This window comes from Passer montanus, unplaced genomic scaffold (assembly GCF_014805655.1).
Source record: "Passer montanus isolate IOZ18808 unplaced genomic scaffold, ASM1480565v1 scaffold9, whole genome shotgun sequence".
In the NCBI taxonomy this organism is placed as follows: domain Eukaryota; kingdom Metazoa; phylum Chordata; class Aves; order Passeriformes; family Passeridae; genus Passer; species Passer montanus.
The window spans coordinates 10567586-10855943 of NW_024374367.1; the positions used below are offsets into that span (position 1 = coordinate 10567586).

The window sequence follows — 288358 nt, forward strand, 5'->3', positions numbered from 1 at the left end:
TAGCACTGTCTGAAATGTAAATCTTTAAACTCTGGCTAAATAGCTGCTTCTTGGAGGGGGAAACAACTAAAACAGCTTCCAGTAAGTAGCAAAAAAACCCCAAAATCATGAGGTGGTATTTTGGGCTTCACAAAAGTTCATCAGAGAGTAGAAATGGCCCCTCAGCACCAAGGGGTCCAACCTCAGGCAGGCAGCAGCAATCCCAGCACAGGAGATCCTCTATGACCTTGCAGTGGGAGGGGTGGGCAGGGGAAATTCCAAGCTGTCCTGTCTGTGGCACAGTGGCTTCCAAAAGCTAGGACTGCTCTTTGGGTACACCTGCTGCTGGGGTTCCTTCCAGCACTGCAGCTGCACTGCATACAGGCTGTAAATGTCCCAAATGCAGTGGCATCAAAAGCTCACAGAACTCACTCACAGCCCTTCTTTGGGAGGAGAGAAAAAACCCCTCAAGGCAGGCCAGCAGGGTAACAGCTGCCCTGGAGCTCTGCCACCCAGGAGCCATGTGTCATCAGCATGGCAGCAGCCTGGTGAGACACTCCTTCCTCAGCAGCTGGGAGGAAAGGAGCTGTCAGCCCTGCAGTACCTGATCAGCTCTTAGACTGCAGTAGTCCCTCCCACAGCTCCCACCATCACTGACATCTGCAGATCTAACTCAGGCAACAATTACAAATTTAATGCTTTGCTCACATGTTGGCTTCCTTTTCAATAGTTTGCAAAAAAAAATAGTTTAAAGAGAGAAGCTACTTCTGTTCCAGTTCTTCCCAAAGTTTTAGTCCTGCAGTTTCTGTGGTTGTATCATTGCTTCACCCCAATCACTTGCATCCTTATTCCTTCTCCCTTAAGCTGTAATCCCTTCACTGCAAGACCCCCTCCTCTCTGGACAGTGTGCACTCTTCAGTAAAATTTCTGGCCACTTTACTCTTATGCAACTGATTGTTTTCACCCCTGATTCCAATATGAAAGTCTTAAAACAGCACGCATGAAGTGGCCATGAGCTCTCTGTGTGCTGCTCAACATGGAACACTGGATATACAGGCAAGGAAAGGAAAAAGGTCTGTTACAAGAGATCACCAACAGTATCATACATTTAATAAATGAACTGGGTTTCATACACCAGAACAGAACAGTGTGTACATAATGAAGTGGAAAGTAAAAACACTACCTTTCTTGCTAGTTATTTTTTTCCCTACAGTATACCAAGTTATGCAATATATTTATAGGTTACTTCCAAAATGTTTTAAACATCTGAATTTTGCATTCCCTTGCATTAAAAAAATTACATATTAATTACTCGGGAAAGTTTCTGAATTCTGTTTAGCAGCAAATCTCCTTTCTTGATGGTTTCTTGGTACTGCCAATTCTTGCTATCAGGCCTAGGAATTGTGGGGGAAAAAAACAGGGGGTTAGAACTGAGAATAGGATTTATACCAAAGCATTAAACATTTCTGTAGTAAATGTCATCAAAATAGATGTAATTCAACTGGTCTGTTAAAAACAACCTCTAGGGATTGTTACATACCTGTTAGTTTCTACAATCTCGTTTACTTTGTCTATTTTGCAGTGCAATCGCCCAGCTGCAATAAATCTTGAAAGCTCCCTAAATAAAGAAAGAAAGTTTGTTAAATCCTCTTTCACCAGGGACTTGCAGACCGAGGAGCAATGAAAATGCTGTTACTCCATGCTGTACTTCTGAAGCCACAGCCTATGGATCTTCATCAGGTATCTTATGCATCCTCATCTTATTAAGGCTTGGACATTGCACCCAAAAATAATCCTTTTAGTGACCTGAACACAAAACCTCTTAGTTCTTTCTCCTCAGGCCAGTGTTGTACTTGAGTTAGAGAAACTTAGCACTGAGCTTTGTATCAACTACTCTCCAAAGGCAGCAGTAATGCAGAGTGGAATTTGGAATTTATCCTGAGGTAAGTATCTTCATGGCAGCCAATTAATTAGAAAAGTATCTCAAAAATATTTAATTTTTTTAAATGCTTTAAAAATTTTTATTATTATTGTTTTGTTTAACCAACTGGTGTTCTACAGTCCTGATGGTAGAAGAAAATATTCCTCTGTTCAACAGTAAGGTAAGTTAAAACTCATAATAAATTACTGGAAAGCACAAGCTTAAAACCTATGACTTAAAAAAAATTACTTTTGAATTAAATGGTATTTGGTTTCTCTTGAAACACGTATTAATTTTAATTTCTAAATATTTCAAGCAGTTTCATGTTTTTGTAAGTTTTTTATATTAGAAAATCTGAAACCTCTCTGAAACAAGAATAAGTCTTGTGAAGGCATTTGGAAATAATGTGCTTCCTGTACACAGAGTAGAAATCAGTTTCTCACTTCATTCACCACTTAGTTCTTATCATGATCCAAATCTGTTGGTTTTATTCTAGAAAATAATTTCAAATTGGGACTGCAGAGTATGTTTGATTTAAGTGAAAAACATCAGATCCTGTCCACATAACAGAAACCAAGCAAAATGAGAGAGTGAGACTGGCAGAGTACAAAAAATGTGCAGATCCCCAACATTGGAACAGCTCAGTTTTTGCATAGCTGTGAACTAAGCTGTCTAAAATCTAAAGTTCCATAGCACATGGAGGTAAATAAATACAGCAATAAAAAGAACAACAAAGTAATTTATAAAATACCAGTTTTTCACACTCCCATAGAAAATGTAACTTGGCATATTTAGAATACAAGCGAACGAAGATTTTTACTCATAATGAGATCACCATAAATATTAAAAAGGTAAAAAGGGAGATGTCTATGAACTGGAAAAGCCAGAGAACTTACTGATCTATGAATTCTACACTGACTCCAAAGGCTTCTGCCATGTACCCTAACGTTAGGGACCGGTAGGACTCGAGGAGCTGGCTGTAGGCGTGGATCCGCATCTCCCGCACGTAGTACCGGTAGTGAGGGGCAAACAGCCAGTCCTTCTTCATCTCCTGCTCTACAACAGCTGAAAAGGAAAAGAAAGGAAAGTAAATAAAAGAAGGCAGTAATTTCTAAGAAATTTCATACATCAGTTATGTAAATAAAACACACGGCACCAGTTAATAAGTGTAACCATAACTATGTTGTGTTCTTGCACTCCTCAGGATAGGAAAGGGATTCTGCACTAACAGAAGCAAATTCATGTAATCTGTGTCAGTTCTGCAACCAGGAGTGTAAGAACATGCACACAATATTGTGGCAGAGCCAATGGGAGCCTGTAAAAATGCACCCTTCTTTCAGAGGGAGAGGGACCACCTCGCTGAAGGCAAGGGCTGGATCTGCTGCCCGCAGAGCTGGGTAACAAGCAGACTCGGTTTGTAACTCCTTGAGGAAACATTGTTACCCACACCTGTATAAGGACATAACATAAATTTTCTGCTACTAGCTCTTACATTAGTTACAAGGATTTCCAGGCACTGAAGTGATTTTTTTCCCCTGACAGCATCAGTTCTTGGCTTGGGATGAGGCTGGCAAAAGGAAGATGCTGCCCTTTAACTCAGTCTCATCAGGCCTAGACTTCAAGGGTTCTTCCTTGATTTCTCTAAATATCTCATTGTCTTGTATTCTCTCACAGAAGAAAAACAAGCAGTCTGAGAACAGGCAAGAATGAGGGTTTTCTGAACAGCTTTTCTTTGGTGTCACCCTTTTACACAGAAAGCTTTCAAATCTTTCCTGATCTGGCTCTTTAGGTAAGATGGTGTTTCACAGCCATTTTCAAAGTGCTTTTTCACCTAATCAGATGTGACCTTTCACAAGGCTCACTGGATGAGAAATTTGTTTTTCTTTGAAAAATCAAAGCAGAAAATTTTAGGTCACTGTTAAAAAATCTCTGTAGTTTGTTTTTTCTGCACATAGCTCTAGTTTTAGACTGTAGCTACTGCACAAAAGTTATGTACGATCTGAAACAAGTAACTGAATCCCCTGAAACAGTGTTGAGGGACACAACCCCGCCTTACCTAGCGACTGGAAAAAGGCTGCATATCGACACTCGTAGAGAGAGAAGAGATACTGCCTTACAGCTGGCAAACTGTGCAAGGCTTCCAGGATCTCTGCTCCTTTAATCACCTGAAAGCAAACACACACCTTTAACCACCATCCCCTTCAGCCTCGAGATGAGCAGGTTAAGGCCAGGCTCTGCAGTTTGCAGCAGTTTTTCCACCTGCTCTCCTTACCTTCTCCCTCAGGTCCGGCCTGTCCAGGGCAATCATGCTGACATAGACAGTGTATGTTACAAAGGTTTTGTAATCCATCAGTTCATAGGAGGTAAATGTGGAAACTGTATCAAGGAAGAGCTCTGCTGCTTGTTTGAAGTCTCGAATGGCTACACAGTAAAGGCCCTGGTACACCTTGAGACGGTTTCTTCTGTCCCAGTCTCCTCCTTCTTCTATTAGACTTAAAATAGAACAAGAATATTTACTCATGTAAATGTGTCGTGTAATAAGTTATATGAAACAAGCACTAATCAACTGATACCATGAGATTAGAGAGATAATAATTTGGTTTGTGTTACAGCTTGCTGAAACAGCCCAGGCTTTGCACACTTGTTGGTGTAGGAAAGTGGCTGCCTTGGCAGAGGAGAGGCCAGAGGGTTTTGCACAGTGCAAGTTTCAGCTGAAAGGACAAGTTTACAGCCTCTTCAGCTGTGACAACAGGCTCTGGATGTGTAGGTAAATATTACTGTCAGCCTGGGCTGTGGCAATGGATTTCCACTGCCCTTGCTGCTAAAATCAAAGCTGCAGCACAGAAAAAAAAAGATACAGGTTGCCACTTTTTAAGGGTCTGCACAAAACTGGTGTGGCTGTAAGAAGGGTAGGGATGAGACAAAACTGCTGAGAAGGCAACACAAAATATCCCTGCCCAAGAACAAGGGAAGTGGAAACCTCCTCTGCCTTGGTGTCTCATGGCAGCAGCAGAGACTGGAACCACAGCTTTCTACAGGAACTGCTGAGGTTCAAAACACTGGGAGCACAGAGACACTGAAGCTACCAGTGGCACCAAAACACACCGTGCTACTCTGCTTCTAGAGGAAAAGCTCCCTCTTTACAGAGCCAGCTGGGTGCCACTGGGAGCAGTCACACCCCAAGTGGGAGTGGGAGCTGTGCTACAAATACAAATTGAGCCAGCTGCTAGAAAACAGCCACCACAAAATCTTAACCTTTCTCTTGCCCTCATAAAAACATCCAGGAGCAGGAAGTGCTCTAAAACAAAGTAACACCCACTCATCACTCTGGTTCTCTCTCACAACCAGTCCCAGTCATTTCTGCACAGAAAAGTATTTATCTTCCATTTGTTTTTCTACAGCTTGTTTCAAAAATGCTTCAGTGCACTCAGACAGGCCAAGCAGTACCTTTTTGCCTTTTCAATGTTCCTTGTGATGAGGTCATTGTCCATATAAAACAAGCCAATCCTGAGCAGGTAGAACACGATGTCCAGGCGATGTCCCAAGGCCACAGTTTTGTCGTAAGTCTTGCGGAATGCAGTCAGAGCTCCCTCCTGGCAAAACAGCATTTGCTGCTGTAAGAATGTTAAAAGCACCCAGAACATTCACCAAATACCTGTTGTAAGAACACCTGTTGTCTCCCGCTGGTAGCTGTGACTTTGACATTATGCATTCTGAATAATCTTAACGTATGCAAATTTAAATCAAGTTAGAAAAGCTGTTCCTCAGGTATCTTTTAAAGCTATGGAAATCTACTCTGTAACTTGAAATTCAGCTGCATGATCTAAATAGCTTGGAAGAGTCTGAAGGTGTAAGGAAAGTGAATAATGGTGTCTGCAAACTTTTCTCATTGTCAAGAAAAAAATTTTCTTTCGAGGACTGTTTTGTTTCTAGATAATTTATATTTGAGTAAGACCCTCCCCTATCTGCCAGCCACGTGTGAGCTGTGCGTAGAGAAAATGCTCTGCAAGTCTCCCAGTGCTCACCCAGCTAACAGGGCTCCCATGCAGTGTTTTCTACGAGTCCATAAAGCCTCTGCTGTCACCAACCTTGTCCCCAATCCTGCACAGGTACTCAGCCTTGGCCATCATTGCATCCCGGATTTCGCTCTCCCCCAGGATCTTCTCTGCATCTTCTAGCTCGTTGTCAAGACGTTTCAGCTCCTCCTCATTGGCTTTCTTCATCTTGTTCAGCAGATCCGTGTCCATCTGCCACTCCAGGGACTTGCACAGGGCTTCGTAGTACGGAGCCATGTCTGAAAGAGAGGCAGGAAAGGTTCTGCTGATCCTTGCTGCAACGAGAGCATGTTTGTTCCTAAAAGGACAACAGGAGTGTCAACCAGAGATGTCCCTTCTGTGAGCAGGTACCTGCTGAATGCAGACACAGCACAGCCCCTCTTTCTGCAGCCTTGCCCCTCATGCTTCCTCTCACTCATCTCATTTGCACTTTCCCTGCCTCGCACTGGGGTGGCCTCACCTCGAGTTCTGGGGGCAGTTTTGGGCACCACAATAGCAGCACGTGAAGCTGTTAAAAGGCATCCAAAGGAGGGACATGAGGATGATGAAGGGTCTGGAGGGGATGTATAAAGAGCAGCTGAGGGCACTTGGTGTGTTCAGCCTAGAGAAGAGGAGACTGAGGGGAGATCTCAAAGCTGTCTAAAACTTCCTCATGAGACAAAGTGGAGGGTCAGGTGCTGATCTCTGCTCTCTGGAAACCAGTGACAGGACCTGAGCAAACAGCATGGAGCTGTGCCAGGGGAGGGTTCAGTTGAATTTCAGAAGGTTCTTCCCCCAGAGGGGGGTCGGGCACTGAACAGGCTCCCCAGGGCAGAGCTCCTGGAGCACTTGGACAACGCTCTCAGCCAGAGCGGAGCATCCTGTGCCGGACCAGGGGCTGGACTTTGATGATCCCTATGGGTCCCTTCCAGCTCAGGATGTGCCGATTCTCTCTATCCCGCGGTGCTCAGCTCAGAGCTCGGCGGTCCCGGCAGGACGCAGGGGCGCTCGGAGCGGGGCCAGCGCCCTCAGTCCGGGGCAGAGCGGTGCCGGGCTGCGGGGGCCGGGCACACAACACACACGCCCTGCCCGGGCTCGGTGAGCACGGACGGCCCCACGGCTGCTCCGGGGACACGCGGGGGGAGCCGGGGCCGGCGGGCAGACAGACAGACAGACAGGCAGACAGACCCCCCAGCCACCCCCGGAGCCTCCCCAGGCCGCACTCACTGTGCAGCCGCACCGCCGCCATCAGCTCGTCGCGCGCGGCGGGGTCGGGCGCGCGGGGCCGCAGGCTGAGCAGGAAGCGGAGCTGGGCGATGCGGAGGTCGGGGTTCTTGGGCAGCCCCTCCTCCTCCAGGTTCTCCAGCGGCATGGCGGCGGCGGGACGGGGCCGCGGGGCCGGGGCTCGGCGGGACGGGACGGGCGGCTGGGGACGGGCCCGGCCCCCACAGGGCGGCGAGGGGACACAAACACAGAAACAGCCCCTAAATCACCGCCACAGCCACGGGCTGCCCGGGGAGAGGGCGGCCCAGCGCTGGAAGTGTCCAAAGCCAGGCTGGAAGGGGCTCCTGCTCTAGTGGCAGGTGTTCCTTGCCACGGCAGGGGTTGGAACTGGGTGATGTTCAAAATTCCCTTCCAGCCAAAGTCGTTCTGTGACCCCAGAGCTCGTGGTGCAGGGCTGGGCTCGGGCAGTTCTGGAATGTTTCCAGTGAGGGACACTCCGCAGCCCCTCTGGACAATCTGTTCCTGTGCATGGTCACTGCACAGGAAAGTTTTTCCTCATTTTCAGAGGAAACCTCCCTTGCATCACGTTGTGCCCATTGTCCCTTGTCCCATTGCTGGGCAGCGCTGAGCAGAGCCTGGTTCATCTCGGCACCCTCCCTGCAGACACGGACAGACGTGATGAGCGCCCTGCCAGCTGTCTCTGCTCAAGGCTGGAGGGGCCTGTCTGGTGTTTGAGCACAGGGGAAGGACAAAATCTCAAGCGGGTCACAGGAAAAAGTGGGTTTGTAGCCTTTGTAGTTTCAGAAAGGAGCTCAAATGTGTTACACCAGAGCTTGTGCCTCAAAACAAGTAGATGACAAATTATGGGGGCTCTAAACATCCCTGGTTTCAGTTGTATTTCATCCAGGATGGTGGGGAAGTCATACCTGACTTTGGCCTGTGTTCACCTACTTCTCATTTTGTTTTTCTTGATGTTTCTCCATTTGTTAATTAAATATCTTTGATTTTGTCTTTCCTGACCCCACACAGCAAACACTACCAGTGCTGGAGCATGTTCCCTCCCTTGGGAACGTCAGCTGGAGATGGTGGCAGAAGGGCTGGATGATCCCCACGTGTCCCCACTGGTCCTGCCCTGCTCTCCCTCCTCACCAGGGCTGCCCAAAAATTGTCTGTGCCACGTTACAGACAGGGCATTGACTGTGTGGAGCCCTTGAGGTTCATCGCCGGTTGATACCTGCAGTCAAACCCTTTTTTTATCCTTACAACTCTACCTATATCACTCACTGTATTCCCTTGGAAGCTGGCAATGAGATAAAAACACAGTTGGTGCTTTTGGAGTGGAACACAGCTGGGTGCTTGGCTCCTGCAAAGGGCATTTTTAGGTTCCCAGGGCTAATCTGTGGGATACAGGATCCCACCCAATCTCCTGGGCCATGGTTGCTGTACAGCTGAGCTCCTCCAGACACATTTTGACGTTATTTGTTGGAATTGGGGTTTAAGCACAACACTTTTGGCTGGTGCTTCTGATTTGGAGTTGTGCTTTACATCTGGGTGATGGGAGAAACAGTTCCCTTGACTGTTTTGGAACTGTATTCCCAAGATTGGCTTCTGTATATTGGGTATGAATTATTGAGGAGCTCGCTGGAAGAAACAGTTGCCTGCTGTGTATTTGATAAGTGCTAGTATTTTTTACATTGATTCCGACTCCCCCCCTTAATTTATTGGCTTGTAGTTATAGTATTTTAGAATAAACAAAGGAAAAACTGTGTTTTAAGTTGGGCAGTTCCTTTGTTTCTTTAGGAGCAGTCATTTTTTCCTTTGTCTTCTGTTTCTCTTTCGGAGCCACAATCACTTTTGTATCGATTGCGCAAGGAGCAGTGGCTGTGATGCTTTGCAGGGAGCAGCACGCTGATCTCTTGCAGCAGTGTTTATGTTATTTGCCTCTTGGCCTTTGCATTTGCTCAGAGGCCTATTAATTAGTTTTATTTATGGCAGACACTTTTAGACATCTTGCATGGTTGGTTGTTTTTTTTTCCGCATCTTGTCCCCAGCTCTATTCCTTAGGCAGCGTGCTCTGGAGCTAAGGAATGCTGTTTATTCTTTGCATGCCTTGTTTGGGAAGAAAAGGATGCTTGGGGTTTTTCTGCTAAGTAAGGCTGATGTTCCAAGTGCTCAGGCATTGCACACACGGGTGAATGTGGCTTGTGTGAGGGGCTGAGCTGGGATTAGCTCACAAAAATTGAAGACGGAAAAAATTGAACCAGCTCCAACATACAGTTATTGCAGACAGTCCCTCCAGCGACGGGTGGAAGGTGGAAAGTATGTGCAGCTCCCTTGTAAGCAGATAACCTGGCTGTCACCATAGCTCTTCTCCTAATCCCTAATAAAGATTGGTTTGCAGCCACAGCTGGAGATCTGCCCTCTTCCAAAATTCACATCGTTCGTAACCATTATAGTTCTGGCCATTCTCACTGTCCACAGAAACACCCACGCCCTGTCAGCCCCGCTGGATTTGGTATCCCCAGCTCATTGTGGCAGTAAAAGCCACAGATTCATTATGTACTGTGGGAGAAAAATTTCTTCGTTCTCCCATTTCTGGATTTGCCACTTTTTAATTGGCTAAAAAATAAGCTGTTAGGTGTGAGAAGACTAAGGGAACTGAGTTTTAATTTTCCTGGGTTTAGTTATTACTGAAATGCCGTGTGTTGGTTTGTAACCATATGAAACACTAGTTAATTACCCCACACAGCATTTATTGCCTGTAAATATTTGCCTATATTTTCATATTTATGTGTATTTCAGCAGTATCAGGGAGAAAAGGAGGTGGGTACACACATGTGACATTCACTACTAAATGCAAAAAAAACCTCAGGGAGAATACTTATATCTCAAATATTTAAGTGATGAAATAAGACCTTGTGGTGACCATAATTAAATATGGTCTTAGGGTATTCAAAAGGATCCAAATAATTTTTTTTTCAAAAAGGGATCTCAAATGATTGTTTATTTCCTTACAAGATGCATCAGGGCAGTGAGGAGCCCTGTGATGGCTCCAAGATGTTTCTTGGAGTGACAGTGTGGATGTGCTGCAGGTGGGGTCCAGAGCTCACCCTGCCCTGGTGATGCTCACACACATCAAGAGCTTTGTTTGCTCCTTGCAGTTCCCTGGGTTGGACACATCTTGTGTGGTCAGTGCCCCACACAGTGGTCATGGGCATCCCATGTGATGCCACCCTCCTCATTACCATTTTTGTAGCTGTGGGAGGTCACAAACAGGGCTGGAAGTGCAACTACAGATTTCCAGATCTCCTCCTTCCCCAGAGCAGCTGTTAGTTATTGAATGCTACCCAGAGCAAGGTGGCTTTTTATGCATCTGTGTGATGTCGCTCCTGCCTGTGTCCTGGCTCTTGGAGCCGTGCCCAGGCCACCCCGATGTCCAGCAGGACAGCCAGACACAGCGTGTCCGTCTGGAGCTGAGCTGCCACAAGGTGCCAGTGTTTCAGAGCAGGAACTGCTCGGAGTCTCTGCCTTCTGAGTGCTTTGCTGGGCTGTTTTCCCCCCTCAGGGTGCCAAGTGAAGCCCTGCTATAGCTGAATGTTGACTGAAATCTTTGGGGACTGCCAGCCTTCTGCAGGGCCACAGACCACCAAAAACCTGCTGTGTCCCCTCCCCAGGCACTGCCTGGTTTGCAGACCCCTGTGTCCAGCCAGACACCACTTTGCTGCTGGCAGAGATGTGTAACATACTTGTTATGGCACTGTCAGGAGCCAAGTATTTTGCTTGCCAGTGTTATCAAGGGAGCCGGGGACTTTATCTGTCACCAGTCCCTCTGCTTGTCCAGCCCTGCTGAGTGTAGGGGCTCCTCTCTCCAAGCCCATAAAGGGAGAAGTTCCCATTCCTCAGGGTATGTGGCACTTCCCAGCAGCAGGTCACAGAGTGCTCCCCTTTCCTCTCTTCTCCAAGGAGGAAAGGAGCCCTCTTGGCTCTCCCGGGCTTCAGAGACAGGGACCATGCTGGCACTGTGAGCATCCTCTGCCAGCAGATCAGGATCTGCAGCAGGACCCAGGATTGGACCCAGTGCTGCTGAGTGACTTTAATTCCCATTGCAGGAGGCATGAAGGGCCCTGGGAGCTGTTGGACCTGTCCATGCTCTAACAAAAAGCTCTTTGTGTGCAGCCACCACGCTGTGAGCTGCAGGCTCACCTCGGCAATACCAATTACGCTTTCATACCTCGCTGTCATCCTCAGGCATCTTCAAGGCCAGTGCATTTGTTTCATTTGCAGGGCTGGTTTAACTGAACTTGGGAAAAGATGGCACTTAAATCACGTCTGGCTTCATTCTTCGCCCTTCAGTAGTGGAAGTGTTGACAGCAATACTCACAGTGGCACTGAATAAGCATACAAGTGTTAGGCATTGATTTCTTCTGAATAAGCTCCTAGAAGTTGCCTGTTTTCCTAGGTAATTATTGTTGGCATAGGTATGGCTGTTGTCTCAGGAAGTCTGGCTCTCAGAAACTACAGTCTGTGTCAGCAGGGAATGAAAAGCACAGGGTCGAGCTCTCTGCTAGCACAGCTCCACAGGCTGGCTGGTGTTAAACAAGCCCTGGTACCAGCATAAAAACAGCCAGAAAAATGCCTTGGAGTGGGATTTCTGTGTCTCTTGAACCTCTCTGATATTCTTTTATCATCCTTTCCAGGTTACCAATTGCATCTGATCAGCCAAGTATTTGTTTCACAGCAATTAGTGTCTTTTCTTCCCTTGCATATTTTCAAATCAGTAAATCCTTGTTTTGAAGGATAACATTTTACATAAGTGGCCAAATTAAGTCTTTTGCAGAATGAGGGTCAGGGTGCTCCAACAAACAGACATGTTGGGGGAGTTTATTACCCTGGGAAGAGAGGGCTCCTGCATCATTACTTAGAGATCTGAAAAGCTATTAATGTGTAATGGCCATGAGAAATCAAACTGACAGGTAGGGGCAGTGGAGGAGCCTCTTGCTTTGCTCCACACCTCTGGCTGCCCTGGGTGCAGGCATTCTGCTGCCTGAGGCTGGATATATTTAACACCATTGCCTTAGGAAACCTCGGGGGAGAGGCTCTTTCTGAACAGGTGAGAACCCAGTGGATTAGGTGCCATGAAGACATGCAGCAAGTGACAGCTCCTGGGTGAAATGGCTGTAACGGGGAGTGGGGAACGCTGGCACAGGGAAGTGAAATCCTGCTCAGTGTCTGTCCCATCATCAAACCAAGAGACACTGAAATGGCATTTATGGAGATGTGTAAATATACACACACACACACACACAAATGTTTTATGCCTGAGCCTTTTGTTTCAGATCCTGTGTTCCAGCTCGCCTGTTACAATGCAGAAAGGAGGGTCCATGGGAGATGGTAGCCTGCGAGCCTGAAATCAAAGTGAGGTCTGTTTATTGCATCTTGTCTCCTAACTATCAATTTACTTAGAGAAAACAGATACTCTAGACCAACCCACTGATGTATTTGTTTCGTACACAGCAACAGCACCCAGTGTTTTCCATGATAAATGGTGTCAATATTATCACAGGCCAGTGCTCGATCTGGCCCACATGGAGCACAAATATTGATACCTCCTCCAGACTGATGTGACAATTTTAGGGGGGTACCATGCATAGAGTAAGGTGTGCTGCTGTTTAAGGTATCCTATTATGTGTAGAAATCCACAAATCTGCATTAATTTGGTGGCTCCAGCTATGTGTCAGTGTCTGCCTTTGTTTTTTAGGTAATTTGTGCTGTACACTTTCACCCCATGGTTACTTTTATTATATATGGATCCTTCTGTTGGGCACTTCTCTGTTGACTATGATTACTGCCACATCAACTGAAAACGCTCCTGTACTGTATAATTAACTTTATCTGCTTTGCTGCAATGCCTCTCACTGGTAATTGCACACACTTCAGCTCTTTCACTACATTTTTAAGAAGTGCTGATTACTCTTGCCCAGCCTCTGTCCAAACTGGAGGGGTTTTACATGCCTAAAATGATATCTTTTTCCTTTCAGCAGCCCTGGCATAATCTGGATATTGATTGTAGTACATATAATGTGATCTTTAAATAAACCCTCTGTTTGGAATACACTGGGGTTTATATGTGCTGGTGGCAAAAAGCTTGTTTAATTCCTCAGGTTGTTGGCAGGTTGATGTGATAGTTATCAGTTTACTGACATAATTTGAAATGAAGAATAAGGAATTTGAAATCTTTCAGTCACTTGGGAAGCTACTCCATTTTATTGCTCCTTAGCTCAGCCCTCTCAGCCTTCCCTGCAGTTCCAGAGTGACTTTTGTCCTTTGATGATTTTTTAAAGCCTCTTTTTCTCAAGCAATATCTCATGCGATTACACCCTCTGCCATCAGCCTGTGTTTCTGTGCTCTAATGCCTTTGAAGCCCTTGGTCAGCTCGAACCAAATCTGATCAATGTCATGAGCTCTTAGTAACGTCCAGTTCCTCGAAGTTACGGGAGATGAGGGAGGGCAGATCCAAACTGGGAGGATTAGCTGTTCTGCTAACCCACACCACCCTGCCTGCAGTGAGGGGATTCCTGTGCCTTTTGCTCAGCTGGTGTTGAGGGAATGTGAGCAGCAGTGAGGATTGCTGTGTGGCCATTGCAGGGTGCATGGAGGGATGGGAAATACATAGGAGTGAGGAGCAGGGGAAGAAGAGCTGGGAGTGTCACTGTAGTGGGGAGAAGGGATATGGGATCCATGGAAAAGCAGCCTTTATCCCTGACTGCTCACATAGCAGCAGCTGCCACTATAATTGCAAATATTGATGTATTTTCCACAGCTTCTTTTCAAACACACAGCCTGGGGTTTTTTGTTTGGGGTTTTTTTTTCACTCTTTATAACACAAGTGATTTTCACATCATGCAAGGAAAAGCACTTGGCTGGGAAGTGTTGTGCAATTTCTATTGAGATCTCACAGCAAACCAAGCACACATCTATTAATTAAGGCAAAGGGTGTTTGACACAAAACAATAGTGTGATGATTTAATATTGTGTTGTCCTCTAAAATAAACCCAGTGTTGAAGTGACCACAGTCTGAACATCCTGGTAAGTTCACAGGACAAGGCACTTCCCTAAAATATGTGGGAATTTAGCTCTGCTGTTTCTGCAGACTGTTGGAATACCTGGAGAGCACCTGTGAAATGCCCATTAGCTTGATCACCAATTTAACTGTGGAAAGTGCTCTTGTTCCCTTCTCCTGAGTGCACCTCTGAGTCCCACAGTAGGATTTCAGGGTACATACAGTGCTGTGCCCTTGTGCCCAGACACTGATCTCCCTAAATGTTTTGCTTTTATTAATGGTCAAGTTGCTAGCCTGAGAAACTTCAGTTTTGGTGAAAATAGCTGGATTGTTACTTTAGGGGTTTTAATGTTGGTTTTAATAAGTGAGCAGAAAATTCAAACCATCTGGAATTGAGAGTCTGTCTCCGTGCAGTGCTAGAGGATCCTCCTCAACTGATGGAAAAAGCACTGCCATTGCACAGAGTGACTTTGGGAAGGAGAGAACTCAGGTGTCCTGAAAGATAAATACCTGCAGTGTGTTTCTTTCTTTTATTTGCAAGACTAACTCTCCTTTCACTGAGTAGGAATATCCTTCACCCGATAGAGGTGAGGAAAACTCTCCAGATGATTTACATCATGTCTTGAGATCAAGCCTTCAAAGGTCAGAGAGAAAGGCCTTAAGCAAGGAAAGTGTGATTTAGCCCTCTATAAATGCTACTGTTAGTGTCATGTAGGTGACTTCTGGTTGCATATTTAATCTTCCTGAGCTTCGACCTGCAGCCAGCTGCACTCCTCCCCCTTGGCTACATCTTTTTTCTCTCTTAAGTACTGGTCATTATCATCTCTTGGTAACACATGGGACAAAATTCCCTGACAGAAAGAAACAAAAGGAAAATTCCTAACCCCCAACATCAACCTCTAAAATTCCCCCCACAACTCATGTGAACCTATTCTGTGCTGGAACACCTCTGGTACTCACCTTGAACTCTTTTTGTCTTGCCTGCTGAAACACACTGATTGGCACTTACTAGGGCATATATACTATTTGCTGTTGCAGGATTTTTCCTGGTCAATTCACTGTTTATTCCAGTGTGGCACAAGAACTGGGGTGGGATTATCCTGGCCCCAGTCAGCCGCAAGTACTGCTGGGTGGTGTAACATATATTCTGCTGCTTCTCTTAGCTTCTTCCAGCTAACACTTTTCTCTGTTACAACACAATTAATTCCTCTCCAGGTGCATAAACAACCCTTTAATGTTTTTCTACTGTGGCCTGCATGACAGTACCTCCACATCTCACTTGCTTTCCTCTGTGTTCACACTGAATCCTGCCCTGTCATTCCCAGCATCATTACATGAGGCTGTACCTGCTGCTCCGCTTTCCGGACTGGCACCCCTGCTCCTTCCCCTGTGCTTGCAGCTCCTTGTACCGGCAGTTTTGGCTGGAAGAATATTCCTGGATGTGCCACCATCCGTCTGGCACAGGGAGGTGTTCCTTGGAGCAAGGAAGAGGCACTTTGTGAAATGCAGTTTGCTGCTTTTTTGAGCAGAGTCGAAGGTGTCTGGTCTGTGGCCATCTCTGTTTGCTGGGAATTGCCAACTGCCTCCCCGTCGGCTGGAGGCTCTCTGGCACAAATCCATTCTGCTGTCGGGTGCTGGATCTCACCCTCTCTGTGTGTTCTCTGGTCACAGCCATCCTTGGGCAGATGCCATTTAGACACTGGTCCAACTCATCAGACAACTTGCTTTCCTGCTCTAGGCCTTGGACTTCAGTCAAGTTAACCTCTGAGAAACCCTCTCATCTTCAGTTGGATGCAGGAAGGATTTCATTTGTGCTGCCTTTGCTTTTCAATATTTTTTTTCCAGTGGTGCATATATATTGTGTATACACCTATATATGTATGCACACTCTGTGTAGTTAAAAATATGCACTGTGTGCTCTGTGTAATCACACAGACATGCATTAGTTTATCTGTCTGTCTATACATCTGTACTTATGTGTATTGTAAATCTTGTAGGAGTCATACTTGCACTCATTTTTCTCTCTGAAATTTTTTTTTTCCTGGAGTGTTCCCTGAGCCACAGTTTTGTGGTTTGTCCCATTTTTCCCTTTAACATCCATTTTCCAAGAACATCTAAAATTACTAAGCTGTTTATTCAGTTGCCTTTTAATGTCTAGAACCTTTGCAAAGAAATATGCCAGAGCAGCTATTTTCAGCTACCTTTTTCATACCTACTTGTGTTATGTGCTGCTTCACTTGTAGTTTCCATGACAATTATCCCCAGAGTTAGAGGCAGCCTTACCCTCCATTGCTGTTTTGCAAAGCAGCCATTGCTCTTGCCCACTTGAGACTCTGAGTGCAGAAGTTCATTTTTAATACAAGTTTTTATTTTCCATAGCTTCTCTATATCCCACTAGCACTACTTGGGTTCTGCAGGTTGCTGTAATATATATTGCATCCTGCCTATTTGCCATGGTAATGATCTGGAGGGCAGAGACATCCCATCCTCAAAAGGAGAAGCATATTCTTTGGACACAATGTCCACAGAAGGACTCTCACAAAGGATTAATTTCACCTGGTGCAAGGTAACCCACTGCCCAGCAGTGGACTGGAGCCAGGTTTGGTTCCTGGCAGGAGGGAAGAGGAGGGTGGGCACAGTGGCTTTGTGCAGAACCTGAGCCCTGGCTGGCTCCTGCCCCCCCTTCCCCCGGCACCAGCTCCCCCCTGGGCACAGCCTCTGTTTGGCCACATCCTCCCTCCTGGGCACAGGATGCCACTTTCTTCCCGCACAGTTGTTCAAACATGAAAATAATGTACTTTTAATATTTTGAACTGTATGCTGTTCAATATATATTTCAGTATCTTTTAATGTTATTATCATTTTGGTGTTTTTCTCTTGCTCATTCTCCTTTTCCTGTTTTCTCCATCCCACCTCTAGTGACTCACAGCAATTTTTGAAGTGCCCAGCAGCAATCCTTTGATATATTAGCCTTATACATTTCCTTATCTATTCAGTCTGGTACATGTAACTGAGCTTTCTGTATGATCTACTCTCAATCTTGCCAGTACCTCCTCACCCTTTCTGTGCATCTTTTTTTTTTTTTTGTTCTTTAGTTGACTCTTTCCTTCCAATTTTCCATGTGCTGCCTCCTTTCATTCTTACCTACTTGCATCCTTTCCACCCACCACCCCCAGTTTCCTCTCCTGAATCCACTTAAGTGTAATCTAAAACATACTGCTTGAAAGTGGAAGCCCAGAGAAATATTTGCTCTGGCTCTCGCTAGCACCTCTCAATGCCAGTGAGCTCTGGGACAGTGGATTCTCAGCCCTGCAGTAAAATGAGCTTTTCCTGTAAGTTGAAAATTTGATTCTTTCTCACAAGCTACAGTCAAAGTGATTGTCAGCTCAAAAAGTACCTTTTAACTAAATTCAATGGAATGCATTCAGAGCAGATTTTTGAATTTCCACATGATAAAATTAATTACAATAAGCAGCTTGTTACTGAAACAGAAAATATCCAGAATGCAAGAATATTTGGAATAATATTTTAAGGAAAAAACATCGATCAGAGAAAAAAAGCTTCAAAGGCCAAACTGATTATCTTCTTAAAGAGTCTTAATAGTTTGTAAGATAAATGGGAATGAAGAACTAGGGGAAAGAGAGCTCTTGGAGAGAGAGTGTGATCTGCCACAGCACATGAGCTGTGAGTGGTTCAGTGCTGAATAGCCCCAAATTACCAACCCACCCAAATGGCACCAGTGACCAATGGCCCAAATGCCACCACTGACCAATGGACTGACCTGGCTTGTAGTGTGGCAAGGGAGACTGAGAGCTCCCATTTCAGGAGACTATGGGATAATGAATGTGGCTGCTGGTTACTGAGAGCAGCTCTTCAAAGCTCCTGAAATGTTTGTTCGTCCTTTTATTTGCTGTTACTCATCTCATCCTCAGTCAGATGAAATGCAGGGTTTTGCAGTCATGCGGGGTGAATTGCTGGCTAAGTTCCTTGACTTGTTCCACTGGCTGGTGGAGCTGATCTGCATAGATGCACTTTGTCAGTCTGATCCTGGCACTGTGTATTGCCCACTGTGAGATCCAGCCCAGCCGCAGCAGGGTTTGAGGCAATATTCCTTGTCTGATGTGCCTCACCAGAGACACCCCCTTGTGGGTACCTCTGGCAGTAAGGGGTTAACCTCCCTTTCCTGAGGATCATTCCTGTTTGTGTTCTCCTGTTCCCCTGCTGTGTATCCAGCCCCAGCTCCTTGGTACAGCCTTGGTAAGAGCTCCATTTCCCAAATGCCCCATGCTCAGGGCTGTACCCAGCAGCATGGCAGCTGGATGGGATGCCCAGCTGGACTCCTCCATGGGCACTGAGTGGCTGGTTGCCTGGTTTGACAGTGTCTGCCCACACCTCTTCCCAGCTCAGCCTGGATTGTTGGATGCGCTGTGGGGAAGTACAAGCGGTAGCAGAAGAAATCAGAGGAAAGGAGGAGTGGAGGACCAACCTGTAGATTGACCAGCCCCCACCATGCACCAGAGAATTGTCTCAAAGCATTAGCCAGGAGTGGGGCTGGGACCCTAAAAAAAGGGCTAGGGTGAGCAATGGGGAGACAAGGAAGAGAAGGGGAAGGCAGCCAGGCTGGTGAGGTGGGCCTGGAAATTACATCTGGAGCTGAAGCTCCCCGACTGCATCTTTCCCTGTGTGGTTGGACTTGCCACAGTGCCCCAGGGATGTGGATTTTGGAGGCAGTCATGCCTCTTCTCGAGCTGTGGTGTTTATGGCCTGCTGTGGTTTTGGCACACAGTTCCTGTTTCAGCTTCTCCCCAGATGCATGGTTTGGGTATGAAGGCTCCCTGTGGCACAGGGGTCTGCTCCCAAAGTCTGAGGGCTGCATGGGCATTGTCACTGGTGACTTGTCCAGAGTCCCTTTCCAAAGAAGATGGAGCCAAGGTGTGGCTGCCCTGCAGTCCCTTCTGTTGGTACAAGGCAGCTAATATTTTATTCCAAATTGGACTAATGATGAAAATGTGCTGGACACTGGAAAGAGATGTCTTGAGCACACAAAGCAGCTTACAAGCCTGAGAAGCAAGGAGGGAATTTTTCATTTGGCAGAATAACACGCATAGCAAGCACTCTTGTTTTTAATAAGCTCACAAAGCTTTTTTGAAAGCTAGGGATTTTTTTTCCATCCTGAACACATGAGGTATTTTCATTTCATAATGAATGTATGTTACGTCCAACTTCCAGAAAGCCTTTCACATGAAAACAAAACAAAACAAAAAAAAATAGCAAAGAATATTTCAGATGCTGAAGCGAACAGGGTGGAAGTAATCATGAAAGAAAATGCTGGAATATTTGTTCTGTGCTCAGAGATTGTGTGGTATCTTGTATTGTCTGAAACAGCACCAGATAATAATCACAAGTGCAAATCTCTCAGGCTGGGGCAACAGGGAGAGGAGCCAATCTCTGTGTCTCCATAGAGCTGGAAGAAATTTCAGATATTTCTGTTTGTCTGCAGAACAGCTGGGGACTTCTCAGACATGAATCTAATTAAGCATATTCCTTGCTACAAACACTTCAAGTCCTATTTCTGAGATCCAAATGTCTTTCCAAAATGAAGCCGTAGGAATATAGCTTTCATGCAGCCTGCTTTTTCTAATTTGGTCTGGGCAAAATTAAATTACAGTTATAAGCTCAGAGGAGAATTTACTGAAGTCAATAATATTGATTGATATTTGGGTATCAGCATAATGCCATGCATTAGTGATAGCTGAATTTAATCCACAGGCCCATGAGGCTGCCAGAAGCAATGTGGGTATTGGATTGGACAGGCTGGGTGACATTTGACATTTGACATGCCTGGTCCCCTCTTTCCAGTATGGGTGTCCTCCCCACCATTTGGTGCTGGTGTCTGTCCCTGCCTCCTGCCCTGCCCTGGGTTTGCAGGTGGTCAGGCTAGAACCAAAACTCAAATATTAAATATTTTCTTTTTTTTCCCCCTCTGTTTGCCAAATCCCAAGGTTTAAAATAGAGCATTTATTTTCTCAGTAGAGAAAAGGACTTGCCACAGCAAAGGGCTTAACTGGAGCCATTTCATTCTGCTGGGATGTGAAGTGGCGCAAGCCTGGCTGCCTGAGCACAGTGTGAGCAGCCGGGCTCCAGCCTTGGCATGTCCCTGCTCCCTCTGGCACTGGGCATGCTGAGCTCCTTCAGCTGTTTTCATGGCACAAAGCCCTGGTGGCACAAACTCTCTGCATGGCTCTGTGGACTGGCTGCTCATCTGGTAGCCATGCCCAGAACACAGGGCAACTGTGCCCAGATCAGCCCTGGCACCCCCTCTCTGACAGCCCCTGGGAGCCCCAGCCCCACCACAGCAAACCATTAACTTCCAGTCTGCAGCCACCTTGTTTTAAACTCTGGGTTTCAAACCAATCCAGAACAGAAAGAACATTCCTTCCTGCTTGCTTTCTTCTGTTTGTTTTGTTTTTGTGGCACAAGATTGCCACTGACTTCTCTGCTGCATGTGGAAGCCCTCTCTGGAATTCTTGCAGATTTGAAGGAATCTTTTCCTGCTGATATTGCAGGGAATACACTAATCTGAGCAAAAAATCCCAGTATTGATGTATTCATTAGAGTTTTCATCTTTTCCTTGCTGTATTTATTCCTCTCATAATTCAGTTGAAGCCAAGCATGCAGGAGGTTGGTCCTGGGCTTCAGGTCCTGCTCTCTGATGCAGGTCACAGCCATGGCAAGGCTCATTGGCAAAGCCACATTTCCTCAGACCATCTCATGCAACTGGAAAAAACAGATAAGCTTTCAGTCAATAAGCTTGGGTCTCTTTATATGCAAAGTTATTTGTCTGTGCTCCTCAGAGAGTTTGATTTGTGTTCATTTGCATGTACCAAGTATAGTGAAACCCAGTGAATTCTCCTGACATGTTTTCACTCCTGCAAGAAACATGATGGGAAGTGGAAGATACTATCATCTCCCTCCCTAGTGGCATCAGTAAGTATCACACATATCAGATTAAACCCTTGACATTTTTCCAACAGTGTGAAATTTGCTTGAAGATGCTGGAAAATGAGTTATAGATGTGAAAGCAAGTCTTGGAATATGAATGCAAACATGTTAACCCTAAAAGCAGTGTAATTTGCTTTTTCTGAAATCCTGGTGTGTGGAGCTGGAGGAGCTGGCAGGGAGAACTCCCAGCACAGAGCCTGGAGGTGAAGAAGATGTGGGCCATGAGACAGAAATGCCTTTTGGCTCCTGAGTAGTGATGGCTAATTGAATCCTGCCCAGTGATCCTGAGGGGTGCACCCCAGCAGTGAGGGGGGACATCACTTGGGGGTGCCTGGTGTGCTCCTGCCCCAATACTGGGTGCAAGCTCCAGTGTCATTGTGGCCCCTGAGGAGAGCTGCCCAGCTGTGCATGAGATAAAAAATACACTTTTCAGCTGAAAAGATAAAATCCCTTAGCTGCAGTATGATCATCCACCTGCAAAAGATTTCAGGGAAGAAGCAGGTCAGTCGGGGATTTGAAGTGCTCTTGTGGGCAGAACTGAGCCTTTGATGTAGAATTTAAGTCAGGACTTTTATGTCTTACAATGAGACTGATTTTAGTGTTTTTACTGCAAAAACTCTCCAGTAGGTTTTCAGACACTTCTCCCCCTGACATGCTGAAGCTGAAAGGCACACTAGGGTAATGATTTTGGATTTTCCATGCTTGCATTTGGGATCTGTCATGTTCTGATGGTGAAACCTCATCCTGGTAGAATAACCCCATTGAGCATGGCACATCCCACTCAGTCCCTATATTGGGGGTGGTTTATTATCCCATACCATTTTTGGGGTGTTTGTTTTGTTTGTGCCCAGGGTAGCTGCTGTCCCTGCCCCAGCCCCCACCCTGACTGGCTCTGGGGCTGTTGTAATAAATGGGAGCCGAGCTGAGGTTTCTGGAGGGAGTTGGGTGCAGGGTGAGAGGCAGCCTTTCCTTTGGGCATTCTGTTCCACTGGACACACACGGCCAGTACCCCTGACCAGGGATCCTGCTGTTTCTGTGGGCTTTGCCTGCTTCTTTTTGGTTTTTTGATTTGGTGGGGGTTTTTTTTGGTTGGGTTTTTTTTTTTTTTTTTTTTTGGCTTTGGCCCTGTGACTTAGCTTGCCAGCTTGGCTTCTTTTGCTGCTGTGCTGTCAGGAATCCCAGAGGCAGTGCATGCCCTGCCAGGACTCGGGAGCATCCTCGTTTCCCCACTGGGAGCTGTCCCCACCCTCCACACAGCCGGGACCCAGGGATCAGCCAGTGAGAAATCCCAGGGAGTCTCTCTCTTGTTCTGCCATGTTTGGGAGGTGCTGCTGCCCAGTCCCTGCTGTGCCTCTTCTGCTGCTCTGGGTTTTTTGCTACACTGGAGCTGTTTCACCCTCTGCCTGCCAGGCCGTCCCTCAGCCTGGGTACAGCTGCAGTGTTTCTGCTGCCTCTTGCTTGTTGCTCCGAGGGAGCCCGCTCTGCCATTCCACCTTGCTGCTTCAAAGGTTTCTTGCTGCAGCCCCTTTCGCTCTCCAGAGGGGCACCAGGACCAGCTGTCCCTGTGAGCTGTAAAGGCCGCCCTTTCCCCACCCTCCCTGCTCGCGCCATCACCGCGTGAGGGAGGCCGAGCCTGCGCCACAGCGCCCCCTGCAGGCGTGGGGGAACCGGCGCAGCCCCGCCCGGCCGGGAGCCAGCAGCGCCCCTGCTGGCCGCAAGCGGAACTGCGCCAGAGGGGAAAGCGCCGGGCGGGGATGGGATGGGATGGGATGGGCTGGGCTGGGCTGGGATGGGATGGGATGGGATGGGATGGGATGGGATGGGATGGGATGGGATGTGTGCGGTCCAGCCCCGCGGTCCGGGGGATGGGATGGGATGGGATGGGATGGGATGGGATGGGATGGGATGGGGAAAGGCTCCACAGCCTGCATGGCTAGCACTTATTCCACTTTCTGTGGTAAATAAACAGCTGGTTTTCTTCACTTTCACTCCCTGTTATCTGTTTCTCTCACTGGCAGAAAAGAGAGATAACGAAGCCCTTTCTCCTTAAGGAAAATGCTCATTACAGGGCATTTCCTCCTGAAATTTGTCTCAAACTGGGACAGTCTCCTTCTGCCTCTGCCATGGATTGCACAGGGCAGCAGTGAGCAGCAGCAGCAGAACAAAAGCTGAGAGACACAAGAAATATTGTGCATTGTAGGGAACAGACTAATTGCAATCCAGAGGAATTGTTGAGGCAATTACACTGTTCAAAGCGCTTTCAGTGCCTCTTAATAATTTCTTCTGCATTATCCTCTTACTCCCTTGGAGATGACCAAGCCAGAAGTTGATTGCAACTGCTGCTTGTGAGAGTGCAGCGGTTCCTTGGGAGCCATTAGGGATACAGCATCTGCTGGAGTTGCCATGGAGATGCCAAGACTGATTGTAAGCCAGGTGAAGTGCTCCTGCTGCTGCTGGCTCATCCCTCCTGGGGGACATGGCCACACAGCCTGACACGGTGCTGGGAGGAGCAGCAGCCTCAGCCTGGGCACTGCACTGCAGGGAGGGACCAAAGCCAGGCGCTGGTGGCTGGAGCAGGACCCATCACCAGAGTGGTGAGGCTGTTGGGAGCAATGCAGACAGGTTTGAGATGTACATTTGCAAAAGGAGATTGGCCACAGGAGGGGTTTGCTGCACCGGGTCTCTGTCCCAAATGTCCTGTGTTTTGCAGGTTGGTCTCACTGACCTGGCCAGGAGTTGCTCCAAGGGAGCTGTGGCTGTCACTGGGTGTTTATACCCAGAGGAGGAGGAGGAAACTCCTTTTGGGGTTGTGTTGGAGCAATGAGAAATCTGGTCTTTCAAAATCTGGCAAGCACAGTGTGACTTGAAGTACAGTCTGAGCATAAATTAGCTGTGAACACATTTGTCTGTGGCAGAGGGAAGGTGGCTCTTTGGCAGCAGGTGGCTTGGCTTGCTCTTATGCAACAGATACTCTGTCTTCACTTAATAAACAGATAAAAAGGTGATGCAGTTGACATCAGGCTCATCTATTCTGAGATCTGGCATTTGGGAACATGGTTTCACTGCCTGGATTTGCCTGGAAGCATGTGCCATTTCACAGGCAGGAAGGTCCTTCACTGCTAATAAATTCTGACTGAGATTTAATTGCAAGATAAGCAGGTGCCCTCTGTACCCCAGCTTTTCACTGCAGCTACTGCCTGCATTTGTGGTTTGCCCGAAAAATCAGACTTGCATTCAGTGCTGCCCTCTCCTATCTATCTATCTATCTATCTATCTATCTATCTATCTATCTCTAAATATCTGCATATATATATATATAAATATATATAAATATATATATTCTACTTTATAACTATCCTGCCCTGACACAGTGCTCACCTCCTTTGAAAGTTAAAACAGTTCTTACATATTTCAGTCATCAGACTGAAGGTCAAGAATCCTTTTTTTTTTTTTCATCTTCTTTTGAGAATGGTAATGGAAAAAAAAATATTACCAGATATGAAAACAGGGTCAAAAAGTTGCAGATAAATGGGACAGAGCATCAAGTGAAGTGACAGGAGACCTAATTATGGGATTGAAGCTGTGGCATGAAATTCTCCCAGGAATTTGTATCTCCTTTTCTTTTTTTTCCCCAAAGAACTTTAATGCTCTTTTCTTTTCTCACCTGAGCCTTTTAGAAATCAGTATATTTTTAGCTCAAAGTTAGAGACAAGGACCCAATGGCCTTGGCATTAAACGTTTCCATTTTCCAAAAACAGTTGGAGAGGTGTTCGCATTTCCCTCCTGGTATTCAGGACTGGGTGACTGACCTTGGAAATGTGGGGGAAGTCAAGGAAAACCATTGGGCTTTTTTTCCTACCATTTTAAATTGGAGTTTATAATCACCACCACCACCCATCCCGCTGTACTTTATACCAGCTACTCACTTCATGTGCTTAATTTGGAAGGGCAAAATTCTGTGGCACCAAAATATTATACCATGATTGCAGCTGTCAGCTCTTCCTTGCTGGGTGTGGGTGGAATGGGCCATGTGGGCCTCTGGTGGGAGGTGTTCCATGGCAGGAGAAGTGGAACTGGGTGATCTCTGAGGTCCTTTACAGCCTTTACATTCTAGGATTCTGTGTTTGCAGAGTCATGTTTGCACACCCAGGAGTGACCGCTCACATTCCTGCTCAAGGGCTTGCCCGTCCAAAAGGTCAAACTTGCTGGTGCAGGTGGCATTTGACAGGACAGATGGGTTAGCCAGCCACAAAACTCTGAAATTCAGGCTTCTGGAATTCAGAGACACACAGACTGAGGGAGGAAATTAGCAATGAAGTTAAGGTTGAGAAAATGCCCCCCGTGCCTTGTGCTGTTTTGTGAGAAGAATAAGAAGTGTGTGCTCTGCAGGTGGGCAGAGGCCTGGGAAGATGCTGGTGGGCAATCCATTTGCACAGTCCTGTGCTGGGAAAGTGATGGTAATGCATCAGTGAGAGGGAAATATTACTTTGTGGGTATGTAGTGTCCTCCCACTGCTCCCGAAGCTCCTCATTTCCCAAGATTCTATGAATAAATAATGCAGTATGAAAATACAGGCCAGGTGTTTATCAGGGCTGTTAGATGGAAGCATATCTGGAGCTGATTTTGAGCTGGCTGTTGTGCCTCTAGGTTAATGTAGTGGCTTTTGGGAACATCACTTCTCTGGAAAACCGTGCATGCTGCTGGGGAGAGGGTGTCATGCTGGTCCCAGAACATGCTTATCTTTAGGAAAGAGTACTGGGAAATCTTTCTTCAGTTTGGTGAAATGATTACTGCCTTATCATTCAGAGCTTGAGGGATATATCCATGCTGTTATTATAACATGTTATTTCTTCACAGTTCCTCATATAAATGGTGGAGGCTGTGATGTCTGTGTGAATGTGCAGGAGAGAGAGAGCCTTGTGCCTCTGTAAATGAAAATCCATTTGTTTTCTGTGCTGGAGGTGGATGCTCAGTGTCAGGCTCTGAGCTTGCTCTGGTGGTCACAGTGAGCAGTGGTCAGTGCAAGGTGTAAAGCTGCAGGCACCAGGAGGGAGAAACAACCTGCCAGATCCTAAAGCAGCAGCTCAGGGCACCTGGGAGGCTCCCTGCTTCTGCAGCAGAGCTTGTTGCAGGTTCTGTGGGGAGAGAATCCAGATGGAAACAAACCAGGGCCATGCTGGGGTGGTTACTCCACTGCTCCAGTCCCCAGAGCAGGACCCTGGGCAGCCTCCTGCCCCTGGCTCATGGAGAAACACTGGCCCCAGGACAGACCCTCAAACCAATTTCTTTATTCCCAGCAAACCAGGGATTTGAGCTCACTTTGATGCCAGCAGGCAGGGAGGCTGCTGGTGGTGCTGGAGGAGCTCCACACCCCAGTCCTCCCAGCCTCTGTCCAGGTGTGCAGCTGGAGGTGCCTTTTTTGTGGGTGGCTGCACTGAAGTCTTTCAGGCTTTAGCAGCTTCCTCAATGACAAGTGAGGGGGGATTTATTGGGAGGTGGAACCTTCTCTGCCAAGAGCAGAGTGGCAGCCCCTCACAGAGACCCAGAGGGACAGGGGGAGCTCTCCCTCTAGCAGGTTGTTAAAAAGTCATTTCAGGAGAAGGCAGAAATCCTGCTCTTAGAAAGGCTGTGTCACTTGCTAACCAGGGTTTTCCACTTCCAGCCAAGCCATGTCACTTGGAGGATGCTCTGATTGTTCTGCCAAAAGATAGGCCCAGGCCACACCAAGGGGAAAGTGTTCCTGTAGGCACCAGCATTTTTTGTTTTTGTAATGAACAAAACCTCAGACTTGTGGGGTCCACATGTGCAGGGACAATGGCACAATCCTCTCTGGACAGAGGATTTACTTCCTGGAGAGGACCCCATTCCCAAACTTGGTGCTTACAGCATCTCTGGAACTGTTTGATCTTGGAGCCTCACTTGCTGCCTTCAAGCCTTGGCACAAACTCCTATTCAATTTTCTATGATTTTTGCCCATTCTTTAGCTTGTTTCATTCCTCATCCCAGTTTTCTTCTGTACATGTGACTGAATCCAATACTGCTCCCTGGCCAATTATGGAGATCTGGAATACTGCATTGAACTCTGATCTTGAAACTGTCACCTGTGGGGAAAAAAATTGCATTACACGTGGAAATAAAATCAAAATTTAAATTTCACTGAAAGGAAAAATGAGGATTGAACAATTTTCATTGTAATCTTCATGTCTTAAACCAGTCTCAATATTCTAGCAATAATTTTGGGTTGTTTTGACCTGAAAGAATCAAAGTCTTTCTTTTCTGACAAGGCTGACAGATGCTTTGACTGATGACAGCAAAAATCAGGTCTTTTAGTTTAAGAAATGTTACAACATGATTTGCATACAAACAGGGACTGAGACAAGCTCTTGAAAATCTCTTGCAGTTGCAAATCCTGACATTGGAGAGGAATAAAAGGAATTTTATTCCCTGAGCCCAGTGGATGCTCAGCAATAATGACATTGTCATAAACATTGGTTTGAAACTCCAAATTATGAAAGTGAAACTGGGAGATTTTTGCCTTTTCCCCCTAGACAGGCTCTCCCAGCTGTTAACAATCCAGGAGCATTAAAGGCAGGGATTTCTGGGGCTGCAGTGAAGCCCTGTGGGGAGCCAGGCTTGTTTGCTCCACTTCTCTGTGCATCCCAAATCAACTTCTCCTCTTTGCATCTTTTGCCGTAAACAATTATGTTCATAAATATGCAAAGATTTGCCTCCTCTGAGCAAAACCCTTTTCTGTCACAACTGGGCCAGGTTGTGAAGCCAGGCACACTTATTCCCAGCACTATGAATTCCAAAATGAACTGCTGGAAGGCCAAGTGCTGGGAGAGGAGGCTGCTCTAGTGCTGCTGCCCTTGCTGTGTGCCCAGAGAAGTAAAAACTTCTCCCCTTCCCCTTTCACTTCCTCTTCTTCTTTGCCCATTTATTTTTCCCTTTTCCCTTTTCCTTTTCCTCCATTTCCTCCTCCTTTTCCTTTTCCTTTTCCTTTTCCTTTTCCTTTTCCTTTTCCTTTTCCTTTTCCTTTTCCTTTTCCTTTTCCTTTTCCTTTTCCTTTTCCTTTTCCCTTTCCCTTTTTTCCTTTCCCTTCAGGCTGGCAGACCCCACCAGTGCTGCCAGCTGAGCCATCTCCACCCCAGGCTGGGCCCACACCAGCTTTTGGAGGGTCTCATTGGGGTTCCCCACACTCAAACGCTGCTGTGTCAAGGCCTGTCTTTCCTGGCATATAAAAAAAATTGCCATTTCACCCATGTGTTACCCAAGGATGAAGTTTTTAACTCTTCAGTGGTGGGTGAGCAGAGGGGTGTAGAGCTGCAGGGGGGGCACAGGGCAGCATTACATCTGTAGGGCCAAAATCTTAAAAATTTTCATCTAAGCCACGAGGATTTTGCAGTGACTCTCCCTAGCTCCTCTTTGCTCCCGTGTGCAAGTGTTTCACTCAAAGTTTTAAAACTGTTTGCTGCAGGAGTCTATGAATTTAGTAAAACTTCCTAAATAGTCACAAACTGCTCATCAGGCACGTGATGAAGGATGGAGTGGATTGAGGGAGTGGATTTACTATTTTGAAGAGTCATCACATAAATTATTCAGCCCTAACGTGCCCAGCTGTGTTTACTGTCCTGGGCCAGGAGCTCCAGAGGCTGCTGCTCCCAACAATGAGCAATTTTGCTGCTTTGGCTTTTTTGTTGGGGAGTCAAGGTCAGACCTAAGCCAGGCAGATGGGGCAGGAGGGTGAGGGGGGCTCACTGGAAGTATCTGACAGGAAAAATCTCCATTGGGCCAATACATGAGTGGCCTTTCCAACAGGCACTCTGTGCACTGTGAATGAGCAGTGATAATTACAGAATTGCAGCAGCTCCAGATGTTTTGTGTATGTTTCAGTCTTCATTTATTTGTTTTCTGTGCCAAGTTACTTGGGATACCGAAAAATGTAAATAATGAATATGTGATGAGCAGCGAGAATGAATCCCTGCCCTGCCTCCCTCTTCCAATAAAGCTAATTAATCCAAGTACCAAAATAAAAACTGCTTGAATCTGCTCCAGCATCAGCCATGAAAGCCTTCTCATGAGCAGATAATTGACAATTAAGGCCCAACTTACAGAAAAGAAGAAAAAACCCAAGTTTTATAGAGCTAAAGCTCTATAGCAGCAAAGATCTAAGGGAGGAAACAACACTGATAGAAATTGCTGGCATGCAGTGCCAACAAAGCTGGCTCAAACCCTGAGCCACTGGTTTAAATCAGAACTCATTTGCCAGCCTCCTTCACCCCAGATTTTTAAGTTCCTTGTTAAAAGCATGATTGTGGTGGAGGTTTGGAGATGGGGAAACTGAGGCACGGAGCACACGCAGGGCTGGCAGGAGGGATCCCTGTGCTTGGGGTGGGAGTGGGTTGCCTGGCTGGGTTTGGCAGAGAGCAGGGCATGTCCTGGTGTATTCATTGCCTGGCTCAGGGCTGCTTTGTCCTGGGTGTTGGTTTGGGATCCCAGTCCAGGGGGCTGTGCTTTTGACTGCAGGGATTACATGGGATATACATACATACATATACTGTGATCTGACGTGTGCTCTTCAGAGTTTAATGCTTTATTTAGACTGAATTAGCTTGCTTCACAGGGCTTTGTTTATCCATTTTAATAAATCATCTCTTTCAGCTAAATCTTGCCTTAAGAGTTGATCATATCCAGAGCCTCTAAGAGCACAGCAGATATAAATATTTGCTTTTACAAGGGGAAAACTCTCCTGAGAATGCTTTAGCAACTGACTGGGTTTGCCTAGAACAAGGAAACTGGTAATTTGCTGAGTGCATAATAAGAAGGGAAGAAGCAGAAAGGTGGGGCTGCCTTTGGTCACTGACCTAAGGGCCAGTGTCCCATGGGTGGGTAATCCTGTGACCTGGCCTCCTCTGCTCCTCCCAGCTGAGGATGGAGCCTGGCTGCAGATAAAGGATGCTTTAACACAGAGAGGGAACACACAGCACAGCACTGGAGTCCATTGCTGATGGGCAGAGGCAGCAAATTCAAATAATTTGAACTCTTTAATTTTTCTTCCCTCCTCAGAGATTCAGACAAACTTGTGGACGCTTTTGGAAAGGGGCCCCAGCTCTTCAGGGAGTGCCCTTTGTACTCAAACTGGATCTGAATTCCTAAATAGTTTTAAGGATCTAGGTTAAAAGTGTATTGCATAAAATAAAGGAAAAAAAAGGCTAATCTTTAAAATAAAATCCTCTGGAATTGCTCTAAGTTAATGAGCTTTTCTGGACATGGAGGATGGTCATCTAATAGGTGGCAGATAATCTTCAGGAGAACGAGGACAGCCTAGATTTCAGGAATAGCAAAATTGTATGTAAATGCAAGGAACTGGGAGCTTTTTTCAGCCTGAAAGAGCAAAGTTCATCAGATACCAGGGCAGTTCAAAGCCCAGGAGTCCAGACTAGCTGAGGGGGCACAGCAGCAGTGCCAGGTGGGTGCTGCCAGCCCCCAACTGCATAGGCATATGGATTTTTTGGGGTATTAAACTGTGAGGGTAAATGTGTGTCTGTTTCTCAGGAGCCGTTAGTCTTTGCCAAATTGAGGTAATTTATTAACCCTCCACTCAGCAATGCTGTCCCTCCCTTCATAATCAACTAGGTTTTCAAAGCCAGAGTGCTCTGGGCTGTGCCAGAGTCACTTGGGCCTTTAGCAAATGTGGGATTATCTGTGGATGATAATTTCCAGACAACGTGCTGCTGAATATTTCTAACTTCACACTTCTGATCCTTCTGCACAGGCTTTGCTCATCTCATTCTGCTGTATCTGCCAGGTTCAAGGCTTTTGGCTTCCTGAAAAAAAAAAAGCCTTAGGTGTGCTAGAAGCTTCCCTGCATAGCTGTAGTGGTTTTTGGGCCAGCATGTTGTCATGCTGGGCTGTTTGAGGTGTTGCAGGGACCTCAGAGAGCCTCCCATGTCTGCTGGGGAACACGGGTGTGAAGGATGCTGTGCTCCACCACCACACGAGTCATGGCCAAGTATGTGATGCAAACCTTGGCTTTGCCATGGAGGTTAACACCAGCCCATCCCATGGTAACACTGGGTGGGTTTTGCTAAGGACTCCCTGGAGAAAAAAAGGGGGATAAAAGAGATATTTTACAGAAGAAAATTGTGGTAGCAACAGAGCTGATCAGATTTAATTATTTTTGTAAGCAACAGTGACAGTGTGCCAGGCTGGCTGTGGCAGCACAGCTGTCTGGAGGAGCCCAGCAAAAACCTTCCTGCTTGGCCAAACCAGGGACACTGCAGGTGACCCCAGGGGAACTGGGAGCCTCTGACACTCACCCTGAGCTTTAGGTGGGGTCACCTTCATCAGGTCTGGAGACGCAAAAGCAAACGTCAGCACACGGGCCCCGCTTCCATGGGCACACGGAGGGGAATCAGCAGGGCCAGATGGCAATGGAGCAAGATTTTACAGACTTGTAGCTCCATCCTTCAAGCTCAGTGGGTTTGTCAGAAATGGTTAATCATACTCCAAGTGGGCTAAGCAGAAAAAAACCCCTTCTTTTTTCTTTTTCAATCACGTGCCTCAAAGTGAACTGGACTTCTGGAGCCCATATGAAAAATCAAAAGGGTTTGGAAGCTTCACTTGCATTTTTTGCTGAAATTTGTACCAACTTTGACTTTCCTAGAAAATGTGATCTGACACTTTTCTGTGGTGCTGGTGAAGGGTCCATAAGAGGGGAACATCACTCTTTTCTCCCCTGTTTGTTGCCCATCTGCTCCAATTCCAGCACTGCATTAAAACTGGGGTGCATTGCAGGGATGCAGAGATGCTCTGCAGTGAGCAGAACCAAGAGTTGCTTCCAGCAGCAAAACCATTGTGTGAAGAGACACTGTACCTGGGATTTTAGTAGAAAAACTGCATGTGCAGAGTGCTGCAATTCTGCTGCAAGGAGTCTCTAAACTTGTTCTGTTACCCCTGGGGAGAGGCAGCAAGCAGGAAAAGGGAAAGGCTGGGATTTGTTTTTCACCATTTTCTGAGCAATCCAAGCTCCTGCTGCACAAGAGCAGCTCAGCTGTACCAGAGCTGACAGCAGTGCCTTTAATCACTGACAATGAATTAAACTGTACATATTAAATTCCAATTATAGAATAACCTGTTGCTACAGTGTCATATTTGTTGCTGTAAGCAATACCCCTATCCAGCTTAACAGGTCTGCTTTGGAAAACATGGGAAGATCTGTGAACTTCTAAGAAAAGGCTGTTATTTATACATTTTAGGCTGATGGCCTCCCCCAGTGTGCCAGAGGCCCAGCAGGGATTTCAGCTGAGCTGTGCTGGCTTTCACCAGGTGAAGATTTCAAAAGCTGTGTGGATAAGGCTCTTGGGAATATCCTTTAGTGGTGAACATGGTGCTGGTGGGTTGTTCTTGCTCAAAGATTTTAGAGGTTTTTTTCAGCCTTAACGAATCTGTTATGTGTTTTTTTTAACAACAAATAATGGGTCCAGGTGTTACAACACTGGGTCACCAACCCTGGGGAAGGTGTGTGGTGTGCAGGAGAAGCTCCTTCATCAAAACCACGCCAACGATGGAGCTGAGCTGGTTTTTGTGCTTTCATTTCAAGACCAGCTCAGTAAAAATCAAGTTTTCTACTCATGATTAACCAACACTCCTTAAGAGCAAAAAATGTACACAAGACTCTTCCCTTTGGATGAATATTTCCATTTATTCCAACTGGAAAAAAACATTTTTTTAAATATATTTAAGTATCATTTCTTTTTTTCTTTTTAAAGGAATAATAATCATCACATTGTCCTTTACAAACAACAAAAAAATTCCTAGCAATAGTCTGTGGTATGGAGACATCCATCTTCTAGATTTTTCTGCATCTGCTGCTTTGAGTAGGCATGGGGGTGTCCCTGTGTGTGCCCAGGGCTGCCAGTGCCATCCCTGCAGTGGGATCCACATTCCCAGGCTGCAGGGAGGGGCTGGCTCAAGGTGCAGGGACACCCTGAGGTGCCAGCAGCCCACGGGGCGAGGGCAGTGCAGCTGGTTAAGCTCTCAGCCCTCCTGTGGCTCTAAGCCCAGCCTTATCTTAACCCCCACAGGCACCCTGGGTGCCCAGAGCCCCTTTTGCAAACCTGCTCCTTTATGGGAAGCACTGGGACAACCTGGCCTCGGCTTGCAGCTGGGATGGCAGAACCCCAATGGATTAAAGCACACAGAGAACAAACTCACATCCACCAGAATACAACACAGCTGAGCCCTATGCAGGGCCCTCTGCCACGGCCAGGGGCTGGGCTGAGCCCCCCAGGGACAGCCCTGGCCTCAAACAGCCCCAGGGAATCGTGCCAGGCAGGAGGGGCCCGTGGGGAGCAGTTTGCAGGTGTTCTCAAATGTGTAGGCAGGAGGCAATACTGAGACTTCCACTTGGTAATGAACAGCAGTTAACCCAGGAGACTAGAGCACCATAAGACAAGTCTATATTCAAAACAACGTCATGCTGACATCACACAATTGCACCATTTACACTTTATTTACTCCAAATAATAGTTCAATGTTTAGTAACTTCAGCGTTCTCTACAGAGGTGTGAAATTCCTTCTCCAGCTTTGGTAATTTACAATGTTGCAGACATTTGGTAGTTCTGGTCTTTCCTATTTAATAATAGTAATAATAATAATAATAATAATTTTTTAAAAAGGCCCTTTTGCAGCTGTCAGGGGTTCCTGTATCTGACTGATGGAGTGTACCTGCAAATCATAGGATTCAAAATGCCACTGAGGCTTGTCAAGATTTAATGAATCAAAAAACATTCTGTTTATTGACCAGGATCAAAACAAATAAACAGAAGGGTTAAAACAACAACAAAAAAAAAAACCTCAAAACCAATGAAAACTCAGACTCTCACTGATAAACTTAAGCGATGATGAAATGGAAAGGGGGTTCCAAAGTACTGTTTGGTTAGCTCTGACTGAAAACAATTCTGAACGTGCATGCATTTTCCCAGTGACTCCTAAGATATAGAAATTCCTCTGATATTACAAAATACAAAAATATTTTCTCCAAACTCTCATTTACATCGCATTTACAACAATCATGGAAATAACTTAGGCTCCCACACTGTCCAAGAGACAAATCACCTACCAACATGGCTAATGGAAAACAAAAATGTGGTGGAAAGCAAAACCTACCAGCAAACTGATGCTGAGAGTCAACAGTGGCAACCAAAACGTACGGACAAACAGAGCTCAAGGGGGGGCAATATCTGGGAGAAGGAAGAGAAACTACTGGGTAAATATTACAGGCTAAAGTGAACTTTTAAAATTTTTATCTCCAAAGTAAGATGTGCAAAATATATTCACTGTGCCCAGGATTATGACTATTTATAGAAGCCGGTCTACAACCTTCTTAACAAATCCCTACTCTTCGGGCCTTTTTTTTTTTTTTGTTACAATAAAAGCACTTACATGATCTAAAACAGTGCAAGATCGTGAGTTAATTTACATTCTCCCAAGGTGCCTGGCAAGGATGCCATTAGGATATGATACAGTTCTTGCTCTTCTGTCTTTTCCGGCTGTGCAACTGTCCCCTGGCCCCCACCGTGGAAGACTTGGGCATGCTGTAGGAGCCGTACTTGTGCAGCAGCTCCTCGCTGGTCACGTACCGCAGGCGGGCAGGCTGCGGGATGGGCTCCCCGAGGAAGTAGCCCTCGTTGTCGGACTCCGAAGAGGAGGAGCAGGTGGAGCACCAGTCGTACTCGGCAAAGTAGGGCCCCCATCTCTCGCCCAAGTGGTTCTGCAAGGCAAGATCCGACACCGTCCGGGGACAGTGGCCGTAGACATCCCTGCAGGGACCCTGCTCCATGGCCTCCCTGCAGCTCCTCTGGTGCACGAAGGGGTCGTAGTCGTCCCTGGCTCGCAGCGAGGGCCTCTCCTTGAGGCGGTAGCACTGCTCGCTGGCCAGGTGCAGGGCGTTGTCAGAGCGGGAGCGCCGGGAGCGCCGGGGCCGGTGCGGGCGGTAGTGCCGCTCGTCGTCGCGCAGCACGGTTCTGCGGCGGGTGCGCTCGCTCATGGGGGTGTGCCGCGGGATCTCCTGCGCCCCCAGCTTGCCCCCGGGCACCCCGCTGCCGTAGTCGAAGCTCTGGTGCATCCGCCCGTGCGCCGGCCGCTCTGGGTAGCCGAGGGGGCTGGCGAGGTCGTGCAGGGTGGGCTCCATGTCCTGGTACTGCTGCGCCGACAGCAGGCTGCGCACGGACTCGGCGCTGCGGAACTGCATGGAGGAGTTCAGGGTGCCCATGGTGCTCATCTTCTCTGAGACGTTCATGCCCGAGTCTTTGCTCAGGTCGGGCATGGAGAACCTGGAGAGGTGCTCCTGGCGCTTGGCTCCGCCGTCTGCTGAGAGGCCTTTGCAGGAAAAGGGTAAAGGGAAGAGAAAAAAAAAGAACTTAAGAAAGAGAATTTTCTGTCAGCCAAGATGCAGGGTGGAGGCTGGTTTTGGTCCAAGACTTTTGCTTTAAAAACTAACTCAGTGGTATTGATCCTGTCCTGAAGAGCCCTTTTTAAGAGAAGGACTTTAATTTTTTTTTTAAGAGCAGGCAGTTCCTCCTTTGGGGAAATCACACCAATTTAAGGTGTTTTGAGTTGGACTCCAAGCTGCTTTTCACGACTTCCTTTCCCATATGTCTACACTGTCTGCGACTTGATAGGAATAACCAACGATGCCAGGGAGAAATCATGTGTCAGAGGTAGCCTGAGGCCTCCTGCACGCTGAGCTAACTAGGGTGCCATGATCCAGCACTCACACCTTCTGCAATGACAACACATTTTGGAGGCCTAAACAATGTCAGTGGCAGATGAAAACACGGCCACTGACTTAATTCAGGGTTGTCACTATGCTGCACCTCCCCTGAATGACACCCGTGCAGAGACCAAAGCTGCAGCTGGGTTTCCCAGGAAGCAAGGAAACACCCGAGCACCAGAGGGTCTGCTGGAGCTCCCTGTGAGCAGCAGGACAGTGGGAGGGTCAGACTATCCCTGCAGATTTCCAGGGAGTTGTGCATGGGCAGGAGCCAGAAATGTGAGCTAGATGGGCTGCCCTGCTTGGGAAGGTGACCCATTAGACCTCTCCAATGTGCCAACGAGCCCTGAGCTCCTGAAGGTGCTTTCCTCCAGCCCAGGAGCCTTCACCTGGCAGCAGGGAAGAAGTAGGGTGTCTGCTCAGCACCTGCCCGTCAAGAAGAAACTCAATGCACCCCACGGTGCCCTAGTCCTTGGCCTGTTTCATGGGTGTTTCCTGACTATCTTCTGGCTATCCCTGTTGGCTTGACAACTGGCAGCAGTCACTGGTTGCAGGGGTGTCTGCTCAGCACCTGCCTGTTAACAAGAAACTCAGTGCACCCCACAGTCCTTGGCCTGTTTCATGGGTGTTCCCTGACTATCTTCTGGCTATCCCTGTTGGCTTGACAACTGGCAGCAGTCACTGGTTGCACTGCAAGCTCAGGACAAGATGTTTCGCAAGTTATTTCAAAGAAAGCCCATTCCATCCCAAATCAAACGTGGAATGTTTGCTTTGGCACCCTTCTCCCCGTCCCTCTCCGACAACATCGCAGTGCAGACCCAACACAGCACCGTCAGCAGAATTTCCAACATGACACACAGCCTTTATGCAATCACCAACAACTTACGACTTTGTAAATTAATTATAAAAAATAACAACCCAGCCCACAATTTGAGAATAAAGCCTTTTTTCCCATAACAAAAGCTGTTTGCATTTCATCAAGAGCTCGGCTCCTTTCGCATTAGCTGCTGCTGCTAAACCTGAACAAGAACAAGGGTTGCTGTCACTAACCCCATTCATGAGCTGCTTTAGGGTTTCCTTGGGCTCAGCCTTGAAAAGATCAACAGATCTTGAAAAGCTGGGCAGAGTTTTCCAAATCCTGCTTTTGGTGGCAGCAGGGAGAGCTTTAGCCATTACTGGCCCTCACAGGGTTTGGTTTTGCTCCCTGAGTCCCCGCTTCTTTGTTTTTCTGTTGTTAATGGGAATGTTTTTGGAGTTTATGATTTTGGAGTTTATGATTATAGAGGAAAGTGAAGTGAAGGATCCCTGAATGCCACAGGAAGGGGGAGAGGCTGTGTTAAAAAGAAACTAAGGGTTAAAAGAAAGGAAAGCCATGGGTTGTTTTTTCTAAAGGACACACTTTTCAAGTCAACTTCATGCTTTCTTTTTTCCTTCCTAAGTGAGTTTGAGTGAGCAAGCCCAACCCCACCCACTGCCCTTGGTGGATGGGCTTCCTGTCCCCTTTGAAAACCTGTCCCCCCACACTCCACACTCCCATCATGCTTCTCCTCCTCACTGGAGCTGCAATTTTCTGCCTGTGAACCCAGTAGAGGCATCTGTCACAACAGGCACTGCTCCCCATGTCCCTCCTGTGCCACTGTGGAGGCGCCCAGCAGCCCCAGGGGAGGGAAAAGCAACTTGGGAACATGCACAGAGACTTCCTGAAAAGCCAGAGGAACAGCGGGATTGCCGGCAGAGCTGATCACCATGAGAATCATGGCTGTTGACAACCCAGTGTGGCCTTAATCACATCTGTCACACAATAGCTGACACCAAGGAAAATGAGCCCTCGGTGACATTTATGCAGCACTTCATTAAGGGAGCTGCTGCAGCTCCGCAAGAAGGACGAGCGACAGCAGCGCTGAGCAGAAACACAGCTCCAACACCACAGGATGCTTCTGTGGCACCAACACACTGATTTTGGCAGCATCATTAAAAAGGGGCTGACCTTGCCTCACTCAGGGGTGTGGCGTGAGCTCCAGCCACATCAGGTGGTACCCGTGGGTCTCAGCTGCCCCTCACAGCCATCTCCCTCCTGTGGCCCTGCATCCAGCAAGAACAGAACGAGTGTCTGGGCACAAGCACTGGAGATGTGAGTGAAACAGTATTTTTGAATTAAACAAGACATATCTGCACCCTTCACATCACAGACAGCAATGATGTGGCCAAGATCAAGCAGGACGACCAGGAGGGAAACCTGTTTCATTTTGTGTGGAGTAAAGCAAGCTGTGATAAGCGAGGTGCTCCAGCTCAGGAAAGGCAGAGCCAGAGGTTAAGTTTGTGCAGGAGGGGGTCTGCAGCCCCTCACACACCTCCAGCAGACAACCATGAGTGCTTCAGTCTCTTCCCCTTAGAAGGCAGCACGGGGCAGTGAGCTCAGACAAGGATCCTGAGACCACATGAATGGCTCACGCACGGAGTGCGAGGTTAATCAGTCATGGGGATGTTTCTGGCTGATCATTCAGACAGCTTGATTATAATTAAGCACAAACACTCTGAGATCTTGATTTGCTGTGGAAATGCTGATTGTAAGAGGAATCCAGCACTGAACATGTCCATCACTGTTGCCAGCACACAGAACTCGGGGTGTGATGGAGCCTGTGCTCAGGAGGCTCCGATGCAAAGCCAGTCCAACATCCAGTGGCAATGACAGAGTGGAAAAGGCTCTATGCTGAGGCCAAAATGTGTCTTCCCAGGCAGACTGGGCAGGCTGCACATTCACAAGCCTTTTTTTTTGGGAGGCACACTTGGAAGTGACCCAGCAAGCCATGCAGCTGGGAGAGAGAAACTTTATTTTATCTGCGCAGGGTGACAGTGAAGGATTTATTCCACTTGCTCAGGAGCAAAGCTGTGCTTTTCCAGCTGAAGGCACTGAGAGTTCCGCATGGCTCTGAGTGCCCACAGCAGGTTACAGGTCCAGGATGCAATTTAGAATCCTTGCAGATCACAAAGGTGTCTCCAGGCTGAATTTAACATTTATGCCAAGGCATCATGAGCAGGGCTAGGCCCAGATTAGTCTTTCTAAGGTGTCAAAATGTCCCTCTCTATGGCTCTCCGTGGAGCCACAAGACCTCAGGAGGCATAGTGGGAACAAGCCAAGAGTGCTCCAGTCTGACCGCAGTGAGATCAGGGGATAGCAATAACCATTTGTCAAAAAAATTTCATCTAGAAAACATGACCTGGGAATAAAGTTTTAAAGAGCAGAGGTTGTTTAGTCTAGAGGAGGGAAAGCTGAAGGGGATATAGTAACAACCTTCAAAGGCAGAAAAAAATGCTTGCAAAGAGGAGGGAACACATTATTCTCCAGGTCTGCTGACTCCTGCAATGAAAGTTTTAGATTGGAGAAGAAGAAAACTCTTGCTGTGTAATCACAGCAGAGGGTGAGTGGGGCAGGCTCTGGCACTGGAGGGTTTCCCTGGCACCCAAAGGCAGGCTGTCTCCAGATTCCTGCTCCCACACTGCCCTGGATGGGGCAAAGGTGGCACCAATACTTGTGTCCTGAGGTCATTTGCCATCCCAGAGCTACACCCATCCATGAGGCCCCATCTTCTTGAGGTGCCAGTATTTATGTGCAGCTGCTGCAGCTCCTGCTTAATGAAGTGTTTCATCTGGGAACACAGCTAATAACCCAAGAGAGTCTGGAAGAGCACACGAGGTGAGACCCCACCATGCAGCCCTGACTTTCTCCTAATGAAGAAATGTGAGATTCTGTTTCCCAAGGCCATCCAAGGGAGCAGGAGCCCTGCTCTGGCCTGTGGTGTGGGGTGGTTGTTACCACATCACCAAGCCCATTCCAAGGGTGCAAACCCAGGTAGAACATGCTGACCCCATCAAAATTTACTTCTGCATGATGACACTATTGGCTGCCCCAGAGGCTCGTGCACTGGAGGAGATGTCACAGCTGCCTCCAGCTGTCCTGGAGCCACACTGGTGCCAGCACCACAGCACACACAGACACAGCAGGTTTTTCTGCTGCTGCTCTCCACTGCATGGGGCTGCCTGGCTCAATATTTCACCCAGGAGCCATGGAAACACAGGCTCTCCCAATGAGCACAAGGGAAAGCTGCAGCTCGGCTGTGGGTGCTCGATATGGAAGTGGAGCTAGCTGCAGCACCAAGAAAACCAAGCAGCCTTCTGGTTAACATTCAGGCTCACTGAGAACACCCTGTACCATCCCCTCTGAAGTCTGTCCCCACCCCTCCTGAGAACCATGTTTATCCCATAAACACTGCCAAGGGAATTAACACCCAAATAAGCAAAGCCACAGCACAAAGACACCCCTGGAGAACATCACCTCTACAACCTTGCCACAACAAAGCACTCGGAGTGTCAGCCCCACTGTGTGCTTTGCTAAATGGGGGCTGCAAGTTGCATTATGAATTATTAAAGCACTCAGCAAATGACAGCACAGAGGCCCCACAGAACGTGTGGGCTGGGTGTGAGGCTGGGAATGGAGCCCCCCAGGAGGGGAAGCAGCTCCCAGCCCCCATTAAATCAAACTCCCCGTGAAGCTGTGCTAACACAGGGTGAGCCAGCATCCCACCAGCCAGGGAATGCAAAATATCCTGACATAGGATATTGCAAACAACTAGGGCTATGCTGACGCTTGCTTCTTGCCTTTACATTATCACAGCAGACACACACATCTGTGCATCACAGCTCTCACCACAGAGGTGCCTGCCAGCACCAAAACCCAGCACCCAGCCCTGACAGCCAATGTTTAAATGCAGCTATAGATGCACAGGAGGATACAGCACAGCATCTCTGGTGTCCAGCCCCCTGTGCCAGAGCCTTCTCTCTCACACAGCATCAGGCATCCTCACCACCCCTCAAACAGGGTTTATTTCAAGGTCAATCTGTAGAACTAAAAAGAAATTTAAGAAGAAAACAGCCTGCACAGAGCTTTGTTTATAGCTCAGCCCTGTCTCACTTCTGAACAACCTCAGGGCATGCAGAAATAAAGCAGAACCTTCATGTAACTAGAAATCATGGAAAATAAACAATCTGGGGGAAAGCACAGCCCCCACCAAGTGGGTCACAATCCCACCAGCCTCCTAGGTTATGTCCCCATGTGTGACCCATGGATGTCATTGGGTATTTCCCACCCAATCAGTCCTTTCCTTGGTGGAAGAAGTCCCTTGCTGCTTGGAAAAGAGTTGGATTTTAACCTGGAAGCCCCCATACAGCTCCTTTACCAGCACTCCCACCTCCTGCACCCTCCCCAGCTGATGGCCAACAAGCCATGCTGGGGATGATGCTCCCCCAAGAACATCTTCCAGAGCCCATTTTGGTTGTCCCTCTGGTTTGCATTACCCCACCTGCTCTGCACTGTCCACGTGTGACACTGAAGGGGTGAAGACATGCAAGAGGTTGGCCCCACAGCAGAAACACCAAACCTCCCACTGCTGAGTGGCAAAAGGTAAGTGAGGGGGAGAAGAAATGTTCCTGACAGCTTTAAAGTGGTTTGGCATCAGGCCTTTGGAGTGGAAAACCTTTATCTTCATATCAGTTTTGAAATTATCTGTTTTCAATTAGGAAATGTTATACCTGGGCCTCAAAATTGCAAGAATTCCCCCCAGGGGAAGATCTTCCAACTTGGAAGCAGATTTGTGCTGGCTGTGTCTGGGAGAAAGAGAGTTATAAGAACATGGTGGAGAGCTGGGAGCTTCTTTTTTTCATAGAAAAAGTCAGGAACAGCCAATGTGTCACTTTCTGCACTGCATAACTCAGCTGGAGCACTTGGGGCAGCTGCCCTCTCCAGCCCAGGGGAGAGAGGAGCACACAAGGAGGGAGACCAGCACCCAGACCTGCCCTGCAGCTTTTAGCTCCTCTGCAGGCAGAGGAAGAAAAGGGACTGGAGACAGATGACGCTGTTCTGTCACTCTGCAGCTCAGACGTGCAGGGATCAGCCCTGTTCTCTCTGCTTTCTGGTTATATCACACTTGTCTAGTCCTGGAAAAACAAACTATTTGGGGCCTTTGGGCATCACACAACACATGATGACAAGCACAGTGTGTGCCATACAAATGAAATCACATTCCACCCTGTAACAGCACCAGTTTAACATATTTTTAAAATAGATTTATGCCTGTGACAGATGTTCCCCTCACCCAAACTCATTTTCTCAAGGAATCCTTAAAATCTGTTTCTCCTTTTGCATGCAGCAGTGTCAGCATTCAACATGACTTCTACCTCCAAAAGGCTCCTGCTCTCTGTAAGCAGCACACAAAGGGACTGTTTCCAGAGAACAACATTTAGCCTGCAGGTACTTTCTTAAATGGGCTATTTGACCAGCTGTCGTTTTGTGGAAATAACTGCTTGGAATCAGCAGAGCTCAGCTCCTGATTTCCAATTCCACTGCCAGGCACATGCAGTGACTGCAAAACCTTTCTGGAGGGAAACACAAACAGAGGGAGCAGGGCTGATGGGCCAAGAATCTTTTGGGAAGTGATTAACCTCTGGTAGGATCAGGCTTCTCATCATGAGCAAACCTTCCTAAGATGGACAAATTCCATCTTAGCATTGTCTCAACTGCCTAATGCAGGGAGGTACAAGGCAAACATTGCTACAGGATCCACTGGTTTTTGTTCTTGTTACTGCCATAAAAACACCCAACAACCGAAAACCCCCAAAAGTAGACAAAGGAAGCACAATATAAAAGATAATATAAAAGAAAATCAGCAAAAATGAGCTCTCTCTTAGAAAATAGGCTGAGAAAAAAGTTTCCTTTTTGCTTCTCCATCTAATGTCCATGTAATGCAGGAGGATAGAGTCTAAGAAGCTGTAGCAGATTGGAGTCTGTTGTAGCCTTCTTATGGCAGAATAGGGATGTTCAAACAGAAACATGGAAGGGAAGGAGAGATGCCCTCCACCAGCAGGAGACACTGCCCTTTGCCACTGGATGTGCTTAAATCCCATCAGCATTTGTGGCAATTACACAAGCACAAACCAGAGCACAGCAGAGACACTCCCACCTAATTCCAATCCCAGCACAGAGCACAAGCAGGGTCACAGCCACCCTTGCCACTGACGTGTCTGCTGTTGCACACTGCCCATGGTGACAGCAGAGCACAGCCCAGCACTGTAAGGGCACGTGCCCAGGATTAACACAGTGTCTCACCTCTTTACAAACCCATGGGGAATTGGCTTTAAAGAGATTAAATAGGGCCCTTTGGTAAGGTAGGAACCTGGGGTCTTGAAGGAGATTGGGGTCATGCAGATCTTGACCCACACAATGGCTGACCCTGAAATATTACAGGGAGCAACATCTGCTCACAGCAGGCAGCCTTCCGGCCAAAGGCCAGGGATTAGTGCTGCACAGCTCTCAGTTATCTGCATTGCTGACTGCCTCTGGTTAATTAGCAGTTCAGTCGTAGTAGAAACATCACAGCAAAATCCGCTGCCAGGGAGGTACCAGCTTGTAACATGTGCTCTCCAGGTCAGGGACTGTTTGCCCTTCAGCTCCCTATAAAAAACAGACTGTTTTCAGTGATGCCATAAAACCTTAGATGGATACGGTGTTAATTATTTCAAAGTGAAAGGTGGAGCAATTCTGCAGCACTGGTAGCTCAAAGGGACTTTGTATGTGGATGCCTGGGAGGTTCTGGCAAAGCAGCACTGGAGGACATGGGGTGAGGCAGACCCCCAGGCTGTGGCTGGGGGGAGCTCTGTGGGGAGCTTGATCAACAGCAGGGAGTGCAGGGATGGGAAAAGCCAGGCAGCAGGGTGCTGTGCCCTGACATCACTTGACCAAAAACCTGCTCTCTCACAGACCTCATCCAGGTCACCAAATGTCCCTGTCCTCATAACACTGCCAATTAAATGGGATGATAATTGTGTCCTCCATAATTGCAGACATGGCCCTGGGGGAGCTGCCTGTTGCTGCTGCAGTGCCCCTAGCTCAGCTGAGCCAGCTCCCAGAGCAAGGAAAATTATTAGAACCTTACACATTAATAAAAATATTATCACCTCACTCTGCAGAGGAACTATGAACACTCACTGCAAGCCCCATCACGCTGAGCATCTGCTCCAGAAAGCTGGAACACAGCAAGCCATTAAGGCAGTCACTGTCCCTGAGGAAACTCAGACTCTGGCTCTGTATGGTGGACAGATGCCTTTGGGAGGTCTCCCTCCCAGCATTTTAAAAAGAGGTTTCTAAAATGAAAGGCAGAGTGTTTTTCACTGTGATATGGAGGCCTTGCCATATTTTCTGTGTCTTGACCTATATCCCAAATAATATGTTACACTTCAGCTCCAAAGCATGCAACAACCACTCCACTGCTCAGGGATTGCTCATCCAAGCTTGGTGTTGCTCAAGACTCTTTGTACTTATGGGGTTTACACAACACAAGTTTTCAGGAACACAAAAGGTTTTGGAAATGTCAAGCTTTGCTTAGAAAACCCTGTTTTGGAGAGCAATTCCCAATTCCCTCTCTATTTCACATCTACTTTTCCTCTGTGTATATCAGAGACTGTTTAAGCAAAACCCTTCCCAGATCATTAGCTTCTCCTCTCCTCCCCCCCACCCCTGTTTTTTCTCTTGCTGGATAGGGAGATCCTGGCTGAAACAGAGATCATTTCACATCTTGGCATGGGGCTGGCAGCTTCCCTAAACAAACACACCAAACCCCAGATGAGGAGGCACGGGCATAGCAGAGCAAACCTGTCCATCCAGGCAGGGCAGAGCCCAGAACTGGGATTCAGGGGGGCTCAGCTCCCTGTGGGCTTGGCAATCCTCACCACCCATTGCCAGCAACCTGTGGGGGACCCTCAGGACCAGGCACAAACACCCCACAGGCCCCTCCCTGCCAGCAATAAGGCAGAAGGGCTCCATTTTGCAGGGGTTCAGATGCAGGACCTGCCCAAATCCAAGCAAGGATTGGCTGAAACAGAGAAAAGCCAGGGGAGCTGCAAAGAAAAAGCAAGGCAGCTTTTCTGGTGAGCAAACCAGGCTCAGAATTATTACAAAACTACTCTTTCCTGAGCAGTTTTGTGCTGAGGGACGTGGGAGCTGTGGTGGGCGAGCAAAGCAGAGCAGGCTGCAGGAAGGACAGAGCCTGCCCAGAGCCAGCTGCAGACCAGACACGTCCATGCACACACACACCCATCCCTGCAGCCACGAGTGAAACCCAAACATGTTTAGGGTGAGAGGACTGAGAAATATGACCCTGGGATGTGCTCGTGAGAAACAAGCTCAGCCTGATGGGACAAGCATCTTGCCTGGCTTTTCCCTGCAGTTTCTACCAAGGGGCTGGGGAAGAGGAATTAAAGAGCTGTGCATAGAGGGAGAGGAATTTCTTTTAACTAGTCACGTGCTTGAGGACTGCATAACATTCAAAAGGGGTTAACTGGGCCTATTTCAAGGCATTTAAAAATATTTTTAGCCTGCAAGGGCAGCTGACAGCAGTCCTTCAAGTACTGAAAGCTGGAATCTGCCTCTTCATTAGCAGTTGGCCTTGATTTTCCCCCTCTCTTCACAAAAGGGAGAATTAAAGTCTGAAAACATTTGTTTTGGGTTGCACAGAAAGGCCAGCCATCTATAAAGCTCTGCATTTGGTAAACAAGCAAACAAATGGAAAGGAACTGTCAGGCTTGTTGGGGCCTGGCAGACAAGCCTGTGTCACTGGGAAGACACCAGAACACAAGGGATTAATTGCATGGAGGGTGTGCCGGGGTGGTCTCAGGGTGGCAGGAGCAGGGGTGACATACCTGTAGCATTGGAGAGCGCCAGGGACTCCATGGAGCCCCGGGGAGTCTGCTCGGTGGGCGTCAGGTCCTCTGTGAACTTGAGGGCACTGATGGGGTGACGGGTGCGGCACTGTGACGCTGGCATCCCACCCTCCTCTTCCTCTTCGTACTTGGGGACTTTGACACTTCCTCTGGTCTCTGGGAAGCTCTGGTTGGACATGTCACTGTAGCTCTCCTGCGAGCGGAGCCTCCCTGAGTAGTAGTCCTCTCTGCAGTCCTGGATGAAGCTGCCACCGTGGCTCTTCATGGCCAACGAGGAGCTCCTCTTTTGGTTGCTGAAGTGTTTTGCCCATAAATCCGACTGCGAGCCTGGGACCTGGGTGGGGTTATAGGAGGTTCTTATGTTGCACTGGCTGAGAAGCTGCAAGGGGGTTTGAGACTGGCTTTGCTCCATTTTGCCCCCATAGTGATAGAGCTCATCCCGGCTCCTCCACAAGTGGTCCCTGTTGAGGCTGGGTGTCTGGCTGGCCAGGCTCAGCAGATCCATCTGCAGGGACAGCGGGTCCACGTCGGTGGAGAGGCGGTTGGAGGTGACCTGCAGCTGGTTGCAGGGGCTGCGTGCCCCCTCCTCGCCCTTCCCCTTGTTCTTGCCGATCTTGGCGCTGCGGCGCGATTCCTTGGCTCGTGCGCTCTGGAAAGCCGAGTCGGAGGAGTCAGAGCCGTTGGGGTCATCACCAATGCTGCAGGCCCTGGAGCAGAAGATCTGCCCCTGCTTGGGCAGGAAGGGCCGTCCCAGCAGAGACTTCTTGCACTGGGCACAGCAGAAGCAGGTCTCGGTGGCGTGCCAGTGCTGGCCGTCGTACGTCATCTGGCCCTGGTCAATACCTTGAGGGAGAGGATCAGAGTCAGGGTCATCTAGCACTGCACTTAACACCTGCACCAAGGCCAGGCTGGGTGGGTTTCTGAGCAATGTGGTCTAGTGGAAAGTATCCCTGCTGATGGTGGGCAGCTAGAATGGGATGACCTTTAAGGTCCCTTCCAACCCAAACTATGACACTACGATCCCCTAGGAGTGACATGAACTCAGCCTTGATCTTGAGAGCCCTTTTTCAGGATTTCTCCGATGCATGAAGTTAATCCCATTTTTAATTCCTCCCAATTCTAATTCCAGGCCTTTGCTTGGGAGTTACTCAGTGTTGGGAAAGGCAGCAGAACCATGCCTCAAGCTATTTTGTATTAAATGGGGATATTTCCGATCATAAAGCAAAGGAATGCAAGAAGTTCTCCATAAAGTCCTTGAAGTAAAAGCAATATGCTGCTTATTAAAAAAATAAAAAAGCCTGCAGCTAAACCATAATGAGGAATTTGTTCTGCCTTAGTTAAGTATGTAACAGAGCAGATGACAACCCTGTCCCTTGCTGCTACTGTGGTCCCATCCTAACTTTATTTTGGCTTCAAAAGAGCTGGCCCCAGGGGTTGAGCACACATCCTTGCCTTGCACCCAGCCACATTTCCTGGGTTGCTTCACCAGGCCCCACTTGGGTTCAGAAAAAGAATTGACACAGACAGTCTGTCTCCCTCCAGCCAAACCCCTGGGAGCAACATCTGCACAGTGCTCTCAGTCAGAGCCGTGAGCAAAGCTCCAGAGGTTTCAGTTATGACATTTGCACTCTTGTTTAAGCTGCTGCTCCTGGCCAAAGCCCTCGCTGCCCCCGTTCCCTGAGGAGCTGCCATGCACGGTGTGGGCTGGCTGGCACGGCGGGTGCTACGCCACATGTGCACAGCACGTGCCTGCTCACCCGCTGTGGGGCCAAGTGCTGCCAGGTAACTTATAAATGAACACTGTGTTAATGGTCTGTTTTATTCCAAGCTAAATTAGGTTTAGTATAATAGGTTTTTTCCTCTCGTTATAGTGAGCAAAATGCTTTTATACAGATGGGAGTGCTATATTGTGGGTAAAAGAGAGACAAGATGGTGGGTGGGATTTAATCAGCTCCTTTTCCACTGCCCAAAGCCATCTTGCAGAGGAAGCAGTGCAGCCTCCATACTCCATCCTCATCTACCCAACCCAAGCCTTACAAGCCTCATCACATGCTTACCTCTGATTTATGTAGCTTGTTGGCACAGTGCTCTGTTCACTACTATGAGAGACTTGCAGCAAAATGGTTGCAGTCCCTCCTTTGCTAGAAATGTGCAAATATGCACCTAAACCAGACATTTTACCCTGAAAACCTGACAGTCAGCAGTCTCCAGCAGGCCAGCTGGAGTGAAGGACAGCAGATGGGGGAAGCACAAGAGAAGGGACCATGCAAGAAACATTATCAGCTGCTTTTTCACCTTTCTGCAGCTGAGCTTTTGGAAAGGATGTGCTGCAGGTCACAGTAGATGCATCTTCCAAGTGCTTCACTGAAAACCCTGTGTTTTCCCCTCCCTGTGCCATCTGGCTGCCGCACAGCAGGAAAATGTTTGGTTTTTTTTCTTCTGCAGCATATTAAGTATTTGAACAGCTCACCTCCATGGACAAAGGAAGGACTGTCTGCATGCTCACTGCGCTCAGCCAAGTGGCAAAGGGAGCTGGGGAGAGCAGAAAGGGGCTTCCCAGCCCACCCAGCTTGGGGACATCTAGCCCCCTGACTGAAGTGCCTTTTAAATCACTGTTCTAGAAACATAAATTGACCCTGATGCATTATTTCTTTCTCCCTGAGAACATCTATCTGCAAGTTGATTGAAAAAGGCCCAGAAACAATAATGATGCCTAATGAACAAGCATCTTTTCTGACAGTAGCTCATCAAATCATGTGATCCTTTGCCAAGCTTGGATGGGAAAAATCTGAGTCAAAGAGCCATGCTGTTTACAGGAAAATGAGATATAAAGGGAAAAAAATGTGCCAGAGAAATTTTATTATGCCAGAGCAAGCTTTCACTAGCTGCCATTGCTCCTGAAGCTGCCCTCTGATAATCCTCCCCTCTCTGACTACAAAAAGGGATAAACAGCAGTTTAACCAAATAAATCACCATGTCACCTCCTTAGTGGGACAGGAGAGAGGCACAAGCATATTTGGTTGCCCCAGCCATGCACAGTCCTGCCCGCAGCCCCACGGTGCTGTCAAGGACTCAATGCAACAGCTCTGGTCAGCAGCAAGCCCCACGGGCCGTGGCCCAGCGCGTACCGATGTGCTGGGCGCAGGTGTCGCAGTACTCGGCGTACAGGGACTCGAAGCAGCTGCAGCAGTAGGGCCTCCCATCCTTCATGATGTAGCGCTGGCCCCCCAGCACCGTCTCGCACTCGAAGCAGCAGAAATGCTTCATGTGCCAGTGCCGCCCTTCGGCCTCGGTGCACTCGTCGGCAAAAATGATCTGCGGGAAGAAACGCAGGCGTGGAGCAGAGCTGGTGGGAAAAGGGACCCGGGATGCAGACACCAACCTTTGTGTCTCCTGCCCCACATGGCAGCTGGGCCCTCTTCCTGCATGGGAAACTCCCATAGTTTGGTTTGTGGCAGGGGCACCCACCATTTCTTAGGAAAATCCATTAAAATGCAAATTCCTCAGAAGCGTGTTAGTGCCCAGACTACAAAGTGTTAAGGCAGAGCTGCAGTAATGTGCTCGTGAGCTCACCCATCAAACAGAGAGGTCGATCAGGGTAATAAACACACTTATATACAACTTATCGATCTGGTGGACTTCTGAAGAACAGAGCAGCTGCTTACTGGAACACATTTACTCATCTCTGAAACAGGGACCTGACCACAAAGGATGAGCAAAAACACAAGGAAAAGTGGAAGCTCTCTGGAAAGGAAAAAATATGGAGGAACTTTGGCTCCTCATCTTGCTGCTATCCCAGCCTGGATAACTGTAAAGGTGATTGCAGTCATTATACCAGTGGGGAAATTGAGGCACAGAGCACTGTTAAGGATGAGTTGGAGAAGCAGCCATCTAAAATGTCTTCAGCAAATACTTTCTTGCTGTGTCTTCTTCTCATCCCCACCCCATCTCAGCTCCCAAAGCCAAGGGAGCCAGCAGGCCCAGATCTGCTCCCTGGTGCTCTATGCTGGCACAGGCTACACCAAAAGTTTTCCCTTGCAGATCCTCCTACCCCTGAATTACTGTTTCTCACAATTAGTACTTGATGTTTTAGGGGGAAAAAAGCATGCTGAAGAATGAACTGAATGAAAAAATTAAACAAGAATTTGCAGGGATAAAAAATACATTAAAAAAAAATTACCCAGCCTAAGCTACAAAGAAATGGAGCCAGTTGAACGGTTAGGGTTGCCTTTCACTGGTAACATTACAAATTTAATTGGACACATACATCAATGCTCTTTATATTTGAAGTGCATATAGCCTTGGATATTTACTATTACATGCTTACAAGGATGGGATGTGGTAATTTATAGTACACACGGTTTTCCACACTATGGTTTTCATAACTTTAAAAACCAGAGCAATTTCCTTCACCAGCCTTTTAAACAGAGACTGACACTTGAGAAGTGCTCAGAGACAGCTCTGTATGGTTTTCTATCTCAGTTTTGTATTCTATTTGTTCAGCTTCCTATAGCCTGTTAATCGCCTCTCTCAAAGCCTATTTCAGCTCGGTGTGTACTCAGACATGACTGACTTGTAAGAAACACAGCACTCATCCCACCAGGGGCTTCTTCTGGGGCAATGGAGGAGAAGGGAGGATCACCACAGCCAGCTGGGCTAAAATCACAAAGACAGGGGGCTTCTACTGAAAACATTCATGGAAACCAACACTCATGGAAACCCCCCAGCTTCCTGTGTGTAGATGAGGCCCTAACTCCTAACAGTCCTAGGCAGAAGGCAACTAAGAATATTTGAAACCTCAGGAAAAGCTTGCTTGAACCCTTGGCAGAACCAAGCCATCAGTTTGGTGTGTATGCCTCCATGAAAAAGTCAGGGATGGAGGGGAAATGCCACCCAACCCTCCTGTACCACCCCAGCAGGCGGCAGCTCATGGCATGAGCTGTCTCTTACCTCATCACACGCGGCGCAGCGGGGCTTGAGGCACTCGGCGTGGTGCCTGCCACAGTAGATCTTCCCATCCTGGTAGAAGTAGATCAGGTCGACCAGCAGCTCGTTGCAGACACTGCAGATGAAGCAGGGAGGGTGCCAGCAGACGCCGTGTCCCGCTCGTGAGGCGAAGACGGCCATGTCCCCTCCATTGATCTGGCCACCACACTGCCAGAAAAGCCAGGGATTAACGGAGGCGTGTGGGTGACCCCACTGCCACCCATCACCAACAGGATGGTCTCACAATCACTGCCCTGCGCCGCACTGCCAGAAAAGCCAGGGATTAATGGAGGTGTTGAGTGACCCCACTGCCACCCATCACCAACAGGATGGTCTCACAATCACTGCCCTGCACAGTGCCAGGAGCTGAACTGACAACTCCATATCAAATATCCTGAAAGGTGCCCTGACACACTCCAGCACTCACACCTGGCAGGGCCACAGGCAGATGCTTGTTTTGTGATTGTGGAATGGTGTCATTTGGAAGGGACCTGAAGATCATCCAGTTCCAATCCCCATGCCATGGGCAGGGACACCTTCCACCACACCAGGCTCCTCAAAGCCTCATCCAATCTGGCCTGAACACTTTCAGGGATGAAGTAGCTGCAGCTTCCCTAGGCAACCTGTGCCAGTGCCTCAACACCCTCACAGGGAAGGATTTCTTTTTATATCCAATCTAAACATGCCCTCTGTCAGTTTAAAGCCATTCCCTCTATCAGTATATGCCTTTGTAAAAAATCCCTGTTCTGCTCTCATGTAGTCCCTTTAGGTACCAGAAAGGTTTTTAAGGCACCTCAGAACTTCTCTTCTCCAGGATGAACAGCCCCAACTCTCTCAGCCTGACTTCAGAGGAGATGTGTTTCACTGAACTTGGGTGATGCAGGTACCAGTTCATCAGCCACTACCTACCTGCTCACAGATGGCTCCTGTCATGGTTACAGGGAATGGCCGGACATTGCCTCTCCCTAAATTTTCCCTCTTCCTCTGGTTGCTGAAGAGTTTGAGCTCCCTCTTCTCCTCCTCATCCAGTGAGTTGCAATAGCGAACCTAAAAAACACAAGTGATGCTCAGTGCCTGGGGTGTCCCTGGCTCGCTGCCCTGTGAGGCAGGGATGTTCCATGGGCCCTGCAAACCTCTGCCCTTGACTGTGGGGAGGCTGGAGAAACAATGGGCTTCAGATATCTGGGGTTTGGTCACAATTTCAAGAGGTTGAGATGAGAAAAAGATAGGAGGATTGTTGCTCTTTGGGTGCTCAATTTGTAGAAAAGTCTTAAAAGCTGGGTTCTCAGAAACCCAGCCAGAGACCAGCAACTGGATTGATGGGTTTTCCTGCTTTCTCCATCAGCCTCCTGTGGCAGAAGTCTTCATAATATTCCACTGGCATTTCTAGAGCACAGACCCTTTTCTCTGCACAAAAGACAGAGTTCCAGTGACTTGTGAACTATTCTTCCAGCACAGGATCAAGCCTGCTCATTTGCAAAACCTCTGCATTGCAAGGTAATAAGGAAATAAGTAAAATAAAAGGATACAAACAATGAATGATGCAATTTCCCTGAAGCTTATAAAACTCTGAGGTTTTCCTGGCTATTTCCATCCTGCAGGCTTAGCTCTTGGCTGGTTGCATTTCAATGGAGAATACAACTGAAGAGCCAGGGAGGTCAAATGTAGCACCAGTGCCCAATCCACCCTCCGTTACTTGGGAGAGCAGGCTCATGGAGCTGAGCAGGGTTATTCACATGAGCAACCAGCACACCTTGTATGTTAAAAGGAGCAAAACTGAGCATGAAGGGAAACTGGATGCACAATCTGCCAATTTGCAGAAAATACACACAGACCTACAAGTACAACTTGCAGGAAAACAGGCTGCAGTAGCAGCATTCGTGTGTATTTATTACACACAAATTAATTTATTTTTTATGTTCTTTGGCTGTCAGAGGCTGTGGGTTTCCAGCAGCTGCCAGGGAAGCAGGCAGACAGGTTGGGACCCAAGGGTGTACAGGAAGAAGTCCCTTCTTTGTGCCTGGAGCTCCCCCCATGCTGACAGTGCTGTGCCCATGGCACCCAGCCACACGCAGGCGAACTTGTTAAAATCTGACTGAGATCAAACAAGTTACCTGCATGTATTTCCCAGAGTGGCTTCTTCAGAAAGTAGCATGAAAATTTTTTTTTTTTTGTTTACACAGGGAAATTTTGTGGGTTACCAGAAGCCATTTTTCTCACTGGTGAGATCAGGCCGTCTAAGACCAGACCCTTTTTGCTGCCTCACATCATTCCTGTGAGATGTAAGAAGGTTTATTTTGCTCTGACTGGTTTTGACTCAACCTGTGGCCTCGCAGGCTCTCCCAGCTCGTGAGGCTCAGCCCAGAAAGCCCCTCCTTAGCACACTCACTCCCACTCCAAGGTGAGTCGGAAGCAGCACCTGGGAAAAGGCTTTTGCAACTTTGGATCTGTCTCTAGATAATCTCAACAGCATTCCAAGCCACTTTTAACGGGGCTTTGGCTTCCAAGGGCTGAGGAAATGCTTTTATTTCAGACAACTGAAGAAAGACGACTTAAAAAAAATTTAACTTTAGAAACAAACAACTCCCCACCTCCAACAATCAAAGCAGGAAGCAAATACAGCAACTTAAATAGCAACATGACTGAAATTCAAGTATATCCCCCTGAAAAGCAAAAGGAGTTGAGAAAGGAAAGCCACGCTTCCCACAGGCAACCCCAGGAGGAGCGTCCATTCCCCACCCGCAGCCCTGCCATGTCCAAGGACATTTTCTGGATACTGACCTCATTGTCATGTGGTGGCAGCTGGTGAAGAAGTTGCTTTATGCGAGATTTTTCTCCGGGGCTGTTGACATAGGGAACTTTGTCCTCGGGCAGGCAGCTGTAGTACTGGTGCACCTACGGAACAAAAGAGGGGACTGCAGTGGGGTTCCCTGGCCGAGCCCACGCCCCTGTGCCCGGCCAGCAGCCACCCCCTGAGGCAGCAAGCGCTGGGTCTTCCCCAAGATTCTGAGCAGGGAAACACTGCCAGGAGCCGCTTTGGGTTTGTTTTCCTTTGTCCTCCAAGGCAGGGGGGTGGCAGCCCCGGCGAGGTGGGCACGTTACCGTTTGCTCTGTCAGCCTCCATAGCGTGAGCATTGCGCCGGCTGCGGGGATGTGTCGGCACCTGCCTCGGCAGGGAGGTTAAAAAGGCTGCGCCCCAGCAGTCTCCGTGTTGCCGGCTATCTCAGCCTCCACCTCCATCAAACCCCTCCGGGCTTTTTTCTGCAGCAATTTGTGGAAATAAACAGCAGATAAAATCTGTTGGAAGGCTTAGTTTTTCTCTTTCGTCTCAGAGCGTGTAATTAAAATCAGCTATTAAAAAGGCTGAGGAACAGCGTGCCCGACGCTGGGAGCGCAGTGCAGCCCGGAGAGGAAGCACACCCTGAACCCCAGCATCTCTCCTCCGACTGCCACACCTGGGATGTGCACTCAAGGGCCGGGCCAGCACCGGGAGGGGACTCGCTGGCTGAGGATCCGCTCCAGAATGGCCACGGTGACGTTGAACAGCTTGGGAAGAACCAGGAAAGGGTAAAGGTAAGCTCAGCTGGGACTCGGATTCACTGCAGCCCCAGATGTCTCTGGATGCTTGGGCAGAAGCAGAGGGCTGGCTGGCTTCCTTAAATCTGCTCCTGGCTGGAGAGATGCAGGCTGTTCTTCCCAGTGTGCACAGCTTTCTGCCTTTGCCATGGTGGGATTAGCCCCGAGATGCTCCCTCAGCTATCAGCAATTCATTTTGGAGTGGCTGCACTGCCTGCAGCTTTCACAGAGCTTTTTCCAAATAACACTTCATTTGCAATGGTTTCTGATCAGCTTTTTCCCTCACTGTATGCTTTGGACTTTGGCCTAGAAAGCACCACCTGGGCCAGAGAAGCCCCCCCTGCCTGCAGAGCCCCACAGCATCTGCAGATCACAGGGTGCTGTGGGCCACTGGGAGGAGTGGGGACATGGCTGGTCACACAGGGCTGGCTGGCAGGGGAGCTCACCCATGGGCTTGCAGGCTGATGGGGGTGGCTCACACACAGTCATCTTCTACAAAAAGGAATACCCTTTTATTCCAAAATAACTATCCAAATCTAGCTTTATTCAGGAATAATTGCTCTCCATTCATCTCACTCCCTGCTCTCATTCAGAACTACCTGAGAGCAAGAGCTGCTCCAGTGGTTTTCTCAATTTATGGATCCTCCCAAACCGATGTCACTATCCACCTTTCCCCATCATCAGGTTTTCCAGAAAGGGAGATTTTAGCAGATTTCCACACGCAGGTCTGCAGTGCTGATGACAAGGGAACTGCTCATGTTGCAAAGCTGAGGAACATGCTGAGCATATGCCACTGCAAAACCCTAAATTTGTTTTGCTAAGGCACAGCAGAAACAGACCCACCAGCTATGGAAACTGTCAGAGAAAGAATGGCTGTGAAATATTTTGTTATGTTAAAAAGAAAACAAACTACATACATTAGAATACTTACTTTGCATTTATAGAGCATCCTTCATCCAGGAACATCAAAGCACATTAAAAACACTAAAATTCTTATGACATGCTACACAAGGTAGCAAATATACACATTGCAAAGGACTAATTGCGGCATCATGATGTTAAATGAGTTCCCTAAGTTCATGCAGCAAGTTTGCAGTTGAAAATCTCCCCTGCAATGCCCCAGCTGCCACACCAGACCCTTTCCTGGGCTGCCAGGTTCCCACACGCACACACTCCTGTGGCTTCTCCTGCCAAACTCCCCACGTGCAGAGAGGCTGTTCACTGTGCCCTGTGCTCACATTGGTTAGCTTGTGTTTTGATTTCTTGCAATGTTTTGATTTCTTGCAAAAGCAACAAAGCTTTTTTGCCCACCCAGTCCTTGAAGTCGGTGCAGACCATAAATTACTTTTTTTTTTTGAAGAGCTGCCAAATTACTACGGCAACGAGCCCCAAGACGCTCACCCTGGGCAAAAACCAAGGATGGGAGCTCTTCCTTCAGCTGCCTGGGTGCTGCCTTCCCGGAGCACAATCCAGCAGGACGTACGTGCCCAGCTCCGCTCCTGCTTCCGCTGGGAAGTTTTCCATTTACTCCCAGCAGGACTGCAGGAACTGGTTCCCATCACACCAGCAAACATAGCTTGGCAGGGATGGGCAATTTGGTTTGAGAAGCAAAACAAAATAAATACAACAGGCTCCAACCTGTGCTCTGTTGCCTGAAATAACCTGAAAGGGTTTGCTTTGGATCTGCATCAGCTGCAGGGACCTTCTAGAGGAGTGCTCATGGAGAGGATGGAGCAGAGGCAACTGCCAATCCTTGCCCAGTACCTGTGGAACATCTCATGGGGAGAAAATCCCTATGCCTGCCAACAGCTTTCTGCAGTCACCATCCCCTTCTGGGGAAAGTCTTGAACCAAAGGGATGCACAGACCCTTTCACCCAGGACATCATTTCTATCCCAAGAGATCCATCCAGAGGGCAGATGAAGAGCAGGACACTCCTTGCCCAGGCTGACATTAGGCCATGCCTGTGCATGGAGTGTCCTTCTGCTCTCTCTCATCCATGTTCCCTGCTCCCATGGCATGAACCCAGCTCCTTGGATGGGAGACCCAAGACTGGGAGGGGCAGGGTCACAGGCTGCCAGCGTTCCTGCCTCTGTGCCCAGCTGGCTGCTGACAGCATTTCTGACCTGGCATGGGAGCAGCTGGCAGCTGGGCTGGCACAGGTCTGTGTGATGCTCAAAAACAAAGAAGGAAAAGGGAATTCTTAGATCAACCTCGCTTTTCAGGGAAAAAGCCTGCAGAAAGTGTTAACTTCCTGGGCAACTAAAACTGCTCAGTCTGCACTTTGCTTTTGTACAAAAGGTCACTGTTTTATGCTAAAGTAACTCCTCCTCCCTCCAGCTCTGTGTTGCAGCATGCACAAGCCTTGTAGCTGGGAGCCTTGCAGGGCCAGGGCCGGACCCCCCACGTGCCTGCTGATGGCTCCTCACTGCCCTTACAGGCTCTGCCACAGGAGTTCACCCAGATAAGGGTAACAGCGTGGGCAATGACCCCAGAGAGATAACATTTCCTCTTTAAACTATGCAGTATCTGTAACTGTTTTATTATTAAATGCTTCTCTTGTACAACCCAGCAGCTCTGCATCCTCCTATTTCCCCTCACAAGATCTGCTCTGCCTGTGGCTATCCCAACAAGCATCACTAACACACAGGAGTCCCTTGTGGGGCTGGACTAGGTTTCATCCTCAGTTTTCCCACTTGTCCCACTTCACTCTGACTTCTGCTCACATCTGCATGAGAGAAATCCCAAAAGAGACTGGAAAACATCACCCTAAGTTAACATAAAGCTTCACACAACATCTCAAGGTCGCAGGTGCCATGGGCATGGCCTGGCACTGGACACAGGGACAGCTGTGGGTGCTAGGTGCCATGGGACACTGGCAGGCTGGGCAAGCTCCCTCCTGCCCCAGGGAAGTCCCACTTGGACAGGCTCCACGCTACCAGAACCTGGCACAGCAGATTCCCAAGGTGTTATTCTCACCTTCACAAGGAAAATGTCCAAACACCAAGTTTTGCTAACAAAAACTGATATATTTTGGAAATTAACAGCTGCTTGATGCTAAAAGGGAGGAGGGGAAGAGGGGGAGGTAGAAATTTAAAAAGTAACAAACCAGGAGAAAGGAAAGAACATAATGTAAAGACAGGGTAGGAAAAAACCTTTAAACTGGAGCCAACTTTATTCAAAGGCACTGAGAAGAGTAATTACATTAGTTTACAAATGCCTTTGTGCTCTGTGGTCTTCTTAGGTTTGGAGTATGTTTCCAGTTTAACTTTGACAGTTTACAAACCTACCCTGGCGCTGCTAAATAAAGGCAGGACTACAGCTTGTCCTGATGGTCCCAGGGTGACCAAAGACAAAACCCACATGAGCATATCTGTGAGCAAAGCCTTACACCTCCTAGAAGGAAAAGTTTGCAAACATCCTGTAAATTCAAGCTATTGGTGAAGGATCCCTTTGATCAATGAATTAAAGGAGGTGGAGGGGAAATATCATATTTCTTATGCCACAAATTGCTGTTGGGAAGTAGCATTTGGTTGTACTCGCCCTGAGCACAGCACCCCCTCCTAAAGCACCCACCAAACCGGGCTGTTTGGGATGACTGCATGGCTGGGATGGACTACAAAGGAGCTCCCAGTGTCCTGGCACGGGTGCTGACTTGCTCAGCCCTCACAGCTCCAGCTGGGCAATCCTGCCTGGCTCTCCTGAAACCAAACCAACTGCAAAACCAACTGCAAGGCTTTTCAAAGAGCCCTGTGAAAGCAGGACGTGCTGGCCCGGGTGCAGTAGGGTGTCTGAACACGGATGTCCCCAAAAAGGGGACCTTGGTGAGCCAGCCAGCACTCAGGCACAGTGCAGTAAAGCATCACACAGAGCAGAGTCTGTTCAAAACACAGCACTCCCCCGTGTCCTCCCCATGCCCAGGACAGCATCATTTCCCCTGGGAATGTGCCAGGGTACCACAGCCCTGGCAGCCCATCCATGACGTGTCCCGTGGCAGCACAGAGAGCTGGTGGCACACAGCTGTGTGTGTGCTCAGTTGTGGCCCCTTCTCCTGGCTCACTGCTGCGTGCAAACTCCCACGGGATCTGGCTGCTGAGGGAAGAAGGCAGCCAGTGGCTCTGACAAGCCTGTGCTGGCCTGGGCGAGCAGGGCTGCTCCTGTGGCTTGCCTGCTCCTCCCCAGTGCCAGCTTCTGAACAGCACACGTCAGGCTTTAATGATCCTTTACACTGAGCACTTAAAATTGACAGAGAAACAAACATGATGCTTTTCTATGTCTTTTGTATATCCTGCTGGCCTCTCTTGGAAAAGCAAGGGGGAAAAAATCCCAAACAAACCACATGCAAATAACCTTCCCAATACGTCTGTGAAATATTGTTCTTGTTCACGTTGACTCACACATGAGCTCCACAGATGACAGCACGTGTGAGCCTGGAAAACGGGTTCAGTGTGCTTTGGCCCGAGTCTGGCACATCCTCCTTTTCCAAGGCCATTAGGATACAAAGCACTGATTTATTTTTTTGAAGCAAAACAATCCTTACAGCAGGGCCAGATGCTCTGAAATGAAGAGTGGGAGCTGCTGGCTGGCTCTGCCAAGCGTGGGGATGCATGCAGGCAGGCAGGCACCCTGGAGGGATCCGGAGTGTCCCCTGGGAGCAGGCCTGTGTCCCCCCAGACCCAGGAGCGCCCATCCCGGCACACAGCAGTGGGAGGCAGATGCACTCCCGGCGCCGGGCAGTCCGGCATCCCGCAACGCTGCGCTTGCTCTTGGAAACCCGCTCCCAAAGCAGAGGGACAAAGGCAGGGAACAAAGGAAAAATCATTTTTCTAAGTGCTATTTGTTCTGGCACGCTCTGCGGCTTTCCGCACGCTCCTCTCCCACGGCAGCTGAGGCGTCGGAGCGCTGCTGCTCCCCAGCCGAGGACGACATCCATCCCTGCCAAGCCTTTGGAGCAGCGCTCGGCTGTAAGAGATCCCGCGGAAGCGCTGCTTCCTGCTGGCATCAAAGAGGAACATTTCAATGAAGGCCCTATGTCCACACGTTTTAGACTTGTGAAAGCCTATGACATGATTTTTCTTTTTTTTTTTAAAGTAGAAATTGAATTTGGATTTAAAAGAGCCAGATCAGTGCTTTCAACAGCGTTGAGAGCGGTCTATGCTGCGAGGTCCATGCAGGGCTCAGGGTCCTCTGGAGCACCAGGAATGATAATGATCATCTGCTGCACTGATCATCACTGATCATTCCCCTGAGTATCCCACATAACACGCTCTTGGGATTTCTAAGGGGTAGCTCGCTTGCATAACACTGCAACTCAGAAAAGCCGTAAGTGCACACTGGAATAAAGCTCCAGGAGAAGTCTCTATTGGGTAGACCAGGGTTTTTCAGTTTGCTTTTCCACTGCCTGCTCCTCCCCTGCCTCTCACCTCTGCTGACCTCCACACATATTCTTCAAATTTCAGAATCGAGCAAACCATGTCAGGTGAGTGGTTGGTTTCTGTGACCCACCAAAAGCAGCTGATTCCTTCCCTGATAATAAGACTGTTCAAGGATTAAGTAATTTTGACAGCTTCCATTGGCTCACCACAATCAAGGCAACACCCCAGGATACAGAAATGGAGCAAATGTCCAGACACGGTTTTGCCACGGGCTCTTTTGCAGCATGGGATGTGCTCACACTTCATCCACTCTGTTCCAGGGCAGGGGAACAGCTCCAGGACCTCCTAACCCATTCCAGCTGCCCTCAAGCCATGCAGCACTGGCATCACACACAGAAAAATCATTCCGTGTGCACGACTGCTGCTCCATCCAGCAGCTGGGAAGCATTCGGCACAGTCTGATGCCTGGAGGCTGGATTTAGACAGCTCCAGCCTTGAAATAAGAGCCGCTAACTGCCGGGCTATTTAGATACTGAGAGAGTTCACAGGAGAGGTGATGGACTTAGCCTACCTCAAAGTGAAACTGGAGAGCTTTTCAAAAGGTGCTGAAAGGCAGCTTTTGGGTAAAATACTCCAGCGTGCACATGTGTAAGCAGGCAAAATGAGAGGCAGCTGCAGCTCCTGGGAGCAGGGTACACGAGGAACAGCTTCTCCTCAGGGCCATCAGCTTTCCATCCACGCTGCTCTGCTCTCAGGATCTACCAGCGAGGAAGAGCTCTTCATGGGTCTTTGGTCCTTCCTCTACCAGGCTGTAAATTAGCTTGTCTGCTTCCCATTTCTACACAGATGTAGGGGACAGGGTCGCTTTGGTCTGTTCTACTCCTTCCTTGCCCCAAGCAAGCCTTCAGTCTCTTGAGGAGTGAAACAGTTTGCTGAACTCGGAGGGCTCAAGAAAGAACAAGATGGTACAATGACCGTGGCACACAGGCATGAGTGAGACACACGTCCCCCAGAGATGCCTGGCCCAGATAATGTACTTTCTGCCTCACCAGAATGGTGAAAATCTTTATGTAAGGTGTAAATCCGTGTTCAGTGTGGGTTCATCTCCGTTCTCCTTTCCTCACTTTGTGATCTGAACAGCAACTGATGAAACTTGGAGGTTTTATAACTCAAGCCCTTGCAATAGGTCTTGCAAAATATCCAGAAGAAGGATTAACATGCATGCTAACCCCTGGATAAATTCCCTGTGACAGCTACAAGTTTCACACCACTGCCAAGCTCTTGAGGTCCAAGCTCTAACGGCTGCCTTAGAGAAAAATGGTCCCCTGAACCTTCATGCTGCTAATTTTAGCTCAGATGAGATTTTCATAACTTTTTAAGGGACTCAACCAGAGCAACTGCGTTGACAACAAGAGGGAATTAAGTTCTTACAGCACAGGCAAGATTCGCAGATGCTGGCATGCCAGAGCCATACAAAAAAGCCACAGCAAGGCTGAAGTAGAGCCCCATCTTTTGTTTAATTGGAAATTTCTGCCCATAACCAGCTGCTCCTAATACTGAGACACAATAAAGATAGAAATCCTAAAAAATCCCTTGTATTCAGAAATTCAAAGTGGCATGTTATAACCCCTTTGGATTTCTCCAAACCACAGGCCCAAGGAATTCAAGGCTGCACATTCACATGTATTTACACATGCCTTGCCTAAAAATGTGAAAAACACATCACAAAAGGACTTATTTTCAAGCATCTGCCCTCAAATTTATGTCAGTGCAAGGAGGATCTGCTGTCAGACTGCCAGCCCCAGCAGACAAACTGGCTCCCAAAGATATCTTCCTCTGTCTCTGCAGCCAGGTTCAGCCTGGGATTTTGCTTTGCTGAGGACACACTTCTAAAGGTGGTTGCCCATTTCAAGACTTTGACACATTTCTTTATCCAACCATTGAACTGCAGGTAGAAAAAAGGAGCATTTCACAAAGCCCATGTCCCTGCTTCTGCACAGCCATCTCTGCCATTCCCATCTGCATCCCTATCTTCCAGAAGAGAAGTCCCTCTTCTGCCATAAAACAACTTCTCATTCAATCCAATCCAAGTGCGATTAGACCCCACAGAAGCCTCCAAGCCATCCTCTGTAGCTGATTGCTACTACAAGAAACTCTGTTTCCTTATCACATTGTGATTTATGGAGCTCAGTCCTGGGTTTTTACCTGTCACTTTCCCGGCTGGCAGGTTGTTGCTGAGCCTTACACCTCTGATGGTCTCAAACCTCTTCCAATTTCCTGCCTGAATGCATCTGGAGACAGTTTATGTCTATGTTCTTGGGCTAAAGTTGGAGCTTGGATAACTGCTCTTCCCCCTCTAATGAACAGGGGGAAGAACAATTCTAATGAACACTTTGCTAGGCTGGACAAACTATGCTCTTGTAGGCTCCTCAATGAAGTAACATTTCCAGTGTCCTTCCAATTTATGCCCCTCTTTCTTGAGCAGATATGTCATACATTTTAGTTGGTCTACCAGAAAAATTTTTATCATACCTTATGCACGGGTGCTATCAATTTTTAAATTACTATCCCAATCCCTGTGTTATAAACATATTTAGAAATATATTGCATTTATGACTTTTGAGTAAAGCCCTTTTTAGCCTTATACACTGTAAGACTTTTTAGTCTTACACACTGATGAGCCATAATATAAGGGATAACTTCCAGCTCCACTCCTCATTCACAGATACTGATCTGTGAACACTGGACCAATGCTTTTTTTGTCTTCAGTACTGGCATTGAGTAACCAACATGATTTTCACTATGGCATGTACCACAGACCAGCTGAGGCCTGAGTTAGTGTCCAGGAGTATTATAGGTTTGATTCAATTCCCCTACATATGACAGCAATTTAAGCTTTGGATTGAAGGGATTCTTCAAATACTGAAATGACCTTTGGACACTGCCAAAAAACAATGTCATGTTTGCAGGCCAACTCCTCCCCACTGAAATCCTGTAAATTGCAGTGTTGAGTGAGGCATGAGCGCTGTCTCCCAAGAATAGTGAGGCAGGGAGGCTGTCGTCCAAGTAAAACAAGAAACTTGCATTAGTCTTTCAGGGGAACACTTACCTCCCCAGTTCATATACTGCACTGAGATTTTAATAAAGTAGAATATTGCGGAAAAAGTTGTTTCATTTAATCTGTTTTACATCCAAAAAAATACAACAGTGAAACAGCAGGAGGCACAGAAAAATTCCCTGTCTGTTAATCAGTATTTTCAGCCCAGCCTGACAGCAGTACCCTCAGCCAGGGCAGAGCCCACCAGCTGCTCCATGGCAGGCACCAGCCTTGCAGAGGCTCCACATCACGTGCACACACCTGACTCAGTGACCAAAAGGCCACACAGCTGCCTGCAGACTGGCACGTCCCCAGTGAGTTGCTGCAGAGGCATCTCCCACCCCCATGGGAGGCAAATGGCCCCTCCTGCACTATGGGGCATCCCCAGCCACAGGACAATCATTCTGTGATTCCATGAAATTCAGGGTGCTGCTCTTCACCAGGGACAAAGGCCAGGCCTGCAGTGTGGCTCCTGCACAGCCCAGGGAAGTCACACCTCGTTTTTGTCATCTTAGTGGCTCATCCAACACGTGAGAAGTCATGACAGGGCTGGCAGATGAGCTCTGCTGGGTGGATTTCAGGGCCTGTCTCTGGCTCTGCTTATGGCTCATCTTTATCTCCATGGTGATTAGAGACAGGTCTGAAGTGGCAAATTTGCTGAAAGGCCCAGGGATGCAGACTGAGGAATGTACTGACAAAACAAATGTTTGGACTGAGGAGCACCATGACCTCTGCAAGAAACAGATGCTGGAAGAACCTAAAATTACATTAACCTGAGTAATGCATGAGATGTCAGTAGCTACTGGGAGGGCTAATGGACTTCCATTTCCTCCTGAGCATCCCCAACTCCCTGATGCCACATTTAAAGAGCACCTAAGGGATCAAAGAAGCATACAGGTGTCCTGGAATATGTCACCTCCATGCTGAAAGTGAGTTTCAATCACTGTCCATGCCATGATGTACTCATTAGAGACCATGTCTTCCTGGTCAGGTGCCACCTGTCACAAAATACCTGAATTTCCACCCAAAGCTACAGGAACATGGGCCCAGCTTGTGCTCCAGAAGCTGCTGACATGCCTGGTCAGAAACCAGCAATGAGAGCAGGTGGCACCAGTTTGGGGGTGGCCCTCCAATGGGAGCCCCCAAACCCAACCAGTCCACATTGCCACAGCATGAAGGACCAGCAGAGCCACTTCAGAACCATCTGCGTTTCTCCACACATCACGTCTTGTACCTCCTGTGAGGCAAAAAGGGAGCCTCTGACATAAGGGAGGTGACAGAAAATAAGGCTGCTGCCTGATTTGCACGGTTGGATGGCACCAAATGAAACACATGGTGCTGTGGAGTTTCAAGTGAGCACTGAGCAAGGCTTATAAAGACAAGGAGAAAAAAAAGAAACAAGCTACCAAACAACTGGATTTTCTCTAATCAGACAGATAATATTTACAGCCTACGGGTGGTGCCAAAATATTTCAGGAAATTCCTAAGCCTGTCTGAATAAAAGCACAGGAAAACACAGTACTTAAGGACAGCAACTATGGCAGTAAGAATGAAAGCTTTCCACCCCCTTCCAGCCTCCTTACAGTTTAAAATTATTGCCATATCATATCATACTGCAATTATCAAGGCTAAGCTCATTTTACCATCTCCACTGCAAATGAAGCTCTGACTTGAACATATAAAGGACCAGTGTAAAAATCAAAGGAATCATGTAAACTGGAAGGAGCAGAATCAAGGCACGCTCCACAGAGCACACTGAGGTCTAATCCATCCCACTCAATCCTGCACCAAGAGACTTGAGCTTTATTTAAGCTATTCCTTCCAGCAAGGCATAAACATCATGCTAGGAAAACCCAAACCACAAAGCTTTTGGCCCATTTTTCAGAGTTATCTACCAGCTTTGACTGTCTGCCCTGGACTCACCACAAAGAAGAGCAGTCCAGGAGGGCAGAACACAAGCACTGAGCCCCTGGGAAACACTTGAGTCCCATCACTTCTTTCCCAGTGAAACATTAGATATGTCTTTTCCCTTGCACAACCACAAGAAATCCCATCCTGGAGGTATTTTGTTTCCCCCCTCTCAATTACCAATTACATCCACAGACGCAGAAAACCACAGGTCCTGCAAGGATCACATGTCTGTTTTGTTCCATTTGAGCACTCAGACCCTGCAAAATCTCTCCAGTGCACCCAGAAACAACCACACACACAACAAGTGCTTGCACCCCTAGAAAAAAAATCAGGTAAACTATTTTGAAAGCACATGCAAAACCAATTATTCTCTGGTAGCTGGGTGGTGTCATCATTACCTGCTCAGGCTTCAGGCCAGGGGGCACCCAGGCATACTCCTCCAAAGCACAGCCTGAGTCGTCGTCAGAAGTTGAATTCCTCTGGAAGTCAAACATGAGCTTCGTGACTGTCTTCTCCATCTCCAGAGGCATAACTGTTACAATGTGCTCTTCCTGGGAGCACTTACAGTGAAGGCAAATCTTCCTGTAAGGTGAGCAGAGAGAAAAAGAGATGCCTGGTGAGCAGAGCTTTAAATAATGTGATTCCTGCCAGTCGTTGGCCTGCAGAGACTAAACTCAACCCTTTCTTATCCTCAGGCATTTTCTAACACAGGATTTGTCTCTCTTATGAGGAAATAAAAGTCCATATTTGCTGTAACAACACTTGGCAATCCATCTGAGTCAGACTGCCCAGTGTTTGGGGGTATGAAATTGCTTGTCCCTTTACTGCACCACACAGAGTATTTCCAGGGGCCAGCACAGGCACAGGCCATGCCTGGTGGGGGTCAAATTGCCAGCCAGAACTGTAGTCATTACTGAATTTAGGACAACTGAGCACTTTGCTAAAATGGGAAATGGTGGATTGACTGGGAAGCTGGGAATGACAAGTCTCTTTAGCATGCTGATAGCATAAATTTGCTTATTAAAGTAGCATAAAAATTGATTATAGTCTGAACATATACAGCTAAATTAAATTAAGGGAGGCTACAAAACCCACAGTCACACTGCAATGGAATCTTAACCACCTGGCTCGGTGGCACACGCCACAGCTCAGCAGCACTGGAGGAAAGCACAAGAACTGAAAGAACAGCCCACAGAGGTTGCCATTCAACAGCCATTAGCTTAATTCACTGCAACTATCAGCTGTTCTTTATTCTTCTTTAAAGGGGCTGTTACTGCAGCTTGTGGCCTGTGACAGATTTTCTTCGCAGGCTTGAACCTGAATTTTTACCTGCAGGGCTGCCAGGACAGTACAGACTCATAGAATGGTTTGGGCTGAAAGGAACCTTAAAGGTGATTCAGTTCCAACATCCCCTGCCGTGGGCAGGGACACCTCCCACTAGATCAGGTTGCTCAGGGCTCCATCCAGCCTGTCCTTGAACACTTCAAGGGGGGAAATCTGCAAGCTCTCCAGACAATGTGTGTTAGGGCCTCACCCCTCTCACAGTAAAGAATGCCTTCATAATACCCAATCTAAACCTACTCTGTCTCAGTTTGAATCCATTCCCCCTTGTCCTAACACTATAATTCCCTTGTATAAAGTCCTCCAGCAATCCTGTAGGCTCCTCCAGGTACTGAAAGGCTGATAAGGTCACCACAGAGCCTTCCCTTCTCCAGGCTGAACAATCCCAGTTGTCTCAGCCTTTCCTCACAGGACAGGTGTTTCATCCCTCTAATCATCACACCCCTTCACCACGGTAACAGCGAAGGACAAACCCGGCTGAAAACATCTCCTGACAAAGAAAAAGAGGTTAAAAGGAATGCTGATAAATTGGCTTCTATTTCTGAAAACTCCACGCTTTTCCACAGGCTGGGTCAATGGTATCTATTTTAGAGCAACCACACAGGATTCTGAATTAATTTGCACTAATGAAGCACCACTGACTTCTGAGGAATGAGATAAGGTTTCACTTGGGTAGCAGAAGGGAGACATCTCAGGAATAAGAAGGTACCACACAAAATCAAGGGAAATGTACAGTTGCTATTGCAGGTTTCTCTGCTCTGCGGTAAAGCCAAGAAATTCAGAGGGAAGCAATAGTTAAACCCAGGGGCTGGAATTTTTAAACACCTTTCCTTCTCTTTCACTGCTGTGTACAAGCCAGCTAAGCATAGCAGTGCTCGGATCCAGCTTCAAGTCTAAATTTCCATTTGGCCATTACAGCACAAAAAACGCACTCTAGCAAAAGTCAAGAGGCTCCGTTAAGTCAAGCCAGGGAGATTTGCCAGATTTTCCCATTTCCTGCCTTTCATCAGATCTAAACCACACAGCAACCCCCACACACTCCAGCGTCTGGTTTGCGTCCAGTCGGGGCGGCTCGGCATCACCTCTGGCTGTTTCCTTAAAAAATAATCAAGGTACCATTTCATGTGAATATTTTCATTAATCAGCTACTGTGGAAAGGTATGGAAGGGATACTCTGCCTCAGCAAAGTCGCTGCTATCACTGCTGTTTCCATATAATTTTGTGATACAATTAAAAGCGGCTTAATAGGAAACAAGATTTTAAGAATAATTTGTGGAGCCCCAGATTTGGCCCTAGAGTTAGTTATTCTAAGGCAGTTCAGGACTTAACCAAATTTTGTCTTTTGGGATATTGATTGTGCGCTTCAAAGGAGGACAAACCCAATGTCCAGTGGGAGCATGAACATTACAAAGGGGAAAAAGCCAGGCACAGGCTTCCTCCTCCTTCCCACTTTAGATCCATCCATTTCAGGAGATGGGACATGGCAGGAGAGCATCAGATGTCTTGGCTTTTAATAAAATAAATAAATCAGGACTTGTAATAACAGTGTCAAAGACCGAACAGGTGAGATGTATGATCAGTTGGAGCCCAGAGATCACTCCCACCCCCCCAGCTCACACCTCGTACAGCCAAGAGCCAGGACTGGGTCAGGAAGCTGGTTTATCCTACCCTCCCTCCTGCCCCATCCCAGGCAAGCAAGTACTGCTGGTGAGTGGCTGCCCTAGTCAGAAAAGAAAAGGATGAAAACAACACAGGTAGGCTGTCTACTCAGTAGTGATGTCCCCAAGCCAGGACAACTTTGCACCATTAAAACTTGACCATCTCCAGGCACGGGGCTTCTGCCACCTCCCTGGGCAAACTGTACTAAATTCAAGATCTTGTCTCTGAGATATTCAGCTTTTTCCCCCTCATTAAAAGCAGATGATTAACAGCTTTAATTACAATTTTCTTTACATTAGGATATGTTGTTTCATGGGAACAATACCCAGTGTCCTAGGAGTGTCTTTCCACTTCTGTGATCAGGTTTCCATGACTTCTTCACATAGGTCTCACTTACTCAACTTTATTTTATCATCTTCCAGCTCACTATAATTAAAAATAATTCCCCATAGCAAAAATTTAATATCAGAATGTACATTTCAAAGTGAGATGAAAATGAAAAAAAAACCTTTTCCCCTGCTGCACTCAGAGCAGAGCAGCACAAAGAAGACAACGCACGTGTCAGCACTCACCTGTGCCTGCAGTGACCACAGTGACAATGTGGGTGCCACAGAGGCGAGCTGGTGGGTGTTGGAGAGGAGCAGGGCCATGGCTGGCAGCCTGCCTGGCTGCTCCTGCCAGCAGCAGCTCCTTAGTGCAGCACAGCCTGCAGATGCCCAGCCCATCCGTGTGTCACACACCTCACCCTGGACAAGGAGCTGCAGCCCACGTGCGGTGGCACCTCCTCCAAAGGGAAACCCCTGAGCTTGGCTCTGGCCAAGCCCCACCACCACCAAAGCCTCAGCAACAACAACTTGAGAAGAGTGCAGGCAGCCAGGTTTTATTTGCAAGAATAAATTAACACCAATCACTGTCTGGAAATCCCATCTTCATTCACGAGCCTTTCCATCTTGCTCCCATCCCAGGTCTGCAAGCTTGTCTCAAGGAAGAATCAGAGATATCACCAGCACAACGAAGCAAGGACGGCTGACAGCACGACTGGCTCTGAGCACAGAGGGTGAATAAAGGAGCTTTTAAGCAGCTGTAGCTGTGGACAGGGAGGAAAGTCAAGCAGGAGCCAGCCGGCAGGCAGGCTGCTGCAGGAGGCACGGGCTGGGGAGCATCGGCAGGGCTGCTCTGCACAGAGCTGTCCTGTACTGGGGCCAGGACGGCGGGAAGCAAATGGGGAGAAAAAGAACATTTCCTGGTGTCAGATTTAGCTGGAAAGGAGCCTGCCTTGAATTGACTTCACATGGTACAAAGCAGCAACGTCTCAGAAACAGACTGAAAAATTTCTTCTCCTCATGGCCAGCGAAGTTACAAGATGGATGTGTTTTATTTTGCACTGGCTGCTTTTACGTGGTGCTCCTGGCACAGTGGGCAAGTCCTCTCCTCAGAGGAGACACTAAGCCCACTTCCAGTCACATCCCTACCCACACACTGGTGCAGGAGGAAGGTGCAAAGAGATCCACCGCCCCATGCCAGCCCTTTTCTCTCTACAGATGAAAACAGGTACACAAGGGGAATCTGAAGCAAAGAGGAACCCAACACACCAAGCAGAGAACATGGCTTCAAAGTACCTCTTTTTTGGGATGTTGAAGTACACTCCCAGCTTTGGTCCACCTACGCGGACCTTGACAGGAAGCCGGCTGACCTGTGAGGTCTCTGGGAAGAGGCAGTCCCTTGTTGTACAACCCCGTGAGCAAAGCACAGCCTCTGCCATCTCTGGAGCCTCCCGCAGCCCTTTCATCTCAGCAATGGCACCAACAAAAAGCTAAACCATGCTGAAAACACTAGTGCTGTGCAAGAGGCTCTGGAGAGAGCTGTGAGCGTGACCCCAGCTTTCTGAAGAGAGATGAGGTCTCCCTGCTGTGAAAAACCAGCAGACTCCAGTTTGAGAAAGCATGAGCAGAGCTGAAAAGTCAGGGAAGAGAGATGGAGGGCAGCCGGTCACCAAGGCAAAGGGAGTCCTTGCCAATAGTGTGTAGCTCTAGCAAAGGAGCCAGGTAAGCTGGCCTCTCCCAGGGAACAGCCTGCATGTCTGGCTTTTGGGATGGGACTCCCTAGGATGCTGAAGGCAGCACACCCCTGCCTGCAGGAAAAGCTCCTGGCCACAGGGCTCTTCTCCTCCTGTTCAGTGAGTGGGCATGCAGAACATAACACAGCAAAAAGCACCAAGGCAAAGCCTGCCCAGGTTGAGATCCACAAATATTCTGAGAAAAGGCAGAGCTCAACACCTCCCAGCAACAGCAGGAGTGAAGGCAGTTTAAAATTGTGGCAGAAATGGTAAAATTCCTCTCGGACAAAGAAGGAACTCGGTAAACAGCCCTTATCACCCACCAGCGGGTGCTTATCTCTGCTTCTCACTTGTTTCTTCTGGGATGGAAATAAATGGGCTGTATCAGGGAGCAGCTCCCTCTCCAGACAAAGCGAGGAGCCGGAATGCCATGGCCCTGCACGGCCATGTGATGCCTCTGCTGTGCTCCCTAATACAGGATTTGCATGCATTTGTGCACACATTAACATGCAAGATTTGGAATCCCTCAAAAAGCATTGTCTGCTCTGCTCAGATGGGGTGTGTAAATGCAGACAGACAATTCCCTCCTCACTTGGCTTAGGACACATGTGGCAGTCTGATCTCTCCCCAGCATCCTGCCATCATTCTCAGTGCAATAAGGCTTTTGGGTCAGCCATCAGTCAGTAAATCACAAAACCCCAAGACCTCTTGGGAAAAGGAGAGGATGCTCAGGATTTGGGGCAGCTCCTATGACCCCTGAGTCTCTTAACGAGGGTGTCTTAATATCCCTGCCTGTTATCTCCTCCCCTCAATTGAGAGTTAATGAGGCATCTTCCCATCCCCAAGTGAGCTCCAGCCATACAGACCCGTTTCTCCAGACCCCACAGGCAGGGCAAATATTTACCTAAATGGAAGAATTAACAGCCTTCACTGCCATAGGGAGAGCCCAGCAGTTCTTCTCCAGCACAGGGAAACTGAGGCATGGAGCACACAAACAGCACCCAGCTGTGGCTTCCCCATGGACTCCCTAATCATCAGAGGAGCCCCAAGCTTTTGTACTATACTCAGACAGTTCAGGCTGAAGTTCTTCCTCTTTCTCCCACTTCTCTAACACTGTATTTTGAACCAAGTGGTCCCAGCAGCCCCCATCCAGCTGCTACCCATGGCTCAGGGCCCCTGGATCTCAGTGACAAAGGGGCACCTCTCCAGATAAAACATTTCTGCAACTTCCCAGCTCTTCCAGTCACTGCACCTGAAAAAACCCAACCTATCAGTGGAAATGAACTGCAAAGACTCTGTGTTGCCTGGGTTGAAAAGGAAGCTTAGCAAATGCTTTTACCTGCCCACTGTGGTGCAGGAGGAGGAGGAGGTGAATTAGACATGGGCACCTATAACAGCAGGAATTCAAAGTCTGAGGACAAGGTGCCCTTGGTGGCCTGCAAGGACAGTCGAGGGATGCCAACATTCACTTGACACAACATGTTGTGGGAACAGCTGGCTTGATAGATCAACATCAGGTGGTAGCAACAGAGCTGGCAGAACAATAATGCCAGGAAACCAAGGAAGAGAGAAATAATCCAGCCACCAAACTGGTTGCATCCTGCAGATGCAAGTCCCCCAGATCCCAAAGGCCATAGGAAAAGCATACGTGGCCACCCATCTGCATGAAGGTCCACATTAGGTGGGGAAACACTGAGAGGATGGAGGAGTTGCAAATCAGACTCTTCTCAATCTTCCCCATCATTTTTTTGTCTCTCCCCTCAATTTGCTCAAGGCAAGTCAACTTTCTTTACAGTATTGTTTTGTTTGTAGTTCCCCTTTGACCCCTGCAGTGCCCACAGCAGCAGTTGTGAAGGCATCCAGGATGGCACTGAAGCTTTTATGACAAAGCCCATTTCCACTCCTCAAAAAATTCTCCTCTCTAGCCGATTTGTCCATGTTTGGCCTCAGGCTGGAGACTAATTTTAATTTTAAAACTCATCCTTTACCAATGCAAAAGCTATTCTTGCTTAATTAAGAAAAATAAGAAAGAACTATCCCCAGTACTGCCAGCTGCAGCCAAATATGAGCAAAAGCAGCCTTTGAGGATTTTCCATTTGTTCTGCTCCCATCATGAATCAGGGCCATCCCTTTCACAAGCAGATAGAACACCTGCCCGTGGGTTCCACTGCCCTGTCCCCAAACCACTGCCTCCCTGAGGCACCACATGGCAGAGAACAACCATCAGCACACCAGAGGCAGACCAGGAAATCAGAACAAAACACAACACAATGCACAAACCCCCAGATTCCTCTTCTGATCTGTCTGGTGCCCTCTTAGGCAAACAAAGAGTCACAGAACCACAGACCAAAGCTGTGGCCAGATGTTTCAGCAACACCCCAGGATGAGAATGAAAACATGACCAATCTTTCCATCCTGTGGTTAAACCACAGTGGGGGATCTGGGGTGCATCCCAGGCCATTGTGGAGAGCCCAGGTGCACCCCAGTGCTCTGCAGTGAACACGGGTCCCTGCTGGGGCTCCAGTTTCTCCTTGTGAGCTGGGTAAGAGCAGCAGGGCGTTGGAACACTCTCTTGACCTGAGCCACAGTGCCAGGCTGCTCCCATGAGCCACAACCCCTGACACAAACTGTGAAAATTCTGACGCATAAAGATGAGATGGTTAAATTAAAGGATATTAATAACTCAGCAGCTCTCAGAAGAACCCTCAGCTTGGATCTCTCAGGATATTTTGCAAAAGATCCAATAATTTTTTTCATAATAGAGGTTAGACAGAAGTGGGCAAAGTGCTACACCCATGTGAGCTGCAGATCAAGCAAAGGGGAGAGAGAGAAGAGGCAAAAGAAGCTGCAGTGAACCCCAGCCTGTTGCCCAGCCATGCTACCAGGAGAAAAGGCATCCAACAGGCTGCTCCCTCACATCCAAGAGGATGGAGGCAGCCTGCCAGCTCACAGGCTTACCGCTACTCTCAGCATATTTATATTAGGGTTGGTTTTTTTCCCCTTAAAGATCCAGCTCTCAGCATACAGAAACAGTAATAACCACATATTTTTCCTCAGTCATGGAGAAGAAATGTAAACCACAGTTTACAAGTTGAAGAGAAGAACAGGCTCAGCAGCAGCAGTAATAACCCTGAAGCTGGTGGGCAAACAATGCTGAAGCCAAGCTCATGATTATAAAAGGCAGAAGGTACAGGATGGGCAGATGCAGGGGCTGTGGACACCCAAAAGGGTTTGGTGTCCCCCAGGGCAGGACAACCCCAACCCCATGGATCCCAGAGAACAATGGGGCCTCTGGCTGATGGGGATGGGACAGGGGAGACACTGGAGGAGCAGGGCCCTGAGGAACTCTCCCTCTGGGCTCCCCATCCAAGAGCCAATGTGGGTCTGTGTGACAAAGCCCTGCCCTACCCTGAGGGTTATTTTGTCAGATTTTAATGATGGCATTGGGTGGCTTTCCAGCCTAACAAGATGCAGAGCTGTATCACAGGAGATCCTTTCCGCTTTGTTCTTAGCTGAAGATGAAAATTCCCAGCCTGGGACTCTAGCACCCTGGATCCAAACCCAGCTTTCCACTGAGAAACCCATCTCTGTTCAGCATGTAGATCTTCACTGTTTTCTCAAGTTTTACTAACTCTGGGCTCTCCACAGGCAGTATTTATCTTCCTGCCCGTCTCTTTCCCCTATCCCAGGCTCCAAGTCCATCACTCCAGACTAGCTAAACTAAGTGAGATCCCATCGACCTGCCCCAGGGCTGTGTGTGCTATTTTAAGGACCTTCACTTGTATTTGCAGCATGACAAGCAGAAACCACAGGAACCAGCAAACATGCTGCAATCCAAGCATCTCGCAGGCCATACATCCTAAAGGAAAACAACCTGGCTGATGGGCAAAGCGCTCAGAAGCAGGATGAGCTAGGCTGAACATTAGCATCATTTCAGAAGTGAAGCTCAGCCGGTGTCCCCCGAGGCAGGCAATACTGACCTGCAAGTGACAGCAAACACTGCCAGGCTGATCCCAGCCTGTGCTGGCTGAGCCCAGCCCGGCTGCCAGCAGCAAATGCGCAAGGCTGGCTCGTTCTGTTAAGCCGAGTCTGGCTGGCAGAAAACACACAACGGGAGAAGATTAAAACGCGAAGCAAAATATAATCTTGTTAGCTGCAGACAGTTTTACTTTACAAATCTTTATCACTGGCTCAAGCCGGCACCCTTATAAACACAATGCAGTGATGCGAGTCATGTAAGTGCTCCCACAGCAGGCGAAATAATCGCTGAATGAAAATAAGTCAGATAAGTTACAAGATAAGAGAGCTAAAACTGAAAGGATGACACTGCATCTGGCGCAAATAATTATTTTGGCATTATTCTGTCCAGCGCTAATCCTCAACTGCTTCAAAAAGATTCAATCACTGTTTAGCACAGCCAAGGAATCATGACTAGAAAACAAAGAATAACTGGATTAAAATCTTTCCACGGTCACAGGTCACGTCTGTGTCACATCTGCTTAAAATGTTCCTTCAAGGGACAACAAAAAAAAAGGAAATTGGACTTGAAAAGATTGCACTGAAAAACATAACCCCTCGGCTGCAGTTCTAGGTTGGTTTATAGTTTGCCATTCTGGCATGAACAACAAGGGCTTAGAAAGATTATTACTTTAAAACTTCCTATTCTCAGGAAGGCAAAACCACCAAAATAAACATCTGAACGGCAGTGTCCTCATTCACAGCCCCAGCCTCCATGCAGTCTGCTCAGAAAATGTGGAGAGAATCCAGGCTTCTAGGGACTGCATTTACCAGAGCAATACAATTAACACCGAGACGAAGATTTTTTAACTCCTGTTAGAGCCAGCTGAGCCCTCCTGATTATTTTTAAAACGAGAACTCCATTACAACAGCATCAGCATTTCTCCCTGACGTCCTGCAGCTGCGGGAACGCAATTTAACAATTAACCTTATACATCCATAAACACAGAGAACAGCAAAGGCTGGGAAAACAGCGCAGCCCCTCGCAGCTCACCGAGCAAAGTTAGCGCTGCGTGCATCCATGCAATTCTCCTCATTCCTCCTCCTCTTCTTCCCTTCTACTTCCTATCCCTTCTAAAAACCCACGGCAAACCTGAGGTCGCTGGCCAAAGGCAGCTCCTTACCTGTTCCCACTGGCGATGACAGCGCAGGAGGGAAGGATCTAGGAGCTGCCCAGCTGTCCTGGCTGCGCCCGGTGCCTGCGGGCTGGCGGCTGCTCGCAGGACCAGCCGGAGCACCGCAGTGCCATAAAGCATCCCTCGCTCCGGCTCGGGGCTTTGTGGAAGCCTTTCCGAGCAGGCACGCAGCGAGCGCGGCGCGTTCCCGGAGGAAAGCTGCCCTGGAAAGCCGTGCCGCTCCTGCCCCGCGTCTGCAGCCTCGCCGTGAAACCCGGAGGGTCCCTCCCTCTCTGCTCCCGATCCGGAGGGATCCAGCAGCTCCCCCCCTCCTGCCTTTCACTAAGTGACCCCCGGAGGTGGCGAGAGGATGTCCAATTTGCCGGCCGAGCGCAGGGCATTAACGAGGAGCGGCGCAGCCCACGGAGGATAATTGGCGGCGCGGGAGCGGCGCGGGGCTCGGCTGTTGCATTGCTCTCCTCCGCTGCATGTTAATGAGCAATGATGTCAGCAAGCCAAAGTCACCGCATCCCGCCCGGACCGCCGCCACGGCCCGGCCACCCGCCCCTTTATTTACATGGAAATCGGCCCCGACATCAATGCATCCTCTGGGCTGCTCGGGCAGTGGGAGAGGGGGAAAAAAAAATATCCTCCTCGCTCGCTAGCGTGTTTCAAAGAGTTGGCTGCGCACCAGCAGCCTAAATTGAATGGTGTGAAGACGTTAATTATCCTTCCCTTCTTATTTGATGCTGACCGAACCTCAACTTGCTGTCAAACTTCAGGTACTGCTTCTTAGGTTCTTCATTAACGCAATGATCCGCTGGCTCCGAGCAACGCATCCTTTTTCTCCTGGCTTTCAATGCCCTCTCAATTATCTTCTACACTAGTCTGCTATGATTCCCTACTGGCTTTTAGACGCAGAATGTTTGTGACCAGCAGGGCTAAATATTCTGGGGAATACAAGTTATTAGCGTGGCATTTCGGTCACTGCATTTTTAATACATTTTCTCTCACACGGCCAGATGAACGATTCACACCTTTTTAAGTGTGTCTCAGGTGAGTACTGCGAGCCCCAGGAATACACCACCTCATCGGGGATGCTAAGGCTCTTCCCCCTGTGTTTCCTTCCCCTTGGAAAAGAAAATGCAGAGAAGGAGCTACGCTGCCAAATCGCTTTTGCTGCTCTTTAAGTCTGTTGTTTGGGAATTCGGTGGTCACAAATGAATGATTCGAGTCATCTGGAGGACAGTGTACTTCTCAGTTTATAGCATTCGCAAAAAGTGTGTGAAATTAAAAAAACCTCATTTCTGTGGACTCAAAAAAAAACCCCACAGAAAGCAAATAAAACTTTCCCAACACACAGGGCTTCTTGTTGATGAATACACCTGGTCCAGGTAGCTGGGCTCGAAAACTGCAGATTGAGATGGACACTGAAATGCACTTTAAACTCTGGGTGGGATCCTGAGACAAGAGGCCATGAACTGCCAACCTTGGGGATAACAAAGGACATGAAGATGGGGGATGCCAGCCAGAGAGGGGGATGCTGCTGAGAGACGTTGCAGGAACTGGGAATTGCCGACCTTTTGGACAACAAAGGAGTTGAAGACCAGTGATGCTAGTGAGGTGGATGGACAGGAAAAGGAGAGCAGGAGATGGAAAATGACTGGGGAAGGGCTAGACTGGGAGAGGATAAAAGCCCAGGAGTTCCTTTCTTGGAGGGTTCTCAGAGGCACCAGCTTGGGCTATGTCTGTGTTGCTGCCCTGGGAATAAATGGCTTTATGGAACAGGACATCTGAGACTGCTGTGGGAAACCTGGGGCTGAACCAGTGAGGAAATCTGGTCTGGCTGTGAGTGGGGAAGCCAAGTGGGGCTCTAGGCTCACTGGAGCTGCTGCCATGAAGGGACTTCAGTCCCAGAAGTCAAAGTCTCTGGCCTTGGGAGTGTGACTGCCAGAGAGTCTCGTGAATGGTCAGACTGGGAAGTTTGCTTAACATTCTGTTGCATGCTCCTGACTTTTGATGCCTGACTCCAGATTTCAGAGCCCTTGATTTTGGCAATATTAGCTATGTTTACAGAACACAGAAGGATGCAGAAACTACAGCTGCGAGTCTTTCCGCAGCCTCAAATGCCTTAAATTGTTATTATTAAGGCTCATAAATTAGGTTTAATTACATGGAATTACACTCAAAATCTCAAGAATGAGATCTGCAGCTGGGACAAACCAGCCCAGCTCTAAGAGCCTCCCCAACTTACTCAGCCAAGTGGGACAAACCAAGAATGTGCAGTGATCTGAACTCTTTTTTATTTTTTTTCATTTATATTAAGTCTGAGCAGCAAGTTCAAGAGTTGAGCACTGACTCTTAGTGCATCCAGCCAGATCAGCCTTTCCTTTCACAGAGCAGGGGCTTCTGCTAGAGATGGCTGAAGTGCTGAGGATGGTCTCCTTCAACTACAAAGAGCAACAGAGCTTGGAGGAAAAATCTTCTCTGATCCTTCAGCTTCCTAAACTGGCCCATTTTGCCCCTTCCAGCCTGAATCAGCGCTGCAGGCAGGCTGTCAATCTTGCCTCTCTGTGGTTAATGTGCCATGGCCCCAAGATGATTTACTTTTCCTCTTACACTCAGAACATGTTAATTACAACACAAAGGGAATGAGACAAAACTGAATTGGGCAGAAGCAAACAAGGAAGCCTGCTTATAAAATGATAATGTTGAGCAGAAATGCTGTAGAGCAGAAATGACGTGTGTTCCTTGGAAACATATCCCTAAAAGCAGGCAGCAGTGACTCGGGGCTACAAACAGCACCAGGAACACATCCTGCTCCACAGGGCACGTCCTGTAGACACTCATTTTCACCCAACATGAGAAAAAATGTCTGACATTATCGGCATTAACTTCCAAGCAGGAAAGGCCCTTCAGCTGCAAACACTTTTCTCTATTTGTGCTCCAAGGGTCTCTATCAGCCGGCCTCACCCTCAGGGGAAAGGTTGGCAAGGCATGAGTGTCCGACCCCACACTTCTTGTGCAACACCCTCTGTGCCACCATCTACAGCAGCTTCAATCACCCTGCACCAGTCTGACACGATCCCACCCCAGGGCACATGGTAATGTCATCCCCACACAGCACATGGCCGTGCCTCCCCCAGCACTGCAACCACCCTAAAGGTGAGTCCTGCTTGGCTTGCTTGGCCAACTGATCATCTGCACAAAGGGATCATACCAGAAACTGCAAACTTTTCAGTCTAAGTTCACAAAGATAAAGTGGGAGTGAGAATCACAAACTGAAGTAAAAGATCAGTAAAAGACCAATGTCTGTAACACTTCAGCTGCAGGGCTAGCTGTGAGCAGAAGAGCTTTGTGTCTCCAAACGGCGTCTCTGACTGTCATTGCTCCTGACAGACTTCTTGTTCCAATACTTGCAAATCTAAATATCCACAAAATCCAACGAACAGCCTCTTCTGAGACAAGAGATCACATCAGAAGCTGTGTAACGTTTGGACACACAACTGTCCCAGGGAAATGGAAATGAGCCTTCCTGCTTTGAAAGCTGCTGGTTTGCTGGCAATTGCTCCATATTACCGTTACCTACTGTGAGGCTTGTGAAAAGGTCATGTGTTGGAATAACTCCAGAAGGCACACAAGATTTCTTGACGGATTCTGCACATTATGCAGGTGAAATGGGTGTTTCATTAGGCAGCAAGGATCTGGTGGGGCACATTATCAAAGGTTAGGTGAAAGACTTGCACCATTACAAGGATGGATGCTGACAACTCCCAGCAATGAAGCAAACGACCAGAAATAAAAAGCTACTGAAATAAAGAAAGATCAAGAGCAGGAAGCCCCTGCTTCAATGCAGGGCTGTGAGACAGACAGCTCAGCTTGTAAATGTAGCACCATCTTTCTTCCCTTTGTTGCTAGTTTTAACAACAAGGAGTCAAATCCAGTCAACTCTAAACTTTCTGCCATTTGCACAAACTCAGACCTATGGCTAATTTAACAATCATTGCAAGAGCCCATGTTTCATAAATGCTGTGTTTTATCACCTTGATGTATTGACTGTCTGTCAATCAATAGAGCTCCACGTGACAATGTTGACTCTCCTGATGACAATGGGCTGCACAGCAGTGCCACACGCAGCAGCAGCAGACTGGTGTCCTCAAGGTCACTGGGCTACTAACCTGATGAATGTCAGATCAAGTGGCCTTTCTGAATTATTTAGTGAGCATCCTCTGCTGCAGCATACCAGGGCACTGCACAACACTGCTCCCTTGGGATGTCACAAGAGGCTTCAGACTCTGCCATCCCAAAATGCTGCCCACAGGGACAGACTGTCCACTGTACATCACACACCACCAGCCTGTCCTGGACCAGGGGGGTTGCAGGTCCCCACCACCACCTCCACTTAGCTCATCCTGGCTTACAGCCACAGGCACAGTAATAGATTACTTTCCCATCATTTTTCTGACCACAGAAATGCAGGATTGGACACTACAGTGGCTTTTTCCTGCACTGTTCCCACGCTCACCCTGTAATTTGCAGAGCAATCCCCACTGGCAGAGCCAGTGCTCCCAGCCCAGTGCCAGCACAGGATGAGTCCAGTGTGGTCCCTGGGCACAAAGCAGTGATAAGCAGCTGAACAACAGGCTGGAGAGGGCACAGCTTTGCAAACACTGCATGGGAAAGGCAAGATGACTGCAAAAAGCTGTTAGTGACAGGGAAGGGAAATGACCCTGTGTGGCAGGGTACAGCCCCACTCTGCCCAGCCAAATACCTGGCTCTTCAGGAGACACACAAGCATGTGCCCAAGGTATGGGAAAACCCCTTGGAGAATCTGAGTCATGAAATACAGGTCAGGACCTCAAATGCAGATGAGCTTTGTTTTGTCTTTATTCTTTTTGAGCAAGGCAGCAAACGCTTCCTCACGGCTCTCAATGCTAGAAGCAGGGATGCCTTATCTCAAATAAAAATGGGACAGACAGAGAGGCAGAGAGACCAACATCAGACGCAGATCATTAATTCCCAAACTTGGCCTCCTCCACTTTTCCTCAGGGTTGCCATTTGTACCTTCCTGTGGCTGCTGCCTGAGACCAACCACAACAGACCCAGTTCTCCGGCTGTCACCACTGCTGCTTTCCACTCATTTTTGGCAGAGCCACGGGTAAGAATCTGTGCTGTCAGTCTGCAAGGAGGAATTTAGTTTTTAAAACACCATCGAGCCCAGCAGTAGCTGACGCAGAAGGGAGGTACAGCCCATATGCACTGCAGCTGATTCTGGAGACAATTTTCTGTGTTTCCTACCAGCTCACCCAGCGAGACAGGCCTGACCCTGGCTGGCACCTTCTGGTGCACAGCCAGAGCTGGACAGTGAGGTGTGGCCACGAGCTCACACTGTGCTGCCCATGTCCTCTGGCAGCACTGAACCACATAAATGCAGGGATGATCAGCACACTGCGCTGATGCTCCTGAGCATCACTGCCTGGTACCCCAATCCCCTCCATGGCAGGGCACCCCAAAAGGACCCTCACCCACCGGCCGTGCCTCCCCCAGCACTGCACGCCCTGGTGTGACACACAGAGCACACCAACAACAGGGTTTCATCAATCACTATCTCTTCCTCTCTCTTTTTTTTTTTTAATCACCTTAATGTAAGAAGATTTAGAGAGCTTAACACAATAAGGCTTTCATAGCCTCCAGCTTCCACTCGGCACTAATATGTTTTTTACTTTTATATGGTGAAATCAAATTTGTAACTGAATGTGAACAATCCGGATGCTCCTGTGGTTTTCTCCCCCTTGCTAGCCTGATCTGAAGTCTTCTCATCTGAAGACTTTAATTCTGTCCTTTAATGATGTCTACAAAAGCCTCATTAAAGCAGTCTATCGTAATTTAAGCTAAATAAACTCAACACAGTTATTTTTGTAATAATATCTTTTTCTTGGGACCTTTCCACAAACAATAAAGTGTTCACTGAAAATACGCTACAAAGGAAATGCATAAATCTTCAGCTTATCTGGTGGTATGTTGTCCAAAGATCTAAACCTTTGATCAGCAACAAATTAATTTTCCATTTACACAAAATAGAAGATGTATTTTCAGGATAACCAACTAACCCAGCACTGACATGTGCCTTGGCAGCAGCTCAGGACTCCCTCGCTGCTGCCCTTCTCACTGCCTGACACTGTCAGGGTCGCTGTCACATCAGATGATTTTTATTTTATTTTTTGGCTTCAAACCTGTCTAACAGAATGTTTCGGGTCAGTGGTTATGCACTGAGGATTTCTTGCCTTAAGTCACTGAGCTCTCCTCTGCACTAGTCATGCCCTGTCTGGCCCCACCACCAAAGCTGTGCATTCCCCAGGACGAGGGGGATTGACCACCTCCATGCTCAGAGTCCAGTCTTGAGCCAGCCCAGTCCTGAACAAGTGACACAAGGCTGGTTTTTACCGCCTTAAACCAGACTGTGCACATCTTCCCTGGCTGCCAGCAGCATTTTGGTGCTTCCCTTTGGCTGGCACCACAAGAGCCCCTGCTCCCAGTCAGGTCCTGCAGGGCTACACAAACCCCTGTCCCCTGACACCAGCAGAGTCTGAGATGGCCATGCTTCTACTCCCACCCAGGAGACACAGAGCCAACTGAGGGAGAAGACCTGTTTGCAACCAAACTGTGTTAAATACACAGGGAGGTGGCAAATTCAGCACGTTTTTGGATCCAGCCAATTCTCTCATATGATGTCAGGGAGGGAATCATGCACGCTGGGTCATGAACAAGAAGGGGCTTTTGAAATGTCTCCAAGTCTTAAATTTCCCAGTGTTATCTGCAAGCACAGGGAGATCAGATGTGGTCAGGAACACACCTGGCTCCTCACCTCCCAACAGAGCAGTGGGAAAAAAGGTGGCCAAATGGGTTTTTATTTCACACCTAAGAACAAGAAATGGCCCTGGATGATTCAAAACCAGCTAGTGCCAGCAGATGGACTAGCATGTGCTGTTTCAGTACAACCCAAATTCCTCAAGACTTCGACAATCAAGGCAATCTTGCTTTAAAAAAAAAACCCTCCAAAACACAGAAAACAATACAATTCTGCAAAGTGGCATCTCTATTTAAGCTTGGGTGCTTTCTCAGCCCCAGCCCCCTTAGGATCATGGCCCAGTGCCCTTCCTGGAATGCACAGAGAGGGTTGTCGTGTCTTAGGCAGTGGCAAGGTTCCCACCCTGGCTGTCCCACTGGTTGAAGCTGGATAGAGCTCCAGTATCCTCCAGACAGCCTGGCAACTGCACACACATGACAGGAGATGTTTGCTATTCATCCCTTTGTTTTAATTAGTAATAACAACTTGTTATCGTGGCTTGACATTTGTTCATACTTAGGAATAAATTGCTTCCTTGAATGATATGCTGAGATTACAACAGGCTTTCTGTGTTTCTGTTGGTTTTAGTAGCTCATAACAAACCATGAAATTCATTACTCTTGCCACAAGCACCCATGAGATGTGCCAACCAGGGTGTGATTTATACACAGCTCAACTCGTGGAAATTAAAAGGTTTTAATGTTGCCTGCAAGAAGTCCAAGGTTTGAAATTTTATACAGCTGAATTACAGAAAAACAGAATCCCAGATGCAAGCCACTGCATTGTTTTATCTGCCTCAGGACTCAACATTAAAGTCAGAGTAAAAATAATTCACTGAATATTAATTAAGTGTGTAATTTGGACAGCCTTTTTAGTGATAAGCCTTCTGGCCTGCAAGTTACTTCATTCTCATCTGTTTTTAACTGCTTTGAAGCTATTGAAAGGATGGTATTTAACAGCAAAACTTCTCTGCTAAAATGTAATTCGTCAAAGCATTCTCACTGAAAAGAATCACTAGAGAACAGCCTGTGCCTCCCCATCCTTAATGGGAATGGGCTGTCAGTCATACTCCAGTCCCATCTCTCCATGCCGTGTCAAGCCTTGTACATCAAACTCAATACACAAATCGCCAGCTCCATCAAGATCATTAGAGCTGCTCAGCCCGTCAGGGAAAGGTCAGCGCGTCACTGCCTGCTCCAAACACAGCATCAATCACAGCCCTCATCAAAGGCGGCCTCGGCGGCAGCTGGAAACCTGCACCCCTTCCTCCTGCAGCAGCCTGTCATCCCTAAACCTTCTTCTCCTCTTGTACAACACGGCCAGGCTTTTATCTTATCATCATCTAGAGGGAAATGGAACTATATAGTCTGCTCTGGGAACAGGGGGATCAGCGGGAAGCAGCACCTGCAGGGAGGGATTACGACTGTATCAGGAGAGGGCTGGCCTGAAATGTGGCCACTGATTCCTGCACTGGCTCCCTCCTCCACGGGGTCCCACAGTGTCCCCACTTCCCTGGATGGGTCCAAGGCAGGCAGTGTCACAAGAGCATCCCTTCTCACTGTGCCAGACCAGACCCACACACCTGGAAAGTCCTAGGGAAGGCTCAAAGCCATCCTGTGAGATGCTGTTGTTTCCATCATAGCCACACTGAGGCATGGCTTGCAGAGAGACCACATTACCCTGCCAGGCTGCTGCTGGCCTTCCACCAGCCTGAGCCTCAGCTCTGGGGCTTATGTAAGCCCACGAGGGCATCCTGCCCACAGCTCAAGCACCAGGAGGGGTGGAGAAACCCAATTGCTGGCAATTAACAGGGGACACAAGCATTATTGAATGCTATGGCTCCCACCAGCCACTGCTCATTAAACATGATGAAACTACAGGCCATTAATTCCTCTTTTTCCTCCTACCAAGCTCTGTCAAACATGCAGCATTATCTTCAAAGGGCAAAGTGAAGATGTTTGCTAAACACGAGCATACTAAGTACATCAGCCTTTTAGAAGCAGCTATTGCTGCTGCAGACTTAGTGAGTCCCATTGTTTTGTGACTCAGCCAGCTTCCTTGGAAGCTGAGCTTCTTTGGGCTGCTCTGCAAAGCCAGCAGCCCGTGACAAGGCATAACCCCTCCCCAGGGAAATAAAAAACAGGTGGGCATCCAAGGAGTGGGGCTTTCTTATTGCTGAGTGTTTAACTTACAGCATCTCCTTGCAACAAAACAACAGCAGTTTGGGGTCAGCTCAGCAGCTGACTGAAGGCAGGGTTAGCCAGGCTCCTGCAGCAGAGGGTTGAAGCTATTTCTGGAAAATCGTGGATGGGTTAAAGCTGGGAACCTTCCTGAAGCATGCCCTGACTGGAGGGGACTGCTCTGACCAGTAGTTAGCTGGTTGCACTGGTACAGGGCAAAAAGGGAAAAAAAAAATAGGAAGACAGTCCTCTTCCCTCCATTCCAAACAAGCTGGCACGCTCCAGACCAGGGTGGCTCACCTGGCTGTGACTTTCAGAAATGTGGAGTTGCAGAGTAAGGGCAACAGCTCCCCTTTCCATGGCCTTAATTCAAGGCAAACAGCTCAACCCCCAAATCCCTTCTCTGTACAAACAGCAACCATTCCCTTGTGTCAGCAGGGAGAAGCGAAGGGGGAGCACCATCAGGCTCTCTGGGGCAATAAGCACTTCAAACCCATCTCACAGGGATGAGCAGCCATGGATGGCCAACCTGACAGATGGGGGAAGGAGAAGGGGAGCTCAGATACCAGCGAGACAATTGTAATTAGTGTAATAAGCAGCAATCACAGCCCAGCAGCTGCCTTGCCCTCCCTGAGCACACGCACCGGCACCAACCATGGCCAAGGATTTTGACACTTGCTGCACTCTGAACGTCTCTGCTGTGAAAAAAGTTCTGACTTTGATACTTTTCATTCCACACAAGACACAGAGCAGAGCACGTACCTGCTTTTCCAGCCTGTCCACCTCCACCTGAGTGAGCAGCACTGTGTGCTTACAGAAGGGACATGAAATTTGGTTTAGTTTTGATGTCAACTATGATTTTGCCTGTGACTTTGACCAAAAAGTTGTTTTCTCTGTGTTCAGGAAAACCTGCCATACTCAACTTTCTGATGTACCTGAAGCCCCAGAGACAAGCTGTTCTACACAAAATGGCAAAACATGACAAATACAATTTTTGGTGGGCATGTACAACCATCCTCCACTGATGGCCATTTGTCTGATGTCCTTCCCTGACACATCTTTAAACTAAATTCCCTTGAAGCACAACAAAGTTGGCAGTGAGCATATATCACAGAAAAAACGATGTTCTTCCACCAGTTTTAAGAGCTGGATCCACAGTCAGCACAAGGGTTTCAAATCTGCTGATGTGACAAGCTACAGGACTTAAATTGCAAAAATATGCTGTGGCTTAGACCCAGACTAATTCTGAGTAATTTCTGGTGCTCAAGCTCCAGGAGGGAATGCTCTTCCCACTTCCTTTCTGTTATCCCTTGGTCTAATGGAGGTGGTCAGGGGAAGCAGTCAGATCCTCAGGGTGTCTGCATATTTTGGCAGTAGTTAAGGATTCAGTTCTCAATGATTTTTAGTGGGTGTTAAGATGCTCAAAAAGTATCTGCTGTGAAGATGTCTGGAGGTATGAGCTCGAAGCTCTTCAAGGAAGGGACTGTTTCCTGCAGTGCTTAAGAAAATGAGAGTATGAAAACAACAAATAAGGACAAGCTCGGAGAGCAGAAAATGTTTATGTTGAGTAAATTTAACCCCTCATGAAAGGAAGCCCAGTCTGGGTGGGAGAGTTCAGGACTAACTGCAACAGGAGGTCTGCTGAATGTTCCCTGAATGACCAGTCAGGCAGAATCAAAGCCATCTACATGGGATGCCACAAAGCATCACTTCTGTACAGTGAAAAACAGGACACTGGAATGTTCCCTGAATGACCAGTTAGGCCAAAGTCAAAATTGATCAAAGCCATCTACATGGGATGCCACAAAGCATCACTTCTGTACAGTGAAAAACAGGACAAAGCAGAGGCTGGGGCCCAGTGAGAGCTCTGTGTGCTGCATGCCTGGCACAAACCACACCTCTGTCCTGACTGCCAGCACGATCTCCTTTCTCATACAAAGGACAGGGGAAAGGTATCAGGAAGCCAAGAGCACAGCTACAGTCAGACCTTCCACTTGCTGCTCTGCTGAATGGTTCCAGTGGAAATCAATGGGGGTTTCAAGTACATAAATGGATCACAAGAGACATCCACATTGAATCCATTTACTGATTAGCCAAGGTTAACATTTATTTTATCCAACAGGCATTCAGGTAAAGGAGGTAATTCTCTCTGTATGTCCCTTTTACACTTGTTAAAAAGTAGGACAAAGCTGTCTCCTGATGACAGTAATCCTAAAAGGAACTTTTTCTCCACCAGGGAAGGTGCCTGTGGGCATAGCCTGATCTGGGCATGTCACTTGCTGGACAGGACCAGCATCATGGACCTTCAGCCCCTAATCCCAAATCTGTCAGGCCTGTGCAACCACTGCAGCTTTTGACATGAGCCTGAGACCAGTCTTGGGCTCACAGTACTGGCCCAGAACAAGGCATCCTAAAATCTAACACAAGACCCCGTGTCATCTCAAAGGAAAATTTAAACCATCAGGCTGCTACTGCTTCAGACCTTCCATTAACACTGGGAAATCTAACACACTTTGCTGTGATCCTCTATCTGAGGATGCAATGGCCAGCAAGTGAATGTATTTCAACCATTTAAATAGCTTCACTTAACAAATATAAGAAACACTTTTGAGTTATAGCACCAGAGTAATTTGATACCTCCTATGCTGTTAATGAAGCAAGCATTAATAGCATTTTATCATCAGTTCTAATCTTCCTGGCATCATTTCATGCCCAGAGAAAACTCACTCTGTAACTCAGTACCTACAGCTCATGTTGGATGAGGCCCCTGGCCACAGCTGGTTTCCAGCACTCTGAGAACTCAATCTCTGCTAATCCCAGCCCTTTACATCAACTCAGAGCAATCTAAAAAGGAGACACATGAAGTCACTTAGGCTTATCTCTCTAATTGCCTGCCTGTGAACCAGGGGTTCAGTGTCAGCCACTTGCACTCTCGTAAGACACAGCAGCCAGAAAAATCAGACCTAAAATATTCACCACAAGCATTTTGAGAACGGTAAGTGAAACTACCAAAATCCTGCTCACTGCTGCAGCTCCAAATGCAATGCCAGCTACGAGGGACATGTCTGGTAACAAAGCCAGCGTTCATGCCTTCCCTCTGCTGCAGCCCTTTCCAGGTCTGTGGCTGTGCTACAGAGACTCCAATTCTCTCAGCAGCTTTCTTGAACTGCCCAGTGACAACCGAGTGAAAATGTTAATGAATACTGTCCTATAAATACTTAATGCACATTTTCCTGCGAGTCCTGCTGTGATTAAATAGCCACCTCATTACTCAGTACCATCTTTATTTCTTTTTTATCTTTGCATGAAATACCAAGAATTGGAACTATACCCACACAATCGAGCTGCTGGAAACATCACTGCATAAACCAACACCAACAGGGCAAAATCCAAACACAGATTTCCAAGGAATGCAAAGAGAAATCGAACCCTGTTAAGAGCAAATATTTCCTCTCAGCTACCTCCTCCCAGGACCAGCAGAGGAAGAAAAGCAGAGGGGACAAACCTGCAATATATTTTCTTCTTGAGTCTAGCTTATTTGGTTTTACTGTCTTTTTCCATTGCATTGGAGGTCCTTGTGACAATGGGGGTCCACTGCAGGTATGCTGTGGATACATGAATCCCTGGGCACCACTCTGGGGCTGGCTCTGCTCTGACACCAACTCCTGAACAGCTGCAACAGGAACTCTGCTGTTCTCCCCCATCTGTGGCTTGGAGGGTGTCCATGACTTGTCCAAGGTTACACAAGCAATCCAAGACAGACAAGTATGGGAACATGGATCACCCAGAGGCATTGCTGTATCAGTGACCGTGCTGCCCAAAGCACAGCTGACCACAAGATCCACCACGCCTGCTTGCACAACATCATGACAATAATTTAGGAATCACGACATACAAATATTAGGATATTGTTTCCTGGACCATTAGAATTCCCGTATTTGACTCCTTCCCACCAACCCTCAGCTATTTCACAAACCAGCCCAAAAGCTGCAATTCCCCTAGGATAGCCAAGACCACAAGAGTAACGCTGGAGAGCCCAGAGTCAGCCGGGGCTGGCAGCACTGGGGTTGGGGTTTGTGTGTGCTGCCAGACGTGACACGTGGGATTTCCAGCACTGCCATCCAAGCAGGTCCCAGCTGGAGTGAGTGCTGGTGCTGGAGACACGTCTGTGCTGCTCCCTGTGGTTTTGCTTTGCAGGGCAATGCTCTGCCTTTCACACAGGCCATGGGAAATGTTTCCTCTGACAGAGGAAAGTCATACAGTCCAAATTCATGCCAAACGGCTAAAAATGTAGAAGACTCAAAGGACTAAAGCTTGTGTACATCAGAACTTTTGGTAATTCCTCCCAAATACATAATTTTTTGGCACAGATGCTTCAATGTAACTGGAGGGCAAGCATTTAGTTCCATTTTAGCTGGGAGAGTCCCAGCTCTTGTCCCTCTGGTTTAAATATGGAAGCAGGCTCATTATGCAATATGTGTTTCAGCGAGTTCTGCACCAGGGAGAGTGTGAAGCTCAGGCTAACGAAGGGAATATCATTAAAATAATAAACAGTACTAAAGCAGGAACAAATAGCACGGGGTATCACAAGAAGTCTCCAAAGAGAAACATTTGAGTCTCTTTGAGATGCAGGAAAAAGCGCAGCAGAGGATGGTGTGTGGGGAACACTGGTGAGGAACTGGTGCCAGCTGGAGAGGTTGCTTTTGAAGTGCTGTGTGGAGAGCCAACACACTGCCATGTGCTAATGCAGGGGAAATGTAAAGACCAACTGGCCATTAAAAGGTGCTTTATCCCCTCCAGAACTGGTCCTGAGGCACAACCCCAGCCTCAGTCCAGCTAATACACACAAACAGGGCTTTCAAAGGACCTCTTCAACTCATTTTGTTTGTCTGCATGACACAGATGCAAGGAATAAATGTACATCTACATCTCATTTCAAATTCGTGCTGTCAGGAGAGTCAGCCCACAAGAAGCAGCAACATCTCCTGGAGTCAGAACCACACATGCCAGCACATTTCCACTGCCACCCTTTAAAAGAGGGCAAAAAAAGAACTTTTCCCCCCTTCTCTAGGTGAATAAATAAGAGTAATTTAAGGTGTAAGTAGATGAAGTAGCTAATTAAGGAAATAACTGATAACTTAAATCAAGATCATTAGAGCAAGCAGCATGTTGCTGCCATTACTTAAATGGCAGCTGAGCTAAAACACGCTCACTCAACCTGAGACTTCAAAATCTACAGTCAGCCTGATCCACACAGGGAGAGCTTTCCATGTCACCCTACCACTGGGGCCAAAGCCACTGAGGAAAACACTCAAATCTCCTGCTAATTTCCTACAGTCTGAACATTTAATCATCCCCAGCCACCACCATAAAAATCCCAAGTGAATGATTCACATGTTGAGAGAAATTCGCAATAAGCAGCAGCAGCAGCAGGGTCTTCTGCCCTAAGAAGCAGTCCCTGCCTGTTTTTGGCAGCAGGGAGAACAAACCCTCTGCAGAAATAAAATCAAATATGTTGGGCCATATGAATTTTGCTTCTGGCATCTTGTGCTGACTGTGCTCCTCAGCCAGCTGCTCCAGGACGGACTCTGGGATTTCTCTACCCACCCCCAAGGGGTTTTTGCACACCAGTGCCACATCTCTCACTAATTATTCCACCAGTTACACAGACAAAACATCTGCTGAAGGAGGGAAGGAATCCTAAAGTATACAAATAATTTGCACTGCCTAAACAAAGGCAAATAGAGGATGCTGTTAAACCCCCACCCCCCCGCCTAGCAAACAGACCCAGGAGCTCTGCCCACAGGCTGCGGCTTCCTCTGCCTTCTCCAGCAGGAATGAATCCTTGTTTCCAACCAAAACCACAGTTTGTTACTAACACAGCCTCCTTCTGTTTAATTCCCAAATTATCCTAAAGCAACTGAATTCAGCAAGTTGATTAAGTACTTAAAACACTTTGATTCCTTCAAAAGAAGCTTGTGTTTTGCCTGAAAGAAAATTGGAGTTTTTCTCCTGAATTCATATTAACAAAGGCATAAGAAATCCAACATCCCAAAGTTAAAATAACCTTTTATCCTGCATTAAACACAGCTGCCAAAGATCCAAAATCCGCATTCTGTCATTCCACACATATCCTTGCAACAGCTGAGAAGACACACAGCAGGTCTGGAAACTCAGAGCTGAAGATAAGCTGCAGCCTCCCGCAGGGTTTTACTCTTCACGGGCTTTAAAGAGAGTGAAATAGCAGGAGCAGCTCAGGGACTGGCGACAGAAGTCATGTCTGCATCAAGGAAAAGTTTTACTGTGTCTGGATATTCAGGCAAATATTAGCAGAGGATACAGCACAGCCCTGCTCCTGTGCCTGGCCCCCGAGAGCCCCTGCCTGCAAAGGGAACCGCTGCTCGCAAAGGCAGGCAGGAATCAGAGCCGAAAGAGAAAACCATCTCCTAATGCAAACATTTGTAGAGCATTAAAGCCACTTACACTTTCAGATGCTGTAAATGCGGCGCGATTACTTACCCGGGCTAAAGAGGCATTCACAGGCTGGAGCAGCCCCATGGAAGGGCTGAGGGCAGAGGCAAGGAGCAGCAGGACAGACCCTGGAGCATCCTCGGCGCTGGCAGAAGGGAGCTGGGCTGCCTGTGCCCTGCCAGTGGCTGTGGTCATCTGGGGAGGGCAGGGTCCTGGCGGCTGCCCCAGCTGTCGGAGCGACGCCCACAGCAGCTTGAGCTTATTGGTGAAAATCCTAAACCCTGATCCAATCCTGTCCCTTTACCCAAATGTAGCTCTCTGCAGAGGCAACATCCTTCCCAGTTTTGACTAGCGGTATGAAAGCGAAGTTACCTTGCCAATGTATAAATCATACAAAGAGAAGCAATAAAAAACCACCCCCATGCTCAAATTTATTTCTCCTTTTTCTCACAAAAATAAGTTTCTTGTTTACTTACTAACAGCCATGTGAGAGCACTGAAGAAAGCTGGCAACCCTCAGCCTGTATCACCAGATCAAAAAGTATGGTAAATATCAGGATACCAATAAAAGGACTGTTTGTAAGAAAGCTGCTGTCACATCTGGGGCAGGACTGTAACAACCACGGAGAAGGTTTGCAGAAACCGTCAGCACATGGTTTCTGAAGTTACACTGAATTTCACAAAGCTAACTACTGCATCATAAAGTGCTGCTGGCAAACAGCCTGGCCGGCCAAAACAAACGGTTTGCCTTTTATTTTTCAATTTTTCAGCCTGGCACAGACATTTACTGTAGAGACACATCTTTCTCTGCTATATGCACTCCTAGATGCCTGACCCTGACTGACACTCTGGCTGCACTGGTTCTGTGTTTCTGGTCTCAGAAAGCACAGGGCTGCAGGCAGCGACCTGGAAACCTGCATTCATTTGCAAACCAACAGGCAGGGATAAGGGATAAAAGCCTCTCGTGCAACTGCACATTGCTGCACTCACTCACAGATGTGCAACCCTGGAGCAGCTCCAGAGCGTGGGCTGGCATCTGGGTGACCTCTGAATGTGCTCACACAGCCCCTCCAAGCGAGGGGGGAGCCAGTGCTCTGCACTCCAGGTGTCCCGGCAGACAGGCAGCAGAATCCAGATGTGGGCAAGCTGCCCCAGCCCCAGCACAGGCTGGGGATTCAATGAGGTCTATTCATGGAGGAGTGAGCTGGGCTTCCAGGAACACAGAGGAAGCATTTCGGAGGGGTATTCCCATTGCAAGTCCAAGAAACCTCTTTGCATTCTAACCCCACCACCACTGCAAGCTTTAAATATAGAAGTAATCAAAATGTACATTAAAAGAAGAACTTAGGACTTGGTAGTGTTAATCCAAGAAACATTCCACTGGGGAGCGGGGCTCGAAGAGCACTGGCAGCCTCGGGGAGGCTGAGCCTGGCTCTCCAGGAACAAAAGCAGCTTACAAACCAGGTTTGCCACGTGAGAGCCTAATTAGAGACCGAAGCCCACACAGCAAACAGACAGACTACAGAGGAAATTGGAGCCTAATTTACATGGAGAACGATTACTTACTGCAACCAATTAGTGTCAAGCTGACTGACAGACTACCCAAAATATATTCTCCCCACCCTCCCCTGCAAGTCTGAGTTTTCCCCGCTGTGTTATTTAACCTGGGTTGTGAGGGAGGTGAGCAGCAGCACCTCAGCACCAGACATGGGACAGCAAACGGGGACCTTCTGAGCTTCCCCATAACAAGCACACAGTTAGAGCCACCCTTGTGCCACCTGGTGCCAGCCTCAGCTGAGCCAGAGACCAGTGTAATGCACTTTTTCCCCTGGTCTTAAATCCTTGAATGACATCCTGAAGATCCCAAAATTGATTATTTTGGAAAGGTGTTCACCCTTTCCTGAGCATGTATTCTGCATGGGGACTTTCACACCCTCATAGGCTACCACACAGTAGAACTTTAGGCGAAGGCTGTGTCCACATAGCCTTTGCAACATGCTCAGGCTTGGGTTTTGTGTCCCAACCCACATTCCTGGTCTCTGTCACCATCCCCAGGTGAAGGCTGTGTCCACATAGCCTTTGCAACGTGCTTGGGCTGTGGGTTTTGTGTCCCAACCCACATTCCTGGTCTCTGTCACCATCCCACAGTGTTGCTGCTGCTCAGGACACTCAGCTCATTAAACAGCCCTTTCTTTCCAAACCATCCTTTCCTCTCTGGCTGTGCTGTTCCCCATGCACTGGCAGGACCATTGCTGCTCTGTGGGGAAATAGGGAATCCCACTGCTGCTGGAGGGTGCCACGTGGACAGAGAAACTTCTCCTTGGTTGGCACAGCACGGGGGTGCCCACAGCCCCATCAGTGCCTGTGCTGGGCAAGGACATCACCTTCATTCAGGGCATCTCTCTTCAGCTGCCCTGGAAGAGGACTACTTCATCATGCTTCCCAAAGTGCAAGCCTGTTGATAGTTCTGCACAAAACCTGCACCTCCTCCCTATCAACTGGTACCCAAACTGATAAAGAGACTTTAAAAACTCCTGAAGTGCACACATGGAACTGAGCAAATGCCATTTACATTCCTTTTACTGTTACAAAAGAAACAACTCATTCTACCATCATTTTTCCCTTCCCAGCACCATACTCATTATTAACAGGACTGACTAATTGCTGTCCTCTATTCCATGCCCTGGCACGTGCATTTAGAATGCACAATGACAACAGCATTTCAGTGCAACTTGCTGTGTTGTTCTTCACAAATTCCTAAGTGTGGTCTGTCTGAGCAGCCTGTCTGACTACTCATCAGAGAGCTCTTGTGTACACACACTCAGGCACACAATGACCACATTCTGGATATTTGAGACCAGATAATCAGCCCTTCCTTTGAGAAACACCAATATAAAGCATATTTAAAGACTTTATGAGTCTTCTGCATGGATGAGATAAACATTTTTAATCTCTGCAGGCTGCATGGATAGATGGCATTTTAAAAGCAGGTTATCCTAAAAAGAAAACATGGAGGAAATGCTTGATGAAGTTTATCTAGTAGCTGTTTCCTAATATCTGCAGATAGTCAGGACCTCAGATGGGGTAAAACATCAGGAGGAATTCTTTGAATTTCAGTTCACATCAATGGTGCTAAATCAACTTATACCACAGAAATCCCATCAAGAGAGGTAATGCAGGATCATCCCTGGGTCTCCTTTGGATACAGACACCAGAAAGGTGGCAAATCCTGGCAGCTCTGGTCTCCCTCTTTGCTAAATTAAAAGTCTCCATTAGTTACCAAGTGGATGCAATGAAAATGCATGCGTGCTCATGCTCCTGAGAATTAGGCTGTTAATCTGGTGTTTGTGCTCCTGGAGTTTATCTCTTCCACACCTCCCTTCTCCCCAGGGAACAGCCTTGCTGCCACTTTATCTGCAGCTCTAAGGACAACAGACAACACACGCTGCTTCGTTCCTGAATTCCCTCCAGCTCCTGAACCAAGCTCTTCAGAGAGGGGGGGCTCCAGCAGCTGTAATTCCCATTAATTCCCCTTATGATTAACAGGTCAGCTCACTCCACCCTGATGACAGCGGGCTTCGGAAGTCGAACTCTATCAAAATTATCTATGCATAAAAGACAATCATTACAGGAACAAACGCCTCGCTGAGACTTTTATCAGCTGTGTGCTTGCTGCTCGCTGTTGTGCCACTAATTTAGAGAGGCACAGGCTTTAGAGAGAGTGGGGAAGGCTTCAGCCTCACTGCTCTGCAGTGGCTCCAGGCACAGGAACCTCTCTTCTGTGGTTTTGATGTTGATTATAAAGCTGTGGAGGCAATCACTCCTAGAGAGGGGCAAGGGCAGGTGGGAGTGCAGGGAAATTACAGAAACGTTCTTCTGAGTGCATCCCATTAGGGCTGGTGGCAATTACACATGCTGATCAAGGAGGCGGGCTTCCCAGAACTGAAATTACCGGGCTCTGAAATTACCAGGAGGGAAGGGAAGGTGAGAGAAAGAAGGAAAAAAGGAAAAAAAAAAAACCAGAAGCAGCAAAAATAACCCTCAAGAAGGGCCGCAGACATCCCCTGGCTGCCTGGGAGCAGGGACAGGAGAGCCACCTCCTCCCTGCAGGCAACCCCTGCTGGCAGTCACTCAGGGGAGACCCACAGAGATAAAAGGCAGTAAGGCCAGCTGAAAAATGCTTGTAAAAACACTAATGGTCTCAGGTCCTTTTGAGACACCTCAAGCACTGCTAAGTCACTTTTACTTGCTTTCTGGTGGGTTTTGCTTAGGTTTATACAGATGCACTGCACTTCCCCATGTGCAGGTGAAACCTGTGTGGATCCACCAGCCAAACCACAATGCAGGCATCACTACCAGGCTCTGCACATTGTTCTTCCTCTCACCTTTTCACTTTTCTCACTAGTTGCACAGGAATAAACAAAGAAACCAACTTAACAACATCTTCCTTTCAATACACACTATTGGGAGTTACTGTAGTAATAAAAACCAGAAGGAAAAGGCAAGAATTTTCATTGCAACCATTCTGCAGCCTTGCAGTCCTGACTCTGGAACTCCTGACAATGTGTCACCACACATTATTAAGAAATATTCAAATTAATCCCAACTGTAAAGCTCTACTTTCAGCCAATTAAACTGCCTGAGCAGCTGAGCTCTCCTGGAGACCTTTGTACTCTCCCCTTTATATATATATTTTAAATGCTCTCTTAGGGAAAGGAATGGTTTCTGCAGAGATGAGCCACCCAGCTCCTTCCAGCCCTGCCGTGTGTGTATAAAATGTTCTTGGCTGCTTTCAAACACTGCACGTTAATCTGTGCTTTGGAGCCTGTCTCCTTCAGTGTTCCATCATTTCTCTTCGAGGCGGGTGAGACAGAGCTGTTCCACTTGGCATCACATACCCTCCCTGCCCCCTTCCCAGGGCTTTTTCCCCCCCTTTGTTTTGTTTGTCAGTTTTGTTTGGTTTGGGGGTTTTTTAGTATTGCCAGAACTTTTTTCCCCTTTGTTTTGTTCGTTAGTTTTGTTTGGTTTGGGGGTTTTTTAGTATTGCCAGAATAGCTGACAAGCCATCACCCCTGGCACATCTGGACCTGAAGAAGAATATAGGGCTGTAGCAGCCCACAGATATATGAGACAGCCAGGGTGTTCAGGGAAGATTATGGTTTTAGCACTTCAAATTATGAAAAATAGCAGTGCTCCCTTCCTACAGCTTAGGACACATAACTTCTTTCTCCCCCTGCCAGTTCTTTGACTATGTCTTAACCTGGAGGGACAAAACCTGCTTCTCGAGTTAATGGCTGCTGGAAACAAACCCCAGACAGGAGTTTGAGTAGTGCTGACTGGGATTTCTTAGTGAGCAATGTGAGCCCCACTGTCCCACCTTTACAAGCCCTTGCACTAATAAATCAGAGCATCTCCCACACACAAAGGGCTATCTGACACAAAGCCAAATATTTTTACTAACCCCACTCCTGGGACATGGATTTTCATGCCTGCCTGCCCAAAATTTGCCCACGTGAGGATGCCTGTTGCTCAGGCTATGCCAGCCAGGCACCTCACTGGCTGCTTGCATGTGTGACCACTACCACAGCCAAAGTACCTTCTCAACTACCCATGTGCCACCAAACTGGCAAATCATGACATTTCTTCAAGCCTTTATTAAATACTAAAATGTTCTGTAGTTGCAGCCAATGGGGTTCCCCCCACAGGAAGCTTCAGCTGCAGCCTTGTCTTCAGGAAAGTGTAACCTTGGCTGTGCCCCACTCAGAAGAGACAGATCCATTGCTGGCCACAAGTTATGAAGGACAATTCCCTTCTCTCTCCCCTCATCACCTCGGGTATCACCTCCTTTCATCACCTCGGGTATTGAATCCATGGAAATAGCCAGAGCCTGGGGAACAGAGAGGAGCCGAGCGAGAAGGACCATGGAGCTCCTCCATGCCCAGGGCCAACTGCTTCACCACACCTGGGTGCACCACGAAAGGGATGAGTGCCTCTTCCAGAGATGGGGCTTCCCAGGAGAGCAAGGGATGTGAAGGATAAAAGCTGCCTAAGGATGCACAAGCACCCTGAACCCTGCCAGTTGCTGGTAATCCAGCAGCCACAGGCATCTGCAGCACATCTCGTGTTTTGGAAGCTGCAATGGGAACACCATGCACTTTCCCTTTTTTTCCAAGCATCCCCAAATCCTTGGCTCCCGGCATTTCTACAGTGATTAAACACACAGTTCTCGACACTGAAACCCCATAAAAACAAAAATCCATATGGGGAGTGTCCCCATAAACAAGGCAATACCTGCCAGCAGCTGTAATCTTGGTGCCATCAGATCTGCACAATAAATGAGTTCATTTTACTGGGGTAGGTTTTTTCTACAAAACAGAAATCAAAATTGGCTTGTGAAGATGAACGATGCCTGTGAAACTTTTTTTGCTGCACTTGATTAAATACACACAATAAATCCATTTTTTTCTACTTGAACGATAAACTCAATAGTTTAAAATTAAGCCCAGCAGGGTAAGATCCTGTATAGATTTCAACAGATACTATAATTTTTTTTTTGAAAACCTGACTGTAATGTATACACATTGAAAAATCACTTGAGTGCCTCTGGCACCAAACATAAACACAGGGAAAGCTAAAAATCATGTTGTGTTTTTATCTTGATACATCCTGCACCGCAAAGTACAGCCCTGGTTTGCCATTTCATGATAAACCAACCCTCTGCTTTTGATCACTTTCCTGTGTAACCATGGATGTGAATGTACATTAGTACCAAGAAAAGAAAAGAGGAAGAAAAAGTCCAATCACAGAAGCACACCAACCTGAACCACATGCTTCCCAACCAAAGGGTATTTGTAGATACCAGAATTACCATTTCTCTTCAAGACAACTGATCCTTTTAATGAAAATATATGAAACCCTAGAGAAATTCTGGTTGGTTGTTATTAAATGCACAGACCTCATGCATTTTTTTTTCCAGGAAAATGACTGAAGCTTGGCTTTAGCATAATCCTGAAGATTATTTACATCTTCTGTATTTTTTTCCACTGCTGCTGAATAATCAAGGCTCCTTAGAAAACCATTGCCAGAGACACATAAGTATTTTTTCCCCTTCCTTTCCTCTCTCTTTTACCTGATTTTATACATTCTTTCTTGCATAGGAGCAGTGAGGAGGTGTTGGAGGTTAGGATTTTTTCTTTTTTCTTTTCTTTCTCTCAGGGAATTTTGTCCCATTTGTTGCCTAAGAGATGATAACAACTGGTAACTTAAGATCCAAAAGATGTGGCTGGGAGGTGGAAAGGGGCAAGGGTGCAGCTGGCACCCCCTCTTTTTTTGGGGAGGTTCTCTGGGGAAGGGCAGAGACACCTCCAGATTTTGGCAAGCAGACATGACAGAAATCCCAGGGGAGCAGCTAGGAAGGGGCAGTGTGCACACTGTCTCAGTCTCCCTCCTCCATCCCCAGCTTCCAGACATTTGATGAAGGGGAGCTCAGGTTGCCTTTCAAACATTTTTTTTCTCCACAGAAATACCTAAGAGAGGAAAAAATTGTGGCTCCTCAAAAGGCAATGGAAGGAGCTGTCTCTCCTCTTTGGAGGAAAAGGCTCCAAAACACTGCAGCTTCCCTGAATATTGGGATGCTTTGGTGGGGGAATATTACAGGGATCAAGACAAGCACTTTGCTTTCTGCCTCAACACTCTTTATTATTTCCCATCACGCAACCTCCCTTCCTCTCCTGCTCCTACCCTATCCACTCAAAGGGCTGTGCACAGGGAATGAAAACAATTAAATACTCCTAAACAGGCAGGGCTGCAACTGGCACGGTAATGAGGTCATTATGCACCTAAACATGCCTTCTAAAAATGAATTACAGCCAGGTAGAGAGATCTCCTGGCTGCACTGTGCCCAGGGAATTATCTTAATGCAAAATCTCTAACAACCTGGTTTGGTTATTTCAAAGCAAACCTAGCCTCATCAGGACAATAACAAGAGCTTGGCATCACAAATTTCAGCTCCTCTCAGGGCAGAGTCTGTGTTAGAGCCAGGGGTCACCTCTGAGCCCACCAGGGCACAGCCAGGCTCTGCTCCACAGCCAGGTGCCCTCACAGGTCAGGACCAACACCTCGTCCCACCTGTGTGACATGCCTCCTGTCACCAGCGTGGGCACAGACACTGCCAAGGTCCTGTCTAGAAAGGACCCCATCTGGCGAGCAGACTTGGTTAGAATTACACAGCAGCCTGGGCTGCAGCACGCTCATTTGTAGTAATTAGAAGAATGATATGGGCACATGGGAGGACATCAAAGGACACTGGAAGCTTCGATGGCACAGGTCTCTTTTTTTAGTGGTCAAGAGGCAAAAACTGCCCTGTGCCCTTGAGTTCCTCTTAATAAACCAAAATTATACAGAATTCTTTTTTTTGGCGGGGTAACCAGACAAGTCACTACAAAACCCACTCCAGGGGAAAATTAAAGGTCAACATTTTTATTTTAACATGTGCAATTCATAGAATCATTTAGGTTGGAAAAGACCTCTAAGATCACCAAGCCCACCCATTAACTAGTACTACCACATCCTCCACTGAACCCTGTTTGAAGTGCCACAAGAGACCTGTGCATGTGTATGCACAGACACACACATCCCTGCTCCAGTGCACAGCCATATGGGCTGCTTTGCTTCCCCAGTCTCCCAAACTGAATACAAACAAGGCTTCATGTACACTGGAATCTGTAGGAAGCTTAACATTTACTTGGCTTTTATGTAAACACTTACGTGAATTACACAAGTTTCAGCCAAGAGTCTCAGCACCCCGCTGTGCTGAGCCAGATAATTCATTACAATTAAAATCAGAGGGGGAGGCAATCAGGCTCACCCGACAGTGGGTGGGTATGGATTTGCTTCCCAAATGGTTTCCAATTTGTCTTCTAGGAAACCCCACCGGCATTTGCATGGGAATGCTGCTGCTGCACCCCAGGCTGTGTGAGCAGGGACCCGGGACAGGGAGGTGTCCCAGCCACCAAGGGAGGTGTTTTGGGCTGTGCCTGTGTAAGCACCCCCTGAGTGAGGCAGCACCTGCTGAAACTCACCTTGGAGCAGGTGAGCACTGCCCTGGGCACACACACAGAGCATCACACCCTGACAAAAGTACTGCAGTAATAACAATAATGATAATAATAATCAACAAAAAGGCATGTGGATGTTGTTGGGGATAAGGTTTAAGTGCTGAATTAACTGTTTGACTTGTGATCCTAGAGGTCTTTTGCAACCTTAAGGATTTTATTATAAAAGAACTCCCCTGCCATAAGCACATGCATCCCCCCAAACAGCAAGGCAGCATCTATTCCCCAGATCTGCCTTTCTCACTCAGTATCCATAATGTGCTAAGATATTAAAACTATCCTATGGAAAGTGCTGTGGCTTACAGTGCTGAAGACAAGTGCTGTTATCATCTGGTATTTCTTCTCTTGTTATTACAGTGAATCTTCACTACAGCTCTGAAAATAATCCAATTATTGCTTACCACTGGTAAGGTCACTGTTGCTTTGAACAGAGATTTGGGTAATACTCTGATTACTCTTAAGCAAATATTGCTGAAACTTGGGCAGAAATTTCAGAGAGACTGAAAATCCATTTCACTGGAAACCACATATGGGAAAATATTCACACTCTAGTGGATATAAACAACAAAAAGAAGCTATCATTTCTCTGTGTTATTAAAAAATACTGGTTTATCTGAAATCAACAGCACAGATATATTCAGCTATTAAACAATATATGATTTCTCATATCATATAACCTTCAAAACACAGCAATCATTGAGTCTTTATTAAATGTTCCCATATGGGCATCCAAAGGTATTGAACTACTTAAGTGTAATATATGGAAAACAGCAAAAGGTTTGTATCACTTGTGGGAATAAAAGAGCTCCTGAAGAAAAGCAGATATCAAAGATCAATCTGTAATAAGGAAAGGAAGTTAACATTCCTTACAGCAGTCCAGGAGATAATTTTTCAGCATGGAGCCAACGAGATAACAGCAAAATCATACAAAATACACATGGTGCCAAAAATGGTGTCTATTATAATTCATTTGGTGCAATTAATCATAGGTTCTTTACTGTCAGACCATCTCCAGGTAATAGCAAAAAAAAAGGGGGGGAAAATACCCAACTCTTTTTGTTATTTTTCCTTGAAAAGGAATTAATCATATTGTCACTGGAAGATGCTTTTTCTGACATTGCTTTACTTGAACTGACCAACTGATTAAAAACAAAACACAGCAAGGACTTGCTGTCCTTCTGCTGAAATAGTGGAGAAATGCTGAGATTAACCCCTGAGTGTCCTGACAGCTAGGAATGACCCAGCTCAGTGATACCAGAAAACCCAAACAAGCATCCCTGGATAGGGCAAAGACGAAAAATTCCAACAGCTCTGGGGGTGGCCAAGGCTGCCTGACCCACGGATGGCTTCTCCTCCCCTTCTTGAAACCACATTGTTTGCTGGAGAGTTTCCTCTCAACACCCCCACAACACATCTTCATCCCACAGCAGGGTCTGGGCTGAACTCCTGCTCAGCCCTGGTGGGTTTGGCACAGTGACACCCCTATAACCCTTTCAGAGCTGCATCTTTTTTTCCTCTCCACACTCTTCCAGCCTCACGAGGTTTCCAGCACCGCAGGCGGATTACGGCAGGGAGGGATGTCACAGCGCTGTGCCAGGAGCGAGACAGCCAGTGACATGCCCCTGGGGACACAGACGGGTGAGCAGGCACAGTGCTGCAGCGTCTCTCTCCTAGGAAACCTGCCCCGCCTGCCTCACACGCGCCAAAATCCCAAGGGGATAGTGAACACTGGAAATCGCATCAAGAAAACCTATTTAAAGTGATACCCCACTGTCATGCAGCACAGGGAAGATGTGTGCCTCGGCTTTCCAGATGACTCTATTCCCTCCAGAGAGCTGCCTGCGAGCAAGCTGCCTGCCCAGCACCAATGAATGATGTGGCAGCACTATCACAAAGCCCAACCCTGCCTTTGTCCTGCCAGTCTTTGCCTCCTGCCTGCCCATCTTGGACAAGAAGGGGACAAAGAAGGCCTGGAAAGGAGAGAATCACTGCAGGGCAGCCCTGCCTAGTAAAGATGCCAGGGGAGCAGGATGCTCAGGGAATGAGGATGCCCAGGGGATGAGCGAGATCCCAGACCCAGCTAATTCCTCTCTGATGGCTAATGAGTACTGTGGGGTTCCCATCATCTCCCAGCACAGGGATTCAGGCATGTTTTCAGCAGGAGGCAACGCTCTCATCCACATTAACATCTTTTCTATTTTGAACCTCAGTCCTGATGCCTTTTTCCCGGGTGTTTCCTAATGCTTTCCTCATCAATGCCCACACCCACTCTGCAGCACAGACACCTGCAGGCTTTTAATTGCCCCTGGACTGCCTTGATTAGATGCTTTCGGGGACCTTTGACTTTTCTCTCAAGAGGTATCCAAGAGACAGGCATAAACTCACAGCGCCAACCCAGACTGCTGGGCTCTGTCTTCTCTTGTACATACACAGCAGACAGGGCTTGGGCTGCTTACACCATCCCTGGGCATCTACATGAAATGAAACCAGCATGCAAAGGGTATAAAATACTGTCTAGCAGCAGCTACACTTCCACTGGACTCAGACCTCATGGGCTTATTTCTACAAAATACTAAGTATGTTGCCAACTAATCCCCTCTTTCCTACATAGTAACTATATCTGGTGTTTATTTTGCAGCTCTTTCTCTGAAAACTTGGTTCTTCAGAGAAAATGCAGCAGCCGGAAAAACTGAAAACTGACTGTTAAAGAAATAAATTGTATTGGTGCCTTAGGAAGAACATGGTCCATTTTTAGCATATTAGACCATTATGTTAAATATTAGCAAACAGAGGAAGAAAAAACCACATGGTTTTGTGCTTCTTATTAATGGCACTAATCCCCACACACAGGAAAGCCCATGGGACAGGATTTTAAAACCATTCTGTGAGCTGCAGAATAACCTCCAGGTTAAAAGTGCATTAAGACAATTATAATCAAAAACATCTCTGTCAAGGGTGGATCTCAAATCTCTGTTGAGGGATAGGTTTAACTTCTCAGCAAGTGAACACAACCAAACCACACCATTGTTTTGCTGCTAGTGGCTGGAGTAAGTTATCCTGGCCACCTTGCTGGGGCTGGCATGGGCACAGGGACCCAGGATCTGCTGCTGCAGGATGCAGGCACTGGGGAGCCTGGCATGCCAAGGGAGCCCAGCATGCCAAAATGCCCAGGCTCCTCACAGCATCTCCCTTCCAAAAAATAGTCTGGGTGAGACAGGCTGAGACCTAAGAAATGATGGACAGCTCTGAGACAAATGAACAGATGCAGCACCCAAGGAGAGGCAGGGCAAAATGCAGAGCCAGGTAGCAAGCACTGCCTGTGACTATGCTGGTCTTGACGCTGCCAGGGTTTCCAAGGAAGAAATAAAAAAATAATAATTATAAAACCCCCTAAACTCACATTTACAGACATTTGCACAGACACTGGAGGAATATCCAAAGTCTATTCGTAAGTTTACAAACAACACCTGATAACGCTGATTGAGTAGAGCACTTCCCAAATAAACTTTACAGTCAGGGGGACCAAGAGAGGACACACTCCAACCTGCTTTTAGCCAGGGCCGTCTAAATGTGAGAAGCCCCAGGAAGCTGCAAGCAGGAAAACAAAACATTAAGGGTGGATTTAATCCAGAAACCTGAGCTGGCTCATTAGTGTGGAAGCAGCTGTCAAAGAGCTCAGGTCTGCACCAAAACACCTACCTGGCCAACTGAGCCCAGCTATTTAACCCAGAGTGAATGGGACTTCACTGGTGGTGAAATCACCACCATGCCACCAGACCAAGGCAGCTGAAACAGCCTGCAAACACCACGTGTGGTGGGATTTCAGAAATCCACTCCAATAACCAGTTGCACAGAGCAAATGCACATTGAAATAATGTCACTCGCAATATCAAGGTTCTCATCAGGGACGATGTCATGAATCACTGCTGAAGCCAAATTTAAAAGGATATTGATGCCCAGGCATCCCATTTGGTGCTCATATAACATATGGCACATGTGAATTTTATAGCTTTTGTATTAATCTGCCCAGAATGCCATCACTTTGTGAGATTTCATGAAATATTAAAATTAATGAGGATAATTTATTTTACAACTCTCTGCAAAGGCCCTGGGAATGATGAGAACCTCCCCATTAAATTCACTCAGGTTTGTGACTCACAGCCCTAATATCTGGCATCTGTTTGCCAAGTGAGAGAAAGACATGATGTTTTTCAAGCTAGTTATTTGATGGATTGGCCTGAATTTATTTATTAAGGTTTCTACAATCAATTATCACTGCAGGAAACAGAGAGGGAGGGATGATAGACTAAGCATGTTTATCAAGCCACGTGAAATCTACAGAGACATTCAATACAATTCTCCAGCCACTGCAGGAAAGTGTCAGGCATGTTTATTGATAGCCCAACTGTGCACTGCACAGTTGGCTTTCAAAAACCCAACAGAAGACTATGATGTATAAGGACAATATAGGAAAAGGCTGAATTTTCATGTCTTGTGATGAATACAACAGCACTAGAGTCATTTCTAAAAGGACTCTGTCCACCTGTGTGCAAGACAGTATTTGAGATATCAGCAGGTGGCAAAATGTACGTGTGCCAATGCACAAACCAGGCAGTGACAGCATTGGAAAGCAGCTGGAGCCAAGATTTCCCCTGCTATAATGATTACTGTGGAAAAGAGTGGTTTCTGCAATGTGTATCTGGAAGAGTCAAAGCCAACAGCTGCTGGGAACTTTGAACAACCACAGAATTCAATAGTAAACGTCTGATGAATGGTTAACACCTTGCAAATCTTTCAAAGAGCAGGGAATGGTATCGAACTGGTAGCCTGCTGCAAAACTATGCGCGCACAAGATGCAAAGTCAATGTTTCGACCAGCTAATAATGAGAAAAGAAGGGTTCATGCAAGGTCCCTTAGTCCAACCACCTGCCCCAAGGGGTAGGGGAATTGATTGTGTGAGTAATCGTGTGCGTCTTGGACCTTGGCTACGCCTGTGCACGCAGGAAGAGGCAGCGGAAGGAATCAAGTGCAGCAGGATATTGTGTGTAACAGCCTCGGCTGTGCTCATGTCTGAAAAAACAGTTAGCAACCCCTGCACCTGAAACAGATCACGCACCAACTTCTGCAATGTTTATTATTCTCTTATTTCCTATCGCAAATTGGTTGACTGAAATTCTCCAAGCTTTGCAAGCAAACAAATCATCCTAATAAACACAAACTGAAGGGAATGGGTGGAGACACATCTGCTTAAATGAGCACACAACTGGTAGTTACTGCAGAGACAGCTATGAAAACTTGAGTCTGTGTCTACAGAGATGTTTCCCATTAAAAAACATCTTGTTAATACCAAATACTCTTGGACTACTTCTCCACAACGTAAAATATCATGTGCAAAATTACATTCTACTTCCAAGACGCCATGCACATGAACAGCAGAAAAACAATATTACGAAAAAGGAATTTCACAGTTCATGTTATTGTGCCAAAGTAGCTGCACTGTGACCAAACACACCAACCACACCATCCACAAAGGAGCCAATATCTGCCCAAGAGCAGCCCACAGTCAGAATCACAATTGATAAGGACGATGATGATGATAAATGAAATTGGACCAACAACAACGGGCTCTGAATTACACTTTGATTCTACTATTTCCATCTCCCAAGACACACATGCTCACTATATTGAGAACATATGGTGACATGGTGACACGTGGATTTGAATCTATTTCAAAGGTATGTGGAGTCATATAAGCAGAGCAGGAACGTGTGCTTGCTCCAGCCAAGATACTCATTTATTCTTCATTTATTCTTCATATGCATGTTTGTGTGGGAATGGGCTCATCAGTAACTCTGCTTGGTTCATCCATAATTAACATCTGGATGCCAAAGAGAATGAAAGCTGACACAAGATCCAAGTATTCCAAAACTCTGCAAACTCTCTGGATATTTGAAAACTAAAGGAATATCTTGACCTGAAAAGGAGACTTTCCATTCCCAGTTTAAGCATGTGCTAAATTGCACAGACATGTTGGTCCAGGGTGTTGACCCGATGAGGGATGACCTTGCAAGCTGGAGTGATCAGATAGTAATGCAGAAATAAGAAGAGATTTCACTTTAAGAACTGTTTTCTGGGAAATGATCAAGTGGAATCACAGAATCACAAAGTTAACTAGGTTGGAAAAGACCTTTGAGATCACCAAGTCCAGCCTATGACCTAACACACCCTCATCAACTCAACCATCCAGTCTTTTTTTTAAACACCTCCAGGGATGGTGACTCCACCACCTCTCTGGGAAGGGAGGTGGAATGGACGATTCCATTGCCCAATCACTCTTTCAGTGCTGACATCTAACCTAAACTTCCCCTTCCAGCCTGTCCAGGTCCCTCTGCAGAGCCCTCCTACCCTCCAACAGACTGACACATGCTTCCAGCTCGGTGGCATCTGCAAATTTACTGATGGTAGACTCAATCTCCTTGTCCAGATCATCAATGAAGATATTAATCAGGACTGGCCTCAACACAGATCTCTGGAAATGGTGCCATTAAATTAAGGGGGGCTGGTAAGTAAAAAACAGGGAGGGGAAAAAAAACAATACAAAAGAGCTTACATGTACCATCAAAACATGACAAGGATGCAGATGGCCATACCTTGCTCCCACAAGGGGGGTTTGCAGGAGAAACATCCCCTGAGAGATACCTCAAGTCCCTGTTCATCACACCCCAGACTGGGGCCCTGTTCTCTTCTCAGGGAAATCACAGTGCTCAACTGGCTCAGATACAAAATTTTTACTGGACCCAAAGAATCTTGAACTAGCTCTGCAATTTTGTTTCTGGAAACCTCAGAGCAGCTCTGTCCTTTCCTGTTAAGCAGCCCCACGCTGTTCGTGTATGGTTTCACTGAATCTCCTTGCTTTTAAAGGTCCATCAGACATAACTAGGATCAGGAAATAGACAAATACACTTGTAAGAAGTCCTTAAAATACTTGTAATGCTCATTTAAACATTCACTGTTGTGCTTTACTGGAGGACACCACATGCCCTCTGTGTGCTGTAATCTCTACCAAAGATGGGAAAAGAAATCCTCGTTCTTCTAGGCTTTAACCCACAGCAAATCAATCTGCATCACCACATTTTACCTGCCCCTAGAAACAAGGAGACATTTCTCCAGGCCACTACCTTCTCCTCAGCTAAACCCCTCTGGGAAATACCTTGGCAGACTAGCTAGCCCAGAGTTTTTTTACAGGTTTTTACAGCTTTTTTCAGAGGACATGGGCAGAGTTTAGATGCTGACTGACCTAACCCTCAGCCACCACCTCTGCAGTACTAGGGCTTGCAATGCACCATCAAGGTGGGATTATCTGTGGTGTAACTGACTCAGGAGCAGGTATGAACCCTGCTCACCCCTTGGTGAGGTGAGAGGCTGAGGCTGGTGGACAGTTTGCTTTCAAGGAGCTGTCAGAGATGGAGGTGAAGTCATCATGAAGCAGAGGCACTGTGGTAACTGTAAGGTGAGGGTGTACAAACCCCTACGAATCCTCAGCCATGCTTTTATGCCAAGCAATTAGGGGCAGACTCCTTTCACCATAAACATGCTTCTTGTTTGCAAACAAAACTAATGCCACAGCAGAATCTGCTTACAGAACGTCAACATGAGTCTATGTTTTCTCCCCCTACAAAGAGAAGATTAACCATAGTATTTCTGGCAATTCACATTTCAATTAATAAGAGCACTATCTTATGAATAAACCCAATTATCAACTATCAAAATCCAAAGTTTCCTACAAGAGAGGTTCAATCAAATGAGAAAAACAAAGCCTCACTTGCTGTTAGCAGAAGGATCTTTACCTTCCCAGATGCTCTGGGCATTTGGCATCACAACCACAACACAGTGAGTCAACAGACATATTATATATATTACATATGTTATGTATCAGTACTTTGGGTCTCCAAAGGCACAGGACTACAGACCACTCATCAACAGCAAAGCTTATGTGTGCTATTATCCACATAGTTCATGCTTCCAATCTGCCTAGTGCAACTGTCTTGGGTGATTTAAATATGAACTGAAAATCTTCCCACAAGACTGAAGCAGCACCATCGGATTTGTAAATACCTTGGGCTCCACAGAAGGATGTTAATGCTAATACAGGGAATCTGATGCAAATGAAAAATGAAAAAAACCCCTCATTACAGAGTTTCTTGTAATGACAGTGCTCAGATATAACCACAACAGTCTGCTTTTGATTAGAGCAAGCCATTTAGTGCCGCTGTTGTTATTTGTTGTTTCTATGGTTCTTTGGGTGCACATCACTCCTCCCAGACAAACACGGAGAGAGGCTCAAAAGCTTCTTCACGGAGATAACAATTCCTGCTGGATTTCAGCAAGGTCAAGCCCATGCACACCTCTGCCCTCCTCCTGGTTCCAATAGGGCATTCCATATGGACTTGACTTCTGACTTCTCTTTCCTCCTTTTTGGAGGAGTGGGGTTCACTTACAGATTGAGCTGCACTGGCAACTTTCCGTGTTCTCTTATCCATCAGCAGAAAAAGTTCTCACTTTTATTACATCTGGGAAAAAAATCATTCTCACCTTAAGGAGAATTGTTTGGGGTTCATTTAAATCTGCATAAGTGGCATGGATGCCAAAAAAAGGGCCCCAGGTTAGCACCTCAATTTAAGCACATGATCCCCATCCACTTGCCTCCAAGGTACATCCACATGCCCAGCATGCAGTGACCCTTCAGCCATCACAGAAGTACCCTTCCTTCAGACTTCTCATCTGAGGCTTATTTTGATTTATTTTTAAGAAAAAACCCAGCAAAACAAAAAACCTCCAGCAATCTGTTGGGTCAGAGGGTTAGAGAATGGGAGTCCAACTTTAATTAGGCTGTGGTGGTTAACGGCCCTGTAAATCCATATTTTTACACTGCATGCCCAGATTTGTGACCTGGGTTCCCTGGCACGTGCCTTTGTTTGGCTGCAGGAGGTGACACCAGGCACACAAAAGCAGCTCCACAGCTACAGGGTCAGTGTGTGCAGCATTAATGAGGCAATATAGATGATAAGAAATACATCCAGTTCCTGGATATACCAAATGCCCAGGGGAACTGGGCTCATATTAAACAACAAAATAGTGATCTGTTGCATAGGGATGCAGGTCTGAAAGAATGGTTTCCAGATGGGACCACACCACTGGTAAAGAGAGATTGAATAAACCTCTCTTTTTAAATAAAACAGAATAAAAATAATAGTATCTACACATACAGTATATCTACAGCACACATATATCTTGCTTACATTTTTCCAAGGAGCCTTTATGATAGCTCTCCTATAATTTGTGCCTCTTTTGTACCAAGATTTATCTTTTAAGCATAAGGTATTTTACTGATGCAAAATGGGACCTTCGACTTTAGAAAATAATTTGAATGAGAATGGCCACACCTTGCTTTTCCCCCACCCCAAATTCTCCCAGCTGTGGATGGCTGGGATGGACTGTGAGGCTGGAGCTCAGAGAGCAAGAAAAACAAAGGTAAAGTTGTTTTAACTTTTATAGTACTTCCATGTGCAGTACATAAATCCCTATTCAGGGTAAAGAAACCCATTGTGGAGCTGGAGGGAGAGATAACCAGAGCACAGAGATCTCAATAAATACGTGAAACTACTGAACTGTCAGATTTGGCTCTCTTCTCTTTCAAAAGCACCAAACAAACACTTGGAATTAATAAAATATCATTTAGAAAGACCATATAATAATAAGGCCGGTAATAAATCACGTTAGCAAAGCATCTTAGTACAAACTTGTGTCTTAGAGCAACAGATCCTGGGAGTATAACACTGTTCTCCACTCCTCATTATTAAACAGTACAAACTTTGTTGTATTGCGTTAAAACTTGTGTCTTAGAGCAACAGATCCTGGGAGTATAACACTGTTCTCCACTCCTCATTATTAAAAACTTGCTTTGTTGCCATCAACATGTTGTTCTCAAATGCTGAAAAATTTCCTGCTTCTCAGAGATTTTAAAAAAATGTTCAGTATGGGTTGAAATTCCCACCCGAAGCTGCTTGGGTTGCTGTGGGGTAGGTCACCACGTGCCTGGCTCCTCTTCTCTGCCTGGATGCTGGACCAGAGGAGGAGGGGAACTAGGACACTGAATCCTGACAATATTTTACCTGCTGTTGCACAGTTTGATTTCTACTCCACTTCTCACATCTGTTTGCCAAATCCAGCTATTTGCTTATCCATTCCATTTAAACATTATTTTCCTCTTTGACATAAACAGTTTATCAGTGGAGAGCTACTCTACACCAGACGAGGGCTGGGAGCAATATTCCACCCTCTTACTTATGTAAATCCTGTTTATTAATGACAGACACAGAGTGCAACACCTGAACCAAGGCTGTGAGACTTTGCACCCACACTTTGGCAGAAAATCTGAGAAAAGTGGGAAGGTTTGATGGGGTGTAAATCAGAGGGAACCCCAGCTTGCTACCAGGGAGATGTTGGAGCTCTGAGCACCTTGTCATGCCAGGGAAGGCTCTTAAGGCACCATGAGCCAGCCCTAAATGCAAACCCATTTTCTGCAAGTCCCAAGAAGTATTAAAAAGACACATTTTTCTGAGGGGAAAAGGCCACTGCGGCAAGGTCAGGACAGCTTTTTGCTTTGTTGTCACCATTTTACCCCACAGATGGAGGGAATCCTGCCACAGGAATAGAGTGAAATGGTAGTTACAGTATTATGGCAAGAGATTTGCACCACAGATCAGCAGCTGATGTGATGAAAACCAATATTCCCCAGTAAAATGGTATTCCCTGAATGAGCAACCAGGCAACTCAAATGAGTTTAGTACAAAAAAAAAAAGAATAAAAATCTACAGGTCAAATTATTTAAAATCCTGTCTAGCCCTTGTTCACTTCATTAATGACAACAAAATCTCTCACTTTTCATCTGCATTACTTCAGTTGTTTATCAGAATTTCGATCAAGATTCTTTTTCTTATTCTGTTTACTTCAATTTTCTATTTAGAGATTTCAGACTTCAGCTTTGAACACTGGCTCCACTCTGCTGCTTTTCATCTTGCACCAGCAGACTTGCAGCTGACTGAAATAAGGTAACCTCTCCTCTGCTTGTCCCTGGGTAGTGCCCAGGGCAAGGTGCAGCTCCCTGGAAAAAACCCTGTGAGCCACTTTGTTACTGAGGCTGGGTGCAAGCTAATTAATTGACTTTATCTGTTCCTCTGTATTGTATTTATTCAAGGCAGCCCCCCCAGAAAGGCTGGCTGCCTCACAGTACAGCATTCAGATGTTATAAGTTCATGAGCCAGAATCAGTAAACATGATGCAATTATAAAAAAAAGTTGGTGTGGAAAATCAATTTAAAGAGTCCTCAAGAGAAAAAGCACTTTTAGATAAAATGCCTCATAAAAATGCACATAACAGCACCCTGGCTGCAGCACAACCAACAGTTCAGGACTGTGTTTTATTTCATACAGGGTTACCCCAAGACAGATATCTGATTCTGCCTTTCCCATCCAGTCATGTGTCCAACGTCCACAGCCCTGGATCTGCTTCCCCTTCCCAAGCCACTTACACTGACCACATCAAGCACTCAGCACTTGGCAGACTGACAGGATGGGTCTCCTCCTGTTGTATTTCTTACTGTTTCCCAGGGTTTCTTCTGATTTTACTGTCATGTTAATTCTCCTGAAATCCTGTGATAATCACCCTTAATCCAGCTGTCAGCATCCCAGCATTTGTTACCTTGCATTTAGTCCAAGGAAGGTGTGAAGGTGTTTTATACAACTGAGTCATAGACAGATGAACTTCTAATTGCAGAACTGTTTCTACTTGCACACCAATTTCCACAAGGGAAATGAGAAAGCCTTTGCACCATCGTGCACTTTCACAAGATCAGCACATTCTATTGGTTCTCCTGGCAGCTCACAAAACCACTGTCCACCAGCTTCACTGCCTGCCTGCAGGACTGGACAAGAGAGGACGAGTCTGTTCACCAGTGGCTTCTTCCTGCTTCAGAGGTCTCAAGAAATTCAAGTGGTTAAATCTCTAATCTCATCAGAGGCTCTGCTGAATCATGGCCTCTCAGTCTGAGGTCATCGTGTGTTCTCAGCTGCAAGACCATCTCTTCAGGATGCTCTGCCCTACAGCTGGTGCATGGGCAGGAGGAAGGGCACCCACTCACCCTGGGAAAAAAGCCCAGCTGCCAAGCAGGCACCATGCAAACATGTGCCCACCGTGCTTGTCATCATCTCCAGAGAGAACAAGTTTAGAGAATCGCAGAATTGTTTAGGTCAGAAAAGACTTTCAAGATCAAGCCCAACCATTAACCCAGCACTGCCAAGCCCACCACTAAACCACATCCCTGAGTGCTTCTTCTACTCTGCTTTTACATGCCTTCACAGATGATGATTCAACCACTTCCCTGGGCATCCTGTTCAATGCTTGACAATCCTTTCAGTGAACAATTATCTCTTAACATCCAATCTAAACCTCTCCTGGTGCAGCTTGAGGCCCATTTCCTCTTGATTGCTGCCTGGGAGAAGAGGTTGACCCTCACTCCTCTACATCCTTTCAGGGAGTTGTAGAGGGAGCCTCTCTGAGCCACCTTTTCTCCAGGCTGAGCCCCCCCAGCTCACCCACCACTCCTCATAAGCCCTTAGGAGTGTTCCTTCCTTTAATTTCTATGAGCATCTTCTGAGAGAGCCCTGTGAGCACTGTGAGGAGCCTCACCTTGCTGAAGCCAGGATTACACCTTCCTCACCCTCAGCTCAACAACAGCAGGAAGAGCTGTCAGGGTGTGTAGAGAGACACTGGCACAGTGACTGCCTGAGCACAACTACAGCCACACAGGTTGGGTTGGTGTGTGATGCCCTGAGGGGTCCTGGGGCAGGTGTTGCAGAAGAGCACAAGTTTTGGCATCTCCTGCCAGAGAATCATCCCTGTGGCCCTTCCTGGGCTCCAAGCAATGAGACAAACTGTCTGAGCATTTGGGCAGAGTGCTATCCCAGCCCTCGTGCCAACATGTGCCAGATGCCATGGCAACTGGGGCACTGAGCTAATGCTGTCTGGCCACAGTTACATCACCTCATTAGAAAGCCTCTGCCTGGCATTGCCCTCTCTCCGTGCTCTGCCTGCAAAGGGGAAGAGAGCACTTCAACCATTGCACTGCAAGCCCTCCTTCCAGGGAAAACGACAGGCTCCCCATCGAGGTGATGTAGCTGGACCTGGCAGACTCTCCTCTGCCCTTCCCCAAAAAACTCCATTCCATGGGGCAAACAGAGGTGGGTGAGCTGGGCAGGTGATGCTATCCCTGGTACCCAGCATGGCCCCTTCCCTTTGCCTCTCCCCACGTGGTGTTTAAGGCAGCTCAGCAAAGCATCCCTGACTTGGGGCTGGCTCCCACCCACCAGTATCCACACAGGACCCTGCTTGGCTGGACTGGCCAGCACCATTTCTGTGGTCTCTGTGTGTGGTCCCTGAGCAAGCACCATCTGTCTTGAGTTTAGCACAACAACGCTGCAGCCCCACCAATTAAAACAGGCTGCAGAGCTAAATCCTGAATAAATGCGAAGTTAAGTAAATGATCAGCAGTGAAGATAAATAGCACAAGGATGGGTCTGGCATTGAGGTGGGAGCCAGAGGGGCTGGGACACCACAGAAGGTGATGGCACGGTCTCCAAACTAACCCCAGGTAGAATCAGTCCCTTTCGTGACCCTTAGACTGGTGACAGTGACACCAGGACACTGTTCACTTTCTTTAATGCAGACTTAATTGCTCATTTTCTGCTGCATGGCACCTCACTGTTACAGTGTCAGGTGAAAATGCAATTATTATCCAGCTTGCCTGGCATCCTCCCCATTCCAACCATTCCATGTCATACTGGAGAACAGGGTGGGATGCTCCCAGTGCCTGCATCCAGCCCCTGCAGATGACAGCCCCTTTGAGGCACCAAGCACTGCAGGTCCTGCCTGCTGTCCCATACTGTATCCACCAAGGATTTTAGTAGATGCAGGAGCTCTAAGATGCTCTCAGAGGAGCAGCTCTGCACCATGCCCAGGGCTGCCCAGCTCCATCTCAGCTCCATCCACCCCACGGGCACCTTTCAATAGCACACTCTACCAATACCACTGGAGAGGTCCTGCTGGCTCCAGTGGGAAGAGGACCATTTCTTAACCTAGAGGATGCAGGTGGAAGCCACTCAGTGGGGATAGTTTAGATAAGCATCATATAAAATAGCTGAATCCCAGTTCCTGTGCAGAAATGTATCTGCTTGTATTTACCACCCACATACTATTTTATTAAGACATAATCTCAAACAAGAATTGTTGCCATTGCTGAAGTTTATTTTAACATATGGTCAACTGAGCCTAAGAAAAACACGTAAAATACATTTTAATGTGCTATTCTTGCCTAATAGTTTTTATAAATTTTTTAATGTGCAATATATATTTATACATTCCAAACATTTGGGGAGGTACACATTAAAAAATTATATCAGTCACAAGTTGGCTGTTAAATGAAAAAAGTACTGTGGTTCCTTTGTGTTAGTCCAAAACCACTAGCATTGCATTAATTTTTCAATAGGTAAAAGGTAATTTGTGGCTTCATAAATTCACTTCAAGACATGGTAATTCTTACCTGGTCACAGCTGTCAGACATTGATAGGCTATACCATGGTGATGGGTTTTTAAAACCAGAGATGGATGTCTTATGAAAATCCTGATGTATTTAAAAGGCTGAAAATTTCTTTCAGTCCAGAAAAAGCCCAGCTGAAGTCCTGGCTGGGGTCAGCTACAATATTTCTCTACAATACGCTTTCTCTACAATACAACAAGGCACTGAAACACACACCTAATACCGAGTACAAGAGTCAGTTCTGCTGCCTTTGATAAACCATTTGTGTATGCAACTTTAAGCACACAATTTGCCACATGACCATGGATATCAGGACCCCATTAACTGAAAACTACTTGCAGAATCAAAGCCAGTGGTTTTGGGATTTCCAGCTCTCTCATCCCATTTGCACACAGGTATGGTGCAGGCACCCATCCCACACCTGCAAACAGGGAATGCTGCTTGCCTCCCCACTCCCAAATTATTCCCCCAGGCCTTAAAAGAGTGTCTGGTGGTGCTGATCATCCTCACAAAAGTGAAGTGCAGTAACACATCAAACCACCCCTGGGCTGCCCTGGATACAAAGCATTCCCTCTCTCCAGGCTGTTCAGTCACTCCCTCCCACGGAGGAGCATCCTGATGAGAGACCAGGATGTGCCAGAGGGATGCTGGAGCCTCAGAGGGTGCAGCCCATGGAAAGAGACCACAGGGCAGCCCAGGCTTCCCCAGCAAAGCCCCTGAGCTGCTGTGACCCCCCAACCCATTCCCACATCGGTTTCTCATCCATATGATGCAGACCCAACCAAGAGTGGCAATCACAGAATCATTTAGGTTGGAAAAGACCCTTAAGAACATCAACTCCAAGCATAAATTTAACACAATGAGTCTTACTCCTTCCATGATGCCATATAACCAAAATATGCCAGCCTTTCCCTGGTAGAAGACAGGCCCACAACTCATCAGTGACCACACCCAGGGCTGGAAAAAGTCCTTGTCAAAACCATGGATGAAGTTACAGCTAAACAATCTTCATCAGTCCCCGCTTCTCATGCTTGAAGGGACATGGCTCTAAATGTATTTATCCTCATATGAAAGCCCACTCTGCAGAATTTAACTGGATACATTCTAAAATATCAGCTTTGTTTCTTCACCAATAAACCAGAAAGCAGCTCTCTCACATGTTTATTTGAAATAGGGATTTAGCAAGTATTAAATGCTCTCCTCTTAGCTACACTTCCAGGCCAGGATTTAAATATCTGTGTTACAAGACGAATTCTAGCCTTAAACCACAGTAAGCACATTCTAAAAATGGAATAAAATAATAAATTCCATGTGCAAATCTCTACCCTCCTGGTAACCTTCCTGACCCAAATACAGCCAATGCTCTGACCGGCATGGGATGGTCCCCTTGTTGTATGCTTCAAGTAAAGGAAGCCAGAAAGCCAAGGCACGAAACACTCCCTAATTTTTGCAGTTTTCAGCTATTACCCTCAAAGGACAGAGGGTTGGGGAGGATGAACTCTGAGACCACTTGCAAAGGCCACTCTGCACACACGCAGCATTCTTTGTTCAGCATTTACACACTGACTCGCATCCTGTTTTGCTGTAAACCATAATATTACTTCACTGCTGTCTGAAAAATGCAAATTCCAGCAGAACTGGCAAAACACTTTAGCCACTGCTTAGCTTCCAGTCCAGCAGTTGCTCAATGGGGCTATTCATAAGCCCTGCACAGACTTTAATCCTTTCTGCAACAAGCGGTGCTGAGCTCTTTGCCTGGCTGCAATCTGGAGTTCCCGGCAGGAGATATTTTCACTTCTGCCCTCTGGCTTTATCTCCTCTCTTCGTGCTGCACATGATGCAGCAGCCAAAAAACCGAACAGCCTAAACCAAACAAACAAAACCAAACAAAAAATCCCCCAAAATCAAATCAAACCAAACCCCGCCTCCCTCAAGAAAATAACAGAGAATGCAATGACTTTGATTTGTTTTCAGTGCTGGCCTGAAGGCAGCCATGGTTCAGCACAAGCAGTGGGCAGCAAAGGATGGTATTGCTGATCACAGCCTGGCTCACCACTACAGACACAGCAGAACTGTCATTTTCTGTATTTCTAGGCTACCACTCATACAGAAAACATTCAGGACTAACCTTACATTAGGTACGGGGTTATCATTTTATGAAATGCATTTTTAATTCCTATTTTTTTAAAGAGAATAAGGAGAATCATATAGCATTTTACATCCAGTGAATCAAACTCCTTATAATTAGGACTGCTGGTTTCCTAGGTAACAAGGATCCAACTCTTTTATGTGAAGTAAAAATAAAGAATAGCTCCATCCAGCTACCGTAGTGGTGTGGGCACTTTCTGCCAGTGATGGGATGGTGCTGCAGACGTGGTGGAGCTTGGAGCACCCAGGGCAGTTCTACTCTGCTGCCACTGCCACCACACTGGAGGAGGGACACACAGCAGATTATTGTCTCCAATCCAGCCAAAATCATGGACATGGTGTAGACAGGGATTTCTCCAGCCTTCCTCTGGTGCCTGTGTCCCCTTGGCCCAGGACTTCTCTGCTGCCACCACCCCTCTTTCTGCAAGAACAGCATCACCCACACCCCTCCCCAAGGGCTACAGCCTCCTCTGTATGACTTCACCTCTAATAATAACTTCCAGAGCCCCATGGACTCCAGAGGAAAATAAACTCCAGTTACTTTTCCCTTTTACACTCCTCTTATTTTAGGAATTTGATGTGGGTGTAAAATAAAAAAGACACACCTATCATAGCTGGAAAAAAGCGCTGTGGGTATGATGTGACTCTGGCAAGCACAAAAAGTGAATCACAGGAGGATCTTTCTAAAGCAGTAATTTGTCTGGACCAGGCTTCCGTAACAGATGTTGCCATTTATATATGTAATTTAGTATTGCTTTTTCAAATATAAAAGAGGAAAATGTGTGTGACCATGTCTGTGTGTTGGTGTGTGTGTAACCTTGTGTGTGTGAGTGTATTTGAGTGTGCAAGGGTGAGAGTGTGGCACAGTCAGTAGACAAAGTCAGCACTTTTGCACTAAGGCCTGGGCACCTGGAGAGCTCAGATGTCCCAAAGCCCACCAGTCACTTGTATAAAATGGTTTTATCTGGATGGTTTCTCTCTCTTCCCCTGCTTCTGGCAACCCAGAGCCTGTCTCAAGAGCAGCTGAAGGGACATGGCCAGAGGGACAGCCTCTCTCACAGACAGCTGGCCTTTGTACACCCCATGTAATGTGCAGGAAGCTTCTTGCCTCCCTCTGTCACCAGTGTCTGGGAGATTATTTTCAATCAAGCACCATGGACTTCTGTGTCCCTCAATATACTGTATTCCACTGCAGATGTCAGGGGGAGTCATTCATGCAGTCAAAAAACCTGGTTACATGCACAAACCATCTAAGCATCTGAGCTACCAGAATGTCTTTTGAACAAAACAAACCCAATTATTTGCACAACATTGGACAGGGGGTTGTTCACTTCTGCACAAGAATGCCTGTGATGTTTAAGTGCTTTCCAAGAAAACTATTTTCCTTTTTTTTGCTTTATATCCAACCACAAAGCTTCTTCCTTATCTATTAAGAATCTTTATTACAGATAAACTGATGAGAGAATGAGATAGGCTGAGTAAATTTGCAACTGCTACTATATTAAAAGCCAACAGGGGAAGAGATACAATTTGCTTGAGCTTCCAAGTACTGCTTTGGAAAGAAACATGGCCATCAGGGCAGCTCTGGTGCTGGCAAGGACCTGTGGGCAGCCTGGGAAGGTCTCTTCCCTCCCCCTCCTCTGCTTCCCCACCTGGATGGTGTGACCTTGCTGAAGGAAGTTACCCGGGTTCAGAGCAACCTCAGCAAGGTGGTCTCCCATGCAGGGGCACTGAGCCACGGTGAGTGATGCTGTGGATGCCACAAGTCCATATGGGCTCAAAGGAAGAAGATAACTTATGGAACAGAAAGGCACCCAGGGATACCTAATACCTGGAAATCACCGTGGTTTGGAAGTCCCCAGACTGGAAATATCTTGGGTGTGGGAACATGTGCAAGACACCATCACACTGCTCTCTCCCCAGCACTGTCCCAGACACTCCCAATTACCTGACTCACTCCTTCCTCCCCACTCTCAGGTTGTGTTCACCTCAGCATTCCAAGAACCAGAGCATCTTGCAAACCACCAAAATTAATGTTTGCTTGTCTGGTTTTTTAGTTGAAAACACAGAAATGCTACATTTGACGAGTCACTCCTTTTGCTTCCAGATAACTTTTCAGACCTGTTTCCCCACTTCTCCCCCACATGCTCTGGCCAGTTATAAGCACCAAGGAAGTTTTACCAAGGAGCTTTTCAACCCAAGTCTAATGTTAAATAAGGCTCAGATTCATGGGACACTACATAAACCCAGCAGAGACATAATGTGGCATGAGGCGTTTGCACAATTCACTTTGGAAATCCACAGAGGTGCTTAAAAAGACATCTACCCTGATCAAAGTGATTTATATTTTTCATGAGTGAGCAATTTGCTTACTAGGAAAAAGACAAATTTAATTTTTAATTCGATCCCATCAAAACAATATTTTCTTGTTGCTATGACAGCTGAAAGGAAAACCTCTTCCCTTGGCAAGAGTCAGCTAACGGCGTTGCCACACATCCCCCAGCAGCAGCTCAGGGAGGGAACACAGCTATGTGCATCATTTTTGGCTCTTGGTGGCTTTGATTTGATTGGGATTTAAAAGGACATTTTGAAGCCAGGAACTAGAAAGTGTCTTTGGAGAGACTGAGGGGAAAGAGCTACAAAACACGGGAGCCTCGTAATGCCTGTGGGACCGTGGACTCTCCAAAGCCCTGCGGATCATCCCAGGGACCCTCTGGGTTTCACACCAGGCTCCTCAGACCAGCTGCCCTGCACCATAACCCAAACTGCACCTCTAATCCAAGATGCACAATGCTGGGAAGGGAGAAAAAAGACATCTGCTGACCATCAGCAGATATGGCAAGAGGCCAACAACAATAACAGAAAGGGCTCAAATGCAAAACCGTTCTTTTCCTTCCACTCCTCCTCCATGGCTACCATCCTTGCAGTACTGAAGAAGTGCCCTGATGAATAAATATCTTCTTTGCCTTAGCAACAGTTAGCAACAGAGTCATGGTTTTTTTGCCTTGCTCAAAAAGAAACACATCTCAAACTAACATAGATGATTTAAACGGCAATAAATATAGAACGTGGGTGTAATTGAAAATCGCTGAAATGCAGATCACACTTTTTAGCCTGGGTTATTTTAAAGCACGAGCAAAACTGCCAATGATCTGTAGAAAGAGCAAGGAGAGGGCTAAAGGGGAAAGGAAAATCATAGCAAGATTTGAGGAGGACAGAGATACACTGTCCATTTCTCCTGAGCAAAGCTGAGGCCAGGAACAGCGATGAAACCTGAGGTTTGCCTTCAGCCTTGAGTACAATTTGAGTTTCTGCAGAAGATTTCACTTTTTACAAACTGCAGAGGTCGCATATAGTAAAAAATCTGTTAAATCCATAACCCCAGTGCACAGCAAACGTATTCTTTTCACGGCTCTATTCCTTTAACAGTTCATTTAAGATGTCTGCCTTGCATTTTTCCATTTGGTGTTGGGAAAATGTTTTCTTTCACCTGGCATAGAGCCCAATTCAACAGAAAAAGAAAGCCCTCCCCGTTTCCATGGGGCCCTGCAGTATAAGACATGGGACTGATTTTACCTTTAACCAGGCTACTTTCAGCTCTGCCACCAGAAGAGCTGAAAGTATTTTGGCCCCTTCCCTTTAGCCCGGGCTCTTTTCCTCCCAGGCATTTAGAGGATGAGTTAATCCTTTGCTGGTTCCTTGCTGCTACCTACCATCAAGGGCAATTCCCTAACACCACCTCTGCTCCTCTAAGGGTTGTCATCACCACCTCCACCACAATCCATGAGAGCCAACTCCCTGCAGCCCTTTCCATCCCACATCCTCTAGCCTTGGTCCCAAAGAATGCAAAGCTCTACTGCCACCAGCAAAGTGTCACAAGCCATGGGTCTAGCTGGGGTTTTGGTGACACCTCCGTGCTCTTTCTCCACCCAGAGAAATATTCCTGATTTCCATACAAATCACAACAGGAATCACAGCTGGACCACAGAACACAGCATGACTTCTACCCAAAACCAAACAATGCCAAATATCACTACTGCAAACCAAAACCACAGCATGGTCCTGCTGATAGGGCACTGCTAAAGGGTAGCCTCAGGGTCCAGCAGTTCCATGGGGCAGATTTTGGGATACCTGGCTCCTACGGATACAGGGGGAATGAAAATTGGAGGCAGACAGTTCCAACATGTCCTGATTTTACCTCTCTAGAGAGAAATAAAATATGTCACAGGTAAAAAAAATATCTCAGAGAGATAACAGCCTTTGTTTCCTGCTGAGTTTTTCAGGATAAAAACTGGTTGAATTTTTTTTTTTTAATTCAGACTGAAGCTGGGGATGGCAGAAGGCACCTCTGCAGCCAAGAAAACCCAGCTCCTCAGCTGACACTGTGCAGTGCCACATCCCCTTCTTCATCCTGTTCTATTCCAACAAATGAAAACCTGCTAGGTGCTTTTATCTAATTACCTATTGACTTCAGAGAAGCAGCCCCCTACTCAGTGATGAATGAGGAATGATTCCCATGCCACACTCCGTCAGGACACCGCGCCATAACACACGTCACAGGGCTGTGCCCTATGGGCTTGCAGCTGAAATGACTCAGTAGAATGATGCCAGCTGTGCTGACTGAGAATTGGGCTGCTACGTGGATTTCTATTGTACGTAGATGTCTAAATCCCTAAGCCTGAAGTAAAATAATTTATAAGCTTCAGGTAGAAAAGATCAGCTCCCAAATCCTCGTTGCTTTTCAGTCCTGGTCTCTTACATATTATACTCTATCTGCATTTAATGTGCCCTTAAGGTGGGGATTAGGCAGACAATTGATTACATCTTTTATGTTTATAGCAATTCATTTCCAAACCTTTACAAACTTTAATTAAATGTTACATTTTTACCGCTTCATCCTGAATTGAGAGAGAACAGCAGAGAAAAATCTGTCCTCAAACAGAATTTACATTTCTAAAGCACCTTTTTCTGTGCAAGCACCTTAGGGCTACTGCATAAAATCATCCTGAGCTGCCTTAAGATGTATCAGTGCAGACATCAAAGCAGCTCTAATACCCAGCCTCACGCAGACCTGCACACAGCTGAGATCACTGTGTTTCCAAGCACGAAATAAAACAGCTCCTGCCAAAACCAACCATCAATCCCCTCAAGAGGTGGCCGTGGGGAAAGTGAGAGCAGCAGCCAAGCTCCAGCAGTAAAAGCCAACCTTTGCCTTTGAGAAGGCTCACAGGAAGGGGCCTGGTAGCCAAAAGCATGGCAACTTCATTCAGCCCCTTTTTTGGAGCATCTCTGTCCACAAGAGGAGGAGACACCGCTGTGTTCCCATGAAGCTGAAGGGGAGCTGAGCATTCCCAGTGAGGAGATCCCAGCAAAGCCAGTTCTCCAGAATTGGGACTGACCTAATCATACCCAAAGGTAATCCTCCCTTGACTGTAAAGACTTCCAGTGACTGAGAAATGTAATGCCATTTTCTTAAAATCTGGACTCTTCTTCACCACTGTCTCAGAGAAAGGCCACCCACCTGCATGCATCATCTCCACGGTCATTTTGCAGAGGGACGCAACCCAAAATTTGTCTCTGCTCAGAATTTTGGACCAAAGACATTGGTTTTGAAGCCAAATTTGAATTGCAGGTTGGAAATTGGGAATTTGCATGTTGGAAATTGGAATTTGCAGGTTGGAAATTGGGAATTTGTCTGATTTTAAAGTCTGGGTGTAGCAGAAACCATTGCCAGAAGCTGTCAGATCAAAAAGACAGGGAATCTTGAAGATTGGCTGAGCTCTGAAGCTTTTCTCTTTGGGGTCAAGACAGAAGAAATGTTATCAAAATTTTATCAGTTAAGAAACTCAAGCCTGCCTTGAACACCACCACATCACTGCAGTCCATTGGAATAAATTCAAACTAAATAAGGAGAACACTAAAAAAGGTTTAGTTGAAAATCTCACAGGTTGGCTAGCATCACGATTGAAGCTGCAGGCACTCCTGGGCAGACACAGAAAACAATCAATCAATAGCAAGATCCCTGTTTTCTGCTTTCCTGCAGCTCTCTGCCCATCCTTTCAATGCCACATCCAGTGATGCTGTCCCTCACTTGCTGCCTCCCCATCCTACAGCATTTGGGGTAGCATGGTGAGATGAGATCTCTGGTGCCACCCGAGCTGGCAGGGCACCCCAGCTGCCTGTGCCACAGCCAGCTCCAAGCCCTTTCAACAGCTTGGGGGAGGTAGGATTTAAATCATTGATCACCCTTGTGTGTGCCCCCTGTGCTAGGCTGAAATTTCACTCCTTGGGTTCCCATCGTTGGAAGCACTACGCATGCACGGAGCATCCCACTCTGCAAACTCACTTCCAACAGTTCACTTTTCCTGGATCACACGAAGGCATTTCCCAGCAATAACCATGATCAGGCCAAATTTTGGCCTTCCAGCTGCTGTTGTTGCCATCAAAGAGCATTAAGAAGATGTAAATCTGTGTTTCACTTTGCCTAAAAAAATCCCACAAAAGCCAGACAATTTTATTCGAGGGCTGTTATCACAAGCCTCGCACTGATGACCCCTTTCTTGGTCCCTGGGAAATTCATGACATGACTTCCCTGAGTTCAGGATTTCACTCCAAACTTTCAAGAGTTCAGGTCAAAAGGAAAGTCTCAGCAGTTGCTGCGTGCGCTCCAAGGAGCGGCTGGAGCAGGGAGCCAGTGTTAAACAGCACTTGCAGCCCTGCAAAATTTTACAAGACACAACCCTCGCATTAGAGGATCCATTTCTTTCTTCATAAAATATATTGGGCCTTTCCACAAACTCCTTTTATTGGTCCATTTGGCTACTCACTCCTTTTATGAACTACTCAAGCTCCTGGATCATCTGGAAAAGCCGAGGGAGATGGTGGAGCTGAACCACAACGATGTGCTAGCCATGGCTAACAACCCTCTCTGCTACCAGGGCTCGGGCACTCTGTGCCAGCACACAGGGCAGCTGGATTTCATCCCCTGAAACGAAGCATGCAGCATCTTTTTAACCCATTTCTTCTCACTGCCTACAAGATTTTGGAGTCCCAAAGTGGAGATAAATCCCCCAAACTCAGGTGCCTTTATGCCTTTCACTTCAGACCAAAATCTACTTGGCAGCAAACAAGCAGGTAAAACTGGAATTTTTTTTTAACCACCTCCTACATCTCTTCCATGGGGGTCCTTTAATTGATCTAGTTAGAGAGCAAGCTTGCATGGAGGTCCACATGCTAACATAACAACATATTTTAATTGTGTATTTAAATAGTTTCATTTCTATTGACACTGGCTAAGGTGAGTCATAAAGCCTGCTGGTCTCCAGCACAAGGCTGGACAATTCACGAGTGCAGCTTTTCAAGCTCTGCATTGCCACATCTCTGTTAACAACAACAAAACATTTCACAACCACTGTTTCCCAAGGAGACAGGTACCAGAGGCACTCTGTGTGCTAAGTCCAGTGCTTTGTGGCATGGTCAGCACTGAAAAAAGACCAGCAAATCCTTACAAGAAAGGAAAAGCCAAGCAGCATGAGCAGATACGTGGCTGGCTCTACACATGCGCTCCTGCCCAAAAACCTGCAGCCAGAAGGGCAGAACCAGGATCCTGTGCTCCAGGCTGTGGTGTTACAATTTGCTTTTGGTCCCAGTCCCAGAGCTGCAACAGTTCATTCCCAACAGCATTCTCCCACTACTTCCCAGCCCACCACCAGAGGCAGGAGCATCTAACTGGTGGTGGCAGCACCATACTGCTCTCACAGCCCCAAAATCACCAGGAACCAATCCAGGAACCACCACAATGGGACAAAACACCCATTCCCAGAGCCCAGCTCCAGTTACACCTCCAGGAAAGTAATTATCCAGGCACAATGATACAAGAACATCTCTATCCCCAGGTGCTTTGCAGCACGTGGGCCAGCTTGTATCCTTGAAATTACTCACATATGTCATGTCTGAGCTGTACCAAGCCCTTGTGAAATAACCAGCCAAGGGCGAAGGCTGCTTGTGACGATCCCACAGAGAGGTTGTTTTAAGCCATGTAACAAGGAGCTCTGCTGCCCTCCCAAATAGCAGGAGCTACTTTAAAAACCCCTTACTATTGTAATCTTGGATTACTCCCTACCACCCAAATCCATTTCATCATAATTAGCACCCATTATTATAAAGCCCCTCTGGCATTTCCATATTTCTCTGATTATTATACTCCACAGATTCTCTATAGCAAAATCCACCCAGCTGTGTATTTTGCATAAACTGGTTATCTTGAACCACATGCCCTCTCTTCTCAGGCCCATATTTTATACAACAGCGTTGACACTTCCAGACTCTTGCAGGAGCCCTGCTTGGAGAGATTTAGATTAAGCCCAACGCAAGCAGCTCACTGGGGGAGACAGGAGGAAATCTGAATTCCTCTTGAATTAATTACTAAAATCTGAAAATTCAGCATGGCATCACATGGTTTTACCAGGAAACACGTCGCCCAAAGCATGGCACAAAATCCAGCTGCCCAGAATACTTCAACAGCATTACAATGCAGCCAAAAGCTGACCAAGGACTTGGCTTTGGAGTTCTTTATTCCCTCTTAGGAGAAAAACACAAGGTGCACTAAGAGTTAAACTAGGAACATACCTTGGCAGTACCTTGGCAGTGTCTGAGCAATTAGCTAAAGGGAACAAAAATGAAAAAAAAATCCATTTTTGTTGGGAAAAAAAAAATCTTATTATAGAAGATGAGATGGCACCAATCTCTGTGATCATCTCTGGACCACGAAGCACACACCTCTGCACCTCCAGGATGGGGCCCCTCCCCTGCCAAGCAAGTGCTTCATCTTCCAACTAACAACACTCCAGCCAGCATCCAGCCCTTCCACAGCACTCTTGGGGTTAGGGCTGCTTCCTGCTCCGGGCACAAACCTCAGTATTTTAGATCTCCTTACACAGATAACTCCTACAGTAAGGGATAAGAATAAGGATAAGAACAATCTCAGGGACTTTCACAAGAGCCTCGCAACTCCACAAGCTTTGGTGCTGCTGGGAACGAGACCTCAGCACTGCAAACCCCAGCACAGAACCCCCAAGCCCCCAAATCTGCTGCTTTTATAGACAGAAGGACTCTTAATTCTGCCCCCTCCAATATAATCCATATATAATTCATCTTTCCTTTGCTCAGGCAGTTCCCAGCATCCCAGGCTATCACCAGACTCTGTGCCTTCAAGAAGATGAAGATTGCAACCCCTCACTAGCCAGGGCCTCTTCATTTTCTCCTCTCAGCACACTTCAGTCCCTCTGAAGCTCAGCATAACAGCATGCAGAGCATTAATCAACACAACATGTGCTTCACCTAACTTCAGCAACCACTACGAATATTTAAGTTTTACATTATGTGCTGGGATTATTTTTATATATACGCCACCCTGTGTCTTTTTATATACACACTCACACCCCTGTATAAGCAAACACACAGAGAGTATTTCATTTCTGCAAACTATAATTTAAGCACAGGGATTTTTTTCCCCTTCGGGCAGCTGGAGCAGCAGCTGAGTAGTGCAGCAGCGATGCCGAGTGCCCTCTGCTGTACATGAGACAAATGCTTCTTTGTTTAAAAATATTCTTTAAATAGTTATAACTTTTCTTAGGAAAATATTTATTAACGTTGCGTTTGATCATTTTGAGCGCAACATGCAATAATGATGCCACCTGATTTCTCCTGTCAGACTAAAAGATTCATGTCTCTTCCAAGTTACCTCAGCAGAAAGTAAATACGTCTGGGCTGGAACTGCACAGGGTCCAATGTGAAAATGTTTTATTTATACACTTGAGAATGACAAAGGGAGATCAGAACAAACAATATAGCCTTATTATTCAGGCATTTATCAGATAGCCTTCACACTTCAGCAAATCACACATCTATTAGAGGTACAAGCTGAAACTGTCACGTGGCAATGTGAAATCATTTTTCTATTGTACAGCAGCATTGTTCCTGCTACTGGAAGGAAAGATAATATTAAAACATATTCAAATATATGTATTTCAACTGCTACACCTTGTAATAAATTATGGACTTGATATTAAAAATCCAAGCTATGCTGCACAAACCTGACTTTGGAATATTAACTTTTATTGTCCTCTCACATCCCAGTTCTTCTCACATCTGACATTTAAAGGGGCTGCACTTTATAGACATGTGGCCTTTATGGCACCAAATGCAGGTAATAGGGCCCAGCCACAGCAATGCGATGAGTGCTCCCACAGTTAGACAGGTAAGAAGAGAAAGGGAATCAGCCTTGTCCCCATCCTGCTGCTACTTCTTCAAATGTGTAATTTCAAGCAGAAGTCTGACTTTGATAGAGTTAGGGTTTTGGAAAAACAGGGATTAAATCATCTGCTAAGAGTCAGGGCAAGATAGGGGACACGGAGCCCAGCAGAATCTCTGCACAGGGTTCCACCTCCACCCAAGGCAGATGGGTCAAAGAGCAGCCAGGTCTTTCTCCACAGAGCAAACCCTGCCTTGACAAGCACCCAACAGCCTGGAGAGGTCAGAGCAGCACTGTCTGCTACACGAGCACCAAAATCCCAGTTACTGGCACCAGGATGTATTTTCTCCCTCTCTGTGCCACGCTCCCACAGAAGGAGACATCTTTTTTTAACCTGTCTCTGTGCAATACCTTGGCACTGCAAGCAGGGCCCATCTGCTCTGCAGAGCTCCGTGAGGACACCTCCACACTGCCCTTTGAAGGTGGGAGGGGACAGGGGGGTCCAAGCACCCTTGGGTGCTGGCTTGAGATGCCAAAGCCCCCAGGGTGCTTCCACACAGCCACTCTGTTCCTGGCAGATCAAAGAGCTGGTTGTCATCAGCACAATCACACCAGAACAACTGGTTCCTCATCCCTTCCAGTGACTCACTGCAAAACCTCTCAATTTCCAGCATTTGTATTCACTTCACAGCTTGGATTTCCTAGAGGAGGCACTACCCAGGAAAACAAGCCTCCTCTTACGCCCTCCTGTAAATGTGTCCGCATGAAGCTGATCAAAAATATTCCAGATTATTTTTTTAAACACAATCTTTTACCAGCTTTTTTTTCCGCCAACAAAATGCTGTGGTTTTTTATAACTTCTCATCTTGCTCTTCTAAGAGCATTCAGGGATTCTTGTCCTAGATTCCCTGTCTTGGTTGAAGGCCAAGCATCACTAGCTGAGCCAGAGGGAATATAAAAGTATCTTTCTAAGACGCTATAGAAAAGAAGAAGAATTGGACCCTGGGAGACAATTCGCTTTTATGCCTTGGGTATTTAAGGATCAAATGCACATTTGTGAGCTGACACCAGGTAAAGAGGTGGCTCTGAGACTTTATGGCATCTAAAGAAGCCTCTCAAAGCATTTTTTTACCAACTAGAGCAAAAGAGAAATCAAGGAGCAGTGACACAACCCCTGGTGTGGCTGCCAAGCCCCTGGGGACAGCAGGGCTCATGTGCCACTCCTGGTGACACCAGGGGCACTTGCAACCACTGCTCCACTTGCAAAGCAAACAGATGAAGGCAGGGAAACAGGAACCACCCAAGACATGCTAAGGAGGTTTCCTATGGTTACTGCTGCCATGGAAATATGTTTTTTGTTGGCTTGATTTAAATAATCTCTGGCTCCTTGGCTGCAGTATGCTTCCTGCAGGGTTGGGATGGATCCTTAGACCTTCACCTTGCCGCTGGAATGCCAACGCACTGAGCAGCAGCCACCTTTGAGCTGGTCCAGGAGCATCTCAAACCTGAACTGCTTGAGCTCTCCTCTGGACTCCCTGAAGCCTGTGGCTACTTGGCTTCAAAGAGAAGAGGAAAGAAAGTGGAGGGAGGGGAAAAGACATCCTTTGCTAATTGCTCACAGCTGTGTCCGAGCAGCTCCCACTTCAGCTGCCAGGAGCTGCAGGATCCAGAGCAACAGAAACCCCTCAGAGGGAGAGGGACTCCATCCATCCATCCATCCACAGAGCTCTGCATAGGGATTTCAATAATTACACTTACACACTCCCCTTATCAGCAAGAGCAGCCATTATGTTTTTATCACCGCAGCAGCAGCATCCACACAAGGCAATGGATAGGGGATGAAATATTTGCTGCAATGCCTGAGTACAAAGTGTCTCGCTCCACAGTGAGAATAATAATTGTCACACTGAGCTCTCCAAGTGATAAGCCCTGGTATCAGGGTCCTGTGAAGAGCACAGCCACACGTGGGGAGAAACAGCCTCTCCAACAGCAGAGAGGAGCACCCTGAGTTTTCTGCACACCTCTTAACCCAAGAACTGGGGAACTGAGAAAGGTTCTGGCCATTGGGACTGCATTGATACATGTCTGGGGTCTGCAAGCATGAGAAAAATGTTCTTTACAGCCATGCTCATGAGGTTTACCCTGAAATTAGTTTTCCTCACATCAGACAATTCTGCTAATGTTACAAATTCCTTCAACATTAGATAGTGACCGCAGAGATGCTACAAGTACAGGAAGGGTCCGGCTTTCCACCACCACGGCTGGGAGATTATTCATTGGAGAAAAAAGCAAATAGCCAAATGAGCACCACAAATTGCAAAGCCAGCTGCCAAAGGTCTCAGCTGATACTATCGGCCATCCTTAAACTCGGTGATAGACTTACGAGCCAGACAATGAAAACGCAATTCATTATTTGAAGAGTGACTCACTGGTGTAATAAGGATGGATTACTGGGCGGGGGGGATGAGGAGGGGAGAATGTCTTTGAAAAAGTCTAAAAGACTGCAGATTGACTTCTTAAAGTCAAGCAGAAAAAGAACAAAACCAAATAAAAACTCTTGAAAACCCTGAACAGACTCTCTACAGCGGAAAGCAACAAAGAGGAGGGCAGCGCTCAGTGGGCGTCAGCCAAATAGCTCCTCCAGCGGGGATCCCGGGCTCCAGCCTTTATCCCACCAAAGAGGTGCCCGGCAGCTTTTTCTTTACGCTGGTGACAAAGGCCTGTTGCAAACCCTCTAATGAAGCAGCAGGAGCTTTCCTGCCGGCCAAGACAGCCCACAGGCAGCACAGCACCGCCGGGTCCAGCGGGATCCGAGCACCGGCAGGACAGCTCGGGAAGGGATCAGGATGGCGACAACGGGGATGACAGCTCAGCTCTGCATGCCACAGCACCAGTGCAACTCTGCATCTCCCTCTCATCAGCTCAGCAGAGGCTTCAACAAGCCATTTAACCCATTCCCTGGGCTTGGGTGGATGCACAGGGAGCTCAGGACCTTACACACCCAGCAGCACTGCGCTGTTAGATCATTCACCATGTCCCACTAAATGACAGCCTTCACAGCTCCCAAATCCATACCCACAGCCTCCAGCACCAACAGCTGTCTGCTTATAGGAGATCCAGGTGCATGCCAATCCATCCTGCTTCCAGCTTTTGTGGGTCTCTCCTGGGCAAATCCATCCCAAAAGGCTCCATGAGGGAACTGTGCTTTGCCAGTGTCGGGCAGCACAGCCCCGTGGCTGAGGCACCAGCAAAGCACTCACCAGCCAAACTCTGCCTTCGGGATGGCAAACCCTACTGGCTCATAGCAGGCAGGTCAACTTCTACTCTTTGCATACCAAGAAGCATTTGTAGTCGTTTTCAAAAAAAAAAAAAATTAGTGCAAAAAAACCTGACCAAATTTTAAAATTATTTGTTTAGAAGTAAAATATCACACAAATTCAGAATTCAGTGTGTCAGCTCTGCAGACAGCCATCCATCATCAGTGTAATTCACAATCACACCAGATATAGAATAAAAATCAGCCCAAATCCCTCAACAGCTTATAAGTGTTTTTTCACACCATTCATAAAAATAGAATTGCACAAGGCCACTTCAAAACAGACAGAAAATCTACCCACACTGCCCGTTCCCTAGGAGAAATTCTGCTTTTCTGGCTTTTGCCAGCAGCTCAGTGGCAATGGAGCCAGGCAGAGCAGCTCCAGTCAGAGCAGCTGCAGAGCAGGGCTCTGTGCTCAGCTGAAATTCAATCAACAAGTGTCCAAACTCCTTTTGAGTTCTTGCAATACAATCCTGAGTGGCTTGTAAAGGACTTCAAACAGGCTCCCTGGGCTTGCCCGGAAACAAATACATACCTCACCTGCTCTTTTGTACGTCGCATACAAAAAATTAAAGAATTTATTTTAGGCTTTTTGCCAGGGACAACACTGCCTCTGACACTGTAATGCTCTGGTAATGTGGATACTGTGTCTCCCAGCCAACACAAACAGGATACCTTATCAGTCTTGGCTGTCTTAAGTGCTGTTTCAGCAGCAGGGCACAAAGAAATGGAACCCACAAGTCAGAAAAAATGGTTGGGAGTTCCTTAAGTGTAACTGTGCACTCAACATTTAGGAAAAGAAATGTCCCAGGGCAGGGCAAAGCTGATACCTACACCACAATCCACTCAAACCGCCATTCCAATGGCCCAGCTGCCCCCTGGTAGAGCTGCTGTTGGAACAGTGGAACCTCTGCTCTCCCTACTACCATGGGGGTGAAAAGCCCCCAAAAAAGTAGACCTGATTTTCCAAATACTTACACAAGTGTTTAATCTCGCAGGTGTAAGAAAATAGGACAGCTGAAGTCATTGATGCCAAGCCAAGTGCACAGTGCAGCATGCCCCTGAGCTGAGCTCCAGTGCACACAGCCACCCACACCAAACCACCCCGGGCACAGGGGCTGAAGGGCACTGGCTGCCACTGAAGAACCTGGCAAGGAGTGGCTTCTCCTTTCTGAACCTGTGACCAAATAAGCACACAAAAATAAATTAAAAACAAGCTAATGATACCAACTGCTTTGTGAAAGGCTTTAAAATCACCAAACAAAACCAGCATTTGATTTTTTTTTTTTGTATCCCCTCTGCCAGGGTGACTTTGGGAAGCAGGTGACTCCTGCCCACCCCCAGGGACAGGCACAGGTCCCCCAGGGACAGCAGCCCTTAGCCCTCTGCAGTCCCTTGGGGTCAGCTCAGGAGTGCTGTGATGGATCTGCCCTGGCTGAATTTTGTCCATTTCAGCAGGTTCCCAACTGCAAAATGATGAATTTTCTAAAACCTTCCAAGCTAGCACAATTCACCATGGCAGTGATAGGAACATCAGACTATTCAAGATAAGGCATTGCTATTCTCACATCTCCAAATCCTTTCCAATGAACATTCAAGGAAGTGCGGAATATCTGAATCCTAAAGAAGAGAGGCACAAAGCCTGTTATTCATGCCAGGGAAAAGCTGGGAGTGTGTGTGTGCAAGAGACATAACCTATGAGAAATGCTGAAAACATATGGAAGCAATAATCTGTTCTTTTTTTTTTTTTTTTGGAAGTAGAAACAAATGCTTCAGAATTCGGTGTTATTCGTTCATGTGCTGTGTTACAAATATTATCGTTTCTGCTCTCTGGATGAGGAACTATGCAGTAAACTGGAGACTCAAAGGCACCCAGGGATGTATACAGGAGCCTGCTGGGGTGTACCTCCCATGGGCAGGATCAGATCCCTAGGATTGCAGACAAAGGCTGCAAACACACAGAATTTCTCACTCATTTCAAACACACAGAATTTCTCACTGCTCATGTACAGCAATCCCCAGAGCACTGGGCACTGAACAAACACACCAACAAAACAAAACAAACATCCACTGCCACAAGCAACTCCCTGCCTACAGTCAACAAGGCAGAGAGAGGAGTTACAAAGCGACTTGTGCACCATCACCCAACAACATCAAACATCACAGGGCTTCTGGTCCACCACCTCATTTTGAGTCACTGTCTCATGACATGTCTCTCTTCCTTGTCCATAGGTTTGTGTGATCCCACGGTCAGTCACAACCCTTTGGGCTGATCACCTGGGATCTGCAGGCAGCTCTCTCCTGAGAAGATGAGAAGTTTGTCTTTGCAGATGCTCCCTGATCCAACAAGACCAGATGAGATCAGACTTCAGCAGGACTGACTAGATTATAGCAAGATGCTGAGTTATGGAAATAAATAAACAAATGCTCAAAACAGCTGTATGCAGCAAAATTTGTTAATATGGAACATTACTGAATACTACATCAGGTCACATAAATTTGCCCTGAAAGGCAAGGGCCAGGCACTGTGTGCTGTACAAACACACACCACTGATATTAAGAGCACAACGTGTGACAGCAATGCATGAAGAGAAGCAGATCTCTTCCCTGGCAAAATGTGATTCCAAGGGACAAAGATTGTGTGACGTATGCAAGGAAAAAGATGCTCCAAGAAAAGATATAAGACATCATCTCACACTGAAACTAAAACCCTGGCAAACCAGTCTTTGTCTTCATGTCATGTTTATTACTGCTTTTCAAATGCTTCTGCAAACCAGAAGAATAACTATGGCAACAAAGACTTCTCCAAAGGTTTTCAGACTCTATTTTTAAAATTGTCTTCTCTGTCACAGCATCCAAATTCTTCCCTCAGAAACCAGCCGTATGCCACTGCCTCTGCAGACTTTGCAAACCAGGTGGCACATTCCCCCTTCCTCACACCAAAGCTCAAACACCATCCTGAGACCTGGCTGTCCTGCTTCTATCTTTTCAGTTGGTGGGTTTGGAGAAGGCAGGGAGCAGGGAACAGCAAGGTCTGCTGAACTGAAAGAGTATTTTGGCTTTCTCTAGGAGCAAACAAACCATGGTTCCGTGGGCTAAACACATGCCAATCTCCCAACACGAAGGATCCGCTATTTTAACTGAGGCACTAAGGCTGCAATTTTACTTCACCCAGAGTAAATCTGAAATTAGTTCTTCTCAGTAAGCTTAACAGCAGCAAAAGCGAACCATTTGTCACCTTTAAGGTTTGCATATTCACACTAATTGCACCGGCACTAGGTTATAAATTCCCTTCCCTGCTCCTGGACCACCTCCCTGGAAGGCTTTTCTCTGCAAGACATTATGCAAAAGACACTGCTAATGGCTATTCATTCACCAAACTCCAGTGACAGCTTTATTTAATGCCAAAGCTTGTTAACAAGCTGAATGGCACACAGTTTAATGTAATGCAGATCTGATTAGAAAACAGCAACCGGGCTCCTAAGGAGTTCAATTTTTATTGAATTTGATTTCCCTTTTTCCACACAAAGCCACCTTTATTAATGAGGATTTGGTTACCTACATGCCATTTCCATTTTCTAGACTGGAGCCCACACAGATGAACTCAGTCCTTTGGCACTTTGCTGACAACCCACCACAGCAGAAAGTGATGAGATGAGAGGAAGGAGTCGTTTTTCTGCTCAGCCCATGAGAAATTCAGGGTTTTACTGGTTATAGTTTGATAGCTGTGTCTTCATGGACTTTGCCCCCAAACCTTCTCAGAAAAACCACTTACTTTTTCCTCTTTGGGACTAAATGATTTAAAACTAAAAATTGAATTTCTGCCTCACAGTGAGAGGCAGAGATCTGTGGCATATAGAAGAGAGCTTTGAGGGAGTAAGATGTAGGCTGTAGTTGGGCTCTAGTTTAGCTGAGGTGTTTTCAATTCCTGACTTCCACCACATTAGCATTGAATATACTGACACTGCTACAGGATAGTTCACCCACTACCTTGAATGTGAGATTATTATTTTGGAGCAAAATTATGAAGATTCAAAAACCAACTTCAAAAACCAGGGACGTTATTTAATTATTTAACAATCCCCTTTCATCTTCATTTTGCACATCATCTGCAGTAGAGAGACCAGGCTTATCCTGAGAACAGTTCTGCAGAATATAATTTATTTTCAAGAGGCTTCCCTGTCTGAGGAAGCATGCCTGTGCTTCCAGGAATGATAAATTCAGCGAATGCTCAGAGTCATCTCTGAGAAAAGTGGCTGTTAAGGCAACATAGGAACACAGGAATCTTCATCTCTAACAAAGCAATCTGCTTGCTTGAGGGAGTGCCTGCACAGATCACACCTAAAATCACAGATGAGTTGAAAAAACACAGTCCAGCATAATTGGGTATAGACAATGCCTGTCTCAGCAATGGCTTCAGTGTCTGCAAGTTTATAAATTCTGTCTCCCTACAGCATTATCACCACTCTGCATCTTTGAAGCAAAAACACCCCATTTAAATTTATCAGCAAAACTCTGCTGTCAAAGGATTATAAAAAGCCTTACAAATCTCTACTGGTCAATTGATCTGGATTTATACCCCTAATGTGAGGATCTCCTTGCAAACCCTTGTTTTCTTTCAGTCTCATTCTGCACATTCAGGTGAGCAGCCCCACCAATGAGTGACTGCAACATCTCCTGCACAGAGGGCACAGGCTCCTCAGCACTTCAACCTACAAACGATTTGTCTGCTTACCTATTCCTGGCATTAACAGACCACTGGTTAGTGAAAAATGAACGAATTTCCTCTCTATTGTGTTCTGGCAAATAGACTACTTTATTTGGCTTAATTGTGTAATTACTCTTACATCAAGGCAATTAAATGGGAATGTCTGCAGGAGGGCTCCCAGCTAATGGAGTCCTGGTGTAAGGAAATTTGGTGTAAGGTCTAACCTGCTCAGTGGGATGCAAACCCTGGAGCACAAAGGCTGCAATGCCTCTGGGGGCTGACCCCACCCATAGCCAAAGGGTCCCCATCCGTCTCCTGCCCTGGGGGATATAACCACTTCTTTCCTGAGAGAAAGCTGCTGGAAAAATCCACACTGTTCTAGCAAAAATCCTCTCCCATGGCTGGGGGTCCTCAGCACAGGAGATGGTTATGGGTAGTCCTGGCAGGCTGGAGGCTCCTGCACATGGGGTGTGGCAGGATCTGGCCTAGAGGCACAGTGTGCCAATGCAGAGGGCACAATCTGAAAAGAGCTGCAACATCCCCCTCATATGACACTCCCCAGGCAGCTGTGTGCCCCTTCTGCTGGGCCATTTGGCCTCTGATGGGATCCTGTCAAAATTCACTTAATCCTTCAAAAGCTACTGTACAGTTGTACTCTCTGATGTGATGAAACATGAAGCACAGCACCTCACAAGTCCTTGGAGCAGGGGAGAAATGCTGCTGGTGACCACGGCTTTTCTTCTTATTCTGCATTTGAAAGTTCTCCTTGGCACTTTTAAGTATTACAAAGCAGCTCTGCAGGGACACGAGGAAATCCAGGACAGCCAGAGGACCACGTCGAGCCCCACCTGCTGCTGTGCATCCCTCAGCCTATGGAACCCGTCCCACCACACCCTGCAGCAAACGCCAAAGGGAGCAATGATTTGCAAGGCTAAACATTAAGATACAACTCAACAGGAATATCTCAATCCCCATCCTTGCTCTGAATCCAAGCTTTAATCTGGTGAGACACAGCTCTGAGAAGTAGGGCAGAGGCTGGGAGGAACGCCAAGCACAGCAGATGCTGGAGAAAAGGGTATACCCTGAAAAATAAGGTTAAAAGGTCGCCAAGGGCTCCCTGGCCTACTAAGACTGTGTAGAGCTCCCAGGGCCCATAGCCCAGATTTAACATCACCGAGTCCCAGATCACCCATCAGCAGGAGCTCATTTCGAGGCAGCAGAACATGGAGAGGGGGCTGACCCAAGACAAGGCTAGAGCTTGCTGTGCTTAGCAGGAACCAGCACTGTCAGGTTTGCAAAGAGACACAACAGAAATAACCAAAAATACTATTTTTGCCGGAGTTTCAGGCAGCGGTTTGGTGCAGACCGCAAGAACCCCTTCAGCCCCATTTTTCCCTTCCCACCCCACCCCAGCCAGGTTGTCCCTGACAGCGGAGGGCGGCTCCAGCCCCCGGCATGGCCCGGAGCAGCAGGACGAGCTCCTGAGCGCACCGGGGAGGCTGCGAGGCGGCAATTGCCAAACCAGTTACCCCAGTCCCGCACCTGGATCCTGCTGCGCCCCGCACCGGCCACGGGCATACCCGTGTGCGGGGGTGTCCCCAGAACCCCACCGTGCGTGGGCAGCGCGCTCCGGGCTCACACAAGCCCTCCCGAAACAGCCACACCTGCACCCCGGATGCGCACGGAACTGGGAGGAAAGCCCCGCCAAGGGAGAGCCGCGATGGGACCGGGGAGAAGCGGGGGTCTGGCCGGGCCTTACCTCCACTTGTGCAGGGCGAAGCCGGGGCACTGGTCCCCGCAGGTGTTGCAGGGCTGGCCCCGCTCCGGCTCCCCCGACGCCGTCAGCTGCAAGGAACAGCAGAGTCAGCGCCGGCCGCGGGACGAGGGCGACGGGAACAGGCACCGGGGGATAGGAAAGGGGCACGCCCGGGGAAAGGCACCCGCACGGCTGGGAGAGAGCAGGCAAGGGCCGGAGCGGGGACGCACCCCAAGCAAGCGGCACATGGGGGCGGCGGGGACCGGCCGGGCGCAGCCGGAGCGGGCGGCGGGACAGAGCCACAGGTGGGAGCGGAGTGGGGAACGAGGGGCGAGGGACCCCCCGGCACTCACCGAGCGGCTGGAGAGCCGCTTGCGGGAGCCGCGGCCGAACATGGCAGCGCTCCCGGCGCGGAGCCCGGCGCAGCCCAGCCCGAGTGCGCGGCAGCAGCGGCCGCCCCGTCCGGGCCCGGCCCGCCCCTGGGCCGCGCTCCCGCCCCTCACCCGCCCCTCAGCCGGCAGGCACCGCCCCGGCGGGCACCGGCTCCCCGCCCCGCTGCCGGCGCTCCCCTCAGGGTTAACCGCGTTCCCCCAGCCCTTCCCGGCCCCGGCCGCGCTCCGCCGCCCTCAGGAGCCCCGCGCTCGGCCGGCTCTGCAGTGGGCAGCGCCGTGTCCTCGTTAGGCTCCAGGGCTGGGGGGCCAGAAAGAAGCTGAGCTCCCCCAGGGCAGGGCTGGGGCTCTGCAGGGCACACGCTGAGGTTACCTGCGCTGTGCAGGGGATTTTACAGGGAGCGATCCTCCCGGGTTCCTGCCGGGCGTCTGATCCCCTCCTCAAGGAGGACAGATTTAGCCCGCAAACGCGAGCAGGGCGCAGGAAAAACCTGCTCACGGGAAATATATTTGCTGCCTGAGATGCTGGAGTGGGACACAAAGCACCTGTTACAGCCGCGGAGCTCACGGTGCTCCCGGAGCTACTTGTGGGGCTGTGATCCTGGGATCCGTGGGGCTGGGATTTATGGGACTGGGAGTTCTGATCCTGGAATCCATGGGATCATCAGGGCTGTGATCCTGGGATCCATGGGGCTGGGAGTCTGGGATTCATGGGGCTGGGATTTATGGGACTGGGAGTTCTGATCCTGGAATCCATGGGACCATCAGGGCTGTGAGCCTGTGATCCATGGGGCTAGGAGCTATGATTCTGGGATCCCTGGGGCTAGTAGCCTGGGATTCATGGGGCTGGGAGCTGAGATCCTGGGATCCGTGGGGCTGGGAGCCTGGGATTCATGGGGCTGGGATTTATGGGACTGGGAGTTCTGATCCTGGAATCCATGGGGCCAGCAGGGCTGTGATCCTGGCATCCATGGGGCTGGAAGCTGTGATCCTGGGATCCATGGGGCTGGAAGCTGTTATCCTGAGATTTATGGGCCTATGAACCTGGGATTCATGGGGCTGGGAGCAGGGATCCTGGAATCTGTGGGGCTGGGAGCTGTGATGCTGGGATCTCTGGGGCTGGGAGCTGGGATTCGTGGGGTTTGGAGCCGTGATCCTGGGATCGATCCATGGGGCTGGGAGCCGTAGGGATGCCCATGCATCAGCCCACTCTTGTCACGCGTGCAGTGCACTAAAAGCAATGCCCACCCCGTGCCCCTGGGGTTTGCAGTCACACAGCACATCTGGCACGAGGCAGAGCAAAATGAACGTGGGGAGAGGAGGAGCAGCAAACGCTTCACAGAGCACAGGGCTCCTCGGAAAATCTTCCCCAGTGGGGCTGGAGCGGCTTTGCCATTAGCATTTCACAGCTTCACCCAGGGTTGTGGTTGTTTGCAGATCCTGTCAGCTCCTTCCCCTCCTTCCCTGCCTCTTTGTTCCCTTGCCTTGCTGCCTCACAGCTGGTTAAAATGGTAACCCTTTGATAATTTTTTTTTTTCATTTAATCAGTTCTCATTTTTGTCAATTCTTCTCTTGTATCTTCTTCCCTGGGAGGCTGAAATGAGGCTGGGAGCTGTGTAGCTGAGGTGACCTTTTGAAGAGTCTCAGACAAAAAGTTTCGGGGAGATTTTCACTCTTTCCTGCCATAAATACTGTGCTTCCTTAAAAAAAACAAAAACCAACCCAAAACCAAACAAAACCCCAAAAAACCAACCAAACCCAACCTAAAGAAAAAAAAACCAAAGCCTCCACATGGAGAATTTTATCATGGAGAAAATTTCCTTTTCCATAGGCTTTCTTCATGGCACTGAGAAAATATTGAATGCTCTCTGCTCTGTTTTTCTGTGGTTGCTATTTTTACCTTTCCAAAACCCTCCAAGCTTCCCTCTATTGCTCCCTTCTGCTAAATTTCCTCATAATTTTCCTTCTTGGTTTCTCTCCCAGTTTCCAGCTCACACAGTGGTGCATGAATATATTATAAACTCTCAAGGGAAGGGGCGATGTCTCCAAGTATACATTTCATCAAGCAGTGGGCAACTGGTTGCAGACTGGGGTTTGACCTCATATTAAAATCTCAACCTACAGCCTGTATCCAGTGTCTAATACATGATCAGGGTGCTGAGTTACTGTTAGCTCTGCAGAAGGACAATGGGATTTCAAGGAGTGGGTGCCATGCAAGAGAGGGCCTGAAAATCTCCAGCACTTTGGGTGTCTTGCATAAGGTTCAGAATATTTAAAACTCCAATTAAAACTGCTGAAATAAAAGCAGTACTGGATACAGGACTTATAACAAGATTCAACGTGCTGTGGGAAATGCTTTAAAGGTGACCTGCAAATCCTCTTTAATTGCTCTGCTGTTGCAAGAGATGCTGTGCGCCCTCAATAACAGGGCTGGCGAGGACATCTGCTATGAGTTTAAAACAGCAAATGTAAGTCAAAGTTGGAGGATAAATTCCTTGGAGGTGTGGCTGTACTGAATCACAGCTCCAGTCTTCTGATGAAGATGCAAGTCCTAAATTGCTACTTAAAACAAGGCTGGCTGGTCTCCTCCCAAGCTGTCCATGAAGCTTGTCCTGCATGCTCGTGTCCTCCAGGCTCATGCCAGCAGATACTGCAGGCACAGGGTGTGACACAGGCAAAAGGCAGGGGAGGCTCTGAGCATCAAGGCTTGCATCAGTGTGCTCAGAAGAGGGAAGATGACGGCTCAGCCTGGGAGTGCAGAGGATGCAGATAAGAGGGGTGAGGGGTGCTCACTGCTTCTGCTCTGCTGTGCCTGCAGAGGGATCTGGGGAAATCAGGTCCATGCACAGCCATAAAAATGTTCAGGTTGCACAGACCCCAGTGAAATCAGGTCCTTAGGGACTCCTGGTCACCTAAATACCTCATGGGAACAACAGTTTCTCTCTGGTCTGAGACATCCAGGGTGAATGAAGGGCTATTCAGGAGGACCCCGTCCACTTTTAGGGTCGCTCAGATGCTCCATCTCTGTAAGGAAACAGCCAGGCCAGAACATCATCTCTGGGATGCATTTGGGAAAGGGAGGGGATACATTATCTCATTGGCCTGAATGCTCCTCTTCTCTTTCCTCCCCCAGAAAAGCTGCCAAGAGTAAAGATCTCTCAGGAAATAAACTCCCACTCCCTTGTTCTCACCATGTGCAGAGGGGATGATGCACCATCCTGGCATGGCTGGGTAGGCAGGGGACAGCAACACAGCTCCAGCCCTACCTGTGCTACCATGAGAGCTACTTTCAAAAGGGGATTTTGTATTATTATTTTTATAGACATGGAGCTCTTCCTCCTGAGTGGAGGCAGACTCAGCTTGGAGGTGGGGGGTGTCAGATACTGCTGTCAAATAGGCTCAGAAACAGACACACATGTATAATACATGCTAGACAGTTTGGCTGACAAATTATTGTTTCTGCTGTCACTTAAATTGTTCTATACGTGATCTTCCCCTCCCATTTCTGTTTCAATCAAACCTGCCTAGGGATGACTCTCCTTCCAGCCCTTCTCATGACTAAACCAGTTTAAAACCCAGTTTGCTCCATTCATGCACAGTGAGTTGGACTCATTTCCCTTTTGAAGTTGTGGATGGCCAAGAGGAGGGAAATGACAGGGATGCTCTTTGCTTCCTGCTCCCTGTTGTACCTGATACTACAGAAATAATTATGATGAAAATCAAAGAGCTCAGGGAAAGGTAAAATACAGCTCCTGTGTTAGCTTTTGGTCACAAGGTAGGTGGAATGGGGACTGGCATGGGATAGATCTGTGCAGAAGAGCAGCCTGGGATGCAGGGCAGAGCTGTCATTAGGGCTCTGCTCTCCCGGTGACCTCCATCCCATGTGGGACACCAGCATGTGCAATAGCAGCAGTGATTGTGTCCCAGCCCGGTGGGCAGTCCTTACCAGCTAAGAAGAGGAGCTGCAGGTCCACAGCAGTAGCTGCAACCAGGGGATGGGAAATATTGGGACAACTTGTGCCACCAAAGACCATGGAAAGTCTGCCTCCAGCTCTGGTCCAGCAATTCTGGATGGGACTTAGCTGGCAGACAAAACAGTTTTGTGTGTGAAGCCAGGAAAATTTGCTAGTCTTTCCAGGAAAGTGCCCCTGGCTTTTCTATCCTGCAAACTGTGCCTCATGTCAGGAAATCACCTCCAAAATACTCACATGCAGGAAGCTCTCAGCATCCCTCCATCAGCTCTGACAGCCCTGTGCCTCTTACAGTCCAGCACCAAGGCAGGGGTAGCACCACCAGAAAGCAGTGGAGTAAGGCAGAAAGCAGCTCTCATCTTTATGCTGGACCCATCCATTTCTCCCCTCTGTGATGTCAAGGTGAATTTGGCTGTTACAAACCGAGTCAGTCCCCTCGTGGTTCCTCCTGCCAGCAGCCTGTGCAGGTGAATTACAGCTCAACATGAATCCTGTCTCCATCTAGTACCCTGAAGGTAATAAATGTCTGACTGTTATTAGGAAGTTATTGTCTGAAGCCTTTCAAACAGCAAAAGGAGGGCTTAAAAATACCTCTAAGTGCCACAGCTGCTGAAGGAGTGTGATGGGGACTACACAGCTAATTTGCTGCATCGTTCCTCCACCAAGCCTCCTTCTTCCTGGGTAAATGTGCCCCCATGAGGGTCTTTCAGGAGTTCCCAGTGTTTCCACTCATTCCAGCTCCAAGATCTGAAATTACTGCAGGCAGAAAAGGCTGTGCATAAACCCCAGTTTGAGGTGGGGATATGGAATTTCAATCTGTGCTGTGCATAACAGGAACCCAGGCCGGGATGAATCATGCTGTGTTACTTCGGTTTTAAATTTTTTTTGCACTGCGTAGGATTTTCTGGGGCATATTCCATCAGGCACGTAATGGTCAGATTCACTCTGAACGTTTATTACACGGATACTTTGCAGTACACACACTTCAAATGTCACAAATTGTAACAAAGTGGGCTTAGCAACTTAACAAACCCTTCTGCAAGTTCTGTAGATCATACATTTTCTCAGTGCTCTTTATCACAGCCATTTGACTACTACTTTTTTTGTTAGATTTTTCTGTTCTGAGGTATTTTGATTAAAACAGTACTGAGTAATTGCACCTTTTTTCTTTCATCAATATACTCATTTGTAAATATCCCAGGAATTTTTTTTGTGTCCTCCCACCCAGGAATGCAAAGGGCCATTATGTGCTCCCCAAGGTATCTCCAAATAACCCTTCTCCTTTTAACCTTAGGATTTTATTGTGTTAGTTGCTAGGTAACTGAGTAAGATTTATAGCCATCTATTGTTAATTTTGAAGGCGGTCTTCAATTTCCCTGTAAATAGCATTTGGGAGTTGGAGTCCACACCAATAAAAACTTGGAGCCCAGTCCCACTCTGTGGAGAGGAGCACCTGCTATGAAATGCAGAGCCAAGTGGATACATAAAACCCTCTGAAAAGGGGACCTGCCCTTCTCAGACTGGGCAGGCTGAGGTGCTGGAGGGACCCTGGCCTCTGATGCCAGCATGGCAGAGTCTCACAGGCCCCCTTCCCTCCCTCCTGCTCCTTTCCAGCCCCTCTCCTCATCCTTCAGGCTGTTGCTCTCTGAAATGAAATGCTTCAGCTTTTCCCAGGTGTGCATTTCTCTGCTGTCAAGCTCAGGAACCCCTCAGCACAGCTCCCCCAGCCTCTCTGACAAAGGGGGTGGGAGATGGTCCCCAGTTTGAGGCTAAACAAAGCAATCAGGTGGGACTCTGCCAATTTGCACACAACATCCCAATGCTATAGCAACAAATAACTTTCTACTATCCTCCCTCACTCCCTGGAGCTCTCTTGGGTGCAGCAGAATTATTTGCTTTATGCTGTAAATTCACACTTCTGCCATGCTCCTTTGACTTTTCAGGACCATTTATGAAGATAAGGGAAAACAAACCAATTTAGGGTAACTGGCAGAGAGGCAGGTGTCAGCAGGCACGGCAGGAGGTGAGCTGGCAGGAGTGAAGCCATCCTGCCCTTCCCTTGCCACAGCACTGGAAGTGTCACAGATGTCCCACAGTCCCTCACATTAATCATTCATTTGCCACCCTGCAGGTGGAAAGGTCCTTTGACTCATGTTTTTAAAGCTGTTTTATTGTCTCTTTTGATTGGGAAAAAAATAAAATAGTATTTTACTTACCATTTTACAGGGTTGAAGCCTGCTTATGAACAGCCTAGGCTGCTGGTGGTAGCTCAGATCATGAGAAATTAGGTAGCTGGTCAAAGGAAAAATCAGAAAATTGTCTGTGGCCCTTAGAGGCCAGAAATTGTTTCTTTTCTAGACACCAATATTATCAGGTTTTATATTGGTGCTATTTTTGCCTGCTGGAGCCACCAGTTCTTTAGCCAAGGCAAACAGCCCAGGACACACCAGCTGTCAAAAGCTTCTGGTTCTCCCAAGTTAAATGCTGCCATACATTTGAGTTCTTGAAAGCCCCAAGCCATTGGGAATGATCAGATGGGAAAATGCCAGCAGTGAAATCTGAATGCCAGTCGTACCTGGAAAGCTTCACATGCCACTTGCACAACGTGGAGGAAAGCTGAAGAGGAAGATACACTCAGGTTATCTTGGGCAACAGCCTCTCTGGGGCAGGCAGGCAGCTCCCAGGGTTATTCCAGGTGAGCTCTGCTCCAGCACAAGGCACACCCACTGCATTTTTCCACACAGAGCAGGATGAAGCTGTCGGTGTTGACAAGAGCTGTTGAAATGTCTTCAGGACACCCCACTTCAAGCAATTCAGTCAGCAGAATTTAGAAATATCTCTAAAAAGTGGATCTGAAGGGTATCACCTCTCAGTTTGCCCTACCTGAAAGGAGCAGCAGCTCAGGTGAGAGTCAGCAGAGTGATCTGCTGGGGTTTCCTTAGATCACCTGTGCCACTGACCTGGGGGGACTGTCCCCCTGAGACATGTGGATTTGAGGAGACATGGCACGCTCAGGGATACCCTGGGAGGAGAACAGTAAAGGAGAGACAGACGGCAAAGTGTTTCAGCAGCTGAGCCCCAGCACAGGTAAGAAGAAAGGCCATTGCCTCTGCTCCCACAGACAAGGCTCAGACTCATGTGCTGCTCCTGTGCTGCCAGGAAACAAACCTCCACGGCCACTGCTGCCCTGCATCTCCTTTCAGCAGCTCATTATTTGAAATTCTAGGTCTCAGTTGTTTGCCAGTTCAGCTGTGCTGCGTTTTCTGAAGCAGGGAAAGGCTGCCACCAGTGTGTACCTGCTTGTTCTAAGCTCTGGCAAGGCATCAGCCTCAGTGGGAAGTGCAGAGCTGCATGCTCCCACCACTACACACGTACATCCTGCTCCAAAAGGCTACTCACACCTGGGACCAAGCTGAGAAACTTTATCTGGGAAGTCCAAGCCATGCATGAGGCCACAGCTCCAGCCTCTGGCAGCACCTGGTACCTGCCTGCATCCTCTGCTGCAGGCGGCCCCGCTCCCACCTGCCGGGGGGCACCACCTGTATTTACTGCTGCTTGAATTTGCCAGTAACAGCAACTAACCTGGACACTTCCCTGCTACCAGGAGCAGGGAAAGCATTTCACAGTCAATGCTCCTTTCTGTGTGGGGCTGAGGAAGGCAGGCAGCGAGCTGTGAATAGCTTCAAAGAGGAAGGTCAGCAAGCCAGCGAGGATGGATTAGAAAAGGACAATGCAGAAAAGACCTGATTAATTTAATTGCTCATCTGAAATGTAGTCGCAGACTAAAGAAGGATGAAGAAATTATAAGCATAGGAATGGAGCCAAGTAATGATTTTTAGAGAGAATATCAGAGCCCTGCCTCCCCCTGCACCCTCTGCCCCACATACAAAGGGTTTTGTATTCAGAGATTACTCCAGACTTCTGGCTCTTCTCCTCATGCTGTCTCTTCGGAAATGGAGACACTGACTACCAACACATGTTTAATTAGCTGCAGCTTGATCTTGTTGCTGGCGGCTCAGACTGATCATTAGAGCCAGGCATGTGCCAAAACCTGTGAGGAGATGTAATGTGGAAACCATTCTGCTCCCAGCAGAACTGAGGTTTTCCTGGTGGAAATGGATTGATGGGCATGGCCTCAGCCTCTGCATTTCACATCCTACCTTGAAGGACCTGGATCAGTGTCACAAAGGAGAAATGCATTTCTACCTCCCCTTGCTTAAAACGGTACCTTCATCAGATCTTTTTGTATTTACAGTCAACAGATCACACCTCCAAACACTTCAGAAATAATATTTGTAACTAGAGAGAGGCAGAAGTAATTTTATGGAAAATTTCACAGGTTGTTTTTTTTTGGTTTTTTTTTTGTTTTTTTTCAGTTGGAACAAAAAAACAAAAGAAACCTCCCCAGGAAATATACTATAAAAGACATTTGGTTTAGGTCAAAATACCATGCTTTTTTTTTTTTTTTTTTCCCCCCTGAAATCTGTGCCTTATATTTGCTAATATTAAATAGCTGGAAAATTAAGCCAATTTTGAAGTGGAAACTCAGACTCTTCTGTGAAGGCTGAAAATAACTTCTTAGCATTCTTCATCTTGCTCTTGCAAAGAGAGGTCAGAAACTTGTCAGCTAAATCTGCTTCTGGGAAGCTACAATTCCAATTGCCTGGATCACTTCACAGGCGAAAATACTTGGAAAATGTTGGAGTGAGACTGACAGGCACCACTTTCGGTCATCAGCTTCCTCCTCCTGCTCAGTGCAAGCCGGAGCTGCCTCCAGGAATCTGTTCTGCAGAGGGACTCATCCCCTCCCACAACGTGACCACCCTTACCAAGGGCTGTGACTGCTGGATGAACTGAAGCACTTCTCTGACAACGACCTGGTTGAAAGAGTTCTCCATTTGAAGAGTTCAAGCGATGGGAGAACTTCAGGCACGGGCTGAGCCACTTCAGCTGTTAATGACGCCTGGGTTGGGCTGAATTCCTGCGCCTTTGCCTGGTAATGGGAGCTGTCTCACCTCAGTGCTCTTCCCCTGACAGAATGCTTTCTTCTGAGTCAGCCCTCAATCATCTGTTTGAGGAGTTGTGTTGGAAAGACTCAACAGAACAGGCTTCTCTGCTCTCTTCAATTTTCAAAGCGTGGCTGTGAGGAAAGGAATCAAATGTCCTGATTTAGGACTAATTCCTTGAGACATGCCTTTCCAACAGCCTTCAACAAAATGTGTTTGATTTTCTGTAGAAGAAAAGTGCCCCTCATTGGGGCAGAAGGCCAAAAGTGATCAAGCAATCACCTCTGTCTCTGAAGCTGCACAAAGAGACTGAAGAGTGCTGCAATTGTGATAGAACCCCAGCACTAAGCACACAGAACCTAAGCACTGGAAGTGTTAAAATGACATTTCATTATACAGGGCTGGAAGGTTATGATTCAGGGTCTGTGTATTAATTCCACAGCAGCTCACGTTTAAAGTCTTTGTAATAATTTATTAAGGATAAATGATAGAAAAGACATTTTTATGAGACTGGTAATTTAAAATAAGAATTGAGCTTTTGAAACACTGCATGTTCTGTTTTCTACATTTGACAGTGTTTCAGACAGCACGAGGGAGGAATCCTCTCTCCTTTGAAAAATCTCTCCTTTGAAAAAAAATAGAAGCTGGAAAAGGCTGGACCTGCCAGCACTAAGAGATCTGCAGCATTTTCTGAGACAAACCATGAGGAACATATAAGGGAAGACAGAAACTGCAACTTCACTCTTACCTGCAGTATCTGGGGCAGTGATGATGTAACACTGGTTACACTTCAACACTTGATTGTCATCCTGGGAGCCAGTCCCTACATTTGCTTCCTTTTAAATCATATTTCTCCTGCCTGAATTTTCTTGTATATCTGATACTGATTTTTCCAATTTAGGAAAGTTGATTATTTTTTTGTTCACATTTCTTTCCATAACATTAGAAGTGGTGTGGTCCGGGCCCATTATCCCAGCTCATCCTTCAAGAACACTTGCAAAATGAACTGCTTGTCTCCCTTATATGCCATGTCAAAGGATGTCCCTGGTCATTGAAGGCAGCACCAGCCAGTCACCAGCCACGTGTGAACAATGCATGGGACATCTCTGAGATGTGCTTGTGTAGATTATGCACCTTGGAGCAGAAATTTGGGAGCATCAGCCTCTCCAACCATCAGTACATGAGTGGGTGGTCATGGCCATTCTCCAACGTGGTCCCTGGTCCACAGACTCCAACACAGGTTTGGGGCAGGGCTCCATATAAACAACATTCTTCTCATCCCTCATTCTTTTTGCATGGGACAATCAAACCCAAACCTTGGAAATAAACACCAGCACGGAAAAGAATGTTTACCATTAAATGTATTATTCCCTTGTGTACAAAGTATTTTGCCTCTATTGTAGGACACAGGTATTGAAATATGATGGCAAATGCAGCAAGACCATACAGACATGTCATACAGGTATTCTCATTTCCTTTTGAGTATAAGCAGAAAGAAAGGAAACATTGTACAGGAAAGTGCTTGCAGAAAAATACCCCAGTTTGTAGAAAAATAATGGCATTGATATATAAAACCCAGAGTTCTTTCCTGAACAAGAAATGTCTATTGTCTCTGATCCTCAAAATCTGCTCTATTTAATGATGACAATTACAGAATGTCAGGATTGGTGCTCTGTCATTTTTTTCCCTTATAGTTTATTTTGTATTCTTTTAGGTTCTGCTAGCTGCCTTGAAACTATATGGTAGAAATGAATTTGTCCAGGTCAAAATAGTATTTCTTTTATAAATAGCCATTCACTTCATTTCACTTCACATATAGTGGTAAAGCACCACAATTTCTTTCTGAAGTTCATAGTGCAATTTTCCCTTTTTCCCCTACAGAATTTATACATAAGCAATTATCATTAGAAAAATCACTATTCCATTATTACTCCTTTCCCCTTTCCCTTTTTTCTCTTTCTCTTTCCCTTTTTCCTCTTTCCTTCACCAGTTCTCCAGCTCCAGGCTATACCACAGCCCTGCTCACCTGTGAGGTGTCTCCCAGCTGACAGGAATGTGTCAATCCCTGATTGTCAGGCTGACAGGTTTCACTCCACAGGCTGAACACAGCCTGGCACACACAGGTTATGAATCCAGGGATTGGATCGTTTATCACCATTGATCCAACTGTTTTGTAACACACTGATTACACATCCTTTGGGGAGCTCTGTAAAAGACTCACACAAGATCCCAAGGTTGTGTTTGGTAGCTGCTTGCATCCAAAATGGAAAGAGTTATCTGGAGTAGCAGATAAGCCTCTTTGGTTTTCCAAACTGCTGGTAATTTTGTGCTGAAAAGCTTCCTTTCCTTGTACTTTGTGCTCCTGGCTGCCTCGACATAAAAGGTGAAAGGGCAGCACCTTCCTATCACTAAGTAAAGCTGTGGAGAAAGAGATAAGGGACACAGTCATAGACTACAAACAAAGGAACCTGGTCACATCACCCCCGTTCAGGTGCTAGGAAGCTCTGTGAAAGCGTGGTGTGCCACAGGCAGAGGGCTATGTACAGGCAGGAGCCACCACACCTAAGGGACATGGCTCCTCAGTTGGAGTAAAACAAAGCCAACAGCAAATGTCTGGCTGTACATGGGAATGGGGAGAGGCAAGGAGCACAGATGCCTCACCAGGAAGATCCGAAGCAACACAGGAGTAGGCGTAAAGCAGCTTGCTTTTGAAGGGGGGGCAGAATCATCTGTAGGTACAGAGTGATCTTGCTGAAAGGAGGCAGCAAAGCCTCCCTTTGCAGATGGTCTGGGAGTGAGTAGGAAGCTGGGGAAATGCTGCAAGTGCCTGCAGGGGAGTACTCTGGCCAAGAGAAGGGGTGGCTTGGCTGGGCGTGCTGTCCCCATCCCTGGGTGTGCTGTCCCCACAGTGCTCACCAGCCCCATGGGGAGGGAACACCACAGGGATGCTTTTGTCTTCATGCTAGGATTTTGTAATGAAGTCTGTAAGAAACTACATCTCTTCTGAAAACTCAGCCTAGGGAAACATATGGCCTGATCAGCCTGTCTGGGATGAGTTAATACCCCGCTTCCAGATGGAGTCAGGAAGCACAGTGGCACATGCAATTAGGAAACAAAGATATGTTTTTTAAAAAAAGTGAGTTCATTTCAGAACCCTAAAATAAGGGGGCTTGAACTGAAGATCCATCTGCAGGAATTTTCCTAAACCTCGGGTAGATCTTGATTGATTTGAATTGCCTGACAATTTTTCTGCTTTATCCCCTTCTTCAATGATAAAGGCACTGGATTAACTGAAACTACAGAGCATTAATAAATATCATGTTAGCACCAAACCAGGGCTTTCAGCACTGGCCACAGAGGTCATGTGAAATTCAAAACATACCTAAAAGATAAAGATTGCTAATGCAACTAGCACAGTATTCATTGTCATGTTTTCCTTGAGTGCTGTCAGCCTAATCCCTAAAAATAAAAATTTAAGCACATCTTGCCTAATTTCCTTGCATAAAGACAGATTGAAATGCCAAAAATACCCCTATGCAGATTGTGTAGCACCGTGGAGGGCCAAAGCAGCCCATAACTGAAGGAAAATTACTGACTGAAAGTAAACAACTGAATACAGTGACAATTAAGTATCACTTGTCATAATGCTACATATAATGTAGAGTATGCAAAATGCAGTGGTTTGACTGCAGGATTTAACAATAAAAAATAAAAATAGTAAAAGCAGCCTTAATATAATGATTTTACGTACAAAAATATTAAATCAAAATAAATAATCCCAAACATAAATATTATACTGTACATTAGGAATATGCAATCTATATACACATATACACAGATATAAAAGTGGAAGGCAGAGGTATTGCATCACTATCCTTCATCCATCTCTCATCTCCATTGGCTGCTCCCAGAGAACCTGGAAAACACAGAAAAGGTGCACATTTAGAGTCATCCTGGCCTCTGGAACATGTCACTAGAGAAAGTGGCACAGGAGCAGAGCAAAGGTGGGTGCCAGTAGGGTGGGGAGGTGTTTCCAGGTGACAGTGCTGAATCCACAAGGGTTACTGGGGGAGCAGGGGATCCCACTGGGATTCTGAGCAGCGTGGGTGGCTGTCACCAATGCACTCCATGTCTTTTTGCAAGCATGGCCTGATTTGCTCCTTCAGGGCATTTTGGGGCAGATTTTCCTTCATGCAGAAGCAGCTGAGAACTCACCACTGCTATAACACCTGAATGTCGAGGCCTGTTCCAGATGATGGAGTGCACTTCCCACAGTAACCACCACATCTTCCCACTACTTTGGTACCATCCTGCAGGCAGAATCAGAAATAACAGCTCAGTAAGAGCTCAGGAATTCCATGCTGTAGAAGGGCCAGATCTGGTTACTCAAGCCATGGTTCTCAGGGTGTATAAGAAAACAAATGGTGCCAAAATCAATCTGTGAAATCACTGCTGTATTCAAATATACACAAATGTAATTCTCTTTAGTGCTAGCAGGTCAGATGGTGGACATAAATAGGAAAGGGTAGTTTTGATTTATTAAATTGAAAGCTGCCCAAGGAGAAGGCCATTTGGAGGGTATCTCAAGGATATCTGCTTTCTCCAGTTTGCCCCACAGTGAATAACAGGAAGGACTAGAAAACTTGGCTCATGCAGGAACAAAACCACTCTGGGCCAGTAACAACTGCTCAGCACTGCCTGAGCATGGGAAGGGCATGGAAAGGGTATTGGCAGGCAATGCCAGGAAACATCCACTTGGGAGGGAAAGTCCTGGAGTGCCTCCAGAGACAAGAGAGGAGGGAAAGTGATAGGGTGAGGTGATGTCACTTGCTGAGGTGCCAACCTTCCTCCCCTTCCCACAGCCAGGAGGGTAAGTGTGGAGTGGTCCTGAGGTTGACTTGGTCTCCAGGTGAGCCCAGCGAGCAGGGTGCAATCTGGGCTTGGGTCAGGAGATTAATACCTCCATCTGGCCTTCCTTATCTCACCTCTGCAGAGTCTTTCTCCTCTTGGTCATTAGAATGGACAGACAGTCCTTGAGGGGAATTCAACCCTCAATTACCAGAAAATTGGACTTAAGCACACAACAAGCTTGCACAAAGCACTTATTTTTAAACGAGCTCCACCCTGCCCTTGACATTATTGATCTCTGACTGCAGCAGGCTGCTATCATCTCTTCTCACTACACAATTCTTTCTTCTGCTCCTGAAGGCAATTACGCCCTTGGAACAGCACTTGACAGATGCCAGCAGGTGATGGAGGATTTTTTAGCACCCCTGTTCCTTGAAGTTTGTTTTAATTCTGCCAGCCATGATGTTTTCTGCAACCCCAAAGCTGACTTCTCTCCTTTTAGAATGGGGAGGATAGGTAAGAACCTGCTGGAACTGACATACAGGGCTGGTCCTCTTCCACCTCTAGTGTGCTCAGATCTGTAGCATTAATTCTCCTCTAAGAGACCAGCACAGAGGAGACTCATGCTCCCCAGAGCCCTGGGGGCACAGGAAAGGATATTTTGCCAATTGTTGTTTGCTAAATGATGGTGACCTCCTTTGGAGAGTTTTAACAGGGGCAATTGGGATGACTCACATGAAATAACAGCCAAAAAAACAATCCTGGGTTTCTACCATTTCAGAAGATGACACAGAAGCAACAGAGTGAAGGCACACAGTGACTGCAGGAGGTGTTAACAGGCAGGCAAATTAAGCAGTGCAAGTACAAATTTGGCTGTGACTGATGGTGAAGGGCTGCCTGGCTTACCCTGAGGCTCCAGCCAGCAGAGCCCCAGGCAGTGACAGGGGATGGTGCCTCTGCAACACTCCAGTGACTGGAGACTTTCCCAAGGAGATAAACCCAGACCAGCAGGAAGGTCCACATCCTCCATGCTTTATCAGCCATGTGCTGGGAACAGCTCCTACTCAGGGCACTTGGCTGGCAGCAGACCCTACCTGCAGGGCCAGCTCTGCTCTGCAGCCCTGACCCTGTCCTGCTGCCCTGCCTTGTGATGCACACTCCATGCTGGACACCTCAGGCAACTGATTAAGGATATGTCTGCCCCACAGCACTCGGCATTTTCAGCTTCACAGTTAATCAGGCTCACTAATTAATTGCAATAACTCTGATCAAGCTAAACCCGCGAGGGCCTCGCCCCACTACAATTACATACAGCACTTTAATGTCAGATGTTCATTTTTTGTTAGTCTCTATTGGAAGATGTTGCCATGAATGACAATATGGTAATTAGAAATTTCTGATGAGCAGGTATAGCCAAAATTAAAATTACAACTTACTGGGGATTTCTGAATTTCCGACACCGCGTAATTCCCTTGTGAGAGCCACTTGGCTGTTCCCACTAGGGACAGGCCTGTCCCGTACAGGTCTATGCTGAAGCGACCCTAAAAAACAAGAGCCTGGTTATCCCAAAATGCCATGCTCCAGACTCCCAGCATGCCAGAGTGTCACTTTTCTAACTGGATCTTGACAGCAGGGTTTTCCTTGTTTTCCATTCTCTGACCATGATCATTGTACAAATCACAGCATGGCTCACATTAGGAATTTCTTCTCCTTGGTGGCTGAAGAGGAGGGGGTTCAGATTGCTTTTGAACTGCCTTTTCCCCCAGGTTTTCACAGCTTTATCCCGGTTTTGCACTGCTGCATCTCTGCCGGCTGAGGGCATTGTTGGCTTTCCCATGGCCAACTGCAGAGCCTGACTGCTCCAGCAGCTGATGGGAAGGAATTTCAGGGATGTGCTGCAGCTGCTTTCACTGCTCCCTCCTCAACTGGAGAGGGCACACTTGTCCTTGTTTTCCTTATTTTCCACTTTTTTTTTTTTCCCCAGACTAGTGAAATAAAAACTCTTCCATTTCTTTAAAACACTTAATTCCACCCTTTCTCAAAATGAAAAAGATGGATGGAAAATTAAGGACTATGCCAGCATCCAATGCTCAGCCCCCCAGCCCTCCCCTCACCCCCATGGCAGACTCCAGTCCTGCCAATTTCTGGACCCATGGAGGGATCCTTTGGACACATCCCCGGGCTGACCCACAGCCCAGCACGGCCGTGCAGTACCAGATGGCTGTGAGCTTTGCTCCTTGCTGCCTTGGGAATGCTGATTTTCTGTGAGGAGCAAACTGTCTGGGTCAGGTGGATGGATATTAACATTTATGAGCATTCCTGAGGTAAGGAGTCAATCCCCAAGCTGCTGAGCTGTGCAGGAAAGTGTCAGCTTTGAAGGCAGGGAGGGAGGGAGATGGAGAGGTCTGCCCTCTGCCATGTGCTGCTGTGACTCCCTGTTCATGCCCTTTGCCAGTAATGCCCACCCAATACCTTGGACTATCCAAGCAGATCACTTACCATCCCCAGCCCCACAAAAAGCAGGTGTGCTGGGAACATGCAGCAAGCCATCCCTAACACAGTGTTATTTGTCTCCTACAGACTTTCAAAAAGCATCTACCCCCTGCTGCTCTCTCTGCCCAGCATTTCCACCAAGTCCAGTCATGACTGTCTTCAACCTAGTTCTTCCCACACAGCCTCTTTCTTCTTCCTTTTCTCCTTTACTGGGGCCTTAGGGAATGTCTCTTAGGCAGCCATGGCCTGATAACATGGAAAATAGAAACTACTTTCTTCCCGTTCACAAAGGGAACTTTCTCCATCACTTTCTCCCTCTTCACAACGGGAAAAGTTTCAGATCGCTGAGATAAGAACGTGCCACTCACTGAAGTTGGGCTGCTGCGGTCAGCAGTAATTAATAGAGGGCCTGAACATAACAAATGGCACCAATTCCTGTTAAATGCTCTTGTCAAATACCTGCGGGCATTTGGCAGCGCTGTAGCAGTCCCCAGCAGTGGCATAAGGAACAGGTCGTCCATCATGTGTCTGTGCAAACTGTAAATCAGTTGCTGTGGAGAAGAGTTGGTGAATAACATGGAAGGAAAGATGCAGGGAGAGAGACAAAATAAATGTAAGCATGCTCTTTGCTAATGTTTAAATTCACCAAAGCTGGCTTCCCACAGTAATGTAGGAAGCCAAGACTTCTATATTTTCATGATATCAAGATTACTATATTTTTTTAATATTAAATATCCTGATTCATCCCACATGTGATTCCCACCACATAAACACTGAATTTAACAGGACACTTACACTCAATATTTACAGCTCAGTTTAAATCTGTTGGTGACTTAGGAACAAGGTATAAATAACAACAAGACTCAAACCCTTAACTTGGAGTTTATTTTGCTATCAAAAAATTCCCCACTTTCAAAAAGGCTACAGCACCTTCTAAATCTCTCTTTTAAACAAAAGCAAACAACATCTCTCCTCTCCTGGCTGCCCCAGCCCAGGGGTCGGGTTTTCAAAGGGAATTGGAGTATTTTGCTCTGGAGGGATCTGAAGTAACTGAGACTCATTTAGATGGGGATGTGAGATAGCTCCTGCCTGACAGAGGTAGGTGCCCAGCTCCTTTTGAAATTCAAAGGGAGCTGGTATCAAATTCCCAGAGGGTGGTTCCTTTGAGATCTTTACCTAGAAGCTTTTACAGATTATTAGTTGCTTTTTACAGATTGATAGACTGGGAGGTCTTGGAAATTAAGTGATAAAACCCACTTATCAGATAAGGAGTCGTTTTACAGGGAAGGATTTTGATTTGCTAAAAAACCACTTAGCTATTTACTGAACGAACTCCCAACAATATGTTGTAATTTTAAAACACTTGCTGAAAACTGATAGCAGTGGAGTCAGGGGACTGAAACCATAACCCCATGGAATGCTACAGGGTCTCTGGTGGTGGGATGGGCTCCCAGCTCACAGGAATGACAAAAGAGACAGTGTGTTACTCTTATTGCACAGCTATATTCTCTTTCTCCATTGCAAATCCACGTCCCCAGCCCTCAACACAAGTTATTTTCCTGTGGTCTGGTTCTGCTGAGAGACTTCTCTGCCCTGGCCACTGGGAATAGCATCCCCACCCCTGCACTGGGATCTCCTGACACCTCTCTGAGTAAAGTGGAGGGGGTAGGGGAGTGGGGCAGCTCCTCCCTGCTCAGGCTTTGTATCTGAGTCCATTCTGAAAAGAGGGGACCAAATAAAATAAAATAAAATAAAATAAAATAAATAAAATAAAATAAAATAAAATAAAATAAAATAAAATAAAATAAAATAAAATAAAATAAAATAAAATAAAATAAAATAAAATAAAATAAAATAAAATAAAATAAAATAAAATAAAATAAAATAAAATAAAATAAAATAAAATAAAATAAAATAAAATAAAATAAAATAAAATAAAATAAAATAAAATAAAATAAAATAAAATAAAATAAAATAAAATCCTTCACAAAATGCACTGGGCTGCTGGGAGCATGCAAATACTCATTCTGCAGAGCAGATACAACAGGAATTGCCTTAGTATTTTCCTGTTTTACAGAGAAACAACACAAGCATCTCTGATGTACTCAAATTGCAGTCTCCCAGTGCAAAGCAGCAAACAGGTGACCAAGTCTAAAAGCAACTTTTAACAGGAATTCTCAAGAATCTTGCTCACTAGAGTACTACTGCTTGCTTGTAGTTACAGCTATATTTGTGTAAAATAAACATTTTTTTTAATGGCAAGGCCCTGTTTTTACTCACTTATTATTTGCATAGTGTTCAGGTCCAGCCTTACTTTGCTGAAGGTGGAAAACCCAGCTGCTGTGTAATCTTTCCTACACTGGCAGTCTTCTCGTCTGCTCCCGTTATACGGACACTCGGTGGGGTTATGCAATCTAGATCAAAAGAAAACCCTTTCTACTCATGACCAGGAAATATTGCCATGGAAAACAAAAGCACTGTGAGGTTCACGATTACAGGATTTCTTACCTGTATCCATACACCTCTGAAAAATTCTCTGCATCCCCGTTTACAAGGGTCACATACTCCTTTGGGCTGTCAGTCTGCATCCCAGAGCAATACACCTGAGAGAGAGAAGCCAGAATTGTGTCATGTGCAAAGGCACCACTGAGACAACCAAAGGCAGAAAATCCAAGAATGGAAGTGAAGACCACGGGCAGGGTGGTCCTTGAACCTTTAGAAAACCCATTAACTGTCATTCTGTTGCTGAAATGCACCTTTAATGTCTTTCCTTTGACTTGCAGGAAATATTCACCATCTTCAGTGACACCTTTGAGATCTTTAACATCTTTGCAACTCCTTGGTAAGTCACCTGCAACAAAACAGAAATACTTGTAGTCACTGAACAACTGTACATCAAAATTTCTTTTGGAACACTCTGAGGCTTCCAAAGCATCAAAACATCTTTTTTATTTTTAACAGCTTTCCCTGAAGTGTCTTACTGCTTACTTGGATGGCTCCCAATGCTTGGAAATACTGCAGATCTCTAGGAGTTTGAGGGGAAAAGATGCTGAAGCCATGAGAAAGGCAAAAAAAGGTGTAAATCTGCAGACTTACAGTCATGGACATTGTGGCATGTCCTCCTCTCTTCAGGTTTCAGGTCCACATGGCACAAGCTGCTGACCTGGTCGTCGTTGGTCAAACACTGCACTGAGCGGTGCATGACCCCAACTCCACAGGTGACAGAGCACTGCGGGACACAAGACAGAGATTCCTGGTTTATCTCAAGGGTTTATGGGCTCCAGAAGAAAGAACAGAGACAGATGGTTTCCCTTGTATCAAGAGACAGCAGCAAAGTCTCCAATCCTGTGAAGTGTTCAAACACAGGCTTAATTTTAATCAAATGAGTAGTCCCTTTGGTAATTAATCCCTTCCTTATTATCATTGATTACTTCAAGACTACCATACTTTGCTCAATGTTTGCACACTTTGCTGGATGAGGCAGCTGGTTAAAGAGAACCATGTGCTCAAGTGAAATTGCTTATTTTTCACATTAGGAAGATTGTTGTTTTCCATGCAAATTGCACCAAAAAAAAAATAAATGGAGCCTTAAAATCTTCTCTCCCCTCACCTGCTGGGAAAATGGCTACATCTGTGCAAACACTGGGTCATCCTCAAACCACCCAGATTAAGGGCAATCCTAAGGCTGAAACTGCACAAGCTGTTGGAGGTACCAAGCAGCAGAGCATCCAGCTACTGAGTGTGGGTTGTGGGAGGTGGGAGCACCTTGCTCCTCCATCCACAACTTGTTCTTTCGAGTACTTGAGAAATGAAAATCAGCTCTTTCCACAGCTACCAGGTTAGGCTATAAAGAAAATGAAGTTGCTCATCCATTTAGAAATTATTATTCTAAAGGAATACACCATGAAGAAGATGGTCTTCAATGGCTCATGGTATTCACAGCTTTGGGCATTTACTCTTTATTAAGTCCAGTTCCATAAAATTTAGCTGAAGCGCTGAGTAGGACTCTCTCTGTCCATCACAGGTGATGACATTTTACATTAAATCCCTTTCAAAATCACAGCTGACAAGGGTCATGGCACTTGGTGGTCACTGGGACATTCAGCAGCCCAAAGTGAGGAGAAAGGTCTTGCTCTCTGAAATGAGTGCTCATTGCAGTGAAGTTGGATTAATGAGTTGGGTATTTTGCACTTAAATTCTGAGGGAAAATATCAATTAATTGAGGCTGAGCTGTTTGCTATAACTCCTCTGTGCTGACTCACAGGGAGGATCTGAAGCTTCCTATGGGGCAGGAGGAACTTAGGTTTCAAATGGCTTTGCCAGTTACCGTGACAACTTCTACTCCTTGGCCTGCCACTCATCGCCTTGTAAAGGTTTGACAAATTCCTACAAATGCCTGAGCTGGGTTAATAAATCAAGTTTATGGGAGAAACATCACATTTCAAAGAATGTCAGAAGCCCTAAGAAGTGAAATGTTATCACCTTAACTAAAATTTGATCTTGTAGTTCAGGTCCCAGAAGAGGCTCAACACAAATAACTTTAGCAGAAAGGCCAGGTTCTTTCCCCTGACCTGTCCCAGCATTTGTGAGAAGGAGGGGGAGGAAAAAGCAAGAAAAAAATAATTTTAAGGTTCAAATGACCAGTATTTCAGCCTAATGCTGGCTCCCAAGTCTTTCTCATACATGTGGCCAAGCAGGATCAATTGCAGTTGCCAGTGACCCACCAATCCTTCCAGCACAAGGTTTTCATACCCTTGTTTTCTGCAATGACCCCACTCTGTGACTAAGCATTCAGCATGGCCATCAGCAGGGTCACAAGCGTTGGCTACATCCCAATTTTCATGGGATTTTCAGCAGCTACTTGTAGCTAAAAGTAGCTGCTGGGACTCCCGCATACACAGGGGTTCAGTCTGAAGTATGGAGCCCTACACACACCAGGCCTGCTGCTGCACCAGAGTACTCCATGCATTAATTTAAGCATCTCTAAAACAATTCCCTGCCTAACCTTCGGTGTGTGCCTAAAAAAAAACCCAGGTTGTTCCAGTCTTTTTGGCCACAAAAGAAGTTTGCCTGACTCACGCTTCCCCAGTTGCCGACGCGCCAGGAGGCCGAGATGGGGCACTCTCCGAGGTAGCAGGGCAGGATGTTGGGGGGCTGTGTGCCAGGACAGTTGACCATGTTCTGGTACCCATACTCGTAGTGGTCCTTCCCGGTGTAGATCTCGCTGCAGGACACGAGGCGCTGCCTGTATCCCTTCCCGCACGTGACGGAGCACTGCGGGCAGAGCAGAGGCTGGTGAGCACCACCTGCTTCAGGAAGGCTGCCCAAAATGGGAGGGGAGGAAAGCAGGTCTGACAGCTTTTAACACAGGAAACTGATTCAAGGGACCCCTGGTATCTATTTAAGCCAGTCATGAATATTGTAAGCGGCTACTACAAGTGGGCTGGTGCCCGACACTATCCTTGAGCACCCAGCTCCTCTCTGGGCTGGATCTACAGCTGCTCCAGGACTCCCTGCTCCAGGCTGGCTCCTGGCCACGTTATTTCTTCCCAAGCACAAAGAAGGAGCAGAAGATCCATGGGAATTTGGAAATGCCTCTATTAGTTGTTTTGGTTTGGTGGTGTTTTTTTCCCAGAGAGATAGAAAATGGTCAAGGTTCACCCTGAATTGCAGGCACTTGTCAGCAACTAGAGGAATGAGAAATTTTTCATTGCCATTAGAGGATGAACAGGACTTCTGCCTTCCTCATCAAAGGGCTGAATGGGACCTGGGAGAGCCAAACTCTGGCTCTGTAAGCTCTCTTCACCTCTCTGTCTTCATGGGCCTGAGTGCTTCCAGGTGGTCTCCCAGGCAATAGGGGTGGGTAGAAGGTGCCTGGGCAAGGAGCAGCCAGAGCTCCAGCCTGACAGGCAGCTCAATATTTCTCTTAAGAAACCACTCAGGGATACCAGGCTGCTCTGAGATATTCTCATGTATCCACGTTTCTCCCTCCTTGCACTATCTCAGGTGGCTTGGCTCTCCTTCCCCTCAGTCCTGCCGTGTTTTCTTTTTTCCCTTTTCTTGTTCTTTCTCTTTAATCAGTGCTGTGTCAGCAGCTGCCTTGTCATTTCCCTCTGCTGTTTCTCCAACTGGAAAATAATCCTTCACTGGCTGCAGAAGGAAACAGGCTGAGATTAGCCTGAGTCCTCCCGCATGCGGCGCCCGCTGCAAGGAAAACTCATCTATTTTCCTTGCCTCCCAGCTGTGAGGGTGAATGTCCTGCCTTCCCTCACTCTGGGTCCTTGCCCCTGCAAAGACAGCACTGAGGAAGGATGTGCCCCCATGGTCACCTCTGGGCTTGCCTCTCCCCATGATGCACATCTGGACCCTTACACAACTCACAGGGCCCCAGAGCCCCCAGGGAGTGGATGGGAATAGAACCAATTAATTAAATAAATGAAATAAACCAGCAGAAAACCAAAGAGGGTGCCTGCTGAATGCACTGTGCTTTGGAAGAAAATCGCCTCCAGACAATATTAGCTAGGACCCTGAGCACGCTGCTTTTAGTCTTTAATATCCTGGTTGTCTGCCACAGCACTGCTCCTTTCTATCCTACAGGGAGACTGCACACTGAAGTAAACCAAAAAATAAGAATTAAAACCCACAGCAACTGTTGATTGGGGTTGCAATGCCTCGGCAGGGGCAGTGCAGAGAGAGCATGGCCTGGTGCAGGGATGGGGATGGGGCCTCACCTCTGACCACTCTCCCGTGATCCAGATGTACTCGCAGGGGGGCAGCCCGCAGCTCTCCACCTCGGGCGGGCGCTTGCTGGCCTCGCAGTGGCCGCTGCTCTGCAGCTGCTCCTCCTCATCCACACACAGCACCTCGCGGAACCGCGACGCCTCCCCGCACGTCTTCGTGCACTGCGTGCAAGAAACACCAGCTCAGGCAACCCCGAGGGACTCCAGGGAATGAAGCCACATCCAGAGCCAGCCCTCCTCCCAGCAACCCCTCTGAGCTGTTACTGGTACCACCTGGGGGAAGACTTTCCACCAGGACCCTGCTGTGCCACATGCTGCTGCCTGTGACCAACTGCTCCTGACCTCTGCAGGTACTGACCCACATCCCCAGGAGAGAGGAGAAACCACAGCAGCAAATATTGGCATGGGGCAGATCTTAGTACCTCTGGAGGTACTGACCCACATCCCCAGGAGAGAGGAGGAACCACAGTAGCAAATAATGGGATGGGGCAGAGGTGGGGGTCCAGCTGTGGTAGGATGAAAAAATGCAGGATTGGGCATGCTGGGCCAGGAGAGAGGGCCAACCCCCATTATTTCAGCCCCTAATGAATACAGCTGTTTGGAGAATGACAACCCAACCATCTCCCTTGCAAAAATCACACTGCTGCACCTCTGGCTATGGCTGGTGGCGGGGGGGGGGTTCCTTCCCAGCTCTCTGCCTTGGCATGGGGCACAAATAATCGTAGAATCATCACAGAATAATTTGGGTGAAAAAGACCTTAGAGATCATCTCATTCCAACCCCCTGCCATGGGCAGGGACACCTTCCACTAGAGCAGGTTGCTCAGAGCTTCACCCAGCCTAGGCTCAAACACAACTCTACAGCCACTGCAGTGGAGGCAGCCCTGCAGGTTTATTCTCTTTTAAACACTGCCCTGCCTGATATTAAGGGCAACCCATGCCAGACAAGTACAACTGCTCCCCAGGTCCTTCTGGAGATTTCAAGGACTCAGTTCTTTCTCTGCTTGTCATGGAAAAACGAGCCTGACTGTGAGGCTGTGTTCCTGGGAGTGAGGCTGTCCTTGGAGAGCATCTTAGAAAAACACATAAAACAAAATAAATCAGTGTAAGAGCAGCTGTCTAGATAAAACCCTATTTTCTTTTGGTTATTGCCTGTAATGGACTTCTAACACTTTCAACTAACTGGATTAACGAGGAGAAAAATGCATGAAAATAATCATTTTATAGAACATGTAGGAAATGTCTTCCCCTTAATGAAAAGGATAAAACATCCAATCAGACCATCCCTATCTGTACAGAAACACTGCTTGAAGTCACCTAGGCTTGGAACACTGTGCCAGTTTAATCTAGTTAGAGTCTTACCCTCCAAATATCATTTCTAGCCTCCCTGAAGCAGCTCCTGTTCTCCTGGCTGGCCAACAATTAGGAAGCTATTAGTGGGTTCAGCTAATTGCAAAATGCAGGCACTGTCATGGCCCTGTTACTGTAATTGGCTGTCAGAACCAGGGTTGTAAATTATTTGAGAATATTGAAAAATCAGATCAGTTTGTGGCAGCAGCAGCAAGCCAGGAGAGCAGCAGTGAGCACAACATCATTTTGGGTGTAAATATTTAAAACTGGGGCAAAGTGGAAAGGGATGGGGAAGGAGAGGCAGCTCCACAAAGCAGCATTTATTCCAAAGGAATAACTTAGGAGCTCTTAGGCAACAGTCAACATTGCAAAATCTGCAGTCTGCCAGAAGACCCCAAGGGCTTTGTGTGCTTTCAACCTTATTTACTCTCTTGCTTTGAGTCCTTGGAGTGGAAGCTCCTTCTAGGTCTGTGCTGAAACATGGCAATCCTACAGGGGTTGGAGGAATTTGCTGGAGTGTGATTTCCCCAGAAAGCAAACAAAGTGAGCTATATTTGCCCATCTCTGGTTATCTCCCTATTACATAAGTACAAACTGAAAGGGGGTCACCGTGTGTGAATGTGGCACCACTACAGCTCCATCTTCAGGGAGCTTCCCTGACAGCTCTCCAGGCACCTTGTGGGGCAGCCTGAACCCCGACCTTCCTGCTCAGTGGGAGTGGGGTCACAGGATGCTCAAAGCTTCCCCCCTCTCTGCTTTGGCATTTCCCAGCCCAGCTGGGGGTCAGCAATACAGGGTGAATCGTTCCATGATCCCTCACAGCCAAAGGAGGCACCTTGAAAGGAGTGGGAAGAACCAAGCCTGATTTTGTCTCATCTCCTTAATGTATATTTCAGACTAAATTTGCAAAGTACATTGGCTCAAGCTTCACTTTAAGAGGGTGAACCATGTCTATGCCATCAAGGCATCTTCTAACACTGGCAGTGAAGAGCTATCACATCAAAAGCCCATCCTTATTTAAAACCATTATTTCCTGATGAAAGACTAACACTCCCAAGCACAGGCCAGCCTGATTTGGGTTTGTCTGCAAGTAACAGTTGTGTGGCCAAATAAACCTGAGCCAGCTCTGTGCATTTTGTCATCATCAAAAGCTGAAACTTTGGTTATTTGTATTTTTAAGGGTAACTGGTAATTAAAAGAATCCCCCTGAAATATTAAATGAGGCTCAAAGATAGTGAGACCATCATAAACTAAGTCAAAGAGAAACACTGCAGAGGTTCCAATCAGCCACTCCAAAGTTATAAAACATTATTCATGTAGAAAGCAGACAGTTCAGTTAGCATGGAAAGGCTATTTTTCCTTTTAATGCAGTGACAAATTTTGCATGAATTCTCACGTTCAAGACTGATTTAAATCTCACACAAAACAGTGGGGCCAGGCTGTAACAGCTATTGATAGCAAAATCTGAAAACAGGTCAGGCATTTGACAATATTTGTCTCTTCTACCTCATTTCCCAAATTCTGAACTATTTTCCTGGCAGTTCAAATTAAGGATTGTTTCAAGCACTTCTGAAACTGCTTTAGAAGAGCAATAATAATAATTAAAATAACCCCAAAGGCATTGCTTTGCAAAAGCATTGATTGTTTTCTTCTTTTTTTTATATAACAACTGACACAGAGATGAAATGTACCCCTCATGCCATGAACACTTGAAACATGCCTTGGGTAACTCTGCAATTCAAATCAGGCAAGGATGGCACAATTTTTCCCCAAAAGACAAACGTCAAAGATTCAGGAGTTGCATGGCAGCTTCCAGAACCATGTATTGTCCTTCCACAGAGGCTCATATTAAAGAAAAAAACCTTTCTTTCTCCCAATTTTTCCTTTTTCTCTGTGACTCTAGTCTGAATTTTATTTTGACATTAGCAAGGCTCTTTCTATTGACTTTCTTCTCCCTGGTGAGGGCACTGAGAACAGGTGATTAATGGTGATACACCAGCAGAGCAGTAAATGGTTTCCAGTAAGTTTCATATTCCTTCTCATTGTCAAGACCAACACTTTTTTCTAAACAACAACAACAAAAAGGAACAATTAAAAACACCCAAAACCTCTTGAGAGATTCCTTTTAAAGATTAGAAATCAAGAACAAGACAGCACTGAGATGTTATTTATATCCTGCCTTCCATGTCAATTTGGGTTCATTGCTGCTCCCTGCTCAGAGAATACCAATGCAATCTGTGCCTCCTCATGGACACTGCCTATGGCTGGGGGGGAGGTGCTATTCTTTTTTTTCACTGTGTACACCAGAACAAAATAAGAAGTGCTTGGAAGAAATGCTTGGAATCAGCCAAAGGGGCAAGCTCACATTGGGCAGCTCCTTCATTTTCCTGTTCATGGTTACTTATGAGTACTTATGAGGGTGAGGAAACCTTCAGTCCATCCTCTTAGTAAAGCTCCCTTGAGGACAAAACAAATCTCCACAATATGTTCAAAATTTGCCCAGTGCAATGGGGAGTCCTGGAAAACTCCAGAAAACATCAGGATTTGAATCCCATCGAGGGCTTGGAAGGGTGGGGGTAGGCGCCTCTCCAAACTGTTTTGAGAAGTTGGAAAAATAAGAAAGAGAGGACAAAACTTGGTTGAAAGTTGGACTTGATGATTTTGGAGGTCTTTTCCAACTTAATGATTCTAAGATTCTATGAAAGGATGGGGCAGGAGCTGTTTCTTTTCAGGGCTGAGTACAGCACTAGGTAAGGACTGGCACTACATGCTGTGGTGACCCCTTTGCTGCCTTTAAATTTATTCCCTGAAGGAGTTAATGGGCTCTGTAAAACTAAAACTAAAACTGCAATGAAGCTGCTGGAGCCTCCTCAGCTGTTCCTACATTTCCTTTTCTGGCTGGGATGTTTCCATCTGGTACCACTGTGTGACCAGCCTGGCTTTGCCTCCTGCTGCTTCCCATCACACTTCCCTGTATACTGGGAAGCAGCTGGGAAAGGGCACAGCCCCCTCTGGCCTCCTGCACTCGTGGCTGGGTTACACAGGATTATAAACCCAACTTCCCAGCACTGCTGGGATTGGGGAATGAAGATAAACTTGTGTGTTCTGTTCCCGTCAGGCTGAGGTACCATGTGCAGGGGCTAGAAATGGACAAAGACAGAATGAAAGGAATCATTTTGGTGTCTGGTCTGAACTGCCTCTGCCAAAAACTTCTGTGCATTTGAGGGCTGACACAGCACCCTCTTGGCAGTGCACAGGAGGGCTCCTCCTGCTCAGAATCCCCTCATCCTCCTACCACCCACCAGCCTTGAGGCCACTCATGCCCACACTGCAGGAGAGTTGGAGTCACTCCCTAAACCACTGGAGCAGCAGCTTTATCCCCTGTTTCAGTCTCGAGCTGTTTTTGATGGGAACTGATCCTGGTCACACAGAAAAGCATCATCTCCCACAGAAGACTTGATCTCAGCACTGCTCGTGGTTTGATAAAAGAGCAAAGACCAGGAGCTCAGTGACAGGATAGGGATGTCAGATGGAGCTGGGGTAATGGGGCAGGAAAGAGGGAATTCCCACTGCTCCCTAACTCCTCCAGGCACAGGGCTCAGGCTGGAGCAGCGCAGCAGGGCCTCCTGGAAGAGACCCAAATCCGCCCTTCCCAAGACCTGCTCAGTATTTGCATAGATCCCAGCCAAACACAGGGCAGAAGCAATAAATTAACCCTACAGAGGCATTTCTCCTCTCCCCCTTTCAGCCACCACGCACGAACCTTCCCTCTGCCTCTTTTTATTTTTTTTTTGCAGCCCAAACACCCCGACCCTCCAGCATGGCGCCTCGCCTGAGCGCACAGAGCCGTGACCCGGGCTGGGGAAGGGGGGTCCCTGCTTACCGCCTGCCATTCTCCGGCTGCCCAGCGGTGCCTGGGGCACGCGGGGAGGTGACAGTCCCGCTGTGGAGGTGGCCGGCTGGCCGGGTCACACTCGGCCTCCTCGGCCGCCTTCGGGCCGCCGCTGTGGCACTGCACGGAGCGGCGCTGGACGCCCCGGCCGCAGGACACGGAGCACTGCAGGAAGGGACAGAAGGTGAGTGCAGCCCCCCATGGCAGCCACCACGGTAAGCTCAGGGGGTTCGGGCTCTGCTCTGGGCTCCACGGCACGGGCAGCGATGCTCTATCCAACTCCCAAGGGAGGCTTTTCATTGCGCAAGGGAAAAACGGGAATCTGAAGCCAGTGCGAATATTTGCCGGTGGCTTCAGTGGGGTCAGGACTTCCTGGACAGGATTTTTATTGAAAAATCTGGTTTTGTTGCAAAATAGCAGCTCTGCTAAACCACCCCGGGGCAGGCTCAGAGATTTGCTCTGAGTATTGCTTCTCAGGCACTGGTTCAAAAAAGTAATAGTTCAAAATACATCAAATGCCACAAACAGGGTGGGCTTTAATGAAAAGCAAACTTGGATTGTATAGAAGAAAGTGTGTAGCTGTAGAGAGGGAAAGGTGTGATACAGCTGGGATTTCTTTCAGCATGCATCTAGACATGCACATGCACCAAGGCAGGGAATACAGTTAGTTTTTGAAAACAAATGTTTTTTTGAAATTAATTGCATTTCACATTTCCTTCATTACACTGTAGGCACATTTCTCCCAACTTCAAGGCACAGCAACAAATGCCTGAATTTTTATGTTTCTCAGACATCTTTAAATTATTATCTGTACTGCAATATTATTAACAGCTTATTTTTTCTTTCACGCAACATTTCTTAATGTTGTGACTGCACACTAACATGTTTAGCAGTACTTAATATTCCCCTGGAACAGATTCCTCCTGGCTAGACCTTAAAGTATACAATACAGATTTGGAGTACAGAGAATTTGCATTTGTAGAAGGAAGTGCATAAAAAATAAAGGTATGTATTAAAGGCACAGCTGAATTAACAATGATTATTAGTTATTTATAACAATTAATATTACTTATTAATATATCAGGAACTAAGACAATAAGTTCACAGCCTGTTACTGCAAGATCCACTAAAATGAGCCTTCTTAAGGCAGAGAATTAAGTGGTGCCTAATTGGGAAGCAATTCCCTCTGCTGTATTCCTCCATAATACTCTTTGCTTTACTGTCCAAATGCCCCATAAAGCCAAGAAAACCAGAGAAAAGCTGACTATGACTATTTGTCTGGCTTCAGATATTCATAGGAGGGTGGGAGTATTTTTGTGTAGCTTTTGAAAGCAGCAGTGGGATTTCTGTCACTACTGATGCAAATGCTTCCCATATGCTGTTGCTTCCCTGGGATTAACAGTGCTCTTTGTCCTACACATTCCATAGGGGACTCTTAAACTGAATAAAGGCACAAACTTGGAGAAACAAATACACCAGGATGCCTACCATGCTCTAAGATATCTTTTGAGTTGCATTTATCACCAACATTAAAAGCCCAGGTATGGATAAAAGAGCACAGGTGACACTGTGGCTTTTTCACGGGGGGCTGCACTGTGTGTGACACCTGGGTTTGGGCAGAGGATGGTCCCTGGACTGTGCCAGAAACTCTACCTGATGCTCTGCCTGTGTTTTTCTATAGGGCTGGATTTCAGACTGTAGCTGAAGAATGCAAATACCAGACAGCAGAATAAATATTGGTATTTTTGTTAAATGAAAGGTAAATGGCCATAATTGACACCACTTAGGAGAAACAAACACATTAAATCTGATATTTCAGTGCAGACATAAACACACTTAAAACTTGGAGAAAAAGCCTTTTTAGAGATATATCAAAAATGCTTTGCTCCAGGGAAGTGGGTTCTTAACAATCTAGAAAAGAACTAACCACGTTCTGAATACAAAACATCCAATGAGAAAAAAACCTAGGATTGGAGCACCAGCACAGCCAGTGTCCAACTGAGACTGATTTTTAAGCATTCCTGTATTTTTTGATCTTCATTTTCTCAGTAGTTCCTTTTCCAGAAGGAAAAACCTCCAGCACCTAAAGGCATGTGCAATGGGTCCTCTGTATATATAGTGACACAAGGATGCACTTTTGTGGGAGTACCTTGCCTTATTTCTCATGCAGATTTTTGCTGGTTTATTCAGGAGAAAGAGAACAGCAGCTCAGCTTTGGGATTAACTTTCTGAGACAATCAGACCTTCAAAAAGTTAGGGGTTTTTATGGATATCGAAGTGGAAACTGATCATGGTTCCTATTTGCAACAGTGTCACTGGAGATAGAGAAAGTCACATGGAGTTTTCATGCCCAGTTTATACCCTGATCTACTGTGTATACAGAGCACCAAACTTGTGTCTGTTTCATGCTCTTAATCAGAAGTTCAGCACCTAAATCCAGCTTGGTTCCAAGGCATGAAATCTCTGGCAAAGCCCTGAACACCCCTTACAAGGGACCCAGAACCAGCACTCCCAACTCTTCATCTGTCACATGCAAAAAAAATGCTGCCAGCACCAGTGAGGCTCAGAGATCCATGTCACAGCATCTGACAGGGCTTTGAAAAGCCCAATTTGACATTGTAGCATAAGTGCTTCTACCCCTTTACTTTCTCCCCAAGCAGGATGCTGGCTGGCTGAGCACATCCTGCATCAGGAACCTGGCCGGAGGAGCTACTCCTGGAAAAGCCTGTTCTTAGCCTTATCATTAGCATACAAATATTCCTTAATTGCCTGCTCATGACAGATTACCTTAGACCATAAATCACCTCATACTCCTATTAACTTGGGTTTCTTTCTCAAGTTGCATAAAATTAATATCCATGATGCAGTGGAAAGCTGAGAATTTTAAACCACTCACTTTTACCAATTAGTATTAGTGTATTTTAATGCAATTGACAGACCATTACATTATTATGTTTACAATTATTAGTAAAAATTGCTTTCAGGAGTAGTCACTTAAATAAGGTGCAAATTGGATACCACAAGACTGTCTAATGGCCTTGCATTTCATTTTAGTCTGGCTCCTGTATAAAACTGAGGTTTCAGTCCTGAAGGTAATAAAGGACTCACCCACATAATGGCAAATGCTGTGAATCCAAAGGTAAGGATTAAAAAAAACCAAACTAATACAAGTCTGAAAACAATCACAGATCATTAATGGGTTTATTGTCCTTTTTATTAGTGGACATTAATCAACAGCATGCTGTCCTAGTCCTAACATTTGCATGTGTGCCTGTAGCTATGTTAATGGTTTGGCTTTCAGGGAACTGGAATACCCCAAGAATGGGTGTTTTGTACCTAATCTGGGAAAACAGAATGCAAGGGAACACGATGCTTTACAAGTTAACAGTTCATTTAGTCTGGGATTTTCAATAATTCCTCTGATTAGCACACTAATGAGGTAGAGGGGAAAGCAAGGCTCAGAGTTAAAAATGTGATGTAGCAGATTCAAGGTGATGACAATGACATTATTTGCAGGAAAAAAGGATTCAAGGTATGTTTTCAGCAAGCAAGAAGTTTAATAACTCAAAATACTTTTTCACTTTCAGCAGCCTCTGCTCTATGCATCACTGTCTGACTTTTTAACACGGGAAAATCAAGCAATGAATTTATTTCTCAAAACGAAGGAAGATTTTACTTGGGATATGATATTTAAATTATATTAAAACATGAATAAATAGTAGATTCTCTTTAATATTATATACTGATGATGTTTCTAGAAAAACCCTAAAATATAGAACAAGGAATTTGCTTTCAGATAGACACTAAAAGCAAGCTGCCTAGTTTTCAGCTGGTACAAATCTGTGCTGCTCCACTGCTGTCCATGAAGCTGCACTGTTTTACACCAGGATCTGGCCCAAAACCTTCATCCCTGAATAATTCACGAGGACAGAAGTGATTGGAAAACCAGGCTCTAACCAATTTGATGGAGGAAGAATACCAAAAGGTGCAAAAAGGTACACAACATGTCTCACCTGGCCCCAATCTCCTGCTTTCCACTTCGGACATCTGCCCCCTCTGCATTTCTTTTGCACGTTGGGCTTAGCAAGGTGTTTACAATTCTCTTCTTCTACATGCCTGCCTTCCTTTGACAAACAGTACACACTGCGGTGCTTTTGGCCCCTTCCACAGGAGACAGAACACTGTAAATATAAAGTAATAACAGATCAGCTTGCACACTCATACAGGGGCCATGGCTTCCCAGGGCATTTTCTTTTAGCTGGACCAAAAAGCACCTCCCCAGGTCCCCAGCAGGCTACACAAAGCTTGAGGGGAGTGCAGGCACTTAATATCGTGTGATATTCATGGTCAAAGCCCCCAGAAATGCCAGTATCAAAATAGAGAATACAGCTGACATTCAGCAGGGATAACAGCCTGGATTCCTGGCATTGCTCCAGTTGTTTCAAAGGAGCAGAGTCATCTTACAGGGATCAAGGCAGGAGCCCTCAGTATCTACTTAGAAGAACTTGAAAGGAACCATTTCCATTTACCTTGGTACAAAGGGATGTCAAATATTGGTAAATCAGGAGGGTAAAGTGTGCTCTGCACCTTCACAGAGGGAAATAACTGCACAAAGGACAAGGCAGAAAAGTGCAGCATTTCCTTGTCCTTGGTATAAAAGCTCGTGTTCGTTTTATCAGTGTAGTCTGACTTTTCTTTTTTTCTTCACTAAACAGACTGAAACCAGGACATGTTCATCCTTAAGATTTATGCATTTTGAAAACAACTCAGAAGGTGGCAAGAAGGCAGAGCCTGGAGAATCAAAGCAAAAAGCAAACCAGCAGGTATGTTAGCTGCAAGCTTTGTAGTGAAGCAACTAATTTCAACCTCCCTCTGCAGGTTCACTGAACTTTTTCAAATGTGACCACTTCTGGCATGCAAACCCCAAGCAATTTCACTTTGATTTCAGATTAGTCTCCTCCAAAGATTTACGAATCAAAGGGGTTTGGAATCACGACACGAATTTAATATGACAGTTTCATGTAGAACAAGCCTCTTACTCAGCATGATGCACCCAGAGACTCAGCTTCCATTTCTTCATTACATGCTACATCATAAGCATACTGGCTTAATCCTTGAGGGCAAACACACTGTTCTAACCATCTCTCCATATAAAATGTTCTGCTTTCTTTTCAGAATGGAGAAAACATGCAGAAATGAGGCTTCAACCTTCATTCTGGAGTCACTCCATCAGTATATTTCCCAAGAAATATATTACAGCTTAAGCTCTTCCCAGCCTATAAATACATTTGAAACCTAAAAAATTGATATATATAGCAGCTCTGGAAGAGCAACTAGAATAGAAATTGGCATATACATTGACACCTGTGAATATTTTATATTACAGCCCTACTTACAGCTCATTCAGCCCACAACAAAATCAGCGAGAGAGCAGTTTCTAAATGGAAAAGTTCAGACCAATGTAGAGAGAAATGGATGTAGCTCCAAAAAACAGATATTAATGCTTAAAAGCTTGTATAAATGGTGCCCTGGAAAAGGCTGTTTTCCTGCTGCAAGAGTGCTACAGACTGACAAAAGATCACTGAGGTCCTGTTGATCAACAGCTTTAAGAGCCATTAATGATGCTCCTCTGAGAGGCTGCACAGGGATAGCAGCCTCTGAGTTTTCCTGAACCCAGATCAAGATAGGCCAAAAAACCCAACAAGCAACATCCAACCTTGCACTAAAAAACAGAAGAAATGATGTCCCTTGCAATAAAATAAAATTCCACTTATTTTCTTTAGCATCAAGAGAAGAAAGATCACTGTCCCTTGCAATAAAATAAAACTTTCATGAGTTAGCCAAATCCATAAACTTCACTCGTTTTCTTTAGCATCAAGAGAAGAAAGATCAAGCTAATGTTACCCTATTTTTGTAAGCCTTCAATTTTCATCAGAAGTTAATTTTTTCATTCTCTCTACTTCTCTCCCCAGGCAACGAAAGTCAGCAGCAAGACAGAAATGTCACATCCTACAAAACCCAGTTCTAAACCTGTAGTATTTTCATCCACTTACTGTCTTTGGACTAAACACCAACACTGATGCTTAAACAAAAATTCAAGTGTTCCTTGGTAAACGGTGTTCACGCAGGTTATGCCACTTTACTATGACAGGCAAAGTTAAAGAGTAAATTTACAGCATTGATCAGGACTCTCTCATGTCCCACATCCTGAGCTAATACAGCCCAGAGCACCCTTAATTTAAAAAATATATGGGATCCACTACTTATCCTAAAGTAAGACTAACCACACTGTGCAACAATGCAAGCACCTTTCTGGGACCTGAAGCTGGTTGACAAATACTTGATCTCACACACAATTTGGTCCTAGTTATTTCCAAAGTTATGACTCCCCTACAGAATGCTTAACTTTGGCATGGAGCCTGATTCTGACATTTATCTCGTGATCCCATGATCAAACAAGTCTGCGTGCAAACCTCGGTGCACTCAGAGGTTGAGGCATAATTTGCTTAATTTTTTTAATACTTAAATGTAATTCCCAAGATGCTGGAATGAATCATTTCTATGTCTGCCTTTAATATAAATCAAATTTAGGCAGCTGTGCATTTTCAGATCTAAACCACCCGTTTGCTTTCATGCACATTTGAGTTATGATCTCATTTGCAGTGACAGAAAAGAAAGGTTGAATAATCTAATTTAACCAAGTATCAGAGACTGAAAATTCCTTTGCAAAGAGTCTACTTAATAACTGCCATCTAATTCATCTCAGGTATTCAACTTTTATCTGGCACATAGATTTTAAGCATATGTGAGCCACATGCAAAGCATAATTTAATAGTGGGCTGCATCTCAACACCATGTGAGTCCGGGAAGTGCTACACCCAACTACCACCATCAGCCTCATCAATTATTGTGGACCCTGGATAAACTTTGCATTTCATTAACAGGATTCTTCGTGGCTGCAAATGCTGCCTGCTTATGGTACCTACCAATAGCAGTACCACAATGAGGTAAGCTTTGACTTTGTCTTCCTCAAAACATTTGGCAAAATCACTGTCTTCACATTCCTCTTTTTCTTGAACTTTTTCCCCACACCGCCCCCCCCCCTATAGAAAATGCTTCCAAGTACTGGGGGCAGATGGTGGCTCTCTGGAATAACAACCTCACCTTATCCAAGGTTTTCTGAGTCAACAGAAAAGCCTCTACCGGTTTTAAGCACCTCTGGGCCAGCCCTGAAGGTGTAGCCAGGTACTAGGAATGGAATTTTTTCACTAATCAGCTTCCTAGAGTCAAGGATCACATGCACTTGGGCATGCCTGTGGTCAACTTGCCTTCCACTTAAGTGTGGGAAAACGCTGCCCTGAAAGGCTGTTTACAGCCTGTGACTGAGGCACAACAGCAAATAGCACCCCTGGATGAACCTGGGAGGACAGCCACGCATGGAGGAGGGTGTGAAAACAACAAATTGTTATGTTTCTGTAAAAAAACACCAAAAAGTTTGCGGTGCATAAAATAATAGAGAAACAGTATTTTGAAAAATCAGCTATAGCCATCACTCTAAAACTCTAGCAAACCTTGCCCTTGTTATTATCATTATTATCTCCCAAACCCACCAGAGTTGCACCTGGCACTTTACGGGGAGAACAGTAACAAAAGAACTTTCCTAAGAGCATTAGGATCAAAGCACTTAGCACAGATTTAAGGGCTTTATGTTTATTGCATGATTAGTGTTGTTAACATGCCAAGAACTGGAGACTGGCATGCTGCTGATATTTTCAAATAAATATGCTGCCTAGTTTAAATAAATTCAAGAAAAAAGGTTTAAATAAATACAGCAGAACTATTTCCATATCAACTGTTTCCCTAAAGGTCAGAATGCAATGCTAAACATCTGCAATGACTTGCTCTGCTCTGCTTGTGTTTTTGTGCCCACAAAAAAATTGTTTTCTGTTTCAGAGTTTAGGAGATGATCATTCTGTTTTCACCAAGTGTGTGCAAATTGCTTTAAAATAGCCCCTTCTGCATCTCCTGATCTCATAGCTTGGGAGATGAGGGTACATCTTGTTCATTAAGACCTCTCTAAAATAGAAAGGCTGCTACTTGATGCATAGGGCTGGCAGCAGGAAGAAAACCAGAATATGTTCAAAATCTCTTAAAATTTTGTACAAAATTTCTGGTGAATTTCTGGGAGTGGGGTCAGTTCAGCATCAAGAGGACTCAAGAGCCCTGGGCACAAATGAACAGATTTTGGCAAGAAAAAGGCACAACAGAGCACTCAAGAAGAAATGGAACCACTGCTCCTTGTAAGCTTTGTGCATCGAAGGGGCAGCTCCACAAAGGGCAGAAGGGCATATCCCAAGCAAGAACCTGGGAACAGTGTCCCCCAGAAGCGAAAAGTTGCAGAAAATGCTGTCAGACCACTTTTCAGACCCACCGTGCATCAGCAGACAACGACTTGGGAGGTATTTAAGACAATGAATGCAAGCTGTGGAGATCACCCAATGAATTCCCAAAGATAGGAATGATAGCTCAGCAAGGGCAGGGCTGGGAAGGATTAGACTGAAAATGGCTTTATCAGATTCTGCCAGGAGCAACTTTTCAGAGGAAATTAAAATCAATCCTTGTAGATTTAGACTGCCCCACATTAAGGATTTTACAGAAAGTCAGCAGCTGTAAGTAAGCCCTGGTTCATCCTTTCCAACAATCTGAGACAAAATGTGTTGCATGAAATAAAGCAGAAAAGCAACAGAGCCCTCCAATGCTTTACACCCATTTTCCAAGAGGGCTGTGTTCCTGGATGCCAGCAAACTTCTCCAACTACAAGCAAACCCAACAATGTACCCTCACAGCTATCTTTCAGCAGCCTATTAGTCTGTATCAGCTTTTACTACCACCACCACTGCTGTTGTCAGATACTGAAACCATATCCTGGTGACTTCTGTACCTCTGAAATCTCTGAGCACAAAGGACATCAACAGACACATCACCAATGAAAGCCTGGATCCTTCCTCACCAGCTGAACCTTCACCAGGAATCTTAAAATGTTTCAACCTTTGTGAGCTGTTCAGCAACAGGGGCTCTGTGGCTTCACAACAGCAAGGTGTTTCAGCAGGTAATCCCCTTGGCTTCAGTGAGACAGGCTGAAAGCAAGGCTGAAACACTTTAGGAGATGTTTAGGAAATGTTTATTGCTGCTCTGAAGCCCTGTTTCTCCGACCAATGTGTTTTTATCATGGTCTTGTGCCCAACTGCAGTGGCATGGTGAGAAATTCCTAAAGCTGGGTGGGGATACAAGCAGGGCAGGAGTCACCCAGCTTGGCCTTCCTTTCCTCACAAACTAAGGAGCCATGACTTAAGACACAAGGGTGCTGAGCGTGTATGGTCATGGTAATTTTAGCTGGTGCATGGACAAAAAGTACATGTGATTTTTGTACATTTAAAAGGAAGAGGGATCTCTACATTTAAGGGAGGGCAAATGGACCAGAGACCTGAACAAAACACACCAAAGCACTGCACTGCAGTTTTGAAAGAGGCTTTAGAAATGTTTCATCCAAACTGATTCCTCAGAGAAATGAGGTGATTGAAAAAAAGGCATGAACATTAGGGATTTTGGAATGTATAGTCTGAATGTGTTTGTGAGCATTATCCAGAGCCCCTGTGGAAGTGTTCTGAGGAGGCCTCTTGGAGCTGGAGCACAGTGCCCAGTCTGAACAGGAGCAGGCTTTGCCCCAGTATTCCCAAGGAGCCCTCATTGCCCTGGGCATGGGCAAGAGGGAACTTCCATGCTGGCCTGCCCTGTCTCTGCCATGCCCACAAGGTCTCCATTCTCCAGAGGCACAAGAGCTTCCCAAGTCATTACTGCAAAAGGGAGAAATCTTCTAAAAAAAATCACTACATCTTCACCTTTCTACTACCAAACTCAGCTGCAGGGACTGGTGAGTAGCCTCAGATGATGTCTTATAACATATTAAAAAAAAAACAAGGAAAACCCAACCCCCCCCCCCCTCCAAAAAAAAAAAAACAAAAAAAAAAAAAAACCCCACCCCCCCCCCCCCCCAAAAAAAAAAAAAAACCCAAAAAAAACCACAACCAAAAAAACACCAAAAAAAACCCCCAGGAAAAAGATAGGAAAAGGGTCCAATTTAATGTGTTGCTGCAGGGGAAGAAAGAGCTGCTGTGTCTGGAGCCCATTGCTCCAGCACAAATTGCCCAGAGGAAAGGATGCTCTTGGGTTCTTTAACTCCTGCAAGATTTAAGGCCCTGGGTGCCAAAGTCAATACAATAATTTCCCCAAGCTGGGAAACCTCACAAGATATATGAGAATAGAGATAACTGCAGCAGAGGAAGCCATGCATCTCCTCTGCTGTAGCATCCACCCAGTAAGCAGCACCTTCTCCCCCTCTTTTCCCTGCCCTGTTTTTACACTACAAGAGACTTCACCAGGCACAGAAATTAGGAGGGCTGTGGGCACACAAAGTTCTCCTAAAAGCTGTGTCCCTGTCCTGCTCACACTATTTACCTTGAACAACAAAAAAAAGCCCCATAGAGCCACTGCAGGTCTCTCCAGGGAGGGAGGCATTTCCTCAGATTAGGAGGAGATGTGTGAGCTACCTAAGGACACCAGTTCAGTGGGATGTGGAAGGTACTGATGAAGCCTATTTTCCACGCTGTGGCGCTCCTAGGAGAGTACCAATTGAAGCAGCAAGGTGCCTCAGCTAACTGACACTTCATATTTCCAGTGAACAGTGGTACTACAATGCCATTTAGATATTCTGTTCCAGAATAGGATTTCTCTGTGTTGGATGGAGTAAAACACAAAGCAAAGAGCTCTCCAAGAAATGTCAGCCCTGCTTCACAGGTGTGCATCACACTGGGGGGTTGTAAGAGCACTGGGCTGCTGCTTGCTCCCCCACTTTATAAAAAAGAATTTTGGCTTAATGCACTAGGGATAAATATTGTCAACCTGTACATGGTCTTGGGCATCAGACAGATTTTCAGCCATGCTGCTGGCTCACTCACCTCCCCTGTGAGCTAGTAAAATTAAAATATGAATAGAGCTTTAAGTGTCTTTGGAACAGGACTGAGTACACCATTTTTTTCTTAATAACTGCACAAATCATTCACTGGGAAAGTTAGAAGCACAGTAAATGTCTTTGTGCTTAATGTCCCTCATTGTTATACATCCTTGTTTTTAAATCCCTAGGATCTGAGCAACAGCAAGGATTGCATTGTGGAATATAGAGTGTGAATCTGGAAAATAAGCAAAACTGCAGGCAGACCTCCCAAAACCCAGCTCAGGGATCTGCCTGAAGATGCTGCATTTCACAGCTCATCCCTGAAAGTGTGTTACTGCTTTAATGTGTCCCTTGCAGTCTAATGCATTCCTGTACTCAGAGCCAGTGCTTTGGGAGACAAATATTCCAAGCAATTGTCCTTTTATTTATTGCTTTATTTCTCCTGTGTGGGCATGTGCAGATGTGCAGGAGATCTGCAGCCAGGGATGGGCCACCCATAACTCCAGGACTGAAGCCAGCCATTGCTGAACAGCAGCCTCACCACTTCGTGTTTGAGTTTAGGCCTAGAAAATGACTATTTCATTGAGAAAATGTGTAAGGGAGGAGGTGTAAAAAGGCAACCACAGAGGCATGCCAAATGCAGCCAAATAGCCACTGCACTGTGGGAGGAAAGAGACTGCTCTGAGTGGGAAAGCACACTGAGGAACTTGGGGAGAAGATGCACTGTCTGGGGGCAAAGGGATGAGAAGATTCTAAAGATATCTGAAAATAACCTTTGTGAGTCTAAACACTGGTCCAGCTCCTGCCTGTCCTGGCAGTGACAACAGGAGAGGCTGTTTAAGGACAGCAGATGAGATTCTCTGCAGCTCCTTTCCCTCGTCCTTGTCCTGCATTTAGTCACCAGATTCGGGAGGTCAGAAGGGACATTGCTGACCAGTCCTTTTACTTCTCCATCACACTAAAAGGTCATGAGGGGTGTAAAGACCAATGGGGGCTTGCAAGGAGGAGAGTGGATTGCAAGAGCTGAGCTTTAAGTTGCAGGAAATCAGTCCTGTGAGGAGTTGGTCCAGGAATTACTAAGGTGCTGGCTCAGTGTCAAGCACACAGTGCCCCAGGGTGGTCCCTCACCTGCAGGGTGTAGCTGATGGGCTTCCATGGTTGTTTTCCTGCTAACGGAGCATCAACACCACCAAAGAGGAGACTGAGAACTGATTACAAAAGTATACTTACACAGTTCTCCTTTTTCAAACAGAAACAGAAGGAGTAATGAAAGATGGTGATAATAGGCAAAAAATAAAAATGGAAAGGAAAACAAATGGAGCATCAACACCACCAAAGAGGAGACAGCTGATTACAAAAGTATACCTAGTACATAGTTCTCCTTTTTTAAGTAGAAACAGAAGGAGGTGATAATAGGCAAAAAATAAAAATGGAAAGGAAAACAAAAATTGGAGATTTTAGGGTAAAAAGAGATGAAAAAAATGAGGTGACCCTACTGGGCAGCTGGGTACCACTGGCTTTGCTCAGCTGTGATTGCCTTGGAGCCACCAACTGTGAGCACTGAGGTGAGGATGCATGAGCATCCATCACCACTGCCTCAGAGGAGCAACAGGCTGAGACTCTTCAAACAAAACCCCAAGAGCAGTTCAGCAATGCTGCTGTCACAGCAAATTCATTTTCTGCAGAGGAGAAGAAGGGGACAGCAGAGTTATATACACTTGCAACCAAATCTGTCCCTGGCTATCACTTCTGCCTTAGCAAGACCTGACATCCTGCCTGCTATGAACATTATCAGAACAATGACACAGAGAATATTGCTGTTGAGCAGCCTATATTCAGCCAGCTGCACAGGGAAGGCTTTTTGCAAACAACATGTAGAGGCTTTCAAAGAATTAAATATAAATAACCCAAAGTTTCCACTGACACCAACTTTAAGATTAAAATTCCAGAGTGCCAGCTGCCTACACAGATGTTGGCCAGGCAGTTCTTCCACTTCCCAGTTCAGAGCTCCTTTGCTGCTCTATCCCTGTGTGCAGCCAAAGAGCCCTGCAAAGCCATCAATGCCACCAGCTTCCTGCCAAGGGAAACCAATGCTGTTCTAGCCCACACCTGAACTCACATCCACAATGAGAGAGCTTAGAACTCAGCTGGTTAATGCTCTAATTACTGGACAGTAAGCTTCTGATTCTTCATTAGAGCAAAAGGCCCTCAAAGACTCTGATACCAGCACTTCTGCCTACAGGATACAGAGCTGGGAAGCACTGAGGGCTACACAACCACTGCACCAGCAGCTTGAACTTCAGATACCCAAGATTGACAAGTACCTGACAAGGCAGACTACTTTTAAAATTATAATACTTTTTTGGAAAAAAACCCAAACAAACCCCAAATAAATCTAAACCTCACCCACCCATTTTCCAGAGTGTCAAGTCAAATGATCATTGCCCTGTGCAGTGAAACCCAAATGACTCACCCAACTGAAACAGGGTGCTGTGAGATAGAATTGTTTTTACCTTATCTGTGACCATTTCCTAACTCAGAAAGAAAGAGAAGCCCACAACAAGGTAATTCAGCATTATTCCTAAATTGTATCAGGATACAGCTGGACATTAAAGCAAACTCAAAATATCAAAGATTATTGCACAGAGCAAATCTGCTCCAAGACAGGGGCTTTAAGGGAGGTTATGCCTATATTTTATATATGTGGTATATATATGGGTATATTTATTAAAACCAAACATTGGGTTTTAAGTGAAGCAATGGATAATTCTCGCTGGGAACACCTCCCTCATTCTGGAGAAGATGACAAGATTTCCTCTCGGGATTTGAGAGTGTGTAGGGAGATCTGCATTCATACCATAAAGCATTCAGAGGAGAAAAAACACTCTCTGTATTCTGGTGACAGTCAGTGCACGTTTTCTAAAGCATGGTTTTAATAAGAAGGTCAGGTCTATCACATGGTGTACAATTCTGCAGTGGGTAAATACATGTTCTTAAATAAGCAAGGGAATAAAAGTGTCACCTCCTCTTAGCCCTCTTTGAACATACATTAAAATGACAAGACATCTCACCAGTCTCTTGTTGTAAAATTATCACTTACACATACAATCTGTTTATCCATTTAATTATCTCTTCCAAACCTGGATTTAACCAGCCAGATAAAGATCACTTGTTTACTGTATAAAATCCCAGTGGATTTTTGCCCAAGGACTGCAGGTTGGGTGCTTCAGACTCTCTCTGCTTTAATTTGGATGTATTTTATAGTGCTCATTTCACTGAAATTTGAGTAATGCTAAGCCAGTCAGATGATTGCAATAAATTAGTTATCCAAACTTTGTAATTCATACACCTTTAACTGTGTTTGTTTAATCATTGAGAATGACAATTTCTGTTGGAGAACAAAGCAAGTAAAAGGAAAGCCAGATAAAAGATGGAACATTGCAGAACCATTTCAGAAAATTTAGCAAAAGTTACCAAAACTAAGTATATGATCTGAATTTAGCAAAAGACTCAAGAAATCATTATACAAATTCATTTATGATTACATTCTACTTGTCTTTAATTTTCACTTTTCAACATTAACATTAAACATTGTAAATGTATGCAATATTTATATAAAATTAAATAACAGTACTGGAAAAATAAATACACTTTTACATAAATACATAAGTCCATACTGCTGAAAAGTTTCAGCTAATACTATACTCTTGTTTCAAAAGTGACCAAAAAAATATGGTAGTGACACTCCATCCCAACAGATGAAGTATGTACAGCTACAGAATGATGTTTGCAACTGATGACAGAGCTAAAGCAAATCCAGGTGATACCACACAAAAGGAGAAAAATTTGGCCGTTACTACCTACAGTAGTAGCACGAGGTAGACATACACGTGGAGTGTTCTGCTGGAGGGACACGAAGCCCTGGGGACCCCAGAGATACTTCTCAGTCTTCAAACAGCTCTGGGTCCCCTATGTCAGAGCCCAACCTTGGTAAATGAGACTGAAAAATCAAATCAGTTCATGGCAAGGATGGGGGCTCAGCCCTGCAGCCCCTTCCCCAGGGCTGTGACCCTGTGCCAGCTGGGAGGAGACACTGCAGGCAGGACAGGGTGTCCCTGCCCTCCACCTGTCTGCCAGATGTCCCATCTGCTCCCAGGAGAGCAAGGACAACCCACTGAGACTAACACAACAGCGTGGAGCCAAGGGAACTTTTCCTGGGTGAAAAGAAAACCACCAGACTAGAGGACTGCACCCTGAGAAGCAGATGCAGCCCTGGAGCCTGCTCCTCAACAGCCACGAAGAAGCTGAGTGACACCAGAATGAAACACAACTCCGTCCACACCTTTGGCTCTTGAAAATGGTCCAGCACAGGTAAAAAAAAAGTTGGCAGCACCTCCCAGCTGGCAAATCCTGCAGGGCAGCCAGCACACGCATCGCTACCTCTGCTTACCTCACCTTGCTCCTCCTTAGCACCAGGCAGGTTGATGGACAAGGGGTACATTAGCACCTCAAATGAAATAGTTCAGAGCACTGTCTCTTGTACTGGTGAAGCACCGGATACACACCAGTCCAGCAGTTTTAAAGCTATTGCAGAACTCACTGAGGTATGATGAAAATATTGAAGAGCGTTACTGAAGGCATCTGTGTTACTGAAAGCACCCACAGAAGGAGAGCAGGTTTTGGCAAGATGACTTTCCAAACTATGACAACTGAGGAAGTCCAATACCTTAAAAAACAGGCCTCTTTTTTCTTTTCCTATAAAGTGCTTTTGAATATTTTTTTTTTAAATTGTCTTCAAATGCTTTTATAACAAAATACACAATAAAGGTATCTGTTTGAAGGCCACTCCAAAATGGACAGGTCTGTGGTTTTCCAGGGCTCCAGAAGCACCTCAGGTGGCACTTGCTTTGGTGGTGGTTCATAGAAAGGTTGCTGCTCTGGGCAGGGAGAATTGCAAAGGGGTGGCACCCAAAACAGCACCCCAACCCTGTGGTTCAGGGCTGCTCTGTCCTCACAAGAGCATCTCTGTAGCAGACTCCTCCAGCAGCAAAGGAGCAAAGTAAGACACCTCTGCTCCAAATACTATTTTGCTATTGGGAAACTGCCAGGGTTTTAAGCCTTCCAACACCTGGCTGATCATTTGCTGGTTTAGTGATTGAGCAGCAGCTGGAGATCAAGCTAGACAATCACTCTCCAGAACCAGAGAGATGCACCAGAATAGCTTACGGGCGCCTTTGCACTGTACATCACATCTTATTATATACACAGGAACAGAAATAGAGCACTGGTATGAATGCACATGTTTCTGTGTAGGTCTGTGTGTGGGCATGTGCCCACATGCACACATATCTATAATACACATTTATACATGCCTGGGAATTGATGCCATTTAGCACATTTTCCCCACTTCTCTTGCCTTTGGCAGAGAACACACCACTGCTAAACCAGTAGGTGCCCAGTGCAGTATTACCATTAAAGAGCAGAACAATTTATCTTCAATGGAAATGTACTGCTTAAATTACAGGTTTAAATCCATATGCAAAAAACTTAGTCAGAACCAAGATTCATAATGCACAGCACTTGCACAGTGTAATAAAATGGACAAAGGTTGCTACTTAGCAGAAAGTGCCTTTTAAATTAAAGGACCAGAGCTCCCCTAATGTAAGCCCTTCCTGAAACAGGTGTTATTCTGAATATATTGTAAATAATCCTCTGTAAGTGCAGTTTTAAGACATGAAGCATTAGCACCTTGGTTTGAAGCAAATTAAATGTTGTTAGGGGATATCTACAAAACAGTTCATAAAGAGAAAGAGTTTATGGTCGTACCGGGCTCCAAGGACCAGCACTCCAGGCAGCATCTCTAGGACAGTCCTGCACATTGCACTGCTCTCTGTCTGGTGGCTTGTCAAGGATTTCACAGCTCAGATCTGTGAACCTTTCTCCATTAGGGCGCTGGCACACCACCAGCCGTGTCCTTGTCCCTGCTCCACATGGCTTTGTGCACTGCAAGTCAGCAAAGGACAGAGCAATCACCATTGGGACAGCCAAAATACTGCTCACTTTCTGCCCAAAGCACTAGCACCCCAAAAAAACAATGGTAGTTTCTGTTCCCAACTAACCCACTCCAGCCAAATCCCTCTCGTGAGCCTCAGATGGACCTTCAGCTGCCTCAGCTTCTCTCCCCCTAAAGCTGCTCATGCTGCTCCACTATGATATTGCCCGACTCAATGTGTAATGGAGGTTTACATCTACAATTGCTCATCTCAAATTAATTTTCAAAAGGAAGCAGTGATTTTATCAAAATAAGGCCTTCAGTTAAACTAGACTTCTCTTAAAAAAAAATTTTCAGTTTTGTAAAACTTGAGTTTTGCTTGGAAAGAAAGTTTTCCCATGACAAATGGAAATGAAAACACCACCCAACAATTGCTTGCATTCACTCATTTATCAGAGGCTGCCCTTCAAGTTCCAACCCTTCTAATAAATGTCACCACAATACCCCTCTCTTCTCCCAAATTTTAAGCCACCTGCTAATGAAAGTCTTGCCCTGGGCAGGGAGCCCAGATGGATGGTGCACTCACCTCTCCCCAGTTGCCATAGGCCCACTGAGGGCAGGGGCCAGATTCGCACGATCTCTGCTCCATGGGTTTGCTTTTCTCATCGCAGTTATTTGCAGTGTATCCATTTTCATCCTGGCACACCACGACTCGCCGCTGGAACCCCCCCGCACATGTGCTAGAGCACTGGAAGACACAATTGCCCACAGCTTCATTGAGTCCAGGAATAGGTTTGCATTCCCAGCTCCTTCCCAGTGCCTTGCACCGTGGGAATGCACTGCTAGAAGTTTAATACATCTAACAGGCATTATTAAACTTCAAAACCCAGCTATTGCTAATAGCAGTGCAATGACTTAGGTGCTGACTAAGCAAAGCAAACACCAGCCTAGTTTTAAGCAGGTGAGTAATCCCTTCTGCAGTGTCTGACATCCCATTTGTGCTAAATTCTCTTTAGAGACTTCCATATGTCTATGATAAAGCATTGCATACAGTTTGCAGTGAGACAAGCCAGCATCGAGGCTCTGCTGTGCTTTGGCAACAACCCTGCACAGCTGTAAATGCCCCAGGAGACAGCCAAGAAGGAGAGGTCGGCCTCTGCCTCATGGAAAATGATGCTGTCAGCTTTCTGCCTAGACTGTCTTGGAGATAAAAGGTATGAGAGGTTGACAAGCGATGCCTGAGCCCTTCTTCAACACTTGCTTGTGTGAGCAGAGAGTAGAAAGTGGGGAGAAAGGTCCCTCTCTCTTTTCCCTTTGTGCTGACTTTAAGAAAACATGGATTAGCTTGGGAAAGAAACAAAACCCAACAAAACCCAGGAATAAGAGAATCAGGGCACTTACAGCACCCCAGGGGCCAATCCTCCACTGATTGCCTCCTGGAATATGTGCACGGTTTCGGTTTGGGCTGCCCCCAGGGTGCGGCTTGAGGCGATGATCCGGATAGAGGAAAGGGGGGATGGGCCTGCCGTAGTCATGGCTGTTTGGATGACAAGGAGACATGGAGCAGTCTTGCTCGGTGGCAGGGAGGTCGTCTGGGTCACACTCGCTCCTATCCACCAGCTGGTCACTGTAATTGATGCAGATCACTTGTCGCGTTGCCTTACCTTGACCACAAGTCACCGAGCACTGCATTACAGTGGGAAAAGGAGACACGGTCACATTTCCAGTTTTGTAAACCAGCTCTTGCTAATAATGAACAGCAGAAAACCCAAATAACCTCACTTATATAAGGGCAAGTGCGACAGATTAATGAAGCACATTTCCAGCAATGAGGTCTCTTGCAAGAGACAGCGTGATGCTTACAGAGCTCCACTCCAAGGCCTTCCACTGCCCGCACGGTGTCACGGTGCACATTTCTGTGGCTGATGGCTTTGGAAGGTGGAAACAAGCTGACTCATCAGCCACAGAGCCCTGGTCATCCCGGCAGCTGACGTATCTCATCCGGGTTCCCTTCCCACATGTAGCAGAGCACTAGGGAAGAGCAAAGAGCACTCCACTAAGAAGTTGCCTGACATACATTGCAAGGACTTTGTAATGAAAAGTTGGGCATATGCGCTTAAAAATATCACATTGTCTACTGTAAAATAATCCTGAAAGTATTCTGATGTGTGCTTACCGGTGTCCAGGATCCAAATCTCAAAGGACTTTGTAATGAAAAGCTGGGCACATGCGCTTAAAAATATCATTGTCTACTGTAAAATAATCCTGAAAGTATTCTGATGTGTGCTTACCGGTGTCCAGGATCCAAATCTCCACTGTGTCCTGTGAATGCCTGATATGGCTCTCTGGGCTTCAGGACTGTTTGGATGGGAAGGACATACAGCTATTTCGCAGTCCTGTACAGGAAATACACAGGGGAAAAGCAAGATATAAAGAATTTGCAGATGTTTTGATTAAACCACCTCCTCTTCAATGTAATTATGAAGAACACACAACATCTTGAAAGTCCGTGACCTGCACACGTTGTGCAGGCGGCTTCCTCCCTAAATCCCCTTGGTGAATCAGCAAAACTCAGCATCAGTATCCTGGGGCCTTCATATGCAGAACCGTATGTGGACTTTTGACTTACTAGGAACTCTACAATAGGGATCCCCATAACCATGTGCCATCTCCATGCATAAAAACCAGATGTTTTTGAGGCAAAAGATGAAAGTTCATTAAGGGTTCTGGCATGAACATGCATCTGCAAAACAGCAACTTTATCTCCCTTCCTTCATTGTGAGACCTGCAGCCCACACAATAAAGGTTATGCTGCTGATTGCAGCCCTTTGATTCCCTGCAGCCCACCAGATCACTTATATCCATGTGCTGATCTCCACCACACACCAAGCAATGTGAGGTTTTGGGGACAGACGTGTCATTCTGCTCAGTCTTTGTACAGTGCCTCACAGGAGGGCTCTGGTCCTGTCTGGACCTCCCAGGAGGTCTGGTGCCAGAAGTTATGAATATCCATTACTTTACTCCATTGAGTAGTCCTTGCCAAAAAGAAAATTAAGGGTGATTGTCCCTATGAGGGGGAGAGCAGCTTCTGACAAATGGCAAACCCAATTTCTGTTTTGCTGTGATTTCACATAATTATGCTGGAGGCATGCATGCCAAATGATGGCTGATGACAGGTGGGTTTGTTACCCCTTGACTGTAGTGCAACTGGTCTCCATACATGAGAAAAACGGCTCTTTCCCAGATGTTGTGGCCTTGGTTAAACTCTGTGAATTCATGCACACTGAAGCTGCACAGGGCATGAGCACTACAGTTCTCCTAGATGACAGATAGATGGTAACGTTCTGTTTAATTCAGCTCATCCAGACACCTTGGACATATCCTCTGCTTGAAATGGGAATTTACATGTTTGCTTCCAAGTACACAGCATGGAAAGCCTCTTCAGCAAATTTGCAAAGGGTGTGCAACATTCCTCAATTTATCTGGCCATGGAGGACATGTCTAGAACTGCAGCTGTCACAAACATTACATTGTCACACACAGCAGACAAGAAACTATGGCCTCTCACCATCATTTGTGGTGAGGGGCTACAGCAACAGTCTTGCTGCAGACTGCAGCCTTGCTCCACGACTCCATGCAAGCCAAAGGAGGTGTCCGCTGTGTCAAAACCTGAACCTCTGAGGCCAGTAAATATGTCTGAACCTTGAGGCCTCTTGTTGTTATCCCAGATTCATCCACTGCACATTTTTTAGCCTATGAGCTCTTAAAAGTCCAGCTTTAGTGCTGCATCTGAACACACCCTCACATCCCATTGCATGACTAGAGCTCCATAGATATAAACCATAAGCAAAGGTAATTAATCTTCACCCACAAAGTCCTGATACCCTCATAGGTTGTCTATTGCCTTTCTGGCCATCTGGTGCTTCAGAGTGTACAGTGAACCACATGGAGAGGATCTGGATGGGAACTCCCTGAATACAGCTTATCTATCCCATTTCTACCATGCAGGGTGCTGTGCTGCATCTTTCCAACAACCATAAGCAGCCCAAGGTACTGCTCTGCAGGGCTGGCAGGGCAAAGCTTTGCTGCAGCAAGATGTCCCCTGAACCTGTAGCCTGGAAGCCTCTATACACACAGTGGGAAGAGATGGAGACAAGAGAGCAGGATTTACCTGGGTATCTGTAGGCCTGGTTGCAGCATTACACTCATTATCATCCACCACTGACACGTAGGTGCCCACAACACACTTCACTGCTCTCATCTGGTAGCCTTGGCCACAAGTCACAGTACACTGGGAAAAGACAGATGGGAGAAAAGAGCACTGAGTCTGAGTAGGTGCTTTGCTTAGAAAGTATTAATTATCCCAGTCTCTGTTTAGGCACATAGAATGAGTAGCAAAAATGAATGACAGTTTCCCTTCTGGTTTCTCTCCACTTCATGCATTTCAGCTTTAAATTAGGTCAAAGTTTTAACTCGCTGCAGCCACCAGTGCCTTGCACGCTTCACTTGTTTCCTTAGGAAGGAAGGTGAAGCACTGAAATGATTTACTTTGCTGCACACATTAGAATCAGAGTCTGGTAGAACCTGTATGCTATCCTTCTTTAAAACTGGTTGCTCAGCCTCATGGTAGCACGAGCAGCTAATGAATAATTTTACTGATGGGAAATATGTCTGACTGGGACAACTCGTCTGGGTTTGTTGCTGTTTTTTAAGTCAAGAGCTAACAGCTTTGTGAAAAAGCAGATGCCAGAACACTCTGGGAGGAATAAGTAACTTGTATTTTAACAGAAAAACCCCCTCACTAACCCAGAAACTGGAAAACATTAAAAGCAACAACAGTTATTCAACGTGAGCAGCTTTTCTGTGAAAATTAGGGCATGTATTTATGTGCCTAAATATGAATTTAGGAGCGTAACCTTGGAAACCCCTTTTTAAAAAAATCATGGCCAATTCAGTATGACAGAGATTAAATTTAGCACAAAGGGCAGGTACTGTTATTGCTGCCTATCCACTGAACCCAAGCAAACAGAGGGCTGCTTTGGTGTGCACATCAATTAACACAGTTATGCTGCTGAATTTGGATGAAAGGGCAGTGCCCAGCCCCAGCCACCCTTATCCACGTCCCCCCAGCCAGGAGCCCTGTGGGGCTGTGTGGTACCTGTCCCCATGGCCCCACTTGCCACGAGGCACACTCCTGCTGCTGGCACATCTGCACCGACTCCGGCTTCGTCTTGGGGTCACAAAACCTGTCGTTCAATCGATCTTCTCCAAACTGGCACCACGTCTGGCGGTGCTTGTGCCCTTTTCCACAGGTGACCAAACACTGTGAGGAGAAAAGTGCAAGCTCAGCTGCTGCTGGGGATGCACTGCCAGCTCAGCACCTGCCCTGGAACTGGAAAATAAACCTGGAGATCTACAGCAACCGCTGCTTAAAAAAATCCTGGTGCTGAAGTGCAGCTCTTTAGCTAACATCAGCATGTCCTGGAAGACAGGGGAGTGTCTTGTCAACAAGAAGATTGCTCTCAGGAGCTGGTCTAGAGAAGGGGCTGGATCATGGAGAGCACAGGCTAGAATCCTTCAGCATGAGCAAAGTGAGACCACAAAGGCTCTTGACTTCCAGCAGCTGTGAGACACAAGGCAAAGGCACAGCACTGCCCTGTGGGGTTTTAGCTGTGCACAACAGGGTGTTTCTAAAAAACTTGTTCTGAGTGTGCATTTTAAGGGTCTTGGCTTCTGCAGGCTGTGAGCACTTCTTCCACTGCCCTGGCGTGGCTTGGACTGCCACCAGCTCGAATCAGAAGATTTCTATCACGTCTGGTAGAAAACAATCCCTGTTCCCATTTAATTGCTTGCATTATGCCCTAAAAGAATATGACTCACAGAAACAAGAAAATTTGGCAACAATGATGATGAACACCCTTTGAAGACTGCTCTCCAGGACCCCCAGTTCTGCTGCAGAGACAAACCTATCAAGATAGTTTTGTTGCATTGCAAAAAACACCACCAGCAGTGGAAGCAGTAATAAACAGCAGAAAGAGACTGAGCAAAACATCAGCAGGGTGCAATCCTGCCCTCCAGTGACAGCCAGAGCTGCCAGGGCTCTTGAGGACAATCTCAAGGGAAAATGAGGGCAGAAGGTATTTTTCTTCCCAAATGCACCGCAGAACTACAGAAAAACTGGGGACAAATTACTGCAGGATTGCAGAAATATTAACCCCCTGTGGCTTTGCAGGGAGCAAAGTGGCCACTTGACCAGTGGTAACAAGGCCAATGACACTGCTGCCTGTCTGAAGCCTCCCTGTGCACAGGCTTGCCACCTTCAGCAGGAGGCACAAATAGACTGTGACAGACCAGCAGGGATGGAGACACCTCTTTGCAGACACCAGCCCCTGAGAGTGGAGGACCAGCGGGGTGAGCCCAGCCTGGTGACCAGCGCCCACCTCGGACCAGTCGCCGGTTTTCCACTGCGGGCACGAGAAGTCACTGCATCGCTGCACCGTCAGCTTCTCCTGCTGGCTGCACTTGCTGTCGTCCAGCACGTCGTTGTAGGTGTTCACACACATGGCTCGCCGCCGCCGCGTGCCCCCACCGCAGCTCTTGGAGCACTGCAAAGGACATACATCCAGTCAGCCACTCCACTGCTATTGCCTCCTCACTCTTTGCGTCACTGTGGAGTGACTGCAGGAAACCTCCAGAACAATAATTTATACTTTAAGTAACAGGCTTTTACTTTTTGTATTCCTTTAAAAAGATAATCTTGCTAAGCTTAATAAAATGTCATGGCAATGTGTTTCTCAAATTTATTTAAGAATATAAACCCATTATTACTTTTACAAGTGTTGCCTTTCAGATCTCCTAAACAGCTGCTGCTTGTTCTCATTTTAAGAGAGATTAACTCTCTCTGACCAGCCCCCCTTTATGTGCCCTCCCTGGAAAACCCCAGGCTTGTCAATCTCTTGGTGCCTGCATTCAGGAATTTTCTTGTTCATGCAAAAGCTAAGATGTGTAAAGGAAACAAATTTCCAAAGTCCTCTGATGACGGCAACATTTCCTCCCCAGATCCTGGCAGTGGTGTTGGCCTTGCTGGCAGAAGACAGCTAGCAGAGCTTCATGTAATGAAGATGGATACTTAAAGTATAGATTAATTGCAGTGGAAGGTAAGGAGTACCAGGCTGATTCAGACTAGAGTGTCCTCCAGAGGAAGCAATGAAAGCAGAACCACTGTGGCCATATTTTACATATATTCTGTTAGCAACCTAAACAGCCCAATGTACTCCTGTGCAAAGAGCAGCATCCGCCGTGCCACAGCACATCCCTTACCTCAGTCCAGGCCGAGTACCGCCATCCTCCCACGTTACAGTCCCCAGTGCACTTCTCCCTCGTGCTGGGCTTGGCCTGGCTGTTGCAGAAGCGGTCGTCCACCTTCTCTATCTTGCCCTCCAGCCGGCTGTACTTGGAGCAGTAGATCTCCAGGGTGCGGTAGCCCAGGCCGCACTGCGCCGTGCACTCGCTCTTCCTCGCGATGTGCCACCTGCGCCGAGGACAGCAAACATCAGGGCTCTGCAGGGAACGTGCTCAAGGGGCTTTGACAGAAATAAGGGATATATGCTCTTGAACAGGAAGTTTTGGCTCTGTGTCACACTTCCCAGTGCTTTGGGACTTACAATTAACCTGGCATTGCTGCTTGAAGGGAAGAAACTGTCAGAAGGTCTTTCTTAAGCAAAAGAAAGACAGCAAAGTAATGTAATCCTGTGGGACCAGCCAAGGTGGCAAGGGGAGTTCATGGCCAAGCAAGGAACAGTGCTCTGAAAGCTTCCCACCCCATGTTCCCCTGTACTTGCCACCTCGACATCTAAAAAACTGGAAAATACAGCATCAGAAAATGATCTGCACTGGCTGGAGAGGTGTTCCACAATAAAGGACACCCACAAAACAGTTTCAGCTCTCCAAAGGACACGCAAATGACTTGCTACAAGATACTCAAGCCCTAGCTCTGTCAGCAGGGATTAGAGGTGTTTTCTCTTGACAGATTTCCACCCTGCTGCCTCCTCTGTGAGATGGACAACAAGGATGGTGCTGGAGGCCCCCAAGGACCCACCTGAGGATCCACTCCTCCTTCACATCAGCCCAGCTCTGGAAAGAGATGCTGGACATGAAGCTTGATCCAGGGAAGTGCTGGAGACCCTGAAGCCAACAGGAGCCCATTGCCCCTCACCCCTGGCAGGGGTGGCTTCTGGGGAAGGAGGCACTGACATCCTCTAGGGGTCCTGGACATCCTCAGGCTGCTGCCTGTGCCTGTACAGGGAGCACAGAGCCCCACTCCCAAGCCAAGAGAGCAAACTCTATCACAGCCCAGAGAAGAATAAGATCAAGGGGATTTGGAATCAATAGCTCCTGACTGGTGGGAGCCTCACATCCTTGCATGCTTTTCAGACTCCTGCTTTGCCCTTCTCAAGTTTCCAACCTGTTGCAATGGCAACAGCTGTTACCGCGACAACCCGGCCCCGCACAGCCCCTGCACAGCCCCGGTTTAACAGCGCTGGAGAAACCCCTCGGGAAGCTCGGCCGTCTGAATTGCTTCACCAGCAGACGCTTAATGCCACCACATTTAAGCCCCAGGAAGGAAAACAGATTGCTTTTTAAAGGAAAATGGGTTGTGATGATTTAGACTGTGCTCCATCAATTCCAGCTTGCCAAGAATTGTCTGGGGACAGCCCCAAACCCATTCTACACTTAAGCCTATTCTTTGCTTTAAATAAACAGCGATAAATCCAAGTCTTAGCTATGTTTTTCCCTCTTTGCAGGCTGTATGTAGAATGGTGCTGAGCATTTCTGATCCAGACAGATGCAAATTTCAGGCTCTGTACTGCACCGGGAGATTTTTCAACATTAGAGAATTTTTGTCATAGTTAGCTCTAATTGAATCCAGCAAGAGAAATGTAAAAACCTTGAAAAGTGCTTTTCAAAACACCACTGGTAGATGACAATCCCTCTTGGTTGACAAAGAGGCAACTACCAGTCCTTTTCTTTTTCAAAATCTAATACAGGCTGGTGAGAAAAGGAATTAGGGTGAGAAGCAAAAGGAAAGAGGAGTAAATAATAAGTACACAATGTTATTTATATACATGGCTGAGCACAGTGCACCTTAATTCACATTCTGTGTTACAAGGCTCAGTGCTGGGGTCGGGCTGGGGAATTCGATCGCATCTCTGGTCTGACACTGTGAGCTGATCTGACTCTCTCTTACACACAGGCTTCCTTTTTCGTTCTCCTGCAGAGAGAAAACCAGCACTTGGTTTGAGTCATGCAGCAAAGTGATCAGTTCAGTTATTTCTCTTACAGCTTTCACAGTAGTATTTCAGAGATGTTTAGGTGTGCTTTTCTACCTCTGTCAGAAACAGGGAGGGGGTTTAAGACTAAGCAGAGCAGAAGGGGTTTATTGCACATGGGATGGACACAGGCAGAGAGCTGCAGTACCCCCATAAGGATGGGCTCTGAGTATTTAGCAGGGTGGCCAGCCTTAGGAAACGCCTCATTTTCTGTGCTTCAACTTCCTTACCTGCAAACCAGGTTGTGTGGCTCACCTGGCTGGGAGAGGGTGTAAGGTGCCCTGCTCTGAAACCCAGAAGCACCTTGTAGGATGTTACCCTCCACTGCAGACCAGGGAAACAATCGTACCCACAGGAAGAGAATCTCAAAGAAATCAAACAGAGAGGGATCTGACAGCAGTGCCCAGACCCCAAATGAATCCAGGACAAAACTATGCTTCCCAAGCACCCACCTTGGCAGAGCTTACTGAAGAGGTATCTGACAGCAGTCCCCACACCCCAAATGAAATCCAGGACAAAACTATGCTTCCCAAGCACCCACCTTGGCAGAGCTTACTGCAGGGCTGCCATGGGCCATGCTCATTCCAGTAAAACTGCTGAGGTTTGTCCTCAATAGGGATATTGAATGTGTAACGAACGTCAGGATTGTACAAATTGCCCACTGATAAAACCTGAGAGGAAGAAAAATGAAGCAGAGTAAACCAACAGATATCATTGCCCACTGTTTTCAGTCCAACAATGCTGGGCAGACGTGTCCATACACACAACATATACTTCACCTGAAGTGTTATTTCTTGCTCAATCCGATCTGTAGAATTAATCCTTTCAACAGTATTATCGGAGCCACTGTATTCGATCACAGCATTCCCAACTTTGATTTCCCTTTTAAACATACTGACGACAAAGTCTCCATTTAATATAAAGTCTCCTTGACTGTTAGATAAGGCTGCATAGGTGCAAAAAACAAGAACTAAAGAGGCAGAATTAACTCATACATACATTACAATGTGGGTCATGTGCTCTCAGTGCTCCTTTCTCTGGGGGGTTGGGGAGAAAAGCCCACTGGCACTCTCAGACAGTAAGGATGTAAAGTGAGCAGCAGAGCTCTTGCAGACATTCTGCCTTCTCCTTTTTCCACTGGAAAGCCTCCTAAAAATGAAGGCTGCATTCCTGAAGTTGTTGCTAAACAGTTCATCTATAACCAAATGCAGAGGTATCCAAAAGGCATTCTGGGCTGGCTGCTGCAAGGAGCACACATAGGCTGTATCCCCACATATACCACAAAAATAATCCTGTCCAAACTTTCTATGAGCTGTGTGGATAGGTATCCTCCCTGGTGTTTCCAGGTGTGTTCTTAAGGTAAATGTATGCACTCTAATTACCTAAACATAATTTTCTAGTATATAATCACAGGGAGTTTGGTCAGTATCTCCCCCTTTGTCTCCCTTTCCCTCCTCCCCCCATACTTTTTATTATTCCAAATCTTAAGGTATGTGAGAGCACTGGCAGCTTAAAGCCTAAATGCTTTATAAAAGGAACAGTTTCCTGAAAACAGCAGTCTGCTGCACAACTTCACACTAATGCGATTATGTAGCTAATTTCCTAAGTTAGTTTCCCCACCATTTCACCCATCACAGCTATGTTACTAAAAAGCCTCTGTACTGAAAAAGCTAAACACCAAAACACCAAAGGGAAGGTTTTTCCATCAAATCAGGAGAGATAATGAAGCAAAACACTGCTTAGTAGCAAAAAGACATAGATGGAGAAAACCTCACAAAGCAGAGGCTACACTCAACCAAGTTTCACACTTCAGAGGTTTTAATGTCATTAGGCAGTAGTAAAACTCATTAAAGGATTACTTCTCTTTTACTATATCTCCTATAACAGTAGGTACATCTTGGACTTGATGACAACATCAAATTCCTCCTAAATTGTTAAGCAACTACAAGGTTCACAGTAACCGAGGGCCCAAGATTTCACACTCAGTGAGCTGCAAAGTAAGTGGACACATGCACACTTCTCATTTGCTTCCAGTCAGGCCTAATGTGAAGAGATGCTTTCCCAGCAATATTAAAGCAACATTAAAGAAGATTTGACTTCATTGTTTCCCAAGAAGATTAAAGGCCCTCCAAGAAGAGCTGAGAAGTTTGGGGCTCCTTCTGGGGTGAACCAGTTTGAATAGGCGTAACATAGGGAGGATTGTTTTTCCCAGGAAAGAGGAAAAATAAAATTTGGCTCCCTCTCCAAGACAGAAAACTGAGACCTCAGTAACACTTTTTGGTGCTGATGTGCATTCATGCTGCACCACCTCAAATTTTGTCTCAGTGAAGGATCCAGCACATGGATGGCATTTCAGAGCAACAGCCAAGGCTGTCAGCACTGCCTCCCTTTGGTGCATGGTAGTCTCTGCTACTTGTTTCTCAAATGAGTCCTTACACCTTTGATGGGCTAGGGGCCACCAGCCAGCTCCCCTTTTTAACACACCTAGTTACAGGAACTTGGTGAGATAGAACAAGATGAAGTGCCCTGTTCAAAGATGTAAGTACAGGACCCTGTGCTCCTGGAACACAGCTGGTGGTGCAAGGCACAGGTTGTGCAAAAGAGAAGGATCAGAGACTTTGACAGGACTTAATGGTAAAATCAGCCTTCAGCTGGGAAGTGTAACATCAGTTGTGATGTTCATTTGTGGTATCTCTGCTATTGAGCCCAAACTATCTAGGGGGTGAGTCAGTGATCATGGTGGGAAAGACACTCATGACCATGCTAACAGCATACATGTGCATGTAGCACAGTGGTCTAACACAGCATAACAAGCATTTTCATCTGCCTCTAAAGCACCCACAGATTAGAGAGAACAGTGATTATGAAATTCCAACAGCCAAAGGCCAAGTTACTGTTAGGTTTAAATCAAACCAACATCTTTGGTGCAGAGTATTTCTTTACAGTTACATATCACTGTCAGGGAGGGACAAGAAGGCCTCACTAACCAAAATCAGAATTATTATTCTCAGAAGAATAGAAAATAATTTCTCTTTGTATGTGTTTACACAAACATCTTTCAGGACATTGCACCAACCAAAGCATGGTGACAGCAGAGATAAAGTTGCAGTGAGGAGACTCCAGCAGAGCTCAGAATCCTGTTTGGTTCCCAGCTTTGTCCCTCAGCTCCCACCCAGGCTCAACAATCCTTCACAGCCCTAGACACACCCTAAGGGAGTATTTCTTATAATTGGTGAACCTCCCAAACTTTGCAACTAGGATGGCATGAACAAAAAAAAAAAAAAAAAAAAAAAAAAAAAAGAAGATAAGGCTGAATGTTTGGCAGAGGTAGAAAAATTCTCACCAAGAAAACACCTCCCTCAAATTAATTCTTCAACCTCCCTAGCGGAGAACTGCCAGTAGATACATCACCACAACCAGGCAGATTTCTGGAGTGAAGTAAGGAGTACAACTCACCCAGGTAGTTGTCATCCTCTGGTCTCCCTGAGTAACTGTGCTGACGCACATCAATATTAGTGGCACCAGCTGGGATGCGAACCACAACGTTATAACCTAGGAAAGATTCAACAGAAAGTCAAGGCTATTACACAGGCACTTGATTTGTTTTCTACAGGGGAAGGGAAATGAGCTAAGTTACCTCACATTACACAAGCTGATACTTTTCATTTAGGGATAGCATAAATAGTTATAAAATGGAATATACTATAGCTAGAAGGATTTTGTGTTTTACATCGGTGTTTTTGTAGATTAAGTGTCATAATGGCTTTTATAGACCCACATTTTTTCACTATAAAGTTTTTAGCAACAGATTCTTACCATAATGCACCGTGTTAAATGTGCCTGCAACAGTTTTGCATGAAGAATTATCCCCACCACAAACACCACATTTATCTCTTCTTGCTTTTGAATTCAGGACATGATCACATCCAGCTTGCTTTAAGAGAAAAATTGAAAAAAACAGATTGAGCAAATACAGATGAGAACAGCATTGACAAATCTCCTAATTAAGGCACACAAAAGCTGTGTATGCAAAGGCTGCTGTGAGATAAACTGGTTTGCTTCCCCACATTTTTCCACTGATTTAGAGTGTGGCCATCCCACAAGTTTTTACAACAAAAGGCTTTTTTACAAAGCAAGAACCAGAACAACTGTTTGTACCAGGTAATGCTTTCACTAGAAAAAATTTCTTGCATCAATTGTTCCCATAGAGAAAAGTAAGAACAATCATGAATGGAAATGTAGGGCTCTGGGGCCTGATCAGAAGAACTGGGGCAAAACACAGAAGCCTGGGATTTAGGCTGAGATTCCACAGCCCCCAGTAACTTAGGGCAGATGTGCAAACATGTTCCACTTGAGTGTGTCCCAAGAAGAGCTGGTGAATGGTCTAGACTAAGATGAGGAGTGGCTGAGGGGGCTAAGGAACTCAGCCTGGAGAAAAAGAGGCTCAGGAGGGACTTTCTCACTCTCTACAACTACCTGAAAGGAAGTTGTAGCCAGGTGGGGGTCAGGGTCTTTTCACAGGTAACAAGCAACAGGACAAGAGAAAACAGCCTCACGTTCAACAGGGGAGGTTTAGATTTAATATTAGGAAATAATTCTTCACCAAAACAGTTGTCAAACACTGGAACAGGCTGTTCAGGGCAGTGGTGGGAGTCACCCTCCCTGGTAGTATCAGAGGACATGTAGATATGGCACCTGGGGACATGGTTTAATGGTGGACTTGGCACTGCTGGGTTAATGGCTAGACTTGATCTCAAAGGTCTTTTCCAACCTAAATAACCCAATGATTCCATGTGTGGCTCTTCAGCAAATCTGGAGGCTGGCACAAGTTTCAGACCATTTGGGGCTGACAGAGCCTGCAGATACTGCTGCCATCCTCTGAGTGAAGAGGCCATGCCAACTACTGCCTGGAGCAGGGTGCAGAAGCGCCAGCCTGCCCACCAAGCTGCCCTTGGGTGAGGAGGAGGGACAGTGATTACCCGGCAGAGGCCCTGCACGCAGATGTCGTTGGTGTCGGGGCCGCAGGGCGTCCCGTCGATGACGCGGTCCTGCAGCTGGTAGTAGGCCGTGCTCCCCGCCACGCGGCAGAACAGCTTGCACCGATCCTTCATCAGGACTGCGGGGGGAGGGAGGGACACCAGGAGCACGTTATCTGAACACCCTCACCCCCAGGCAGCGCTCCAGGAGGCAGGAGCTGCATCCCCCCAGCCACTTACTGCCGCTGTATTTGGGAACCCAGCGCACGTTCGTGGGCAGCCCGTTGATGTTGAAGTGCGTCCCGTCAAAGTTGGCACACTGCTCATCCCGGAAATCCTTCTTCAGCTTCGAGCAGGGTTCTGTGTTGCAGGATTTAAACTTCATGCGACGACCCACGCAGTACTTCCCACCGTTTTTGGGTCTGCAGAGACAACACCAGGCTGGAAATGAGGTGCAATTGCAATTCTGCAACCGGTTCAGTACAATCAGGATTTGCAACAGCATTTTGTGGGCTCTATCTTTCTGCATATCTTTAATACCCCCAGATGACAATCAGGAAATGCTACGCTGGTGTCTAACATAAAAATCCCACATATGCAATAAAATCAGATGAAAATGAGAATATTTGCTTTCTGATGGATGCCATAGTAGTGAGACAAACCAGAAAGGAAGACCAACATCTTCTCCCCACCTGAGGATTTATTTTCACATTGAAGGATCCCACTCAGGCCCATGTTTCCTTACAACCCCATCAGTCCTATGGATTTTGTGGCTGATAATTTGCCTTTGATCTAGTGGGTTGCAAATAACTAAACATTACAGGAGAAAAGGCTTTCTTCCCTGCAGAGGCTGAAAGGTCAGGCAGCATTTACTTCCTCAGGATTTCTAGCCCCAAATGTTAAAAATGGCCATGCTGAGCACTTTGAAACAACTTTACCTCAATATATTCCACAAAGCACCAAAACCAGCCAATAAATAACTCTCCCCCATTTTATAGCAGGATGACACTGGTATAAACTGGGAAGAGAGATCCCATCCAAGCCACATAAAACCCAGAGGATAAGCCTAGGAGAAGCTATAATTTTAAATTTCCTGACTCACAGATTCAGGGCTGTAGTCATAAAACTATTTTTCTCATATGCAGATGAAGCCGTTGTCAGAGAACATCACTCTGGGGACTGAAAGAGCCTCTCCCATTTCATCTGCTGCCAGCAGTGGTGCAAGAATGAACTGCACATCAAAATAACCACAAAATCTACATCTTCTACCTACCCCCAAAAAATGAACGCCTGCACTAACAAAAGTGCAGTCAGAAGAGTGACTTGCCAGGCTCCAACAACTGTGCATTCACAACTCCTGCCTTCCAGGACTGCTCTTCAGGATCAGCTCTGCCTTGCCTGGGGACCAGGTGCCCATCAGTGCCCCAGGGATGCTGGCAGAATGCTCCTTCCCTTGGAGCTCCGTTGGGAAGGAACACACACAAGGTCTTCACACTTGGAGAACCCTTCAAGATGCAGATGAATGAGTGATAAATAGGAGCCACCCCCGTCATCAGAACAGAGGTGTTCACCATGTTGCATGCAGCCAGCACCTCTAACAAAAGAGATGGCACCCTCCTGCACCTGCACAGTGGTCTCTACAAACAGTGAGTCCACAAGTTCCTGCAGCTGAACAGAATTTTTTAGCATCTCTGCACCTCTACCACTCAGGAAGCCCAGCAGTGCCATTTCTCCCACAAATAACAATTCTTCACTGTTATGCTTGACAATTCTTTGTGACTCAAGTAGCAAAGTACCTGTGAAACAAATGAGAGACAGAAGCACAGAACAGCTCCCCCTTGCCAAAAGATTGCCTGCAAAACCAGGAAAGGCAGGCAGACTTCCCACCATCCCATCAGCACCACACTAGACATGCTCACAGGTTTGGCAGAAGGAGTTGTGTCCTTGAGCAGCTGCAGGTGAGATGCTGAGCACCACCAGTTACACACATGGAACTTTTCCTGCCAGCATCCTCCAGTCACTCTAGTGAGCCCTCTAGTCCTACCCTAAATGCCACATGATTTGTCCTCAGGCACAGCCCTGAGCAACAACTAACAAGATCAGCTCTACCTGCTCTGAGGGCAGTTCTCACATCATCTGCAAGTGAAATGCCTGTCACTTCAAAGGTTTCTAGTGTTTGCAATTAAGCAAGTATCAGTGATAAAAAGCCCAAGCAACACAGTGGCCATTGCAGATTCCTGATGACAGACTGATTTTACACCTTTACAGTTCCTAGTGGAGGAGTGAGTCTCAACCTGTTTTTTACTGATTTAGTCTGTTGTCCACCTTGTTGTGGCAAACAACTTCAAAGAACCTGATTCCACTTGGGACAGCTCCAGGGCTATCCCAGCACAGCAGCTCCTGCAGACACAGCCCCAACTCCTCCTTGCCTTGCAGGCACAATGGCAGTTGCTTGGGGTTTCCCAATACCAGAGCCCATCCCATGGACTATTCCCACGCAGGCACATGAGCTACCTCTAGCTAGAAAGGGACATCCCAACCACCTTACTACACAGCACACTGGGAAACTTCTTAATCGTGGCAGCAGCACACTCCAGACCTGGGCGAGTCTGAGTCATTCATGGGGGAATTAAGAGGATTCATCATTTTCACTTCAAAAGCATTTGTACCTCTGCAGGACTGCTGCAGTTTGACAAAGCCTCTGAGTTATACAAACCTTTAAGAGGGCATTTATTTTAAAAAAAAGCAATTACAACATTTTTATGGCCACCACATTGCTTCCAATATAAATCAATTTAACTAAAATGGAACTCTCAACTATTTAGTTAAGGAGAACATGAAGAACACGCAGGAGCCTTTTTTATTTTTTTAAGGTATGTCAGATAAAATCCAAAAGTCATAAGCTACTATTTAGTTTTATCTTCGCTAGACATGACCCCTGAGATTGAGATAACATTGACACACAGACACACCACAAACTGAAGGATGCTAAAGCTTGCCACCTTGTTGCAAACTGCCAGCTTTGTAACCCTGGCAGTAAATCTCCTTGCAGACAATGCTGGGGGCCAAAGCACACTCACACTTCTGACACTTAAAAACAGCTCCAAACACCCCTGACAGTTTCAGAGTGTTTTTAACCAGCATTGCTTCTCACAGAATCTGAGGGACAGAAAGAGCTGACCCTGAAAAAGAAGCCACCCTCATATAACATCAATTTTCAGTGTCATGAAGAAATACAGCATACTTCGTTCTGTGTAATATTTTTATGGATCATCAACAATGTACCACAGAGACAGAAGGGAAAGCAATACATGATTCCATTTCCCTTCTCTCGGAGTCATCTATTTGACCAATTAATGCTGGCATGGGCCCACTTTCAATCCAGTATCACTCCCCTGACAGGCTCCTGCACACATCTCAGACCCACTGCACTCCTCCGAGCAACCCAGAAACTCTCAGGCCCAGGGAATGATGGGGCCTTATCCCCATTCCCACCCAACAGGTCTGAAATACATGATGCTTAATCCATCTCCTTGAGCATTTTCACTTGCAGATGTTAAGGCTCTGCTCATGTGTGACTGCAGAAGAATCTGTGAAGCTCCAGTGTGCACAGATCAGTTTGAGATATCCTTCCCCACATTTCAGGAAGCCCTAGGACTGGGAATTGGCTGGTGGCTAGCACACTTATCTATACATTTGTTTACATGTCAGGCTCAGACAGTTAAGCACGGGTGGATACTTCTGTGATAGCCTAAAATGCAAATGTGATCTGACTCACATCCAGAGATAACATTCCCCCGTCCAAAAAGCCATTCCTGAAAACTGGGCTTCTGGTATTGACATGTTATCAAATATGCCCTTTCCCATAATTCTGCAACATGTCTTTATTTGAAAACAAGGGCTTGCACCACAGACCCTCTGATGATGCACCACAGCCATGGGCTTTGTCCAGCAGCCAGGCTCAAATTCTCATGTGGGCAATCTCAATGGGAAGGGTCTGGTCTGGTTAGCCAACACATTCCTTCAGGGTATGTCAAAACAGTCTGTTGCCATTCCAGAGGCTTACAGCTCTTCCTGCATCCCTGCAGGACACTCATCATGTAGGTGTCAGAGCACTCTACAAAGAGAGGCAGGAGCTGCAGCTTCATTTTCTGCAGCATGAAGGGAATGGGTGTAATTTTCAACACCAGATTTAACACAATTTTTTCCTGGGTGCAAGATCTCACCCCAGATTCTCATGCACAGAAAAAACGTATAAAAGCTAAACCAACTTTAAATATAAAAGATTTACTGAGAATTATTTTGGGTTGGGTTTGCTGCCTTCTACAACAGAGGAGAAACTGTCTCTTTCTGAAGTACTTTGAGAAGGAGAAAAGGCAAGAGAGTGGGGTTCATCCATTTGCATCGTTTTAGCAGCCCCATGACAATGGGGACACAGGTGGTGGGAGCTCACCCTATGGTGTCAAATTACAGGCACAAACCAACAACAATCAGTGGAAAGCTCTGTGGGTGGTGCCAGGACAGACTACTCCTCACAGAGACCTTGTGAGGGGCGGGAGAAGAGAGGCCAGTGCCAGCACAAGGCTCAGGAAAGGGGGCCTGGAAAATAACCACTATCAATCATAAGGATTTCTTGGGCAGCTTGGTGCCGAGTGTGTTTAGGTGCTTTTGCAAATCCCAGCCACAGCAATACAACTACTGAAGCACCAGGATACAAACCACAAGCAATCAGGGAAGATGGAATTTCAAATCCCTTGGCTAGCCTTTAGGATAAAGGAGATCTTCTATCACAAAAAGCTATCAGACTGAACAGATGCCTCTCAGAAGACAGGAACACATCTCACTGACAGCATCCAAAGTTTCAGCAGCAGAGCTGCAAAGATGCTTTGTTTTTGTCTTTCCATGGCTACCAAAGACCATATGGAGCATGCTGACTCAGCACAGCCAGATGAGAGCTCTCTGCACTTGTGTTTTTCTTAGCATTGTTTTAATTAACGTGCTGGTGTCCTACTCTCTCAGCCTCAACTTTTGACACTTGCCCAGCTGTGCTGGGCAGCCTGTCCTGTTACCAGAGCACGAGTGTCATAGGCATAAGCTCTCCCTTCTCCCATTAGCAGTGATGAAACTATCCCTGGCACATCTCTAGTGACAATTTCCTTGGCAATAAACCATCCAACACCAGTGATGAGAAACAGGAATCTTTTAAGACCTCTCAGTGCAACCAGCCCCACAGACTCTCTCCTCTCTGTATCTCAGTTCCAAATAAAAGCCCAGGAAGACTCCTGCCCACCCCTTCTTCTGCAAGAAGGCATTTAAACAGAAACCAGCAGAATTCATAATTTACGTAAACAGACTGCTTTCATACCAGTTGCTCAAGCTATTACTATTGCACCAGCTACATATTTGTCTCCTTGAAGCCCACAGCAAAATTCCCTGCCATTTCAAATGGTGCAGGATTTTGCATTCCAGGCTGATAGCAAACATTCTTGAGTACCACTTTTTAATGGGGCACAGATTTCTGCTGAGGTTTGGCTAGTCTGCACCAGCTGAAATATAACTGTATAAAGGATCAGCTGCAAAAGCAGCCAAAAGCTGCAAAACCAGACAAAGCAGGAATAACACGGTAGAAAACTTTATTATAAAGGCCTCTAGGAACAGCTGCAAAAGCAACTGAAGCAGGGGTAAAATGGTGAAAAAGGAAGGCTCCTTCCTTTCTCCCTCCTTTCTGAATCACAGCTTTGGAGAAAGAAAAACACCTCTAGAAGTTGGACCCCAGCTGTGCCTCCACAGGAAAACAGAAGGTAATAAACCCATGGAGGTATCAGCTTTTTACCCCTCATTGTTGAATGGATCCCTTTGTAGAGCACTTCACCCACTTCACCAATGACCAGATCCTGCTTCATCCATGCCAGGCAAAGCCACCCATCCCCAGGGCAGAGCCACCTGTCCTTGGCACTCACAAGGACTGGGGACAGCCAGAGTTGACTTCAGCCCATTTGGGCAGCCCAGAGTGCTTTCCCCTCTCACCCTGCAGCCCTTCCCCTGCGTGCACTCACTCGGGCTTGTTGCACTCTCGAATCGCCGTCTTTATGCCGCCGCCGCAGGTCCTCGAGCAGGTCCCGAAGGGGCTCCAGGAGCCCCAGGCTCCGTCTGTCACCAGCGCCTCTCGCTCCTTGGGCACACACACCCCAAACCTGCAGTGCTGCACGTGAAGGAGAGACATGGCAAAGGTGGGATTGTGCTCTCTGCATTGTGAGCGACCGACAGTGATCAGCTTGGGCAACAAGACTCAGCCTCACTTGTTTCTCAGCCATACACAATGATTTTGCAATCAAATAAAACTGATCTTCTTTTACTTTTGTCTGTCACCCCCATATTTTTCTTTCTCCGTACCCTTAAATGGCAAAGTGAAGGCAAGGTGCTGAGTTCTGTGGAATGATTTATGGGATGAAGACTAAACACAACAGCAGCCACTAAATATTCCCTGTTTACTGGTGCTAAGCAGCACAGCAAGCTCACAGTACTGGCTTTTCAAAATCTGCTCTGATTTCCTGCAGAGCTGCAGAAACTCTGCACAGAGAGCTGTGTAAGGGGAGGAGACAGGGAACGAGGAGAAACACCAGGGAAAACTCAAACCTCCCCACAGTTACCCAAAGCAGAAAACTTCCAAATCCAAAAGGCAAATAAAATAGAAAAATTAATTCCTCAAGCCCAAGGGTTTTTTTTTTACACTCAGACATAACATAGAACTTGCCAAGACCTGGTCTACACTTCTGTTTTCCAGCTATGACTCGTTTTCTTTTGTTTGGAAAACTGGATTAAGTTACCTTGGCAAGCCCCTATCCCTATTTTCATGGTATAAAATTGTATCCTTTGGGGTATGTTTGCTACATGGACTACACAGACTTCTACAGAAGTGAGGGAAGAGTCACCTTCTGGCCTCTCCAGAATAGATGGAAAAATGTCCCCTCTCAGTGAACAGTGCTTGCTATAGTTGCTTTAAACCCAGAGACATGCAGATGCCTAAATACTTGTAATTATGGCAAGCCCAAACACTGCTGATTGCTCACAGATTAGAAGAGGCTACAGACTATAGAATACAGGTAGAGAGCATTGCTAAAATATTCCCTTGCAGTATTTCTGTGCACCAGGTGCTGTTCAGATCTCATGATCTTTATGGGAACAGAGTCAAATTTGCTGATGCACTGTGTTTTTCCAGCCTTTCCACTAATAGCACAACAAGGCTGCGTCAGGACACACCACAAGCTCATCCTGTTGTTTTAGACACCCTTATGAACCACCTTGGATAAAGCTATCTAGGAAAACACAGCAGAATCAAGCTGTCAAGGGGCTGTGCATCCCACAGGACACCAGCTCTGCAGCACATGGGACATCTTTTGCCCATGAAGGCTAACTTGTTATACAGCTTTGCTGATGAGGAAAGCTGATCTCAGGTGCATTTGCCCATGGACATGGTTTGCCGGACAGCTGAAGAACTCATAATCTGGGTCCTGCATGTGGTGTTTGCTCAGAGACAAGCATGGTTTCTAGGCTGCAAAATGCCCCAGATTTGCTTTCATCTAAAGATCTGACTCCCCAGATAAAACTGACTAAAACCCTACAGTAAAGAACAGCAATAAAATCAGCTGAAATGCCTGTTTCTTTGCTGCAGGACAAATTACAATGCACAACTCTTCCTTTAGAGGCATTTAGAGGTTGAAAACCTGAAGGTGAGGGTCCCTATACAGGTCCAAAGAGGTCTGACAGCTATCATTAAACAACAGACATGCATGACACCAATCCAACAGTGCTGTCCCAGTGGAGAACTTCTGGCAGCAATGTTGATGCTCACAGCTAAATATCTAACCAGAGTCATGCCTGGCACCACTGACCCAGGGAAGATGACTGAATAGCTAACTAGTGAATGAACATGGCTTACAGACCGTGACATGACCTATATGTCTCCCATCTCATGGTTGAATATTAACCAGGAAGTCATCTACATCCATTGATTTTATTAAAAATTTGGGGGTTGGAGTTGATGGTAAAGCGAAGCAGGGGAAAAGAGCAGCTGTTTTAAATAAATGGCAAGATTATCTTATGAAAACACAATAGTGCTTCTTGGAACCAGACTGTGAACAGTCTGGCTGTGCAACCTTTATGCCTTTCATATTTTAAAAATAATTTCTATGTTGAGATACAGCAGAAAGACTAAAAAGCCTGCCAGGGTTCTCCTTCCTATAAGCTTACAGCTCACAGAATGAAGAGAATAAAAGGCAGATTGTCTGGAGTAAATTCAAAATATCTTAGACACACAGTGGAGCTGGAGAGCACTGGCAGGGATGGAAGACATTACAGCAGACTTTCCTTTCCTAGAGCTCCAGATAATTCCCCAAATCCAGCTGCCATCCTTGGGCTGGCTGGCTGAATGGAGTAGCAGGGGGCAGAAGGGGCTGAGCAGCTCCATGCATGCATAACAGACACACTACCTGCTGCCACAGGGCAGCAGACACCAATCATTACTGTTCATCTGCTCCACTGTTACCATTCTTTAAACAGCTCTGAAAACCACAATGGAGAGTGGCCCAAATTTACAACCCCCTTTATCTTCTTTCAGAGATTTATCTCCACCCAACAATGAGCTGGTTCTGTGGAACATGGTAAAACCATCACCCAGCAATGCCAGACTCTGGGCTGGGTTTATGGCTTGATTTAGCAGTATCAGATTCAGTGTCCTCACATGCAAAATATGTGTAAGCTAATACTCCCATGTTTTTTAATGCCCTTGATTTAAGAGTAAATTTAGAGCCCAGTTAAATCTACATCCCAGTAATTTTAGCTAGATCTTTTTTTTAGCTATTCAGGCTCTCTTATTTCCAAAGATATCTCTATAAAAAACGGTATGGTATTTTCTCCGTCTGCCAACCCATACAGCACGGGCTTTAAACATGCAGACTTGAGGCATTAGTCAGCAAGTAGCAGTTTGACAGGGCTCCTGGCCACAGCAGAGTACCAAAATAGCAATTTATTCCAAGGAAAAGCACTTCAGACTCGCACCTCAGCACTTCACAAGCCCAAGTAAATACCAAGCAGGACAGAGTTTATGTTGATCCAAACTTTAAGCTTGAATCAGATGAACACACAGACAGCAAAATTACTCCATAAAGCCCTTTTGTGAGAACACATTTAAATGCCTGAACACGAGTGGGCTGCCATAGCTTTTCTTAAGAGCCCATCTGCTCTCAGCTGAGACATTCAGATCACACTTATCTAGTTTGTCTAAACTTGTCAGATTGTCTAAATCTGTGGCTTGATGTGTTTTTGCTCACACAGTCTTTATTAAGAGCCATGCAGCTGGACATTGTACGACACGGGGTGGCACTGAGGGTGTGCTGCTCTGCTCAGCTGCTGCTGTTTGCACATCACTTGGTCATATCCAAGGGTAAGTGCAGGTTTGCTGCAGCTCATATTTTTGGAATTTCAAGAACATTTCAAAGTTATTGCTGATCTTTCAGCAGTGAGCAGATCCCAAGCTCACCAACAGAGAAGATGAGGGCACAAGGTCTCAGGTCACAGGGACTCTGCAGATACCTACACTCACAAGGGGGTTTTACAGAAAAACATTAGGCATTCCAATTACATCTCTAATGCACTTTCTCAACCATAAAAACAAATCTGCAATTGCATTTTTCCCTTAGAAAGGAAGGCAAATTGATACATGATGCTCATTGTCCTGAAGGAAATCAGTCAAGTGTCATTGAACAATCAAGTTTTCCGACACATACATCAAAAGATAAATTTCCAAAGAGTTCCACAGCCTGTATGGAAAACTATATTTAAAATAGCATCCAGAATTTATATTAAAGTACATTTGAGAGATTATGATTTAAAACTTTGACTCTTTCTAAAGAAAATATGATTATTATTAATGTTGATCTTAAGAGCCAGAAAAGCAAAATTTTAAGTTATACCATGTAGAATAACATTACACTATTTTTACTAGACACAGATGGAGAATACTTTTGTTCAGACACAAATAGTAAGAACCAGTTAGCATTTTTATTCAAAAGCTTCAGTATCTCAATAAAAGAAAAATGCTCTCAAGTATTTTTCTACAGATACGAATAACTAAAAATTAAACACTTATCCTAGAAACCACAATGCTAGCTGGAAATTAACATTGCACATGGAAATGGGAAGTTTCTATGAATTACTGCCAAAAATGTTCCATACATAAAACATCAACCAATTCTATATTTTACTCTAAAGCTGTCAAGATGAAAAGCCAGCTGACAAGTTTATGTTACACAGAATTACTAATTGCTTACATGACATAGGCAATTTCTAACAAAAGCTTAGGGAAGCTTTGCAAAAGTTTTGCAAAAGTTCACTCAAGGGCATTAATTGAAAAAGATAAGCACTCCAGGAATACCTGCTTTAAACAATGTTTTGCCAAGCAGTTGACTTTAATCATGCTATCTGGGCTGGAGATGTCCCAGGCACCACCAGGCTTAAAACACATCGAGCTGCTTTGGGCTTCCAGCACTGCAGTCAGAGCTGCGCCCCACACAACTGGCATTAGGGTAGGATGATTCTGACTGATATGCTCAGCCTCAGCCCAAGGAAATAGAGCCACAAACCACCAGGTATTACAGACCTTTCCAGGCTCACATTCTGTGCCATCAGCCCAAGGTGTGTGTTGGGTTCGACATCCCTTGTGAGCACCATCAGCGTTGATACACCAAAGTCGCCGACACTGCATCTGCTTAAGTGATTGCAGAGATCAAAACATTAAATATGTACCACATGCCTTACCAGACACATGATCCTTTATGAAATTATTCCCCCCAGGATTTATCATTAACTCACAAGCTTGACAGTAAGTTGATGGATTGTGAGTCTGCCATTCATCCAACCCCAGGAGACCTTATTTTGCTCTGGCAAAACCAGGAAAAATAAGGTGTGCAATTTCACTTACCATATAGGGGCACACTTGGGATCCGGGTCCAAAAATTAACTCACATTGTTTGTTGACGTCATAAATCAGCCCTGGGAGCTGCTGAGGCAATGTGTAAGTTCTTGATGAAGGTTCATCAAGCAAACACTCCCCATAACCAGTGCTACAACACAAATCAGAATACTGGTGTTAAACAGGAGGTGGGAGATCAGAACCCACTTGTGTTTGCCTGAATTAGCCTTAGGGCAGTTGTACACCACATTTGTCATATTTAACAAGCACTACAAGAACTATTTCAAACTCAAGCACAGGAGGGTGTGTTACCCATACACCATCACCCTTGTGCTGTGACAGCAACTATCCACCACACCACAGTCAGTTACCATGGCAAAAGCATTTCTGAGTGTGCATTTAGTTGCTGAGCAAGCACTGGCACATTTTTATAAAGAATTCAGAAAAAAAAATCACTGAGTAGCAGAACTGCCCAAGGGACTGAGCTCCTGGATTTGCCAGAACACCATCATGGCTCTCATTCTGTTCCACACCACAACACATGGGAAGGCATCACAGCAAAATGGGCAAATCACTATGCATCAAACTGACCCGTGGGCTCCTGGAACAGTGTTCCCACACGGATTAGTGCCAGGGCTTTATCTTGACCTGTGGAGCAGAAAGGCAGATTCAATCTGCCTTCTAAAACACAGCTCCATATCCGGGCCACAAAGCTTGGAAAAGTCATTCTTCAGGTTTGAGGAGAACACACATTCCTTAAAAGCAATATCCATGGGGGAAGACTTATTCTTCCCCATTGAGAGGCTGGTCCTTGCCAGCTTATCATGAGGCTGAACTGGCAGGGACTGGATGCCAGGGGTGCATTCCTGCTCTAGGTAAAGGATGTGTGCACACACAAATCCTCTGATTTCCTCCAAATGCTGCACACTAGGGCTCCAAATTAACTGAAGAACTCCATGGGACACATGGACATGTGAAAACAGCCCAACACATGCATATGCAAAGCCTTACTCCAGAAATTCAGTGATGTATTTTCTACTGCACTTTGACCACATCCAGGGATTGGTGTAGAAGTTCAGTGTTGGTGCCATGACATGCTGTTGGCTTTTACCTCCATCTTCCTTGCACTTCTGATTGTCATCATGTGGCATGTTAAATCTAAGAGGAAAAGAGCAGCAAAAAGTAGAGTCAGCTAAGAGGCAAACATCAAATATTTAGCATAGCAAGGGCAACAGTGTGAACTAAATGCAAGCAAACCCAAGAATTTTCCCTAAATATGCTGCTGACAAATATTACAGAATAAAAGTATTAATACACACAAATTCATAATAAATTTAGAAGTGTTAATGAACAGGGTTTCTAGCACTCATCTGGGAAAACTGTGCAGCACCCTGCTAAGCTCTCCACTCCATGACTGCATATATTTAGCCAGACAAGTTCTCCAGGGAGCCTGGAGTAAGATGCAAATCCAGCTGCAGTTTCCTTTTCAGCTGACGGTTGCTATCCTGCAGAGAGGCTGGAGTCTGGCCCCTCCTTCATAAAAATGGCAAATACTCTGGAACTGACCACAGATCCAAGAGTTGATCTCGGGGAATTCTGTAGGAGATGATTGACATGAGCTCACTGACTGCAGACCCTCATGCACACAGGCAATACCCTGTTGGACACAAAATATTTTCTAATGCAGTAGAATACCCTGGGCCACACTGCTGCTTAATGGGGGTTGCACCAGGGATAGACTTGGCTCTTATACTTTATGTGGCAGGTTTACAAAATGCCAGCAAGCATTGGTATCAGCAGAAACCAACATGAAGTTTGCAGCACATGACACCTTGAAGAATGTGGTAAATTCACTAATGGAGACAGAGCGGCTTAAAGCACTGCGCTGTTTGAAGTGGGGAAGGGGAAGTGACCTGGTGTGATCCTGTGTTCCAAGGCTGGGGAGTTTGTATTCCATTAAGATTGCCTCCAACAAACCATCTTTTCACTCTGCTCTCTGAAAAAAAGAGCACAGAGGCATTTCCTGCTCGGGAGCACTGCTAACCCCCCCAGCAGCTCTGAGGCAGCACTAGCAAAGGAATTAGGCACAGGTTAGGTGTGGGGAACACCAAAACTTTGGAGATTTTCTGTCAGGAAGTCTTATTTAAACAAATACTACTCTGGTTAAAAATAGACTGTCTCAGCCAGCTCTCTTATTTCCATGAAGAAAAACAAGAGTTTAGAACAATGAGAGATCTGTTCCCAAGTACTCATCCATCCCACACCTACAGATCTCCACTGCAAAGCAGGCATGCGATGCTTTGGGACTGAATCAGCTGCCTAAGGTTATAGTCAGGGGTAAAGGACTCTGTAATCTAAGGTGATTTTTCTCATGACTGCTTAGTAGTGAGAAAAAGCCTCAGTAGTGAGAAAAAGCAAAAATCGTTTGAAGAAATTTCTGCTGGAGGAGGTGAATGGCAGTGTCTCTTCTGGGGATGTCCAGCAGCACAAGATTTTCCATGATGAAACAGTCCAAGAGCTGAGTCAAGCACCTCATCACCTCCCAGATGATGGAGGTAAGTTCCTCCTTCACACACAGCTGCTGCACTGCCTTCACCAGCACCACACAGAGCTGTGGGACAAGCTGTGGCAGGCTGAGGACCTGCTCTCAGAGAAGACTTCAGTCCCAAAAGATAGTTCAGATGTGCCAGCATCCTTTGTCCTGTTCCTCCCCAAGGACCTCTGCCCAAAACTCGCACTAGTTCCAATAGCTGGGTCAAGATGTCATTTCTTAGGTGCTGCTTGTGGTACTCTGTCATTTATCCTCCCCAAAACATGGCCCTGCTGGTTTGGCTGCTCTCAGGTAGGCTCCAGAGCATCCCACAGTTTCATCTACCTCAGTGGTGCATCTTCTAGCCAAGAATATTGACCTCCCCTCAAATAATTAGGCTCAGCAGTACCAGTTCCCAGCCTGGCTGGCAAGCCCTAGTTAGCATAAATATTGGGCTATTTAAATGTAAATGTATTTACATAAAACATACACATGGCCAAGTTCATGTGCTATTGTGAAAGCAGTGCTCAGTCCGTTATCTTCGCTAATTGAACAGCTCCTGTATGGGTCACAGACTGTGCCCAGCTCTGCCAGACCTAGGAGAGAACAGAGAGGTTTATGATTGAAAAAGAAATAGAAATGTCACTCCCAGTTCAGCACAGACAACTAACATTGTCACTACAAAAAAAGTTATTAAAAGACAAAAAAAAGGTTTTCCTTACCTAGAGTATCACATTTGTCGTGTGCTCTACAAATATCCTGTCTGAAAGCAGAACAGACCTGACACATTAATTCTCAGTTCAGCAGTAAGTTAAGGTACAAGCACAGTAACAACAGCAGAAACAACTCTTGGTCCTTCAATGGACCTTCTCCTGCTGGTTTGCTACATCATCCTGAGTCCAAACTAACTCCCCACCACAGTCAGTTTTTCATCTTATGCTAAACCCACAGGCAGATCTTAGACAGCCTTGAACCTCTCAAAATCATCTCTTGTTATGGTGGATACATGCTCCCCCAACTGCAAGTATCATTACATCCACATCAAAACCTGAACATTTCCCATATATTATATGCTCATGGCCCCTGACACACAACTGGCTACAGTTTTCATGAGAATATTCACCACACCTGGTAACAAGCACGGCTGTATCATGGCGAAGGTGACTTCCCTCTGGGTGGTTTTGGGACTGCTGCCATTGGCAGAAGTTTTTTAATGTTGTCTGGGCATTGTAAGATATTGCAGGGCCATCCTGATAAGCAATACACAGAAAGCAGGTATTTTAATTATTCATGACAATGCTCACTACAAATGCCATTGTCAAGAAGAAGGTGAAGAAAATAATTTCCATTACCTGCTCATTATGTATCACGACCAATTTCACAATAACAATATTAATTAGATTTCCAATGCTTGGGTCTTTGTAGATAGAAGCCACCTGTTTCAAAAAGCAATATTTGGAATTACTGTTAACATTCAAGAAAACAAACAATTAAGACAAGACACGTATTTTCTATTTTGCAACAGTTTTTCTCCTGGGCTGCTCTTCTGCTATGCTCAGTGCTCTGATGCTACTTGGAGAGACCTCCTGGCAGAAGCACAATTTTAGAATGAAAAAAACCTGCTGGTATCACAGAAATCCAATACTTCCTTTTGCTTTAGCACACCTTTCACCAAATTAAAGGATCATTCTGCTCTGAGACACAAAGACCACCAAACAAGACTGTCAAAAGCAACTTATTCTTCCAAGTGCCTGATTTTGACATGGGCATTTCAGACCACATATTCAGTGCACTTCTACCCTCAAACAGGATGAACATCCCTCCAGAGACACAAATATGTTGGATACTCCCTGCCAGTCACTCTACATCTACAGAACTGGAAACTGCACTCCTGCATCCTAGTACCTGCAGCTACTAAGGTGCTTGTTCTTAGCCTGGAAAGCCAACTTAAGAACTATACTAAGGATGAAGGCTCCTTCTCCTTGCAACAGCAAGGGAAGTCAGGCAACTGCATAACCTACCAGCCTCAGTCCCCTGGAAGGCACAGTGCCCAAAGTAACTTTTTAATTCAGCTGTTATTTCACGTGGGCTTAAGTAAAAAGAAGAGTGCAGCATGTGGACTAAACAACCAGTGACATTGCTCATGGTGTCTGATATTCAGAAAGCTGGAAGAGAGAGGTGTGTGAGAACGATCAGGAAGCATGATGGATCTGGGAAAGAAGACTCCAACCAGCGTTTTCCAACCATGTTTTACCACTTTTGATGTAACCCCAGCATTATCTCCATGCCCAGGGAAACAAACGGATGGTGTTGCATTATGAACACAGCAGAGAGGGGCTCTGTGACCACTAGAAAATGATTTGTGGGTGAATCTACTCGCCCTGGTTGAACACTCACTATTGACATCAGGGTTAAGACATAGTGCTGCAGGTTGGCTCCATGGTAGGCGACCATCCTGCTGTCAGCCACCACCATCACCTCCACAAAACGTGGGTAGGACAAGAACCGCTTCGTTCGCTTGTGGCTCTTCTTTTCACCAATGGTCCCCGTCTTGTTGCTGTCCCCAGAAAAAGAATTCACTTCCAGGCTGTGTTTCAACATCTCCACGTCAGACAACATGCTGCTCTCTGCCCACTGCCTTCTCCAGTGTTTCCGCTTGTTCTTTTTGTGACTGTGGTCATGATCTATGGTTAAAAGGCAGAAAAAACATACAGTACATTCTGGGGTGAATAAAATTAATACCACGTGTATGCTAAGTCAAAATACCTATTACCTCAACAAAGTTGTGTGGGCTTGCTCCAAACAAGCAGGGAACTGAAACAGAAGCACCCTATGGAAGCCCACCATGTAATTCAACATCTAAGGCTTCATTTTTAAAGCCACCTTGGAGAAGCCAGTAGCACTTAGAGGTGGACATTCCCTGCAGCAGAGCCAGCTCCTGGTCCGTGCAGGAGGGATGGAGCCCTGCAATGGTAATTAGCCACTGCAGCAGCAGCGTGAGGATTCTGGGCACGTCCAAGGTGGCCAGGAAACCACAGGAAACAAAGGTCCAAATCCTGTATTTCTAACTCAGGCATGAAGGACGGCAGGATTTGGCCTTCACAGCAAAGCAATTATATATGATTTATTTCTGTCTCTAACAATAACACGGCTGGGCTTCAGCTCCCCCCCTCCCCTTTATTATTCTGTGCTACAGGAATGGTAAAGGTCATCTAATAGCACAGCTGCCACTGGCGAAAGAATAGAATTCAGGAAGTTTCACATATACTGCTTTTGATATTCAATTAGGCCAAACATAAAAGCAGCCTGAAAATATACTCCATGCTGATACAAAGACGACAAAGTGAAGAGGGAGAACAGGCATATAAAACATATGGAACGTGTACAATTAAGATTTACCATCTGATTAGTAAGTAATTATAGCATTATTTAAATGTAAGAGCAAAATCAGGCTTATTTGATGCTACTTAATTTTTAATCAGTTCATCATAGGAAGTAGCTAATTGAATGTGATTCATCCACGAAAGACTGTTCACTTCTGCATTTAATATAAAGCCAGATCTGAACTACCCATCTACGACTCCAGGCTACAACCCTCATGCTCTTTGTAGCTTTAGTTTAATTTCGTCATGGTGGTGAAAAATATCACATTTCCTTATCTGACCCATTGAGTAGGTTAGAGGAAGCATATTACAGAACAAAGGAATATTCAATGCTCAAACAAGATTGAAATGATAGGAAACTTCTTAGTTATTTTTCCTGTATAGTTTCCTTTTAAGAATATTTGAAATAATTTCCAAATAAAGAAATATATTCTGCAGTATCACGGCAGGCAAAGGAGATCAGCCAGCTTCTACCTATGTGAAAAATACTATCCTTTTGCCCTATGTGTAAATAGGCAATAGGGTAGCTAAGAATTAAATCCTGCCTACTCTGTACTACCTAAGTCCTCTAAATTCCCTTTTCTTGATATAGTCCAGACCACCTTAATACAGCAGAGAGTCTGCAGTTATTTGAGTAAGAATTTGAGAAAGCCAATGGCATTTGTGGTTATAATTGGATTGCCCTAGTTCCTCTGCTCTAATCAATGCCCTTGTGTTGGCAAGGTTATGCTCTCATGCTGGCACTGCTTCGTGGGCAACCATGACATTATCCCGACTCATTCAGTGCCAATCAGCTTGGGGAGCCAACTATGCATACAAATAACTTAAAGGTGAGGAGAGCACCAGACTGAGGAGAAAGTGCTAACCGCGGCCCCTCAGCCAGCTCCTCTCCTCTCTGCACCCTCAGACCACCACTCAAATTTCCCTTTAAAACAACTGACTTCGAAAAGCAGCATGTGCCCAAGGAAAAATGTGTTAAGGATGGGGAGATGCTCAACAGGGCTCGAGTGAGGCTGAAGACAAGGCTTCAGAGTGAAGGCAGAGCTCTGCAGGGGCCCAGGTGGGACCACGAGGCTCAGGTTCCTCCTCCTCCAACCATCCAGTCAGAGGGAAGTTAGATGGCAAAAAAAGAGGGAATTGCAAAGACACCTATCTTTGAAAACACCCATCACACAGGTGTATAAAAGAAATTGATATTCACTGGGCTTGCACTGAAATCCTGCAGCTGGTGTCACATGCTAAGAAAAACCTCACAAACCCACCCAAAACCCAGAGTACCACACGAAATTCCACATCTTGTTCTGAGAGCTCTGACCTGCCCCTGATCATGCAGGGGACTCAGTCTAACAAAGCCAGACATGCCTAGCACAGAGGAAAAATAACTTTCCTTTTCGTGCAGAGATCTGGCACAGAGTCACAGAATCATTTAGGTTGGAAAAGATACTGAAGATCATCAAGTCCAATCATTAACGTAATGCTGCCAAGTGTTGGTACAGTATCAGTGTTCCTTCCCCATTCAGCACACAAATGAAGTCAGACACATCATCACTTCCAAAACAACTGAATTATTTCCAAAACAAAGTCACTCCAACATTTTCAGTGTGCTATTTGGACAGGTCATGTATTGGGGTTTTGTCAGCCTGGTTACTGGAAAACCAGGCAGCAGTGATGGGGATGCACTGCATGGAAAGCCACTCCTGGACTCTGATAGTAGTGAACTGTTATCTTCACCCAGCTTTCCTTCATGTAGACAGTGTGCACTCACCTGTAAAAAATTAAATGCTAATGGCTGTGCACTGCTCTCAACCCATGTGTAAAATCTTGACCACATTAATGGGAGCTGCACACAGGCACTGCCAGGAACTCTGTGTGCCTGATTCTGTTGATATCCTGCTCCATTACAATGGCCACAACAGCAGGGCTCTCATTGAATGGTGCAACGTGCTGCCCTGCTCCATCGGGCAGAAGGGAAAATCTCTCACATTACACGAAACTGTGATTTTGCAGCACCAGCTTCCTACTGCCACACATAACATCAGAAAAGGGTGTGATATTTCCTCACCTTATTTTCCCTTTTTTTCCCTATTGTGTTAACATAGTAACAGAAATAAGGAAGAAAAATGGTTTTCTGGCAAGCCACCAATTTTGCAATGACCTGAAACACATCTACTTACACTTGGCAGTAACTGGATGGATTTAAGAAACAAAACATTTTTCTTTTACTTTGTAGAAAAACCAAACTCCAGTGAGTAGACAAACCCTTCAAAACCATGCAAACTACAGTTCAATAATTCAAGTATCAAGCGAGCCCATGCACTGATTCAACAGTTCATATTCATTTGAGAGGCAGGTAAAGGCTAGAATGATGTCCATTTTACTGCATACTTTACTAAGACAATCTATGCTGTTTTCACTGTCTTTATACAGAACTCGTAGTTCATCTTTATTTTTGTTCTATTTGGTTTCTTCTTTGTAATGTGAGATTTAAAAGGAGACCCAATCCTATGAAAGGACATTGCTTCCTGATGGCATCTTCGCACTAATGCCATTTATTTTTGCTTGGGCAAGAAGCCTCAGCCCAGAACCCATTCAGCTGATTTATAGATGTTTCCTGCTGGTAAATGTACTTTGGATCTACCACAAGAAGGAGGGCAGGGAAGACTCGGGCCCTGTGTGGGTACTTTGTCTGCATGAAAGGGTGACAGGGCAGAGTCAGGATCTGCTTTTGACATAGTAACTATTGTTATACTAAACCAAATATTAAAAGATGGAATGATCACTTATCCCAACAGTCCTAATCCTTTCCATTTCTACATTAACTAGTCCTTGGAATAGAAGGCAATTTGCACAATTAAGTAAGACATGTAACAATTCAAGCAATTCCAGTTCGGGTCCAAGTTCATAAGAGCTGCACATAGCAGCAAAAAAAAAAAAAAAAAAAACACAGAGAAAGAGCAAGAGAAAGGGGCAAGAAAAATTCTCTGTCTTGAGCTAACAACATCTCCCTGCTAGAAAAAAAAATTATGATCCTTTCAAACCGACTAATTATCTGAAGTTTCCTGAATGTGTGACCTAGGATTTTTAACAAAATCTGCCACTCAGCAGTTGGCCCGCATCACTTCTAGCTCTGATCCAGTTGCACAGATAATAAATTATTGCACACCTCCATTAAACAGACCAAAACTGAGCTGAGCTCCCCTCACACAGTCAGTCAGTGTGTGACCTGTCTCCCTCAACTCCACAGGAGCAAACCCTGGCCAAAAGCTTCAGTACAAGCCCCAGCTCCAGCTGCCTGGCTGGATTTGCTGCCTGTAGCTGGTACAACAGCAGCCACCCCAGGGACTGCCATCACCTGGGAAACAGAAGAGAGAAGCAAAATGGATTTGCCTTCATGCAGAGATCAGACTGGCTGAAACTGAGCCACATTTTTAGGCTCCTCTTGCCAAGAAATGGAATGGAAACTGGCTCCTCTTTAGGACACAAACAGGTAAGAAACCAGACCAAAGAACTTTTCTAGCCCTGGGTCTATCCTAATACTATATCAAGATGTTTTGTATCTCTGTCTTTCTATACACATACAAATGTATCTCAGATGGATTTGCATGAGGCCAAATTCTCACCTCTGTTACTGTGGGTGCTGTTGTGATCAGCATAACCCAGAGCTGAACACACATTCTCTGCCAGCAGATTCACACCCTGCTTGGACAACAGCCAGGGATTGAAACATAAAGGGGGACCAGCCACTGCCTTGCTCTGTACCACACTGAGATAATCAGTCCTATCAGCAGGATTAATCCTGTCTTCCCTCTGGACAGCTCCCTGACTGTACCAGAGCTGCTGCTATAGCCAGGTCCATGCCCAGGAGCTCCTCCTGCTGAAGTCAGTCCCATGTGCCAAGCCCAGAGCCTGCAATTTGTGTTTGCAATATGTGAAAATATTAAAGCCAGAAAGCAAAGCTATAAAGCCATGAGCAGTTCAGACTGGCATGAAGCACCACTGATGCAAAAACCAGCACTTTCACCCCAATTCACTCACTGCATCCTGTGTCTGTGACTACAGAGACTTGGAGGTGCCAAAGCCCAAGATGATGGTGAACCCTAATGTCTGTCAGGGTGACCCTTCCTTTCTTCTCATTGCTTGAACCAAAATGCTGAGAACCATGGACTTGCAGTGAGCAGCAATCTGCTTCCCTTAGTAACAAAACATTCTCTGGTTTATACCATGCTCACACTAAAGACCACACATACTCTACATGTTTTCTTTCCAGGTGATGAATATCAGAATGCATTCCAGCCTAAAAGATTATTTTTCAGCCTAAGGTAAAAAGTTGTAAGTGAAAGCTATCAATTTTGCACAGTAGACAGAAAGTAGATTAATGAACAAAACAATAAATTTCCTCTTTAAGAAAGGAGATACTAAGACATGAGCTGAACATGTGGCAGAAAATGATCCAAGATCATCTTACAGAACTCCCACATGTGCTCTTCAGGCAACTCCCAATGCACAACAGTCACAAGTACACAAACCTGTGCCCCACACTAGTGTCTAGTGACACCTGTGAGGTACTATGCCAACAGGAATAACACTGAGGCCACCGCAGCTTTGTACTGACAGTCAGTAAAAGATAAGACAAAATATCCCATTAGAAAAAAAAAAGAGAAATTGTTCAGCAATTGACCTCAGGGATGTTGATAATGACATTACAGACATATGGGAAAAGCAGTCACAGAATAGTCAGCCTGTTTATTTTCAGTAGTATATGCCATAGGGAACAGATAGAAAGCACCAAAGTGATCCCCCCCTGCTTCTCCCACCTGTCCTCCTTCAGTGGATGTCCACACAGATGAGATAAAAGTATGTCCATTTTGATTCCAGGAGAATAATTTAACTCTGTCCACGTACCGTGTTTAAATTGCAAAACAATACCCAATCAACAACAAGTTGTTTAGTCACAATCTTAAGTCTTACACCTTTAGGGCACAAGATGGATGCTTGATACATTTTCAATACTAAGAGTAACAATAAAATGCATGCACTTTACTTATAACTCACATTAAGGAATCTTGAGCCAAAAGTAATTATGGGATTTGTATCACTGACTGTGATCAATGTTTTTTAACTGAAGTCAGTCTTTTACCTTATTTCACTGGCCAACATCACAAGATACCTCAAACATTACAGACTGATTCCTTTCCCAGCTCAGCATGTGCTTGACCTCCCAGGCCCATCTGACCAAACACCAGTTGGTTCTTACTGTGCTGTAACCTCAACAGGGAGGCAGAAATAGAATTAATTATATTACCATATGGGAGTTGTGATGTAATTCTCTTCTTTATTCTGAGAGGGAAGGAAACCTGAATTAATTATTCTCTGACTAAAAATTACAATCCACTTCTTTAAGATAAGAAACTTTTCTGAGGAGAAGAACGAAGTCAGTGTTTTACCCTGAGGCCAAAAGCAAAGCTGACAGCTTAAACACTCTTGAAAGAGCTCAAGGATTGCTCAACCTGGAAGTAAAGGCTTAAGAAAACCTCCCTGCAGATCTCCTGCAACCCTGAGTTTACGTGACACTCGGCAGTACAGAATTTGCCTGAAGACCTGCCTGGAAACCAGACACCTAGAATGCAAAATTCTGCTGGATGAATGAGTTGAAAACAAAAAAAAAAAAAAAGGGACACAGTTGGAAGCAAGACAGAGTCCAGAAGAAACAGCAAAAATACTAAAGGGCTCTAGACCAACAATCCAAGTGCAAAGTATCTGGGATTTCACCACAGACCACTCACAAGAGTACAAACATTGAGTCTTGTGGAAAAGAAATTCAAAGATTCTGCCTTGAAACTGCTACAAAGTAACAACATAAAACATACAAAGGGTCTGGAGAAGGAGCAGGAAATTTTCCATCACTGGCCTCATTCCACTCCATTGCCAATTTTAACACTGCAAACACACCTTGAACGACAGCTGGAGCAGGAACAAAAGCTCAATCCCTTCCTGCACTAGTGAAAGAACACACTACAAAGTCAGGCTTTAGTCACAGTACCAGATACCTAACACATTCTTCCCCAGGTCTCCTCCCTGGTCATGGCACTGATAACACACTAACAAACCCCCATTCTGGCAACCTCAACCTGATCATCCCTTCCAAGCACATGGAACATGGTGACAGGACCATCTTCTGCTTGTGCCATTGGTTCACCAGTGACTTCCCATGCAGCTGGCTGGCAATAGGAGAGCAAGCTGGTGCTAATTATAATGCAGAAACAAGATCACAATCACTGAGCTGGCAGCAACAGGAGTCTGCTTGCTCAAGACACAGGGCAGCACTCCTCTGCCCTGGTGGCTCCCCAGTGTCAAGTTCAGTGGGAAAGGTTGTTACAGTTACTATGAAAGGGTAATCTATTACAAATTACTCGTTAATGCAACTGAAAAATCAGTGACACATTACTGGGTGTGCCTGTGTCACGCTAGCTCAGTGGCAAGACTTGGTTCATGCTGCTGGTTCCTCCTCTGCTTTTTATAGGACCCTTCTCAGCACAACTTACATGTAGAGCTTCTTTCCTCCTCACCTGGACCACATGGGGCTTCCCTTTGTGGAGCTGCTGTGGCTGACCACACATGTACTCTCCAGTAGTTAAATTGCTGTAACACCCAACAAAATACCAGCAAATTTGAGACCATTTTTTGCATCCATTTCTGGCAGGTACTGGGATATGCGAAGCCTGCAGGTTGTGTTCCACAGCCATCTGTGCTGATAATACTTGGTGGATTTTGGAAAGCAGCCTCAGCAGGTGAGTCACTGGGCTTTCCCACCTCTGCCAGCAGTGGGTGGGGGCACAGTCAGCACGGCGCAGGTAAGACCTGCTCTGTCCTGCACTCATCTGAAGCTGTTTCCAAAACTTCACCACCTCAGCACAAACTGCTGGAAGGCCTCTTTGCTGGCTACAGCCCCTTGGCTCCCCTCCAGAAACAGGAACAGCTCTAATCATCTTCCTACTAGTTTGGCACCATCAGAGTGTTATTGCTGCTTCTGCATGACGAGTTTTGCCCATAGTGGATATTCCTGCTTTAAATGCTCTCATTAAGGAGTGAGGACACTGTGTAAGATCCTCACATGCAGCCCAAGAGCCCAGGTCCAACACCAGCCTTGGGATGGGCACAGCTGACCAGCAGCAAGAGAGGGAGCAGCTCACACTCACTATACATTCAGTCATTGGTTTATTAATCTTAGCTCCAGACAGGTCTTGAATATAAAAGAATAATGAGAAATAAGGCAAGAACAGAGAGGTATTTAACTAATGAAGCTGGGCTGGAAATGGGAAGCGTAGATCAGCCAAATGAAGGCAGTGGGTGATGCCTAAAGAGGAACATAGATTACACAATGTTAAAGGAATAAAGTAGGTATTTATTAAAAGGCCTTTAAAGGATACCCCTTGTGCAGTACAAGAGCCAGTCCATGGCTACACCCAAGATGGACAACTGGTCACGAGTTTTCACACTTTTCCAAGTTTTGGTCCATTTACATATTGGGGTTAATTGTTCAACTATAGCCTCAGGTTATGAAGTCCCATACTCTCAAGTTTGCTCTCTTCAATTTGCTGTTGTCTATGCTTTTTGGGTCTGAGGCTGTAATGGCTGTCCTTGGTTCTCAAGCTGGAAAAGGGTTGTTTTGTCTAACTACTCTATGAAGAGAACTTACTAACGCTTTATATGAAACAGAATCACACTCTAAGGCAGTATGGAATCTAAAAATTATGAAAGGTAAAACTTAAGGCATCATGGGTACAAAGAAGGAGCTGCCTCAAAAAGTTTAGTTGGGAGTCCTGCATCAGGGTCACAGTAAAAGCTGCACAGAATTTGCTAAGTTTGGAGCAAAAGCTGTGCAGGCAACAGAAGTGGGGCAATGAAAGAGCACAATACTTGCAATTATACTCACAGACACAGGGGAATTGTGGCTCAGTACAACCAGGCAATCTGTCTCAGAACAAGGGGTGGCCAACAGGCAGAATGATTTTCATTCTAAGGTTCAGTAGAAGGCGAAAGCTATCACAGACCCCAAAAAAACTGGAAGAGAAGAGCTCCAGAGAACTCAACAACCAAAATATACACAGAAATACATATATACATACATCACTGACAGAAAGCATGGGAAACACGACAGAAAGGAGAAGCAGCAGAAATGGACATAAGACCCAGAGCAAGAGATGCCTGAAGTGATTTATTTAAGTGATGACCAAAGGCAGTGTCCCATTGGCATCTGGAGCTAGACATCTCTCTGCAGGACCAAACCTTGATGGTTTCACATGGAAAGGGCTCATGAATCAGCTTCTGGCAGAAGGTCCCAGTGGATGGGGGCCTGGGGAGGTGCTACCGGCCTCACAAGGCAGCAAGCACACGGATGCAGGATGCGGCTCCGTGCCTTTATCACTGGAGTCAGATTGTTCCTCCGTGGGGCGCAGGAAAGCGGCGCTCTCCAGCCTTGCAATGAGCCACTTCCTCTTTTCTTTTTTTAGGATCACCATTTCTTTTCTCTTCCTCCTCCACCTCAAAAAAGCGGATATTTAATAATTGGGTCGGAAGAGCTTGCTATCCTGAAGCGATGGGTGGTAGTGGTGCTGCACCTAAGTGACATCATGCTGTCCGCCTGGCCCAGCCCTCATCCCGTCAGGGCTATTCAGTAAAACACAACTAATTATTCTGCCAGATCCCTGGCCAGATGACAAACTGATTCACGGCACTAACTAAAAGAAAAGAAGGAGAGGAAAATGCACCATTTCCTATGACTGAAATGACATTAACCTGTTACCCCAAGGAAAACTCTGTCCAAAGTTTTTCTTGTGGCGGTTGAGCTGTATGCCAGACGGCTGAAATGCATTGCCAGAGACCCCAGTGCTGTGCTGTGAAAGTTCATCTGCAGAGCACAGCTTCCATTTGATATCCATCAGCATTCAGAGGAAAAAGATCTTTTTCCAGAACACCTGCAGAGTATCTTTTATGTCAGAGGACCTAAAATTGTTATCAGAAACTGCTAATTAAAACTCAACAAAAGCAAATACTTGGTTTTCTAAGCTGACACTGAAAACTAAAAGTACCAGGCAGATTGCTGCAAATGAAAGCTTTTACTCAATCTGTTAGTCAATTCACAAGGGAAACTTTCCTGAATACCTCAAGAAGTCTAAAATTACATCATTATGGCAAGGGCACACCAGTATGTTGACTATTAATCATTTCCAGGAAGATCACTATCAGAAAGTCATTCTTAATAGCACCACTGCCTGGCAACATAGGGTGCCTTGCTCATCTCAGGGTGGGGGGTACCTTAGATTTCCCTCCCATGAATTTCCTCTTCAAGCAAATTTCCACCCCTGCCAGAAGCCTGCAGAGTAAATGCACCGTTTCACGCATTCTTCTGACAAAAGACTGGATTCACACAACACCCTACAATTATGGCTAACTCCCAAACTCTCACAAAACCATTCTTCTCTGGCAGGAGTGAGAGATACACCTTGTCTAGAACAGTGAGTGCTGCTAGATTTTGCACGTTCACCTCTGCTGCAAAGACACGTGAGATACCTTCTCTCACCAGATGTAACCTCAGGTAGGATGTCAAGGTTCAGCATTGCCCAAACTGCTCTGAACTTGCTCCTTAAATGAAATAACCAAGACTTGTTCACCATACACATATGGCCATAGCATCATTCCCTTTCAAAAGCTTGGACCATGACAAAAAGAACAGACGGTAAAGAGGGAGAGATGGAGGGAAAGAGGACAGGAAGACAAGACTCTCATGCCTCTCTGGAACACTTAATCTTGTGAGAGGTGAGAACTCCTCCCACCACTACATGAAGCAACTGAGAAGAGCAAGAAAACAAAGACAAGCAAGAAGTAAAGCATATTGGAACAAAGGAGGAAGAGATATACAGCACATTGGTAAAATCACAGATGGAGTATTATTCTTGTGAATTACAATACAGAAGAATAATATCCTAAATGGAAACTATGATACATTGGGTGAAATACAGCAGCCTGTTACAGCAGCATAGAGTCAAGTTCACAAGCAAAATTCAGAGCCCTCCCAGCTACCTTTGATTCAATGAGTCTTGTGATCTGCTGCTCCATTCCTCCAAGGGTTACTGATGCAATGTGCCAGATTCCGTGTTTCTTTCCAACTGTTCTGAGTCTCCTGCATCTGATCTCAAAGAAGGGAGCAGAAACAGCTGGAAGAGAGAAACCAGAATGGCATATTCCAGCAGCAACCCTTGGAAGAACAAACAATGACAGCCTTGTGAGAGGTGCCACTGTACCCCTGGCACATACGTTTGCATGTGGAGGTGGATTCACATGTCTTCTAGAAGAAACACATGTTGCTCTGGCTGGTCACAGAGTATCAGAGCATCTTTGGAGTCAGCATGATCAGTGCAAGCTGAACAGACTGACAGCTCAATAGCACAGCCAGGATCCACAATCATGGGTGCCAAACAAGTAACACGTGCTAACTGCAGCCTAATTTGGGCACCATCCTTCTCCTCTAGTGTATCTTTACTTCCTGAGCAATTCCATCTACTTTGCAGCAAATGAGCAGCTTGCAGCCCACAAGGGAACTCAGTCAAGGTCTACTCTGTTTAGGCTTTAAAGTTCCTGTAGATCTAGCTGCAGGCCAAAGGAGGAGAGCAAAACTGCAGGTGAAACAGGAGACAGAAGGAATAAGCTTCTTCAGAGAAAATTTAGGTATTTGCTGCCAAAGGGGAGGATTAGTTGTGAACATCAGGAAGTCAAGGAAGCGGAGAGCAGCAGGAGGCCACTGCAGATAATAGGGACAGTAGGAGCAAGGCTGTTGCTCATCAAGGCACATGAAGGGGGAGAGAAAAAGGCCTGTGCTCTTTCATATGTGCAAGGACTAGAAAGAGGGAGTGAGGAGGTCATAGAGATGGTGCTGGTGGAGGAAGGGCTGTGAAGAAAATAAAAAAAGCCTTTGAAAATGAACCATGGAAAAGTGATTACTAAGGGAAGAACTGTCAGGGTTGGTGTTAGGACCTCCTCATTTCCACTAGAAAGAAGTTAAGACGTGGCAACTCACAGCCAGATTTGGGGAAAGACCAGGAGCACAGCAAGACTAAGACAGATGTCCTTTAAAGGACAGAGTATCAGACAGAGAGTATATCAGATTAGGATGGTTGGAAAGGTAGAAGAGTATCAGACAGGGAGTGTATCAGATTAGGATGGCTGGTAGGATGGAACAGAAAACAAGTTTAAGGGCTCACAGGATACTTAAGGCAAGACAGATGAAAAGCTCTCTTGCCAGCATCAGGAGTCATCAGGGAAACTTTATTCTGACCGCAACTTCCTTATAACCAATTCCTAGAAAGCATGGGTGCACCACATCTCTCCAGGACAGCGCTACCGCCACGAGCCCAGTCCTGGCACTCACAGCACCATTTCTAGAGGGGTCCCTCAACTCCACATCCCTTTTTCCCCCCACAAACCTACTGCCTTTTAACTGCAAATAGCACTTCCAAGTATCGAGTCATTCAAGGCAGTAAGAAAATGAGTACCTGGAGTATTGCAAGTCTGCCAGTCCCCTGAAGAGTTGGTTGGAGGTGTCCGGTGTCGGTAGACAAGATGTGGTTTATTGTGCTCTTCTTCATACTCCTGTTCCTCAAGTGATAGGAGTGGCTCTACAAAATAGTCCCCATCATCAGACTTGAATGTGCCTAGCTGAGGGGGACCAGAGAGAGGAACAGGAGGTCAGCTTTGCACCATGACAAGCCACCTGGCAGCACTACCCCACAAAGCAAGCAGTTAATGAGGGAGGTGTGCCTAGTTCTGTGGTAACCCCTGTGAAGGCAAAGCTGGAGCTTCAGATTTGGTTACACTGCTTGCACCCACCCTGGGCTGGGTGCTTACAGAGGGCTAATTATTAACCCACAGGCGGTGAGGATGAGAGAGGCATGTCTGACAGTGACATGTCTGTCCTTCTGCTAGTGACATTTACAAGCCAGTTCTGCCTAAAGGATGATGGTGCGGAGGATGAGAGAGGCATGTCTGACAGACCCTGTCCTTCTGCTAGTGACATTTACAAGCCAGTTCTGCCTAAAGGATGATGGTGCTGCTGTGTGCTGGAGGCCCCAGTGCAACCCCACATGTGCTGGTTTCACACAGCACGTTTCCATCAGACAGGCTTTTAACCAACATCTAAGGACCAGAGGAAGCTGTTCAGCTAGTGAAATCCCTGCTTATCCCATCAATGCTCCTAGTTGCATACAACTATGAATGCACATATTTGGTGGGTAAATAAAAAAATATCCAAGACAAAACATTCTGCAGCCATCCCATACTTGTATCCATCCCTTCCCTTCAGGGAGGAAAGCCACATACACGTGTGCCCAAGCCTAGGCGAACACATGCACCCAGAGGAACCCCTGGACTGAATGAAGCCAGCAGAAACCTCCGGGAAGCCCTTGGGATTGGCACTCCGTGGGACTGAAAGGCATCAGGACAGAAAAGAAGAGTCAGCCCTTTTAGGACCTTCTGCTCATCCCGGTGCCAACATCCGTGCACCGAAGGGCACCCAGCTAGGGTACCAGGGACCGGGACATGTCCGGTGCTGGGTGGCTCCGGGGCCAGCGCTGGTGCTGAGCCCGCAGCCACCGCTCACCGGCACCCCCGGGGGCAGGCGAGGTCCGTGCCCGGGTCTGGCCCGCGGACCGCCCCCCCTCCGGGTGTCGGCAGGCGGCACTTTTCCCCCAAAATCCGCGGAGCAGGAGCGGCGCACCGCGGAACCCGACCGATTCAGAGCGACACGGGAAAAACGCCCGGCCGGGGCGGGCCGGAGCCGCCCGCTGCCGTGAGGGGAAGGGGCGGGCGCCATGGCTCTGCCCGCCCACCTTCCCTCCCCTCTCTCCTTCGTCCCGCTCCTCCTCCTCCCCGCTTACGCCCCTGGCCCTCAGCGGGGCGGGGGTCTCACCATCCCGGAGCAGAGGCTGATAACGGCGGTGAGCCGAGGGCGGGCGTTGACGTGCCCCCGGTAGAAGCAGTGCTTCACATCGGCGTCGGCCGCCTCGGCGTAGAGGCGCCGCTGGTCTGCGGCGGGCTCTCCCAGGAGGCTGACGGTGAAGAGCGGGGCGATGAAGGCCGAGCTGGCCGTCAGGTTGAAGAGGAACTGCTGCCCGAAGGCGGACAGCCTGTAGTGTGCCTTCGGGGAGTCGGCGGCGGCCGCCGTCCAGGCGTCGGGGGCAGCACTGGTGCTCCGCCGGCGCCGCCTGAAGTGGACATCGGTGGGGAAGGGCTCGCCGAACTCATTCACTCGGGTAGGAGTCACGATCTCGTACTCGCTGAGCTTCTCCAGCAGCTGGGCTGCGAGGGGACAGACGCTGAGTGAAGTGGCCGAGCCCCGCGGCGCTCCCCGCGCCCCTCCCCGAGCACCCCCTTACCTTGCCTGGGGTGCAGCTTCTGCCTCCTCGCTCCCGTCCTCAAGCCGTCGATGAAGAGCGTGGTGAGTGCCAGCGCCAGCGGCGCCAGCTGCATGGTGCTGCGCGCTGTCCTCGGAGGAGCAGCTTTCCCCGCCTCCGCTTCTTCTCCTCCTTTTCCCTCTTTTAATTTCTTTTTTCCCCTCTTCTCCTTTCTTGTGGCCCCCCGAGCGCTGCCGCGGGAAGGCGCCGGAGCCGGGCGGCGTTAGGGGCGGGCGGGCCGGCGGCGCGCGGGGCGCCGGGGGCCGCGCATGGTGCGCGGGGGCGGACGGGCCGGGGTCGGGACCGACGGGCCGGGACGGGGGAGCCGCCCGCCCGCCCGCCTGCTCTCCCTCGCTTTCCGCCTCTCCCCCCGTTGGGCTGCTGGACCAGGCTCCTGCGACTCTGTTTAAAAGGGGCGTGCTCCATTGATGAAGCCCGCCCTCCTCTGCTCCCACCCGCTCCACTCCTTCCAGCATGACACTTTCTTTCTTCATTGCTGGCGAAAGCCGAAGTCGCAGGTTTTAGTCAAGAAAAGCCGTCGCTGGAGCTGGACGGAGCGGGCGGGGGGACTCCGAGCCACGGCTTCGCACACCCGGGTTCGGCGACCTCTCGCCGAAGGCTCCATCCAAAAGGCTTTAAAATAACCAAAGTAGCCCGGGCAGAGCGGCACCGGCATCTGCCTGCTCTGCCAGGACCTGGTGGGGATGAGTCTCTTTGTCACTCACTGGGAGGAGAGCTGGGTTTTCTTACCTAATTAACGTTTTCCCTTTTTTTCCCCCAAAGCAGCTTGAAGAAGTGGACCAGCAGTTGAAGAATCCCCTGTGTGGCACTTCTTATAGCAGTTGTTTTCTTATGCATTTCTCAGATAAGAGGCAATCCAAGCAACTTTTGTTCAGGATGAGATTTGTGTTGTGCACTTTTCAGGCACCCTGAGGGAAAAGGAAGATTATATACAAATCTGAGTTTATTTTGTTCTGTTTTACAGTTTGAAAGGTCTCTGTAAAAATTTAAGACGTCCTTTAGAGCTAAATGTAGTTAAGTGTTGTCTTCTACCCCTTCCTCAAATCAAAACCCCCAGCCTTGGTTTAAAGGGTTTTTAAACCTTTAAAACCTGTAAGCAATGCAAAAGAGAAGTTTGGAAGTTCAGTTTGCACTTCCATAGAAAATGTCAAAGTTCTTTGCATTCTTCGCTCAGCTTTGGGACAGGGCACAGAAATGTTGGTATTTACTGCAGAAATGGAAAGTTTTAAAATAAAATTCAATTCAGAATCCACTTATGGGCAAAATCGTACCTCCTGATTCTTCAAAACAGCTGGTGAAGTGCTACAAATCTCAACTATTAGGAGTAAATTCTTAATTTTGTATGATGAATGTAAAAGTCAGAGTAAATAAAGCATCACCTGCAAAGCTGTGCATCTTCAACCCTGCGACTGGCTGACCATGGTTGCAGCTCTGGTGGCAGTGCAGGAGTCTCCAGGATTGTGGAGACCAAGTGAGCACATCCTTAAGGCAAGGTGTAATGGCACGTAACCTCCCTGCATGGCATTGTGCCCACGCTTATAAACCAGGTTTAATTAAAATCTCGGATATTTACTGAGAGATAGCTCACCCATATCTCCCTGAGCTGCAGTGCTTGCAGAGCACCCTAAGCCCTGACCACCTTCCTACAATCTCCACATGTACCCCAAAGCTTTCAGTCTTCACAGAGAGAGATACACACACAGGGTGCTTGAGCTTGGGATAATGCTCCAGAAATCATGGTGGGAGAAGGAAGGGTAGGCTGTATCCTGAGCTCAGGCAGGTGTGGACACATTTCCCAGGAGTGCCAGGGGGAGCCTGTGCTGCCATTTGGGCGTGTGGAGCAATATTGAGCAGCCAATCAGCCAGGGGGGAGTGAGGAAAAGTGAACCGAGTTGCCTTGGGAAGGAGAGGTGAAAAGCTGAGCATAGCATCAGGGCTGAGTCAGAGGGGAGGGGAGGAGGCTTACGTGGGGCTAGTCCTGTCGGTGTCTGGGTAAGAGGGGTGCAGCCCTCAGTCCTCTGATCAGCACAGTGTTGGGAAACAGGTCTGGTTTATCTGCTGCAGAGTGCCCCGGGGCGTCCCCACTTCACAAACATCTCGCATCCCACCACTCTTAGCCTCAGCACCCCCCATACCAGTCAGGTGCTAGTGACAGCTGCCTTGCTTCTGTTCAGCTACTGCCACAGGAAAACTTATCAAAGCTTTGGAGGTTTTTTTCCTCCTTAGTTTTCTACAAGGTGACCAGTTAATGTGGCTCTGGGGTGAGGTTTGATGGACCTCAGGAGCTGGTAGAGGCTGAGAAGTGACAGCACATACCTGTGACTTGGTTGGGTAGGACCCTTTCTTTTTTGGCACTGAGCTGAACAGAGCAAGGTTGTTTTGTGGAGCATCCTCACAGGCCCATCCACTGATCTGAAACCACCAGCCTGAGGGAAGGCAAGTAACACAACTCCATCATTCAGAAGAGAGGATCCAGCTCATGGGACTCCATGATGGGGCAGAGTTAGGAGCAGTCTGAAGCCTCCCAGGACCAAGTCCTGGCTTTGCAATGTCACTAAACATACATTTATGCATTTCATGCAGCATGGCATGACTTCCAGAGCCATTTCCATCAATATGCACAAGTTGTATGTTGTGTGGCATTTTGAATCTTTACAGCTGGAGATTAGTAAGTGCAGAATGAAAGCTGTACTGTAAGTAAATAGATTATGTGGAGCTTAGAGAAACTAAACTGCAATCTTAAATTCAAATGACTTTCCTATTAGGAAGGATCTATTAATACTTACGGTATGGTAATTGTGCAGACTCCAAGTCCTCACCCAGTCAAAAGTAAGACTTAACCCATACCTACCCATGAAAAAATCCCCTTAAAATGCTGGGAATTTTGCCTGTGTAAATACTGCAGAACTTGAGCTGCGAATGCCTCTTCTATAAACTACAAAATCAGAATTTGATCACAACAGCAAAACTTCAGTGAGAAATTTAAGGCAGTGCACACTGCTGCAAGAATACACTTGAGGAACCCAGATTTCCTGAGGTTTTTGCACTGCTTTTCTCCCTTGTTACCATTTCATTTTCACTATAGGTGAGACCATCCCCAGTACTAGTCTTTGTTCTTTGTGGCTCAGCCTCTCTGGGTAAGCATCATCTTCTTTTATCTGCTGCATCCTCTTGCTTGCCCAACGATTATCCCACAAGGCAGACAGTTTCCCTTTGATGGTTGCTCCTCAATACTACAAGATATCTGGAACAGCCAACTCTTCTTCTGTCTAATCTGTGTGGTCAGAAAGTGAAAGATTTCATTCCCTTCAAACAGCTGACCACCCTCTCCTGCCTCTCATTCATCTGCTGGTAACAAGGATACCACTCTGGGCTGCCTTTCTCTTTGTTTTGGAAGCTCTCATAAGGGCTTCTCTTTAAAAGACATTTTCAGCAGTTGTGTCAAAGCTGGATTTTTAAGTTTTGTAAGCCTTTCACATTTGTTTGAAGGGACCGAAACGTGCAAGTTCTTGGTGTTTACCTAATTTTCAAACCTATCTGTGCTAAGCCAACTCTTTTTGGTCCTCATTAAAAAGATTTAAATACACTCATCTACTGTAGTCCTTTAAGGTCCTGCTTCCTCCCTGGGCTTCTCTTCTTACCCCATGTAGTGTGCTGCTGCCATCAAGGTCTGAATCACTGGGTTGTTTGGGAGTTTGCTCCTCCAACTCACAGGAGGCTGGGAAGTGCTTCCTGCCATTCCCAGCAATACCAGCACAGCACAGCTGTCACAGCTTGCCCTCTGTGGGCCCATATCCTGGTCCTCATTTTAGAGCCAATGGCTGGGGGAGATGTGAAATGATGTGCCAGGCTACTGCAGAGCCACTGGTGCCACCCCACTCCCCTGAACACTGAGATGTGCACATTGAGGTGACTAATTCAAGGTTACCCAGGGCAATAATACACGAAGACCCTTCATCTCAGTCCTGGGTCAAACTGTGCAACTCAAACATCTTCCCAACCAGAGCATTGCAGCAGGAGCTGTGTCCTGTAAGAGCCATCCATTGCTCTGCACAAAAAAGCAAGGTGGGGCACAGTGGAAATGCAGTGTAGCCTTGTCCTTGCAGATATCATCCCTGCTCTTTGCCTGGGTAGGGAATCACCATTTGGGAACAGAAGGTGAAGGAGAGAACGCAAACAAGCCTGTTCCACTTCTCCACTCACGTGCAAGGAAGCTGGCCTTCAGCTTGCCTCAGAAACAACCCTGGAAAACAGATACATGAGTAGGAACTAGGGACTGGGTGGGAGGAACAGCAAAGCCCATGTAGACACTGCAAATGTGTGGGATTTTTGTCTTCAGGTCAGCACGGATGGACATAATGATCCCTTGAGGCTCTCCACTTGAAAATGCTGGTTCCAGCTTGCCCCTCCCCTGCTCCCAGCATTACTGCTGACTGTTCACACACTGCTGCTTTTCCTTACACCTCTTATCTGCCACGTGGAAAGTGCTCAGGGTAGCTGAGCTTCTGGGTCTCACTGCAGCCTGGCAGTTCCTTTGGCCTAATAAGCAATTATTGATTCCATCTCCCTTTTTACTACAGGTCAGCCTGGGAGAGGTCCTAAAGAATCTAAGAAACACTTAATTCTGAATCTTCCCATTTTTGTGCAAATTAAGCCACATCAAGCTAAACATTATAGTAGTTTATCTTTTGTGTTTGCAATGTCACTTTGCAATGTCACATGCAATAGAGCAAACAGGACCTGAATACACTCTTCATGACTTCTGATATTATGTACTTATGCATCTACACTATGTTTCAGGTGCCTTTGCCAAAACATTAACAGTAATATTAGAAGGACTAAGTAGAGCAGATGTTCTGTAATCCCACACCAAAAGGCAACCTTGGTATGTTGGAAATTATACAGGTACAAAAAGCTTTATCCCTCGAGCCATGTACTTTTGTTATATAAACAAATTATCATAACAGCTCTGTGAGGTGTCACCATCACCTTATGAAAAGAAGACTGAGATGATTTATTTGGCAAAGAACATGGGGTCATGGAGCTCTGACCTCATGGTAGCTCCACCCTCCCTCTCCATCTTGTCTGCATCCTAAGTATATAATGTAATATTTCAGTGCAGGGATCATTAAACTGTAAGCATCTATTTTAGGAGGGCTGTTTTCATTATTTTCCAAATAACAGATTGTCTCCAGAGATAACAAAATACAAATATCTAATAGAGCAGGGAAAAAGCTAAGCAACTTTACAGATAATCAAGTTCTTTTTCCCTACACTGTTTGATTTCCCTTGGGGTGTAACAAGGTACCCAGCTAAAAGCAAAGACGTCTCCCTGTATTTGTATTGTTGTAGGAAGTCTCTACCAGTTATAAAACTGTCAAAAAAATTGTCAATGGCCAAAAAGCTGGGAATGTTTTAGGCCTAATCCAGTGCCTGTCAAAACTCATCATCAAAATTTCCACTAACTTGCAGAAGTGCAGAATCTCTGTCATTTCCAGGAGCTATTTTACACCATCACATCATGCTCATTAATATCCACCTGACAAGCATATATAACGTCCAGTATTTCTTTACCAAGATGCAACAGCTTGAAAAAAAACCACATTTCTTTTTTAACTTAGAAAAATGTCTGTGCTCGCTGAGTTGCAGTACCCAAAACTAGGGTGTTTTAAAACTCTTCTCAGATAGTTGAGGGTTCCCAGAACAGATGGGCCCAGGGAAAGAGAAGATAATTTAATGGCAGCCCATCACTTTGTAGCACTGCTGGTACCACATCATTACCACAGCCAGAATGTGCAACAGACCAAAGCCATTGACCTCTCCCCCATGCTAAATAATCAAGAGATGCTGCTTAAATGTGATGCTTCAGATTTGTCAGCAGTCTCCAACTTGCAGGAGGTGTTGAGGAAACATCTCTCTTCTTATAGGTGCTCCTATGCTTTTGCACCCAGTTTCCTCCTTTCCTCTGAAAGCAGCATTGCTAAGAAACAGACTAGAAATGCTTAGTGTTGAAGATTCAGCATATAAAGACAGGACAAAAATCCAGAAAGGGATTTGGTCTCTCCCCAGCTGGGCTTTGTTTGCCCTGGATGAGGGAGTGGTGAACAAATTCTATTTTCAGCTGCGCACCTTGCACTGTTTCTCACGATGGCTGTCACTGCCTGAGCAGCTGGGCTCACCTAGCACAGGATCCCTCACTCTGATTTGTGCCTGAACTACTGCTTTGCTGTCAGGTACCTGCAGCCTTGGCTTTGCTGCTTAACTTCACTGTCGAGCTCTGCTTTTGCAACCAAAATAGGGTGTTTAACACTAAGAATTCAGTTTCTTAGAAGACAAAGTTTAGGTGAGATGTTAAAAAGCAGGCACAAAAGTAGCAGGATGCAGGGACAGCAAACTTTGGGTGATCTGAAACACACTTTGTGTTTCAGCAGAGCTGAAACAAAATTGTTTTTTTCTTCACAGCTGTTTCCAACAGCTACCTCTGCTCTATGCCTTCATGCCTTCTCACTCACTAAATACCTTTTTTTTTGATGGCAAAGGCTGTCTAGGAGCAAACCTGGAATCCATTCGTTCCCCTCACAGGTGTGAGGAGAGCTACAAGAATGATGTGAGTTGGCTGCAACCTTCCTAACCACATTCATGTCATGCCACTCTGGCTGGGATGCTGGAGAGAGAATTAATGGAGTGTAAATCCCGGTTTGGAAATCTCCAGCTTCTCCCTGTAACTCCTTCATTCCCATTGCAAACTACAGGAAGAGGGGATCTCCCCAGAGAACTACAGCTGCATATTTTGGGTCTTGATTAAAAGTAGTGGAGAATTCACACAACCAGAGCTGCCTAACGGGTTCAGAGTGAACTGGGATACTTCCAAGAGAATCTGTAGTCCTGAGATTAAACCCTGCGAGCAGCAATCCTCTTTTAAAGTTATTGTATGGCTTGGCTACAAAGATAAGGCACCAGATGGCTTGGGAAGAATTTTTAGGAGACAGTCTGCTGGTATGCCTGGAAGGATCTTGAGAGTTTACATTTACAATAGACCATTTCTTTGGAGGCGAATGTTTGTCAGGAACATCAGTTTTAATTACCTAAAATGTAGGCTGTTTCCAAATGCAGACAATGTTAACAGGAGTTATTTTGGTTTTTTTTTCTGAAGAGAGGACAGCCAACAGAAATCCCTTCCTTTATAGGTAGCAAATTCACTTGTGAGACTGCTGTTATGCAGTTTTCATCTCAAATACTATCCTGAAACACTTCTTTCTCTGATGAATTATTCGTAGCACAAGTAGGTGTTACTTTTCATCTGTTTTCAGCCAATGAATTAAGCAGCTAATTTTGTAAACTCTAAGAACACAAGAATATCCCTCAAAATTCCCAAGATTTTTCAGCTGAGCCTTACTTTGTCTTTTGCATGCAAGGAGGGATAAACTGGGAGAGAAGCCATAAGGATGCCAGTGGGAATAAGCAGACTGTCAGTAATCTCAAGGTTGCTTTCATACATGCCACTTGCTTCTAAATCCAGGTGTGATCATTTGGCAGTAAGGATTATAGCACTATTACCCATAATATCTGAATTCAATGACACCAGGAATTGAGCTCCCATATACCCAGTGCGAGGGCATGACATTTCTTTCCCAGCCAGAAGTGTTACCCAAAATTATCTAAAGGATTTGGACCCTGCTGGAGCTCCTCATCACCTGCAGGTGCATGGCAGACCCAAGGAGATGTGCATGTGGGCAGCACACCTTGTATGTCTGGAGGTGTGGCAGCTCTGCTAAGGGGGTAATTTCCTACCCTACACAAGGATGCTAAGATATACACGTCATGTTTTTCAGACCTTCCAACTTTCTCATATACATTACAACATAAATAACTTTAATAAATGCTGGTGATGGGAATCAGGCTCATGTTTGTAAGCCAGCTTTCCATGTTGTCTCCCCATATTTTATCATCTTAATTCTTAAATATTCCTAACCTTTCCATTCAGAATTTTTAAAAGGCCAAAGCACAATTTGGAAATGGCTGTAACACAGGGATATTTGTTGACTTAACTGACATTGTTTTGACACGTCAGGGCCTCCTAGGGGACCGAGACCCCATTGTCTAATGGCAGAGCAAACACAGGACTGAAAATGGGGCCAGTATCGGCATTCCCCTGCCTTATCACACTCAGTTAATGCGTTACTCCACACCAGCCAGCCAGCTAAGAATAGCATTTGTTGAAGGGAGGAGAAATCTCATACACACCAGCAGCATTCTTTCTCTCTGCTGTTTTCATAGGAGGTTCCAGCACATGGTTCTTTGTAGCACAAAGTCCATAGTCAAAACAGAGAATTATCCAAATTTCATCTACCAACAAATTGGATATCTGTGTTCCTTCAACAGCAGCACAGGGAGATGCTCGCCCATGGCTGAGACTCTTAGATCTGTCATAGCTTGTGAAACACATGGAGATCCAAAAGAGCAACTTCCCCCAAACAAGAGTAGAACTGGGCACATTAAAACAAACATGTTATCCTGTTTGAGTCTGTGCCTCAGTTAACTCGCTGAACAGTGAGAATGGAACTTTGTAGCCCTGGTCATACATATATAAAACCATGTGGTTTAGGGCAGCAGTATGTAATTGCATGAAATGTTTTTGGATACCATTATGCATAGAAAATAGGCCTCTGGGCCAGGAGCTGGCACTTTTCAGAAGCTGACATGCTTCTGCTGAAAGCACTGTGAGGGATCCAGTGTCACCACTTCTGCAGCATCATTAACAGCAGTGACCAAGAACCATCCCTGTGGCTCTTCCCTCTTGCAGATATCCCTAAGTCACTCTCCTGCAATCCACTGCACAGCACAAAGAGAGGAATTATGCTGTGGAGTTTCTGCATTGCTTAAACACACAAGAACTACTGACCTGACCCTCTTAGAGCCATTTCACACTCTTTCCAGGGCACACCAACGGTGAGCATTCAGTGGTGACAAGGCAGGAACAAGGAAAGCTTACAGGGCCTTGCCTGAGCACCAGTCCTTCTTCCATGGATCTGCAGCTGGGTGTCCCATGCCAGAGGTGATGTCCTTGTGCTCCTCTGCTGAGCTGCTCCAGGAGGAGAGGGACACAAGTCCTGTCTGGGGACATACAAACATCAATGTAACTCTTGCCCTTGCGCAAATGCAGCGCTGGTGTTCAAAGGCCCACCCTTGACTGCTCTACAGTCTGATGTCAGTACCACACATGATGGTTTAGTTTCTACTTCCACCACCCAGAGCAGACATGGCTGTGGAAATCCCAGATTAACAATTCCAATTAGGAATACCCACCATAGTCTCGATGTGTGTGTGTGACTGCCAGTGGCTGTGATGTCTCTCAGGGTGTGGAGTTATAGTTACAGCTCTCAGGTGTAGAAGTTCCCTTTTACTTTTCTGCCCCACTCCCTAAGATTTTTCTCATGCCCCAGCCCTCTTCTTGTGTTGTTCCCTCAGGCTTCAGGCCATGTGTCCTGGTCACCAAGGAATTTGGTTCCCATGCCTAGAACAGCTTTTGTGTTATTGGCAGCTCTTCTTTCTGCACCCATTGAAATCTATAAAAATAAGACAATGCGTGAGTAGCTTTTAAATCTAATTATTCTTGTGTTTACTTGGCATAATCTTGGATATTTTGCAACCAATTTATTTGACCCAGCTTCCAGGAGAAGACTTGAGGCGTGAGATACAGTAACACAAATGTTTCCTGTAGGTCTAAAATGTGGTTCAAGCCTTCTCTATCCAAGCCCTTCAGCAAAAGTGCATGTAGCTTGCTCCTTGACTTCAGGAAATGAGTGCAAATGCACCCAGGCTCACCCTGCAGCTGGAGGTGTCTGGGGCACCCTCCAAATGTAGGTCCAGCTGCATCTGTCCCTCATGTCACAGGCATGAGCCCCTGGCCCTGAGCGGCGTGTGAATAGCACAGCAGTCAGAAAAATTCACACAGAAGATTTTGTAAGCACATTTGCTGGTTTAAACTTTGCCCTAGAGACTGGAGACTCCTGCAACTGTGAGAAAGAGGGGTCCTAGTCATTTATAGCCGAGGTCAGCAGAGGGCCAGAGCAAGGAAGTTTGTATTGCAGCAATTTGTACCTTATCTTGTTTATAGATGTAAACAGAAGGTTTACACTTCCATTACTGAACTCTCCCTACACCAAAAATGTTGAGTGCAAAGAGAAGGAGAGGGATAGGCAACATGTGTGCACTCGTTTCTTGAACTTATTTCAAAAAGTACAGTTAAATAGTCTGGTGCTTCTGAAGTTTGGAAATTCGGACCCCCTTGCAGGGTTTAAAAACCCATCTCTGCAGACTGCAGGGGTCATTCCAGGATCTCAATAAGGTTTGGATGTAACTTGTAAGTCTGATGGACCTGAGTCAACATCATTGAAGCCAAGAATCCTTTATGAGCTTTAGGTCACTCCCAATTGCTTCTGAAGTCATTGCCCAGGCTTTTCTCATTTTAGTCACAGTACCAGGGTTTTGTATCATCTGAAAAGCTCCAAGGCAAGGGACATATGGAGCTTACAAAAGCATTTATTGTGCTAGTTAGCTCCAGTCCCATGCCAAGCAAATTATTCATGCACATTCTGTGGATAGGAGAAACAATTTTCATGTGGTTATATGGATAAAGGGAGAAGAATTTGGGCCACTGACTCAGCCTGTCAGCAATGCTTCCCCCTAAATTCAGCCATGGAGCTGTGAAGCAGATTTCTCACAGCACTGATGGTGGGGCAGCACTCTCTTTGGAAAATGTGACCCCTTATTTACATGCCACTTGGAAACCAGTATCATACAAGGGAGCCAAATTATTCCCGAAGTATGGCCTTTTGATTATAACCTTTCAGGAAAGTAAGCAATTGAACAAAAGCAGCTTAGAGATAGCATTTCAAATGAGAATCAACCAGCTTGGCTGGACCAGGAGCAGCAGCAAACTGCCCAGCCTCTTGGAGACATGGCCATGCCATGTGATGCTGCCCTCCTGCATCCCAAAGGAAAGCTGACATTCTACAGGTGTTCTGCTTTTTGAGTCTCATGCAAGGAGACAGAGTTTGAGGAGACACCACAAAAGTTTCCTTTTAACAGTTGCTGCTTTTCCATTTCAGCTCTGTGACCAAAGTACTTTTTGTTTTTCTTTTTTTGTCTCAGCAGATTTTATTCAATTACCATTGCAGTGGGCACTGCAGAATGCAGGGTACATTCCTGCTTCAGTTGTCTTTCTGTGTGCTTGGCAGCAATTCTGGACACCCAGAAATGCTGTCCATCACTATTTTCTTTCATTTCCACTTTCCCTTTAGAAATATTTCATAAATGGCCTTTCCACATTGAAAAAAAAATAAATTAATAATTTAAAAAAATTAAAGTAATTAAATTTTTTCTGTTATTCAAGTTAGTGGAATTAGAAAAGCTAATCAGCTGACTGTTATTGTACAATAAAGTCAAGAGTAGTTAATTTCAATCTTTGTTCCATAATACTTATATAATTCAGACCTGGAGACAAAAGCAATAAGGTAATGGATTAGCAGTGGCTTAAAGCTGAAAGTAGCCTGAGGAAGTAAGGATAACAAAATAAGTAGGAGTGGGCAAATCATATGTAATTGGTATGGGAATAACTTAGCATATTATATTTTATCAATATAAATGGAAGAAATACAAAAGAAATTTCAATTTTAGGGTCTCTGTGAATAAAAATATATGTAAACCTATATTATAAATATAAACATAACCATAAATATAAATATAACCAGCCTCTATACTTGAAACAGAGCTACCAAAAATTAAATTTGAAATCCAGTATAGTAAAACAAATAATTGGGCAATAATTAAAATGGTTGTTGAAATGCAAAGCTAGTTCTCATTAACAGTGTTTTATAAGTTTCCTTTTTTTCAGTGATGTACAAAACTAAGACCTATGTCATTCAACTGAGGTGCCAAGCAGTTCAAAGAACACACTGAACAGAACTTAATCCCAAAACACCAGCCACAAACTACACTTTTCTAGAAAAAAATCATGGTTCATAGGTAAATAATTATGACAATTCATTTGGATATAACTTGTGAGGCAAATGACATCAAAGCCTTCACATGCATACACAAAGGAATTAGAAAAATCTATAATAAAAGCTCTGGTGGGACCCATACGCACCAGTGTTCGCATTTCACAAGACGCCTACCAAGGTTTCATTATGATTACCTTTTGCAAGCATTGCAGCTGGTACAGTAATAATTGCTGTTCCAAAGAGAATTGTGAAAGCGCAAAGCACAGGAAAACTAGAATAGGAATTTTGTGACAAGAATTCCATGCAATTTTTCACATACCAGCAGAGAAAATTAGATTTCTAAACAGTGGGTGAACGCCTGCTTGCCAGGATAACAGCCACTGCCTGCACAGAAACCACCCCTCAGAGCCTATGGGATGTTCACAACAAGCAGCAGCTGAACACAAGCAGCAGCGCAAAGAGAATGGTGGTAATTAATTAATTATTTAGTGCTTCTGTGCTAAAAGAAATTATCCCTGTATGTGTTACTAGTGGGTAAAAACCTCAAACATCCACAAAAATGCATAAAAAGGTACCTCTGTTATTGATCAGAATAACTTCTAGCCATTTTGACTAGGACACCTCCTTAAGAGGAACACTTTTTCTCAGTGATTGGATCTCACTGGGAGAAATTCACTGTGTTGATTTGGCACTGCCTGATTTTTTGGTAGAGGGAGAGGGCCACAGGGGTCGGTTCTGTGAGAAACTGCTGGAAGCTTCCGCCATGTCCAACAGAGCCCATGTCTGATGGCTCTGAAGATGAACGTGCTGCTGGCCCAGTTAAGGAGGTTGGTAACGCCTCTGTGATAACATTTAAGAAGAAAAATCAAAACACTTTTTTCCCAGGATCAGCGAAGCACCGCTGCCGGGGCCATCCCTGGTGCGGCGCACGGCAATGCGCTGACAAGGCCGCCGCCATCTCGGTGCGGCCTGCGGTGAGCTCTGCCTGCCTGGCTGGCCCCGCAGCTGTGGTGAGGAGCACGGTAAAACAAACTGTGCCTTGGAATGCATGAACTCCATGTGCATTCCACACATGGTGCAGAGATCCACTCACAGCCTGTGGGCAAAGGGCTCACACCAGAGTGGGTGGATGCTGTGCTCCAGTGGGAGACCCGAATAGAGAGAGGGCCCCTGCTTCAAAAGACACAGAGAGAGGGCCCCTGCTTCCAAAGACAGAGAGAGTAAAGCCTTTGCTTCCAAACTAGAGCAGCCTATCCTTCAAGGACTGCACCCCAGGGACGAGTGACCCACGCCAGAGCACTTTTGGTTGCTTCCAAAGACAGAGAGAGAGGGCCTTTGCTTCCAAACTAGAGCAGCCTATCCTTCAAGGACTGCACCCCAGGGACGAGTGACCCATGCCAGAGCACTTTTGGGAAGACTGCCCATGGGAGGGGCTCATGGCATAGGTCTATCCTTCGAGGACTGCACCCCAGGGACGAGTGACCCACGCCAGAGCACTTTTGGGAAGACTGCCCATGGGAGGGGCTCATGGCATAGCAGAAAAAAAGACTCCTCTCCCTGAAAGAACAGAAAAAGATCTCGAGTGATGAACTGACTGAAACTCCCATGCCCTGTCTTCCTGTGCTGTCGCTGGGAAGGAGGGAGTGGCTGGGGGAAAAAAAGTGTTTTCAGGACTTACTTCTCATTATCGTTGTCTGATTCTGTTAATAATAAATTTGCTTTATACCTTTCAATTTAAACTTGTTTTGCCCCTAGAGTGTTTTCTCTCCCAGTCCTTATCTCAACTCATGCTTCCTTCATTAATTTTCTTTTTCCCCTCTCTTCTGCCCAGCCATAGCAGAAGAAGGTAAGCAAACGACTCTCGTGAGTGCCTGGCGTTTGGCCAGTGTCAAACCATGACATTCACCTTGGCCTCAATTCACAGCTCAGCCAGAAAGTTTACAGAGGCCTCTTGGGTGTTTGTAACACTCTGTTAAATAATAGCACAAATAAAACCACTGTCTTGGGATAATGCACCTTCGTTTATACAAACATTTCATTTCAAAGTCTTAAACAGGCAATAAAACAATATTTAGTCTTGCAAGTCTTCTTTGGTTAGGTTCATAATGTACCTGCCTACCAATTACATTGCCTGCAGTCAGAACACCTAGAAAACTCTATTTATTAGCAATCCATCCCTTCAGTCAAAGATAATCTATTCTGAAGGAGATTGCTAAGACAGCTCCTGGGATAAAGGAGGGTAAGGTGCTCTTGAATATTAACATAAAAGAAATAAAAATAAGTGGTTTGCATTTCAGAAGTAAATTTTTTCACACCCTCATTCTTGTTTTCACCATTCAGACATAGGCTGTGACCTCCACTGAGGTCCTTACTGAAGTAAATATCCACTGACACCCTTCTTGCTGCAGCCTTTGGACAGCAACATCTGGAAGATGATGAGACCCCACATCCTTTGCCCATACACACAACACAATCTCTCAGGCTGTTCCAGTATTTTACCTGTCCTTCAGAGCCCCAAACAGAAGCAAAATGGTTGTTACATGTATGTAGTTCCTGCCTTATGAGCCATGTAATCCTCTTTAGTGTTTTAGCTATGTCACACATGAATTGATGGCTCTGTGCAGTGCCTTGTCCAGTGATGGCAGATAATAATGCCTTTGGTGTGCAACACTCAGCTGGGGCAAGCTTGGAAAGTGTTAACTCTGAGGCTGGATAATATCTTATTTGGTTGAAGTAAAAAGTAAACCAATACAGGATTTACAGCAATTTAAGGCTTAAGATGATATCAGATGCCTGTCATCTCCAAACACCTCTCAATCAGCAAAAAATAATCCTTCATGAAGTGGATTGTTGGGTTTTGGTGCAAGCTTTTTTGGGCAAAATGGGCCCATATGTTATTGTTCTGTAGAGTGGAGGGAGGTGAAGCATAAACTCACCTGAAAACTTATCCAGGCTTCTGGCAAGTGTATGCTGCTTACCAGATCTCTGCATTTCATGAGTCCCACATGATGATTTGCAGGGGGATCTCTTTGAAAGGATGCAGGAAGTTAGAACTATCATCAGCTAATGAAGAGGGCAGAGAAATGAAAATGGAGCCAAAGAGAGGGGAAGATGTACTAATTTTCCTGAGAAATACTGCATTAGATCCACCTGCTTACAGGGTTAACTTTCTTCCTCTATTTCAAATAAGAGGAGTCAACCTGACCTTTACTTTCAGATCTGAGAGAAGCCTTGAAAATGAGAACAGTAAGGCTCTTCAAATGCAAACACTGGCTGCAGCAGACCTATTTAAAATAGTTTAGAAGAACACCATGAACTACAGAAGGAGGGGAATTTCCCCCCCTCAAGTTTGCTGCCTCACTGAACACAGTGACAAGCTTGAGTTTGCTCTCTTGCATACCAGGAGGGCTGTAGCAGAAAATTAAGTTAAATCCACAAACACAGGACCCAAAGCACTCAAGTGGCACCAGCTCCAGTTTTGCTACAGTGCATAAAGGGGCTATTCTGCAGAGAATGCCCTGGTCCAACATGCTCAGGCTTTAGTTAATGGTCCTGCTTCATGGGAACAGACCCTGGACAGAGCTGCTAAGGGAAACAATCCCAAACCAGCTCAAGTGGTCCAGAGGACATCTACCTCTGAGAAGGGAGGAGTTGTGTACAGCCTCCCAGACTGCATTCATCATTCTCTTCCATGTCTCTCCAACCTAAAAAGTTTTTTTTTAAAGAATAAACTATAAACCACTCAACAGCAATAGTAAGTAATATAAAAAATTGAAGGGAGAAACTAACCCAAAATAGCAGCACCCCAGCCCTCATATATTCTCTTAAGAATTCAGATTTATCATAGCCCCCAACTTGCTGCACAATTCCAGTCGCATCTTCTGCTACACACTTCTTCTGGGCTGCTACTTTCAGTTTTGAACCTTCGCCCTACAAGGAATTCTCTGAACAGAAGGTTAACCTTTGTTTTAAAGGATGTCATAAGTAAAAACAAACTCTGGCCTTGCAAAATTTCCCTGTTTGTATGTTTTGCCCCAGTTACTCAGAAAATCCAACAGATTAAATTTCCCTTTCTGAGAAGTGTTATCTAACTGCAAACCAGTGGTAATGTCACTGGGCATATGATATACTCACTGAAGTGCAGTTACTTGGTCAACAGAGATGGCTTTGATGCTGAAAAGATATTGCAAAAGGGCATTTAATCTCTTTTCTGTCTGCCCTCCCACACAAACACTGAGGATCAAGGCAACTTTCTGAGGCCTGACAGAGGACATGACAGAGAGAGTTGGCTGGTGAAATTCTGTGTGATTTCAGAATAATACCTACCTACCTGTAATTATTGCCATGCTTTGGTTTCTCCTATCTGCAGGCATCCTAGGCTCTCTCTCACCCCTCTATGAATCACATCAGAGGCCATTGGAGCATATCAGGACTGGGAACAGAAGTCAATTAAGGGTGAGATGCAGGGAGGAGGAATGCACACCTTTGACACATCTCTATGAACAAAGGTTAACCCACTGTCCCCTCGTTTGCAGGTTACTCCAAAAGTGTGGTGAATTTTACCGACCCAGACATTTTCAGCTACCTGTATGTATTTTCTGTTTCTCATCTCATTTCTCCTGAAGCCTCTGTAACAAACTTCATGGGTGATTTCTGGGGTCAGGGTGATATCTTTCTACTTGTATTTCAAAGCTCTCAGCAGAATTGTTTTCCATGGACTCATCTGATTACTCCTGAACTCAGGAGGTTCACAGACTCAGCTGTAGAAAAGACTAAAAATGAGAATTTTTTTTTGCTATGAATAGTAGTCACAGACATGCTCCTCTCTCCAACCAGCTGCCTGAAACATCCCTCTCCATTTCATAGAAAATAATCTTGTGTGTGGGTTAGCTTGAAGGGTCATTGAGCAAGTTGCTGGCTACATCAATGGCAGACTTGCTCTTCCAGGATAGCTGTGGCCAAGTTACTTTAATTTCTCACAGGTCTACTCTTGGATTCAAGGAAAATAAGAAAAAAATAAGGACAAGGGGTGAGCTCACTCTCTTGGTCAGGCATGTAAATCCACATCTTAGACAGTCTGCTGATCAAGATCCAGAGTTCCCAGAAGTTCAAGCACAGACATGCTCCTCTCTCCAACCAGCTGCCTGAAACATCCCTCTCCATTTCATAGAAAATAATCTTGTGTGTGGGTTAGCTTGAAGGGTCATTGAGCAAGTTGCTGGCTACATCAATGGCAGACTTGCTCTTCCAGGATAGCTGTGGCCAAGTTACTTTAATTTCTCACAGGAGGTGAGAAGGACAAGAGGTGAGCTCACTCTGTTGGTCAGGCATGTAAATCCACATCTTAGACAGTCTGCTGATCAAGATCCAGAGTTCCCAGAAGTTCAAGCATGTCTCGGGGCCTCTGAAAATCAGCTCCTACAGGACCCAGTAACACCTGGAGTGGTGAGGAAAGGAACCCTGACACTTTTTGTGCCTGCACCAAAGTCCCTGCAGCACTGGCAGAGCACCGAATTTATCTGCTTTAGATTGAGCTGATTAGAGCAACATCTGGAAAGGTGAGTGTCTTTAATTAAGTGGACAATAATTTATGACTTACATTGGATGCCTCACAGTAAAAAATAAACTGTTTATTAATAATGGTTTTAAATCTCAGTTCCTGTTTTAAGCAAAATAAATTTAAGTAAGCAGTCCCAGCTGAACTGGTAGGAGGGAGTTTACTGGGAAAACTAAAGTTAAAAAAGAAAAGAGCTGCTCAGAATTTAGTAATGTTCATTCACCATCCTTACTTTTGTGAGGAATATAGTGCCATGTAGCACTCACACTTTTCACAAAGGTTTTCAAAAGCCTCTGGCAACAGGTGAAATCCTCCCTTGGATGAGAATTTGGAATGCCAGAACCTCGCTGTCATTTCTTATTTTCTTAGTACTGTAAATGTATTTTGTACACACACATACACACACTATGTATATTTATACAGATACACTTCTATATATTAATCCTTGCTGATGCAAAGCAGTTTGAGAGTTTCCCTTCATAAAGTGTCCAGTTCAAGCTGGCTAGCTCTCCAGAATGCAGCATGTGAGATAGAAAAGACAGCAGCTAAACACTGATTTTGTTATTGGAAAAGGATTTGTTTCCTGTATATGTCAAATTCCTTCTATAACTATGGGTAGATGAGTTAGTACCAGACATTCAGAGGGGTTTAGGTTAGCAAAGATGTAATAGAAAACTTATAGGAAATTCTTTAATACTGATGCTCAGGGGAGCTGGACATCTTGGGGGAATTTTGAGAATTGCTCCGTGCACCTCTTTCTTACCTAATTTGCTTCAACAGATAAAATTTTCTGTGTCTTGTCTCTTCCTATAAGAAAATGTCAAAACAAGTGATTTCCTTCCTCACCAGGAAGGATCAGGAGAGTGAGGCACTCCAGCAAAAAAGTGATTGAAAAAAAAGAGATAGATGAAGGAATATGAAAAGTTTAATGTGTTGTTGCTCACCTTTATCAGACGTGAATGACCTATGACATATTTATCATCAGAACCACTGTCCTCACCTGGGCAATGCTACCCAGAACCTAGACAGCATCACTGCTCTCCTTCTGTTCCACTGAGCAGAAAATGCTGCTGCAGATTTGGAGGAGAGGAAAGCTTCACACAGGAAAGCAGGGCTCAGCTCTAACACCTTTCCTCAGCAGTGACAAGGTGTGCAGTTGGTCATGAGGGTCTGCTAAACACACAAAGCTGAAAAACCCAGCCCACACCACACAACAGACCTGAGAGCTGTCAGGAACTCACTGTTCTGTCAGCATTCATCACAGCACCACTGTGGTCCAAATGTGGTCCCAGGCAGAGTTCTGGGATCATGGAGTCACTCCACCACACTATATGAACGGCACATTTATATTTTGATTTTCTACAAGCTGTGGTCCCACACAGAGATGTTCTCAGGTTGTCTAATGCAATAAAGCTTTCTGTGCTCCCTGCCCTCAGGTTCAGTTTCCCATCCATGCTCAAGAATTATTACTAAAGTAAGTACTGGAAATGCACCTCTCAGCAGACTTGCACAATATTTAATGGAAAAAAAAAACCACCTTCGTGTATTTAAAACAAAAGCCCAAAAGTTGACACGCATCTCTGACAGTGAAATTAGGAAGGAGTGTCACAAGAAGCCAATCTATGTGCAACAGAAGCTGCAAAGCCTTGTTGCCTTTGGCTCCCTGGTTCAGGGCTGGGCTAGTTTCTGGGTAGTAACTCACAAACCCCAAGTCAGAACATCTCCTATAGCAGGAATACTTTTCCTATGAGTAGTCTGAGGGATTTGGGGATTTAGTTGAGATTACAGGTCAACTTTTGTTCCTGATTGAGTGGCATGGATTTAATCTCTCAGTGGCTTATCTTGCTATTGCTGACATATCTAGCTGTCTGTCAAATTTGGATAGAACTTAACAACATATTCAGATGTAGAGACTTACAGTGTGATGGTGGAAATCTCTTTAGGAAACCAGGCTTCACAATCCCCCAACAAAACTAAGTCATTGTAGTTTGACTTGTCTGCTTCAGCTGTGTTAACTCATGGGAAGTTACTGAAGCAAGTTCACGAACCGTCACTGATGCACAGCATGGGAACCCTGCTGATGGAAATTGCTGGGAGGATTGGCTGGAGCATTATGTGACAGCCATTTATTGGACTAATAAACACAGAGCTTAAGAGTTCCTATAGGAAACACCAGCAACTTTTGAATCAAGGCAAATTAAGATGGAAGATCTTTTCTTGTGGATGTAGTATCTGCAAAGGAGCAGCTGAATTTGTTTCATCAGAGTCGTAACATCTTTGAGTAACATTTCCAAATGAAGGACTACTGAGAAATCCAGACATTGTCCATTTTCTCCCTAGGATACATCCTGCTGGGGCTTTGTATAGGTCATTAATACATTATCTGCTGAGCCATAAGACAACAAGCAAAGCCAGAGAAATGCAGTCTAGTGAAATTTGACAAGAGCAGAGGATGCATGGGTTTGCTACTTAAATAAATAAATGTTTAAATATTTAAACAAAAAATTTGGTTTGAAAGGAAAAGCTCCATGCGAGGAAGAGGTCAGATGAAAGCTGATGTTTTCTGGACCAATAACAGATATAACTACTGATCCAAAAAACCTTGAATGCAGGAAGCTCTGCCAGGTTCCACTTGAATGGATAATGAATGGCTGAACTAGTTAAGTGAAAAGAGATGTTATGTGATGCTAGTATATAAAGCTCTAAAAGGAGGTAATTGATTTGCTTTGATCAAGTAAAGAAAGAGATCCCCACCTTGGCTCTTCCCAGCAGAGATGGTTATCTTGGCAAAGTTGAGGAGGAGAAGGGGCCAGGCTTGCTCTGAGTCAGTGTCAGCAGCCTCCTGATGGCTCCCCGTGTGACCTTGCTGTACAGGAAGGCCAGGAGACAGAGGAGAGCAGTAACCTGAGTAGGAGTAATTCCATGTTGTTGCCCAGACTGTGTTATTCCCCTGCACCCTTGGGGGCACATCACAGTGTTTCACACGGCAGTGAGAGCTGCTATTCACCACACACAGCATGGAGTGTTTCACAGCAGCCCCAGGTATCTATCCCCTGTGAACACGACAAACACAACCATTCTGCTTCCTAGGCTTCACTAGAAAAGCTTCATCTGCTAGCAAAACACTTGAAATTAGGATGTAATTTTGCTCTGAATATTAGCAACCAAATGACCAAAATATGCATTGTTTCCCAATCCTCTCACAGGGAGGGTGATGCCCGGTGCTCCGGGAACTCAGTGTCTTTCCTTCCTTCATAGTCTCACCAGTAGAACCTCTCACCTACCTCAGCTGGATTTTTACCTCCCACACCCCTTTGACTCCAGCTGTTTTCCAAACTCCAGCCACTTTATTGGGCAAAAGAAATGGAAAAATAAGTGATTGTGAGAATAACTTGAGGGAGTGCAATCAGTGACTGAATCCAAATACAGTTATTCAGCTATTGTTCATTCAGCACCATGCCCGAGAGAAAATGAAATTCTGACCTTTGGCTATTTTGTAATATAAAAACTGCAGATAATATAAAGACAAACATTTTCTTGTGTACTAGTGGGAGGCATCTGCTGAAATCAAAGGAAAGTTTCCCACTATTTGAGAGTTGAGTGTGTCAGAGCAACTGAACTTTTCAGAACTCCCTGCAGATGTCCAGCACGTCAGCATTAAAAGGTGTGCTGCCATTTCATGGAGTTGCATGTACAATGCTTGTCGAAAATCAGACATCTTTGGCTACACAAATTCTAAAAGTTGCTTAAACCTGCAATGCTCCAGAACCAAACTCCTGCAATGCTCCAGACCAGACTTCTCAGGTCTTTGTTCCTTTGCAACAATATGCACTCTATTAAATAGTATAGGGCTCAAAATCACAGTATATTTAAAAAAATTATATAAAATGTTTCACATGTCAAATTAGAAGTTACACAGAAAACTTCATGTGGACCATCTGTGTTTGACTGCTGAGATAATATTAATTTCTGGAGTTCTGGGTCACAAAATTCTACTCATTTCAAAAGCTAGCTAAAAGATCAGTTGGATTTCATCCTGTTGGCTTGAATCTTGTGTATCTTGTACAACTTTCTGGCTGTGTAGATGACATGTTGCAGCAGTAAGCTGCAGAACACTTAGAGGAATAAAACTGAGCAGCATTTGAACACTGGGACAGTTTTCAAAGGGCATTGCAAATACACTCAATCCATCATTTGTTTTGCATTACTCTAAACCACATATATTCCCTGGGAAATATAAGTAAATTTTGATGGGGAGAGGAATGGAAGAGGGCAAGGAGGGAAAGCAAGAAAATGTAAATACTTGAAGTGGAAATTAATTTTGAAGAAATAGTTATTTGTACTAAATAACTATTCCCAGGCTGAATATTAAACATTTTCTATTCAAATATAAACCAAACTATCTGTGTAACATAAGCATAGTTGAGAAACAGGAGTTTATTTCAAGTAAATATATATTTTTCAATTAAAATAATCACTCAACCAATTTTACAATTTAATCAAGTCTCTGCATGACTGCTGAGATTTTGTGTATATACCAAGCCTTTGGGTACACATGGAGCATCAGAGGGTGGGGACTGTCCCAGTGCCCAGGGCTGTTCCTAGAAATTCTTGAGTTGCCTTTTGAAGTCCTGCACGTGCTTTCTCTTATCACACACTGACAGTGACACTATCTTACTGATTTTGGGCCAGGAAACTGGAGCATTCATTTCACCTGTCTTGTCCTGAGAGAACTCCCTGCCTCCTTTTTGCTTCCCATTCTCCTATTCACACACACTGTAGTTTATTTTGTGTAGCTGCCTTCTTCCTTCCCCTGTTGGGAAAGCTTTTAAAGTTTGTCTGGACCTAAAATGAAATCTAATAGAAGAAGTAGGAAGTATCCAACTTTGGAAAATAACCTGGACAAGAGGGCAAGCATGGCTGTTCTTCCTGTTGTCCTCCCTACTGCTAGAAATCTTGGTGTCAGTGTTGTGTCTGAGACATCATTCAAAAGCCATTCATGAGCCACCAGCCATGGGCTTGTGCAGCTCCTTTTGATCCCATTCATGCTTTGGCTTCCTCAGCTTCCAGCAGCAAGAAGCTCCACAAACAAATCATGCTTTATCTGGACCAGAGCACAACAAATCAAACAATGCCTGCACAGATGGCATTTTGGCTTTCCTGCCTTCTCTCCTCAGTCCACTCCCCAGCTGCAGACAGCCATGGAAGAGATGCAAAGCAACCTGTGAGGCACAGACACCTCGAGCTGAGCACGGGCACAGAGGACATGCCAAGAGCCTTGATCCAGCCAGCCACTCTGTGCTGGCCTGCTCGCAGCTCCTCCTCTTCTACTGCAAACATAAATCAGAGAATGGAGAAGGAAGGTTTCCAGTTCATGCCCGTGTTGTGCGGTGGAACCACTGCAGTTATAGAGCTTACCCAATGCCAGTTCTGAGTCTCCCTCAACCCCAACCCCCCACAGTGTTTGCTGCAACAATTTCCGTTTTCCTTCCCTTCTTCTGGGATAGAGAAGGGTAAAAGGAAAACATACAACATCCTTGGCCAGGCAGAAACTCTCCCAGGTGTGCTTTCAGAGCAGGTTGGTTGTCTTTGGAACTATGGTTGTGTTCAAGCCTCATTGTTCCTCTCCATACCCACAAACTCCTCACATCTCTATTAGTCCTTCAAGGTGGATGGAGAGCAGAGGTAAGCTCACCCAGGCTTTTGAGATGGTGATCAGAGGCAGGAGGGTATTTCACAAAGCTGTTGCTAGTGAAGGTCCAAGGTTTCAGTCCTTAGTCCTCCAAAATGCAACACATTCAGCTCACTTGTCCTGCAAAGCATCCCATGGACCTAATGATGTTATACAAACACAATGTAGCATCAAATTTTTGCAAGACAAAACAGCAATAGGGGATGAAAATCAAGTGCTGGCAAGAAAAGCCTTGCTAGAAAAAAAATAATTCCAGATTGGAGAGCTGAGGGAACATTATCTTCAGACAAGTGTGTTTCTGAGTTACTTTGATCAAATGAGCTTCAAAGGTGACTGCAGCCCCATAAGTGTTTTCCTAAGCAGTATCCTTTGGGATGGGGAAGGACAGAATTCAGGCAGAAGCTTTCTCCTGTACAAAAGCCTTGCCACTGACATTGTCAAGGGATCTGTTGCACTCCATTGTGTCCATAATCTTCAAATTAAAGCTCCCTAAATCCACAATAGTCTAATAAACCACAAGCCTGTAACAGCCCCTTCAATTTTCCACGTTAATAATCCATGGATTAAGAGTCCCTCTGCTGCTACAATAGCCAGAACTGATCTTCTCTACTGTGTCAATGACCCATGAATTATAGGGCTGTGTCTCAGATGGTTAGATAATACTTCACTCAAGTCTCAGCGATAGATTTTTCTAACAGGGCAGATTCAGGACTCTGTTTTGAAGTAAAAGCACATCGTGGCATTCTCATTTTTGTGAGTGCTCTTCCTATTCCTCTTGACAGCATCCCCACACAAAAGCACAGCCCCCTTTTAATCATATCAATCCATTTGTTTTGCAATAAATGGCCTAGTCACCTTTCATTTACAAGTGTACATTTAATATGTCATATGAAAGTTTAATGAGAGGCACAGTTTCCTAACTGGTTAATCAACTGATGCAAAATCCTTCCATTTTCTTGTCATAGGGCCTTACAATAGCCTGGAATATTTTATACAGATTTGTGGATAGCACCTCCTAACAGACTTGTATCGCTTAATAAACCTTTAATACCTATTTACTATGAAATACACACAGCATCTCCAGCAGTCAAACCAGAGGGCAAAAGGAGGCAGTCACTTTAGACCCGCTGCCCAAACCCATAATCTGTAAAATGTTTATCGACTTTTCCGATCAGGAACGAGCAGGCTTCAGTAACAGCTGCATGATTTCACCTTTGCAAATACCACTGCAGCCAGCAGCCTGGGTTTTGTGTATGGACTGAGGCCAGGCACTGGCATGGAAAGGGATGTGATGGGTAGGAGCAGACACATTGTCTCCGTGGCATTTTCACTGGGGGCACGGTCCCAGCCGCACGTTGTCTGCCAGAACAGAATCCCAACGCAATTACTTTTGTCTCCCTTTACTTTTTAAAGCAGAAGCTTTCATATGGAACTCAATGTCACACAACTCATTGCACTTTGTTTTGGGGCTGTTAAGCCAAGGAATGCCTGTTAGGTTATCCAGCCATGTCTTCATCAAAGCCTGGCTGTTCCATACCATATCTTTTACAACATTTGGTTCAGACTCCTATAACTTGGACCATTTAAACTGTCAGTTCTGCTGGACATGGGAAGAGGTTCTGCACTGCAAGTAATCAGCTACTTTTACCTCTGCTACAGTGTCTTAATGTGCAGTGAACAAGGAGCTTGGGTTTATTCCACAGGGCAATAAATCATGTACTCAAAAGTTAGAGCAGTAATGCTTTGGGGCAGGTAAAGCTGTGGCCATGGCTCAGGTGCCATGGTGATTCCCAATAAGGAAGTATCCATTACTTTCTGAAGAAATGTATTTACCGATTTTCTGGTTTTACAGACAGTCAGTGAAGGTCAGTTTTGTAAATCACCCCTAGAGGCTATGAGAGTTTATTAAATAAGGGTCCCAAGTAAAGACTTGTTAACATCGATTCTGGAGCTTAACTCTACTCTTAAATCTTTCAGTGTCAGAAAGATCAGTGCAGGATCTATAGACAATTAAAATTATAGTCAAAGCCACAGTGAGGCAATCACTGTGGTGGCTGATAGAGAGAGAAGACAAATCTCTTCTGATGCAACAAAGAGAGATTGATAGGAACACGAACAGTAACAGATGATGAATTTTTACTGTTTGTGTAGCAATTGTAACAAGCATCAAGCCAAAGTGAAGTAAGTTTTGTGCTGCTGGCTACCAGTTGTGAGGTGGTCCTGCAGCAAAACCCTGTGGTGCCACAAATAATTGGATTCCCCTTAGCTGGTGCAGCTATCAGAATCTCACCTCTTATTCCACTCTGGTGGAGATTTTAATGACTTTATTGTCTTTTAGAAGATGATAAAACAAGGGGCTGAATCGCCTATATATATCTTGGGTTGCAGTTCAGATTTTAAAGACTAGATGTACTGCACTAAATGGCAAAAATAAAGAAACCTGACCCATTTGCCTCATGGAGAGGCACTAAAATTCTGTCATCAATTCATTTCCCTTTGCAAACAGGTGTAAGAACAATAACTGTATTGTCATTAGCCAGCATACAGAATCAATGCTAGAACAAGTCCATACTAGCTGACCCACATGCAATAGAAAGTGCTATTTTATCTCCTACAACTGCCAGGACCTGAGCAATGACTCTCCCCCTGACAGTGACACAAAGTCAGCATTGTCTTCTGAACCCATCTCAGCCTTTAAGGTATCTTTGCAGTATTTTTCTTGGTTGTCATGCTGAGCACAATGTTTATCTTGTTACACTGTTTATACAGAACAATCTATTTTTCTGTAAGGAAAATATCAAGTGTCAAGCATCTGAAAGTCCAGAGGATCATGTACTCAGCGAGGGTCCCTGCTCCAGAGATAGACCAACCTGGGCTCACGGAGCCAGGGTGAGCTCCCACTGCCCATGATGGTCTTCAGACCACCCTGTGACACAAACAGCAACAGCACCATATTCATTCACTCATTCAGCCCTCATTAGAACTGCTACTGTGAGACCTGTGGTAGCTTTTCAGGTTTGGCAATGCTGTGATTCCCATTTAATGATTAAACACTGAGCCTCGAGAAGTGAGGACAGGGCAGCACATGCACTTGTCACACAAACAGCAGAGCCTGTCATCATTTTCTCATGCCAAGACAGCCTAGTCCCAATGTGGATGGGGTCAGGAGAAGCCCCACTGGTGAGTTCCCCAGCCAGTCCTTTGGAGATGAGAGCAGGAGGGACACGGAAAGGGCAGCTCCAGATATCCCCAAGCCCACTGCACCAGCAGGCACTGTGCAGGCTTCGAATTATGTCAACCTGCCCACCCCTCCGTCCCCCCTGTTCCAGCATATCCCTACGTGCTCTCAATATACACACAGCTTGTTAGCAGCTCTGCAGGGTTCCCAGGAGCAGTGAATGAACAGAAACTGGGATTGTATGATCATAACAACCAGCTCAGTTTCTTCTGTCTCCTAAGCCCTCCTCCCCAAGCACTGGAGGAAAGGCCATGAATTTTTTATTTCCCTGACCAGAGGGTGATTTTGCCTGGTTGAACCTATATACATTGTTCCTCGTTACTAGGGTAACAGGTACCTTACAAATGCTGATAATACATAAACTAATACAACTCTGCAGTTTGCACTTTCTTTTCAGTGCAGCTTAATAACCCGTGTGGATGCTGCGAGCCGCCTCTCTCCCGCTGGGATAAATGAGCACTTCAGGAAGTATTATCTCCCTCCAGCCTGGACTCCATGGTGCCTGCACAAAGAGGAGGCACTGAACTGGGGAGCTGGGCCACTATCAAAAGGCAGAGTGATTTCAGAAAGCTCCAGGGAGGAGTGGGAACGGCTGTGGAAGCACCACACAAATCTGCTATGGCACTGCTGCCTTCCTGAAACCCAAGAGATCCTTAGTGCTCAGGGTCCAGAGGGAGGAAATCCTGGGGCAAACACTCCTTAGTTCCATGTTGTGGCCCCATCAGCAGCAGCAAGAGCTAACTGGATTAGGGGCTCTTTGTCAAACTCCACCTCTCTCCCCCTCTCATGTCCGAGCCCCTTTGATGCACATGCCCAGTTGTTAAAGAACACTCCGGTTCCCCAGTGCCCTTGCAGAGAGAGCAGGGTTAAAATGCTTCACTGCTCTCCTTAATCCCTCTCACATGATTTAGTCAACACCAGTAGGGGAGAAGGACTTGCAGGTTTGGCTCCCTCCTCTCCAGAAGTCGGGAGGAAGGCTGAATCCAGCCCAGCACTGGGGCTGGATGCTGTGAGAGCTGCACAATCAGCACTGAGCGCACCCAAAGGTGCTGCAGGCTCAAGAGCTGCTGCTGCTCTAGCCTTAAGGCTTGATTTGTTTCACTACTCAGCACCATTTAAAGCTGGAAACAGAAAAGGCAAAGAGAAATTTAAAATACACTTTCTGTTCCTGTCCAGAGCTGCTGTAGCATTCATTCTGTGACAGGGAATTGATCACTGTGCACAGAGGAAAAAGCCACCAGGAAACAGAGGCAAGTGCACAGTACGGTGCTAGAAGCACTCTCCTCAGTGGACCTAAACACTAGTTGTCTAGAATTTAATTTTCAAAGGCAACTCTTCTGTTAGAGAAACTGAATAAGTGGCCTTATTTCTGAGGGCCAGAGATAGCTTGAGATGCAGTAGGCTAACAGGAGCTCAAAAAGAAAAAATACAACGCATAAACCAAAGCAATTCAAAACATAACAACTGATCCTCACTTCCCCCCACCTCTTCCTTTCCTGTTTTGGGAGTTTGTTTTGTTTAGTTTTTTAGAAAAAGAATCATAGGGGCATAAATTTCAACTATTTTATGCTTGTTACCAGTCAGCCCCTTTGTCTTCATGATCTAAAATAACACAAATAACTTAAATAATGTATGTTTAACTTCCTTCCAAAAGCAAAACACAGGATGGGTAGTGTAGTCTCTCTCAAAGAGCTTTACAAGCACAAAAGCAGGACAGTTTTACAGACCCCATTCTTGTCCTGGATGACTTGCTGCTGCTGCAGGACAAGGGGCTTTTATTTAAATCCCAGCAGAAAAGTAAACATTTGAAATAAAGCTAAACAAGAGTTTGGTTGTTGAGGAAAAGACAGTCATCTGTCAGCATATGGCGAGCAAGCTCTAATGAGTGGGGTGCTGAGCTGGGATCCAGCATTTGAGTTTAACCTCAGCAGTCTGAGTCCCTTCTACCTGATGAGAGGGCTCCCTGCTGGATCAAATTTGAAGTGCTGTTGGCTGCTGGAAGCACTATTTGTTTGCCAAATCGATCTAAGGAAAACAGACCTGGGTTCCAACACCAAAATATGCTACTGGAGAATTCCCCCCAGGAAAACACCGTGAGCTCACCACCTCCCACTGAAAGCTGCCAGCCACAGGTGCCTGTCTCAGCTGTGAATTTACTGCCTTCCCATTTCATCTCCCCAGACCTTGCCTGCACTTCTCTCTAACCCAATCCAACCTTTCAGGCTACGTGTGGAGACACCAGAAAAGGGGAAGAGATTGCCCTGTATTCCCATAGGAAGTACTTCAGTCATGAAAGACATGGAAATGCTGTAACCAAGTCAGGCAAGGACTGGAGCACAGGACAGACCAAGAATGGCATTTTTTTCAGCCAAGGAAAAAGCTGGGGATAGGTGCATCTAATTACTTTCTCCAGCTACCTCATGGGTGGATATGATAAAGGCAGATGGTCTTGCTTTGTGTAGGGACTGGTCTAAGTGACCTGTACATTTTTGTTCCAACCTCAGTTTTTCTGTGATTCTATAAAACTGTTCCAGTAAGTATTGTTTGCAGAACACAACATTTGAAGTAATTGACTCCTGGAGAATGTGTAAAGCTCAGTTTCACCATAAACTCAAAGGAAAAAAAAAACCCTCTATGAAGTCCTTCCTTTGCCCCTGGATGACTTGCCAACCCAAACACCTGTTTCATATGGGTAGAAAGCAACAAATAGCTGACCCATATCTGTAATTAATCTTGAGGGCGTTTTGATTTTTCAGAGGATTAATGCATCCAACATCTTTAATAAAATACAAAAAGCCAAAACAATCCAACCCTTTTTGAAATCAAGCAAAACCTAAAGCAGATGGCTAGACAACAGTTGCAAAGCAAACAAACATTCCGTGGTTCAGCTCAACTTCAAAAAAGTTCAGCACTGAAAACCTGAGTAAGCACAGAGAATGTGTTACCTTTGGCAATCAGCAGGGCTTCAGATTTGCAATATCATTTCTGATCTATGCAGACTGCTAATCAAAAATGACTATTCAGATTCTAATCAAAATAAACCTTCAAATTACTTCAGATGTAAACCATGGTTAAGACTAAAATGTCAAGTATTCAAAAAAGTTCTTTGACTGAACTAAGGATACACAGACAATCTTGTGCCAATAGATTGTGCTTCAGGTTTTGGTTACATAGAGCATGTGAAAACTAATAGAAGTGGCCTACCAGCCCCATTTCCCACTCTGCTTTATCAGAGTGACACCATCTGACCTTATCAAAAGCAAGGCACAATTCAACGTGCCTGGAAATAGCAAGACCAGGACATTTTCTTAATCACATTTTTTCTTCATGACAAGGTTGGATCAGATGATCTTTCAAGATTCCTTTCAACCTGGGCTGTGCTATGAATCTATGCAACATTTCTCATAAACAAGAGCTGGAATTTCCAACATACAGTGTCTTACTGAACCTCCCTCCTCCTCAAGATACACTTTTGAGTCGCTTGTTCTAAAATTCCTCATTTAGAAATCACTTATAATGAAATATTCCTTTCCTTCCTCTTCAGATTTTCAGGTGTTACCCAGTTTCTCTGGCAGGCAAACAAGAGTGACACCATGCCTTATTTATGGGACAGAAGTGCTCTGGGAAATCCATTGCTGGGATATATGGAAGGGGGAGGAGGTGAGAGGAAGAGAGCACAATCACTTTATACCCTAGATGAGACTGGAATCACTGTACAGATCCCTTTACACAACTCTTGCAAGTGCTGCCAGGCACAGATGATTTTGCCTAGAATGGAGGATGGGAGAGAAAGATTAGTTACAGTGCATGTGATATGTTTCAGACTGAAAAACCTGCTCTGGGGCTGCCACTGAAGTGGCTTTGGTGGAAATCCCTGTCTCCAGATATTCCATTTATTCTTTCTCACACGCTTCTTGATATCTACCAACAAAATAATACCTGACCTGTGCAGAAATACAAGAAGGCAAAGTTTCTCCTCCCTGTGCCCCAGACAACGTGAGGCATCTACAGCATTTCTCAAACATCAAACTTGTAGAATTTTTTTTTTTGTATTTTAGTACCAGTCTCTGGCAGACACAGCTTAAGTTTCAGCTTATTAATCAAACTCCTCCACACCCCATCAGCACTGATCTTGGCACATGGCTGTCTTAGTCTCAGGGACTCCTTCGGCTGTGTGCCCTGAGTCTACAAAAATTCCCCCCCATCCCTCAAGCCTCAGGAGACAGACAAGGTTATGGTCCTGGACAGAAATGCTAAAAAGAGTGTCCAAGGAAGAGAAAAGAGCACTGAGGGCTCTCAGTTTTTAATATTACTACACTAGAAAGTATATTAGGACTAGAACAAAGCCTAAACCATGCAACATGAATTCATAACACTGGAAAATGTAAGGATGAGACATGTCATAGTTAAGTGTGATTTTTTTCCCCCTCATTCTTGGACAGGTCTGATATGGAAAAGAAGAAGCGGGGGAGAAAGTACAGCTTTCCTTTGTCTCTAAAAGTCAGGATATCTTTCCATGACAAAATACATCTGACAGTTTCACTGCTCCTCCCAAGTCTCTTCAACTGACTGAAACCTCAGCTTGTAGGAGAAACTGGAAGCATGTGGCAGCATTGATGTCTATTTTGCTCCTAACACTGGGTCAGAGTGCCCAAGACCAGGGAAGAGAGTCCTAAATCCCCATGTCTCCATCCCAACCACTCCTGACTGTATTTGCTGCTGCAAGACATTGTAGACCGTTGCTTGTAATCAGATACACATAACAACAGTTCCTTTGATCTTCAAAAGGGTTTCACTTCTTTGATTATGAGTTTATCAGTAGCACATACTCAGGCTGCAGACACACACAGTTTAGTCTTAACCCATTTTAAATGCAGGTACACAGCCAGCAAGTGTTCTTTATGCTGTATCCAAGTATCTATTGAGATAAACTGCCTGAGCTGTTCCACGAGACAGCCTTTCTTGGCAGGTGCAACAGGGTGAGCTTCTCAAGATACTAAGAAGCATCACAGCTAATAAATTGGCTGTACTGTGACTTTTTCCCTCAAGATGAACTCTCAAATACACCATATTCCATATCAATTCCAATCACAATGCATTAAACTTACAGCATCTTTATATATGGCTTGACTCTCCAGCACTGTCTAAGCAAAAGTCAGGTAAAAAAAAACCCACAACACAATAGCAACATTTAGAATTAGGGATAGCAAATTATGTTCTTTTCACTACACCAAGTTGCAAACAAAATGAGACACTGCCTTGGGAACTGCCACACAGCCCAAAATGAAAATAAATGCAATATCAGCAAAGAGAGAGAAGTACTGCAGGAGTAATTAATTACTTTGCACCATATTTGTTAGCTGATTTAGTTTCTGACCCATATGGAAATGTTGACAGGGCAGCCCAGAACACCTGCTGCTGTTTAGGCAAAAAAGCATTAAAACAAGGGTAAAAAAGAAATAGCAGTTGGCTATTTCATGTCTGCCACCCTACAGTTAATTCTATGAAATCTGCTTGATTTTAATAGCAATCTGCTCAGCTCCTCACTCTTTATAAGGAGATCAAATTCTGTTTGAGGTGCACATGATGAAATTGTGTTACCCAACTGTGTGTGGGAAGAGGGACTTGCCAAGGAAGCTCCTCTGGCCATGCCCTGCAGTCTGCTCCTGCTCCCTCTGTTTCATCACTGATTTCTCCAGCCTTCTGCTGCTGGTCCAGGCTCATGAGCTCTTTGCAGCTCTTTCCTGTGGGCATCATCAAGCCAAATACAAAGATCCTGCCAGAAAATTAGAAGACTTCTATAGAAATATAGAATATTTCTAAAAATATTCAGAATAACCAGATTTTTTTTGAAAGGGTTAAAATCCCTTCCAAAAGGAGACCAGTTTTTTTCAGGAAAGCTCAACATGCTGTTTAACTTATTCAAATATCTCAAAAAATCTTGGCCTCCATTACAGCATTGAACACCTGGAACTGGACATGCTTGGGTTTGGATGTCTGTTCCTAAAAGCAACAATAGCTTGTGCTGTTGTGTGTAATTCAGTTTTGGAAGCAGAAGCCTTGATTTATATGAACTCCATGCTAATGCAGAATTACTTCCAGTTTGTTACAGATTTCAGCAATGAAATTAGGTGGTTTTCTTGCCAAATTTGGGTCCAGTGTGATTCCAATCGAATGAGTTTTGAAGAGCTCCAGTCCTTTTTATAATACTGCAGCGTGGCTTGCAAACCAGCTTTTAAATGTTTGGGGTTACCCAGCACTACAAAGTGTTCTTTTATCAGACGCAGCTGACTGAAAAATGAAAAAAACACTCCCTCTTTCCTCCCACTCTAAAAGCATTTAAAATGCAGTGTTTCCGGCAACCTAGCTGGGTGGAGGCAGTTGGCAAAGTGGTTTGTAATGTATAAAATACAGAGGGACAGATGTTCAGCTGATGGCTTTAACAGATACAACAGCAGCACGAGGATGACAGCTCTATTAGATTTCAGGAGGTGATGTGTCATTTGTGCAGTAGGCTACTCCACATCTTCATAAAAGCCACTTTTTATGGGGTGAGACGAGAGAGATCCAGATAAAAGTGACATAAGAAGGCTGGTCATGAGCTCGATTAAAGATTTGCTGGAAATCACATTAAATAGGAGCTCACATCTGCAGATGAGCTCTGTGGCATTCCCAGTTGGTAGCAGAGCCTCTCCTTGCAGCCCACTGCTCCGTGGTGCATCCTTCACCTCTCTCACACCCAGGTGTAGCTGATACTCTTTTCAGAGGAAGAGAACTGCTTATTTACCAGAGCATTGCCTCATGATGGATGTTTAGAGAAGATCCACTTTCAAACTAGTAATATCTGAGCAGCATAGTGCTGCCAGTGACAAAACAAGGCTGGAAATCCCTATGATCCATGAAGCAGGAGCAGTCTCATCTCCAGCAATGCCTATACCATTGGTTTTACCTACTCCAGTCTTTGCTCTTTGCCTGTGACCTTCTTCCACTTCATCTTTTATTTCCTTTTTGAATGTCTTTTTCAGCTCATGAATCCCAGGTGTTTCTCTTTCTTCAGCTGACACTCAGTCTGTGCATCAGGCAGCCATCATGACTTGGCAAAGGTTTGCTGGGTCAGTGGAGGAAGACCCTCATATCCAGATTTTTGCTATTAAACTTGTCAGTCATATACATCCTTAGAGACTGCAAGAGCATGAAAATTAAATCTACAGATTGAATTATCCCATGCTTTTATTTTTTCTGCCTTAACTGCACATGTGATCTTGTCATCTTGTCATTTTTATCACTGTTAGTGATAGTCCTCAAAAAATAACAATTTTGTGAGCTAAACAATTCAATTTCTTATTCTTGCTGCAAGCTGAATACCAAATATGAACTCTGCAAAGTGCAGTTACTTATTCTACTTAATCTATCACATTCTTACATTCTACCATACATAATGTTTATGCAGCCTTTGCAATCATGCACATGAGGAGAGTTTACCTCAGGCAATAATCTACAAACTGATGTCCTGATATCAACAAGTAGGAGAACCTGAAAACATCTGTGTCCTGCCTGTCAATCAGACAGAGGAGAAGGTAAAACTGCTCTGGTGATTCTGACCTGTCCTTCTCAGTCCTTGGCCAGCCACACTCAGGGACTGGGAACCAAAACACAAGAGCCCCTGGAGATCCGGGGAAAAGAGAATACAGACAACAGCTACAGAAAAAGTGATATTTTAAAGGTAAAGTTCACTTCTACCAACTCTAGTTCACTCTAGCCAACTAAGATAAAACCCATACCCATGAAAACTTCTGCTTCACATCTACATTCTCCAGCAACCTCCTTTCTACTATCACAAAACAGGCAGAAAAAACTTGTACAGTTTTTACTTGGGAAAGAGAGGGGAGATGACAACCAAGAGCTGTGCAAACCCCACAGTGTGAGCACCCAGAAGAATGGCTGTGCAGGATTATTGGCAGAGTTTCTGTGCCTCTGCTGTAGGCATGCACAGCTTCAACAGAAACAAGAATCTGGTGAGAATTCCTGTAACTAAACAACAGCCCAGAGTTTCAGGTGTGATATGTAAATTGCTTACATGATTTTTGGTTGTCAAGTTTAAGGCTGCTTAAAAGACCCAAGCAGCTGGAACCCTTCACCCTTGCTGGAAAATCTGCTTCAAGCTGGGCAATCTTAAATAATGTAAATAATAAAACTGGGTCTGTTGCAAAGCTGCATTTCCTGGGAAACTTAGTAGGGAAGGACAAGATTTTGGAGGATGAAGTCAGAAAAATCAGGGAGCTGAGGACTATTATCTTCCTGGGTCACCCATCTTCTGCTGAAAGTTGAAACTTGTTGAATTTGTCTGGTTAAAAAAGAAATTAAAAATCCACACATAGCAGGTTCACAGCTCAAAGCAAGAAGTTTGAGCACCCTGCTACCAGTTTTGACCCTCTGTGATTAGAAATTTCTTTTCAAGTTCCTAAATCACAGACTAGCACATAATATCAACTCTAACAAAGCAGGAAAAATTTCTGCATATCAAATAAGCACTAATCTGTTCTGTCTTCTACCACATGTCCAATATTTACACTTATTTACGTTATGATTTTTATCCATGAGTGCTATAACTGTAAACTTGCATTTTATTTGCAGTTTTGTATGCTGCCCCAGTGGTTTCCTGAAAACCCAAGAGGAGAAGTGCATGAAGGATAGGAAGTGTTGTGCAAAATGTCAAGGCTGTTTCAGTGGTAAGTTTCTTTTCCAGGCTGGATTGCAGGAGAAAGGTAATCTCAAGGGGAAAAACCAGAATGAACATATGTACTCAGTAAATTCTTGATGCTTCATGAAAAAATCTTGGCCCAGATACAGCTATGGCTAATAGTCCAAAGTAAAGCTAGTGGGAAAAAATTTCGCATGCACAAACGAAAGAGTTTAAAAGTTGAACTTAGAACCTTCTCCTGAATAGATGTCCAAACCACATGAATTATTTCATGCACAAAGTAGCTAGACAAAGAGCTAAGAAACAACAGCTGAAAATCCTGAAAAAAACCCCTAAACCTCTGTATTGATATGATGACATTATAAAGGTATCACAAGATTCTCATGTTGAGATCCACTGAGCATGGGACATTAGCAATGGGTTACTTAAAGGATGTGTACCTACTCTGCCTGCATGTCCCTGTTTGCATAAAAACCTTCTTCAACATGCAATAAATGACTCTGGAGAAGCTTTGGGGAGATGTTTTGGGAGATCATATAAAAAAATCTCATAAGGGCAAAATGATTACTGAGCAAAAAAACCTTGCTGTGGAATTTGTTTAAAAACACATCAAAGCTAGAGATGTTAAAAATAAAATATTTTCTTACTAAAAAACCAACCAACCAACCCACCCACAAATCCAACAACACAAAACTCCAAAACACCCTCAAAAGACCTCCCAAGCCCCAAATCTCTGTCACTGGAAACCAGCCAGAGGAAGAGTTTATGTTCCTCCCCATAATAGATGTCAGTTCAGCCTTGGAACCTGGCCCACAGTGAAGGATGAAAGGAAGAAGTTTCATACTCCCAGCTAGGAGAAGTGGCACCATTTTGAATGAAAATATTTAGGTTGTTAATGATATATTATTGTGCTCATAGGAAATAAAAACTTGAGCAAAACAATAACTTTTACTAGAACCATCCTTTTTTATTTTTTTTAATTTAGGAAACTATTTAAATTAGGCTTTTTACCAGACACAGGAGAACAACATTTCTGCAAGTATTCTACTTGTAGTTTGACTATATCTTCACAAAGAAAAAAGACCCAAAACCCACCAAAAAAATGAACCTATCAAAAGTCATCTCCTTACAAAAATCCAAAACAAAACAACTTTCCCACAGCTTGATATCTCAAGCAGAATTTTCCATAACAAAAGCAGGGAAAACAGCTTTACCCATTTAGAGCAACTGAGATTTTGCCCCCAGACATTCAGAAATCAAAAACACACAGCAGATGCAATTATGTCTCACAGCAGAAATAAATATTCAACTTACTGTAGGAATGTCCCAACGGACAACTTTTGTAGAAATAGATTTCAACTAGCATTCATTTAGTTTTGCAACAGATGCTTTGAATTTGAGTCTGCTGGTTCTCAAAAACCATGAGACAACAGCTGACCTTAAGCCATATCTTCCTATCATCCTCACTCTCATATCAACTTATAAACTGCTGGATGAAGTTAAGCGCAGAATCCATCTTGTATTTAGGATTTACAAACCATTAGGAAGAGCTCAGCTCACTCTGACTTTATTTTGTTTTCATCACTAAACACATTCATTAACTACTGGTAAAAATCCCTGAGCAGTTTCTAGGGATGGTAACACAGCTATTAAATGCCTTTTGGGTCCAAACAGTAGTTATCCAGCACCAATCTGTCTCTCCAGCTCTTGACAAGTACCACACAGGCAGACATCAAAAAGGGCTGAGTGTTTGATGAAAATTTTACCAGATGATCTGGGAGCAGCAGAAAGGTTACAGACTTTGGTGCCTGCATGGTTTTAGCTTGCAGGGCACAAGCTGGAAGTGCCTCTGATGTATCCTCACAAGATTAATGCTCAGTATCTTTAATCATTCCCTACAGTATTTAAAAGAGGAATAAATCTGAAGCCTCTCAAATGAACATTGTTTATAATGTTGGACAGAAAACAATGTGGGAGTTAATGTTCATGTAGAATACAATATTAAAACTCCCTTCCTATTTTCCTGTTTCTTTGAAAGGCTCCAAGTGAAAATAGCACTGTTCCCTGTTCTCTGAGTTATCTGTAAAAAGGAAATGTTTCTGTGAATGCCACCAGCTGTTCTATATCATAATTAAAGGATTGGTTTGTTATTGGTACTTACAGAAAAAATATATTTTACTGATAACTACAGCATAAATATTTATGTCAATTAGTTACAGCAAAACAGAAATACTTAAGAATCAGCTTTTATCAGTGATTACACTACCTGCTAGCAGTGCAACCACTGAAAGTATCATGAATAGTAAATAGAAAAATAAATGTTGAGAGTAAGAGAATCTTCATACTTGCTCTTTTCCTGAAGACAAGGAGAGACCCTTGCCCAGCTCTTACTGTGCCCCTGTGATGGTTTTTAATCACAAATGTGTTGAAATGCAAATGCTGTCACTAAAAACTGAGTGGCTGTTGCCTGTAGTACCTTGTGTACTTTTATTTTCCTATCCTTCAAATGAGTTGGCTTCAGTTTTGCTGTTCTCCAGCTATAATTTGTTAGCAAATCTCTCTGCTAGGAAATTGACACAAACAATAACGTAAGCAAATATTGGAGCATACTAATGAGAGACAATATTTGCATTTGCAAAATACATTTTCAAAGCCCAAGCCCGGATGCCACAACCACTTATTCAAGGTTAACTTTATGTGCACTAGGGACTTCACAGACCTCAGGAGCACTACAGTGCTGGAATAAAGTGACTCAGACAAGACCCTTCAGAAAACAACAGCAGCGTCAACTTCCAGTTGTTTACATCTGAGATTTGATTACACTCTTTGTTTTAAGCACCTATTTAGGTCTTATTAAACTGGTTTTACATTCTGAACTGCACAGAGGTGAATCCTAATTCAGAGATGCCTTTAGATAAGAAAAACATAATGAGAAATAATTTATAACTGGAAAGTTGTTTAAAGCTAGAGATAGACAACATTGCACTGAGTGCAGACATACTCTGTTGATTTTACCCTATTTCATATTTGAAAAGAGAAAAAAAATTCAAACAAAATTTGGTTACAAGTATAGATTATTGAAAGCATGAATGAAAATAAAATTGAAGGACTTCTGAAAGTAGAAATCCAGTGGAAAAAAATAAGAGAACTTTAAAGTAAATGAAGATTTTTTTGTATGTTGCTGCCTCTCAGAGATTTTTGCACACCAAGGATGTTTGTCTTCCCCAGTTTTTGATTGACTAAAAATGCAGAGAAATAAAGAAAATGAATAGGATTGAGTTCTTATAAGGGTGATAACATGCTTTTAGTGATTCTCATCAACCCCATACAGGTCAGTCTGGTGAACCTGCAAAGCTGATTGATCACAGAAGACAAGCCCATTTCAGCACCCATGTTCTGGTACAGCTTCTGCAGTTATAGTATTCATTATGTATTGGTGCCCATGGAATGCACCTGTTTAAGTACCCTAAAGGATAAATTCTGTTGGAAAACCAGCTTATACCACTCATACATGCATTTTTGAGCACAAAAAGTTAATGTAAGGATGAGATATTCTGTGCTGGAGATTTTTTGAAAATTATATTTTTTAGATTTTTGAAAACATCCCTTCACCATGCCCCCAAAAGTTGTATGCTGCTTTGAGAGCTGTAGGATTTGCTCTGATTTTGACAAACACGTGGAGGAAGATTTCCCATTTATGCCAACCCTGGCAGTGAAAATTTGATTTGAGTAGGAAATAGCAAAACTGAGTAGGAAACTGGTTTCAAAATTCCTATCCAGGAAAGGCACCTTGGTATCCAATTAACTTGCAATTTCACCATGTGCTTGAACCAGGGAGGTCAGATCAGAGACAGGGCTGAGCATGAGTAACTAATGAGAACAGATGTGATGTCCACAGCTGTAACCACAGCCCTGACTCAGACAACAAACAGAAGACCTGCCTGGAAGTTCCAAAGCGTCACAAAGAAATATTTCTAACCAAAACAAGTTCATTGTCATTGAGAGCCCCCTTGTATGGAGTCTCTTGGTTGTGCTAACCTCACCTGGGACAAGGCTGAGGGGTACCTTGTCCCCTGAGCACTCTAAGCTGATCCAGCTGTTTCACTCCAGTGTTGTACCCACACCACGTCAGACAACTTCTGTGGGATAGGAATATCTGCACTCAGGTAGCCAAAAGCAGTGGATCTACAGCCCAGTGAGGACAGACCTTGTCTCAGGTAGAGCAGGTTGGCAGCAGACGTGCTTTAAGGCTGTGCTGACTCCAGGAGTTACCAGCTGCTGGGATGGTGAACACAAATCCTCTGACCACGTTTTAATTTTCTTCCAGATATTGCAACTACATGAAATCCTACCACTCTTTTTGTCCATCTCAAATTCTTCATGTCTCTAAAACGCATGACCCTGGTGACTAAAGAAGCAATTTCTTTTCACTGCTGGAAAAAAAAAGAAGTTCTGAAGAGCAGAGAAAAACAAACAAAAAAAAATCCTGAGGGTGGGGGGAAAAAAAAAAAGAGGTGCGGTCTCTTGACTAGTATTGAACAATAAACCCCACCCAAAAGTTTTTTCCAAGAATATTTCCATCCCTACAAGACAAAATCAGGGCTTTCAAATGACACCTCAGGACCAGCCTTTATTTTTCTTGGAAGATTCCATTTGGAAACCTACACAAATAGGTTTGGACTGTGAAACAGTCCAAGCTTTTGGATTCTGAAAGGAAAGCATTTCCAACCAACTCTCGGTGAGTTGATATCTATTTCCTGTCATCACTTCCCTGCTCTGTGCACATATTGGAGAGGGTTCCCTCTTTTATTCTCCCCGAGAACTTGGTTGTGTCTGGTATGAGAAAATATCCATCAAGGCTGTGCCAGGTATCTCCAGCCCATGTGTTCAGGCTCTCAGCCTTTCCTCACAGATAAGGAAAACGTGCTCTGGGTGAGGCCATGGCACAGTCACAACATTAACTCCCTCTCCTCCAGGCTCCTCTCCACAGCAGGCTCCTCTCCACACCTTCCCACTGCTATTGCTGCATTTCCTTCCCCAGCACACGAGAGTGACAATGCTGAATCCTGACACTGAACCCCAGCCCATCCAGGGCTTCTGCAGAGCCAAACATCCAAATCAGGGTTTCACATTTGCTTACACAGGGTAATTTGGGGATGCTGAACACAATCAGCAAGAGGTGTATGCTCACAAAATCCTGGTATTCTGTGCTGCCAGTGAGCTGTATTTCACAAGAAGAATGATCTGTTTACATGTTTTATGCATAAGAAATGTCTGACCAAGATTTCCTGTTCTAGTTTATGTCAGTTTTCATTAGGCCTTTTGTTTCTACTATCTGAAGCAGCAAGCTTTGAATGGGGTATTATAAATGAAGATCATTTACCCCTCATAGAATAGACTCCTGACTTAATTAAAAGAAAACTGAAAGAATGAAGTCAGACAATGATGCTATTAGAGAGTTCCATATCATTGTAATTTGATGTCATTTTGTAAATGGATCAAGAAATCATAACAGACAAGTGGCTGAATAATGCCACAGATGACTGTCTTAACAAGAAATATTTTTCCTATTTTTGTCTGTGATGCATACACAGACAATAGTAACAATAGCATGGAAATAATTTCTTTAATTACTCTGTGATAGACTATAATGGAATAAAATGGCTATTGTTGGCTGGGATTAGGATCAGATGGATGCCTGAGAAGGAAATCCCCAAGATGTGGCTGGACAAACACCAGGCACAAACACATGCACAAATTCCACGAAGCACTTTATTAGCGAGTGCATTCACTGAATGGCAGCTGATAAGGTTTTCAATAACACAGAGACTGGTGGTTGTATAAAGCTCTGTAATCTAAACGTAATCCAAAGTGTTAACAATTTTGTAGCCTTTATCTGAACACATTTTTCCCACATGCTTTAGGTGACCAGGTCATAATCCAAAGACAAGCAACTCTCTTGTTTTACACTGTTGGTCTAGCAAGTGGCAATTTTTCTCCTGCACACAAAGGTCATTGTACCCCAGACAACATCTCATTTTGGTGTCTTCCACAAATCCAGGATGCACCAAAACAAACACAGATGGATTACATGTTGCCTGTTAACTCAGCATTCCTCTTTCTTTCCTTGGATGCCAAAAAATAATTAAAGAGCATTTGTGTGCGAGTGGTGGCAGTGCATTCCTATAATTTGGCAATTATCTTGTCAGCTACCTTTATTAGATTCTCAGTACTGTAAATTGCTTTGAAGTATGTGCTATATAGCTCTACTATGCTTACAACATCAAATTCTGCAATTGCAAGCTTAGAGATAAGTTTTGATGGTAAACAAATTTGAATGAAGTTCAGGATGTATTTATATAAAACTTTCCTTTTTTTCTGCTTAAAGTCAAGGAGCTAAATCTTTCCTAGGAGGTTAAGTGTGATTTTCCTTTTCTCTGCTTTTTTGAGAGGAACTTGGTTTCAAGTGTCTTGGATCCTTTGGAAGAATCTCACCAGCACCATACCAGATTTAGATAGATAAACATCTATTTAGATACATAAATGTACCAAAGTACTTTGTTACCTTGATATCACAATAGGATCTAACCTACAGCCTAAGCTACATATTTATTCTGCTTTTAAACAATACTGTGTAATTTCTACTGGCCTGGATCCCAGTCATCACTACTCCAGGTGAGTATTCTAACACTCCAGGATTCCTTTCATCCTTTAAAAAATTATACCGTGAAATTCAGAAAAATTTTAGCCAAAGAGACCTTCGTAACCAAATAGATTAGGAACATGGGATGGGAACATGAGCCTAATGGGCAGAGGCGGGAACTACTCAGTGGGATCCCAGAGCCAGAGGGAGGACTTCCCCAGTCCTGGAGCTGGTGAGTTTAACAAGACCTGGCTCAAGGTTGCATTCTCTGCAAATTTCACAGGGAGCAATAAATTATTTTCCCAGCCAAAAATGTAGGTAGCATTGTTTTTGCACTAAGTTGTTTAACTCTAAAGCCGCTGCTTCCTCTGTTTGTAAAGGGAGAAAGTATTGCAAACAAAACCTCAGCTTTTCCTTTGGTGCTACCTCCTTTGTGTAAGCAACCTTCATTTAGTGTTGCAGAGTCAACCCCTTTTATGGTACTCTAACAGCTGCAGATATTTCACAACCAGAACCAATCTCTGCCAGCTTTCTCCCACATCTCAAGTTCAAACCTGAGTGATAGTGTGTCTAATTCTTAAAGTATCATTAGTAATTATGGGTCTATTAATACAGCTCTTAAGCCACTGTATTTTGGCTATAACCTCGTGACTCTCCTCACAATGTCACTGTCACTTAAACTGACTGAAATATCCTTCCCCAGGATAAATTTCACTCCAGCACAGCTGTCCTCTGTCCTGCTGAGGTAGTTCAGGTGGTAAACTTTGCCTGGACAATACCACAGTTTGGGAATGGGATTAAGGAGTAAGAAACAATTGCAGAGCCTTTACTAGAGGTCAGTTCACACATGCTTCCCTGGATCTGTCTGGCAGCCTCAGAGAGGCAAATCCAGGATCAGAGCAATATGAAATCCACATGGTAACTTCAAACCAGATACAACTACATCATCATCAGCAAATAATCATTACTCATATGCAAAAATCTGCATTAGGAGGGGACAGTCCTATACCTCCCCAATGATTTATAAGCTATGATTGCAATTACCCCTTTGAAACAACAAAGAGGATGGCCTCCCACAAAACGTGCATACAACACCCAGACAACTGCCCTCTTCTTGGAAGGCAGAAGAAACCCAGACAAAGTTGATTATTTCATTCTAGCAACAAAGATCTTGCACAGAGGGAAAACTATTCACTTTAAGTAATTTCCAAGTGGTGAGTGGCTCTGGAGGTTAGATCCCTGCCTTTGAACCCAAGGATGAAAACCTAGAATCCTGGCCAGTAGACAAAAATCCTTGCCTTGGTGCCAAAGGCATCTCAAGGTAAGCATGACTAGCAGTTCCTTGTCCAGACGGCTGAAGCTTTTGAAGATGAAGTGAAGGCATTAACTGAGCTCTGACCTGGAGTTGTACCACTTTTCCACTGTTTATTTCTGTTTGTACATGAAGAATAGATGAACAGTAGCCAGGAGACTGAAGAAGAGAAGGCGGCAGAATCAATTAAAATGTACTTGGGAAAATGTCAAAGAGAACAAAACAAGCTCATGAAGTAAAGCTGGGGCAGAGGTGAAGGTCAGGGTGGTGTAAAACTCAGGCAGAGGAAGCAAAGGTGATTCTTCACCACCTTTGTGTCACACAGGTTCCCAGGGCAGCAGAGGGATGGGATCTGTTCACTGCCAGCAGATCCTGCCACATACATGGCATCCCCCTAGGAGTGCCCTTTCCCTTGGAGGGGAGGAGGGGACTGGAGCAGATCCAGCTGCATGGAGCTGCACCAGCCCAGCACCTTCTGGTCACTGTGCCCCAGGCAGCAGCTCCACCACTCAGCAGGGCAGCTAAGGATGGTCACTGCCTCCTCAGAGCAATTCTATTCACCAACTTATTTGAGGTATCCCAGTGGAGAACACTTTGCTGTATAATTCTCAAGAGAAACAATGACAGTTTAAAAAACCAATGGTTTTCAAGCATTGGATTCAATGGTTGAAAGCATGTTGCAGGATATTCCTTGGCTGTGCGACACATTTTCATTGGATTTGTGTTATTCACCCACCCTTAAAAGAATAGCAAGGATAGCAATTATATCTAGGATCTCAGACATTTACTACCACGACTTCCCCACATCCCTGTCTGACTTGGGACCATTGCCTTCTGAAGCCTCCCACACTGAACTTTGCAATAGTATAACAGGAGCTTTTCAGGCAAAAACCAATGTGGGACCTGGAGCTAATGAACAAAAACTGGGGAAAGAAAAGGCTCAGCTATGAGTAATTTCACACCCTCATCCTGAGGGCTCACTAGATTTCTGCATGTTTAAAGTCAGACCCACCTTCAATAAATAGAGATATGAAAGGATATCTCTCCTGCCCGAGGGATCTGCTTTCCTCTTCTGCCATGCCACTTCCCAGATCAGCCACTTCACAGCTCAAATCCTGTCTAATCCTACATGCTACAAGAGTCAACTGCGTCATGAAATCTTCAAGGATGTCTCCAGAATTCATGTATTCTCAATCCATGAAAAAAAGGAGTGACATAAGGATTCTTGTGTAGAATTAGGACATAGTATATCAATCATATTCCAAACAATGCATGGTGAGAAACGTTTATCTTCTCTCCAAAAGACTTCTGGAAATTATTTTCTTTCAAACAAAAAAAAAAAATTTTTGATATAAAACAAGTCTTGCAAACCAAAGTTTTGGCCTAGACAGGGATAATTGAAGCTCTTTCCAGCCATGAATTCACAGTGGGAGAGAGAAAACTGTTGAGTGTAAAAAAGCAAGCTCAGTTTACCTGGGACCTCAGGCTTCTCAGATAACTAAGAAGTGAGTCACAGAGGCAAGAAAACTAAGCTGGTCATTCATCAAAACCAATCTAGCCACAGACACCATGGGTCTGTTATCTTGCTGCCAGACACTACACTTTCCCATATCAGTCTGCCTTGCAGCCTGGCCTCCTCATGGTCTCACAGTCTTCATCATTTTGGTCTTCTTGTTGATTTCTTTCTTGAAAGAATTTTCACTTGATTCACCAGGTAACAGGGAGAGGACAATGCTCAGATAGATCAAGCCCATATTTTTTAAAATTAACTTGCTGGCTCTTAGAAAAACAAATAGTTTTCCCCCAGCTCTCTTTAGGGAGTAAAGACAGAAGTAATCCACATAAAAAAATTTACAAATTTATTTTACTGACTTTCCTACTTATTAATTGAAAAGAAGTTCTCTCAGGGAAAATTAAGGCATTTTAAACCAGATCTCTTTTCTGCTAGAGACGGAGGAATAAATCTCAAAGGAAAAAAAAAACCCCTCTCTAAAATCAAAACAGTAGAGATTTGCCCTTGGATAAGCACACAGGGTCTGTATTAGCCATGTCACTTAGTGCATGATTAGTGAGCTGTTAAATGTTACAGTATGAGACAACTGCAACAGCATATGCAGAGCAAACAAGAAGCAAGGTTTTCTCCTAATACAGACCTAAATTATACGAGTGGCTCTAGAAAGAGAGCTCTCAGCACCATCACAGATGGCTCAACCTGCACATGGCTGATGAGCCCATTGATGACCAAGTTTTTCTTTGCTCTGTGCAAATGGCAGATAATGGGCTGCTCAAGTCTCATGTGGAATGGTCTGATGACCAAGTTTTTCTTTGCAGGATGCTCTGTGCAAATGGCAGATAATGGGCTGCTCAAGTCTCATGTGGAATGGTTTCCACCCAGAACAGCTCCCAAATATTGCTTTTGCCGACTGAAAGGAGAGGAAAATAACTCCTAAAATATTTGCACCAGTGCTCCTGTTCGGTTTGTTCTGAGCACATGAGCAACTGCAACACTAACACACCGTCTTCAGCTGGGGAAAATGGATATGGCTCCAGTGACCTGCCCTGTGCTTAAACCCTCTTACACCCACTGAGCCTGGATCCTACATATTTTCCATTATGCTACAGCAATTGATAGAACTTCCATTCCTCTTTATAGCATCTGTGCATATCTGATTAATTCTTCTTTCCTGCAGGAAGTCCAGCAGCCATAGACTACGTTTTATTAGGTAGAGTATAGCCAGATGATTTCAATAAATCACTTTAAAAAAAGAGATTAGTTTCCTGGTATTACAATAAAAACTACTTGAAGAGAATAATTTCAGATGATAAATCTGCTGCCATTCACCAACACTTGCATAGCTGATTAGAAACAGTGCATTGTCCCAAGCACGTCCCTTCCAGCTCCCCACTGGGAACACTCCCAGCAGTACAGATATAAAACATATTCTCTCACACAGGGATACTAATATTGGTGATAAACTGGTAACATTTAACAGCTAGTGTGCTACATTTCGTGACAGATTGCACAGATCTTTTTATAACCATTTTTGTAATATTTAGGTCCAAACACTTTGGGCATTCTCCTCCCATCTTGAACTTTAAATAAAATGTCCAGAGAAATCAGAACAATCCATAGTCAACACCAAACCCATCAGAAGCTAAAGGAGCAGAATCAGGACAGTGACAGGAGTGTTATGGATGCTCTCAATAGAACCGTGCTACATACATCAAATAGAACAACTTCTCCTTGCATGGCTCAAACACTGGATTTTCTTTAGGCATCTCATCACAGCAGTACACAGGGAAGCAAAGAGGCAATGGAGAGAACAGGAGAAAAATAAAAATCACCTGTGAGCATTATTATTGCATTTGTAAGGAATTTGCTCCAGCCAGGCTTTTCCACTGGTGTTTGCTGCATCAGTGAGTGCAATAAAGAATTTTAAGCTGGTAAACTCAAGCATTGCCCCCAGAAGCCATTCAGAGGATGGATCACTGCTGCTAACATGGTACAAGCTGCTGCTCCCAAAGCCACTTGGGATTCAAAATGGGAATGAAATGAAGACATGAAGGTGAAACACATTTTCATGTGACGACTGTGCAAACTCATGCAGTCATTTTGCAGCAAGAGAAAATCCAAGCTCTACTAGCCCATATTGGAATAGTGTTGGGTATTATTGGTTTGTTAGCTCTTTTTGGTACGTTTTACTCAATACAGACATTCACAGTTTCTTTTATTTCTCATGCAACATTACCCTTTAAATTTCTATGTAGTTTCCTACTGTGACCCCTTTACCAATGCAGTTGATTCTATAGCACTGCACATTAAAATCCCAGACCTGAAATGTGAATGCAACTCATGAGAACTAACTAAACTTATTTAAGCTCCATGTTAAGACTGAGCAGAAAATATGTGGAGTCAGAAGTCTGTGACTAAGTTTAAATATCTTTGAAAATAATTTTTCAAGAGTTTATTTTTGTGACAAGAGGAAGACATCCTCCCTGCTCACTGATACTCCAAGAACGGAAGCACAATAATTTATGAAATAGGAGTATCTGTCTAGCTGATAAAATATGGTTTAACCCATGGGCAAACAGCTGTCATATGTTAACTCTTTAACAAGCATCCAGATATCACAACTTATTACATGCAGAGAGTCTACAGTAAATGCATCTCTCTTTTGGTAGGTGCCCACAAATTGACTTCTTTTCCCAATTCTTTCTTTAGTGCCAACAACCACAGCTGAAAATCAGAATCTCAAGTACAGCACCAACTTTCTATTGTACCCTGGAAAGCACTGCTTTAATTAACAATGAAGTTAGACTGTTGTGTTTGTGTAGGTTGCTGCTCCAGGCCATCCCTGTAGTGTTGGATGTTTGTGGTCTCCTCAACTTCCTGCCATTCTGTCACTTCTTGCTTGGTGCCTGCCATGAGATATGTCAGCTACAACATCTGTGCATGTAACATCAAAGATTCACTTTAGTTTACATTCTGGTGAGATGATGTAAAAGCAATTTGTTTGGGTCTTTTTAAAATTTATTTTTCCTCCTCTTCTTTCTTTAGAAAAGGACATGCCACTGATGAGTCTCAGTCCAGTGCTGGATTAGCACAGGAAAGTGTGATGGCTGTCTACGAAGGTTGTTGCACGTTCTCTCCATGGGTAGGGGAAGGAAAAAACATTTCAGAAGTTTCCCATCGTCAGGTGCAGAGGGTCTTCCTAGGAAGAGCTCAGTCTATTCAAACTCAGAAATTAAAATTAGCCTAATTCCACTTTTTTTTTCTTCCTTGAGTCTATTCTAACTCAGAAATTAAAATTAGCCTAATTCCACTTTTTTTCTTCCTTCCACTTTCATGACTTCAGATGACACAAGTTTACCAGGGGAAAACAAATTTATTTAGAAATGATTCTGCACTGAGGAAGAACAACCTCACTGCAACACTCATATGGTGAAACAATAATTTCTAAATTGGTTTAGAGAAAGAAATCTGGTCTGGCAGTTAGGATGCTAGTCTCATAATTAAGCTGCTGTATTTACTCTCCTGCAGGTTGCCCTGCAGACAATGACAGTCTGTCATACAGGTTGCCCCAGAAGCTGTGGATCCCATCTCTGGAAGTGCCCAAGGCCAAGACTGGAATTTTGGGAGACCTGCTTCAGGGGAAGATGCCCCTGTCCACTGCAAGGGAATTGAAACTGGTAAAATAATCTTAGATTCCTTTAATAATCTTTGAGGTAATCTTTAAGATCCCTTCCAGCCCAAAACATTATTTTTCTGTCCTTAATTAGGCACTGAAATATTTGGGTGAAACAGGATGCGACTCCCATGCTTGAATGCCACACTTCTGTTTTGGGAGAACAACTCTATTGAACCTACAGGTGACAGGAGACACAATGGCATCAGACATTTTTGTGTGGTAGAGTACCTGTGCCTCCAAGCCTTCAGAGAAACTCATATTAAAGCTGCCTGTTTTCAGTCTCTCTCCAGAAGTTATTATCAGTGCAGGGCTCTTCAGGAGGTTAATTATCAGCAAGAAGAAAGATGAATAGAATTGAGCCACTTGAGGCTCTAAACACAACCTCCACACAGTGGTTCTGGGGAGCAGGAAAGCTCCTGCTGCACACAGAGCTGCTGTGAGCAGACCCAGGCATCCTGCAGAACAAGCAGTGTGAATTCTGCCAGCAGCACTTCACAGGTACAGATGCTCCCAAACACACCATTAATGTCTATCCTCTGGAAAACAAGCCTGGATTAGGAGAGTTCTGCACTTCTCCCTTCATCCATAGCTACATGCACATAACAAAAATGCTGGTGTCAGGTCAGGGGGCATGAGGGCAACTTCTGGCTATTTTCATCTTACTATGTACTGTAAATAAGAATTGCAACTGCTCAGCTGTGCAAGGCCCATATCCATCTCAGCAAAGCCCTTGAGGCTTTTGTGGTATGCTTTGGGAGTTTTTTGTTGTATTTTTTTAAAATGAAACAATGACCCTAATGTCTAGTTTTCCTCTTCAAGGAAAATTTTTCAATGTAAATAGTGTATTTTTCCCTTGTTGTTAGTGGTGTTATATATACACAGACACACACATACACCAGTGAATTTATTTGTATGGCAAATTATAACCAATTTGTCTCTGAAATGCTCTTTTGAAACATAGCAGGAAAAAGCCACTGATTCAATAGAGAATATTGACTTTTTGCCTACTGCCCTGGATATCTGCCCGAACAAAGAGCTGGTTAGACAAAATACAAAGAACCCTTTTGTGTAGGGCTAAGTTCACCTGGGAGAAGTATTAATGAAGTCCCAAGGGGGTGGGGACTCAAACTCCCCTGCTTTCAATGGTAAAGGAAGACAGGGGTGAGGAAGGCTGGGTATTTGGTGTTCTGAGCCTTTCTCTTTAAACCACGAGAAGGAGTGCCAATGTAATTGAGAATTAGGGACCTTTCTGCTATTAGTCTATAGGGTCTGTGAAGAAAGCAGGTAGAATTTCAGATGGCACACCAGCTGCTGCATGGCAGCAGAATCTAAACCAAAGATTAAAAGTAGGTCAATACTAGAGGACTGTTAACTCTCACTGAAAGACCTTCAAAAAAGTCAATACCATAAGCAATAATTACATGTGATAGCTGTACAAATGTCTGAACTTGAAATATGGTTGTTCAGTGTATATTAAGCCATTTGTTCAATTTCATTTCTACTGCAAAAGACAAGAAACAAAACCATTGTTCTGCCAGGAGATTTATGTCCACTCTAGTGAAATACTGTCCCTGGTATTACTGTGGAAATTATAACACTCCTAACTGATAATTATTCACTAGCTGTGCTGAGGAGCATTCTTCTCTCACCTCATATATTTGTATTTGTAAACTATATGTAGTTTGCAGCCTAAAGTTGGAATAATGAAATATCTTTATTTGGTTCTGTTCATTTTAATTTTCCTTTAGCTCCCTGCCAAGCCAATTGCCTTAACTGTTACACCATGACAAACTCCTGACTTGAATTGTGCATTACAGAACCTATACCTGATTTCAGCATTTCTCACACATTGGAAAATAAGATAGCAGATTGCACTCTCTCAAAAGAGCTAAAAAGGGTGGAAATGCATGAACAAGGGGAAGTTGACATGATCCAAATGGCACTTCCAGGACTTCTGCCTGGGCAGAGCACACAGCTTCAGGAGCAGAAGAACAGCACAGAATAAAACATCACCCAGGGGATGGGACCTGTCTGTCCACAGCCTTGGTGAGATGTTCAGCTACTTCCCTACCCACAGGATAAAACAATCACTTTAAAAGAGAAGCAAAGGGCTACCCCTCCACACACACCATTGGCACCATAATTGCAGGAGAGGAGAGCCCAAGCAGGTGGGATAATAACTTTTTCCTTGCAACTCAGAAATTGTGCAATTCCTGAAATACCTTCACACATTTTTGGGACAACTGTGCTGCCTGTTGTGGTACAAACATAGCCCTGTAGTCCTGCTCCCAAAGGTCTTTTGTTGCACAAGTTCTGCTGCTTTTCTAGTTGAGCCATCAAAACATCTCCCTGCAGAGCTTTTCCTGTGTAGAAACATCTACACGAGTTATTTGGATTCAATTGCTTTTGCAACAGTCACAGCCAAAACATCTCCCTGCAGTGCTTTTCCTGTGCAGAAACATCTGATGTAGAAACATCTACACGAGTTATTTGGATTCAATTGCTTTTGCAACAGTCACAGTTCTAATGGGAAGGGCATAATTCCAGATCATCGAACTTCTTTTGAAGATCACCTCTGGAAACTGTCCCATAAACCTCTTTATCTCCAGTACACACTCAGCTTCTGGTATCACAGTGCACGAGCACAGCTTGCTCGGGTGGGCTGTCAAACAGCCCTGGGTTTGTGAATTGTGGCCACCACCACAGTGATTCCTGTGGCCATCTCTGCTGAGCACAGGCTGCTAACACAAGTGCACACCTCTCTCTTTCGAGGGCTAAAAATCACAACTGAATGTCATTAAGAGCACATATTTTGAATGAACAGCTCAGAGCTAGGAACAATTAAGACAGGCTGCCAAAGCAGAAAGATTTATGGCCTTCAGGAAACCAATGTTTTGAAGGAGCCATTCTTCAGACTTGTAATGTAAAATGGTTTTGATGAACCAATTTCCTTTTCCCCTTTCATACATCCCCAACACACACATACTGCCTAGGTTTTCTATTACTTTATTTCCCTAAAAAACATTAGAAATGCTGAGAGCATCACAGCACTTGACATAGATGCACTGTCATTTCAAATAATGCTCATCATTCAAGAGAAATACTACAACAATCATCCTGTAATACCCCTTTAAGCAGGAGTCTCACAGAACAAATGCTTTAAGGGCATTTTAGGCTGGACTTTAAAAAGTAAAAATCTCATAGGTGGTCAAATGCTTTTACTCTGGGTAAATAAGTTCTTTCTGATAGTAGAAATAAACCAAAATAAATCTGGTTAGTGTTCTTAGGTAAATTATTCTGTCATCTGAAAAACAAGTCTCTGTAGACATAACTGAAGGTTAGTACATTAATGGAGGGTGTGATGACTCCATTCTAGCTGCACTTAACAGGCAGTCTGGTATGGTTAGTCAATATAACATTAAACAGGATATATTATACTGCCTTTGTTATAAAAGACCAATAGCAAAAAGACAGAAACATAATTTTTCAGAAAGCATAGACCCAGACTTCCTGCAAATACTCCTTTAAAAAAACAAAACAAGGCTGAGTATTCCAATTCCACCAACATTTTAGGTTAACATATACACAAAAATTCATTACCTTGGGCGAAGATGCACATGCAGAATCTTCTGTCTTCATGCAAAAACGGGTGTGAGCTAGCCTAGGCTGAACTTTCTCCTGGGAATGTAGGAGTACTTCTTTTATTCCCACCTAGTGTGCCACAGGGCACCTTCCCACCAAGATGAGCCACCATACCCATCACCTAGTTTCCCAAACCTCTCCTCTCAGAGGAAAGAGCTGAAGTCATGTTAATCACAGATTGAAAGCACCTTTATCTGCTTTCAGTCTTGCTTGTTAGAGTTGGTTAGCAAAGGGCACTGGGGGGCTACAGGTGGGTGGCATTGTCTGCTGGCCCTGCTGCCCCTCCCAGCACCTCTTCTCTATGATTAGGGGCAGCCCCAGTTTGAGTTGTAGTTTTATTGAGTCAGTATAAATATAAATACACTAAAGTCTGAATCTCAAGCAACTGTAAACAACAGCTTCAGTCTGTACAAGGTACAAAAGCCCAGCAGTGAACTCAAGCACTGCATGGTGTCACTTGGGCTGAAATGTTTAAGTGAATAATCATCACCTTACCTGCCAGACATAACACTACTTCATAATCCTTAGGAATCACACATGTGTGTGTGTGCATACATAAATAAAACAGGCAAACTCATCTCCTTTCTGGCCAGATTGGAGACATGCTTTGTACATCCCAAGTTAAATAGTAGTCTTGCTTATATAATCTAACATGATTTGTCTCCTGACCACTTTATTAAAATTTCAATACCTAACTGTTAAAACGATAAAGCATCAGCACAAGCTTAGCTTTTTTGGTTTAACTTGAAGACTGATGGATATTCTCCTAACAGTTGCTGAAAGATTTTATTTTATTAGGTCACATTACAGAACTGTCTTCCTGAAGACTGAAATCATCTCCTTGGTGATAGCATGCTTGACTGACACGATGCACTCACCAACATCTTGTAGACAGCTGTGAACATTTGCAGTGGTGCCAATTAATCTATGATAGCATCAATGGAGACAGGGAAACAAAGAGGCCGACACAAAAAGCTCTATTGAATAACATAATAAATGAGTGATGCAGGTGTTCTGTGACTGGGTTTAATTTTTTCAGCCCTGCAGAAAGTTAACACTTGAGTCACCTTGGTCAAGGTGTCTCCCACTATTGTCTCTTGGCTGCCTCCTCTCCAGTAGCAGCACATGGACCATGCTTGGAGTTCCACTCTCAAGTATAAAGCTTGTACATACAAATACCATAAACAAATTTTCATGGTACAGCTGGAGGGACTTTGGTTTCTAAAATAGCCTTCAACACTCTGATCATAGTTAAAGGATTTTTTATGGCTTTGGAAAGGTATCATATCAGATAACCACTAGAAACAGCTGCAATGTCCAATGAGCAGAATGGCAAAAGTCAAAATGATGAGCCTAAAACTCACTGAATTTAATTGTAGATGAGCACATGGTAGTTGTTTTGCTGAATGGGGGCTTTGCAATCTTAGCTTAATGAGTTGCTTTGTAAGCTCTGAGCTAAATGGAGCTTGGAATCTTTAATGACCAATCTGTGTAAACAGCAGCTACTAAGTAACACTTTAATGCCTTGATGATCTTTTAATTTAATAGACAAATGATGAAGCAATTTTAACCAGCATCATAGCATTAATGCAGCAGGGAATGCATGGTGGAAAGAGCAAACAAAGTAAGCAAGGATAAAAAGGACTAGCAGTATCTGGTAGAACTCAGATGCTCAGATGTGCTTTCCAGAGGTGAGCTCTCCAACATTTGTCCCAGTTCAGAGTGAACCTATTTTAGAAGAATATTGGTAAGGAGGTCCTTTAATCCTGAAATATACTGGGCCAGGGTTTTGAAGCCATGGTTCCACTCACTCTAAAGGACATAACCTGATTAAAGCACAGTATTGAAAAACCATCTTGGCATGCTCAGAGTGAAAATTGAGATTGTGAAGTCCCAGCCTGGTAATATCACAGCTGTGACAGGAAGGGCTGAGCAAATGAGGGGTAATGGAGCAAGGTCATTATGGACAGTACAGTCATTTACAACCTGCACCCCTTCTGTCACAAGGATTGTGTTAGATGTCAGTCAAGTAATGAAATGAACACTTTATGAAAAAGATGTGGTTGAAGGCATGATGAAAGCAAGGCTGTGTACTTACAACACATTGCAATGCCTTTAAAGTAGTGCCGAGCATTTCCCTGGAAGTGCACGAGCCAAGAGTCCACCTAAGGTCTGCATTTAATCTGCTGATGTGCTTGCAGGGGCAGTGTGTGTAAAATAGCAGGCTGCAGGTGCAGGCACTCTGTGAACCCATGCCTCTGAAACTTGGCCACTGCTCCTTTCTTTCCAAACAGCATTACCATTGGATCCTACCAAGGATGCCAGCTGCCTCACAGGGTCACTCAGTCTGGGACAACTCTTCCAATATGTGCTGAGCTCTCCCCAGAGCTCTCCTGTTACCCTCGGTACACTGAAGCCTCTCAGTTCAATCTGCTCCTTTCCTTCCAACCAGACCTGTATATTCATTACTTGCCTACTTTTCCCCCTTGCCAAATTCTTTCTTCCCAGTCAGACTCCCTGGTGCCTGGCAGTGCTGTTCCATGGGGTTATGCTACAAAGGTCTGGTCCTCTTCCTGCTGTGTTGTTTCCAAGGCTCACAATCTCTAGGGCTTCTCTGAATAAACTGTGTCTCAAATATATCACCCTTTCCCTGGGCTGAGAGAAACTTGGGAGGTTCAAAGAGAACATCCACTGTCTGTCTTAAATGGAATTCAGGAGGAAGGTGAAGTCTCTGCTGGGTTGCATAGGCAATTTTGGGTTTGGTCCTGTATGAACCCTGGGAGTAATTTCCCATTTTCTTTCTGATCAGGTTCTCCCTTTGCCAGGGAACATACATACAGTTTTCTTTAAAAACATAAGTCATATCTCTAACACTTTGTCCTTTGAAAAGGAGCTGCAACTCATGTATGTTTTTGTAGGTCTCCACCATAAAGACATAATCTTTTGAACTGGCTAATATCTGAGATGTATTGTATCATCACACTATGAATAAAATTTGTTCCTTGTGTGTTGGAGTGCAGAAGAAGGACTTTTTATCTTCAGTTACATTTGGAGGCAGCATGAGAGAAAAAGGGACTTGTCCAAAGTGTAAATGTCATGTGTCATTCTTGAGGAGGCAGAAACAGAGAGGTCTGAACAGACACATTTCATTTTCCTCAGAGGGGCTTGTTGAGTGGCTGTTGAAGCCACTTGCTTGAGGAGAATATGTGGGATGTGCCAGGACCTTCAGTGGACTTGCAGAAGAGACCTGGATGTCAGAGGGAAGCCAAGAGACACAGGGGTGGCCAGGGACAGGGCAAGTGCAGGGCTAAACCAGAGCAGAATTAATCTTTGGATTGGCACTGCAGTAGTCTGTGTTACTCCCAGAAGCTCCCTGCTTTGATCTCTTTTGATTTCTTATAGTCTTAATAGTCCAAGATATTTTATGTATCTTTCAACCTCTCTTCATCTGAAGCTGGTTCATACATCAATCCCAAAAACTAAAGCAGGAAGCTGGTGGAGGGTTCTGAATCTGTGGAAAATTTATCTTCAGGCTTTTGGGTACAGCTCTTTGCTGCTCATCTTTCAGAAAGCCAGCTCCCCTGAAATGGTTGTGATGCTGCTCCTGCCTGGCTGAGAGTGCCAGCAGCTGCCCTTGGTCTCCCAGCTGCAGAATGCTTTGCTGGGACAGATGAGCTGGCCTGTCCTGAAGCACTGATAGTGGTAAAAAGCTTTGGCTAAGTGTTTCCTCCACTTAGATAAGCTACTCTTTAGTTTTCCTCGAGGTTTTCCTTTCCTTTATGTGGCTGCTGATCCAGACTATGTTGGCTTTTATGGGTGTATTAATGAATCTGCTGTGAACGTTTGCCAGTTCATTATTTAATGGCTCCATCAAGACTAAACAGAATTCTCTCTGAATCCATCCATCTCTGCAGAATAAGGCCTGACAAAGCCTTGTGCCCCAAACAAGCTGCTGTGCTTTAGCTGGGGGTATCACAGCGTTGTGCTGCAGCCACATCCACGCCTCCTCCTGCACTGCTGGAGGTGGCACTGCTCTGTGCCAGCAGCTCTCATGCACCCAGAATGTAACATCCCTGCTCTGGAGGCTTCTTATCACTAGCCTGCATTTCCCCACTGTGCTCAGAATGGTTTTATTATATCTCTCCAGCCTAATTTTTTTCTGCTTATCAGGTGACAGTCCAGTTGGCAAGGAAGAGGTTGTTGAGTCAATAATGGACATGAGAACAGAGCCAAGTGGTTGGCAAGTCCTCTCCTGTCTCATAGATTTATTGAGTCTGGTTCTGAAAACTTCACGCTACAAGTCTCTTGCTTTTCACTTTTCTTTTTCTTTTTCTTCTTCTTTTTGTTCTTGCACTCCCTGAAGCTTTGCAATGAGGCAAAGCTCCTCTCTCAAGCTTTGCCTCATAGCTCAGGGATGAACCAGCACATACTGAGACCCAGGATGCTCATGACCCCAGACAGCTTCTGTTTGCCTTTTGGTTGCTTTGTTTAACTCATGTTCTTCCTTTCTTGGGATCTCTCTCTGCTTATCTCCCAGGCTGCTGGCTCTCAGGAGGCATTTCTCTAGGATTAGAGCTGAGTGTCTCACCACTGGCTCCTGCAAGATGCAGCCCCACACTTCATAAATAATCTGATCTGTAATTAGCAAGATTTTCTGTCTCCAGACTTGCAGTTCTAGTCCTGCACAGTCCAGTGAATCCCTCCTCATTTCTTCTTTACTGAAGCTGAGAACATCATTCACCTTCTCTTTGAGACTGATGTGTTTGTGTGACCCCTGGGAAGCAGATTCAGAAAATGGGGCTCTCCTTCTGAAAATAGCAGCTCACCTTGTCCTTATCTCCTCACCATGAGATAAAGAAATGATGTTTCATCTTTATCTCCCCCAACCCTGCTGCCAATTCTGAACCCAGACTTGCCTCTTACTACAGAGTTTGTGTAAAGCTTTTTATCCAGTTGTCCTGGGATGCTGAATCCCTGCAGAATGCTTGTCTTTGGATCCTGCTTTTTCCTCTTTCCAGCCCTCCAGATGCTGCTCTGTGTTTTCCACCTCAGCCCATGTACTGTGGGGAAGAGGGATGTGTCAGGCCTGTTAACCCAAACCAGCCCTTCACCCAGGAAACCATCCAGAGATTTGCTCCAGCCACCCTCCAGCACTCAGCTGGGGCATCCATGGGCTGCATCCTGCAGCCACAGTCTCCTCACCACCTTCCCTACAGTTTTGTTCACCTCTCACATTTTGGGAGCACAGTCTGAGTGATGCCACAGTTGTGCAAATGCTGGAGAGCTGTGCTGTCCAAAACAGAGGGCAGAGTGGCATGGAAGGAGCATCAGTTCACCCAAAGTCTCCAATTCTGATGAACAACATCAACAAATTTCTCTGAACTTTGTTTTTTTAATCTCTGCCATATTAATCTACATGTGTATGAATGTTTTATTACTTACATGCATGCCAATGGAAAGATTTGCTTCCTAAAGTTATTCAGTCTGCCAAAACTCCTTCCCAAATTTAAGTGCTGCAGCTTAAATAGTTTTGTTATTCTTCAAAGGTTATTTATGAAATTGTATGATAGAAGAAAATTGTGCTCTGTGTTCAAAATTCTTTTATAAAACCCTCAGTAAAACATGATTTGGATGTTTTTAAAATTGCTGACAGATTTCAAAGGAGCAGCTGTTTATAGAACAAATTCCCCACCAGAAAAGCAATGACTGGGGTGTCCCACATCACATTTCCTTTGTGAGCCCTGGTACTACCAGGAAAGGTGACTTCAAACCTGAAATTTCAGATGAAAACAGCATAGGAAGATTAGAAACGTTCAAAATCTAACCTAAACTTGGATGAGAATTTTTGAGGTGATTCTTCCAGCCCCCACAGATGAATGAGACATCTGTGGATTTAGACAAATAATTCCACATGACCTCACTATTCGGTCTGAGAAGTCAAAGACACTGGAATACCCCTGTAAGTGTCCCAGGCTCCATGACTTGTGTCTGCAGAGAATCCAGCACAACAGGAGAACTTTACCAGCCCATGGCAGAGTTATAAATACACTTATAAATACATATTAAAAAACAAAGCCATGCAAAGAGGACTTAAATTACTTTTACCTGGCCACAAGTACATGTAACCAATATGCACGGGCAGAAGCAGCTCGTGGCAGTGGTGATAGGGCAATGCCACAGCTTTATTTTGCCAGAGGCTGTCTAGCCTGTTGCTTGCAAGGCAGAGAACTGGGTGCTTTCCAGGATTTTTCATGTAGCAGAGTTCTCAAAAAGCAGACAAGCACTGCAAGTGAAATACTTGAGGAGACTGGCCAAACCAAAGGCAAAATTAGCAGTCATCTCTTTCACTGCCATCAGTAGCTGAAGATTTAATTAGGGGGTGTTTTAAATATTTTCAAACAAATTAGCAGTACTTCATATATCTTCATTTCACAGATGTATACAAGATTGGTAAAGTAAAGCAATAGTTTTATAGCTTGGTAAATCATCTTTAGTCAGAAACCTTAGAGTATAACCAGAAATGAGATCAAACTGCACAGATAAGGATGGCAGAGAAGGTCAGCTTCTTATAAAGAACTTACATTTTTTCCATGCAAACCCCAGAGATCTTTCAATTCCCACTTAAACCTGTGGCAGGTAGGGATGCAGGACCTGGCCTTACATGAATACCAGAGTGGTTCTGAGCACCACAGTGTCTGCTGCTCCCCTGCAGGGTCTCCTGAGCTCCAAATGTCTCCTGAGATCAGAGCAGCAGTTTCTCCCACTCCTCGCTCTACCCAGGTGGGTTCATCTCTGGTGCTACAGTAGCTGATTAGAGAGAAAGAACAATTTTATTTTTAATGATGGTACATGGCCAGGGATTTTTTAGTTTGGAACTTGGTTCTCATTTTCCAGAAGGCCATATGGGATTTTTTTTGCACTCTAAGCAGCTTTATTTAATATGGAAAGTAGAATATCTTTTAAAACAGAAACCAGCTGCGTAGTTTATGGGTATCATCATATGGCTCTGCTTTTTGTTTCCTTACTTAACTGAAGTTTGGGGTTTCCAAGTTGCCAAGCTGCTAACACTAGTAAATGGAGTTTATTAGAGACAGTGTTTGTTGAACAATAACATTTTATATAGTCTGTCACTGTCTAGTACCTTAGATGAGTTACACATTTCTGTTCTCTATTTTTGCCCTGATTTTATTTTTTTTTTTGGCACTTAAAATCCCATTTTCAGCTGGGGACACCAGAGAACAAAATCAAACACGTGATCTTGTGCTTGCTTGTGCCTAAAATCTGCAAAGCCATCCCTGACCAAAGCCACAGAATCAGACCTCCAAGGGTTAATCCCACGGTGCCTTTTGACTGAGTTTAGGAAGCAGGAAGGGACTGCAGATGAAATACCTCCCCAGGAGATCCCTTCCAGGAGAGGGGCCCCTGTTGTAAAGATAATGTCTCCATTCAAGGGCTGTCCCACAGCAGGAGCACAGCCTGGGGTGGCTGCGAGGACTGGGAGAGCTCAGACCCTCGTGCATCCCCTCCCAAAGGCTCAGCCTCTTCCCGGAGCTCTGCAGCTCTGAGGCATCAGGGACAAACACTCTTGCACTCTGAGATGTCTCTGGAAGTGCTCTCAGAGGGCTGCTTTCATTTGGCTCCTGCAGGCATCACATTCAGCCCCAGCTGGATGCACAGGGGTGAGCACAGCTTCTGCTTTGGTGGCTAAACTGCACATGTAGAGCAGGGGCATCACTCAGCAGAAATGTTAGGGGGCAGATGAAGAGAGGGTTTTTCACAGCAGCACCCTTCTCCATTTTTTGCTCTGTGCTCTGCAAATATTCTGAGCCAGCTCTGGTAGATATCTCTATCTTGTTATCAGCTGCTCTTCCTCTAATCAGAAAAGATTCATGCACTGCCAGCTTTAAACTGCAGGCTTTTAATAGTAGTTAGAAGCTTCAGATATCTTTAGAGTTCCCTTTCACTAGGATTCCCCTGGATTTTGGAGGACCTGGGCTTTTAAACAAGAACTCTGTGGGTGCAGCACACAGAGAACTGGGGTTACACAGAGTTCCTTCCCTGCTTGAGAATTATGGCTTCTTTGACTACTGCTAGCTCAGCTCTGAAAACGGTGATTTATCTTCATGGTTCATAAAAATACTTCTGGAGAAATTTCCCTTTTCCTGTTCCCCTTTGGAATAACTACACTGCAACATGTCTTGGATTTAAAAACAAATATGGCCTGGAAAATAATATCTTTGGATTTCCCCACTCATACCTTCTGCTGTACACAATGGCTTCACTCCCAGATTTAAATTAGATGAGTGCTATGCTAGCAATATACTTCCCATACAGACTGAGAGCAAGGCATAAAAAGTTCCAGCAAATGGGCTCAGTAGACATTTGCTTGCCAAGTATTAGCTATTGCTAGAAGGTAATTTTGATTCCCAGAGTTAAGAGGCCGTTGCCAATAGAAAAGGTTTTGGTGCTTGATTTTCTTTGAATTACTTTGAAAAAAAATTAGAAAAATTGCTTGCACCTTGAAGAACTTGTGAAATTTATTAATGGTTATCAAATTTTCCAGTGAGTTCATTTAGGTGTGAGTGATGCACAACTTCTGTGCAGTGAGCAATGTCACCTGTCTAGAAGAGCTCCTAGTCTATATCTGTGTGCAGAGGGATAGAGTGTGTCCCTGGCTGCTCCATTGCCTGGCATATAGCTCTTTTGTAGATGTTCCTTAAATATTCACAGTACACAGCTACAGGATTTGTGGCTGGGGAATCCACAACTAGGCAACACTGGAACAAATAACAATAGAATTGTATCTGTCTCAAAGTTAACATTTCACTTGTTTGTTTTTTTTTTTTAAAGATTGGAATAAGATTCTGATCCTTCCAAAAAACGTGTATGTCTAATGCAATGTTGTGATTAGTCCAATGAACAGTAACCAAGCAAAAATTGGAACATATGAATGTACTTTTGCAAGTCAGAGGAATGAGGAAAAGCAATGTATTCCCCTGGATTTTAGCAATCAGAGAGCACGTGTATTAATAATGTGCAATACCCAGTGCAGTGCATGGAAAGCCATAAAAACGTGAGCCATTGGAGAGGGGTTCCTGTACACAGAATTCCATTGCTCTTAGAGGTATATCCATTGATATCTACACACAAATCAAATGTAACAATAAGAATTGGTTTGGCACAAGCTCCCAGACACTAATGGATAACACAGACCAAAAATGCTTGTCTTGCCTTTTGTTAGCAATTGAATGCTGCTCCTCACTGGAGACATCCACAGCAGAAACCTACCCTGGGGCTAAACTGGGAGGGTAGCTACAGCTAACCCATCTTTGTCTACAGAAACCTTCTAGACACATAAATGTGTTTTACAGATGTCCAGCAGTAATTTACTCAGCCCAGAAGAATACACTTAATAGCACAAAGAGGGGTGCTGGGTTTAATGCACAGCCAGGGAGCTCTTTCTCACCACCACCTGCAGCTAGAGCAGACACTGGAGAGCACTTTACAGCTGAGCAGCCTAATCCTCCCCTGCTGGCATGAAGGGTGCAAGGCCCATTTTCCCTTGGAGTTGGGCACTGGCCAGCACAAAGGGCTGATGCTGCCTTTGGTCCTGGGGTGCAAGTGCTGCTGCCAGAGCTTCAGCCTTTGTGTTCTGCTCTTGGAGCAAATGGAGCCTGGACCAGCATGCTCCAGGCA

The 288358-nt window shown here is 45.7% G+C and overlaps 3 protein-coding genes across 14 annotated transcripts; all 3 read right to left on the reverse strand.

Annotated features, from left to right (window-relative positions):
* Positions 1 to 1057: 1057 nt before the first annotated feature.
* PSMD6 (proteasome 26S subunit, non-ATPase 6) lies at positions 1058 to 7373 on the reverse strand. The gene is made up of 8 exons (XM_039695309.1): positions 7162 to 7373; positions 5989 to 6194; positions 5348 to 5493; positions 4173 to 4392; positions 3957 to 4065; positions 2797 to 2965; positions 1520 to 1597; positions 1058 to 1373 (listed from the first exon to the last, which is right to left on the reverse strand). The coding sequence occupies exons 1-8, from the start codon at positions 7304 to 7306 to the stop codon at positions 1277 to 1279; spliced, it is 1170 nt and encodes a 389-aa protein (XP_039551243.1). The 5' UTR covers positions 7307 to 7373; the 3' UTR covers positions 1058 to 1276.
* Positions 7374 to 34531: 27158 nt separating this feature from the next.
* PRICKLE2 (prickle planar cell polarity protein 2) lies at positions 34532 to 144286 on the reverse strand. 5 transcript variants are annotated; one of them, XM_039695299.1, is made up of 11 exons: positions 143868 to 144286; positions 142916 to 143721; positions 140937 to 141158; positions 136343 to 136428; positions 65107 to 65290; positions 53532 to 53645; positions 51660 to 51797; positions 50715 to 50918; positions 48893 to 49079; positions 45744 to 46607; positions 34532 to 35602 (listed from the first exon to the last, which is right to left on the reverse strand). In XM_039695299.1, the coding sequence occupies exons 5-11, from the start codon at positions 65236 to 65238 to the stop codon at positions 34734 to 34736; spliced, it is 2508 nt and encodes an 835-aa protein (XP_039551233.1). In that variant the 5' UTR covers positions 65239 to 65290; positions 136343 to 136428; positions 140937 to 141158; positions 142916 to 143721; positions 143868 to 144286; the 3' UTR covers positions 34532 to 34733. The 5 variants fall into 5 exon arrangements, with proteins under 5 accessions (XP_039551233.1, XP_039551236.1, XP_039551232.1 ...); XM_039695302.1 differs by lacking the exons at positions 140937 to 141158; positions 142916 to 143721; positions 143868 to 144286 and adding an exon at positions 137102 to 137122; XM_039695298.1 differs by lacking the exons at positions 140937 to 141158; positions 142916 to 143721; positions 143868 to 144286 and adding an exon at positions 136693 to 136877.
* Positions 144287 to 147049: 2763 nt separating this feature from the next.
* ADAMTS9 (ADAM metallopeptidase with thrombospondin type 1 motif 9) lies at positions 147050 to 226903 on the reverse strand. Of its 8 annotated transcripts, XM_039734078.1 has the most exons (40): positions 226645 to 226903; positions 226179 to 226567; positions 224767 to 224929; positions 212232 to 212518; positions 211187 to 211270; positions 210963 to 211084; positions 210557 to 210597; positions 210325 to 210430; positions 208316 to 208462; positions 207314 to 207455; positions 206993 to 207097; positions 202392 to 202537; positions 196576 to 196757; positions 196339 to 196475; positions 195176 to 195293; positions 194816 to 194911; positions 192139 to 192305; positions 191901 to 192030; positions 191175 to 191301; positions 189351 to 189561; positions 188471 to 188635; positions 187189 to 187353; positions 186202 to 186321; positions 184322 to 184426; positions 183894 to 184061; positions 183432 to 183716; positions 182617 to 182778; positions 181865 to 182041; positions 169041 to 169208; positions 165019 to 165192; positions 159778 to 159948; positions 158126 to 158320; positions 156143 to 156275; positions 155803 to 155897; positions 155555 to 155649; positions 155327 to 155460; positions 153506 to 153597; positions 151990 to 152094; positions 149921 to 150015; positions 147050 to 149621 (listed from the first exon to the last, which is right to left on the reverse strand). In XM_039734078.1, exons 1-39 carry the CDS (start codon positions 226736 to 226738, stop codon positions 149926 to 149928), a joined length of 5793 nt encoding a protein of 1930 aa, XP_039590012.1. In that variant the 5' UTR covers positions 226739 to 226903; the 3' UTR covers positions 147050 to 149621; positions 149921 to 149925. The 8 variants fall into 8 exon arrangements, 7 of the variants coding, with proteins under 7 accessions (XP_039590012.1, XP_039590013.1, XP_039590014.1 ...); XM_039734079.1 differs by lacking the exon at positions 169041 to 169208 and having other exon boundaries at positions 206993 to 207100; XM_039734080.1 differs by lacking the exon at positions 165019 to 165192 and having other exon boundaries at positions 206993 to 207100.
* Positions 226904 to 288358: the final 61455 nt, after the last annotated feature.

What these genes read in the sequence shown, in the direction of transcription:
- PRICKLE2 (XM_039695298.1), bottom strand. Translation starts at nt 136,734, where the DNA reads ATGTTCGGCCGCGGCTCCCGCAAGCGGCTCTCCAGCCGCTCG. An exon ending in AGCGGCTCTCCAGCCGCTCG is followed by an intron (nt 136,429 to 136,692) that starts GTGAGTGCCGGG and finishes TGTTCCTTGCAG; the next exon opens with CTGACGGCGTCGGGGGAGCC. An exon ending in GCTGCGCCGCGTGTGATGAG is followed by an intron (nt 49,080 to 50,714) that starts GTAAGAGACAGC and finishes TTCTTCCCGCAG; the next exon opens with ATCATTTTTGCCGACGAGTG.
- ADAMTS9 (XM_039734078.1), bottom strand. Translation starts at nt 226,738, where the DNA reads ATGCAGCTGGCGCCGCTGGCGCTGGCACTCACCACGCTCTTCATCGAC. An exon ending in CGACAAATGTGATACTCTAG is followed by an intron (nt 210,431 to 210,556) that starts GTAAGGAAAACC and finishes GTTCTCTCCTAG; the next exon opens with GTCTGGCAGAGCTGGGCACA. An exon ending in CGAGAGTGCAACAAGCCCGA is followed by an intron (nt 196,758 to 202,391) that starts GTGAGTGCACGC and finishes TTGTCTCTGCAG; the next exon opens with ACCCAAAAACGGTGGGAAGT.
- PSMD6 (XM_039695309.1), bottom strand. Translation starts at nt 7,306, where the DNA reads ATGCCGCTGGAGAACCTGGAGGAGGAGGGGCTGCCCAAGAACCCCGAC. An exon ending in GGCCGGACCTGAGGGAGAAG is followed by an intron (nt 4,066 to 4,172) that starts GTAAGGAGAGCA and finishes GTTTGCTTTCAG; the next exon opens with GTGATTAAAGGAGCAGAGAT. An exon ending in AGCCTTTTTCCAGTCGCTAG is followed by an intron (nt 2,966 to 3,956) that starts GTAAGGCGGGGT and finishes TTTCCTTTTCAG; the next exon opens with CTGTTGTAGAGCAGGAGATG.